This window comes from Podarcis pityusensis, assembly GCF_964106645.2.
Source record: "Podarcis pityusensis genome assembly, chromosome: 8".
NCBI lineage: Eukaryota > Metazoa > Chordata > Lepidosauria > Squamata > Lacertidae > Podarcis > Podarcis pityusensis.
The window spans coordinates 66,711,617-66,996,532 of record NC_138033.1 but is presented as its reverse complement, the minus strand read 5'-3'; the positions used below and the strand labels follow the sequence as shown (position 1 = coordinate 66,996,532).

General features: G+C 45.3%; 7 protein-coding genes and 1 long non-coding RNA gene across 26 annotated transcripts in view; 5 read left to right on the top strand and 3 right to left on the bottom strand.

Annotated features, from left to right (window-relative positions):
- Positions 1–16,084: 16,084 nt before the first annotated feature.
- LOC308483145 (uncharacterized protein) lies at positions 16,085–46,233 on the top strand (the record flags this gene model as incomplete). The annotated part of the gene is made up of 25 exons (XM_081016729.1): positions 16,085–16,120; positions 16,443–16,538; positions 18,232–18,327; positions 18,421–18,516; positions 18,611–18,706; positions 18,799–18,894; positions 19,409–19,513; positions 20,180–20,284; positions 23,210–23,381; positions 23,913–24,019; positions 24,675–24,776; positions 25,280–25,381; positions 26,801–26,984; positions 27,335–27,441; positions 27,941–28,039; positions 28,543–28,644; positions 30,501–30,602; positions 37,881–37,982; positions 38,405–38,579; positions 39,805–39,908; positions 41,934–42,026; positions 43,050–43,178; positions 43,899–44,070; positions 45,171–45,277; positions 46,184–46,233. The coding sequence occupies exons 13-25, from the start codon at positions 26,890–26,892 to the stop codon at positions 46,231–46,233; spliced, it is 1,437 nt and encodes a 478-aa protein (XP_080872855.1). The 5' UTR covers positions 16,085–16,120; positions 16,443–16,538; positions 18,232–18,327; positions 18,421–18,516; positions 18,611–18,706; positions 18,799–18,894; positions 19,409–19,513; positions 20,180–20,284; positions 23,210–23,381; positions 23,913–24,019; positions 24,675–24,776; positions 25,280–25,381; positions 26,801–26,889.
- Positions 46,234–46,336: 103 nt separating this feature from the next.
- LOC308482829 lies at positions 46,337–48,976 on the bottom strand. The gene is made up of 2 exons (XR_013989437.1): positions 48,700–48,976; positions 46,337–47,453 (listed from the first exon to the last, which is right to left on the bottom strand). It is a non-coding gene; the product is annotated as an uncharacterized lncRNA (long non-coding RNA).
- Positions 48,977–49,027: 51 nt separating this feature from the next.
- LOC308482706 (kelch-like protein 38) lies at positions 49,028–54,546 on the top strand. 2 transcript variants are annotated; one of them, XM_081016132.1, is made up of 5 exons: positions 49,028–49,147; positions 50,259–50,373; positions 50,472–50,550; positions 51,387–51,614; positions 52,927–54,546. In XM_081016132.1, the coding sequence occupies exons 2-5, from the start codon at positions 50,307–50,309 to the stop codon at positions 54,368–54,370; spliced, it is 1,818 nt and encodes a 605-aa protein (XP_080872258.1). In that variant the 5' UTR covers positions 49,028–49,147; positions 50,259–50,306; the 3' UTR covers positions 54,371–54,546. The 2 variants fall into 2 exon arrangements, with proteins under 2 accessions (XP_080872258.1, XP_080872259.1); XM_081016133.1 differs by having other exon boundaries at positions 49,061–49,152.
- Positions 54,547–56,162: 1,616 nt separating this feature from the next.
- Positions 56,163–66,047, bottom strand: LOC308482705 (kelch-like protein 38). 2 transcript variants are annotated; one of them, XM_081016130.1, is made up of 5 exons: positions 65,941–66,047; positions 64,723–64,849; positions 62,587–62,665; positions 60,833–61,060; positions 56,163–57,766 (listed from the first exon to the last, which is right to left on the bottom strand). In XM_081016130.1, the coding sequence occupies exons 2-5, from the start codon at positions 64,799–64,801 to the stop codon at positions 56,281–56,283; spliced, it is 1,872 nt and encodes a 623-aa protein (XP_080872256.1). In that variant the 5' UTR covers positions 64,802–64,849; positions 65,941–66,047; the 3' UTR covers positions 56,163–56,280. The 2 variants fall into 2 exon arrangements, with proteins under 2 accessions (XP_080872256.1, XP_080872257.1); XM_081016131.1 differs by having other exon boundaries at positions 64,723–64,852; positions 65,941–66,008.
- A 5,233-nt stretch (positions 66,048–71,280) lies between these two features.
- LOC308482747 (uncharacterized protein) lies at positions 71,281–88,168 on the top strand. Of its 3 annotated transcripts, none has more exons than XM_081016224.1 (11): positions 71,281–71,445; positions 72,555–72,588; positions 75,733–75,910; positions 76,172–76,272; positions 78,769–78,940; positions 79,268–79,374; positions 80,453–80,630; positions 83,526–83,629; positions 84,285–84,456; positions 86,099–86,205; positions 88,069–88,168. In XM_081016224.1, the coding sequence occupies exons 1-11, from the start codon at positions 71,425–71,427 to the stop codon at positions 88,071–88,073; spliced, it is 1,179 nt and encodes a 392-aa protein (XP_080872350.1). In that variant the 5' UTR covers positions 71,281–71,424; the 3' UTR covers positions 88,074–88,168. The 3 variants fall into 3 exon arrangements, with proteins under 3 accessions (XP_080872350.1, XP_080872352.1, XP_080872351.1); XM_081016225.1 differs by lacking the exon at positions 71,281–71,445 and adding an exon at positions 71,681–71,700; XM_081016226.1 differs by lacking the exon at positions 75,733–75,910 and having other exon boundaries at positions 71,284–71,445.
- A 5,382-nt stretch (positions 88,169–93,550) lies between these two features.
- Positions 93,551–134,216, top strand: TNFRSF1B (TNF receptor superfamily member 1B). Of its 3 annotated transcripts, XM_081016169.1 has the most exons (11): positions 93,551–93,702; positions 112,234–112,333; positions 116,566–116,694; positions 118,981–119,130; positions 122,566–122,659; positions 123,699–123,831; positions 123,874–123,970; positions 125,879–125,956; positions 127,441–127,478; positions 129,381–129,621; positions 130,748–134,216. In XM_081016169.1, exons 1-11 carry the CDS (start codon positions 93,634–93,636, stop codon positions 131,035–131,037), a joined length of 1,419 nt encoding a protein of 472 aa, XP_080872295.1. In that variant the 5' UTR covers positions 93,551–93,633; the 3' UTR covers positions 131,038–134,216. The 3 variants fall into 3 exon arrangements, with proteins under 3 accessions (XP_080872295.1, XP_080872293.1, XP_080872294.1); XM_081016167.1 differs by having other exon boundaries at positions 123,699–123,970; XM_081016168.1 differs by lacking the exon at positions 93,551–93,702 and adding an exon at positions 95,708–95,839 and having other exon boundaries at positions 123,699–123,970.
- A 655-nt stretch (positions 134,217–134,871) lies between these two features.
- Positions 134,872–253,405, top strand: VPS13D (vacuolar protein sorting 13 homolog D). Of its 12 annotated transcripts, XM_081015941.1 has the most exons (72): positions 135,105–135,322; positions 137,500–137,536; positions 142,182–142,352; positions 143,776–143,850; positions 144,261–144,451; positions 145,393–145,473; positions 146,916–147,032; positions 147,655–147,759; positions 147,843–148,013; positions 149,302–149,402; positions 150,523–150,691; positions 151,412–151,504; positions 152,121–152,331; positions 153,250–153,429; positions 154,188–154,318; positions 155,214–155,286; positions 155,401–155,571; positions 156,465–156,595; positions 157,902–158,034; positions 158,845–161,076; positions 162,881–163,029; positions 164,255–165,298; positions 167,089–167,179; positions 168,077–168,203; positions 170,202–170,382; positions 171,521–171,703; positions 171,817–171,864; positions 173,012–173,231; positions 173,887–174,097; positions 174,312–174,483; positions 175,141–175,247; positions 176,827–177,036; positions 178,187–178,452; positions 179,726–179,859; positions 180,475–180,630; positions 181,803–182,037; positions 182,807–182,881; positions 184,014–184,220; positions 185,221–185,310; positions 185,983–186,123; positions 186,393–186,515; positions 187,673–187,747; positions 189,307–189,412; positions 190,051–190,203; positions 190,818–190,953; positions 192,756–192,803; positions 193,540–193,690; positions 194,719–194,929; positions 195,486–195,733; positions 196,107–196,298; positions 196,895–197,021; positions 197,606–197,748; positions 199,008–199,138; positions 199,492–199,667; positions 200,277–200,400; positions 200,498–200,733; positions 202,375–202,483; positions 202,594–202,757; positions 203,831–203,939; positions 207,641–207,820; positions 209,250–209,357; positions 210,644–210,793; positions 211,356–211,505; positions 213,084–213,180; positions 213,864–214,012; positions 216,539–216,673; positions 217,624–217,791; positions 230,368–230,500; positions 230,945–231,140; positions 246,864–246,995; positions 251,226–251,466; positions 252,169–253,405. In XM_081015941.1, exons 3-72 carry the CDS (start codon positions 142,256–142,258, stop codon positions 252,298–252,300), a joined length of 13,242 nt encoding a protein of 4,413 aa, XP_080872067.1. In that variant the 5' UTR covers positions 135,105–135,322; positions 137,500–137,536; positions 142,182–142,255; the 3' UTR covers positions 252,301–253,405. The 12 variants fall into 12 exon arrangements, with proteins under 12 accessions (XP_080872068.1, XP_080872066.1, XP_080872067.1 ...); XM_081015942.1 differs by lacking the exons at positions 135,105–135,322; positions 137,500–137,536 and adding an exon at positions 134,872–135,007; XM_081015943.1 differs by lacking the exon at positions 137,500–137,536 and having other exon boundaries at positions 152,124–152,331.
- Positions 253,406–267,527: 14,122 nt separating this feature from the next.
- DHRS3 (dehydrogenase/reductase 3) overlaps positions 267,528–284,916 on the bottom strand; it is a 25,362-nt gene continuing 7,973 nt past the window's right edge. The window contains exons 1-6 of one of the 2 annotated variants that reach the window (XM_081016258.1): positions 276,604–276,623; positions 274,463–274,606; positions 273,330–273,449; positions 271,194–271,432; positions 270,069–270,194; positions 267,528–268,710 (exon numbers count right to left, since the gene is read on the bottom strand). In XM_081016258.1, the coding sequence (XP_080872384.1) occupies positions 268,626–268,710; positions 270,069–270,194; positions 271,194–271,432; positions 273,330–273,449; positions 274,463–274,546 (654 nt within the window). In that variant the 5' untranslated portion in view covers positions 274,547–274,606; positions 276,604–276,623 and the 3' untranslated portion in view covers positions 267,528–268,625. Of the gene's footprint in view, positions 268,711–270,068; positions 270,195–271,193; positions 271,433–273,329; positions 273,450–274,462; positions 274,607–276,603; positions 276,624–284,916 lie in introns of those variants that run through there. The other variant, XM_081016257.1, reaches the window with a different exon arrangement.

The following is a 284,916-nucleotide window of genomic DNA, read 5'->3' as shown; positions in this document are numbered from 1 at the left end:
AGCACAAGAGCACTCCAGAAAATTCCAGAAAATTGAATTCAGAAGCATTCTTGCCTCTGACCATGGAAGGAGAGCCCAGCTAGTAGCTACTTATAGCCTTGTCCTTGATAAATTTTTCTAATCTTCTTTTAAATAGCCCTGTCTGAAATCCTAAACAATGATGAGCTAGATGGACCAAGCCAAGGGTCTGACTCTAGATAAAGCAGTTCCCAATATTCCTCCTTCTCTAGAGGTGCTTTCTTCAGGACATGGGATTCAGAGCTGCACGCTCTTGTCCTGAGTGAATTCTTGCCTTTGATGCAATCAGAAACTAGGGACAACCTGGAACTGGCGGGAGTGTCAGGGAATTTGCTTGGTTGAACTTAAGAAATCATTTTTCTGAACACAGCATGCTTATTGTGTCATGATGTTTCCCTCTGCTGGCCATCGATGGAAAGGCCCAAATTTCAGCTTCCGTGTTTTTCCAGAGACTGCAAAATACAGTAGGTACTTTCTTGCTGAAATGCAAACAAAATCAATTTCCTTTCCCATTCGTATCCACAGGTTCTGTTTCTTGCTTTAGATGAGGTGTAGAGAACCTGTGGCCCTCCAGTTAGTTGCTGCTGAACTACAACTCTCATCAGACCTGGCCATTGGCCACATTTGCTGGAGGTGATGGGAGTTGTAGTTTGACCACATCAGGAAGAATGAGGGGTTCCCCATACCTGCTTCAGGTGCTTCCTTAGAATGTTCTTAGTCATGTAGGCCTACCCTGTCGTGTGGCCCAGTCACGTTGCTGGAACCATCAAAGATGTTCTATTGCTGCTGTTGCCTTAAATTCACTTTCAAGTCTTAAAATGTACACCACTCTGGAAGTTTTGTATGTCGAACAGTATAAACACATCTGCTTGTAGCATGGGGGGGGGGAGTGGAAAGTAGTGTACCATCAAGACAACTTTGCAACACTTCTCTTTCTGAAACCTGCGTCACACCAGAATGATGCCTTGCCCTATGTTTGTGTCAAAATGGTTAGAGTTCTCCCCTGCCCAAACCACTGAACTTCTAGTTTGCTTTTTTTAAAGGCCACGCGTACATTAGGCATGCCCTGTCCTAGGGACATCTATGACCTGGTCACACCTTTGACTCAAATGAGTCATGAGTAGTCCACTGAATCAGTGCTTTTCTACTGATGTCTTGCTTACGGGCTTCTCAGAGGCATCTGCGTGACCACTGTGAAGGCTCGATGCTGAAGGAGATGGGCATTTATCCTGATCCAACAGGGCTCATTTTATGTACATATGATCTGGTGTTCTTTCAGTTTTTGGTTTGCCAAGAAGGTCTCAACATTTTTATCTTTTCCCAGCACTACTATTTGCCTCAGTTCCACAGACTCTCTTCTTGGGGAAGTTAGTTCAGGTTCAGTATTCTGCCCTATAATTTCCACACTGAAGACAGATGGAAAGAATTCATTCAGCTTCTCTGCAGTCTCCTTTAGCACCTCTTTCACTTCCTTGTTGTTCAGAGGTCCACCTACCTCCCTAGCTGATCTCCTGCCTATAAGGTATTTAAATATTTTGCGGTTGGGTCTCAATGTTTTTAGTGATGTGCTCCTCCAGCTCCTTTCTGGAATCCCTTATTTTTGGGGTTGCCACAACCCAGAACTCTTGAATCATATAATAATAACAACAACAACAACAACAACAACAACAACAACAACAACAACAACAGCAACAACTTATTATTTATACCCCGCCCATCTGGCTGGGCTTCCCCAGCCACTCTGGGCAGCTTCCAACAAAATATTAAAATAGAGTAATGCATTAAACATTAAAAAGCTTCCCTAAACAGGGCTGCCTTCAGATGTCTTCTAAAAGTCTGGTAGTTGTTGTTCTCTTTGACATCTGGTGGGAGGGTGCCGCTACCAAGAAGGCCCTCTGCCTGGTTTCCTGTAACTTGGCTTCTCGCAGTGAGGGAACCGCCAGAAGGCCCTCTGCGCTGGACCTCAGTGTCCGGGTAGAACGATGGGGGTGGAGATGCTCCTTCAGATATACTGGACCTGAGGCCATTTAGGGCTTTAAAGGTCAGCACCAACACTTTGAATTGTGCTCAGAAACATAGAATTGTAGAGTAGGAAGGGACCCCAAGGTTCATCTTGTCCAATCCTGCCCACAGCCCTCCTGGGGTGGGCTTGAACCACCAACCTTCTGGTTAAAAACCATGTGCAGTGACCCACTGCACCACCGGAGGTAGCACCTCATGAATTAATCTAAGGCTTAAAATGGGGGGGGGGCCCTATGACAGCTTCTGGGTTTTGCTAGACTCCAGCCCTCTTCATCCCTGAATATTGACTATGGACAACATCTGGAGGGCAGGAATTTGTCTATGCCTGCTTTACTTCCTAAACTGTGGTGAGGTGGGAGCTGACATGTGATCGCCTCTCCCCACTCCCCACCCCACCCCAGATTTCCAAGATGGGAATCGGAAGTCGAAGGGGGAGTCATGTGCAGGAGAGATCTGTTGCCTTCAAGTTTTGCTTGCTGGTTTTCAGAGGGATCTGACTGGCCATTCCATGCAAGCAGAAAATGCTGGATCAGATAGTCCAATCCAGCAGGGTGCTTTTTAAGTGCACGTCTCCTACAAGATAGCCACTGTGGCATGTTCATCATGCATGAATTGGGCCAAAGTTTACTGAAACACTTTTTCCAGGCCTGCAATGCAATCCCCACTGTAGCCAAACGGGAGGTGAAGGTAGCAAAAGCAAGATGTGCCAAAGGCCAAGTACCAAACCAGTTCAGCTTGCAAAGCCTGTTAGAATATTTCACTTCCATCTGTAGCTAGCGGGGAGAGCCCAGCACTGGCTGGGATTCCCACCCCCACCCCCGAAACTCAAAAATATTGTGTTTTTCAAATGAATAGTGTAATTTGTGAGTTTGGACCCATCGCAAAGTCATGCCAAAGTCACATTTCAGTCTGCCATCTTGATTCAAACTTGCACCCTGGAATTCAAATGGTGATGATTCCATTGAGCACATGGCTTGATAATACAGTGGTATCTCGGGTTACATACGCCTCAGGTTACAGACTCCGCTAACCCTGAAATAGTGCTTCAGGTTAAGAACTTTGCTTCAGGATGAGAACAGAAATTGTGCTCTGGCGGCACGGCGGCAGCAGGAGGCCCCATTAGCTAAAGTGGTGCTTCAGGCTACAAACAGTTTCAGGTTAAGAATGGACCTCCAGAACGAATTAAGTACTTAACCTGAGGTACCATTGTATGGACAGATTAGCTACATACAAACGAATTGCATGTTGACACAAAATAAGAATGGATAAACATGAAGAAATCTGGAATGAATATTTAAGCGATAAGGCGGATAGTGGTGGGAAGTAGGGAGAGGAGAGACAGGTGGGAAAATATTGTTTAAAAAGGTGTAGTCGTAGGTATATCAGTGTATTCAGATCTGAATTGTCAAATTGTGTTATTATTGTTATTATGGTTTTTGTTGTATGTGTCTTTTGCGGTTGAAGTTTGTATCGAAAAAATGATTAAACAATATATTTTTTTAAGTCTCCCACACCTCAGCTCAGGAACCAGGGGTGCCAACCTGGATAAAATATTGGGAGGAGCCAGGTAAGCCCCACCTGCATAATCAATCACATGATGCAGTGCACACACACCAATTGAATAGCGTCCCCTGCCTCCTCAAATGTTTTATTGGGGGGATGAAAGGACCTCAGCCCCTAGGAGTTGGCTCCTGTGTCAGGAACTCTCGTGTCAAATATGGCAAAAATATCTCAAGAGGTCACCAAGTCTATGTCAAAGAACAGGCAAAATCATACCAAAGTGATGTTTTGGTCCACCATCTTGATTCAAAATGGCGCCTGGCATACAAACGGCACCAAAGTCTACTACCTCCGCCTCAGGAACTCTCGGGATGCATTTGGTGACATTGTTCTTCTTATTATTACTATCATCATCATTAATATATCATCACCATCACTATTTATTTAGTCATTACCCACCCTTGACTGTAAGTTCCCAAGCCGGGTTACAACATTGAAAATAATATTTAAAATAATTTAAAAGAACTTTCAACCATAAGCACATCTCAGATATTTTTTGAGATATACATCTCAAATTGGGGTGTCCAAATATTGACACAGACACCATCCCCACCTCTGAAAACACTTGTGCCAAATTTGGCAGAGATCAGGAGTGTGACTACGATATCTCAGGAGGTAGCTGAACCTGTAGGGAACAGACAAACCACTTTCCAAAGTTTATAGGACAAGTGGAAGGGTCCAGTGCTTGAGATATATCACAGACAAACTCGCTGGGGCATCTGGCTGGGGATGCTTCTGAAATTATCCTACTCAGCATTCCTTCTTGATTTTTGGGGCTTCTGGATTAACTGGCCTAAATCTTGTTTCTAAAGCAAAACCAAAGCATTCGGAGTTCTCAGTTGCTCTGAGGTTGTCACCACCTGACTCAAGCGAAGCCTAGAATCCCTACAGTTAGGAGGATTTAGTTTAATATTCAGGGCTTTGGCTGAATCCAGTGTCCAGCCCTACAAATAAACATGAATGCATAAGTAAAATGATATCTGGAGAGTCCCTGAATCAAAACTGTATTTCCCCCCCTAATTGTTCATGGATTTTGTTGTTTATGTTTTGCCGTGGTACTTTTAAAAGCACAATTTGTGTGCAGGTATAATGTGTTGTAGCCAGCTAAGATCTACTCAGAACAGAGCCATTCAAACAGAGGGACCTATGTTAATCATGTTCATTAATTTCATTGGGACTGCTCTGAGTAGGGCTGGCATTGGTTACAAACCATTGCATTTTCCCTCTGCTGTGCTCGCCTTGATAACCCTATGCTGTCTTCGATGTTTATGGCTTGTCGACCAAATCACCATAGACCGATTAAAAACAACTCATTACCAAACTTAAAACAATGGAGAAACCTGGTTTGAACAAAGACATTGGATTCTTATCTCATTATACATGACTAAGCCATTTCTCACCTTCTCACCCCTTGCCTTTTCCTGTAAGACCTATTACAGTCGTTAAGAGTCGTCAACAGGCTCATCTCAGCTATCTGCCAATCTCCGATTCCCACCACCCTTCTAAGTAATACCCCTCCCCACCTTCTCAATATATAGAAGGATCTGGTAACTTCTGTTTCAGTGTATCTGAAGAAGTGTGCTTGCACACGAAAGCTTATACCAAGAACTAACTTAGTTGGTCTTTAAGGTGCTACAGGAAGGAATTTTTCTATTTCGATTAAAAACAAGTTATTCAAAAAATTGTATGCAGCCTTGAAGGCCTATTGGCGGAAAAGCAGCAAAGAATTTACAAAGTGAAATAAATGCATCGTATGCACACACATCGCAGGAAGGCTCTGCCAATAGCAGCGCCCGCCACCCCAGTGCATGCTGCACATCTTCAGAGAAATGTACCATCCCATTTATACTTTATGTGATGCAAACACACTTGATATCCAGGAGATAAGGCAATGAGTGTTTCTTATTGATGGAAGATCACCAGCCAGGATTCTGTTGCAAGAGGAAGAAGAGGAAGAGCCCCAGGAACATTGACATCCTGCTTCCTCCCTCCTTGTGGAAACCTCTATGAAGAGATTTCTGAGCTGTCATAACAGGTAGGTTGGGGGATGAGTATCTTCCATGCTACACCTATTGTGTCTGAAATACAAGTCCATTAACTGTGTCTAAGTCTCTGGAGATGTGTATCTCGTCTCCATGCATGACACCAGGATGAGTTGGCGCAAAGGCTGAATAAAACCCTCCAATGAATAAAAGTTCTAGACCTCATGGCATTCATTACCCACCCAGTCTGGGACAGGGGTGAGATGATTTCCAGCACTGTTATTGTGCCTCCAGTTTGCTCTGTCTGCTCCTCCTGAATTTTGGTTTAACTTGCAGGATTTTTTTAAAAAAATAATTCCAGAAAAGAAGTACAGTGGTACCTCCAGTTGCGAACGGGATCTGTTCCAGAGGTCCGGCCTGGATCCCGAGGTTTTCGCAAACTGGAGGAGAAGCAGTAGACTGCTTCTGTGCATGTGCACGAGGTGAAACACTTCCAGGTTTGCCGCTTTTGCAACCTGAAGTTTACGTTACCCTCGGGTAACGTAAGCTGAGGTGCTACTGTATGCAGCCAAAGGGAAAATGCACATTGATTAAGCAGTGGACAAAAGTAATCTTGATGCAATTGTACGTTTCCAAGCACAATTCAAAGTGTTGGTGCTGACCTTTAAAGCCCTAAATGGCCTCGGTCCAGTATACCTGAAGGAGCATCTCCACCCCCATCGTTCTGCCCGGACACTGAGGTCCAGTGCCGAGGGCCTTCTGGCGGTTCCCTCACTGCGAGAAGCCAAGTTACAGGGAACCAGGCAGAGGGCCTTCTCGGTAGTGGCACCCACCCTGTGGAACACCCTCCCACCAGATGTCAAAGAGAAAAACAACTACCAGACTTTTAGAAGACATCTGAAGGCAGCCCTGTTGAAAGTGCCCAGAGTGGCTGGGGAAACCCAGCCAGATGGGTGGGGTATAAATAAATTATTATTATTATTATTATTATTATTATTATTATTATTATTATTATAACTGGATGTATGACTGCATTAAGATTCTTCTACCGTGATCTTCTGTGGATGCCCATGAAACCCTCACTGATCATACACCAGACCCAAATACCCTTGATGCAGCAATATGTACAATAAAATCCAGCATGACTTTTTAAAAAAGTTAATACTCAGCTAATGATCATTAATGTTGAAGAGGGGGAAAGACTGTTCGGTTAGTTCAGAACATGCTTTTGCATGCGGAAGATGCTGAGCATCACCAGGCGTGGCTGAGAAAGACCCAGGGGAGAAGTTCAATTCTCATCACATTTAAAGGTGAGACTATATAATTGGCACTTTCCAAAGCAATACAGGAACCGAAACACAGGCAACTTTCAAAATTTGCACTTCTCCAAATTTTGCAATGCTGTTCGTCAGTCACGTAATATATAGGGGGGAAATGAATGAAAAGGTTTTTCCTCCTCATTTATACCACCAGAACTCATGGACATGAGTTGAATGTTGAAAGATTCACCTTTTATCATATGTGGTGGATGTGTAAGGCAATAAAAGCATTCTGGGAAATGATATATAATGAATTGGAAAAAATGTTTAGCATAACTTTTATTAAAAAAAACACACAGAGGCTTTTCTATTAAGAATTGTAGGTGCCAAAATTCCAAGGGAGCAGAAATTACTTTTTATGTATGTGACAACAGCCGTGTGGATGTTGTTAACTCAGAGATGGAAAGAAGATAAAGTCCCTACCAGAGAAGAATGGCAAATGAAGTTGTTGGACTATGCTGAAATGGCAAAACTGACCAGAAAGCTCAGGAACCAGGAAGACCAAAACTTTAATAAGGAATGGGGGAAATTTACAATTTAATCTTAAAAACCACTGTAAACGGTTGAAAACAGTAGCAGGACTGCGATAATACTTGTAATGTAACGAGAACTATGGATACAAGGGAGTTTTAAAAAAGATGCAGTTGAAAAGGTTTAATAACAGAACCCACAGAGGGGAAGGTCAGAAATCCAGAGATTCGGGAGAATCTTGTAACTTTGGGTGTGTTGTGGAATGTTTGTCTATGGAACTCACTGCCACCAGAAGCAGTGATGGCCACGAACTTGGATGTCTTTAAAAGAGGATCGGACAAATTCCTGGAGGACAAGTCTATCAATGGATACTAGCCATGATGGCTGTGCCTGGCCTCCATGGTCAGAGACAGTAATGCTTTGGAATACCAATTGCTGGGAATTGCAGGAGAGGAGAGAGCTCTTGTGCTCAGGTCCTGCTTCTGGGCTTCCCACAGGCATCCGGTCAACTGCTATGAGGACAGAATGCTGGTGGGGTGGGATGCATAAAGATGCATCAATTATATTAGGCAAAATTGCTTATAAATGTGTGTATATTAGAAGAAATTCAAACTAAAATGCTGGTGGGTTTTCCTGAGGGCTTCTTTATTAAAATTGTCAAACCGGTGTGGAAATGTGAATACTGGAAAAATAAGAAATCAAGACAACACTTTTAATAAAAAAATAATAAAAGCATGGAAATGGTTTATTGAACATTAACAGATAAATTGTAAACAGATAAAAACATTGGCAGGATTAATGTAATAACCTGCAGTTTCATTAGAGTATATATGTAGAGAAGATGAATAAACAAGCAAATTAAGTTAATCTGGATATGCAGAAGATATTAAAAATCAATTTAAGGAGCTGCAGAAAGAGGGGGAAGGAAGTCAGGTTCTGAAATGTCAAAATGATTGTAAAATCAGTGAAATGTATACACTTGAAAAGTGTGTGTGTGTGTGTGTGTGTGTGTGTGTGTATGGAAATGTGAATAAGTGACGGTAAGTTTGAAAAAGTGAGAACCTGGGAGAAACTGAAAATATCAGATTTGCGTGGACAGGCAGAGTCCTCCAAAACCCTGGGTGGCCCCCATGTGGAATAGCAACTCAAGACAACATGCTATGGGATTAAAATTGGCCACAACTTTATTATGTTTTAGATGTGGGTAGACCTTGGCTCAGGCATTGGGCGTTTATCCCTCCCACTGAGCTACTGTGCTCCAACACTGAGCCTCTTTACCCGCCAACCACTCTGGGTGCCTTCCAACATATATAAAAACATAATAAAACATTAAACATGTAAAAGAATTCCCTATACAGGGCTGCCTTCAGATGGCATCTAAAGGTTGCATAGTTACTTATTTCCTTGGCTTGGGGGTGGCATAACTCCTTAGGGACGTCCTAAGGAAAAGTGGGACATTCCAGGATCAAATCAGAAACTGGGACAACTTCTGTAAATCCAGGACTGTCCCTGGAAAATAGGGGCACTTGGAGTTTCTGAACCTCACGCCATTCCCATCACCCCCAGGAACTCACTCTCAGCTCAAGAAATACCCTATACTAGAAGATAAACTTGTGTTTGTTTCTGCTTCTGCCATAAACCCATCAAAACGCTTCAACCGGGACACCTCAAGTTCCAGTTTCAAGAGATTGTGACGTCCCTGGGGCAGTTGCATTTCCTCTAACCGCTTTGCATGGACGCCTACCCTACCTTCCTTTGACATTTGACCTTGTGGGTGGAGCATGAGGAGCCATCTGAATACAGAAGCTCTTCTCTGCACCTCTGGAAGTTATTATGAAGAAACACAAGATGGATGGTGTCAACAGGATAAGGCTTCCTGGTCACCAAATGTCAGCAGGGCAACAATGCAGCCGAACAGGAAATGCAAAAGGCCAGGTTACGCATGGCAGTGGGTTCCAGCTGCTCATAAAACCATCGTTCCCCAGGAGTGAACACACACAGTTTCCACAAGATGAAGGTCTTCCAGAGCATGGTAAGAATTTTCCCCTCATTTCCTAAACCCAAAGCAGCATGTTTCCTTTCCACTTTTAAGCATTAGTATTGTGTTGAGATGGACAATTATGTACAACATTAACCGTCCATAGTAAGAGGAGTGAAAGAGAAGGCAAGCAAAATATCAAAGATAGGGATGGGAAGCAGGGAATTGTCCCATTTTTTCCCTTTCTGTCATTATACTATAATTCAACATCCATTGGTCAGAATGAGAAGTCCACTTCCTGGAAAATTCAGCAGATCTCTCCTTCCATCTACGCTGTGTTAATTCTTCTTCTTATCTGTTGTCTCCCTTCAGCTCCTTGGGGTGCTCTTGGCTCTGTCCCTCACAGGTAAGTGTCCACATCCCCCTTGTGAGGTTTTGATCCAGCCATTGGGAAGGGAGCAGGTGTGCCTAGAGACACAGGAAGCTCTCTTATATTGGGTCAGACCACCGGTCCATATAGCTCAGTGCTGTCTACACTACTGGCTGCTGCTCTCCAGGGTTTGAGACTGAAATCTCTCCCAGACCTACATGCAGATGCTGAGGATTGAATATGGGAACATGTGTAGGCAAATAAGATGCTCTATGACTGACCTGCAGCCCTTGATCTAATGCATAGCAAGGCTAGACCACAAAAATATTAGACTAGGCCAAAAATATGCCTCAGCCTGCATGTCAAAAGGGGACTCTAATCACTCAGTCTTCATAACAGTGGATGGCCATCACTTTATTAATACAGAAACTTCAGGGGAAATCTAAAAGATAAGGTAAAGGTAAAGGAGCCCTGGACAGTTAAGTCCAGTCAAAGGCAGCTATGGGGTGCGGCGCTTATCTCGCTTTCAGGCTAGGAAGCCAGCGTTTGTCCCCAGACAGCTTTCCGGGTCATGTGGCCAGCATGATTAAACCACATCTGGCACAATGGAACACTGTGATGGAAACCAGAGCGCACGGAAACGCCATTTACCTTCCCGCCGTAGCGATACCTATTTATCTACTTGCACTGGCATGCTTTGGAACTGCTAGGTTGGCAGGAACTTGGACAGAACAATGGTAGCTCACCCCGTCGTGGGGATTCGAACCACCGACCTTCTGATCGGCAAGCCCAAGAGGCTCAATGGTTTAGACCACAGTGCCACCCGTGTCCTTCTTGGAAATGTGCCTCTGGTTCGACTATAAGCTAAATGCCCAAGTTCTGGGAGGAACTATTTGTTGACTGATTTTTTTTTATTATTATTGCAAATTTATTAAGGAACGTGTGAAGTGGGGAGGAAGGGGGACAGAATAAAAACAAAATGGTCAGCTCACATCCCACCCCCCCCGGAGCCAAGTTCTGAGCCCGGATGTGTGCCTGGGAAAATCCACCAGAAATGTTTTTGAGGGGAAGACATTGAGGTGCAGTGGTGGTGGGCTGAAGCCAGGGAGACCCCACCTCAAATCTCAATTGAGCCATTCATAGTCTTCACTGAGAGACCCTGGACCACTCAACAGCTCTCTGTCCATGAGTGCTGCCCCTTAGGCAGTACTGGGTGAGACAGACCATCTTGGTATTAAAAAGAGAAGGAGAAGAAGGAAAGGGAAAGTTTTTTCTCCCACCTTAAATTTCATCATCATCATCATCGTCATCATCATCATCATTATTATATCCCATCTTTCCTCCTAGGAGCTGAAAGTGGCATCCATGGTCCTCCCACCCACCCAATTTTATATTCACGCCAACCCAGTGAGTTAGGTTAGGCTGAGAGGCTGTGGCTGACCTAAGGTCACCTTTTGAGCTTCATGGCCAAGTGGCAATTTGAACCCTGGCCTCCTGGGTCCTAGTATTTCCCTTCATCCATCAAGGGGGTAAAGGGTTAAAGACCAGCCTTTCAATTCCACCTCCAATGTCAGAGTCTGTCTCAGCAGCCCCATCTCCCCACCTGCAGTTTACTTCAGAAAAGCCCTCTCCGCAATGACTAGTTGTGCACATGGAGTCTCATCTAGTTAAGCCCCAGGTTTCTGCATCACTTCTAGTCTAAACCGGTGGTGACCTGCTGCTTCTTTTCTTTAGGTGCTCAGGAGGTTAAACAACCCCCTGCAAAAGGTCAGTAATTTTCCTTTTCTCTTTCTTGGCTACAGACTCAGACGCACAAACCGGATAGTTCAAGCTCCTCTTGTATTGGGGAATTGGAGCTTGAGACATCCTGGGGGAGGGGTGGATGTGATCCGCTCTGGCCTGTGGTTTTTCAGAGGTGCCTCTGGCTGGTGAGCCAGTGGGTGGGTTCATTTCTTTCTTTGCTATTTTATTTTCAATATTCACAAATAACACCCAAAAGCCTTTCTGGTCTATGGTTAAAAAAATAATTACTCTAACTTTAAATGATCATTCTAATTTGTAAATTTAAAAATATGTATTATTACTTATATTAACAGGATATTAGTATTTTATTGATAATGTGCATTTTATATTTTATGTAATCTGCTTAGAGGTTTCGATAATTAAGCCTATATAAGGTAAAGGGACCCCTGACCATTAGGTCCAGTCGTGACCGACTCTGGGATTGCGGCGCTCATCTCGCTTTATTGGCCGAGGGAGCCGGCGTACAGCTTCCGGGTCATGTGGCCAGCATGACTAAGCCGCTTCTGGTGAACCAGAGCAGCGCACGGAAATGCCATTTACCTTCCTGCCGGAGTAGACCTATTTATCTACTTGCACTTTGAGGTGCTTTCGAACTGCTAGGTTGGCAGGAGCAGGGACCAAGCAACCGGAGCTCACCCCGTTGCAGGGATTCGAACCACTGACCTTCTGATCAGCAAGTCCTAGGCTCTGTGGTTTAACCCACAGCACCGGCTTAATTATCAAAACCTCTAAGCAGATTACATAAAATATAAAATGCACATTACCAATAAAATATCACACACACACACACACACACACACGTTAGCTTAAAACTTTTCAAAATAAAATATTCTGGTTAAAAATATCTTTATTTTGGAAACTATGCAGGTTTAAAAATTATGCATTATAAATTACATATTGAAACTCATGTTTGGGTAGACTTAAATTCAATATGTGTCCAGTGGGAGGAAAGGAGAAAGAAGGACAGATGAAAGCCTCTGCCTGCATTTCTGTGCCCCCTAACCTGCCACCAACTCCATGTTTAAGTAGGGTTTCAATCTCTGATTAAACATGCAGTTCCCCGACTATCCCTCCTTTTGACAGTCCTGGATCATGCCGGGTGGATTCAACCCACTGTGCTGCGATCTGCCTCAACCCACTCTGAGGAAATTCCAAATGATTTGGGATCTGGGGTTTGTTGCGAGCCAAGTGCCTGCTGCTAATAGGAAGAGCCCTGCTGGGTCCCATCTAGACCAGTATCCTGTTCCCACAGTGGCCAAATGGATGCCTCTGGAAAGTCCACAAACAGGACCAGAGTGAGCCAGTAGCTCTCCCCACTTGCGATTCCAGGCAGCTGATATTCCAACTCATATACAGTCTCCAACAGTGGAGGCAGAACCTGCTCATAACGTGGGAATGAAAGAAAGCACGGGTGATTTAATTTGAGAGCTGCCCAAGCCATTAAGTGATTTACAATCGATAACATGCCGCTGTAATTTTGTGAGCTCTCTGGCAAAAACAGCTAAGTATATAGCTCTGATGCAGGAGGTTGAATGAGGTGATTCTTTCTATGGGTGTAGCCAAGGGGGGCGGGGGGCAGCTGTCCCCCATCAATACAAAACAATACAAAACAATACAAATTAATACAAATCTGAAGTTCTGCCCCTCAACAAAAGCCTACCCCCCTAACAAAAACCTGCCCCCCCCAAAAAAAAAATCCTGGCTATGCCCATGGCCTCTTCCAACTCTATAATTCTACGGTTCTATATTGCAGTATTAAAAAAAAAAAAATAGTTGTGACTTTCCAGCATTCTTATTTCTTTGAAGGGAAGACCAAAGGCACCTGCTTCCTTTGAAAGTCAGTTTTTCTTTTTTCTCTCTCTCTCTCTCCCCCCCCCCCCCCACTTCTTTTGCAGAATGCAAGACCCGTTGGTTTGACCGCGACAATCCTTCCGGGACTGGGGACTACGAACTCCTGTCCCAGTTCTGGGATGAAAATCCCCACATCATCTGCCCCCAGCCGCTTGCCATTGAGGTCCAAACAGTGGATGGGATTCCGGCGTCTGAGACTGGGCAGAAGTTTTCTGTGTGAGATTCCATGTCCCCTATTCTACGGGTTCCTTAGCTGGGTTCTTATCTTTGAATTTCTGCCTCTTGCGGCTGCCTTTCCTTGGCCCATCCCTGACACCCTGTTCTTCCCTGTGTTCCCAACAGGAATGATGCCACCAGTGGCTTTGCTTGTATCAATGCCCAGCAAGAAAAGGGCAAGGCATGCCGTGACTATCAAGTGCGCTTCACTTGCCCCGAAGCCTACTGTCCTACTGGTGAGCATTTCCACATTTCTGTTACCAATACCATAACTACTTGAAAGGACTGCCGTGAATTTATTTAGGGATCTGATTCAAGGTGAATATTGGGGGCCTGTGCACACTCATAATATACTGTTATGAGTTTTTGGGGGGAGAGTCAGTCTGGATGATGCCCTAAATCTCTTCCAATTATTGGGATCCTGCACCTGTGGGTATAGAATGTATACTAGCAAGTTTGCCAGTCTGGTTCCTATCTCAAGGCAATGGCTTTGGCTGACTGGTTATGTATCACAATTTAGCATATCCAAAGAAGTTGCTCTGTGCCATGGAACAAATGGGGGGCCTTTCCCCCACCCCCTGACCTGGCTGGTACTTAGGAGAACAAAAGACAGAGTTGTTGTGTGAGAGAGTAAAAAACCTGAGCCCTGAATGCTGGAAGCTGGAGGACACAGAGATATGACTCGCTCATTGCTGGGCTTTGGGGCTCCCCTGGAAACCTAATAGGAATCTGATGGGTTGTTAGTGCTATGAGCCCATCCATCCAATGCTCAGGATGTATACATGTATAAATAAAACATATATCCTAGAGAGACCCCAGTCTCCACTGACCTTCGTTTCAAGGAGACCAAACCCCGGCTAAGCACTGGAACCCACTTGGAGATTGGGGTAGCATGTAACAATATATATTGGTCCAGGGTGGGGAGGAGGCTAGAGTTCCATCAGATCCTTCTCCTTCTGTCTTGACTACAAATGGGAGTCCAAAGGATAAGACAGGTGCCTGAGCAGGGCTTAGTCAGAAGCATAAGGTGCTTGGGCGTTGCTGTGTTATGTTCCCAAGTATTTTGCAAATGCTTGCTTGCTTGCTTGGGCATATAGCACATCTCTTCCTGGAAGCCAAGACAGAATCACATGAAAACCAAAGCCAGTCACCCAACCAAATGACCTCGAAGAAATGCCAGAAAAATATTACAGAATTGCATCATATTCAAGTATCCCTGAAATCTCCCCATGGTTGCAGGCTTAGTCCAGAACGCAAATGTTTCAAGGTTGAGGACATAGACAAAAGAGAGAGGAAATCTTCTCACACTGCATAGTTCAACTGTGCTCCCACAAGATGTAGTGATGGCCACCAAATTGGAAGGCTTTAAAATAGACAGATTCATGGAGGAGCAGGCTATCAATGGCTACTGGCCACAAAAATTGCCTCTGAAGACCAGTTGTTGGACATCACAAGTGGGGAGAGTGGCTGCTGCACTCTGGTCCTGATTCCAGGTTTCCCATAGGCATCTGTTTGGCCAATGTGAGAACAGGATACTGGACTAGATTGGCCAATGACCTGTTCAAGCAGGTTCTTCTGACGTTCTTAAAGCCAGTCCAAGCAGGTGGTTGTCAGAAAGCCTTTGAAAGGCTCTCCATGTTAGCATGCCTTTTTAGTGTCACACTGTCACAGCTGATTATAGAAACTTCCCTCACATCAATTAGATTAGCTCCAGCATGGCCACTACCACCCATTTTACGTTGGTACATGGTGCACAAACAAACCTAATAGCACTCCCTCAAGCCAAATATACCAATAATGTGCAGCAACCTACAGTACAGACTTCAATACCTATCATTACCAATTCAAACTCTTCAGGACGGGATGCTTATGGAATAAGTACAAAGAACTGGTTGGGGTTGGGAGATAATGTACAGGTTGAAATGTGCCACAGGTTAAAAAAAAAAACAGAGGACTCGACAAAGTGCTTTAGTAAATGGAATGCAAGCAAGCAAGCTGTGTTCTTTCTCCTTATAGCCTCCAGCTCTCCAGCAACATTGACATCAGAGACTTTACCTCCCGCTCAGACCTTTCACCCTGAACCAGAGCCAACCCCCAGTGCTGAGGGTCAGAAGGGAGGTAATAATGAGAACAGGGACTTCAAATCAACTGGTTGGGATCTGTTGCCATTTTAGTCACCCAGCATATGACTTCCAGGAGGTGGCAATAACTTCTGGGTGGAGATATCACCCAACTGCATCTTCTTTGGGTGGTGGACTGCACTGGAGACTCACAATATCATTTGTGATATTTGCTTAATTTACAAATATAAAAACCTGGAGTAGATTGAAGTAAGTGGGCTTTCCTTCATTTGGGCACAGAGAAATGTCTTCAGCTGCCACTCCCATGTCTGCGCCCAAATTTCATTTCTGAATTCTCTCTTCAGTCCCCAGCCCCCAGGCTCCACTGGGACCAGAGACAACTTTACCTCCAGTCCAGACACCTCAGCCTGGACCAGAACAAACCACCAGTGCCGAGAGTCAGAAAGGAGGTAAGAACAGGAAAAAGATATGGCAAGGCACAGACTCATTTGAGCTTGGCTGCTCTTGTGTCATGTAGAATATAGCACAGTCCTCAGTTTTGAGTTAAGATAGGAATCCCTGCATAGAATCACTACCTGGTTCCATTTGCTTTGGATGACAGACCTTACTGGGCACTTAATGTCCTTTGTGATATATGCTTGTTGCAAATATAGATACCTAGCAGGAGAGGAGGAAAACCATCAATGAGGTCAAAAATCCCCATGGAGAAATGTATGCATCTGATATGACTGTGGTTGCACCAAAAGTTTCACTTCTGACATTTCTTATCAGCCCCCAGCCCCCAGGCTCCATTGAGACAGGAGACGACTTTACCTCCAGCCCAGACACCTCACCTTGGACCAGAACAAACCACCATTCTGAAGGGAGGTAGGAATGGAAACAGAGGTGTCTAATCAACTGGTTAGGATCTGTTTGCCATTTGAGTCATCTAGAACAATAATTTCTGAACTCTTTCTTCAGCCCCTACTCCACAGGTTCCATTGAGACCAGAGACGACTTTACCACCAGCCCAGACACCTCACCTTGGACCAGAACAAACCACCATTTTGAAGGGAGGTAGGAATGATGGGAAAGTTTGTTTTTCTGGGCAGGTTGCATTACCAAGTGTTTTCTTTTTCTTTTTCCCTGCCCGCAAACAGTTAATGAATGGCACTTCTGATTGGCCGGGGTTCCAAGAGCAGGAGTTGAAAAGGAGAGGATTTGGAGAGACAGGTTTTAGGTTGGGAGACAGGTTTCAGTTTGGGAGATAGGGAGTGAGAAGAGAAAGAGTTGGTTCTGGGTAGAAACATCCACTCTGAGTAATATATCAAAAGCTACAGAAAGGAGTCTCTGAGTTTAGTGTGAAGGACAGTGTATGGTGTCCTGTGAGAGTAATAGGCCAGGAATTAACTGGGAGGCTGAGGCTGAGCCAGAAGTAGAAGCTGGAAAGATACAGTCTACTTAAGTCTTATTCCAGTCAGGAGGGGAGAGATTCTGCTACAAAAAGGGAATACTCCCAAACAAGTTAAGAGGGGTGTGGTGATCCCTTGGGTCTGTTACTTGGAGTACCTCAGCAGTAGGGTTGTCAAAGGGGTGTGTAACTGACAAGAAGTACCACCTTGTTTAAGAACCAATGTATTAAGCGGCAACAGCTGTGCAACTGAGAAAGAATTGAAGTGAAATAACTAGAAATAAGCTGAACATTTACCCTTTAGTCTAAAAACCTGTAACATCTACCTGAAGCGAAGTAACTGAACATAAGCAACTGAAGTTTAAAAGAAGCTGTGCTTGATCAGAAGTTCATAACAACACTTAGGTTTAGTATAAATATTATTAGGTGACCAGTTTCCTGAAAAAACATTATAACCAGAAGTGCCCTTTGTTTAATAAAATCTTTCTTGTTTATTTGATCAAATCCTGCCTGAGACTCCAAATCATAAAGTTTTCCCTCACACAAGCCCCCCATTAGATAATGTGGGGTAATTTGTAGAAATTCATGTAATTGGTGTACTGTGAAATGGTTGCACTATATTTGCGTGAGGGCAGGCCCAATGGCGCCAAGGGGGGGAAATGTCATTGCGCCATCACAGTAGGAATAGAAACAGAGATGCCTAATCAACTGATTGGGATCTGTTGCCATCTGAGTCGTCTAGATCAGTTGTTCCTAATTAGCTAAGTACTGCAGGCCCTCTGTTTTTCAAAAGTCAAGCCATGCACCCCATGCTTTTGAAAATTTTGATATCTCTGTAGAAGTTTTTGTTATGTGAATGGTGCCACAGACCCTCTGAGTGTCCACAGATCACCAACTGGGAACCACTGATCTAGAGTATTGTGTTTTCCCCACGTCTAAGAGGTGACTAGAATTTCTAGGAAGAGATGCCACCCAACTGAATTTCCTTTGGGTGGTAGACAGCACTGAACACCCACAATGTCTTTTGTGATATTTGCTTAATTTACAAATATAAATGTCAAGAATGAATTGAAGCAAGTGGGCATTCCTTCAAGGAGGCACAGAACCCCACAGTTCAGCTACCATTCCCAAGTCTGCACCACAAGTTTAATCTCTGAACTCTTTCTTCAGAGCCCACTCCCCAGGTGCCATTAAGACCAGAAACGACATTACCTCCAGTCCAGACACCACACCTTGGACCAGAACAAACCACCATTCTGAAGGGAGGTAGGAATTGAAACAGAGGTGTCTAATCAACTGGTTAGGATCTGTTTGCCATTTGAGTCATCTAGAACAATAATCTCTGAACTCTTTCTTCAGAGCCCACTCCCCAGGTGCCATTGAGACCGGAGACAACTTTACCTCCAGTCCAGACGCCTCACCCTGGACCAGAACAAACCACCATTCTGAAGGGAGGTAGGAATGGAAACGGAGATGTCTAATCAACTGGTTGGGATCTGTTTGCCATTTGAGTCATCTAGAAAAAATAATCTCTGAACTCTTTCTTCAGAGCCCACTCCCCAGGTTCCATTGAGACCAGAGACAACTTTACCTCCAGTCCAGACACCTCACCCTGGACCAGAACAAACCACCATTCTGAAGGGAGGTAGGAATGGAAACAGAGATGTCTAATCAACTGGTTGGGATCTATTGCCATTTGAGTCATCTAGAACAATAATCTCTGAACTCTTTCTTCAGAGCCCACTCCCCAGCTTCCATTGAGACCAGAGACAACTTTACCTCCAGTCCAGACGCCTCACCCTGGACCAGAACAAACCACCATTCTGAAGGGAGGTAGGAATGGAAACAGAGGTGTCACATCAAATGGTTGGGATCTGTTGCCATTTGAGTCATCTAGAACAGTAGCTCATAATTAGCTACGTGCTCCTAGCCCTCTGTTTTTGACAAGCCGAGCCATGCACCCCATGCTTTTGAAAATTTGACTTACCTGTAATAGTTTTTGTTATGTGAATGGTGCCACGGATGCCCCGGGGTGCGTTATGCAGACCCCCCCAGGGTTCTCAGATCACCAGTTGGGAACCACTGATCTAGAATATTGTGTGTTCCCCATGTTTAAGAGGTGACTAGAATTTCTGGGAAGAGATGCCACCCAATTGCATTTTATTTGGGTGGTAGACTGCACTGAACACTAACAATGTCCTTTGTGATATTTGCTTAATTTACAAATATAAATGTCAAGAATCAGTTGAAGCAAGTGGGCATTCCTTCAAGGAGGCTCAGAACCCCACAGTTCAGCTACCACTCCCAAGTCTGCACCCCAAGTTTAATCTCTGAACTCTTTCTTCAGAGCCCACTCCCCAGGTGCCATTAAGACCAGAAACGACATTCCCTCCAGCCCAGACACCTCACCTTGGACCAGAACAAACCACAAGTGCCGAAGGTCAGAAAGGAGGTAAGAAAAAGGGAAAGAGGTGGCAAGGCACAGAATTAATTTAGCTCTGTTGATGTGTCATGTAGAATATTGGGCAGTCCTCACTTTTGAGTTGCGATAGGAATTTCTGCACAGAGGTACCACCTGGTTCCATTTCCTTTGGATGACAGGGCTTCCTGGACACTCAACATCCTTTCTGATATTTGTTTGATTTGCAAATATCAAATTTGCCAATCAAACAAATCCACCTGTCATGAGTGGAGGAAAACAGGCTGGCCTTTCATGGGTCAAAAATCCCCATGGAGAAATATATGCATCTGATACTACTAAGGCTGAACCACAAGTTTCACCTATGGCATTTTTCTTCAGCCCCCACTCCCCACGTTCCATTAAGGCCATTAAGACCAGATACTACTTTACCTCCAGCCCAGATGCCTTACCTTGGACCAGAACAAACCACCACAGCTGGGGGTCAGAAGGGGGGTAAGAAGAGGAGAAAGAGGTGGCTAATCAGACCCAGTTGGGCTCTGCTGATGTTTGCATGATCTGGATTGAATCTAGATTCAGACCTCACCATCTAGTCCAGCTTCCTGTTTCCACCCTGGCCAACCATATACTCCTGGGAAACCCACATGCCCCCCCCCAACAAGATACAACACAAGTTTCACCTCTAATCTTCTTCTTCAGCTCCCACCGCCCAGGCTCAGTTGGGACCAGAGACAACTTTTCCTCCAGCTCAGACACCTCAACCTGGACCAGAAGAAACCACCAGTGCTGAGAGTAAAAAAGGAGGTAAGAAATGATTTAACCTGGGTCCTTCTGCATGCAAAGCAGATGATCTACCACTGAGCTACAGCACTTCCTCAACTTTTGAAAGATTGATGAACTAGGAGAGGGGACTGGATCAATGTTTGTAAGGGGCAGTTTCTCAAAAATCTTTTGGCCCAGCCCCAAGTTTCCAAATAGACACACTTTAATGGTTCAGAATTAGGTCCTTGGACCCCATTGGGGTGTGCACAGGGCATCCTAGGTTGCCACGGTATGGGGGGGAATCATTATCTACTTTGTATCCATCTCTGTAGAAAATGATGGTCATTTCAATGATGATGAAGATGTTGATGAGTGTGGAGAGGAAGATTTTGCATCTCTAGCTCCAACCCCTGACTCAGAGCAGATTATTACCCAAAGTCCCCAGAAAGGTAGGGATGAGCAGAGAGGAGAGACAGACAAAATAGCAATTGGTAAAGGGAGGGACGCCCTTCTAATCTGTTGGTGGGCCACCAGTATTGAGCAGGGCTGAATCCAGTGGTGGATGGGATCAATTTGAGTGTTAATTTGATTTGTATATTGGTTAAATATAAAAAATACTAAATATGGTAAAATAAAAGGAGAATTCCCTGGATGCCTAGATCCAGGTTTGGGGCAAGCCCCAGCAGAGCCCCAGCAGAGATTTAAAATCACAAAACCTACAGCCAAGGAAAGTGTGGAAATAGAGGCTGTTAAACTTTTTAAAATATCCCTAAGTTGCTTCCAAATTTTACAACTTCCCTTAGAAAAGAAAGAGACCACACATTTGGTAAGTTAAAAATGGTTTACTTACCAACTCATCAAAGGTCAGATTCATGTGCTTTTCTATACAGCAGCAAGAAAGACAGACAGTATGTATAACTTAGGTTTCAAAATGGTTCCAAATGTTTTCTAAATTATTTGTTTAGAAAAACCATGACAGCTTGCTAAAGCCACATAGTTTAAGCTCGGAGGATGGAGCTTAAGCCTGGTAGGGTTCACACAGTGGAAGGAAAGAACCAAGGCTTGATAACCTCTCAAGGTTAGGGGGAGTAACCTAGCTAAGTTTGACAGAACAGTCTACTCTATGGTCTTAACCCATTCATGCATTAAGCCTATGAGTCTGGATTTATCCCACACAGAGCTTAGTGTATAGGAGTCACAACCACCCTCTCTGCCACCCCCTTCTTTCTCTCTACCCCCAGTGGGCTACCAGAGAAGAGTCAGATCATTCTTGGCAGAGAGCTGAGCTAATCACTTTCAGAGGGCTTCCCCCCAACTCTCCTACTTGCACCACTCCATTCATTTCATATATTTTCCATTGCATTTTTTCTCACTCACTCCCCTCCCTGGCTCCACTCCAGCTGCATGAAATTAGGATGAGGGCTTCATGGGCCCATGGTGCACAATCTAGCTCAGGATTGTCTACACTGATTGGCAGTGGCTCTCCAGGGTTTCAAGCTGGAGCTCTTCACATCCCTTCCTGGAGTTGCCAGGCATTGAACCTGGAACCTTCTGCATATTGCAAAGTTACAGCCCTTCCTCATAAAGATGTCCACAGAGTTGTATGCAGCATTAATCCTACCCAGGGTAGACTCTTTGAAATCAATGAGCATGGCAGGCTTAGATCCATTAATTTTAATGGGTCTACTTTGAGCAGGACTTTTGTTGTTTAGTCGTTTAGTTGTGTCCGACTCTTCGTGACCCCATGGACCAGAGCACGCCAGGCACTCCTGTCTTCCACTGCCTCCCACAGTTTGGTCAAACTCATGCTGGTAGCTTCGAGAACACTGTCCAACCATCTCGTCCTCTGTCATCCCCTTCTCCTTGTGCCCTCCATCTTTCCCAACATCAGGGTCTTTTCCAGGGAGTCTTCTCTTCTCATGAGGTGGCCAAAGTCTTGTAGCCTCAGCTTCACAATCTGTCCTTCCAGTGAGCACTCAGGGCTGATTTCCTTAAGAATGGATAGGTTTGGTCTTCTTGCAGTCCATGGGACTCTCAAGAGTCTCCTCCAGCACCATAATTCAAAAGCATCAATTCTTCGGCGATCAGCCTTCTGTAAGGTCCAGCTCTCACTTGCATACATCACTACTGGGAAAACCATAGCTTTAACTATACGGACCTTTGTTGGCAAGGTGATGTCTCTGCTTTTTGAGATGCTGGATCACTGCCTTGCCGTGGCGAAGGAGCTTGAATAACTCAGAGAAGCTAGGAGCTATGCCATGCAGGGCCACCCAAGATGGACAGGTCATAATGGAGAGTTTTGACCAAACATGATCCACCTGGAGCAGGAACCGGCAAGCCACTCCAGTATCCCTGCCAAGAAAACTCCATGGAAAAAGAGCAGGACTTAGTTGGGTGCAACCCTTAGGTATAGATTTCCTGTAGGTGTAAAAGGCTAGTCTACATCAGAATCTCAGCCTCCTGCAGCAACATTTCTCTTTGAACTGCAAGGAACATCTGCAATCCTATCACAATGTGTGCATGAAAACATGCTGTGGTTTTACTTAGGGTTGCTGCTTCTGCATCCTCATTCAAATCTCTCCCTGGATTTTGGAGTTTTGTATTATGTGGCCTTGTTCCCCTATAGTACCTTTGCACAAGGAATTCTCCATCTTTTTCTTATTTTCCAAATGTTGAATGGAACCACACTATGTGCACACCTTTTGCATCAGTTTTCAGTCCCTTTTAGTTTAAATGTGGGGAACCTTTGACCCATCAACCCCAGCAAGCATGATCAATGGCCAGGGATCATGGGAGTTGTAGTTCAGCAGCATCCAGAGGGTCAAAGGTTCCCTATTTTCTGTGTCCCTTTTCTACCTCCCCTGCTACACGTGCACCAATAAAACAGATGTATCTGTACTTCGTGTTCTGGTTTCAGGAGATTTTTAACTTTGTTGTCTTGTATTTTTGTTTTTGTTAATCCCCCAGTTTGCAATACACGCTGGTTTGACGAAGATGATCCTTCTGGAACTGGGGACTACGAATTCTTCTTTGACATCTTGGACAAGTATCCCAATGACATTTGCTCTGAACCAACAGCTATAGAGGTCCAGACATTGGATGGGACCCCAGCTTCTGAGACTGGGCAGATATTTACTACGTGAGAATTTAGTATTGTGTGAAATGGGTCTTGGAAATTGGTGGGGGATTTATTATTATTATTAATTATTATTATTTATTTATTTGTTTGTTTGTTTGTTTTTATTTTTATTTTTATTTTTATTTTACTGTGCCTTGAGCTTTCATTTTGTGTCCAAACTAGGGATATGAAAGAATAATAGAATTGTAGAGTTGGAAGGGATCCCAAGGGTCACCTAATCAAGGAATCACAGCTAAAGAATCCCCAAGAGATGGCCATGTAACTTCTTTTCAAAACTTCCAACAAATGAGAGTCCACTACACCTCTGAATAAGCATGCACAATGTTGCACTGGCAATGTGGTTTAATTCTTGTCGTAAAAGAAATGCAAAGCTCGACTTCAACTTTTACTTTTATTGGAATACCTGTAAATATCTTATGGCATGACTACACAGTCCCCTTTCATTATTGCCATTTAAGGCACTGAAAATGCATTGAAAACCCTATGTGATAGTACAAGACAAGGCTATTAAGACTTATTTTCTCTGAACAGCAATGATGCTCGCACTGGCTTTTCCTGCATCCATGCCTCCCAGGGAAAAGGCAAGCGCTGTCATGACTACCAGGTGCAATTTACCTGCCCACTGTCTTTCTGCTCTGGTAAGTTTTTAACTGCTTTGTTCTTTGAATCCTGTTGATGAAAATCTTCCTGGTTCAGTGTGTAGAACAGATAATAGAATGCAGTCAGACAAACTACAGATTGTAGGTTAAGTAACACATTGATCATAGAGTTGAAAGAGACTGCAAGAGTCATCTAGTCCAACCACTGCAATGCAGGATTTTTTTTTGCCTAATAATAATAATAATTTTATTTATACCCCGCCCATCTGGCTGGGCTTCCCCAGCCACTCTGGGAGGCTTCCAACAAAATATTAAAATACCGTAGTACATCAAACATTAAAAGCTTCCCTAAACAGGGCTGCCTTCAGATGTCTTCTAAAAGTCTGGTAGTTGTTGTTCTCTTTGACATCTGATGGGACGGCATTCCACAGGGCGGGCACCACTACCGAGAAGGCCCTCTGACTGGTTCCCTGTAACTTGGCTTCTCACAGTGAGGGAACCCCCAGAAGGCCCTCGGCGCTGGACCTCAGTGTCCAAGTAGAACGATGGGGGTGGAGACGCTCCTTCATGAATGAAGGAGGAAGGAGAGGGGAAAAGACAAATAAATGTTTGGCTAATACACAAAAAATGTAGCTCCTTCTTTGGAGAGCCTGCTCCATCACAGTGGCCTGAAACTCAGAATCTTTTCCTATAGGTGGTGAGATCCCAACCACCCCAGTACTAGAACCTGTTACACCTCCTGCCCCAACTCCCACCTTGAAACAAGTTGAAAGCAGTCCAGAAATCCCAGTGAAAGGTACATATGCCACCTTATAGTTATCCCAAGAGATACTTAGGCTATATAACCAAAGTGTCAATGATCCTATCCACGTGTGGGAGAAAAAGCCCTTCTCTGGATGCCATTCTAGGGAGAAGAACTAAAAGGTGAAAAATTTCACACACTCTGGTAACAGGAAGTGGAACTACATGAGCTGAAAGCTACATGAACTTGCTCAAATTCCAGAATTAATTTTAGGAATCCTTCTACATCATTTTTTCTGGAATCCCGGGGAATGGAAAGCAGGACAAAGTTAGCTGAAGAGCCAATAAAGAAATAGTAGAAATAATCCCATCTCCTAGCAGTGGCAGATTATATACACGTTATGCAGTATACAGTCCTAAGGAAGATAGCATCTGGAGGTGGAGCTCAAAGAACAATTGCCTAAGGGATAAGCAGAGGGCCATAGCATTTCCTGGGAGGGACGACTGCATCGCATTGGTCCTCATCTTTTAGCCTCAAATTGGAATCTTCCTCCATAGGTGGTGAAATCCCATCCACACCAGGTCCAGAGCCAGTAACATCTCCTGCCCCAACACCAACCTTGGAAGAAATTAAAGGCAGTCCAAAAATCCCAGTAAAAGGTAGGCATGCAACACTACAGCTATCTTGAGAGATTCTGGGGATACATACAGAAGTGTCAAAGGTCCTATCCACCTGCTGGAGAAAAAGCCCTTCTCTGAACGCTATTCTTGGGAGAAGACCCCAAAAGTGGATAATTTCACACACTTTGGTAACATGAAGTAGAACTACAGGAACTGAAAGCTACACAAACTTGCTCAAATTCCAGAATTTATTTTAGGAATCCTTCTACATCATTTGTCTGGAATCCCGGGAGAATGGAAAGCAGGACAAAATTAGCTAAAGAGCCAATAAAGAAATAGTAGAAATAATCCCATCTCCTAGCAGTGGCGGACTTTGGGCTTTCAAATTTCAGCAGCACTCTATGCAACACCCCAAAACATTTTTTTGGGGGGGGGGGAGCTCAACTCTCAGCTTCTGTTCTAAGTCATTGTTGTGGGACTCCCTGTACCACCTTCTTGGCTCAGGGCTCAGTGTGGGTGAACCGGTTGTTCTCCCCTAAATCTGCCTTTGCTCCTAGATCTAGTCCAAATAAATAAATAAATACTCATCTATGTTGTCCCAGATGATTGCTTTAACTGACAGATCACAACCATGCCTTCCTCCACATTCTGCCTTCTAGTAGACTTCTCCTTGCTCTAAGTAATAGTGGTCAGCAGTGCTCACCTGACCTGTTATCACTGGTGTTGCTGCAGTTTACTAGGAGTGACTGGCGGCAGAGAGGTTGGCATGGTGCAAATGCACCAGCAGGAACACTGGATTGGTTCCAGCAGTGCATTCTACCACAACGACCACGCTTCTGCCTTGCCACTGCTCAGAAGTCAAAGCACTGCAGCCCCACCAAGTGCTACTGGCTCTTACCTTAACATGTCAGCCCCCAAGTAAGTACCCTCTCCCACCTACCCACACACCACAACACAGCTCACCGCAGCAGGAAAAAAAAACAAGGTATGTCATCAACACAGAGCCTGTTTCAAGAAATGCTCCATTTGGGACATGTGCAAGAGTCAAAAGTGGTGTCCACAGGCTGGAGAGCAAGTTGTTCTCTGTGTGCAGTCTTTGGAGAAAGACCTAGAATTGGGATGGGAAACTTGTGGACCTTCCAGATTTTGCTGGACTCCCAGCATCCCAGACAGTTGAACATGCTGGCTGAGTCCAACTGGAGTCCAACAACATATAGGGGTCATAAAGTCCCACAGCCTGACCTAGAAGATAAAAAAATGGAAATTATAGATGTGTGTATAGATGTAGATATCATACAAGAGATTCCAATTAATTTGAAAAATAAGCATATCACTGAATTCCTAATTCAGAGGCCTTTGATTTGACTATCCTTGGACACTGGCAAGGCACCAAGCCTTTTCTTCTTCAGATGCTTCATAAGCATTCTAAGAAACCTCCTATCGCTTCTCTTTTGATAGAGTCTCCTTCCACTTGCAAGACCCGCTGGTTTAACGAAGACAATCCTTCGGGTGATGGGGACCAGGAATTCCTTTTTAACCTCATTCAGATGCACCCTCAGGAGATATGCAGAATGCCACTCGCGATCGAGGTCCAGACTGTGGATGGGATCCCAGCTTTGAAGGCTGGGCAACCGATTGCTGTGTGAGATGTTATGCCTTTCTTGTATGCAATGCAATTTTTAATTGCCTAGCTGCAAAGCTGCAGAAAGATAAGAAGCTTCCTTACCTTGAGTCAAACCAATTGCCCATCTTGCTCAGTATTGTAAAAACTGACTGGCAGCAGCTCTCTAGGATTGCTGGCAGGGATGTCTCCAAGTTCTCCTTGGAGATGCTGGCGACTGAGCCTGGTACCTTCAGCTTGCAAGGCAGATGCTCTACCACTGAGTTACAGCCCTGCCCCTATTTCTATGGTTACAGACTTTGCTCTGTCTCAGTACCTCCTAACATTCTGTGCACTGCAACTGCAACCTATCTGCTTCTTTCTCTGAGCAGGCATGATGTCATCACTGGCTTTTCCTGCATCAATGCTGAACAAGCGAAAGGGCAACTCTGCTACGACTACCGGGTGCGGTTCACCTGTTCAGCACCCTTTTGCTCCAGTAGGTTTCTAAGCGTGCTTTTCTAATAATTATGCAGTGATGATTTGCTTTAGTTTGCAGGAATGAACGCACTCACCTTTAGCTTATAATGCTCCCCATACAGGTAAAGAGAAAAGAAAAAATAATGTAGCCACCTTCTTCTGTCAGTCTGGTGCAGCTTGGGGTGGTGTCATAATCTCACATTTCACATAAATAGCCATATTTCAAATTAGAAAATGCAAATATCCCCACCACCAAGGAATGGCACACATGAATAGCATTCTCTAGACTACAAGCACACCACATTCTGAAAGCAGGTAGCTCAGACAGGTGAACTAAGACACAGATTATGTATACGTTGTGCCATATACAGTCCTAAGGAAGGTAGCATCTGGAGATGGAAAGCAAAGAACAATTGCCTAAGGAAGAAGCAGAGGGCCATAGCATTTCTTGTGAGGGATGACTCCATCGCATTGGTCCTCATCCTTTAGCCTCAAATTGCAATCTGCTTTCTCCATAGGTGAGATCCCACCCACCCCGGGACCAGAACCTGTTACACCTCCTGCCCCAACTCCCACCTTGAAACAAGTTGAAAGCAGTCCAGAAATCCCAGTGAAAGGTACGTATGCCACACTATAGCTATCCCAAGAGATACTTAGGCTATATAACCAAAGTGTCAATGATCCTATCCACGCGTGGGAGAAAAAGCCCTTCTCTGGATGCCATTCTTGGGAGAAGAATCAAAAGGTGAAAAATTCCGTACACTTCGGTAACAGGAAGTGGAACTACAGGAGCTGAAAGCTACATGAACTTGCTCAAATTCCAGAATTAATTTTAGGAATCCTTCTACATCATTTGTCTGGAATCTCGGGGGAATGGAAAGTAGGACAAAGTTAGCTAAAGAGCCAATAAAGAAATAGTAGAAATAATCCCATCTCCTAGCAGTGGCAGATTATATATACGTTATGCAGTATATAATCCTAAAGAAGGTAGCATCTGGAAGTGGAGCTCAAAGAACAATTGCCTAAGGAATAAGCAGAGGGCCACAGCATTTCCTGGGAGGGGCGACTCCATCGCATTGGTCCTCATCCTATAGCCTCAAATTGGAATCTTCCTCCATAGGTGGTGAAATCCCATCCACACCAGGTCCAGAGCCAGTAACATCTCCTGCCCCAATACCAACCTTGGAAGAAATTAAAGGCAGTCCAAAAATCCCAGTAAAAGGTAGGGATGCAATACTATTTTCAGAGATACTGGGGATACATACAGAAGTGTCAAAAGTCCTATCCGTGTGCTAGAGAGAAAAGTGGTCTCTGGGTGCCATTCTTAGGAGAAGACCTAGCAGGTTTGGTAAAATGAAGTGGAAAGCAAATGTGAAGGGACTGTAAACTAAAGCAAACTGAACATGCCCCCAGGACTAATCTTAGAATTTTTCCTAGTTAATCCCACCAGAATACAAGGGGAGTGGCAGGCAGGGCAAAGTTAACAAAACATACAATAAAGGGAAAATAAAAAAATCCTTCCAGTAGCACCTTTAAGACCAACTAAGTTAGTTCTTGGTATGAGCTTTCGTGTGCAAGCACACTTCTTCAGATACACTGAAACAGAAGGGTGGTGGAAATGGGAGATTGGCAGATAGCTGGGATGAGCCTGCTGACGACTCTTAACGACTGTAATGGGTCTTACAGGAAAAGGCAAGGGGTGAGAAGGTGAGAAATGGCTTAGTCATGTATAATGGGATAAGAATCCAATGTCTTTGTTCAAACCAGGTCTCTCCATGGTTTTAAGTTTGGTAATGAGTTGCAATTCAGCAGCTTCTCTTTCCAGTCTATTTCTGAAATTCCTTTGTAGTAAAACAGCTACTTTGAGATCTTGTATAGAAGTAGCTGTTTTACTACAAAGGAATTTCAGAAATAGACTGGAAAGAGAAGATGCTGAATTGCAACTCATTACCAAACTTAAAACCATGGAGAAACCTGGTTTGAACAAAGACATTGGATTCTTATCCCATTATACATGACTAAGCCATTTCTCACCTTCTCACCCCTTGCCTTTTCCTGTAAGACCCATTACAGTCGTTAAGAGTCGTCAGCAGGCTCATCCCAGCTATCTGCCAATCTCCCATTTCCACCACCCTTCTGAGTAATACCCCTCCCCACCTTCTCACTATATAGAAGGATCTGGCAACTTCTGTTTCAGTGTATCTGAAGAAGTGTGCTTGCACACGAAAGCTCATACCAAGAACTAACTTAGTTGGTCTTAAAGGTGCTACTGGAAGGATTTTTTTATTTTGACTATGGCAGACCAACACGGCTACCTATCTGTAACTGATACAATAAAGGGGTGATAGATATTATCTCGTTCCCCAACATCAGGCCCTGTAGCCCAATACTCTCCAGTCTACAACTGAATCACAGTCAGAAAACCAGAACACAGGGAGTTGAAAAACCAACTGCTGCTTAAGTCCCACATTGTATGCACTATATGTTTGGGTTGTATACTGGATTCGTCCAAATCCCAAATTGAATCAGGTCAGTTCTGGGTGTCTGGGGTTGGGTTCAACCAAGTCAAGTAACAACAGCATTGGATAGCCCTGGGTTAGGCTATCTTGGAGGAATGGCATTGAACAGGAAAACTAGAGGGGGTCTCTTTGACCAGTACATTTGCCAGTGAGCAAAGGATTCAATACTTTGAGTTGAGCAAAGGATTCAGTCAAGTGGGCTGGTGCAGTCAAATGTAGGGAAGGTTGAGATTTTTTGGCAGGGGAGATGCAAATTCCCTCCTTCCTCTTTCCCTCTCCTTCCCTTATATTTAATTAGGGTTCTGAAAACCCTAATTAAACATTGACCCCACCCCAAATTGATTTAGTTATGAATCTGGGGCAGGTGGTCTCCAGATTGGGTCAGGGGAGAGGCGCATAGCCCCTCTATATATGATCCTTGAGAAGGGTCAAAAGGGAAGAACAAAAAAAGGGATGGTGAAGGTCAAATAAATAATGGAATGTAGCCTTTCCTTCAAAGCCTCCCACAGTCACACTGGTCCCCTTCCTTCAGCCTGAAACTCATAATCTTTTTCCATAGGTGGTGAGATCCAGTCCACACCAGCACCAGAGCCCATTACACCTCCTGCTCCAACTCCCACCTTGGAGCAAGTGCAAAGCAGTTCAAATATCCCAGCAAAAGGTATGTATGCAACGCCTGTGCTGTTTCAAGAGATGGACTGTTTTGAATAAATAAGGGTAACCTATAGTATTCCCCTCGTAGAGATTGCTCTTAGGATATTCTATACATCTCTAACCCTTTTGCCTAGAAGGAAACAGGAAACAGCAGAGAAAGCAGAAAGAGCTTAAAACTAAATACAGTGGTACCTCAGGTTACAAACGCCTCAGGTTACAAACGCTTCAGGTTACAAACTCTGCTAACCTGGAAGAGTTACCTCGAGTTGAGAACTTTGCCCCAGGATGAGAATGGAAATCGTGTGCCAGCGGCGCAGTGGCAGCAAGAGGCCCCATTAGTGAAAGCACACCTCTAGTTAAGAACAGTTTCAGGTTCAGAACGGTCCTCCGGAATGAATTAAGTTCGTAACTAGAGGTACCACTGTATAGGAAACTTACCAGGAGAGGGGAAATTAAGTAGGAAACTTATCAGATGCAATTTTATTTATTCAAAGTAGGAAAAATCACAGAAGCATTTTATGTTTTTTAATGACTTGCCCTCAAATAAATACTGGTCTATTTATCTAAACAAGGGTAGGGTTGAACCATTAACAAAGAGACCTTTTCATTTGGACTTCCTTGAGCACAGTTGGTCAAAGCACACCATAACTGCTTCTGTATAAAACAAAGCCCTGTGCTCCCCACATTCACTATAATAGGTAACCAAATTGGATAAAATTTGCAAACACAGGAGCCCCTCTAGAGGAGATTAAGCCTGCCAAACCGCAGGTGTATAGGTTTAGTTGCTTTATGTGGGGGAAGTAAAAGGCATTATTCCCCCCAAAAAAAAAATTTCTTGGGGAAGGGATTCATTTCTTTTTTATATATAAATATTTATTAAAATTTTCACAATATTACATAATAAAAAAGAAAAAAGAAAAAAAGAAAAGATACAAAATAAAAAACAGTTAAAAACAATTCCATCTTTTTGTCACTTATCTTTCATTTGCTTGTTTCCCGGACCTCCTCATACCTCCCTTTTTTGTATTCCAGTTCAATTTATTAGTTCAGCAGTTCCTTTCCCTCCTTATTTTATCCTGATCCTTAATCTTAATATATTATAGCATTAAATTTTTACCTGTTAAAAATCCAATTCTTTCATATTCTTTTATACCATTACAGCTAGAAACCACTTAACTTCAATCCAACATCATTCTAACATTCGTTAATTTTGCAATATTTCTGTAAATAATCTTTAAATTTCTTCCAATCTTCTTCCACTGACTCTTCTCCCTGGTCTCGGATTCTGCCAGTCATTTCCGCCAATTCCATATAGTCCATCACCTTCATCTGCCATTCTTCCAGAGTGGGTAGATCTTGTGTCTTCCAATACTTTGCAATAAGTATTCTTGCTGCTGTTGTGGCATACATAAAAAAAGTTCTGTCCTTCTTTAACACTGATTGGCCGACTATGCCCAGAAGAAAGGCCTCTGGTTTCTTCAAGAAGGTATATTTAAATACCTTTTTCAATTCATTATATATCATCTCCCAGAAAGCCTTAATCCTTGGGCACGTCCACCAAAGGTGAAAGAATGTACCTTCAGTTTCCTTACATTTCCAACATTTATTATCGGGCAAATGGTAGATTTTTGCAAGCTTGACTGGGGTCATGTACCACCTGTATATCATTTTCATAATATTCTCTCTTAAGGCATTGCATGCCGTAAACTTCATACCTGTGGTCCATAACTGTTCCCAGTCAGCCATCATTATGTTATATCCAACATCTTGTGCCCATTTAATCATAGCAGATTTCACCGTTTCATCCTGAGTATTCCATTTCAACAGCAAGTTATACATCTTTGACAAAATCTTAGTTTTGGGTTCTAACAATTCTGTTTCTAATTTTGATTTTTCCACCTTTCTTATCCAAATTGTATGCCTCCATTATCTGATAATAATGAAGCCAGCCTCGCACTTTGTTTTTTAGTTTTTCAAAACTCTGCAATTTCAATCTATCTCCATCTTGTTCTCGGCCATTTGACCTCCATATTGAGCTTTTTCAGAGCTTTCGCTTCCATCGGTGACAGCCACCTTGGGGTTTTATTTTCCAATAAGTCCTTGTATCTTATCCAAACGTTAAACAATGCTTTCCTGACAATATGGTTTTTAAATGCTTTATGTGCTTTGACCTTATCATACCACAGATATGCATGCCATCCAAATACATTGTTAAAACCTTCTAAATCCAAAATGTCAGTGTTTTCAAGAAGCAGCCATTCTTTCAACCAGCAAAAAGCTGCTGATTCATAGTAAAGTTTAAAGTCTGGCAGGGCAAATCCGCCTCTTTCCTTTGCATCTGTTAATATTTTAAATTTTATTCTAGGCTTCTTGCCCTGCCAGACAAATCTAGAAATATCTCTCTGCCACCTCTTGAAACAGTCCATTTTGTCCACAATTTGCAATGTTTGAAACAAAAACAACATTCTAGGCAATACATTCATTTTTACCGCAGCAATATGACCCAGCAGTGAAAGCTTCAAATTTGACCAAATTTCTAAATCTTTTTTCACTTCAGCCCAGCATTTTTCATAATTGTCTTTAAATAAATTCCCATTTTTTGCTGTCATGTTAATCCCCAGGTATTTAACTTTCTTAACCACTGTTAAACCTGTCTCATTCTGAAACCTCTCTCTCTCCATTGGTGTTAAATTTTTCTCTAAAACCTTAGTCTTTAACTTATTCAATTTAAATCCTGCAACTTGACCAAATTCTTGGATCAGTTCTAAAACCCTTTTGGTACTAGATTCTGGCTCCTGTAACGTCAATACTAAGTCATCTGCAAATGCTCTCAATTTGTACTGTTTGGTTCCGACCTGTATACCTTTAACCAACTGGTCCCTTCTTATCATATTCAACAGAACCTCCAGGACCGATATAAAAAGCAATGGGGAGATTGGGCAACCTTGTCGTGTCCCTTTTTCTATCTTAAATTCTTCCGTCACCACATTATTTACAATTAATTTAGCCTTTTGTTCAGAATATATTGCACTTATACCATTTTCAAAACCTTGGCCTACCCCCATACCCTGTAAGTTTTTTTTCATAAAAGTCCAAGAAATGTTGTCAAAAGCTTTCTCCGCGTCTACAAATATCAAAACTGCTTTAGTATTTATGTTCACTTCTAGTTTTTCCAAAATATCAATTATATTCCTCAAATTGTCAGACAAGTGTCTTCCCGGGAGAAAGCCCGCTTGGTCTTTATGAATCTCTTCCGTCAACACTTTTTTCAATCTCTTGGCCAAAATGTCTGCAAAAATTTTGTAATCCACATTGAGTAATGATATGGGGCGGTAGTTCTTAAGCTGCGTCTTTTCAGTCTCTGTTTTCGGTACAAGTGTGATATATGCTTCTTTCCACGACTCTGGTGCCCTTTCCCCCTCCATTATTTCGTTACAGACCTCTTTCAAAGGTTGTACTAACCATTCTTTTAAAGATCTGTAGTATCTAGAAGTCAGTCCATCCGGTGCTGGAGATTTACCCAATTGCATATTCTGAATGGCACCTTCTATCTCCTGTTCAGTTATTTTGTAGTTCAACATTAATTTATTTTCTTGAGAGATTTTTTGTAATCCATTTGTTTTCAAAAATCGATCTACGTCAGTTTCTTTCTGTGGCCCTTGTGTATATAGTTGTTTAAAGTACCTCTGGAAACAATTTCAAATCTCAGCTGGGTTCTGTATATTCTTTCCTTCCACTTCTAAATTTGTAACTGTATTTAATTTTTGTCTTTTTTTCATTTGCCAAGCCAGCAATTTCCCACATTTATTAGCCGACTCGAATGTCTCATTTGTTTAATTTTCCATTCTATCTCCTGATTCATCATTTTCATATATTGCACTTGATATAACTTTTTTTCTCTCAAAATCTCTTGCGACTTTGGTTTTACTCTCAATTTTTTTTCACTTTCCTTTATTTTCTCCAAAATTTTGTCCTTCTTCTCATTTTGGATTCTCTTCTTTAATGCATTCTGTTGTATCAGGAACCCTCTCATAACCGCTTTACTTGCGTCCCAGATTACTCTTTTTTCCACATTGGTGCTCATATTTATCTCAAAATAGTCTCTCAAGGTTTTTTGGGCCTTCTTAAGCACTTCTTCATCTCTGAATAAGGTGTCATTCATCCTCCATCTAAAGGAGCCAGTTGGTGTTAGTTTCATTTCCATCTTAACAGCATTATGGTCAGAGCAGGTTTTTGGGCAGATTTCCAGTTTTCTTGTCTTTGGTGCCATTCGTCTAGTTACCCATATTTGGTCAATTCTTGTCCATGTCATTTTGGCTTCAGAAAAGAAGGTTCCTTCTTTAGCCAAGGGGTTCTTTGTTCTCCAAATATCGACTAAGTCCAAGTTGTCTGTCATCTCAAAAAAAGTTTTCGGTAGTCTACCATCCTTAGTGACTACCTGTCTTTGTGCCTTGTCCATATGTGTAGATACCACTCCATTCATGTCTCCCATCAAAATCACATTATAGTCCAAATAGTCCATCAGGGTCTCATGCAACTTTTTTAAAAAATCGGATTTCCCCTCATTTGGTGCGTAAATTCCTACTATCAAAAATTTTTCTCCTTGTGTTTGAATTTCAATTGCCACAAATCTTCCTTGGTCATCTTTAAAGATAAATTTCGGTAATAATCTCTCCTTTGCATAAATCACTACCCCTCTTTTTTTAACCTTGTCCGATGAAATAAACTCCTGGCCAAGTCTTTTATTAATCAATAGTTTCCTGTGTAACCTTGTTATATGTGTTTCTTGTAAACAAATCAAGTCCAATTGTTCCTTTTTTAATAAATGAAACACAGATCTCCTTTTCCGAGGGGAGTTCAAACCATTACAATTCCAACTTAGTTGCAGAGCCATGATGTGGTTACTTTGCTTCTCCTCCAACTGCACCCAGTGCCTGTTCCTGTTCTGTCGGTGGTATCACCTTCTTCAGGCGGTCTTTTAGTTCAGGAGGTAAATCTGGTGTATCTAAAGTTTCACTTACAAGTGCTCTTAGCTCTCCTGTAACTTTCTTCTGCAGGTCTTCTCCGTGGTCTCTCCAAAATTTATCTTTGTCGTCTTCTGATCTTATTTTTATCTTCTTCCCTTTATAACTGAAGGATAGGCCTTGGGGGAATTCCCACCTAAAAATGATTCCGTTACTTCTCAACAGGGCAACCAAATCTCTATAATTGGACCTAAGGTCCAAAAGATGTTTCAGAATATCCTTAAATATCTCCACTTTTGACTGATGTATTTCCAAAGTCTTCTGGAAGTGCAGACTCAAGATTTTGTCTCTCTCCTCTTTTGTTCGGAGGGTGATCAAACAGTCTCTCACCCTGTTCTTCCTCCCTCCTTTTCCAAGCCTAAAAGCACTCACTATCTTGAAACTATCCTTCCCCAAATCTGGGTTCCAAAAGTCTGCAAATTCCTGCGTAAGAAATTCAATCAAATTGTCTTTCTCCAATTCAGGTACAGCCCTGACCCTTAAATTCGCTTGTTTCTCCTTCAACTCAATCATAGACAGTATTGACTTGTGGTCTTCAAGTTGTTTGTGTAACGGTGGTATCTTCTCTTCTACAACAGTGGCTGTAGCAGTTGCAATTTCCTTTGCCTCTTCGGCTGTCTTTCAAGTCGAAGCGGATTCCTGCAGTAATTTCTGAATAGTTTCTGTATTGGTATTTACCTTCTGTCCCAAATTATTAATACTTGTGGTGTTTTGATCAATTTTGCCCGATGCCTCGGCTACTTGTTTACTTATTTTTTCCAAAGATTCATTAATTTTGCCTAGTGCCTGAGCCAGGGCATCGTCAGCTGCCATACCTTTAGGTTTAGGTTGTGCCGATGAGGTTGCTGTTGGTAAACCAGAAGGGCCAGATGTCGATGCTCTTCTTTGCAGCCCACCGTCTGTGCGAAATACTCTGCCAGACCTCGTTGCTTGTAACAAATCTATCTTCTCTTTCCCATCTGCCATAACCCTCAAGATATAGCCCAAGGTCAATCCCACGATCAGAGTCAAAGTTGTTTTGAAGTGGAAAATTCCCTCAGCCCAGCTGCAGTTGTAACAGTTTCAAACTTCCTCTAGGGGGACACAGTAACAGTCCAAAATGTCTTAAAGTAATTAACTTCTCCCTTTCGCCTCCCAATTCACAAAAAGGACAACAGTTTCTATCTCAGTTGTTTCCTGTTACTTTAAAACCAGGAGAAGCCAGACAGCAATATTGTATCTTAGTTGTATCTCAGATGCAGAGTTAACTGTCAAAGAGTACTTTCAGCAACAGCGCAATTCTCAATACGGCTTTCTTACTGTCACTGGGAACCCGTTCCAGGGTTTTAAGCGGTGGATTTTAGCTCCTCTTCCTCTCTTTTTTTGCAGGGAAATAACGTTCAAGCTTTTTCCCCCCTCCTCCCCTGCAATCAAGGGGGGGAAATCGCTGTTTTGATGTTCGAATTATAATCCTTTTCCAACGTCTTTTAAGGTTTCCGCTTACAAGTTCATAGCTTTACCATTTACAAGAACGGAAGGCAGACTTCCTGTTTATGCCTCTCCGCTTCAGTGCCAAATTAATTATAAAGTTCCTTTAGTTCCGAAATTAGCCTACTCACGGATCGTTGTTTTGCAGCCAAATTGTCCCAGGAAAAAGGTAGCGCTCTCCGGTAACGGCTACGTGGCTTCACTCCACGGAAGAAGCAAACGACTCACAGCACCGCGCCACTTCCCGGCTCCGCTCCAGAGCCCGTAACCGGACTCCTTTGCCAATTGGGGAGGGCGCAAACGGTGCCCGCCGAGTCCCACGGTCACAGGCTTCACCCGCCTGTGATTTTTGAAGGGTCCCCGCTGCGCCGTAGCGGTACAGACCCGATTTCCACAGAGCCGGTTTCCCTCCAAGTCAGAGGGACTCCGCCATTACCGATGGCGCCACCCCGGAAGTGGATTCATTTCTTGCTCTTTTCTACCTCAAAATAATTAAGAGCTGGCTAAGCGGCATGTATTCCTGCATATATTTATATACTGCAGCCTCACATCAACCTTTCCCTTTGGAGGCTGAGTTCAAACCCCACTCAGACCAGGGTTTAAATTCCCACTTAGCCATGGAGGTTTATCCTACTTCAGAGGGTTGTTGTGTGGATTAAAAAAATTAAGTAAGGAACCATGTATCATGCCCCCTTGTGCTCCTTGGGGGATAGGTATGATAGAAATGAAATAATGAAGTAAATAGCATTCATGCAAGAACATTTTCACTCCAGCCATCAACCTCTTTTCTACAGGTGACCAGAATCAACCTGGGGCAGGATTAGAGCCTGTTACCCTTCTAGCCCCAACTGCTGTCTCTCCAGAAGTGAAAACTGGGTCCCAGGTTCAAGAGCAAGGTGTGTGTGTGTGTGTGTGTGTGTGTGTGCGTGTGCATGAGCAATATGCCTTCAGTTGTGTTGCCTGCTCCAAGTTGGCAGAAGCATGGTTGCTTAAAACCGACTTAATTAAAACTTGTGTGGTTATTCTTTTTATAGGATTGTCTCCAAAGTTAGTCCTGCTCAGAGGACATCTATTGAAAATAATGAACAGGACTAAGTTAGGTCCATTAATTTCAATAGGTCTACTCTGAGTAAAACTCAGTTGACTACCGCTCCAGTATCTTGAAGGGCAGGCATGGGCTGGTTGGCTGAAACACTGGGCAGGAGCAATCCACTCTGCAGCATGTTGTTGTAGCTCCACTTGGGGGCAAACAGAGAACACCTTCCCATTGTTATCACTGTTTATTCAGCTACAACTCACATTTCTTTTTCTCCTTCAGCTTGCAAGACCAATTGGTTTGACCGGGATAATCCTTCTGGGACTGGGGACTACGAACTCCTTTCTGATATCATGGATGAAAATGAAATTGACACAATCTGTCTTGATCCAATTGCAATTGAGGTCCAGACAGTGGATGGGATCCCAGCTTCCGAGACTGGGCAACAGTTTGCTGTGTAAGATTCCATGGGATGAGTTTGGAGATGATTGGCAGAGGTTGTCTGAGCTGGCTCTTAAGTGATCCTAGTTGGCTGTCTATAAACAATTTTCTTTGGCAGCCAAGACTCCTCCACGATGTATCTGGCAGATGTTGTGTACACTGCTTCTTTATCAGCTATGAAGGTCTCCTCAGATATCTCATAGACACAGGTTTACCATCTCCAGAGAGAAGATGGCCTTGAATGGGAATGATAAGGGCGTTTGCCTTTATGAGAACTTTGGCGATCTGTGAGTGGGTTGAGTGAAATCATAGAATTGTAGGGTTGGAAGTAGCCTCCAACCACCAGTAGTTCAACTCGCTGCAATGTAGGAATCATAGAATAGAATCATAGAATCATAGAGTTGGAAGAGACCACAAGGGCCATCGAGTCCAACCCCCTGCCAAGCAGGAAACACCATCAGAGCACTCCTGACATATGGTTGTCAAGCCTCTGCTTAAAGACCTCCAAAGAAGGAGACTCCACCACACTCCTTGGCAGCAAATTCCACTGTCAAACAGCTCTTACTGTCAGGAAGTTCTTCCTAATATTTAGGTGGAATCTTCTTTCTTGTAGTTTGGATCCATTGCTCCTGACAGAGGGCCACCCAACCTCCAATGAAGTAGAGTCTAGCCCATTCCAAGAGCCAAGCAGCTCATACCAAAAGAAAGTCCTTCCTAATGTCTACTCAGAATCTGCTTTCTTGTAAATTGAAATAAGCATTGTGGACCTAATTCTAAGATTTGTTCTGTCCTCTGGAATAGGCACATGGGGTGTTTGCAGCTGAGGCTGTCATGGAACTGAAGCTATCATCCCATGTTGGAAGCATCATTCTATGGCAGGCATAGGCAAACATGGCCCTCCAGATTTTTTGGGACTACAACTCCCATCATCCCTAGCTAACAGGACCAGTGGTCAGGGATGGTGGGAGTTGTAGTCCCAAAACATCTGGAGGGCCAAGTTTGCCTATGCCTATTCTATAGCTGGTCAGTTGGGTGCTTGCAGCCCTGGAAGGACAGCTTCAGCTGCACGACAGCTTCAGGATCTGACTTCCCCATAAGCCATGACAGCTTCCTTCACTCCTGTTTGTGGGTTTGGCTTTCCCTGCCTCCCTGGCCATGTTGGAATGTCACCTCAAATGACTGCCAGAGCTCTATCTCCTTCAGCTGTTCCATGTCTGCTTTGCCTCCTGTGATCCAAACAGGAATGATTCTACCCGCGGATTTGCCTGCGTCAATGCCCACCAGGGAAAAGGCGTCATGTGCCTTGATTATCAGGTGCGGTTCACCTGTCCTGATTCCTTCTGTGGTGAGTAACAAAGACCCCACCCAGCTCAATCATACAAGAAAGCAGAGCTGATTGAAAAGGCTTTGCATTAAGGATAAGGTGGCGGGGTGTTTTGCTTTGCAGGGAGCAGTCCTCTATTTGAATAAAAAAGTCATAGAATTGTATAGTGGGAAGGGTCCACCCTTCACCTAGGTTGGATCTAGACACATCAAAGAAGTGATCCAGTTAAATGCGTTGTAAACTTCATACAGTGAAGTTCCATTGGCAAAAAATGGGACTCCACAGCGCCATTTGATGTCATAGTGTTTTAACACATGCATCTAAAGCTATGCATATAAAGTCGCTGAGTCCCTAGTCCAGTGATGGCAAACTTTTTAGAGACCGAGTGTCCAAACTGCAACCCAAAACCCACTTATTTATCGCAAAGTGCCAATGTGGCAATTTAACCTATATATCTCTTTTTTTCTGTGTGTTTCACGTTTCTTCTTTATGACTGCTGTTGTAATAAATAATCCTTCATAAAAGTTACGGCATTACATTCTTCATTAAATTATCTTTCCATTGACATATAACTTTATGGTGTAACTCAGTACTTTTTTTTCTTAAAAAAAATGTATAGGGTTACTCTCATTTTGACTCAAGAAAATCACCACCGGGGAAAAATAAATACAGTTCAAATTGGGGGAAATAAATACAGTGAATTTCTTCTCCTGTTAGATTCACGAAATGTTTAGGGGTATGCGTCCCCCTGCATCCCCAAAGAAAAAAAAACACTAGTATTACTCCAAAACAAAGTGGTGTTATGAGCCTTCAAACCTCGGAAATACATTTTTTTATTTTTTTAGAAGGTTCCACAATTTTGGCCACTAGTGTACACTGGAGGCCTGTACTAAGAGCCACCCTCTCCCTGTTTTTAATACGAGATAATAATGATTGTCTGCGTGCGCACAAACAAATAAATATAAATAAATAAATAAACCCAGCCAGATGGGCAGGGTATAAATAATATATTATTATTATTATTATTATTATTATTATTATTATTATTACTACTATTACTATTACTATTACTATTACTATTATTTGCCATTTATTTGGCTACCGTTTGATCACAGCCTCCACGGAATGAATTTCTCTGTTGGCTTCCATGGGAAAGTGCAGTGAACTTGTAAACCCAGCAGCCCCTTCTTAGGTTGCCACCTTTATATGCTTACTGGCCTGGGAGTTAAGCCCTGCTGCACTCAAGGCGGCTTACTCCCGAGTAGGAAAAACAGACTGGCGGGAGGCCCTGGCGCATCAAAAGTCAATGCCTGCTCAGCCCCTCGCTCGCTAGCCAGGTCCTGGTGCCACAGGCTTTGGATGGCACAAGCCCTCCTCTCCTCCTTCTCCCTCACCCCAGGCACAGAAGCTACAGCCCTGCTGGGGCAATGGTGTGCGTGCTCACAGAGAGGGCTCTGTGTCCTGTCTGGCCCGCGTGTTATAGCTTTGCCACCACTGCCCTAGTCCAACCCCCTACAATGCAGAAATTACAGCTAAAGACTCTCTGACAGAGGGCCATCCCAATTTTGCTTTAAGAACTTCCAATGAAGCAGAGTCCGCCACCTTCCAAGGTGGTCCATTCCACTGTCGAAGAGCTATTACTGTCAGAAAGTTCTTCCTAGGTAAAGGTAAAGGGACCCCTGACCATTAGGTCCAGTCGTGACTGACTCTGGGGTTGCAGCGCTCATCTCGCTTTATTGGCCGAAGGAGCCGGCGTACAGCTTCCAGGTCATGTGGCCAGCATGACTAAGCCGCTTCTGGTGAACCAGAGCAGTGCACAGAAATGCCATTTACCTTCCCGCCAGAGTGGTACCTATTTATCTACTTGCACTTTGATGTGCTTTTGAACTGCTAGGTTGGCAGGAGCAGGGACAGAGCAACGGGAGCTCACCCCGTTGTGGGGATTCGAACCGCCAACCTTCTGATTGGCAAGTCCTAGGCTCTGTGGTTTAACCCACAGTGCCACCCGCATCCCTAATGTCACCTAAATTACATATATGTTTCCAGCAGGAAAAGGCCAGCCTGGGGTGGAATCCACATCTGCTGTGACTGCTGCACCTGTACCAGCAACACATGAGACGAACCAGTTCCCCACTCAAGGTAAGGAATGGAGGTGTGCACAGCTGAAGAACTAGAAAACGTGGAAACATTAAGCCACACAACTCCTCATATACACAAATATTATCACATTATTACATTTTTTTGTCGCGTTTATATTCCACGGAGCTGTGACCTTCATTGGGGGAGAAAATTTTCAGGCAAGGAAATGCTTTCAAGACACCACTCTGCACTTCCTGTCCTGCAGAGTTGAGGAAAGGCAATGGAGGAGCACATGGGAAACATACAATCATAGAACTTCAGAGTGGGAAGAGACCCAATGGTCATCTAGTCCAAACCCCCTGCAATGCAGGAATAATCCAGCTTCAATCCCAGCATTTCTACGGATTGTTCCAATTCAGCAGTAATCGGGGGGTCTTCTCAGGGAAAGCGACAGAGCGAAAGGAAAACCTCTGGGACCCTGTGCCTTGAAATCGCAGAACGAAGAGAAGAGATTATGGGACAAAGGGAAGTGTAGATGAGCCCTTGGTGTGGAAGTGTTACTGAAGGAAAAGGCTTCAGCATCTATCCTGATTTTCCCATTTCTTTCCTTTTTTTAAAAAATGTTTTTATTAACAATTTCAACATAACAGATTATCAAAGCATATCATATTCATTACTTCCCCCTTTTTCCCACTCCCCTTCAAACCCTTCCTCCCACGCCAGAGACTTCCCTAAGCTCCTCTCTCTGATTTCTCAGCACATATTATTCTCTGCATGTTATGAAATTATACATATCCTTACCTTATCTATCTACCCTGTTAGCAACCAATAGATTTGTGTATGTTTATTCAAAACCTGCCAAGGAGTCCAGTTCATTTTGTTGTCTTTTTAGATAATTTGTAAAAAGCTCCCATTCTTCCTTAAAGTCACAGTTGTCCTTGTCCCGCAATTTGTATGTCAATTTAGCCAGCTCTGCGTAATACATCCATTTTTCTTGCCACTGTTCTTTCATTGGGAGATTTTCCCATTTCTTTCCAAGATCTCCCTTCTCAGAAATAATGGCACCAATCACTTTCCCAACAGGCCAGGATCAGTCTGGGCTGACGCCTGCAGCTAGCACACCTGTTGACTCTCTACCTGTGCAGACAACGACAGCTAATACCCCCATCGACACTGTGCCAGTCCAAACAACTCCCCAAAGCCCTGCACCAGGTAAAGAGCAAAATCCAAGTGAAAAATTCTAGCCATGAATTGTACATCTCATTATCATTATTATTAACTGGACACAAAGCTATTGTGTCTGGATCTCAGGGGACTGCAACACTCTTCATGTTGCATCTCTTTAATTTTGCGTGAATTAGGCTGTTTTCTGTTCGTTTGCCCACCATGCTGACTTGCAACTATGCTGACACGTAGGCCTGTGTTTCTCAGAAGTTCAGTTCATTTGGACCTTTGTGGGTGGCGCTGTGGGTTAAACCACAGAACCTAGGACTTGCCGATCAGAAGGTCGGCGGTTTGAATCCCCGCAACAGGGTGAGCTCCCATTGCTCGGTCCCTGCTCCTGCCAACCTAGCAGTTCTAAAGCATGTCAAAGTGCAAGTAGATAAATAGGTACCGCTCTGGCGGGAAGGTAAACGGCATTTCTGTGCGCTGCTCTGGTTCGCCAGAAGTGGCTTAGTCATGCTGGCCACATGACCTGGAAGCTGTACGCCGGCTACCTCGGCCAATAAAGCAAGATGAGCGCCGCAACCCCAGAGTCGGCCATGACTGGAAATAATGGTCAGGGGTACTTTTACCTTTACCTTTACATGCTCTGAAAACATAGATGTCCATGGGTTTACTTTTATTGCAACCATAAGCAGAGAAGAATATGGGGCTGGAAGGTTTGCAACAATTTCTAATACTCTACTCTCTTGGTTTCTTCTCCCTTAGTTTGCAAGACAAAATGGTTAAACCGGGACAATCCCAGTGCAACTGGGGACTATGAGCTGATATACTACCTCAAAAAGGACTATCCAAAAGCCATTTGCAACAAGCCAATTGCTATCGAGGTCCAAACTGTGGATGGAATCCCAGCTTCTCAGACAGGACAGATATTTTCCAGGTGAGAATTCCTCTCTGACTTGGGAAGACAGAGATGGTGGCTATAGGTTGCATCCAGTGTTAATTCCAATCTGTTGAATTAATGAGCATGACTAAAATAGGTCCATTAATTTCATCAGCTCCTCTCTAAGTAGAACTTAATTGGATAGAACTGTATAATTTTGTTTTGTTTTGCATTTAAGACCAGGGTGGAATCTACACACATTTTTAAAAAAAACACTGTGAAAATGCTTTTTTAAAAAAATCTAGTGTTGCATTTGTATATTGCACTTTAAAACACATTTAAAACGTTTTATTTGCAGCTGTACAGCTGAGTCCCAGGACTGGGATGATGAATCGGGTGGCTTAACTCTGAGAGGCACAGTGCTCTTTCAGAGTTAGAGAATGGTTGTCCCTGAAATGACCCTCACAGGAATTTGAACGGTGTACTCATGCCATCAGTTTCAATGTATGGCTATTTTGGCAATCTGCCTTATTTCACCTACAAATGATTTTTTTAAAAAATGGAAGGAAATTTGAAAAAGTCACCCTAAACAAATAACAGCAGCAATTAGAAAAAACAGAATCAAAGAATTGTGGCGTTGGAAGGGACAACTAGTTCAACCCCTGCAATACAGGAATTGAAACTAAAGAATCCCTGACAGATGGCCATCCAACCTCTGCTAAAAAACTTCCAAGGAGAGTCCACTACCTTCCAATGGAGTCTATTTCACTGTTAAACAGCTCTTGCCGTCAGAAAGTTTGTCAGCCCTTGTAAAGGCACAATAAGTTGACAGGCAGTTCCTGCAAACCCCACTTTGCCACGACTTTTCCTGTCCTGCACCTGCTACCATCTATGGCATCAGGTGTGGGGCAGGTGACTATAGCTTAGCAAAAACAGCCTTGTGGGCCAAACAGGGAGGGTTGCCAGGTCTAGTTGGGCCTGTTGGCTGAAGGTTCCCAACTTCTGATGTAAGCAGGAAAACAATCTGTGCAGTCCACTGGAGTTCAACCAGCTTTTGCCACCTATACTGGAAATCAGGAACTGGCCACTCTCTCAAATTTGGCTACTATTTTTCCACCATACTTGTCCCCCATACTCTGCCTTGTGTCGTTGAACAGGAATGATGCAGTCAATGGGTTCGCTTGCATCAATGCCCAGCAAGGAAAAAGGGGTGTCTGCCACGACTATAAGGTCCGGTTCACCTGCCCAGAATCTTTCTGTTCAGGTGAGTGTCAATATCACATCCAGTTCTTATATGGAGCAGCCAGGGGAAATGGGTCATGCAAAGGATTCCCTTCTTTCAAGTTAACAGTGAACTACCCAATATCACATGTCATGTGCCCAGTAGTCACTATGCCAACTCTCTTTCCTGTGACTTGGCTGGATATGTCTGAAATGCTTGTCATCTGAATTTCTCCCCAGATTGGGGAGTTTTTGAACTCTTAGTCTTATTTCTGCAGGGGGAGCCAATGTCTTGAGAATCCGCCATTGTTATGTATAGTTTTTAATTTCCAAATTGCACATACACACCGTTTGCTGCTGGAGAAGGGGGAGCAATGTGATTCAGTTTGCATTTAAAGGCTAATCCACACTTTCTGAAACAATACGCAAACTGAAACACAGCCATCCTTTGGCATTTGCACTTCTCTGAATTGTGCTTTTTGGTTCTCCAGTCAAGTAATGTGTGCAAAAATGCACCCACAAATGAAAAATATGCATAAAAATGGATATCATTGCAAAAATTATATACAAAAAATGTATGGGAGGAAGTGCTTTGTAAAAACGCGTTGGAAAAAAATGTACTAAAATGTTGGTGAATTTTCATGAGGATTTATTATTATTATTGCTATCTGATGAGGAAATGCAGAGATCTGAATTTAAGGCTGGGAAAATGAGGAAATGAGAGAAACTGAAATTGGCAGATTCATCTATCTCTGTTTGCTGCATCTTCCCGTTCTTTCAGGTCTCTCTTCCAACACTACTGACATACATAGATTAAACATTGCCAAAGGGTCCAATTGTATGTATGATTGCAAAAGGATTCATGTGTGGTGTTTTACCAATGCTTTGTGCCTGTGTGTATGCTGAGAAAAACAGCAAAAAAGCAAAGTTTATCTAATTGTGCATACAGTTGGTGTCGTCCTCATTCTTTGCTTTATCAAGGTGCTGATGTACCAGTAAAACACTGCACAAAATTAATCCTGAAGCAATTGTACATACAACCACAGCAGAGTTCCTTTGTTTCAGTGTTTTATCTATGCATATAAGTCAATAAATGAAAAGATTCTCGGACCATTATGCTTGTTTAATGAATTACCAATACACAGGGAAGTTGGGCTTTAGAGATATGGGGAGGAAGGAACTGAATCAGTCCAGATTTTCATGCTGGATTTCTGTTTCCTCTCCTTAAGGAAATGACCAAAAAGGTGTGAAGGAGGAATCCCCATGAGCAGTCAGCTGCAGTCTTCAGCTTCTACCCATCTCTGGAAGAAGGTGGCGTCTTCTCATTCATCCTTGCTGCCGGCCTATGGCTCATACTTAATGCAATAAAGTCTCAAATGCAACCCCCAACCTTGATGGCGGTGTCTAATTCTCTTCACAATTACTGTGCAACTGCTCAAAAGGCTTCAAATTTAACAGTTTACAGAAACAGCGGTGATGGAGCTGACATTATGTCATGTGAAAACAATGGAAAGGGTCACAGTTCAATGGCAGAGCATCTGTTCTATATGCAGAATGTCTCTGGTTCAATCCCCGGCATATCCAGGTAGGGCTGGTAAAGATTCCTACCTAAAGCCCAGGAGAACTGCTACCAGTCTAAAATAAATGGGCACATGACCTGGCTTGGTATAAAACAGCTTCCTATATAAATCATCATCATCATAAATTTTTATTTATACCCCGCTCTTCCCGGTTCAAAAACTGGGCTCAGGGCAGCTAACAACAAATTTAAAACAATTGTAAAAGCAGCATAAAATACAGTATAAAAACATGAATAACAATAAAATTCAAAGTTCAGAAATCAATTTAGGGGAAATCTATCTAATAAGCATTAGATAATCACCAGGGTTAGCTGGCCGAATTAGTCCTACTTGGGCCAGTGAGGAGGCCAGGGGAGAATTAGCTGTGGGGTCTCAGAGTGGGTGATCTTCATAAAAGGGGAGGGGGAGGGAAGAGAAGGGAAGGGAAATAAAAGATCAGGCTGAATTCAAACTAAAGGCTAGGCGGAATAGCTCTGTCTTACAGGCCCGACGGAAGGAGGTTAAATCAGCCCTTTATTTAGAACCATTAGGTCTAGCATCTTACTTCATATTTGGAAGAAGGACCAGAAGTCATTGGTAGAAGACATGTTTTGCATGCAGAAGGTCCCAGGGAAACCAGAGAGGACCTGTAGCCGAAACCTTATTTGAAGTTGTTTGCAAATATTTTTGAAACAAATGAATATAGCTTGTTAAAAATAAGAAGAATTAACGAAGTATCTGTACTAGTAATTGGTTTTTTTCTGGTGGTAGGCAACACACTTGAAGCATTCAGCTTAAAGGAAGGTTGTGGACTAATACAACCTTCCCTAACCTAGAGCTCTCTGGGTGTTCTCACACTCTCTAACTCTCATTATCCCTGACCATTGGCCATGCTGGCTGTGGTTGATAGAAGTCCGATGATATTTGGAGGGCTGCAAGATCCCCATCCCTGATTTAACAGATCAGGTTGGGGAAGGTTGGACTGGCATCAGTTTCACGTGGTACGTGACCACTCTTAAAATGCCCAGCAATATATGATGGAAGGCTAAAGGTTCACCATCCATTCTGCAATGGGACGGAGGTTTTTGGGTGGTTCGGAACCCAATGAACACACAAATGGGGTGTAGGCTAAAGATGTTATTGCACAGCCCAAAGAAAACCACAAAGCACTGCAATTAGTTTACATCCCTCAGATTGCTGTGAACCCTATCAGCAGTGGTCATGGGTCCTGAAGGTGGAGCTTGGCTGGTACACAACACTCTCAGTGGATAGCCTTTCATAGACATTCCACCAGAAGAGGTTTTCTCAGGGCTTGTACACTGTTCTGTATAACGTAGTTTCTGGGAGAACACACCAGCTACCCACCAAACTGAAAGACACCTGGGCAGGCAGCCCAAGCAGGTAACTTCTAAGTGTGGGATCAGCAGAAGCCTATCTTAAATATTAAGATTCTCAAATGGTGACATAAAATCTGTGAGAAACCACTATTTTATGGAATAACAGGATAGGAACAGAAGTAACCCTGCAAAGCCTTTCTAGACACAAAAGGAACATTGCTGTGCACCTCAAAACAGCAACAATTCCCTGCAATATCCCAATATACCGTCCCTGACTTACTGGATCGAGTTGGGAAAGGCTGAACTAATATCATTCTCATGTGGGGAGTGGCGAACCTCCTGTAATCACTCTTAAAATGTTTACATTAGTTATTCTGGTTCTGGGTGAAAACAGTCTTTATGGGTTGAGGGAGGGAAGCATTTAGGGTGACAGTAGGAGGTACCTGTCAGGAGCTCGTCCTACACTCGAGTAGGACCCTGGCAGAGACACATGCCCGACTTCTAACAGTACCTCAGAGCCAGATGGACAGATTGACAAGGTGGAGGCCGGGTGCCCACCTTTCACTTACCTGCACGCCCTTTTACTTAAAACCAGAGATGACCCTTGGCTGTTGGCTTCCTCCTCTTCCTCCGTCTAACATTTGCCTTTGTAGAACTCGGCAGGGAAGAGGCTGGAGAAAAATCTAGAATTAGTTGCCTCTGTCTATCATTGGCTCTGGCGCCACCTGCTGTTGGCTCCTTGCCTTCCACCCTAGAGGTTCCAATGGGCACAAACCACCATGGCCCTAGACCCAGTGTCTACTTGGAGGCTGGATTGCCCACCAGCCAATAGGACATACGTGCTCTCTCTCCCTCTCTGCAACCAGTGGACAACATGCACAGTTGATGTCACAATAGCTGCACTTCAAAGTGCCCCTGGCAGGCCTTCATCAACAACAGGCACTCACCTTGAGCAAGAGGCCCCAGAGATGGCATGGGGCCGCAACAGTGACTTGAAGAGCAGGCCCTCTTGAGGAGGTGAGGTGAGAGGGGCATATGCAGGTGGGCAGCATCTTCTGCCATTAATGGTGCTATCCTTTGGGTGAAAATTTCACAAGTTCCTTAACACTGTGGTCACTCTTCCCTGGGGTGGTAAGTGGATGATTGTGGTGACACAGCCTTTAGTTCAGAATCTGTTATTCAGAGGTTCACACACACACACTTCTTCCTTCATGCAAGCCATTCTTGTTACCACAACTGAATGAAATGTTCCGGCCAAGCAAATAAACTCAAGGAGAAGGGCCAGTGAGGGATGTAGCACAGGAAGCCTTGGCTGGAATCCAGATTGAAAATGAATCCATAAATCACTTTCAGTCAATAGTGCCTGCTTGCTGCGCTAGCACCATTTGCACAAGTCTCATTTTTGCTCCAAAATCTTGGGGAAATATTCCCCATATTATTAGCTAATTTCAACCTGAACCCTTTTTAATGCTGGCCATCAGGGATAGAGGAAATTCTTGTTCTGTACACATTTCAGGCAAACTGGCTAAATTTGTCATTCTGACGCAAGCACATGGAACTAAACACAGCTGTCATTCAAACTGCAGTTCGGTTAAAAAGAAAATCCATCAAAACCTGTATTTTTTTTATAAGGAGATGTGTAACCCCCCCCCCCAAAAAAAGAATCCCACATTTTTAGGGGTATTGCATATGAAAATATGCATTGTAGTGGGAAAACATAAACAGCTGTGCATTTTGGGGAGGAAATGTGTATTAAAAATTGCAATACATAGAATTTAAACATTACTGTATTTTGAAATATATATTTTTTAAGAAGAAGATCTTCACAGAATGAGATTAAGTGCACTTATTTTTGAAATCATGCAGAAATGCCATGGAATGGAAAGGAACTGAACTATCCATCCCTATTTGTCACTACAGAACAGACTATCTGGGAAGGGGGCAGAGTCCCCTTCATTGGAGGTTTTCAAGCAGAGGTTGAATGGCCACCTTTCAGGAATTATTCTGTTGTGGTTCCTGCATCGCAAGAAGTTGGAGTAGATGACCTTTGTAAGGGGTCCCTTACAACTCTATAATTCTAAGATTCTATACAACTGTATAACTCATCTCTCTGTCTCTCTCACGACAGCTTCCCCTTCCCCTTCTTCTCTCATCTACTTCCTTCATCCTGCTCGTCATGAGTTCCAGTCATAAAAGGGGGCAGCCAGAAACCTTCAAACCAAGACCTCTCGGCTTAACACAAGGTAACCCCCCCAAGACCTCTTACGCCAAAGAACTGGGGCCATCTTATCAAATGACCAACTGTTGCCTCCCTGACCTCCTCCCCTCTCCCTGACTCCAGGTCTAGCAGAGATGTATGAGGAAGAGCTGCTCTATGATGCCACCCTCATAGCCGATGGACAACGATTCCCTTGCCACAGGTAGGCCTTGATTTTTCTGAGCAACATGAAGGCTGCTCAGAACTCATTGTTTGAATGTAAAGGTTGCACAAAGAGCATCTCAGGTTCATCTGCCTTTAAAAAGAAAAAGAGGAAAAAAATCAAGTAGGTGAGGGCAGGGAACATTTTTTCAAGTCATATTCCATTCTCAGCAATGTCAAGGGGTGGGAGTCAGGAGTAGGTCAGTAATAATTCACACGGTGTCAGGAAGTTAACTCTTGATTCATAGAAACCAAGCAGTTCAAGCCTAGTGAACACAACTCTTCCCGGTAGCTATTGCCTCAAGGCAATCACTTGCCAGGACTGAAGGTCGCCACTGTCCCACAGCTCTCTAAGTCTCCTCCTCCACTGGTTCCTTCTCAAGCAATTTGAGGTCTTGCATGTCTTTGCTCCACCCTCTTCATACCCCTTTGGGTTCTGAGAGATGAGAGAGGAGGGAAGCTGGTCACAGCAAGAGGGAGAGACAGCCTGGCGTCATCCCCAGCCTGACCCATCTCTGCCTCTTGGCCCCTTCTCCTCTCCAGCCTCTAATTCTGCCTCTGCTTCTGGACTGCTGTCTTCCACATCTCCTCCCACTCACTAAACCGTTCCCTCTTCAGCTCCCAACACCTCCTCCTCTCAATCTGCTCCCTCTTCTCCCTCTAACCACTCATCATCATCCCAACACCACTCCCCGGGCTCTGAGGCTTCTTCCCTTGAGGTTCCCCAGTTGGTGCCTCCTACCAGTCCTCTGCATCCAGCCAGTCCATGGCAGGCAACCTTCCAAGGGTTTGAACTTGGCCTCCAGCAATTGCAGTTCTCGCTTTCCTTCTCTGCAGAGCACTGCTAGCAGCTATTAGCCCCTACTTTCGGGACGTTTTCATCAATACCTGGAAAGAATCTGGTGGGAAAGAAGTTCTGCTTCAGGAGGTGTCTCCATTCATCGTCGAAAACATTCTGAAATATATCTACACAGAGGACATAACACTCACCCCTGAGCTGGCACCGCACCTCTTTGCTGGGGCCAACCGCTTACAGATCGTACCGCTGCAGAACCTCTGCTGTAGGTAAGTCACTGCATCTTTCTTCTCTACTCACACCATGACTGTGCATGCAGTTCCACAATTTGACAGGTGCAGTGTACATCACACCATGAGCATGCAAATTCCAACTTGGATGGCTTTAAAAGAGATAAATTTGTGGAGGATCAGGCTATCCTGATGGTTATGTTCTACTTCCACTATTGGAAGCAGCATACTTCTGTATGCCAGAGTGCTCTTCCCCTCAAGTCCTGCTTATCTGCTGCCCATGGACATCTGGTCGCCCACTGTGAAAACAGGAGGGTGGCCTAGAGGGACCATTGGTCTGATCCAGCAGGACTCTTCTTATGCTTGTAGTGCATAATATCTTATCAGGATTCTTTTAGCCCAGGAATGGAGAACCTGTAGTGCTACTGGACCACCAGACCCCATCATTCCCATCAATGGTCAAGGATGATGGGAACTGGAGTCCAGCATCATTTGAAACAAGGTCCTTCAACCTTGGAGCTTCAGAACTACAACTCCCAACATCCCTGACCATTGACTATGCTGGCTGGGGATGATGGAAGTTGTAGTTCAAAAAACATGTAGGGACTCAAGGCTGAAAAATAAAGTAAGGTCACAAGTTAGTCACACCTACTTTAACTAAATTTGGAATGAGGAGTGAGGGATAATGAAGAACTGCTACAAAGAGACAGCTTCGAAATCCACTGTTGCTGTCTCATGGAACGTTGAATATGGACACAAATGGAGAATCTAAAAATGTCTACAAAATTCTGGGGTTTTTTTATGGTTATAAGAGTTATATCCATAGAGAAATCCAAAGGAGTCTCCAGCCAGTTTTTGCTGCAATTTAGAGAGTTTTTGTCAAGGCCCTTGGACTGTGGATACAACTGTGGGATTGCTTCATCCAACACAGCTTCCCAGTATTTCTTACATGGCCGAAGGATCTTCAGGACTGATGTAAAATCATGAGACAGTGGGTTGCCATATTAGCATGCATTTTCCCATAAGCAAATTCCTGCTGGATCATCCAGTCCACCCGGCTCTCAGAGTGGACATCCACATGTCTAGATAGGAAACTCACAAGCAGGACATGGGTTCAAGAGCATTCTTCCCAGTTGTGATTCCCAGAAGCTGGAATTCAGAGGCATACTGGCTCCAACAGGGAGGTAGAACAACAGAACCATCATGGAGGGTAGCCATTGGTAGCCTTATGAATTTGACTAATCCTCTTTCAAAGCCTTCAAATTGGGTGGCCATTTGGCGGTCCTGAGGCTAACCACCATGCAGATTCCTCTGTGCCACAGGCCTTCCTGTTCCTTCTTTCACCTTCCAGGTTCCTCGGGAAAAATCTCTCTGTGCAGAACTGCTTTGAGATGTATTCTTTGGCAAGGATGCATAAGAGTCCTGCCCTCCTCCATGCGGTCATACGCTTCCTCACCAGAAAATTCAGCCAGGTCTGTGAGCATGAGAGTTTCCACCAGCTGGACCTCAGCACACTCATCACCCTGATATCCTCCAGCAACCTTGAAGTGGCTTCAGAGATCAAGGTCTATAGGGCTGTGCGACTCTGGGTGCAAGGGCAATCCAGCAAGCATGGCCCTTTGCTAGGAGACCTGATGCGCCATGTCCGCTTCCCACTCTTCAGTCCGGAGGAGCAAGTCGAACTACAGAGGGACTTGGAGAAGTGGAAGGACCTCAGGCTCGAGTGGAAGGTGCTGGATGGTGAGGAGAGGTTTCGTCACATCAAGGGCCTCCGGCAGGGCATGTACAAGCCGCACATCCTGTGCATCGACACCCAGATGTGCGAGTACCAGGAGCTGGAGAGTGAAGAGGCCCACATGGGCTGCTATGACCCACAGACCGAACTGTGGGAGAAGCTTCCCGGCCTGCAGTCCTTGACGCATGCGTGTTGCGCCACAGCTGGTGAGAAGATCTATGTCTCTGGAGGCATCTGTAAGAACTCTTACTCCACCGCTGTCTATGAGTTCAGCTCTTTCAGAAGCCAGTGGCTGCAGCTCGCACCCATGACTGTGCCCAGGGCTGCACATGGCTTCCTGTTCCACAACCAGAAGCTCTACGCCATGGGGGGATGGTGTCAGTTCCAAAGCTTCCTCAACTTGGCTGAGGCTTTTGACCTCGCGACAGGGACGTGGGCTACGATTGCAAAGCTCCCATTTGCCCTGAGCCACCCGGCCTCAAGCGTCTTCCAGAACAAGCTGTACCTCCTTGGCGGCGCCACGGGAGTTTCTGGCCAGTGGCTGTTCCACAAAGGCTTCCTGATCTACGAGACCAGCTCCAACACATGGACTCAGGTGCCTCTGTCCACGGGTTTCTTTGCTGCAGGAGCTGTGGCTGGGGACAGGGGGATCTATGTGATCGGGGGATACATCGAGAAGAAAATGCGGGACTGGGTTGAAGGGCTCCTCATCCCCGAGAACCGCCACAGCTCTCGCAAGTGCTTCTTGGTCAACGAGACTGGCAAAATTAGTGGCAACATTGGTATGCCCAAACTGCCGCGTGGGATTGCCAACGCAGGGGTAGTCTCCTGCGGGAAGCGGATCTACGTGTTGGGTGGGGAAGACTTAACCCAGCGCTACAAGATGATTTACTACTGGGAGCCTGGAGAACCCCGCTGGCACCGGTGCACAACAGAGATCCCTACCACCCGTGAGGGCATCAGCAGTTTTGGATGTGTGACCATGATGAGGCCCATCCCACACATCCGCCAGCTTTTCCAGGTCACTGCCCTTGTCATTGTGTCTGCGGCCAGCAAATAGCCATCCCCCTGGTGGTCCTGAATGAACTTTCAAGTTAGCAGAAACCGGGCAGACACATGCAAATAAATCATAGCAAAATTATGGATAGTCACCTACTGACTTGCTGCGAGACTTGGTCTGCAATGCTGTGAACAGCAGAACGCTTCTTATTGTTATCAATATAATTAATATTATTTTCTATTAGTCATGTCCATTGCTTTCAGAGTAAGACCTAGTTTTCTTTTCTTTTTCCAGCTCTCCAATATTCTTTTTAAGGTGAGGTGATCAGAAGTGTGCACCGTATTCCTAGTGTGGTTGCACCATAGATTCATGTAGCAGTGTTATGACATTGACAGCTGTCAGGATGCTGTCAGTGGCTCCCGGCTGGTTGCCCAGGAAAGCATAAAGACAAGGAAACTTTTCTTACCGTCCTTTTTTATTTCAATATTACAGAGAGAGGCTATAGAACCCAGCCTCTTTGATAATGGAGTACCAAGTGAATCTCCAGCCCCTGTCTCTCCCACTTCCTCGTTCATCATCATCATATCTACGGGTGCTGCTATTTGCCCTCTGTCTTTGAACTCTTTGCTCTCCTACTTTTAAGGCTTGCCAGGTTCTGGGAGATGGCAAGTCCGGAATGCTTTCTAATGACAATGTGTCAGCTGGGTATTGCTCTGGCTCTCTCATTATTTCCCAGCTTTTCCCCTCATCTGCCTTTGGGCTGTTACTTACTGTATTTTTCGCTCTATAAGACGCACCAGACCGTAAGACGCACCTAGTTTTTGGAGGAGGAAAACAAGAAAAAAAAAATTCTGAATTCCAGAAGCCAGAACAGCTTCTTGCTGTTCTGGCTTCAGCGAAAGCAACACAAAGCCTCTTCAGGGCAGCAGGAGGAACACTCCCCCTGCCCTGAAGAGGCTTCATGCGGCTATTCCAGAAGACAGAACAGCAAGAGGGATCGCTGCACTTGGTGCTACCTTGATACAGCTGCATGCATCCATCACTGGGCTCCATGCTTCTCCATGCAAACCAGGATATGACCTCTCCACACAATGGAATGACTCTTCTTATCTCTGTGGCTGCAATCTCCTGGATAACACAGGTGCTGTTAAGCAGTTGAATACTCCATCCAGTTCCCTCCCTTCCATTCCCCCCTTCAAGTAACCCTGGGCTCTGGCAACCTATGCTACACCACTGCGTTCCTCAGAGAGAAACAGGTTCCGAGATTCTAGAAACAAGCGGTTTTGTGTCAGTGTAGCTCAGAAGCCCCAGTTCTGAACATAGTTATCTACAGGATATTTGAGAGAGGAGGGTGAGGGAGAAGTAGCTCCTCATAAGGCTTGCCCCCCATTCTTAATGTTTTTTCTCTCCTTCAGAAGTGTAACATGTGGAACAAAGCCTGTTTCCTCATCAGAATATGCCCCACTATTTATTTATTTTTCTCCTGGCCTGAATGTACAGTACTGGATGTGTTTGTAAGGGTGTGTGAAAGGTCATGGATTTCAGCTCTGGGTAGCAAAGCACAGACAGGTTTGCAAATCCATGAGCACATGTCTGCGTGTGACAAATTCCAGAGTGGCATCTGAGTTGGCTGCAGTAGAGTGCAACTGATTGCTTTGAAGTCATTTCAGCGCCGGGGGGCAGGGGCAATTGCCACCCCACCCAGCCCACAACCCAGCCCACCATCCTATACTGTATTTTGCCTGAACAAAGGTGGCAACCCTACCCCTGGGTTTGAGGTTCCCCGGCCCTCTCTTACACCACTTAGATGGGAAATCATACAAATTACAAATAAAAAACTGAACACAAGTGGGTAGGTAATGACTAGTCCTTCTGTTCTATACCTCTCGAGAGTTAAGTGCCTTCAGTTTTCTCAGGCAGATCATTGCTGTAGAAACCACTTTGCAAGCTGTCTGTGAGCCTCACATCCACTAAGGGTTCACCACCTCTATGGCTGTCAGTGCAACTGACGTCTTTCGGAAAAGCTCTAGGATGGGCTTTTTGGGGACCTTCATGGTGGTGCAGCCAAAGCCGCTGAGTCCCCAGCTGGTGAATGGCAGCCTCTCCTGGCACTGGACCCACTTTGTGGCTCCGAGTTCCCAGTAGTAAACAGTGTTATAATATTCCTCTTCGTTCTCTCCTTCCAGGTTGTTATACATGTAGGTGTTCTCCCCACCCAGCACGTAAATGCGGTGCTTCCAGCGCACCACACCGGCCCCCGCCAGCTCTATGGGCAGCCTGGGGATAGTGACTCTCCTGTCCACCTGGCCATCTTCCCCCAGAAAGAAGCACTTCCGGGTGCAGCGCAGGTTCCCTGTTTCCGACCAGCGCTCGTTGTGCCTCGTCCGGCTCCGGAAGTAGCCCCCGATCACATAGATCCCGTTGTTCATGGCCACAGCGCCAGACCAGTAGCACTCGTTGTCCAGGTACACTTGACTCCACGTGTCAAAGCTCACTTCGTAGATCAGGACCTTCCGGGAAGCGTACCACGAGCCGACGGTGTCTGTGACGCCGCCGACCAGGTAGAGCTTATTCCTGAGCGCCGCCGAGGCAAAGTGACTGAGCGCAAAGGGCATCCTTTTAATCGGGGCCCAGAACTTTCTCTCCAAGTCGAAGCACTCCGCTGTGTCGAGGTAGTCCTCGTACTTGCACCAGCCACCCATGGCGAACAGCTGCTGGTTGCAGGCGAGGAAGCCGTGGGAGGCCCTGGCCACAGACATGGAAGGGAGCTGAGTCCAGCGACCCCTCAAGGGGCTGTACTCGTGCATCGTGTCTGAATAAGAGTCATCCGTGTGGACCCCTCCGGTGACGTACAGCTTGTCCCCGACGGCCACACAGCGGGCGCAATACAGGCATTTCAACAGGGGCATCTTTTCCCACGTTTCAGCCTGGGGGTCGAAGCAGCCGACCTGGAAGTCCTTGGTCTTCAGTTCTGGGCCTTCCATGTTGAAGAGGTCCACGCAGATGATGCAGGTGGAGTACATCCCTCTTCGCAGGCCTCCGCTGCGCTGCAGCCTCTCCTGGCGGTTGAAGCGCTTCCACCGCAGGCGGACGTCCCTGTAGCACATCAGCTCGGACTGGACCACCCTCAGCTCCTCCTGGGTCAAGAGCGGGAGGCGCACATGCGTCAGGAGCTGCCCCAGGAACGGCAGGCGGCTGGCGCTCTGGGCCATCACCCAGCGCCACACGGCCCGGTAGACGGTGAGTTCGGAAGAGACCACCAGACTGTCCAGGGAGATGATGCTAATGAGGGTGCTGGGGTTCAAGTTGGGGAAGGTCTTGTCCTCGATGGAGAGGCGCTTGAAGTGCAGGTTGACCAGGATCTTGGCTTCTTGGAGGAGATCAGGGTCGCTGTGTGCAAAGCCCAGTTGGTAGAGCGAAAGGCAGTTCTCTGGGGAGATGTGTTCCAAGAGGTATCTGGGGCAGACAGATGGGAAGGTAAAAAGGTAAAGGATCCCTGGACGGTTAAGTCCAGTCAAAGGCGACTATGGGGTTCATCTCGCTTTCAGGCCGAGGGAGCCGGTGTTTATCCACACACAGCCTTCTGGGTCATGTGGCCAGCATGACTAAACCGCTTCTGGCAGAACAGGACACCGTAACAGAAACCAGAGCACATGGAAATGCCGTTTACCTTCCCGCCTCAGTGGTACCTATTTATCTACTTGCACTGGTACGCTTTCGAACTGGTAGGTTGACAGGAGCTGGGACAGAGCAATAGGAGCTCACTCCGTCGTGGGGATTCAAACCACCAACCTTCTGATTAGCAAGCCCAAGAGGCTCAGTGGTTTAGACCACAGCTAACAAAGGACATACCGCTGCAGAAGATGAGCTAGACAAGAGGCATATGGCCACATCTGCACAATATTATTTAAAGCAGCATCGGGAGAATTTAAACAGTTTCTCCAAAAAGAACCTAGGAAGTGCAGTTTGTTAAGGGTGCTGAGAGTTGTTAGGAGACCCAACTGATGGAATATGCTGAATTAGCAAGTCTAACTAGTAAAATTAGAGATCAAGATGAGACTGTTTCTCGGCAGGATTGGAAAATGTTTGTAGATTACTTTTAAAAAATCATTGTCAACATGTTGAAACACAAGCAGGTTTATAGTAAGAACAGCAGTAAAATACATATCTGAGAATACTGTGGAGGAGGTAATGTATAGAATAATTATAATATGCAGCAACATTAGAATAATTGGGGAAACCATGGAGGGCTGGAAGGGAATTCGAATACTAATTGAATGTTAATTTGAAAAAGTTGTACAATTTATTTTTGTTTTTTTGTTTTTGAAAAATCTATAAATAAAATGTATTTAAAAACTGAGAGAGTTGTTAAGAGAGTATTATTCCCCTCCCAGAGCGATAATTCCTAGAGTTTCCTGGGAAGAGAAGTTGACTTTTAAACCACTCTGTGCCTGTAATCAGAATATAATTGCAAAATCCAAGTGTGCAGGCTGAATAATATGAATGCAACTCTTTGGCACACTACATCTTATCTGGAATTGTGCATGAGCCCTGCAGATGGCACTCCTGACTCATGGGGGAGAAATTACTTTGGTTCATGCTTTAAAGTCAATCTACCTAATCTACACTTCTTGAATCTAAAGGCAAAGTGAAAACATAGCCATTTTTCAACAATTGTGTGAAGCAGTTTTCCAGTCAAAAGGGGGCATCTACATTATTGCTTGCAAAAGAAAAGGAAAAAAATGCATACAGAATTGTGTACCAAAATGCATACCTAGGAGAAAGGCATTAAAAAAGGTCTGCCGATTTTCCCGCAAGCTTATAAAAGGAAATTTTGATACAGAAATGGGGGAAAATGACAGTTGGAAAACTAAGAAACTGAGAAAATGGACATATTTATCTATCCCTATTGCTTCAGCATGTGATGGAAATGCACTTGACTGGAGAAGGGAATGTCTTTCCTAATATTCCACTTCCCCAGAATCTGCAATAGCTTGAACGTACAGGCAACAACTGATTTATGTGAGTCCAATTGACGCACGACCATGCAAGTGTGTATCGCGGCAACCCGGAAGCAGCCAGAAAAGAGGGTGGAACAGGAGGCAGAAGAGGGTGGGGCATGGGCATAACAGGGAGGAGTGGGCTTATGCATGTTCCACCACCATGCGCAATAACCGGGAATGCAACTACCATGCAAATCAGGGGTTGACTGTAGTTACAGAAGAGGCAGAAAGGCCTTATTTCAAAGGGGTCCTCCTTTCACATCAATTAGAGGCAGAGAAGATGGAGATACACTTTCCGTGCAATCTGCTCCTGTTTACTGTTCTGATCGGCTTGTACTACTGACCAACCCATGCTGTTAACTTGGCTGGTTCATAAAGATGTCATGTCACTGGCTTAGGTAAAGGTAAAGGGGACCCCTGACCATTAGGTCCAGTCATGGACAACTCTGGTGTTGCAGCGTTCATCTCGCTTTACTGGCCGTGGGAGCCGGTGTACAGCTTCTGGGTCATGTGGCCAGCATGACTAAGCCGCTTCTGGCAAACCAGAGCAGCGCACAAAAACGCCGTTTACCTTCCTGCTGGAGCGGTACCTATTTATCTACTTCCACTGGCATTCTTTTGAACTGCTAGGTTGGCAGGAGCAGGGACCGAGCAACAGGAGCTCACCCCGTCGCGGAGATTCAAACCGCCAACCTTCTGATCGGCAAGCCCTAGGCTCTGTGGTTTAACCCACAGCGCCACCCGCATCCTGCCACCCGCCACTGGCTTAGCTGACATGTAATGGACAACATGGCAATAATTGTATGGCAAATGTGTTGTGCCTTGTCTGATTAATTGGGTGACTGTGAGGTGGCATAAAAGCTGAAAAGACCCTGTGTTTGTTACAGTTCCCATCCCTTTATGGAACCATCCTTTACTGCAGTACAACCAATGAAGATGGGTATCGTCTTGCTTGAACATTGGTTGCCTTTTTACTTAATAAATTCCCTACGTGAGAACAAACGGAGAGAGTTACATAGGTCACTCCCTGGACAAGCGATACAAAACAAGATGGGCATTTCCCACTAAGGGGATCATTGCCGAGGGCTGGAGGATTTGTTTTGCAAGTGAAAGATCCCAGATTCAATCCCCAGCATCTTCAGGTAGGGCTGGGAGAGACTTCTGCCTGAAACCCAGGAGAGCAATCACTGCCATTCACTGTTCACAGTACAAAGCTAGACGGCCAATGATTTGATTCACTGTAAAGCAGCTTCCTGATTAAGCCAGCCCTTTGTTCACAAATGGGAGGACTAGAATCTTGCTTCATATTTAGGGACGGACCATAGCTCAGAGCATCAAGTCCAAGGTTTGATCCCAGAATCTCCAGATAAGGTCAGAAGAAACCTCGCTCTGTAAACGCTCGAGAGCTGCTGCCAGCCAGTGGAGACAATACTGAGATAGATGGAACAATGGTCTAACTTGGTATAAGGCAGTAAAGAGGATTCCAATGTTCAAAGACGCGGCATTATTTAGGGATTACCTGGAGCAACTCTCGAGCAGCGGAAGGATTTGAAGCCTGCTGGCTGCTACAAACAGGTCTTGAGCCATCTCCGGCACGAGCGCAATCTCCTCCGTGTAGTAATAGTTCACCACAGCTTGGACAATGGAGGGCTCCATGTCTTGCAGCAGAACCTCTCCATCCTTTGACTCCCGGAAGGAGCTGGAGAACATGGCTCGGAAGTAGGGGTTGATGGCAGCAAGGAGCATCCTAAACAACAGGGAGGGAGGGAGGGATGTATCAACATTAGGAGGTCAGGGTATCAATCTCTAATTCAGCATTCCTTAGCTACCTTGAACCATGTGGAATCTCTGTCAGCAGACTTGGGCTACCTCACTGCTCAACCCTAACTCCAAACCATTTATGAGCGAGTTTAAAAGCATTGACTCACAGTGTAGACAACCCTGATCTAGATAAACCAAAGGTCTGACTTTGTATAAGGCAGTTTCTAATGTTCCTGTGTCTACCAGCTTCCATATTTTGTTTCTAATTATTGCAGCCTCTTGTAGCCTGAAAAAAAAAAGAATGATGACCCCACTTCTGACCATTGTTTGATTCTATAGGAGTTCCCCTAAACTGGGGATGGGGAGGCCTAAGAACCTCCAGATGTTGGTGGACTACAGGTCCCATAATTTATTTTGTTTGATATTTCATAAAACGTATATGCCCACTTGGTTGTAGGAAAAACCTGATAGTGATTATGGCTGATGGGAACTGGAGTCCAGCACCCTAACCACCCCATACCTCATGAGTACATGGATGCTGTTTCAACCATGGTAGAGAAGGACCCAATGCGAGTAGATCTAGGAAGTACTCTGGCACAAGAATTTCCAGGATTATGCTGGAAAGAGCTATATAGCAAAGAATGTCAACAGGGCATTCCATGTGAGTTGCCCTAAACCAGGGATGTCAAGTCCCAAGGACCTTCCGATGTTGCTACAACTACAACTCCTATCATGCCTGACCATGAGGCATGCTGGCTAGACCGAATTGATTTGGAGTCCAACAAGATCTGGAGGGCACCAGATTGGGGAAAGCTTCGAATCCAGAAATGGTGAACCAGTGGACCACCAGATCTCATTGGACTGCAAGCCCCATTCTTTTATTTCTTACCCACTGCCTTCCACCACAAGGTCCCTGGGCAGGTTACTACAATAATGCTATCAGTAGCAACTAACCCCGATGGATATATTCTTTCTCCACTGTCAGAGGAAGTATGCCTTTAAATATCATCACAAGTGGGGAGAATACTCTTGCATTCAGGTTGTGCCTGCAGGCTTCCCATTGGGACATCTGACTGGTCAGTGTGAGAACAAGACTCTAGATGAGATGGGCCAGCACATTCTTCTTATCTTCTTATGCAAACAAACTACATGTTTGTTCATTGACCTAGCAAGCATCCGTTCTTAAACCAAATCTGTTCTTTCCCTAATGAGGCCTCCCACCACCAGTACCCTTCCACCATTCGGCTTCCATTCGTATACCGAGGTAAAGTTCACAAACCAGGACACCACTTCTGGTTTTGTAGAGTTCATAAACCAAATAGTTCGTAAACAGGACTGTTCATAAACCGAGGTGCCACTGTAATTACAAGGAAGAGGAGCAGGTGGTGATGAAATCAAGTCACATGCAGAGGGAACCACATGGAGAGTGTCTTGCCCAGGGGCCCTTCTAAACCCAGAGCAGGCCCTTTGCCTGCATGGCAAATAGCAACCCCAAAATGTATAAATAAATACCTGTGACAGGGGAACCGTTCGCCTTTGGCCACGATGGTTGTGTCGCAGAGGAGCTGTTCCTGGAGAAGATGATTCAGCCCTATAGGAAGAGAGGGAATGTATATGATGAGACAGAGCAGACAGCCATTAAAAGTGAAGCCTTATTAGTGGTGCCATCAGTGGGGGCTGCCCAATTGGCCTTGACCTGTGACAGGGCCTTTTTAGTGGCAGCTCCCCATTTGTGGAATGTCCTCCTCAATGAGGTGCATCTCTCTCCTTCATTACTGACTCTCAGTGGGAAATTGAAAGGATTCTTTTTCACCCACTTATCTGATGGCTGAAATAAACCATTCCTGGCAACCCTGAAAGCACTGGTGGAGAGATATGATTTTAACTGTTTTTAAAATAATAATAATTGATTTTTTTAAAAATATGTTAGTATGATTACTATTATTGATTTATTATTATCAACCAGTTTTGCTTCCACTGGGAAGCCATCTCTGGTTTGTTGGCATGTCAGGGAACCAGGGCAGCTATGCAGCTTTCCGATCCTTCAGATCTGAGATGTTTCTTGGTTCTCCCAGGCATACACAACATTGCAGCTTCAATATCAGATGGGTCAGGGCAGTGGAAGTTGTTGTAGAGGCAGAGAGAAGGCTGGGATTCACCACTGGAGAGCAGGGATGGCAGAATCCGACAAATTTAGTTTCTCTCCGCTTCTCGATTTTCCCACTCTTAAGTTCAACACTGAGCAAGCTTGCCATTTTGTTGTAAGCCTGCATTGGAATTGATCAGCATTTTCTCCTAATATTCACACTTTGGGGCTATTTTTGCTGCATATCTTGTGTAATATGCAAATTTTTGCAAATAATTTCTCCCAAACAGAATGCATTTTTTGGTATGTTATTAATAGTGCTTCCTTCCTGGGGGAAAGCAAAGGCACGCATATCCCTAAACATTTTGTGAATCTTCGTACTTTTGTCCATTTACTGTATTTATTTTTCCCAATTTGAACTATAAAATGGTGTTTTCTTGAGTCAAAATGAGAGTACCCCCCGAACATTTTTTTAGGGGGGAAAAGCACTGGTTATTAATACTTATGCATGATTCGCTATGCACACTTCGCTATAGTCTACACATATGAAATGCTTTTTCCCCCTGTTGCTGGCAGAAAAATCACAACATTTGGAGAAGTGCAAACATGAAAGGACAGCTGCTCCTTGCTTTGCATACTGTTTCAGGAAGCTGCAAGTGTGGTTGCTTCACATTAACACATGCACCAAGCTGAATTTCTGCATTAAGTAATGTGGTCCAAGAATGGAATGGATGTTCCCATTCCATTAAAAAGTTTCCACAATGTGTTTAATTGGAGAAAAATCATTATTGACATTTATGAAGGACTGGAAACTTCTTGTGGACTTTTTTGTGTGAAAGAGGAAATGAACTCGTAATATCTGCATTTGAAGATTGAAAAAAATACCAGTTTATAGAAGATAGAATGGTCAGGTGTTAATGTGTGAATACTATATGTAGCTGCAGGACAGAGAACTAAAGGTCTTTTTATTTTTCTCTATTCTCCCTATTCTTTTCCCTTCCAGCGTTTCTTCTTTCTACCTTTATTTCTCCCTCCCCCACACTTTTTAAAATATTCTTCCCACCTCTGTTCTTTTTCAGACGAAATATTTCAGTGTATTATAAAAGGATACTATGCAATAGATATGAATTTTTGTATATCTTTGGACACGTATCAATAAACATATTTCGAGAAAAGAAAATGAAGAAAAATAAAAGTTTCCATTGCTATGGGCAGCATTCCTTAAAACGCAGCTACAGTAGTACCTCAGGTTACAGATGCTTCAGGTTACAGACCCAGAAATAGTACCTCAGGTTAACAACTTTGCTTCAGGATGAGAACAGAAATGGTGCAACAGTGGCACGGTGGCAGCGGGAGGCCCCATTAGCTAAAGTGGTACCTCAGGTTAAGAACAGTTTCAGGTTAAGAACAGACCTCCAGAACGAATTAAAGTTCTTAACCCGAGGTACCACTGTACTAGGAAATAAGCCCCACTGAACACAACAAAGCTTGCTTCTGAGTGAACATGAAATAGATGGTAAAAAAATCTTGCCCAGCCATATCTCAGATATCGAGGGACCTACCCTCTCGTATGTACTGATTCAAAGACTTGTGTTCCTCTCCAACGATATCATCATCTCTGTCCCAAGGTGAATTCATCATTGCACTCCTACTTGCTCCCAGATAGCGAAGCTGTATTGCAAGTCATTCCTGCTGGTGGGGGGTGGGACACAGAATAAAGATGAGAAGAGGTCATTGGCAAGAAATCTGAATCGGAGACTCCCAGTCAAGTGTAAGATGTAGGCAAAGACACAAGTTTATCAGAAGAAGGCCACTGATGACTACTGGTCATGGTGACTACTCTCTGCTTCCATGGTTGAATGCAGTAATGCTTCTGAATGTCAGTTGCTGGAAATGATAGGAACAGGGAGCGCTGTTGTGCTCAGGTTTCCCATGGCGATTTGGTTCACCTCGGTTAAGAACAGGATGTCATTGGCCTGATCCAGTGAGCTCTTCTAAAGTTCTTCAGAATATTATAAGATCCCTGGAAAGACTCATCTAGCATTTTGCTTCACACATTGATCAGCCCCAGTCTGTTGACATGAGTCCCCTGTTTTAATCAGTATGTGTTGTGTTAGTTTCGTTACATATTTTAGTTATGCACCCCAGTCCCCAAGGAGCAAGAGGCTCCAAGGGTGCTGGAGGTCTGTTTTCAGGTTTTGGTTTCTTTGGAATGAAAGTCCATGAAGACTGTGGATTCCTTAGGGCATGGGTAGGCAAACTAAGGCCCAGGGGCTGGATCTGGCCCAATCGCCTTCTAAATCCGGCCCGTGGACGGTCCAGGAATCAGCGTGTTTTTACTTGAGTAGAATGTGTCCTTTTATTTAAAATGCATCTCTGGGTTATTTGTGGGGCATAGGAATTCATTCATTTTCTTTTTAAAAAAATATAGTCCAGCCCCCCACAAGGTCTGAGGGATAGTGGACTGGCCCCCTGCTGAAAAAGTTTGCTGACTCCTGCTTTAGGGCATGTATTGTTTTATTTACACATATATACAGCCTGAGCTTAGGATGGAGGGACTCACAACGTTAACACTTCAACAGATCTTGGGCTCCCCATTAAGTTTCTAGAGAGGGTCCTGAAGGCCATGGCTTCAGATTCAGCACGTGAAGCCTTTGAGTCTTTCCAGATTGAGACACAACTACTGGCTCCATGGCCCTCCCCACAGGGCCTGCAATGTGCCTCCCATCCCAGTTATTCCTATCAACCCACAAGGCTAATTCCCATCTCCATAACCACACCTCTGTCCGGAAGTCCGGTGTGCAACCTGATCTTCCTTCCCCCAAGCTTTGCCCCTCCCAGCCTGAACATCACCCAGCCTCCAATTGGTCCAACTGGCAGAGGTGTCATAGTCTGTTTTGCTTATTGTGCTCTGATTTGTTATTCTCCAATTGTCTGCCTTGCATGGATGGGGAGGGGGCACACCTGGAGCCTCATTAAGGATTAGGAGAGGGGAGGTGTGGTTTCAGGAAAGGAGGGGCGGGGCTTAAATGGACCATAGAACAAGAACAAACAGCTTCAGAATGAATTCTTTCAGCAACGGAGAGCATCACTGCAGACCTTCCAAGTGTCCCTATTTTCCAGGGACAGTCCCAGATTTACAGAAGCCGTCCCAGTTTCTGATTTGATCCCAGGATGTCCGTCTTTTCCTTAGGATGTCCCTATTTTCATCAGAGAAATGCTGGCGGGTATAGTAGAACGTCCCTATTTTCATTGGATGTTATAATGTGACCCCCCCCCCCTCGACCAAGGAGATAAGTAACCTTTAGAAGACATCAGAAGGCAGCCCTGTAAGTTTTTAAATGTTTGATAAGATTGGCTGGGATATAATTATAATAATAATAATAATAATAATAATAATAATAATAATATAAAAATTATTAAGGAGTAGGACATCACTATTTTCTTTGAAGAAATGTTGGGTGGTGTGTCATTGGTTGGGCCCTGCCTCATGAGCTGTTACATTTTCATTGGGAAACCTGTGACTCCCTGGATTTTGTTTGTCTCCAGCACTCATCAGCCCCAGTACGACCGGTGGTGAGGGATCTTGCAAGCTGTAGTCTAGCAACATCCAAAGGGTCACAAGTACAGTGGTACCTCGGGTTACAGATGCTTCAGGTTACAGACGCTTCAGGTTACAGATTCTGTTAAACCCAGAAATAGTACCTCAGGTAAGAACTTTGCTTCAGGATGAAAACAGAAATCACGCAGCAGCAGCGCAGCAGCAGCAGGAGGCCCCATTAGCTAAAGTGGTGCTTCAGGTTAAGTACAGTCTCAGGTTAAGAACAGACCTCCAGAATGAATTAAGTTCTTAACCCAAGGTACCACTGTACCATACAGCTACTAGCCACTATGTCTCCATTCTGCCTTCATTGTCTGAAAAACAGTTGCTAGGAATCACAAGTGATGGGAGTTTCTGTTGTGCCCAAGTCCTATTGGGGGGGCTTCTTGAAACAGATATCTGGTTGGCCACTGTGAGAACAGGATGCTGGACCAGTTGAACCACTGGTTCAGGAGGGCTCTCCTTAGGTTCTCGCGGTTCATGGTGCTATCTTAATGCTATTTAGTGCTTAGGTTCATCCTTACTGTAGTGTCAAGGTTGCGCAGGAGGATTTCACAACAACATAGAGTGTATCTTCTTTCGCTGCTTCCAATCCATTTCCTCATTCTCAGGCTCAAAATAGAAACAGGGGTTTCTATGAGAAACTAAGGGAAGCAGAGGGAAACCGAGAGATACATCCTTGTAGAGAAAAGGTGATTCAGATCTGCAAGGGGAGGCAAAGGGGGAATCCAGCCTTGGACAACCAAGAAAGCAAACAGTCCAGCGGTCAAATCCTGTTGGGGCCAGAATGAAGTGGGATTGTCAGCAGAGCAGCAAAATAAACAAGCACCCTGGCCTGCCAAGACTTATGGTCCTGGGTGCAAATACACAATCACAAAAGGGCTTAATGCTCAATAGATGATTAATTTTTTGGAATGATCAATACAGTGGAGGCTGACTTCCGGGTTGGCGCCATCGCCGAATGGCGGACTCCCTCCGAGCTCCGGAGGGAGCCTGCTCGGCAGGGGCTGGGTCCTACCGCACCGGCGATGCGGGGACCCTTAAAAACCACGGCCACGAGGGTCGTGGACATGGAGACTCGGCTGGCACCGCTAGCGCCCTCCCGACTCGTGAAGGAGCCTTTTTAAAGGCTACGGATCGGGTGCCGGGGAGAAGCGTGGTGCTTTGAGTCCTCTGCTATCCCTGCCGAGCGCAGCCGCATGCCATCCGGCGGAGAGCGCTGACTTCTTCTATTGAAAATTCGGACTTTTAGACAACAACCCGTGAGTAATTTGGAAACTGGGTTTAAAAGGAGGAAAAAAAGAATTTCTTTTTGAATTGGATACGAGCGGGGGGGGATCCAAAAAGGAAGTCAGTCCCCCCCCCTATTGTAAACCTTTCAAGACAAGGACGGGGAAACCAAGGTCCAAAAAGATTTGTATTGCTGATAAAAACTAAGAATTCCACGATGGGGAATCATAAGAACTGTGCTGGAGGATGAATTGAGGGAGAAGAAACGTAACCCCCCCCCCCCTGGGAACCGGGGTGATTGAAGAGAGAGCCTGGTGAAAAGAGTCGGAGATTTTGACAGCTGTCAAAGTAGCTGTCAAAGTCGGAAAGCAGAGAGGATTTTATTATGAGAACTTTGCTGGCTAAATTTGTTACAATTTGCTACAACTTGTTAAAACTTGGATACAAAATGGCGAAAACATGGATAACAATCGGACTTTTGGACTAGAGAAGACAAAGTTACAACAATCCCCCTAGAGGAGTTTCGGGACATTACAAAGATGGTCGTAAGTGGAAAAACACCATTGGAATTTTACAGGACTGGTTATCTTCTGGGAAAGCTGCAAAACGGAAATAATATTTTGTCTACAGGGTGTTCAGCTAAAGGAGACAATAGGATTTTCTATTGAAGAAAGGAAGGGACTGAACGCAAGTTTTTGTTCCTGAATAACAATAATCCCTGCAGACTTACTAAGCTTCTGAATTAGAACGTTTCAGCAGCGGAACAAGAGGAAACTGGACTACAATTTGGAAAGAACAATGGGGGGAGCTTTATTAAAGATCTGAAGTTAAGTGTTCTAAAAATAAGTATGAAAGGAAAAAAAAGAAAAAAAAAAAAAACCAGCAAAGAGTTGGGGGAAATAGGTGATTTATGGATTGTAAGAATTCCAGGCGGATAACATGGTTTGGTGGTCAGGGGGAAATTAAACCGGGGACAGGGGGGGAGAACTAAAATCCAAAGGCTTGTTAACTTCTTTTTTTTGAACTGGCTTTGTCTCATCTATTATACTCTTTATTTCTTATTTCTGATACTTCTATTATGTGGGGTGTCTTTATTATTAAAAATAAGGGAAATTGTGGAATGAAAATGGGGTGGGCCCTGGGAAAGAAATTTTTTGTGTTTTACTAAGGGTATTGATGTGGAGTGTAGAAATTTTAAATTCGAATAATGGATTAAACAAATTAAGTTTTTTATTCAGAACTGAGAGCTTGTGGAGCCAACAATATGAAAAAGGAATATGGTAGGGGTGGGGGAAGGGGGGAGTCCCAGAAAGCGGATATATGAAAATAAGGCTATGAACGTATTTTAATTCTTGCTTTCTGTATTTCTTTTTTGAAAATCTTAATAAATATTATTTAAAAAAAAAACAATACAGTGGAGGCTGCTCCTTAAGAGCAAATGGGGCTGTGCCCCACCAGCCTCAGTCTGCACTCAGCAGCCCCCAGCTGTCTACCCTCTTGCTTATAATAAAAAGCAGAAACCTACATGCTCAGGATAAAACACAGTGATCCGCCTTGGAACCCTTGCCCTGTATCTCTGTATCTTTGCTTTTGAAAATGTTTTTGTAGACCTGCCAAGGAAATTAAAAAACATTTTCATGTATGCGACAACGGCGGCAAGTGTCTTAATAGCACAAGGATGGAAGAATGAGGAAATCCCTACTAAAGAACTGTGACAAGAGAGATTGATGGACTATGCGGAATTGGCGAAATCGACACATAAACTACGTGACAAGGATAACTGTGACTTTAAAGAAGAATGGGAACCTTTTACAAAGTATTTAAAGAAACAACAAAATGAACCTGACTCCTTGGCAGGTTTTGAATAAACACTCACAAATTCTTTATTGGCAACATACAAATAGATAAATTGAGGATCTTTACAATTTTATAACATGCAGAGAATAACATGTGCTGAGAAACCAGAGAGAGGAGCTGAGGGAAGTCTGGGGGTGGGAGGGTGGGTTTTTATTTTTTAGGGGGGAGGGGGAAATGGAGGGGGGAAATGTGGAGGATGTATTTTTGTTAAATTGTTATTTTGAAATCCCTAATAAAAAATATTTTAGAAAAGAAAATGTTTTTGTGGATCATTGGACCGAAATAAAGAATATTGTTGTTGCATATTCAGTCCGGAGAGTTACCATGGCTGTCAGTGCTTCTTTGGGAGCTGTTGCTCCTTGTAGAACACATCAGGTAGGAGGAGGAGGACAAAATTAGAATTCATAGAACTTGTTGGAGGTTTTTAAGCAGAAGTTGGGTGGCCATCTGTCTTGGATGCTTCAGCTGAGATTCCTGCATTGCACAGGATTGGAATAGATAACCCTTGGGATTCCTTCCAACTCTACGATTCTGCCATTCTGCCTGTCATCGGCTCTGGCCATTGATGCTATAGTATAAATAATAGGTTGGTGGGGCTAATCCTGTGACCAGGAATTTAAGGTGCTGCGGATCTCCACTGGTGCTAAGCCCCCAACCCTGGCTCAGCCAACAATATGCCGATGTACGTAACTTGCTCAGCTGGCTGAGCCAAAGACAGTGTCAATTTCCAAAAAGAAATTAACAGAGGTGGGGGGTTTAGGTTTGATCTTAAGCCCATTCAGCTCAGTCATGCAACCTGGCAACACGGTGTAGAGCTGAATGACAGTGGAATGGACTCCCGTAAAAGGTGATGGATTCTCCTTCATTGGAAGTTTCTATGCAGAGGTTAGATGGACATCTGTCAGGGATTGAACCAGATGAGCCTTGGAGTCCCTTCCAACTCCACAATCCTATGATTCTATGGAAATGTCAGTAGCATGAGGGCCCACAAGACTGATTGGTTCCTCAGGCTCCTTACTAAATGGCTGTACACAACCACCTGGCTCTCCAGATCTGGGGGGACAAAACCAAACAACACAGTCCTAATGGGAGAGATGGAAAGCAGGGGCCCATTCCATCAGCACTGCTGAAAGAACAGCTCCATCGATCTCCCCCTGAAATATTTCCATAGCAGCAAGTCTAATGTGCCTGGGTAGATTTTCCTGTTTCTTTCTCTATATCCGTTCTTCGATTTCACTGCATCTTTTAGAACATAAGCCTACAGAACAGGCTGTCTCATAGGAGCCAATTTCTAGGGGCTATGAGGGCTGAGCCCCTGCAAAGTTGATGGGCATTCCCATTCAAATGGTGCATGTGCACTGCATCATGTGAGCGATTATGCAGGGCGGAGATCACCTGGCATTGAGAATCAGCTCTGTAACTGCCAGCAGTATTGGTTACCCAACTCGAAGGGAGGAATCCTAGCAATGCAGTTAGAGGCGTGGTCCCGAGGTCTATAAAAGCTTGTTGTGCATTTCTAGCTGAAGCACTGAAAGCTTGGGCGGACGACAGATAGGGACGTTGCCAGCCAAGAAGTATGGGGAAGTTTCTGAGACTGGTGAGCATTGCTTGCTTGGTAACAGGGAATAAAACAATCCTCTCCATCTGGTGCTTTAACACAAAACCCAGAGTCTGTACCCTTTCCAACTGGTATGGGTGGGAAGGTGTAATCAAAAACTTATTACCATTTCTGCAACAGGGTCCCTCCAAGTCTCTCTCTCCAGCCACCCAACTAGCATGAAAAGGAAACTTTTTAGCCACTGAAGTCTTCTTGTACTTGGTGCTGATTGGAGCCAAGTATGAGTGAAAGGAGGTGAGTCAGCTGCTGAGGATTGACTCCTCGGGTCACTCTGGAGAAGGTGCACAGGAGGAACACCAAGGAGGAATTATTTTGTATGCTCCCATACTAGGCATTTAGAAACACTGGAAACACAATTTTCACAGGAAAGGTGGGCAAGCTATGTTACATACAGCAGACTTTAAGGAAAACATGATTTAAGTCTCTTTGAAAGAAGATCTCAGAGTGTCCCAAATCATGTGCCCATGTATGTGTGCAGAAGATAGTAGATCTAGCTGAAAAGCAACACATGGAGAGCCATACTGTTCTTTGTGATGCATCTCTAATTATTATTACTGTATGATTGTAAGATTATTGTATAATCTTAGGAGGAGACATGGCTTTGACTATAATGAAGGGACCCTGCGCTTCTGAATTTGCTGCCACCCTACTGTGTGGGTAAGGGACATGGGTGGCCCTGTGGGTTAAACCACAGAGCCTAGGACTTGCCGATCAGAAGGTCGGCAGTTCGAATCCCCGTGACGGGGTGAGCTCCTGTTGCTCGGTCCCTGCTCCTGCCAACCTAGCAGTTCGAAAGCACGTCAAAGAGCAAGTAGATAAATAGGTACCGCTCCGGCGGGAAGGTAAACGGTGTTTCCGTGCGCTGCTCTGGTTCGCCAGAAGCAGCTTAGTCATGCTGGCCACATGCTGTACGCCGGCTCCCTTGGGCAATAAAGCGAGATGAGCGCCGCAACCCCAGAGTTGACCACGACTGGACCTAATGGTCAGGGGTCCCTTTACCTTTGACTGCGTGGGTATGTCAGAATGGTGGCTGGTTGATTCTATCCCTCTTCTTTATTAAATGCATCCTCTCTCTTTCATCCCCATAGCTTCTCCTGACTGTCCTGGTTCTCCCAGCATGTGGTAAGTGAGTGAATGTTGTCTGTCTTAGAACTTCTCCTGACAACCAGCTTCTGGAACACTCATGTGGATTTTCTTCAACAAAGTTTATTATTTAGGAGAAACTGGGACCTCTTGGAATGTTGATGCTCTGAACCCTTCCATGTAGGCTTGGGCTATATATGTGTGTATAAATAAGCCATATATCATAAAGACACCATTGTCCCCACTTTGCCTCATTTCCAAAAGGAAACACAGACCTTGCGTAAGCACACCTGGAACCCCTAGAATCTCACACTGCTCTCAAGATTGGTGTCTCGTATAACAGCATTCTGGGAACAGTAGTATAGTAGTCATTGTTATAATTGCAGTAAAGTAAAATGGGTATGTTTAACTGTTACATGCCACACCAATCTCTGAATGGTGATGTCAGGCGTCAGGGAATCCGATCCCCCCCAAGGCAGGCCACCAGGAATAGATAGACAAGGAAAGTTCTTACCAATGTTTTTTATTCAATATTCACACAGAGAGGCTTAGAAATGCAGCCTCTTGGAGTAATGGCATTGTTCCGAGTAATCTCCACCCCGCTTCTCTCCTCAATCATCAACAGCACCACCCACCTTACAGTGGCCACTTAGAGCCATTTGCCTCCGAGCCCTTTGCTCTCCTACTTTCAATGCTCGCCAGGTTCTGGGAGAAGGGGGGTCTGGAATACGTTTCTGAGCACAATTCAAAGTGTTGGTGCTGACCTGTAAAGCCCTAAATGGCCTCGGTCCAGTATACCTACAGGAGCGTCTCCACACCCATCGTTCTGCCCGGACACTGAGATCCAGTGCTGAGGGCCTTCTGATGGTTCCCCCGCTGCGAGAAGCCAAGTTACAGGGAACCAGGCAGAGGGCCTTCTTGGTAGTGGCACCCGCCCTGTGGAACACCCTCCCACCAGATGTCAAAGAGAAAAACAATTACCAGATTTTTAGAAGACATCTGAAGGCAGACCTGTTCATGGAAGCTTTTAATGCTTAATAGGTTATTGTATTTTAATATTGTGTTGGAAGCTGCCCAGAGTGGCTGGGGAAACCCAGCCAGATGGGCGGGGTATAAATAATGAATTATTATTATTATTATTATTATTATTATTATTATTATTTCTAGTGATAACGTGTCAGCCAGCTGCTCCAGCTCTGCCTCCCGCTCCTCTTCTCCCATTATTTCCCAACTTTGCCCCTCATCTACCTCTTAGCTGTGACCTCCCACAAGCCACTGTTGTAAATCTATACTGTTTTCCTCTTCTCTGAAAGGTTAAGGCTGGGGAGGCAGTCTCCACCATTCCTCCTCTGCCAGTCCCTGACAGGTGAGAGACTCCATGGGTTTATTCATTTACCCAGTGTTTGGTTTCCTTGGAATGAAGGCCAGCAGAGTCTGTGGTGTCTTTGGGATGTATGGTTTTATTTAAACATATATAACAACCTGAGCATAGGGTGGAAGGGCTCACAGCATTAACACCCCAAGGGATCTCGCTTCTCCATGAGGTTTCCTGGGGAGCCTCAAGTCCAGTTTAGGTTCAACACATTTCTCTGTGCCTACTGCTTCCAGCATCTCTTCTTTAGCTTTCACACACCGCAGCTCACAAAACCAGTCCCGCTTAGGCATATTGTTCTTCACATGGGAAGAGGGCCACCCATTTCTCTCTATCGCAAAAGAGCAACTTCTTTGGATATGCTGAATCGCAGCACTTAACTAGCCAGACCAGAGCCATTATCTGGACAATGAAACTGGTTTGGAAAACTTCCTCTAATACATTATTGGAGGGGACCCAAGATTCCATGACGTCTCCCCAAACTCATAGCAGTATAATATCCCGTAAACACCCAGATGTCAGGGATGGGCGAAATGCTGGCAAGTGTGCACCGGGGGAAAGGGGGCTGGAGTCTGACTCGGGAGAGGGGAGCAGTGATTTGTGGGGACTTGTACCAGCCAGGAGGCAGGGGGAGTTTCAGAGCTGGAGGGTGAAGCACAGGGTAGGTCAGAAGAGGAGGAAGAGGCAGGTCAGGCAGATGAAGTTTCAGGTGCATCCTCGCCCTCTCCTGCACCACTGTCTCCTAGAACCAAGAGCAGATTGAAGAGGGAAGAGCAGAGGCAGCTTCTACGCAGTACAGTCTCTGGCTATGTGTGTACAGCCCATCAGGGGAAGATACATAAGCTGGTGGAGGGGGGCTAAACTCACCTGTTACTGCAAGCACTCCGTAGAGCACAGGGAATAGCTGCCTGGGTCGGCAAACTACGGTGCACGGGACAGATCTGGCCCAATTGCGCTCAGGCTCTGGCCCACGGACGTGCCATATATTGGTGATTCTGTTTGTTAATTTTTTCCCAAATTTTTTTTCCCAACACCACCATTTTTGGGGAGCCATTTCCCCCTCCCTCTTGCACACCACAGCGCCTCCCTCCTCCTGGCTTCTCCCCGCCCTTCTCCCTGCCTTGCGTAGTGGAGGAAGGGGGCTGGGCTGAGCTGGCTGAGCGCTGGTCCCTCTGCCTCCACTGACAGCCTCTGCCGCTTGCAAGGGCAGGCACAGGAGCCATGGTTGGCAGAGTGCAGAGCCGACAGCAACAGCGCAGGTAGGCAGGGGGAGAGAGAAGCTCCCTCTGCCTTGTGTGTGGTCCAGCCCGCTACAAGGTCTGGGGGACAGTGAACCGGCCCCCTCGCAAAAAAGTTTGGTGACCCCTGCCTTACACTAAAAACTAAAGCTGTAGAAACTACAGAAAAGTGTCCACTTTTGCAATAAAGAGTTAACCATCTGCTGTGTGCATTCCTTTGGCTGGGGATCATCTGTGAATAAAGTCAAAAGATGCTACAGGGGAGTGTTGGCCATGGCAGAGCATCTCGGAGAGAAGGGGAGGGTGGCAAAATATTAACTTGTTATGCACCTACATCGGTGGTCTCTCATCCGGGAACTGACCAGACCTCAACCTGTTTGGCTTCACCAAAGTGGTGGCTTTGTGTGCCTTCACACCATACCCTGGGACCACACTTGCGTTGTCAGGCACATTTAGTGAATTCAAAGACCTTTTCATTGCTACTTATTTCCACTCAAAAAACTTCCCGTTCTCCAAAAGTGTACCCTGAGTAAAGGACCATGAATAGTTTCTCTCCATCTCATCTCATCTCAGCTTCAACTTGCACGACTCGCTGGTTCGACCGGGACGACCCTTCAGGAGTGGGTGACTTTGAAACTCTAGCTGACCTGAGGAGGGAATATCCCATGGACATTTGCCCTAAACCCACTGGAATTGAAGCTCAGACCGTGGAGGGAACCCCAGCGTCCAGCACTGGGCAGATCTTTCATCCGTGAGTGGTGCCAGAAATGAAGAACGGTGATCAGCCTTGGGAGGGGAGGGGAATTTTAACTCTTTCTCTCCTTGCCATGGACCCAAGAAAAATAGATTCTTTGAAGTTGCTCTTTGTATTTCAAAGGAAGGTTCTGCTGGATCCCAGGTTCTGTTGGATCCCAGTTTAGTGCAGATTATCTCTCTACAACTGCTTCTCTCTTTCCTGGTCACAGTTTGGTGAGTCAGAATGCTTCTCTCATTCTCTTTCTCTCCCCCCTAGGTTTAACCCTAAAGAAGGATTTGCTTGTGTAAATAAGGAGCAGAAGTATTTCTGCTTGGATTACAAAGTCCGCTTCACCTGTCCCTCAAACTTCTGCTCAGGTGAGTCAACCAGGACATCTTGTGGTGAGATGGGGGAATGATCTTCAACCACTTAAACTATGTCTGTATAACACCAAGCCAATTGCTCAAAAGTGAACTGTCTTTCACTTTTATACTATATAAGAGGGGTTGCTGACATGGAACTCACAGTGTGCTCAGAAAGGGTCTCAATAAATATGCCTCCAAGAATCCACAGTGTGCAAGAGAGCTGCTTCCTCTGCCTGCTCACTTTGGCTGCATTTACACAAGAGTTTATTCTGTTTCCCTGACATTTCTGCCATTATTAATTTCCGCATTGTACTTGAACTTTCACAAGGCATAAAAACCAGAAACATAGTAGAATAAAGTGCAAGTTTAGTGCTCATCCCCCCCCCCCCAAAAAGGGCTTCTTCTGGAAGCAAATAATACAGAAATGAGCACTAAAGTGGCTTTTACATCGTATGAAACCTGAAATGCAAGGTGGAAAATAACAGGGAAACAGTCTGGAAAACAGAACAAACGTCCATGTGATAGCAGCCTAAGTCCTGCTCAAAACAGACCCCCTTTGAAATGAATGGGCCTGAGTTAGTCATCATGACTATTACCTTTAGTGGATCTACTCTGAGTAGGACTGACATTGGCTACAACTCCTGTAACAGGACACCCACCATCCCACTTCTTCTGAGCTAAAGAGCACTGCAAAGTGCTTCTCTTGGGGAGCAATCCATTTCACATCTGGAAGCTGACCCAGGGCTGTCAGTTGACTCTTGCTTTGACACTGGAGACAAGATAGCATCCCCCGGTTTGTGGTGAGGGAGAATGGCAGCATCCTTGATTAGCAGGTGCAAGATAGGCAGGGCAGGACTTAATATCCCTGTTCTTCAGCAGAGGCCAATGGTTGGATTTTGCTGCTGTTGCTTCTGCCTGGAGCAAGAGTGGCCTCACTCCGCCCAAAGGAGCCCCAGTCCTCTGTGTTTGTATGTGGAGTCACATTTTCCTCCTGATAAAATATTGCAACCTGAGTGTACGGGAGCAGGGGTGGGAAATATACCAGCCCTGCTATTTTAGGGAACTATTGCCTGTGGTTGTGGAAGAACAAGCGTGCCCAGGTTGCACAACCAAACATTTGCTCCCGCAGTTCCTTTTTCCTTTTCCTCATGCCCTTGTAATGTGGCAAGAAAGGAGCAAACGTGACAGTCTGTGTGTAACAGGCCTCACAACGCCTCTCTGGTAACAGAGGACAACCCCCGTTTATTCCCCTGCTGAATCCCCCAGTCAAGCAGGACTGGAACCAACAGAGGAACATAAGCAGCTGACTGGTACTGAGTCAGACCCTTGGTCCATCTAACTCAATATTGTTTGCACCAGCTGCCAGCAGCTCTCCAGGGTTTCAGACAGTTTTACCTGGAGATGCTGAGGATCGAACCAGGGACCTTTTGCATGCAAGGCAGGTGCCCTGCCACTCAGCTACGCTTGCACAGCTCCTGTAAGGCTGATATCAGAAGATGGCATTCTTGGGTGCTTGCTGAAGCCCACCACACTGCAAGGGCCTCCGTCTCCCTGCTGATTCCCCTCTGTGCTGCCACTGCCTGTCCACCTGCCCTGCTTGAGCAAGGAGTGATAAGGATGGAGCTAGCAGCACAGGTTGGACCCTGGCTAGGATGAACAAAAGCCACGGGGACATGGAAGGGCCCCTCACAGGCCCAACGGGTAAGTGAATGACCTGGGACACTGTTGAGCAAGTGTTGTTGTTGTTGTTTAGTCATTTAGTCATGTCAACTCTTGAAATTATATGTTAATTTAATTTATTACTTAGCTATTGTTGTTGTTTAGTCGTTTAGTAGTGTCCGACTCTTCGTGACCCCATGGACCAGAGCACGCCAGGCATTCCTGTCTTCCACTGCCTCCCACTGCCTTTGGTCAAACTCATGCTGGTAGCTTCGAGAACACTGTCCAACCATCTCGTCCTCTGTCTTCCCCTTCTCCTTCTGCCCTCCATCTTTCCCAACATCAGGGTCTTTTCCAGGGAGTCTTCTCTTCTCATGAGGTGGCCAAAGTACTGGAGCCTCAGCTTCAGGATCTGTCCTTCCAGTGAGCACTCAGGGCTGATTTCCTTAAGAATGGAGAGGTTTGATCTTCTTGCAGTCCATGGGACTCTCAAGAGTCTCCTCTAGCACCATAATTCAAAAGCTGAGCAAGTGGGTCCATTCAAAGAGCAGGGTGGCACTGAGAATGGTGTTTCTGCTTGCCTTTGGAAGAGCTGGGCATGGGCAAAGGGCTGCAGCATCTGCACTGCTTGCAAAAGGTCCCAGGTTCAGGCCCTCGCATTTCCAGGTTTGGTTGGGAAAGACTTGGAGAGCAGCTGCCAGTCAGTGCTCGCACTACTGGGCTTCATGGAGCGATGGTCTGACTCAGTATCAAGCAGCTTCCTGTGTTCCTATGTTCCATCTTTCTTGTCCTCGCATACCTGCAACCAACACTCGTTTAAGTCTTGCCTTGCCTTTTCCCCTTCTTTAGGATGCACAACTCGCTGGTTTGATCGGGATAATCCGTCTGGAAAGGGAGACTATGAACTCCTTTCCAATCTGTGGAGCGAATATCCTGGTGGGATTTGTGACGAGCCCCTTGCCATCAACGTACAAACTGTGGATGGGAGACCTGCAGTGAAGACGGGGCAAAGATTTTCAGTGTGAGAAGACACTTTTGTTGATGGCTGTGATTTTTTTTAAAGATGCCAGATCAGACCATGCACTTGTGCTCTTGCTCAGAGATGTATTTTTCTAAAATCCTTGTGATACATAATTTCTTCTCTTTCCAAAGGTGGGCATGGATTCCAGAGCTGAGAGGGGATCCTATAGCCCCCGGAGCCTTGATTAAATTCTAACACTTACTGGTTCCAGGACTTGAGAAATGTCTAGCACCCGCAAGCTCATAACAATACTCAACTAAGATGGGCACAATTATATCTGTAACTGTCATTCCATACAGCACAACTTTTTATCCCTCTCTTATGCAGGTATGACACTACTAGAGGCTTTGCCTGTGTCAACACTGAGCAAGTACCTGGTCAGTCCTGCCTAGATTATGTGGTCCAATTCACTTGCCCAGAATCCTTCTGTTCCGGTGAGTGCTGCTATCATAGCTGTCAACTCTTCCCTTTTCTTGCGAGGAATCCTATTCGGAATAAGCGAATTTCCCTTTAAAAAAGGGAAATGTTGACAGCTATGGCTGCTATGTATTGATGGGATGTTCTCGGTGGGGATGGGGGTTCTTGCCTAGAGGTGGAGGAGCTATTTTGTGGTTCACCTCAGGTGCCAATCTATCATAAAGACACCATAGTCTCACAAAACCAGCCCCACTAAGGCCCATTTTTCTCCCCACGAGAAAAGGCCCACCCATTTCCTTCTATGGCAACAGAACAACTTCTTTGGATATGCTAAATCATGGTACAGTGGTACCTCTGATTATGAACTTAATTTGTTCCGGAGGTTCGTTCTTAACCTCAAACTGTTCTTAACCTGAGGTACCACTTTAGCTAATGGGGCCTCCCACTGCCGCTGTGCTGCCAGCATGCAATTTCCATTCTCATCCTGAGGTAAAGTTCTTAACCTGAGGTACTACTTCCGGGTTAGCGGAGTCTGTAACCTGCAGTGTTTGTAACCTGAGGTGTTTGTAACCCGAGGTACCGCTGTACTTAACTAGCCAGCCAGAGCCATTACCTTGACAAAGGAACTGGCTTGGCAGGCTTCTTCTTATACATTCTTCCCTGGCAGGTTTGGAAGGGACCCAGGGTTTCATCCTGTCTGACCCCCTGCTCACCAAACACATAACGGTATAATGCCCAATAAACACCCAGCTCATAGCTGTACATCTTGAATAAATTGGAAAGATGGTAGAATGGAGTGCAGGCCATTCCAGAGCACCTCAGAAAGACGGGGGTGGTGGCACAATATCAGCTTGCAATGCACCTACATAAATGGTTTCTCATCCAAGAACTAACCAGACCTGGTCCTATTTGGCTTCACCATTTTGTGCCTTCACACCAAACCCTGGAACCACACTTACATCGTCACATTACACATTATGTGAATCCAAAGACCTTTTTATTGTTGTTCCTTATTTCCACTCAAAAAACTCCCTTTTCTCCAAAAGTGTATCCGGAGTAAAGCGTCATGAATAGTTTCTCTCCATTTCACCTCAGCTTCAACTTGCACGACTCGTTGGTTTGACCGGGACGACCCTTCAGGAGTGGGTGACTTTGAAACTCTTGCTGACCTGAGGAGGGAATATCCCACGGACATTTGCCCTGAACCCATTGGAATTGAAGCTCAGACCGTGGAGGGAACCCCAGCGTCCAGCACTGGGCAAATCTTTCATCCGTGAGTGGTGCCAGGACAGCATTAGGGAATTAATTATTACTGAGCAGCATTCCAATGTTTCCATTATGTGTCAGTTGGGCTGACTAGGAATGTGGGAGGAATCTGTTGGAAGCAGATTATCCAGTGGATTTTCTTCCATCTGCCCATAGACTCTTGCTTTGAATGCTGTGTGCTAGGGGTCACCAAGCTTTTTGGACCTGGTGGCACATTTGAGAGAGTGTTGAGGATACCATGGGTGGATGGCATAAGACAACATGGCTGTCATGGGGAGCATGCCATAGAGAGATACAGTCATTGTGGATTTGCCACCGTCGCTCATGGGTGATGTCACACTTACCATGAAAAGTCATCTATGTCTTGCTGGTCATGATTTCGGAAATCAGGACCCTTTGCCAAAATGGGAAGAACCATCTGGACTCTCACCCATCTCCTATACCAGTGGTTCTCAACCTGTGGGTCCCCAAATGTTGTTGGACTACAACTCCCATCATCCCTGAGCTCTGGCCTTGCTAGCTAGGGGTGATGGGAGTTGTAGTTCAACATCTGGGAACCCACAGGTTGAGAAAGGCTGCCCTATACTTTCATCTTAAAATTTTACCTCGCTCCCTTCCCAACCCCATTGTGGTTTATTTATGGTGTTGGAAATCTGTACGGATCAAACTGCGGTTCTCGGGATACTTTGGGGGTAGGTGTGCAGCCATAGATTAGCTTGAGCATTGTGTTTAAACACAAGAACACTTTCTGAATAGAACACACATTTATGAAATAACGTGTTGCAATCAGAAAGGACTTGTTTTTGCACAGCTGGTTCTTCCTGCCTAAGTGCAGAACCTTACATTTGTCCCTATTGAAATTTATTTTGTTAGCTTGGGCCCAGTTCTCCAGTCTGTTAAGGTCATCTTGAATCCTGATTCTGTCTTCTGTGGCACTAGCTACCCCTCCCAGTTTGGTATCATCTGAAGATTGGATGAGCATCCTCTCAATTCCTTCATCCAAGTCATTCATAACGGCATTGAACAACAATGGGGCCAGGACAGAACCCTGCAGCACTCCACTTGTCACTTTTTTCCAGGATGATGAAGAACCATTAATGAGCACTCTTTGGGTTCGATCAGTCAACCAGCTACAAATCCACTTCACGGTTACCTCTCCAGCCCACATCTTGCCATAGCTTCTCTGCAAGAATATCATGGGGGACTTTGTGAAAAGCTTTAATGAAATCAAGAGTAGATATGGTTAGAATTACAACCATATATGGCTTTGTGCAGGCATGTCCAAAGTCCATTTGGGGGGCCTAATCCAGCCATAGCTGTCAACCGTCCCTTATTTGGAGGGAAAGTCCCTTATCCCAGCGCTGTGTCCTACTGCTGTCCCTTATTGATGATGTCCCTTAAATTTCCCGGTTTTCAAAGGAAGCAGCTCCTCTCCCTCCCTCCCTGCCAGCCAGGGAGGATGGAGGCTCCAACTGTGTTGCTTGGCTGCGTTGCTCACCCAATAAGGAGTCTAAGAACGACTGGGGGGTGGAGCTTGCATGCCTTGTGCCGATCAAATCGGTCACATTGCCTGGGAACTCGCCTTTTCTCAGCGCTTCCCAGCGGAGAGGTGACGGTGGTTTCCCTTGCTGCATCCCCTTTGCCGGGTTGCTGTGCTGTGGGAACCACTGCTTGAGGCTTCATTTGGCTGCTGGCTGGGCTTTCGGCCATTGGCTCAGAGGGGCTCAGAAGCTGAACATACCTGTGCTTGGAAAAATCCCTTATTTTGGCTGCTGATCCCTTATTTTTGAGGCTGCTGGTCCCTTATTTTCAAATCTGTAAGTTGACAGCTATGAATCCAGCCCACCGGTCGGTCTAATCCAGCCCCTGTGGCAGTTTATTTCCTGGGGTAAAATCCTAAAGCTCAACAACTTTGGGGTAAAATCATTAAAAAGCTCAACAACTTCAATCCTGAAAAAAGGTTAACAACTTTGGTTGGCCCTCACAGCCCTTCACTTCATCAAATCGGGCCCCCTTTGAAAAAAGTTTGGACACCACTGGCTTTGTGATAAGTCACTGGATTGACTTTGTCTTTAAGGTGCCAAAGGACGCCTTACTGTACAAGTTTAACAGAGCTACCCTCCCGAAATTCATTAACTTTGAAAACAAGCATGTAAAGAAAGCAACCTATTTGTAAATATTTGTTGATGGCTAAGTATACATACATTTTCACATCAGCAGACTACAAAATAGAAGGCACTTTATCAAAGTAAAGCAAGTGCAGTGGAATGGAAAACACCAGGGGAATGTATGACTGAATATCAGAATGGATTAAGACACCCAGCAGATCCCTAGCTGTTACTCATACAGATATCGATGACTCCTACCCAAATTAGCACGTGCAAAATTCCATTGCATGTGTGATTCAGCGAAAGCGTTGCTGCAAAACGTAGTTGTGAAGCAATAACAACGGGTGTGATTTCAAATTGCTCTGATTGTTTTACATGAAAGAATACATACATGTGGCAATCAGTTCTATTGTTGCATCTCTTCTTCCCTAGTAACACAGAGAGAGCAAAGAAGCGCTGTCTGAATGAATGAAAGAACTCCTGGCTTGATGCTGTCAAGGCTGAAGAAGACATGGATGTTATTACAGTAGTGTGCTTGTTAACATTACATAGCTTGTTATGTGAATGGGGAGGCATGATCAGCCTTGGGAGGGGAGGGGAGGGGAAGTTTAACTCTTTCTCTCCTTGCCATGGACCCAAGAAAAATAGATTCTTCAAAGCTGCTCTTTGTATTTCAAAGGAAGGTTCTGTTGGATCCCATTTTAGTGCAGATTATCTCTCTACAACTTCCCTCTTTCCTGGTCACAGTTTAGTGAGTCAGATTGCTTCTTTCGTTCTCTTTCTCTCCCCACTAGGTTTAACCCTAAAGAAGGATTTGCTTGTGTTAATAAAGAGCAGTACAAGCGTTCCTGTTTGGATTACAAAGTCCGCTTCACCTGTCCCTCAAACTTCTGCTCAGGTGAGTCAACCAGGACATCTTGTGGTGAGATGGGGGAATGATCTCCAACCACATCATAATAAGCCATGCCTGTATAACACCAAAACAATTGCTCATAAATTAAAAGCAGGAGTCTTTAGTTTATTTATGAGGTGTTGCTGACATGGAACCCACAGTGTGCTGCTCCTTTGTTAAACATACCCCCTTAAACATGCCCACATCTCACTGGATGACAGTGGTTATATTAAAAAAAGAAGGCTGCGTTCACACAATAATTTATTCCATTTTCCGTAATTGTTTATTTGCATGTCATATTTCACATGACATAATTTAGTGCTTAAATGTCTTGGGCCATCCATCTGCTCCACATTTTACTAAGTGCAAAAGAGCAGGTGTTCCTCTTCCCTGCAACCCACTTCTGCAAGATAGTATCCTGCACTGCATGGAGGGTAGTGGTAGCAGCAGGCTAGATTAGGAGATGGAGGACAGGCACTGTGGGTGCTAGATCTATCCTTTAACAGATAACAATGCCTGGGGTTGCACTACTGGGCTTCATGGAGCGATGGTCTGACTCAGTATCGGGCAGCTTCCTGTGTTCCTATGTTCCAACTTTCTTGTCCTCCCATACCTGCAACCAACACTCATTTGAGTCTTGCCTTGCCTTTTCACGCTTTAGGATGCATGACCCAGTGGTTTGATCGGGATGGTCCATCGGGAAGGGGAGACTATGAACTCCTTTCCAATCTGCGGAGCGAATACCCTGGCAAGATTTGTGCTGAGCCCCTTGCAATCAACGTACAGACTCTGGATGGGATTCCTGCCCTGAAGACAGGGCAAAAGTTTTCAGTGTGAGAAGACACTTTTGTGATGGTTGTGAACTTTTTTTTACAGGTGCCAGATAGGGTTTCATGTATTGCACTCTAGCTAAGAAATGGGGAACCTCTATCTAGACCGGGCATCCCCAAGCTCGGCCCTCCAGATGTTTTGGGACTACAACTCCCATCATCCCTAGCTAACAGGAGCAGTGGTCAGGGATGATGGGAGTTGTAGTCCCGAAACATCTGGAGGGCTGAGTTTGGGGGTGCCTGATCTAGACTGTCAAATGTGACCCTCCAGGCCTCTCAATCTGGCCCTTGGAACTCTCCCCAGCCACATCCTTCACCATCCCTGCTTCACACCCTCTTTGAGTGCTTTTGTCCAGTTTTCCTGGCTCCTTGAGCTGCAGTGATGCCTCTTATTTAACTGGGTGGAAAGAGGTGTCCCTTGCCACAAGTGTCCATTCAGCATTGCATTTACACTCGCCTTCTCTTATTTCTTTAGATGGTTTGTAACTGTTTCCTACCACTTTTTACATTGTGTTTTGCATATCATGTTGGGGCATACATGGAAGGTGATTAGTGAACAGCAACAATTAAAGAAATGTGTTTGTGCAGAGGAGACACTGGTTTCTGCACCGTTGGCAAGAGTCTTGTCTATTGTGCTACTCATTTCGCCTCTCGCTCCACCAGCCAGTGGCTTGTGGCTCACACCCTCCTTGCATATTTCGGCTGGCTGGGATGTATCTTTGCACTCTAATAATGCCTCTCGCTTGTCTGGGTGGAGATGCAGCGGGTGAAAAAACAAAGGGAAAATTTACTTCAGTTGCTTTGTTCAGTTGTTCTTCTGACCCCCACCTACCAATAGCAAATGACTCCTGGGATTTTGCTCATAAGGGAATGTGTTTATTTTTATTTGCTTTACTGATTAAATCGTGTGTGTTTTAAATGTTTTGTGTGTGTTTTAAATGTTGGATGTATGGTTTCTTCGTTTTCCAAAGTGCGGAGATGAGTGTGGCTCCTATTACATAGCCAAAACTAAATTAAACATGGATGGCTCAGTTGGTTAGACTGTGGTGTTGATAATGCCAAGGTTGCAGGTTCAAGCCCCGTATGGGACAACTGCATATTCCTGCCTTGCAGAGGGTTGGACTAGATGATCTTCGGGGTCCCTTCTGACTCTACAGTTCTATGATTTCTAAATTAAACTAGGGCCAGGGTCTTTTCAGTATGGGCCCGACTTGGTGGAACGCGCTGTCACAAGAGACTAGGGCCCTGCAGGACTTGACATCTTTCCGCAGGGCCTGCAAGATGGAGCTGTTCCACCTGGCCTTTGGTTTGGACTCAGTCTGACCCTTATGTTTCCCTCCCCTTATGGTTTTGATTTATGGGTTGCTATTAAAATGAGGCTGCATTTTAAATTGTATTTTAACCCATATTTTAACCTGTATTTTAATTAACTGTTTTTCCCCCTTCCTATTACATTTTATTGTAATTTTATTGGTGTTAGCAGCCCTGAGCCTGGTTCTGGCCGGGGAGGGTGGGTAAATAAAAAATTATTATTATTATTATTATTATTATTATTATTATTATTATTAAATTAAGATGTGGAAAATAACACCTGTAACATGCAATTTCATACAGAGTGCTCCCCCCTCCACCTGCTGTTATTCAGGTATGACCCTACCCAAGGCTTTGCCTGCATCAATGATGAGCAAAAACCTGGTCGGTCCTGCCATGATTACAGGGTCCAGTTCACATGCCCAGGATCCTTCTGTTCTGGTGAGTGCCACTATGAGTTGATAGGATATTCTGTACTACTGGGAGGGAATGGGCAGTGGGGATGGCAAACCTCCTTAATGATTGTTTTGCCAAATAATAGTAATAATTTATTATTTATATCCCGCCCATCTGGCTGGGTTTCCCCAGCCACTCTGGGTGGCTTCCAACAAAGTATTAAAATACAGTGGTCTGTTAAACATTAAAAGCTTCCCTAAACAGGGCTGCCTTCAGATGTCTTCTAAAAGTTTGGTAGTTGTTGTTCTCTTTGACATCTGGTGGGAGGGCGTTCCACAGGGCGGGTGCCACTACCAAGAAGGCCCTGTGCCTGGCTCCCTGTAACTTGGCTTCTCGCAGTGAGGGAACCGCCAGAAGGCCCTTGACGCTGGACCTCAGTGTCCAGACAGAACAATGGGGGTGGAGACACTCCTTCAGGTATACTGGACTGAGGCTGTTTAGGGCTTTAAAGGTCAGCACCAACACTTTGAATTGTGCTTGGAAACGTACTGGGAACCAATACAGATCTTTCAAGACCGGTGTTATGTGGTCTCGGCGGCCGCTCCCAGTCACCAGTAGGAGATGGTTCTTTTAAAATTAGATTCAGAAACAATACAGACGCAAGTGGGTGAGAAGGTTACAGATTTTATTCCAAACAGCAAGCAAAATGTACGTTACCAGGCAGCACTTTGATCTGCTACTGAGAAGCCCTGAAGAAGTGGCAAAGTGACCCCCAGGTAGCTTTCGATGCACAGCACTGTGGCCAGCAGCCTGTGGTGAACTTCTGAGTGGCATGCCTCAAAATTAGATATTTTATAGATACTGTGTCCTGTTAGGGCCAATACAGGCTCAACTACAAGCTCAAAGACAAAAAGGCAGGCCATACATCAAAGGCTTTTACTGACCAGTGCCAACAGCCCACACATCAAAGACCTTTTTACAAAGGATAGAGAAAGTAATAAAACATAAGCAGAGACAGGAAGAGATAACCAGAGACAGGAAGAGTTGGCCATGTCAGACCACTTATCTCCTCGAAAGTACAATAATCTTCCACATTATCCATACAATGATATATCTATAAGTAAGTGATTAGTTTCAGCTTCCTGTTCGGGTGGGCTTTCTTTTGTGGTAAATACAGTATTTTTTGCTCTATAGGGCTCACTTTTTCCCTTCTAAAAAGTAAGGGGAAATGTGTGTCCGTCTTATGGAGCGAATGCAGGCTACGTAGCTATCCCAGAAGCCAGAACAGGAAGAGGGGTCGCTGCTTTCACTGCGCAGCGATCCCTCTTGCTGTTCTGGCTTCTGGGATTCAGAATATTTTTTTTCTTGTTTTCCTCCTCCAAAATCTAGGTGCGTCTTGTGGTCTGGTGCGTCTTATAGAGCGAAAAATACGGTACTTGATTTTTCTGAACATACAAATAACAAACATCAACATAAAATAGAACCACAAAACATCTGCTGTAGCAGTGTTCATTGCGAACATCTTGGAATAGTTTATACATTATAGTGGGGGGGTTTAATCTTGCTATTTTACCATTGTGAGTGAATAAATAAATAAATAAATAAAATTCTGCCAACTTTTGAGTGTTTTAGTTGCCATAGGAATAGGCAACAGCCAGAAAAGGTGAGTTAAAATGGGGTACGCTATTCATTTCCATGGAAGTGGGTTTTTTTCCAAGCCAGGATGGATTTATTTCGCTCCATATTAGCAAAGATTTTAAATTATTATTTTTCATAAATGGTCTGTAATTACGTTTTTCTACCACACCCAAATATTTCATGGCTTGGCCATGGCTTGGTATACCTGTGTTGTCTATTTTGTTTATTTTTGTGATCTAAATTAAAGCACAGCATTTCTTATTTCTTTAGGCTAATCTGAAGGCCAGACCTTCTGCATCATTCTTGCCATGAGAGGCATTGCCTGCTTTTCTTAATTGTTAATTCAATAAAATCAGTGTGTCGCCAGCAAGCATTCCTATGCAGCATTGTGTGTGATTAATTTGGACTCCTGTTGTTTTAGGGTCATTTCTAATTACTTCAGCCAGTGGTTGCAAACAAAAAGTACACTCCCCCCCCCCCCGGCATGGAAAAAAAAATTGTGATCCTCAGACTAGAAAAATTTCCCTCCTCTAGTCTGGGCTACTCCACCCTCAATTCTCTCTGCCCTACAACATTTTACAGCCTCTTTAACTTCAGTGCTTCTTGTTCCTTTCCTCAGCTCTCCCTCACAATACTTTATAAACAGGCCATTAAGCAAATGCCAGCAAGTTCCACCTGAATCTCCTTCTCCTTCTTCTTTTTTAAAAGATCTCCAAAAGGTGTGTTATAGGCATTCTAATTCATGGTTGCACAAGGCTGCATTTAACTTTCCAAAATGCAGAACTGGAGAAAGTCAATTTGCACTTCCCAGTTGAGTCTTTGCTGAGTCAAGTATTTCCTTCTGTGATGGGGAAGTGATCTGCAAAGCTTCACATTCTTGGGAGTCATGTGCAATTGCTACCGCTGTCTCATATTCTAGGTGTCCCCCTGGCTATTTACTGGGTGGTGAAGAAGAAGAAGAAGAGTTTGGATTTGATATCCCACTTTATCACTACCCCAAGGAGTCTCAAAGCGGCTAACAATCTTCTTTCCCTTCCTCCCTGACAGCAAACACTCTGTGAGGTGAGTGAGGCTGAGAGACTTCAGAGAAGTGTGACTAGCCCAAGGTCACCCAGCAGCTGCATGTGGAGGAAACTGGGGAAGGGTCCCAGTTCAGTGGGCCAAGCAGATGCTTCATGTACAAAAGCTTCAGTTCCAGGCACCTGTCTGAAATGCTGGGCAGCTGCTGCCAGCCAGTATGGACCACAGATTAGGAACCCCTTTCAGCCACCTGAGGACAAAGGCCAGTGATGGGCAGGGACAGAGATAAAACTGGGTGGAGCAGTGGGTATGATTCTTACCTTTTAGAGTAGCTACATTCCAGCCTCACAAAAACCAAAAGTTTATACATGCACACATGTCTCCATCCACCATCCAGGCAAGCATGGGGCATTATCACAGTTCAAAGACACATTTCACCCAAGCAAAAGCACTTAAGGAGGGGAGGGGGCGTGAGGGGTGTGCCCACTGGGAGGGGGCCTTTCCCAGGCAGAGACCCAAGGGATGGAGAGAAAGGCCTGGACAGCCACATTTGAGTCCATGCACCTGAGAAACTAATGCACTCCACCACAAGAAAGAGCTTCAAAGCTTTACTGCAAACAGTCTTTAAAACAGTTACAGTTAAATCTTACAAGATACAAAGGAACACATTGTTGTTAAACAAGCAAGCACTATGGTCCAGTCTTTTTTTTAGGCCCTAATACTGTATCCACAGCAGTGGCCAGAGGAGAAATGACTGCTGGGAGGAGCACAGACAGAAGAAACACAATCGTACAACTGTAGCAGCAAAACCAGACACCTGTATCTGCTCAAGCTGCAATAAAACTAGTCTCTCCCATATAGGTCTGTACAGCCACAGCAGGCGCTGTAACTCTCCAACAGTTTGAGATTAACCCCAAAGGTGCATTCTTCCATTGTCTTCCGAGACAGACAGATGTCAACAACAGTTCAATACAAATTTCTTTTCTCTACTCCCAGAGAGAGATCCTAAGCAACTTGCTTGTATCATCATTGTGGAGCTTAGCTTCTATTGCTGTTGCTACTGGCTCCACCAGTGACTAAAGACACTGGGCTTATCGGGTTTCATCTCCTGCTGTTAAAGATCTCTTGGTTTTCCAAAAATGAGTCATCACTTAGCCTAATGACTGACAGGGAAACATCTGGCCTTTTCTGCTGCATTGGCCAGAGTGAAACCTCCTGTGCCTAATGCAAGCCTCCCGTTGCAAATGCAAACCTTACAGCATAGCATTTCAAATACAATGCACTCAAACATAACATTTAATGTGATATCTTTAACACCTCAGTGCTTTTGCATGGAGAAGGTCCCAGAAGCAAGGTGGACCAATGGCCTGATTCTGTACAATGAAGCCCTCCAGGACCCCTGCCAGATACACCCTTCTCTGGCCCTGCTCCACACTCTCCTTGATTGCTTTTTACCTGGCTTGAATGTGTCACTGAACTGTGATAACACTTCTTGCTTGCCTGGATGAAGGACAGACAGACTGTGAGCATGTTGCTCTGACTTTTGATGACTAAGTGTGTAAGAGTCACATCCTTCGTGTTGCACAATTTTGTCTCCGGCTCCACCCACCAACATGGGCACATGACCCCCTGGAAGATTGCCCAGGAATGAATGCAGCCCTCAGGCTGGGGGGCAAGCCCAGCCTTGCTCCAGTGTCCCCCCACCCACCCACAAATTTTGTTAGCTCGTAATGAATGAACTGAGTCTCCTTGTGTCTCTACATGTGCAGTTTCCATCATGTCAGAGGATTTGCTTTTGCACCAATGAGCAACAGGAGGGTGTCAACAAATCCTGCCAAGACTACAAGGTTCAGTTCACCTGTCCAAAGACCTTTTGTTGATGTGCGATACATTGATGGGAATGGAGAGACACTTTGTCTGCAGGGAAAGTCTCCTGCCTGTAACCATTAGGTACCACTGCTTGCCAGTGTACACAACGCTGAGCTACATGGAGCAATAATATGACTCTTATCAGATATTAGGTACCTTCAGGCCCCAGGCCTTTGCTCAGCGTTCAAAGCAAAACAAGGGTGAGCATACAAAACTGACTTATACTGAGTCAGACCATTGGTCTATCTTGTTCAGTATTGTCTACACTGACTGGCAGAGGCTCTCCAGGGTTTCAAGTGGCGGGTATTCCCAGTCCTACCTGGAGATGCTAGGAATTGAACCTTGGATCTTCTGAATGCAACACAGATGAGTTGTGGCCTTGCTTAGCTACACTGGGTTGTGACCAACTACATTCTACTCAGACTGAACCCATTGAAATTAATGGTCCTATGGTAGTAATGGCTGTTAATTAAATGGGTCTACTCTGAGCAGGGTTAGTTTTCAAGCCATTATTTTCAATGCCACACTTTTCTTTTCTTTTAAAAAATTCTTTATTTTCTTAATAATAATTCTTAAGAAAATGCAGTTCAGCTGATGACTACTCCTGAAAAGAGCTGTGCAGAACAGAAATGCTGGGTGCTGTCATAAGAGAGACTTCTCTCGTCACCTGAAGTTCCCCTTGATTACTGATATAAAATGTCAACAAAGCATAATGATAACAAAACAGACATGCATGAAGTGTAAAATATTGACTAGGCAAATCAAGCGAATAGAAAATAAAATAAACAGTGGGGGATATGAGTAACTGCAGCTCATCTATAAACTCGTAAACAGAAGGAGGTTAAGAAGATGTATCAGAACACTCCTAGAGGTACAGAAAAAAGTGTTTTCTCCTGCATGTTAGATTTCCCATTTACTCTGCATCCACTCTGCTTCCACCACTGGTTTAGAAAGTGGTGTTACATGCACAGTTTATATCTACAATCCATATTCTAGCCTGTATCTATCATATTCTTTCTTGGAAATGCTGCATTTTGATGCATTTTCCCCAAACCAGCTCCCGTGCGAATAGAGAAAAAGAACAACAAAGCTACATTTTACGCCCCTGATATAAACGGAACCAAGTGGATTTGTTTGAAGTTTAGGTACAAGTCAGCTTGCAGAAGAGAGGTTGCATGGTGTTAAGACAGAACAAGGAACCTCTAGACTCCATGGGTAGGCAAACTAAGGCCTGGGGGCTGGATCTGGCCCAATCGCCTTCTAAATCCAGCCCGCAGATGGTCCGGGAATCAGCATGTTTTTACATGAGTAGAATATGTCCTTTTATTTAAAATGCATCTCTGGGTTATTTGTGGTGCCTGCCTGGTGTTTTTATGTGTGTAGAATGTGTCCTTTTATTTAAAATGCATCTCTGGGTTATTTGTGGGGCATAGGAATTCATTCATTTATTTTTTTTCAAAATTTAGTCTGGCCCCCCACAAGGTCTGAGGGACAGTGGACCGGCCCCCTGCTGAAAAAGTTTGCTGACCCCTGGTCCAGAGTCCTTACTGTCCTTGAACCTTTATCTCTATGCTGACTTATCTCTCCCTCTCTCTCTCTTTGTTGACTTTACTGATATATCTTAGGTTGCATCCTGTTTACAACTTCCTCCTCCTCACACTTACTTCTCTCTATCGGACCTCAAGAGGAGAAGTTCACGTTGGAGTTATCCTCTGAGAACAATGGAGCAAAGAAGGCTGCCTTTGTCTTCTCCAGATGAGCTAGTTAGGTTAGAGACCTATAAAAAAAATTCTACCTGAGTTACTTCCTTACTATAAATTACTTCGTTATTTTTCTTAGTCTACAATCATCTCCGTGTGTGAAACAGGTGGAGTCTGCTCTCCAACCAGATTCACTAGCCAAACGCCCCAAGCTTTGCATATAGAATCGCAGAATGGTAGAAATGGAAGGGACCCCAGGGTCATCTAGTCCAGCCCCCTGCAATGCAGGAACATGCAGATAGACCCTGCGGCCTTCAAAGAGCTCTATCAAGTAAATGGAGTCAAACTTCTAACAGGATTGCCACGGGGGAAATAAACAGGCGCCTCAGCAAGCAAGCTCTGTTGTACCGGGGCGCCACGATTGTTGTCACGATCAATATCACCATTCTAAAACGGATTCAGGACCAACAATGTTTCTTTTCTTTTTCTTTAAAAAAAAATTAAACAATTTCAACATAACAAATTATCAGTCCAAATAATCAATTACATTGTTTCCACACACACCCCGCCATCCCTCCCACTCCCCTCAGCTCCCCTCTCTGATTCCTTTGCACATATTGTTCTCTGCACGTTATAAAATTGCACATATATTTGCCTTATCTATCAAATGCTCAACTAATAAATTTGTGGATGTTTATCAAAACCTGCCAAGGAGTTCCGATCATTTTGTTGTCTTTTTAAGTAATTTGTAAAAAAGTTCCCATTCTTCCTTGAAGTCGCGATTGCAGGACCGACAATTTTTCTAATGACAGAAGCAAGCGTCTCACTCTGCGTCCAGGGTCACTGCGGGCTGGGACGGAGCAATGGCGGCAGAAGTTCTCTGCACATGCTTAGATGTCACTGTTTCCAGCCTGGGAAGAACGCCTCTGAGATGCCTCTGAGCGCGTCCAGAGAACCCCCCCTCCTTAACGATTGCTTATTCCGCGAGAGCGACGCCTCTGCGCGCGTATACTGTACAAAACTCTCCTCGGACTGCGAGAACGCGCTCTCTGGACATGCTCAGAGGCGCCCGGTGTATCCCCCTACTTTGGCTCCTTGGGTCCAATCGGGAAGCTGAGCGCGCTGGCTCCCGTGCCCAGCCCTCCTCCGGGCCGGCCCCTTCCCCGCCCCTTCGGATCTCGCCTCGACTTGGGGCGCCCGAGGCAACAGCCGCTGCTTCTTTCGCTTTCCGCTGCGAGTGAGCGAGATGTCGGCGCGCTGTCGCTCCGCGGGGCTCCTCCTCTATGGGGCGCTGCAGCTGGTGGGGCTCCTGAAGGTAAGAGAGGCAGCCCCTTTCGTGGGCTCTCCCACCCCCAGGACAGAGTCGTCGTCCCCGGGTTCCCCCACCCGGTGTCCTTAGAGCTGCCCCGTCCCATTCAACCCCCAAACAAATCACAGAGGCAGGCTCCCACCCAACCCCCATCAAAAGACCCCCTTCTTTTCCTAGAAGCACAAAGCGCGACCCCCACTATCCTATTCAGCTTCCCCCCCCCCCACACAACCCAGTCCACGGACACCCTCCCACCCCCAAGCCAGCCCTCTACCGTGTCCTTAGGACCCCCAAGAACCGAAGCGAGGAAAAGGCCCTCAGTCCGCCGCCCCCCCCCCCGCCAGGCTCCTGCCCGGACAGTGCCAACCATTCCTGCTTTTCACTCTGGGTTTCCCTAGGGTTTATTTTTAATAGCATTAAGCAGTTAAGAATCGTTTTTAATTAATTATACCCCATCCACTGCCAATCCCCTTTTAACAGATGCCTTATTGTGTCCTTAAAGCCCAGCCCCACATTCGATTCAGCACCTAAAGTTCTCTGGAGTGCATTCCATGTCTCCATGAGACAGGCAGACATCCAACAGGTACATGCAACAGTGTGTCCCTATGGCTCTATATCTCCATTCACGGGAAAGCTGTTATATTGCCCCCCCCCCCAGGATATTGCCCTGTCCCTTCCCCAGAGGCAGAAGGATTACAGTGGTACCTCGGGTTACAGACGTTTCAGGTTACATACGCTTCAGGTTACAGACTCCGCTAACCCAGAAATAGTACCTCGGGTTAAGAACCTTGCTTCAGGATGAGAACAGAAATCGTGCTCCAGTGACGCCATGGCAGCAGGAGGCCCCATTAGCTAAAATGGTGCTTCAGGTTAAGAACAGTTTCAGGTTAAGAACAGACCTCCGGAATGAATTAAGTACTTAACCCGAGGTACTGGCCTTCTGCCACTGCGCCGCCAGAGCACGATTTCTGTTCTCACCCTGAAGCAATGTTCTTAACCTGAGGTACTATTTCTGGGTTAGCGGAGTCTGTAACCTGAAGCGTATGTAACCCAAGGTACCACTGTACTTGCCTCCCCACCCTAAAAACATATATTTGAATCTCTCCACATTCAGTGGGGCAGGGAATGATTGCTGGAAAATACAGGTTACCATAGCTATGAAACTTTTCAGCAGCTCGTATAGTCTTTGCATTACAAAAGAGGCGATACAGGCAAGGTACTAAATAAACACTGTGTAACGCAAAGGTTTAGAAACTTTGCAAAGACTAAGCCTTTGTAAATACCACTGGACTTTGGACAGTAGAATATATACAGTAATACCCAAGCAGTCATATGCAACTTCACGACACTGAAGTGCAGACATTGTGTGTTCTATCAAGTCAATGTGTTCTGAAATATCTACCTGAGCTGATGGGATATTTCTGTCCAATGCTGACTGCGCCGCAGCCATGAAATGCAAGGATCTGGTCGACCAAAACTCTGATATCCTCAATAAGAAAGCCTGTTGCAACAAGTGTGTTTGAAGAAAACGCCACAGGCACATTTTAATTTATAGTCTTCTTCAGAGGCAACAAATTGGAAGAGAGCATTCCTTGTGGGTGGGCTCAGCAAATTCATACGATTGACAATTCTGCTGCAGCAGTTTTAAGAAAAATTGTCCAAAGCTCACCTGCAGTACAGAAGTCTCCAAGTCCCAAAGAGTCTCGGTCTTCACTTTTGTTGTAAAGATGCACTCCGTTCTGCTTTGGGTTGCAACAACCTTCACAGTCACCAGGACCAAAATAACTGGAGGAAACCAGGCCAGGGGTGGTTGGATCCAGACCACGTTTCAGCTTCTTCCAGTGGGAGTTTTGAGCAGATAAGCATTAGACTGCCTGGTGCAGAATGTCTGGCTAGGAACAGAGTGTTCCAGGTTCAAACTTCTTTGTGGCCGTGGACCAGTTGCGACCCTCTCAGCTTGGCAGGGTTGTTAGGAGGATAAAATGGGTGATAGGTGGGAGGGAGGGAGAATGGTGCTCAGCACTTTGGGCTCATTGAAAGAAAGGTGGGATGTAAATAAAACAATCAGATACCCGTCGACAGTCCTCCAGGAATGTGTCTCATCCCATTTTCAATCACAAGCCTATTATGTGCCTACTCAGAAGTAAGTCCCAAGTTTTTGATTTGGGTTTCCATTGAAATGAGGTTGCATTCAATCAATTTGTTTTTATATCGGTTGTTAGCCGCCCTGAGCCCGGTCTTGGCTGGGGAGGGCAGGGTATAAATTATTATTATTATTATTATTATTATTATTATTATTATTATTATTAAGTGCATAGGATTGCAGCCTAAAGCTCACAGCTGCAAACATCTGGTGGCTGTCACTTTGCTCAGAGCTCACCCTGATTTGTTGGCGAAAAGTTTTTTCCCCAGAGAGGTTAGGTGATGTTGGTTATTTATCAAGTGTGTCTTCTGATTTGTTTGTGGGCTGGTTAGATGACATCAGACCGAGGAACTGTTATGCCACACTTTCCAGCACATTTTCCTGGCATATTTCTTACTGCAAAAAAATATATCATTTTCTAAAAAATAAAAATAGGAGAGGCAGCAGGTTTGTTGAGCAAGGGCCCCAAATTCACTTCAGTTTCTGCTGCCTGATTTTACTGGTGCGTGATTGTATCTCTTTTGCGAAATAGCAAATCTGGAAGTGTCTAGAATTTATTTATTTCTATAGCACAATTTCTCTGCATGGGGCTGTGGCCAACTAAGTCCTGCGTACTTAAGAGTGAACCCACTGCTACATCCAATGCTAGCCTTAGGCATCTGGTTGGCCACTGTGAGAACAGGATGCTGGACTTAGATGGGCCATCGGCCTGATCCAGAGAGGCCTTCTTAAAATAAAACTTCAAGCCCTTTCTTAAAAATTCCCAATACAAAGCTGCCCTTCCTATACCTGTCATGCAGCTCTTTTGAGGCATGTCAATAACTTGTGTAAGGGATGTGGGTGGCGTTGTGGGTTAAACTACAGAGCCTAGGACTTGCCGATCAGAAGGTCGGCGGTTCGAATCCCCTTGACAGGGTGAGCTCCCGTTGCTCGGTCCCTGTTCCTGCCAACCTAGCAGTTCGAAAGCACGTCAAAGTGCAAGTAGATAAATAGGTACCACTCTGGCGGGAAGGTAAACGGCGTTTCCATGTGCTGCTCTGGTCCGCCAGAAGTGGCTTAGTCATGTTGGCCACATGACCCGGAAGCTGTACGCCGGCTCCCTCAGCCAATAAAGCGAGATGAGCGCCGCAACCCCAGAGTCAGCCACGACTGGACCTAATGGTCAGGGGTCCCTTTACCTTTACTAATAACTTGTCTGTGTGGAATGGACTCTTGCGTTTCAGTTTCTTTTCTTTGCACTGAGTTGACATTTGCTGCTCACCACAACCCCTTTTTTTCTGGAGAAAGCACAATCTGTTAAGTCCTCCTGGTATACATGGGAAGTTTTGGGAATTTACAGTTTCTTTTTTCTTTTTTGTCCCAATGCCCTCTCTCTTTCTTTGCATTGAATTTACATTAGAACTCCTCTTGTCATTTTGTTGCACAATTTGAAAAAAAATTGTTGGAGACCTCTGCTTGGGATTTTGCAGTTCTAAATAATTATGCATCACAACCATTGACAGAAGCTCTACATGCAAGCAGGACTGAGCTGCTTTTTCCTCTTCCAGCAACTGTAGGCAACACATGCAATGTTGAAGGCAAAGTCTTCATAATTACACCCCATATGCAAGTAGTGCATGAAAGGGCCTGGATTTTATTGGAAAGTCCCAGGGCTCTTCCACTTGACTGAGCATTTGTTGTTTATTGAACATTCATCCTAATTTGCTTGCAAAAAACCTTATGCAAGGCTTAGACTATGTCTGGTCTTTATTGAGCATTTGTTTCAATTTGCAGTTTGCAGGACAAGGAGCATTCGTCCTCATTTGCTTTGCATACTGTTTATACACCCACCCACCCCACACATTTCAACGCATTTCCTTTTTCCTAACTGCAAAAGTCTGGTTCCTTTTTTTTAACAGTGGATTTGCTGTGTCAGGGTGACAGAGCACTTGAATCAACTGTAATTGCCCAAACTGAAATTTCTCGGTATGTGTTTGAATCCTTCTTGCAAAACAGTGACAGGCTGGAGGCACCCTCAGGCCTGATCTGGAAACAGCATCTTTCTTATTTTGTCTTTAGGTCATAATTGTAGCTCCTTCCTTTTAATTTCTAAGGTTCAGCATCACTCGGTGAAACAGGGACTTTAACCTGAGTTTAGGGCCTTCTCTGTATGGCACTCACCCTATGGAATGCCCTCCCATCAGATGTCAAGGAGATGAGTAATTATATATCTTTTAGGAGACATCTGAAGGCAGCCCTGTATAGGGAAGCTTTTTAAGGTTTAATGTTTTACTATGTTTTTATATATGCTAGAAGTTGCCCAGAGTGGCTGGGGCAACCCAGTCAGATGGATGGGGTACAAATAAATTATGATTATGATTATTACAACAAAAGTTTGGTCTTGTTTACTCCAACGGTGATGGCGGCAGGGCAAAGGCCAGAGGTAGACAGTGAAAGCATGACTCAAACACAGCGAAGACTCATATGCTGGGGGTGGGGACCATAAATAGTAAATACTTGACTGGCTGGTTTATTCCGAACTTCTTATCTGTTCCATATGTTTACCTTCAACTTAGTTTAGCAATGAGCAGCAAAGGTATAGAGGTATACAGTGTTATTTTTCTAGAAAAATAGGGGCCAGAACTCAGCAGAAACTCCTCCCTTGTTCTCTTATAATGGCAATGGCGCCCACCTGAGAGGTGCCAGAACTGAGATCCAGCTGGGAAAAAAGCCCTGGATGTAAATAGGCAAAGGTTTGCATCCTGTTTTATGACAGACTGAACAGAAAGATCTCCCCCTTTCGTTGCAGATTTTATTAACTGAGAAAAGAAGGGGATTCCCAGATTTGAAGAATTAACTCAGAATGGACAGCTATTAACAAGGGAGGACAATGGTAGTAGTATTAAAATAGATACATATATGTATATTTTCATATACAATATGCACATATAAGAGATCAGATGGGTTCAATAGAAACATCACAGCACCAGCCCTTTCTGTAAAAGTAAGCGACCCTTAGAGAGAAGAAAGTTGCAAAGGGATGATTGTGTCAAGCTGCTGATTCTGTAGGTTCACCCTATCAGCCATAAAAACAGGAAGAAGAAGAAGAGGAGGAGGAGGAGGAGGAGGAGGAGGAGGAGGAGTTTGGATTTGATACCTCGCTTTATCACTACCCTAAGGAGTCTCAAAAGGACACGGGTGGCGCCTGTGGTCTAAACCACAGAGCCTAGGACTTGCTGATCAGAAGGTCAGAGGTTTGAATCCCCGCAATGGAGTGAGCTCCCGTTGCTCGGTCCCAGTTCCTGCCCACCTAGCAATTCAAAAGCACGTCGAAGTGCAAGTAGATAAATAGGTACCACTCCAGTGGGAAGGTAAATGGAGTTTCCGTGCGCTGCTCTGGTTCGCCAGAAGCGGCTTAGTCATGCTGGCCACATGCCCCGGAAGCTGTCTGTGGACAAACGCCAGCTCCCTCAGCCTATAGAGTGAGATGAGCGCCACAACCCCAGAGTGGTCCGCGACTGGACCTAATGGTCAGGGGTACCTTTACCTTTACCTTTAAGGAGTCTCAAAGCAGCTAACATTCTCCTTTCCCTTCCTCCCCCACAATAAACACTCTGTGAGGTGAGTGAGGCTGAGAGACTTCAGAGAGAAGTATGACTAGCCCAAGGTCACCCAGCAGCTGCATGTGGAGGAGCAGGGAATCGAACCCGGTTCACCAGATTATGAGTCCACTGCTCTTAACCACTACACCACACTACAACATCACAAGAAGGCAATAAAATAATAAACATAGGAGGCTTAAAAAGAACGAATGGTGTAAAATATACTTCTTAGTGGAATACAAGGTTCAGATTTCTACCAAACGTACCAGATGTTCATGCATGTTGCCAAATAAACACATATTTAGTGGGAATGTGCCAACCATGAGATTGTTTTGTCATGTTAATCACAAATGGCCCCTAAGCTGAAGCAAAGCTGGAGAGGTCTATACTGCCGGTGGCATGTATTTTATGAGTCAGATCCCCCCCCCCCCCGAAATGGCAACAAGCATGACTTTTCCCATAGAATAACAGGGCGTGTCCTTCCACCCGTGAGAGATCACTAGATGAACAGGGTTGTAAGGTACGAGGAACATATTGGTATTTGCGGTAGGGGTGCGACTATGTACACAAGTTCGGGAAGCAGGTTGCAATGGAGATGGGTATTGTTGTTGGCCAGCAGGTCACCTTGGATGCTGAGCTATGTCTCTTATTCATTGATGAGAGTGCCAAGGCTAACCTTGCTTCTCGACAATTAATTCTCTCTCTGCTGGTTGCTGCTCGTCTCAAGATCTCTAAACTAAAAAGGGAAGTAAAGAGGAAGAGGCAAGAATAATAAAGCTGGGATTAAATCGCGGTTAAGTTGAGGATGAAATCTGTATCCTTTGACATGGGGATGGGGAAGTGGTGACCTTCCAGATGTTGGTGGACTCTCATCAGCCCCAGCCAGCTTTGCCCAATGGTCAGGGATGATAGGAGATGCAGGCCAAGAGCATCTCGGGACCCAAGCTTGAAGAACACTTGTGTAGACAATACAGAGCTAGATGGACCAATGGCCTGATGGAATCTAGCACAAGGAAATATAATCAGGTCCACGCCTGATCCAGTCCTGCATCTGTTCTCAAAATGCCCTGGGAAACCTGCAAGCAGGACCCAAGCGCAAGAACACTTTTTCCTTGTTTCTGGTACAATGGTACCTCAGGTTACATACACTTCAGGTTACAGACGCTTCAGGTTACAGACTCTGCTAACCCAGAAATAGTGCTTCAGGTTAAGAACTTTGCTTCAGGATGAGAACAGAAATTGTGCTCCAGCGGCGCAGCGGCAGCAGGAGGCCCCATTAGCTAAAGTGGTGCTTCAGGTTAAGAACAGTTTCAGGTTAAATACGGACCTCTGGAACGAGTTAAGTACTTAACCCGAGGTACCAGTGTATTCAGAAGCATTTGGTGCTTCCAGCTGTGGAGGCAAAGCATCACCATCATTACTAGTAGCCAGTGATAGCCTGACCCTCCATGAATTTTCCTAATCCTCTTTTTAAGCCATCCACGTTGGTCCCCATCTCTGCCTCCTGTGAGAGTGAGTTCCATAGTCTAACCATGCGCTGCGTGTAAAAGTCCTTTCTGTTATCTGTCCTAAATCTCCCAACATTCAGCTTTGTTGGTTGCTGAATGCAGGGAACCAGGCAGAGGGCCTTCTTGGTAGTGGTGCCCGCCCTGTGGAACGCCCTCCCATCAGATGTCAAGAAAATAAGGCAGCCCTGTTTAGGGAAGTTTTAAATGACTGATGTTTTAATGTATTTTTAATGTCTTGTTGGAAGCCGCCCAGAGTGGCTGGGAAATCCCAGCCAGATGGGCGGGGTAGAAATTAATAATAATAATAATAATTACAATCATACCTCTTGTTACCTTAGCTTCAGCTTACGTCTTTTCAGGTTGCGTCCCGCGGCAATCCAGAAGTACAGGAAAGGGTTACTTCCTGGTTTCCTCGCTCGCGCATGCGTAGACACGCAAAATGACGTCATGTGCATGCGCAGAAGCGGCGAATCACAACCCGTGTGTGCACAGACGCGGGTTGCGTTCGCTTCAGGTTGTGAACGGGGCTCCGGAACGGATCCTGTTCACAACCAAAGGTACCACTGTATTATTATTATTATTGCGTTCTAGGAGTTCTAGTGCTGCTTAAGAAGGAGAAAACTTTTCTCTAGTCACTTTTTCCATGCCACACATAATTTAAAAAAAACCTTACCCCGTGCCATCTCTTGCTCGCCTTTTCTCAAAATTTAAAATGCCCCGAACACTGCAACCAACTCTGCAATTCTGTGATTCTACCTTTCCTCATCTGGCAGTCACTCAATCCCTTTGAACATTTTGGTTGCCTTGTATGGCTAAGGCAGCTTCTCATACATGTGCCTGTCATGGTTTCTTTAGCTGCGATTCCTGCATTGCACTCGATGGGTCTCTTCCAGCTCTTTGATTCTATGGTACGTCTCGTCTCTCCCCCCCCCCATCTGAGCAATGATTTCCCCCCTAGAGCTTCCTAGAGCTTACCAGGGAAACTGCCTGCGCAACATTCCCATAGGAACAAGTGGCAATCCCACACACCAATTCCTGAACAAAATGTTTAATTAACAGCTGCCTCCCTGCCAAAATCTTATCTGAGTGAAACAGTTACTTGGAAGGAGTTGGAAAAGAACAATATTTGGCCAGAGGATAATCTCAGCTTTTCAAAACAATGCAAACGTTACCCCAACCTCCCTTCCTATTTCATTTCCTACTACATTTTGCTGTTTGAAGCCGAACCAGAAATGGTACTGTATTTTTCGCTCTATAAGACGTACTTTTTCCCTCCTAAAAAGTAAGGGGAAATGTGTGTGCGTCTTATGGAGCGAATGCAGGCTGCACAGCTATCCCAGGAGCCAGAACAGCAAGAACAACAATCCCTCTTGCTGTTCTGGCTTCTGGGATTCAGAGTATTTTTTTTCTTGTTTTCCTCCTCCAAAAACTAGGTGCGTCTTATGGTCTGGTGCGTCTTATAGGGCGAAAAATACGTCTGCTGCCTCCAAACCTTCCCCAACAACCACCTTCTGCTCCCTTGCTGTAACTGCAAGGAGGGCTAATCCAGTCTGTGGCTGTTTTCAGGTGTGATTCCATCACTTGGCAGCAAATTCAGGCTGCGCCATTAAAGCTGCTCTGGAGATCTCCCCAAACAAAGATGCTACCCCAAACGGACAGACTTTTTTGCAGGAAGGAAAGTGACGTTGAAATGCTTGCTTTGAAGCAACATCACCTCGCTTCCCTGCAAACATGTCAGGAGGAACGTTCAATAAGTAGGTCATTTGGGAGTGCCCAAATCTGTGCCCTGAAGCACAGAGTTTTATTATTTATTTGTGTTTGCTTCTCAATGCAAATTGACAGACTGGGACCCTAGGACTGTGGATGCTTCCTACCTAGAGGTGCTGGGATTGAACCCAGGAGCTTTTGTATGCAGTTCATCTGCTCTAACCACTGAGCTACAACCAGCTTAGCATACGCGTTCCTTTGCAGTGCACTTTTTAAGAGCACACCTCTCCTCTCTGTGCCACATGAGTGTGGGAGCTTCAGCTGCCAAAGTACTCCCAATGCAATACCCCTTCATTAGTTGAATGTTCCCTTTTTCTTCCTATATACATAAAAACACAAGGCTGTCGTCACACAGCCCACACTGTGGGATTTGTAGTACATACCTCATTGCAATCCTGGATCTGTATGAAGGGAGGGAGCAAAAGAGAATGTTAAAATTGCATTTTTAAACAATGGCAGGGGTTCGAATAAAGCAGGGTTGGGGGGATACACGTGGGTCTGGCAAGCAACATAAGCAGGAGCGGTAGCCCCTAGTATTATACAATTTGCTTTGTGGGCTAGTTAGAGCTTTAGATTAGGATTGATTGTGCTACTCACTGTCTTTCAGCTCAGATCTACCTCACAGGGTTGTTGTGAGGGCGAAAAAAATGGAAGGAAGCATGTATGCTGCCTTGAGCTCCTTGGAGGCAAAGTGAGGATACCAGTGCAAATAGCTGTGCAGTATTTTTTCCATGCTGAGCTGCAGTCTTCCTGCAGCAAAGCTTGCTACCTCCTTAACACCCACACGCATGGTTTGCACAAGGGGGTGGGGGGAAGGTATCGCAAATAGGCAAATTACAGGAAGTGTGACTCAAATCCATCTCCGAAGTGTGACTCTCACGTTAACAGTATCGCTGTGTTTTGGAAAGGGCTAACGTAACAGTTAGGAAATAACAGCGCCTTGTGGTGAGTCATCGCCCCAGAATGAAGAAACCTACAGACAGCTGTGCCAAGTATCAAACAGGCATCTGATCAAGCCAAGGAGAGAACAGCATTTGGTGTTTTTTTTAGAAAACCGATAAAGATAATATTGGAAACTGCCCTGTGCCCATTGGTCCATGTAGCTCAGTGTTGTCTACACTGACTGGCAGTTGCTCTCCAGGGATTCAAACAGGAACTTCTCCCACCCCTACTTAGAGATGCCTTTAGGGGTTGAACCTGGAGCTTTCCACATGCAAAGCTGTTGCTCTATCCCCAAGCTACGGTCTTTCTTTTAAATGTGAAGATTCTAGCCCTCATGTTTCTGGAGAAAGGGCTGATTTATACTGAGTCAGACAAGCAGCCCACCCAGCCCAGAACTGGCAGGGCTCTTCAGGGTTTCAGGCAGAGGGCTGCTGTGTCAACTCAATGCTGCTGCTGCTGATAATAATTAGTGTTTATTAAATCTGTATACCACCCTTCACCCATAGAACTCAGGGCAGTTCACAACATAAAAATACAAGATAAAAAACACAAAATACACAATAAAAACAAGAACAAACCAATAACCCCACTCCGCTAAATACATTTAAAAGGGTATAGAGTTTATAGGGGGATCCTGGAGTGACGCCACCTACACCCCACAAGTTTTCATGCAGCAGCTGTCAGAGCAGTGGTGTAGTTTGCAACTTCAAATTGTAGAGGTGGAAGGGACCCCGAGAGTCGTCTTATTTTCGATTTTCGAATTTTATTGTTATTCATGTTTTTATACTGTATTTTATGCTGCTTTTATAATTAAGTGTTTTAAAGTGTTTTAAATTTGTTGTTAGCTGCCCTGAGCCTGGTTTTTGAACTGGGAAGGGCGGGGTATAAATAAAAATTATTATTATTATTATTATTATTATTATTAGTCCGACTCCCTGCAATGCAGGAATCACAGCTGACAAACAGTGGGCAGTTGGCCATCCAACCTCTGCTTAAATACCTCAAAGGAAGAACGTTTTGTTTTTTTTCTGAGAGGCCAATGTTCTCGCAGTTGCCATCTTCCAGGAACTTTGCCTGATAACGGTAACGGGCTTGGCTGAAACCCCAAAGAGCTGCTCTCCATCTATGATAGTCACCAGTCGGGTGCCTGCTTATCTCATTGCAGAGCCCACCAGAAACGGGGGAAACACAAAAGCCCACTTGTGCTGATGTTAGAACTTTTCCCAAGTGGACCCCCAAAATTCTCCACCCTACGTGCAGGTGGTTTGGGAGAGTGGCAGCAGCTACGTAGCTGAATTTCTCCAGTGGGAAGGAGAAATTGCCCAATGCTTTCTTGGGCTCACCATTGGCCTCAGCATTGCCAGAGGGTGCCGATCAGGGCTGTTGTGTGGTCTGGGGAGAGTCCCAAGGGCTGTATAGGGATTCCTGGGTCAGGGGGACATTCTTTCCCCAGGCCTGAGGTTAACCACTACGCCATAGCAGACCTTTGGAATGGGCTTTCCCCGCATAAGTGAAATTTGGGTCATGTGTAGGATGCGCATCCAAAAGCCCCCCTTTCGGTGCGACAGCGACGTTCTTACACAAGAGTGTGGTCTCACAATGAATCATGCTTGCTGCGTTTCCTGGGCTTCTTCCTTGCCCCTCTCTGTGAGCAAAATGTGACCCGCTTGGTGTTTCTTTCTTTAATATCGCTCAGTGGGCATTTATGTTTTTCGGAGGGAGCAGGGAGCAGAACTTCGTTTCCCTTTTTCATATGTGCAAAATTTTGCTGCTTTGTGCAGCGACCTCAGATATTCTGTTCTTCTTTTTTCGTTCCACAGCCACAGGTTCTGATGTCAGAAAGTGGGTGGCTTCATCACTGTGGTTTTGTCATGCAGCCGGTATGGCTATTCTTTCTGTTGTTTCTTGTCACCATCTCAGCATATTACCCCCCTTTTAGCTGTTACCATTATGCATTCTGGGTGGGCAGAGTTAGTCAGCCCGTCACCTGTCGCCTTCCTCTGTGACCTTGAGGTCTACCACAACTGACGAGCGCAGGGTGGGCTGGTCTCATGTGTGCGAATGAGCAAATCTGTCCGTTTTTGTTCTCCCCGCTCATCACTTTTTCCAGTCTTCAGCTGAATTCTCCACATTTCCACATCAGTTTGCAATTTCTTTTCTTTTCTTTTTTTTTAAAAAAAGTCATCGTGAAAATTCACCAGAGTTTTCATCCAAATTTCTTACTGAGGCAGTATTCAGCTACGTACAGTCGTACATTAGAAGTCGAACGGAATCCATTCTGGAAGTCCATTTAAAATGTTTGAAAACCAAAGCATGGCTTCTGATTGGCAGCAGAACATTACACTCCAAGACTGTTCCTCATTGCTCCTCTATAATCCCTTGTGTCCTTGGCAAGTAGATTTTTGGCACACCTGAAGGCGGGAGAGACCACGGACCATAAACTCAAAAAGTTTGCTTCTTGCCACCGTTCACGCTCCACAAGTGACTTCCCCTTGAGTTGACGTTGACTCATACTAGGAGATACTTTTATGGGCATGATGAAGAGATTCAGTTTCAGGTACTGGGCTGATCCTGACAAGAATGCCAAACCATGGCTTGCTGCTACATCAGTGCATCTCAAGGACTCCAATTCTCCCCTTTTCCTTTGCATGCAGTGATCCTCCCTTTCTGCACGGGGCAGCTGTAGTTTAATGTTTCATCAAAACTGGTAAACCATGGCTTGTTCTTGCCAAGCAGCTCAAGGCTAGAAAGCATGGTTAGGGCTCTCCTAATAACAAAGGGATAATCAATAGGCATTGAGTAATCCTGAGTGTGCAGCTTGGCTTAGTAAGAACATAAGGAATGTGGAACAGAGCTATTCCAATTAGACTAGTATCCTTGGCAAGAACTCTAACCACCACTTATGAGATGGTCCACCACAAATGGGCCAGTAGCTCAACAATGGGCCAAGCCCAACTTTCTGCTAATTCTTGTGACATGATTCTATGTGGTGTCAATGATCTTCCTTTCGGCCCTGTTTATCTAGCATGCAGAAGATAAGTACATTCTGGAAAACCTCAGCCACATCACTCAAATACATTTATTTGATGCGGTCTGCTTTATCTTTCTCTTTGTTCTTGAATGGAAGATTTCTAGATTAGGAGCTACACTGCTGAATGAGGTTGACTTTTAATTTGAGTTTCAATTTTGCAGTGGACCTTGATCTTGTGTGTTCTGTGCAAACCACAAACAGATTGGCCTAAAAATAGTTCAGGCAGCTGCAAACCTCTTCCCTTGCTACCTGCCCCCACCCCCACTCCCAGGCCAAGCTGCCCTGTTTTCGATGTCTTAAATAATGTCTGTTCACAGTTGCAAGCCTTGCGGTTTTTCTATTGCTTGCCGCATTTTCCTGAGTGACGCTTGTTGGAGCTGCTGAGCCATGCAGTTAAGAAATGTGAATTTTCATCATCGTCATCATCAATTAATATCATCACCATCAATTTCAACAGGGCTTTGAAAGTGGGTATCTCCACCCCACTTTGCATCTCTGTTGGAACTATTTTTTAATGTGGAATCATTTTTAAAGGTTTTATCCAGTTAAGGTCCCCTCCTCACTATACATTTAGAATTGCAGCATTGTAGAGGTAACTCAAGGGTCATTAAATTCAACCCCCTGCAATGCAGGAATCACACTTCAAGGATCACTGACAGAGGGCCATCCAATCTCTGCTTAAAAACCTCCAAGGAAGGAGAGTCCACCACTTTCCGAGGTATTCCATGCCACTGTTGAACAGCTCTTACCATCAAGAGGTTCTTCCTAATGTTCAGTTCCAAGTCTCTTTTCTTATAATCTGAATCCATTGGTTTGGGTCCTACCTGCTGGAGCAGCAGAAAGCAAGCTTGCTCCATGTGGCAGCCATTCAACTATTTGAAGATGGCTTCTCAGTCTTCTCTTCTCCAGGATCAAACCATGACACTTCTTCCACTTCCCTGCTGTGAAATTACCCCCTTAGATGTTCATATGCCAACCACCTTGAAAACCAGTAGGCGACACTGCCACTAGGTAAAAAAGGTAAAGGACCTTTGGATGGTTAAGTCCAGTCAAAGGTGACTATGGGGTTGCAACGCTTATCTCACTTTAAGGCCTAGGGAGCCGGCGTTTGCCCACAGACAGTTTTCCAGGTCATGTGGCCAGCATGACTAAACCACTTCTGGTGCAACAGAACCCTGTGACAGAAACCAGAGTGCACGGAAGCGCTGTTTACCTGCCTGCTGCAGGGGTACCTATTTATCTACTTGCACTGGAGTGCTTTAGGTTGGCAGGAACTGGGACAGAGCAACGGAGCTCACTCCATCGCACGCGGGGATTCAAACCACCAACCTTCTGATCGGCAAGCCCAAGAGGCTCAGTGGTTTAGACCACCTTTGCCCCTAGAAAGCAGCCAAGTGGTAGGACCATCATACTAAATCACTCCGTGGGCTCTTAGCCTATTGCTTCATCTGCTCAGGTTTCTCAGACTTCTGCCATGAAACTGAATGGTGGAAGGTTTAAGACAGCATACAGTAAAGTATACAGTAAAGATGTGGGTGGTGCTGTGGGTTAAACCACAGAGCCTAGGGCTTGCCGATCAGAAGGTCGGCGGTTTGAATCCCTGAGACGGGGTGAGCTCCCATTGCTCGGTCCCTGCTCCTGCCAACCTAGCAGTTCGAAAGCACAAAAGTGCAAGTAGATAAATAGGTACCGCTCCGGCGGGAAGGTAAATGGCGTTTCCGCGCGCTGCTCTGGTTTGCCAGAAGTGGCTTAGTCATGCCGGCCACATGACCTGGAAGCTGTACGCCGGCTCCCTCAGCCAATAAAGCGAGATGAGCGTCGCAACCCCAGAGTCGGTCACGACTGGACCTAATGGTCAGCGGTCCCTTTACCTTTACTTCACACAGAGCATAGTGAAATTCCAGAACAGGAGGCAGTGATGGACACCAACATGAGTGGCCTTAAAGGAGGACCAGACACATTCATGGAAGAGAAGGCCTATTGATGGCCACTGGCCATAATGGCTATCCTCTGCCTCCTCAGCAGGAGGCAGAAATGCTTTTGAACACCAGTTCCTGGAAACCACAGGAGTGGCAGGTGCTCTTCTGCTTGGGTGCTGCTTGCGGGTTACCCACAGGCATCTGGTCGCAACTTTGAGAACAGGATGTTGGACTAGATGGGCTATTGGCCTGATCCTGCAGGCTCTTAGGTTCTTAGGCTGATCTAGTGCAGCTTCCATTCTTCTTCTCAAAAGGAATTCAAGTTTGTCCTCTTTTTTTCAAATTCTCTCCGGTGTTAAAACTTTTCTAAATGTCATGAAATGCACAAGGCAGACTCTGATGTGCATTGTGATGTTTCACGTGGCCAGCACTGTCTCAGCTCAGCTTGCAATTTCTTATAAGTTCTTTGAACCGAGAGCAAGCCCCTCTGCTCCAAACTATTCCTGGTTTCAAGCTTAAGCTAAAGTCAGCAACAGCCCAAACCAGACATGCAATCATTCCTTCCTGGGTTTTTCTGAGGGGGCTAACACCCAGAACTGTATTGGTGTCTTGCTCCTTGTTCCTCAAAGCCCCAACTTAAACACATTAAAAAGAAAAAGGAAAACAAGTAACTGGATTGTTGCTAGCTTATTTTTTTATTGGCCAATAGCCCACTTAGAGAGAGTTCTTAGTTCTGAATGCTGTTAAATGCCTGTCAGAGAAGTAATTGAAACATTTTCCCTGTGTACTAAAATGACACTTCCCTTTCAGTGCAGATGTTTATTTTGGCTACCAAAGAACAAACTTAGTCAAGTCACTGTGGGGTTTACAGTAAAGCATGGAGGAAGGCTGCTCTTGATTTTGGCCTGTTCCACCTTTTGTTCCTACTTCTGATTTCTCTTATTATCTCCCTGCAGATTATGTTTGCACATGTTTATTAGGGTAGCAATTGGCCCAGATAGGTATACAGGACGCTGGCTTGTACCAAGTCAGAACAGTGGCTCATTTACCTCAGCATTGTCTACACTGACTGGCAGTGTCTACACTAGAATTTCAGACAGGGGTCTCTCTCTCCCAATTCTACCTGGAGATAGGTAAAGGTAAAGGACCCCTGGACGATTAAGTCCAGTCAAAGGTAACTGTGGGGTTGTGGTGCTCATCTCGCTTTCAGGCTAAGGGAGCCAGCATTTGTCCACAGACAGCTTTCCGGGTCATGTGGCCAGCATGACTAAACCGGTTCTGGCACAACTGAACACCGTGACAGAATCCAAAGCGCACGGAAACGCCGTTTACCTTCCCGCCACAGCGGTACCTGTTTATCTACTTGCATTGGCGTGCTTTCGAACTGCTAGGTTGGCAGGAGCTGGGACAGAGCAACGGGAGTTCACCCCATCAAGGAGATTCGAACCGCCGACCTTCTGATCGGCAAGCCCAAGAGGCTCAGTGGTTTAGACCACAACGCCACCTGGAGATGCCAGGGATTGAACCTGGGATTTCTCCATGCAAAGCAGTGCTCTGCTACTGAGCTGCAGCCCTTCTTCCAAGGCAAGGCGGAATCAAGAGAGAAGCAGGAGTGTGTTCATCGCCTTTCTGTGAAATGCCTCCTGATTGGCTCTCTAAGGTCTCAGACAGGGAGTCCTACATGGAGATACCAGGGATTGAACTTGGAACCTGAAGTTCTACCACTGAGCTGCTGGATTTCTAGGTTTTTGCTGGTGGCAGGGTGGGTGTGGGTGGGACAACCAGTTAGAAGCCACTTGGGCATGTAATTAGGGTGGATTTGATTTAAATCCATTCAATTTAAATCACTAGTCAGTAAGACTTGATTTAATTTTTTTTCTTTTTTACAGAAAAACTCATTTTTGCTGGTATAAACTTAATATTTACAACCAGATGAAGGTTTCATTTTTGGAATAATAAATTTTCAGAGTAGTTTTTACAGTTATATGCAAAATTACTGATTTGGTTATACTATTAGAAATACAGAGACAGAAAATTATGAAATTATTGTGAGCTTTAATACGCTGTTTGTATCTGGACAACTTTTCTGCTGTACTTTATTGGAAGGAGAAAAATAATCATTTCCTTAATAACAATTTATTTAACTCAAACAATAACTCAATAGCGTATGTATCCATGTTTGTTAACTGATGTGGTTAAACATTTTTTTCGACTGAGTTTTAGCACACATGAAACACTTAAAGCAAATCCTTATTTCCTGATGAATAGCCTTTGGACTATAATGTAACTTAAATAGGAAAAAAGATTTTTTTCCCCCCTCCAAAAGCATTTTATTTTAAAAATCCAATTTAAATTTTAAAAATCTAATTTTATTTTTTAAAAAAAACCATTGATTTTTATTCACCCTGCATGTAATGAATCTCTTCTTCTCATACCCTCTGCTCTGCACATTGCACCGTCAACTATTTCCGAACCATCGTTTCTAACAGCAGGAAACTCATACGCACAAGATACTCCAGAGTACCTATTTGTGGCCTTGTTGTGCCCATAAGAAACAGCAGCCTGTGGAGTCGCTTTTTCCCCACACAGCTGCGCACTTCGATGCCTTTCAGCTATTGATTTCAAGGCGTAGTATTGACCCCTTCTATGTTGACTCCAACATTAGGAAGCTTTGGCGCCAGTGATGAGTTTGCGCCAGAGCCCAAGGCCACTTCATTCCCATGCTGCTGTGGTCGCCTGGTCAGTGGCGGCACAGATCAGCTCCCTCATTAATCTGCCAGCACATCCACATGGTTGGCCCTGAAATCCTGTGTATAATGCCATCTGGAGAGAACACCAACTTTTCTCCAAATCAAAGCCCCTGGATTTCAGCTTAGAGCAGGGTTTCCCAAACTTGGGTTGTGTTCGGACTACAATTCCCATCATCGCTGACCACTGGTCCTGCTAACTGGGGGTGATGGGAGTTGTAGTCCCAAAACAGCTAGACCCCCAGGTTTGAGAAACACTGGCTTCGAGGTTGTTGGAACCAGTTGCCTGGGCTCTGGACGCTGTCATGATGAACTCCTGCGCTTCGAGATTCACCATGACACCACTGTGGCTGAAATACTAGTTATACCTTGGTCTGCTTGGATCACACATTGGTTCTGCTCAAGAGTGAACTAGGACTGGATTTGCTATTTCTTGCTCCTTTGCCCCTAATCAGTGTCTCACCCTTTCCTGAGGAGCTCAGGGTAAAGGTAAAGGGACCCCTGACCATTAGGTCCAGTCCTGACCAACTCTGGGGTTGCGGCGCGTATCTCACTTTATTGGCCAAGGGAGCCGGCGTACAGCTTCCGGGTCATGTGGCCAGCATAATTAAGCCGCTTCTGGTGAACCAGAGCAGTGCACGGAAACATCGTTTACCTTCCTGCCGGAGCGGTACCTATTTATCTACTTGCACTCTGACGTGCTTTCGAACTGCTTAGGTGGGCAGGAGCAGGGACCGGGCAACGGGAGCTCACCCTGTTGCGGGGATTCGAACTGTCGACCTTCTGATCGGCAAGTTTAACCCACAGCGCCACCCACGTCCCACAGATCTCAGGGTAGTGATGGCCAAACTCAAGCTTTCTCTCCACTCAATACCTATTTTCTCTCTTGATCTCTGCAGGTGTCCTCACTACCGTACACCACCCAGAATCAGTGCCACAATCGAAGCACGGAGCGATATGACGAAGCCATCCGTAAATGTTGCAGCTTGTGCCCTCCAGGTAATGTGTTTGCAGTCAGTCCTAAACGTTAAGCTGATGCATTCATCCAGCTCATTCATCCAGCTCATGGGCATCTGAATAGGAAATGGGTGTGTTGGTGGAGTTTGTCCACTAGGGCAAATGGAGCCCCATCAAGCTCAGCCTCAATCTCCTCTGAGCCCAACTGCTCTTCTTTCTTACAGCCAGTCCAGGAGGTGGCCCTGTCTGTCAGCTTCCTCCTCCATAGTCTCAGTGTTGCCCTTGCAGGAAGGAGGAAGAGGAGCGGGAGGCAGGCAAAGGTGCAGTTAGTTGTCTCCGCCCGTCATTTCTTCTGGCTCCAGCAGTTGTTGATCTCCCTGCAGTCTGTCCAAGTGGGCACCAGCCACCACTGGCCCTCTCCCTGTACAATATGAAGAAACTCCAGGTGTCAGGCAGCAGGAGAACCAACCCCCATGGAAGGTCGCCAGGAACTTATAAGACAAGGAAAACTCCTTACCACCTTCTTTCTATTCAATATTTACAAAGAGAGGCTTGAGAATGCAGCCTCTTCAAATAGTGGTGTTGTCCCGAGTAAATCTCCACCCCCCTTTTCTTCCACTTCCTTTTTTTTTTAAAAAAAATAGTTTTTATTAAGAATTTCAACATAACAAATCAAAAACATATCATCTTCATTCCCCCGCCATTTCCCCCCTCCCTGAAAAAAACCCTCCTTCCCACCCCCTATCCCCCAGACTTCCCTCAGTTCCTCTCTCTGGTTTTTCAACACGTATTATTCTCTGCATAGTATAAAATTGTAAAAAAAACCTTAAATAATCTATCTATTATGTTAACAATAATAAATTTGCGTATGTTTATTCAAAACCTGCCAAGGAGTCCCATTCATTTTGTTGTTTTTTAAAGTAATTTGTAAAAAGTTCCCATTCTTCTTTAAAGCCACAGTTGTCCTTGTCTCGCAGTTTGTATGTCAGTTTCACCAGTTCTGCATAGTCCATCAATTTCCCTTGCCACTGTTCTTTTGTGCCTTTTCTTCCACTTCCTTATTCATCAACAGCACCCACCCACCCCCTTTACGGTGGCCACTTAGGGCCATCAGTCTCTGAGTTCTTTGCTCTCCTACTTTTAAGGCTCGCCGGTTTCTGGGAGATGGTGGGTCTGGAATGCTTTCTAGTGATAACATGTCAGCCAGCTGCTCCTGCTCTGTCTCCTTCTCCTCCTCCTCTCCCATTATTTCCCAACTTTCCCATTCATCTTCCTCCGAGCTGTGACCTCCCGCAAACCCCTGTTGTAATTCTGAACTGTCTTCTTCTTCTCTGGAAGGGTCCGGCTGGGGAGGCGGTCTCCACCATTCCTCCTCCTCTGCCCAGTCTCTAACTTCCACCAGGGGTCCCTAACTTACATCCAGCTGTTCTCTCCCCTGCCACCCAGTTTTTCAAAACTCTGGTCCATGTGCACTCTACGACAGAAGCAAGTCTTTGCCCTCCCCTCCCCCAGTTGCCAAAATTTGGCTGAACAAGCAGGAAACCAGCGCGCAGGGGAAGAGAGCGAGCTTTGCAAAGTGGTGAATGTCAAGCAAATTAGCTGGGTTTCCTGTGTTGCAGGGGAGTCAGTGACCAGAAGTGTGTCTTCCAGAAAGCTCTCAAAGGAGAACTCAAAAGAGAAGTTAAAGGGCAAAGCCTCCTGTTTACAGTGAGCTTTTGCCATATGAACGTTCCCTTAACCCAGAAAAACAAAAAAACAAAAAACAAAAGGAAGTGTGATTTTTATAAATGCATGTATGGCAAAGTCTGCGAGCCATCGCATATTGAAAAAATATGCTCCACTGATCGCTAAAGGAGTCTATTAAATGCATACTGATCTACAGAACGTAAGAAGCTTGCCCTATTCTGAGCTGCAGTATTGATCCATGTTACAGGCAGTACTGTCTGTGCCAGCCTCATTCATCCCAGAGGATCTCCGTAAGTTCTGGACTACAATTCCCATCAGGAAAGTGTAGTTTTAGTCAGTGTGCTACTTAGCAGAGGCAGCCCAAGAAAACCTTTCAGCCCGTGAAAGACCCACCCTCCTCATCGATTCCATATAGAGAATTCAACCAAATAGCAGCTAATATTTGTTTCAGTGCTGGTGAGAGTGCCCTTCTCTTGAATGCAACAGATTATTTTAGGGGCTACAGGGCAGGCTGTCTTAGAAATAAGGGTGCCGCAGCCCCTAGTATCAGCCGCCCAAAGCCAATGCCTCACTCTCCCTAGTGGTGGAGCCAGCCCTGATACAGAGCTCAAAAACAGCGGTATTTTTCACAGTCTGTTGCAGTCTTTTTGGATTCTGGGAAGCACGGCTTCTAATTCCAATCCACTGATGTAATGTTTTCAAGTGAATCCTGAATCAACTGACTTGACTGTACCCTGGGGGGGGGGGGGGAATACATTCATTTAAAACTGAATTTATTCAGCCTTCTTAGTAATTTTTATTTTATTTTAAGAAAAGCTTGCAAAGTGGCTTTCGCTGTGTTAAAACAATGCTGCATAAACATTAAAAGTGGCTCTAGCCCTCTTATCCTTAACCCCCATTAAAATGAAACAGAAATAGAAGGGGCAGCAGTGGTGGAAAAAGCGTGATCTAGCAAATGCTCAGAACAGATCCAGTCCTTTTAGGGTCTCCATGCTGACTGTCAACAGCTCCTTGGGGTTCTAGGCAGAGGTCCCTTTTCAAATTATTTACCATTTTAATCCATAAAGGTACAACCACCATCAAAATATAATAGCAGCAAAATAAGCCAATAGTAGTAACGAGGAGAAAATTATAAGACTACCAAGAGTATATTTCCAGTTATATTGCACATCTATATGGTTAAACCACAGAGCCTAGAACTTGCTGATCAGAAGGTCGGCGGTTCGAATCCCTGCGATGGGGTGAGCTCCTGTTGCTCGGTCCCTGCTCCTGCCAACCTAGCAGTTCAAAACACATCAAAGTGCAAGTAGATAAATAGGTACCGCTCCGGCGGGAAGGTGAACAGCTTTTCCGTGCGCTGCTCTGGTTCGCCAGAAGTGGCTTAGACATGCTGGCCACATGACCCCGAAGCTATACGCCAGCTCCCTCAGCCAATAAAGCGAGATGGGCGCCGCAACCCCAGAGTCGGTCACGACTGGACCTAATGGTCAGGGGTCCCTTTACCTTTACTATATCCGGGATATATTGTTTAGAATGCATTCTTGTCAAGTCTGTTGTATTTTTGGAATTTTATTTACTCAGGGTTGAATTCAATGTTAATCCTCCTCAGAGTAGGTGCATTGAAATTACTGGGCATGGCTAACTTAGCTGCATTAATTTCTGTGGCTGTACTCTGAGTAGAACCTAGTTGGCTACACTGCCCACTACAGTCAAGAGTCTTCATCTATTTTCAGTTATAGCAGATTGTTACATGAGCAACGGCTAATAAATATCTAGCCATTTCCCTCTAATCTGCTAGGACCAGACCTTTGACATAACCAAACAGAATGACCAGGCAGAGGTCCTTATAACTGGAAGTGCCACAGATTGAATTTGGGACCTTCTGCATGCAAAGATGATGCCCTGTTGCAGAGCACATCACTGCATCTCCATACCTTCTGTGTTGCCCTCCATCATTTAAAGCCTTGGTCCATGGTGATTTTTCAGACTTTGAATGCAATTGCATTGCTAGCCCAGTGCAGCCTGGCAAAGCACCTATAGGGCTTTTAGAGGTGATGGTGTACCTTTTGTTAGAAGCTTCCTCCTGGTTTGATGTTCATCCCATGGCATTGCTGAACTGGTCCTCAATTGCATCTCAATAAAACCATGCCTGTTTTCTGCTGGGGAGTGGGGCATTGAGGTCAATTTATTAGTTTCCAGAACTGTTGTTCTAAAAAGTGCAACTGTGACATTACAAAACTGCAAGCATAAAATTTCAAAATTCAAAAATGAATTGTTGTTTGGGTTGTGAATTGGAAATTAATTACCAACCCCCCCCCCCATGTAATAGGAACTGACTAGTCCTATAAGAATTAAGAAATGCCTTTGAGCAAACAGAACTGATTGCAGCCCCTGAAGCCTCAAGAAAGAATCTACTAATCAAAGGTACAGGAGGGCTTTACTGGAATGTTGTAGGAGAATCTTGGCAAAGGACTATGCCAAGTGATATTTGGAGGCCTCCTTTTTAATTCCTCTTACAGTGGAATTAAAACCATTTCCGTTGCTAGCCTCATCCTCTGACAAATATATTTCCCTTGTTTGCATTGCAGGTTCCCGTGTGCGTGAAAAGTGCACTGAGAACGCTGACACGAAGTGTGTAGCATGTGATGAGGGGACGTATACAGAAGTCTGGAGCGCAGCTGGACTCTGTTTCAGCTGTTCGCCACCATGCAAAACAGGTATGTTGAGCTCACTGGAGCTTGCTAGCCTGAATGTGAGGGCCCTGAAGGTGGAAGGTGATAATGCAACACAAGTCCCTTATGCTTATGGGCCCCCTTCCAGACACCATTTTTATCATGCATTTGCAGTGATTTGCACCTGTGATGGTATTGGGGCAGTTAGATGCGAACCTGCTTTCAATACTGTTTGTGCCTGCAAAAGTTTTAGATCAGATATACCGTGGTACCTTGGGTTAAGAACTTAATTCGTTCTGGAGGTCCGTTCTTAACCTGAAAGTGTTCTTAACCTAAAGTACCACTTTAGCTAATGGGGCCTCCAGCTGCCGCCGCACCGCCAGAGCACGATTTCTGTTCTCATCCTGAAGCAAAGTTCTTAACCCGAGGTACTATTTCTGGGTTAGCAGAGTCTGTAACCTGAAGCGTCTGTAACCTGAAGTGTCTGTAACCCGAGGTACCACTGTACTGCTTGATTTCCAATTGGCACACGTCCTGTAACTTCCTGCTTGAAGTCCTGTAACTTTTCATACCATAAAAGCCATTTCTCTGATTAGGAGAATAGGAAGCTACCTTATAAAGAGTCAGACTAATGGTCCTTCTAGCTCAGAATTCTCTATACTGAGTGGCACCAGCAGCTCAGGGTTTCAGGCAGGGGATATTCCCAGCCCAAACTGGAGAGGCTGTGGGTTGAACCTTTTGCACACAAAGCATGTGCTGTATTACTGAGTTACGGTCCCTTCACTTAAATATCAAGTAAGATTCCAGTCCTCATGATCCTCAATTGAACGATTATTAAATTCATATACCACTTACATGCCAAATTGTCTTCTAAGTGGATTGTTGTTGACATCTGTCTGCCTCAAGAGACAATGGAGTGTGCCTCTGGGGGTGAAGGTCAAACTGATGTGTTAGCAGCACTGACGTGACCTCCCCAGGCCACAAGCCTGGGTAGTGTATATGAAGGTCCTGGGCTACCCAGATTACAAGACCCCTGTTTCGGCCTCACCGATGTGGTCCAAAGGGAAGCAGAGCAATACTTTTGGCACCATCCAACCATCTTAGGGGCTCTACTCTGGGTTTACTCCTTGGCCTTTACTTCTTACGAAGATATCCCTCAAGGTAACAGAGGTTTAGGATCAGAGTTTTCCTCCTCCTAGGTGGGCTACCTTTCTAGGTTGATAAGCCCCATCTGCCCCTCACTTCCCTCTACAGTATGTCCAGAAACCGCCTTCTTGACCATTGGACCCAGTATTGGTTGTGTCTGCTCAATCTGTCAGAGCCTGTCTTCACATGCAGGGGAAATCCCTAACTCACTGAGGGTTTAAGACCCATCAGCTGCCCTCCCCTGGTTTAGCTAGCCAATCGAAGCCATTCACAGGCTGTGGCTGCTGCCACATGCTGACAGCTTCTAGGTCTAGGAGCTGCAATTTTAAAATATCAGCACATAATGAAAATACCTAATATTACCCAATATTGCCCACTACTAAAGTATAAAATGAAACAAGCCTGTTTTTAAAAAATAACAATTCCAACAGTTGCAGCAATTTGATTGAAAAGTTCAGGGAAATGCTTGTCTGAACAGATGTCTCTTCAAGAGCCGGTGGAATGCCAATACTGATGAGAAGAAGAGTTTGGATTTGATATCCCGCTTTATCACTACCCGAAGGAGTCTCAAAGTGGCTAACATTCTCCTTTCCCTTCCTCCCCCACAGCAAACACTCTGTGAGGTGAGTGGGGCTGAGAGACTTCAGAGAAGTGTGACTAGCCCAAGGTCACCCAGCAGCTGCATGTGGAGGAGCGGGGAAGCGAACCCGGTTCACCAGATTATGAGTCCACTGCTCTTAACCACTACACCAAGGCCTCTCATATTTCAGCAGGGATATATTTAGTACAGCAAATTGCCTTATACCAAGTCAGCCCAGTGGTCCATCTATCTTGACCTTGCCTCCACTGACTGAAAGTGGCTTGCCAGGATATCAGACAGGGGTCTCTCTCAGCCCTATTTGGAGATACCAGGAATCAAATGTGTGACCTTCTGCATGCAAAGCAGAGACTCCACCACTGAGCTAGGGAAAGATACGAGGGCCTCCATAGAGCCCATAAAACACCACTTCCTGACACCCACCAAATTAAGTCAAATCCTGTAATCCCTACAAGAGGATGGTCACCCTCGCCCACCACCTCCTCCCCAGTCTCCAGGCATTTGAGTATTGGCTTCTTACAGCAAGGACTTGGGCTTCTGCCATTCTACAGCCCCCTAATGTCTTATATTTCGCCCCCTGAAATTAGGATGGGTTCAAACAAAGGAGTGCACTCGGAGGCAAGACAGATCGTGCCAGTGTCCTCCTCATCACTTCTGCCATCTGCCCCGTTCAGGCCCCTGCAGATGGTGCAAGTTATACCAGCAATGCCAAAAAGGCTTTGGAGTTGCAAAACAAGGTAAATCTTTTCTTTCTCTCTCCCTAGGGGACAAATGGTGATGGTAGAGACACAAAAACAAGGGTCTTCTGGTGTCTCAAAGCAGCAGGTGGGGGACCTCAGGCCAACAGGCAGAGTGCAGCCCCCTAGACCTCTCAAAATGGCCTTCAAAACCCTCCTTGGGCCACGTCCCTCACCGGCCCTGCTCTGCACCCTCCTCAAGGGCTTTTGCCTGGCTGGAATCTGTCCCTATCAGTATTATTGGTACATGTGGTCCTCCAATTTATCATCACAACAGCTCTGTGAGATAGGTTAGTCTAAGACACTGGGGCCACGTCCACCCAGCAAGCTTCATGGCTGGGCGTGGATTTGAACCCTGGTCTCCCAGGTTGCAGTCCAACACTTTTACCTGGATGGAGAATGGAGAGGCATGTGTGTGAACTTCTGGCTTCGGTGTGACTCGAGATAGGAAATTGATGGTCTTTGGGGACTACATCTGCCGCCAGCCCCAACCAGCATGGCCAATGGCCAGCGTCTCTGGTTGTTCCCAGAGTTGGTGAGACTCATTTGATGGCATTGAGAAAATGCCTTTAAGTGTCGTTTTCCCGGTCCTGTGGAATACCCTGCCACTAGAGATTCAGCAAGTGCCTTCTGGGCCAAAAGCCTGCTGAAAACTTTTATTTTGCCAGGCCTATCCAGGCAATTAAGAGTACATTCCCCAGCGCAACAGTCTACTGATGTTTGTTTTAAAAAAATCTTTTTGCTTTTAAATTTTTTTAATTTAATATTTTTTGGGGGGGTTGGTTGTACGGTTTATGGTTTTTTTATATTGTTGTAAACTGCTGTGATTTTGTGTGTGTGTGTTTGTGTGTGTGTGTGTGTGTGTGTGTGTGTATATATATATATATGTATGTATGTATAGGTGTGTGTGTGTATTTGTGTGTGTGTGTATATATATATGAATATATATAATATTTGATACAATGATATTTGAATATGTTTATACATAAATAAATGATGGGGGTTATAGGCCAGCAACTTCTCAAAGGGCATAGGCTTTCCCATCCCTGCATGAAATATATCAGGGGGTAAACTCTGTTGCTGTACCCACATGACCTAAAACCTTCTGACCTTCTTTCTGTAAAACTGAACCTGGGACCTTCTGCATGCAAAGCAGATTCTCTGCCCCTGAGCTATGGCTCTTCCATAGCTCAATTCCTGAAAGGCAATCAAGGCAGATACAGAGAGAGGCAGGTAGCAAGTCAGGTAGGAATGAGGCGCCAGGAAGCCAAGGAAGCCGAGCCAGAGCAGGCTGGGAACACGAAGGAGCGCAATCTCTGACCTGCATGTTGTAGGAGGTTTTGTTGTTGTGCAAAGTTCACTGGCAGGAAGGGGAAGTTTACACAGGGACGGGAAAGGGCAGTGGCCGATAATGCAGGGAGAGATTTGGAGCGTGGCAAAGAGCCAGTAAAACTTCTGTGCGGCTCAGGCAAAGAAATGCTAAACTTCACACACACAAAATCTTTGGGAAGCTTATAGGTTACTTTGCAACACCCAAAGTGTCCAAAAAGAGTTCTTAGGCACCGCCACAACTGTAGTCATGCAGGATCTCTCCTGAATTAGGCCTCTGGGTGCCAGTTGCTGGCAGCTGCAGGTGGGCAGAGTGCTGTTGTAGAATCATAGAACTGTCGAGTTGGAAGGGATCCCAAGGGGTCATCTAGTCCAACCCGCTGCATCACGGTTCGAGAATCCCCGACAGATGTCTGTCCAACCTCTGTTTAAAACCCTTCAGCGAAGAAGTGGTATCGCAGCGCTTTTAAATAAGTTGTATCCAACTAAGTCCTACTCAAAGTAAAAGGTAAAGGGACCCCTGACCATTAGGTCCAGTCGTGACTGACTCTGGAGTTGCGGCGCTCGTCTCCCTTTATTGGCCAAGGGAGCCGGTGTACAACTTCCGGGTCATGTGGCCAGCATGACTAAGCTGCTTCTGGCAAACCAGAGCAGCGCACGGAAACGCCGTTTACCTTCCCGCTGGAGCGGTACCTATTTATCTACTTGCACTGTGACGTGCTTTCGAACTGCTAGGTTGGCAGGAGCAGGGACCGAGCAACGGGAGCTCACCCTGTCACGGGGATTCGAACCGCCGACCTTCTGATCGGCAAGTCCTAGGCTCTGTGGTTTAACCCACAGCGCCACCTGCATCCCACTGAAATCAATTAAGTTCATCAGATCTGTTTATTTCAATTGGTCTGCTCTGAGTACAGCTGACACGTGGGACCACCTGAAATGTACAGGTGCTATTCCTCTCATTGCTTTATTTTAGGTGAGAAATTAGCCTGCTCCCCACTTTCCTGCGCTTATTCCAGGCTCTAAAACATTTAAGGAGAGCCCATCACCTTCTGAAGGGGGGGGTCTGTTCTCCTGTAAGACAGTCCATGTCGCTTGGAAGCTCTTCCTGCTGTTTTGTCAAAGTGTCCTTTCTTATAATTGAACCACCATGGGTGCTGCCCTCTGGAGCAACGGAAGACTCATTTGCTCCATCATCTAAGTTGCACCCCTCAAATATCCAAACACGGGCCATCATCTTTAAACAGTCGTGGCTTCCTCCCTCCGCCCCCTACCAAAAATTCTGGGTGCCTGTAGTTTGTTATGTGTGCTGAGAGTTATTAGGAGATTTCTCACACAGAGCTGCAACTCCCCAGATTCCCTATGAAGAGGGATTGATTGTTAAACCACTCTGGGAGGGGAATGGGGTATGTGTGTGTCTCCTAATAATTCTCAGAACCCTTAACAAACTACAGGTCCCAGAATTCTTTGGAGGGAAGCCATGACAGTAGCATAGCTGTCAACGTTTCCCTTTTTTAAAGGGAAATTCCCTTATTCCGAATAGGATTCCTCAGAAGAAAAGGGAAAAGTTGACAGCTATGGACAGTAAGGGTCAAACTGCTTCAAATGTATGGTGTGAATGTGGCCTTTATCTCATGTATCACCTTCTACAAATGCTAGAAATTCTCTCTGTTGAATATGTGGGAAACAATTGTGTACAGCTGAAGATGCTGGCAGCATTAAGATAAATTCAACAGTGTAAATAAGTTTTGATGGACGTAATAATGGAATACTGAATGGTATAGTTTTTTGTAAAATATGCAGGGATTTATGATATGCAAAATGAACCGTATAAAGAGAAGAAGGGAAGTCATTGATATCTTAAGGATGTAAAAATGAGTACTTTAAATTGTAAAACAGAAAATTTAATAAAAATTCTATATATATAAAAGAAACACACACTCTCTATCTCTGTTTAAAAAGTGAGCTGGGAACCTGGGAACTGTGGTTCCTCTGGGAGGTCAACTTCAAAGCATCTGGGTCTGGGATTCTGAGCCATTTTCCGCTCTCATGTTTCCATGGACGTGACCAACCAGAACTCTTTGAAAATGCCTGTTTGTTTGTTTGTAGGCACAGAAAATAGTGATGTGGGATGTGTGCCCTGCGGTCCAGGCACATTTTCAGATGTGGTGTCCCACAGCGCCTCCTGCAGGCCTCACAGGATGTAAGTTGCCCCATCTCTCCACCAAATATGCAGATACACAGGTGGCAGCCTTGCAAAGGATGCTAGCAGTCCTGCTTTTCCTTTAAGGTTGAAACAGGTTTTCGTGGTGATGGAGTACACAGACCCGTCTTGGACTTTAATTACTGGCAATGCAAAACCCAAGTGATCTTTAAGAATATACGCACACAAACACATTCCTCTATAACCAGGCCTTTGGCTGATTAAACATTACATGGTCTTTTTAATGTGTTTGTTTTTAGCTTTTTAAAATGTATTTTGAGTTCTCGTTTTGTGTTTTTATGTTGTGAACTGCCCAGTGATCCCTGGATGAAGGGCGATACACAGATTTTAATCATAATAATTCCAGGTTTGGGAAGACTGGGTCCTGCGACGTTCTGCATGCAAAGCAGCTGCTATACCAGTGACCTTAGTCCCCACTAGTTGGTGCCTTAAAGTTTAGTATTATTTTAAAAATATTAGCTGTGGTTCCAGAGGATTGGATAAGATGATCCTTTGGGTGCCTTCCAATTCTACAATTCTTCCCCCCCCCCCCCAAAATAATTTTTATTTGATTTTACAAGTGTAGAATTATAACAATACAAAATACAAATCCATGATTAAAGATTTCTCAGAATCTCTAGACTTCCCACCTTCCCATCCACGTGCCCTATTATCAAAAAATATTATCAACTGCATATTATTTCATCACCCAAATTTTATGTCTCTCCATTTTGTCCATAGTATTTTCTACATTACAAGTGTTATTGGAATCCTGCTAATGTTTTCATCTGCTTACAGTGGTCTCTCAAGTAAATTATAAATTTCCCCCATTCTTTATTAAAGTTTTGGTCCTCTTGGTTCCTGAGCTTTCCAGTCAGTTTTGCCATTTTGGCATAATCCAGCAGCTTAGTTTGCCATTCTTCTCTGCAATTCTGCAATTCTATGATTGGTTTAATTGTTATAAGCATACACTTTCCTGGTTCTTGCCGGATTTTTCACTTTCTAATCCCGTTTTTTGTTTTTTGTTTGTTCCTCACAGTTGTGAATCAGAAATCACTCCCGGAAACAGCACCCATGATGCAGTTTGCAGCGATCTTGGTGTGCCTGTTGGCACCGTGGCAACTCCTCTGCACACCACACTCACTGCAAAGAGTCATTTGGTCACTCCTCTGCGCACCACACTCACTGCAAAGAGTCATTTGGTCACTCCTCTGGGCACCACACTCACTGCAAAGAGTCATTTCGTCACCAGGAGTCCGACAGGGAAGACGGTTGTGCAACAGCCTCCAGCAGACATGTCTCAAATTGCTGGTGAGCATTGTGGGGGGCGGGGGAATTAACTTAACTTCTAGGCAGTGTGGGACGCGGGTGGCGCTGTGGGTTAAACCACAGAGCCTAGCACTTGCCGATCAGAAGGTCGGCGGTTCGAATCCCCACTACGGGGTGAGCTCCTGTTGCTCAGTCCCTGCTCCTGCCAACCTAGCAGTTCAAAAGCATGAAGTGCAAGTAGATAAATAGGTACCGCTCCGGCGGGAAGGTAAACGGCGTTTCCGTGTGCTGCTCTGGTTTGCCAGAAGCGGCCTTGTCATGCTGGCCACATGACCCAGAAGCTATCTGTGGACAAATGCTGGCTCCCGCGGCCTATAGAGTGAGATGAGCGCACAACCCCAGAGTCTGTCACGACTGGACCTAATGGTCAGGGGTACCTTTACCTTTACCTAGGCAGTGTACAGAGTGAGCTGGGCTCACGTTCCTCTTTTAGAGAGGGGGACACAGCGCCGCAGTGCCAGGTCTCAGGTTCAATACTTGCCATTTCCAGGCAGGGGTCGGGATGGACTCATTCGTTTGTAGTTTGTTCATAGTTTTTTCCCCCACAAAGAAAATCATGCTCAAAGCAGCTTGCGTCAAAGGAATGCATCTCAACCATTGAGGGGGCCTGGATAGCTCAGCTGGCTAGAGCATGGTGCTGATAGCACCAAGGTTGCAGGTTCGATACCTGCATGGGTCAGCTGCATATTCCTGCATTGCAGGGGGGTTGGACTAGATGATCCTCAGGGCCCTTTATGACTCTACAATTCTATGTTTCTGTGTAATAACAGACTACCTAGGAAGGTGGTGGGTTCTCCGTTGGAGGTATTTAAGCAGAGTTTGGAGGGTTATCTGTCAGGGATTCTAAAGCTGTGACTCCTGCATTGCTGAGGCTAAATGACGCTTTGGATCCTTCCTTGGGAAGGATTAGGATTAGCAGGAGGAAGCAAATAAATGAAAATAAGAACATGAAGCAAGGAAAGACTACAGCACAACACATTACAATTGCTACCCGGGGCAGAAAAATAACATTATATGGTCCGTCAAGGCACTCATCAATTTTCAAATGGCCCATGAAGAAAAGAACAAGTTTGCAAACTTTGCCATGTAGGACTTCTGGCTCCATCCCTAAGGGTCCTCTTGGATGTTAAGATCTGCAGAGGGGGCTCTCTTAGTAGTGCTGCCATGGTCAGGAATGTGGGGAAAGGTAGCCCAAGATGGGGGCCTTCTCTGTGGCAGCCCCTAAAGGCAAACTCCTTCCCTACAGAGGTGCATCCAGCTTCTGCCATGTGTTAGAGATGCACCTCTTCGCTCTGCTCTTTCACTGTTAAGGTCTTTTGTTTTGGGGACCCATCACTTTTGTCAAAATCCAGAACCCCTGCTCTGTTTTGGTTGGGACTGTTGTACTTGGTTTTGTAACCATTTGATTGCATAACTGCTTTTATAATTGTATTGCTGTAAACCTGCCCTAGGAAGGCTGGTTAGGAAATTAACAAATAAAAGATCACAGCTAGATAACACATGGTGGGTGCTTTGAGCACTTAGAAGTGCAGTAAAAAAACGTTAAGGGTTGCTACTACTACCACTATTATTATTATTACTACATGTCATCAACAACAGATCAACAACAACAAAAAAGACATTTCACCCTGGCTAATTTTGAGGACTCAGATTTAGACCCTTCTTCCTGAAGTCCAGTCTAGGTTTGATAAGGTGGCATAAAGTTCGATTTCTCCCATCATTTACATTTTTGAAACTGACTCCCCCCTCACCCAGTAAACTTCAAAGTTTCCAGAAATGTGGCATCTTAAAACCCTAGTGTTTCCCAGACGGAAATAGGAAGCGTTGGAAGTTGTGCTTTTCTGGGTTTTGCATTGGGGTTCCTAGCATTGTTGTCATTCGTCTTCCCAGGTTTGGTGGCCGGAGTGGTGTGTGCCATCTTTGCACTGATCGGAGGGACTTGTGCCTGCTTTGTCCTGAGGAAAAAAGGTGAGACATGTAAAGAACTGCTGAGGAAATAACTAAACCACATCATGGCTGCTGCATCCCTCACTAAGAGATCCTCAGAACCCCTGGTGCTCTCTTGCACTCAGAGCTCCCCCTGTTGGGGAACATATTCAAAGTCCTCCATTGTCCTCTTTCATTATAAGCCCCCATTTTGTTTTGTTTTGTATACAGCGGGTTCTCTCCTGTCTTCCATTATACAGTTCAACTCTTTATACCCCTAGTACAGTATTCTCTCCTGCCTGTGTTTCCATTCCTCTCTGTTGCTTGCTCACTAGGCATGGCAACCCTAGACTCTTCTGTCCTATTACTGCATTGCAAGTGGCTGGACTAGACGATTGTTGGGGTACCTTCCAACTGTACAATCCTACGTCTCAGTGATCTTACCAGAGTTTACTTACATAGCTTCAGAATACTCTGGTTGCCTACCGCCCCAGCTTTCTCTCTTTCCCAACTTTCTGGAGGGGACAGTATTATACCTTGCAAGAGCTCTTAGCCGGAAATTAGAGAAAAGAATGAGATCGGCATCTTGGCTATGCTCCCAGCGGCAGTGAACACACCAGCTTCCAATAAATGACAACGGATGTTGCTGGACAGCTCCAGATTCTTGGAATTTGGAGCACAGAAAACCAGGCAGCCCAATGGATAAGAACAGATGTTCTCTTAGTAATTGTGCAACATGATAAAAGGATGCTCTATCCCCACAATATAAACCAAGACTCAAAGATTTAAGTTGTGTAGGAACAGGAAAAAAAATGTTTCTAAATATTATAAGAAAATAAAATACAACTTTAACACAATGTGGAAACATAAGCATGCAGTCGAAATGGAGAAAATCACAAAGATAATACAATGACAACTTAACCTGTTCTGTTTATGTCTGAGACTGATCAAAATACTTACGTGACCAATGAATAACATCAAATTTAGTCAAAGGCTTTTAGACCCAGTTGGACTCCTTCAGCGGTTAGGGGAGAATTACTATGAACAATTTGGGTATCGAGAATGGGTCTAATAGGTTAGTTTTTCTAAATGGTATGAACTAGCAATTCCTATAACTCTTTCTAGACACATGCAATGCTAATTGGCATAGGCAGTTGAAGTATTCTGATATTCGTGTCTCAAGAGCTACACCTTTGGGGCATCTTCCAATGCACAGATCTCCGATTGTCAGCTCCCCACCAGCGACCATAGGGGTGCTTGCAAAGTACTGTGTGGCCACATTGTGACATCAGGTGATTGTCAGGTGGGCAGCCCCAGCCCAACTGTCAAAGTTGCCCACAGGGGTTGAGGAAAGATGGATCTAGTTCCCTGTCCTTGTCCTGGTTTATAGCTAAAAGACGGGAAGAAATGAGAAGCCGAGAGAAACCGAAATTGACGAATTCATCCATCCCTCTGTGGGCTTTTGCAGGAACTAGTTATGCATGAAGGGAGGTTAATTTCTAATTTGTGATTTTTCTCTTTGGCAGGCCACCGTTACGTACTGCCTTTTGCCAAGGAAAAACAGGTGAGTGACAGCCTCTCTTTCAATATAAAGGATAATCTTGTATTTTCATCTCCAACTATACCAAGCATGGATGCTCCTCCCTGTGTGCCACAGACAGCATCTGTGGGGAGCCCCAGTGCACCTCTGCAAATCCCCACTGCACCAGGTCACCGAGTCCATGAGGCATCTGCCATTTTAATTACTCATAATACCCCTGACATGGTGCTTCTCATGTAGAACCATTTTAGTATCCTGTAATGCCTTGGAGCACTATCAAAACCTTCCTGAGGCAAATCTTAAGAAGAAGAGAGTGGAGGAAGCTACCTTATACAAAGTTGGACTGTTAGGGTTGTGTCAAACATTGGTTCTTTTCAGAGTACGCCCATCAAACTAATGGAGATGACTAACTTTGGTCCGTTGGACTGTACGCAGTGAAGTAGATTTGCAAGCAAGGGGATTTTTGCTTGCCCAACAAAACTTGCCTACCCCTTCCCTTTGCTGTCCCCAAATCTGCTCTGGTGAGTTGTGGGGAATCCCCATAACAGATTGAGGGAGGCACATAGGGAGATGGAGGGTAAACTCCATTGGGTATCCCAACGTCCTTGCACCTATGGATCTACTTCTATTAATGTCAGTGGGTCTACTCTGTCCTTGGTCCATATAGCTCAGTATGGTCCAAGTCAGCCTTCTCCCAACCCTTGGCCCTTCAAATCAAATTATATCCCCCACATCCCCCCACTGGGGTGTGGATCTCTCAGCAACTGCCCAAGAATGCCAGCTCCTGATGCCTGGCCCTGTGAAATGCACTCTAGCTTCTGCAATGACTGTCTGGAGAAGAGTACTCTGCCTCCTAACACAAATGCCGGGGATGGTCATAAGCCCTCAGCTAAATATTAACTGTGGCCTGCAGTTTGGGTTAGAGAATAGAATAGAATAGAATTTATTATTTATACCCCGCCCATCCAGCTGGGTTTCCCCAGCCACTCTGGGCGGCTTCCAACAAAGCATTAAAATACAGTAGTCTGTTAAACATTAAAAGCTTCCCTAAACAGGGCTGCCTTCAGAAGTCCTCTAAAAATCTGGTAGTTGTTCTTCTCTTTGACATCTGGTGGGAGGGCATTCCACAGGGCGGGTGCCACTACTGAGAAGGCCCTCTGCCTGGTTCCCTGTAACTTGGCTTCTTGCAGTGAGGGAACCACCAGAAGGCCCTCAGCGCTGGACCTCAGTGTCCGGGCAGAACGATGGGTGTGGAGACGCTCCTTCAGGTATACTGGACCGAGACTGTTTAGGGCTTTAAAGGTCAGCACCAACACTTTGAATTGTGCTCAGAAACGTACTGGGAGTGTTCAGTGATAATACTCAGGCAAAGGTGAATATAGATAATTACAACTCCTCCACTCTGCATTGGGGGGTCGCCAACCTTTTTGAACCAGTGGGCACATTTCAAATGTTGAGTGTGTGTTGGAGGTGCCAGCCACAAAATGGCTGCCATAGTATGGCAGGGCATAACACAAAAAGGCTGCGATTAGGGATCATGGCATAACATAAAATCAGAGAGACAACCACCCCCAACCCTTTTACGCAGAGACTTTATTCCTGAATAATTCAAACTTCTTGTTTCATTGGATGCCTTTAATGCACTGCTGGTCCTGGTTGTGGAGATAACGTAATACTGATCTCTCTCACATACTGGTGCTGGCTAAACACAACAGGACTAAAAATAGACAAGGTGGCTACATCACAGCCACTCTCAAGTCACATAAATTGTTTGAAAGGTACTTGCACATTTTGCCTCATAACTTTCTGTTTAGGAGGACTTTTTTTTTTTTAATGAAAACTCAGTCAGGGGCACCTGCCGATGGTCAATTACTTGAACACAAAGTCGGTGTGTCTCTGACACCTCTGTCCTTCATTGCTTTCTAGCCGTTTTCATGTCCCGAAAAAGCACCCACCAACTGGCATCAGGACACCAACGCTCTGCAGCAGGAGGAGCAGAATCTCCTTCAGGTCTCCGCCTCAAGCAGCGGGTCTTTAGATAGCCCACCGGCCTCTGAGAAAAGCAGCGGGGTCAGCAGCGAGGGCACTTTAAGCACCGACACAGAGAGGACTCAACAAAGATCTTCTCCATCAAATACCTGCGTGCATCACAGCGGCGCAAACTCAAGTAAGGAACTCCCCTGAGCATGCTACTTGTACTCATTTATTCCATTTATCAGTTGCCCAATAATAGTGTGGTTTAAATAGGTATATTGATCAGTTACAAAAGAAAAGTGCAAATATAGCAAGAAAGAAAACAAAGAAACAAAAATATAAAGCAGAAAGTGTCACGGCACGGAAGGACAAAAGTGCACAGGTCCAGTGCAGCTCCAAAGGGACAATAGAGTGTCCTCCTTACCAATAATAAAGATACGGTGGTACCTTGGGTTACAAACACCTCAGGTGACAGACTCCGCCAACCCGGAAGTAGTACCTCGGGTTAAGAACTTTACCTCAGGATGAGAACAGAAATTACGCACCGATGGCGCGGTGGCAGCGGGAGGCCCCATTAGCTAAAGTGGTATCTCAGGTTAAGAACGGTTTTTAAGAACGGACCTCTGGAACGAATTAAATTCGTAACCAGAGGTACCACTGTATAGAAAAATAAAAGTGTTCTCCACCTGTGAGTTCTATCATTATTGAGAATAAAGGTTCTATATAGTTTTAAACAAACCAGACTTTTGCATGTATTGCTGGCACTGAGTAACCACCATGTGCCTCAATATTTGTATAAGAAATAAAATCATGTATATATTAAAAATAGTCATTCAAGTTCTGCCCTTTAGACACTTTTAGTCTGTGAGCTATCTTTTCAATAAAGGTAATTTGTTAAACCCTAGAACACCAGCAATCCAAATTATTAACAAGGTAGATCGCCCCCCCCCCCCATATTATAAACAGAACACAGAAGTTTTTCCGAATCCAAATTATTAGGATTTGGCAACGCAGTACAACCCTGGGCTGCTGTTACGAGAGGTGATATAAGTTCTGTTTCTACGTACAGATTCAAAAGCACCAGGTGGAAAGACGGAGTAATCGTTTGTGCAGTTATCGGAGCGATTTCAGCAAACACCTTCTTCCAAAATCCAGCCACCTTTAAGCCACCAAATTTCAGTCCCACCATGTGTGCTTATATGTACCAACCACATGGCAGCCCCTCCAACACAGGATGCACCAGGATGCACAAAAGAGAGCTATCGTGGAATAAAGTGCCAGCTATAAATTGGTTTTGCCTTCTTATTTTTTAATAACAGAGCAATCCGGCAGTGGAGGAACACACGTCAATGTCAGTTGCACCATCAGCATCTGTAACGCTTCGGACCACAGCTTGCCGTTCCAGTTGCTGAATGCTTCGAGTGCCTCCAATTCCAGAGACTGCACTTTGGCAGAAGACCTTCCCCTGTCGAAGGAAGAAAGCCCCTTGAAAAAGGAGAGCGGGACGCAGATTGCGGAAGAGGTTGAGGACAATATGGACGTGTTTGACCACAGCGTGGGGAAGGCACTTCCCCTGAGCATACAAGACGTGGGCATGAAGGCTACATGAGGGAGGCTTGTGGAGACCCGCCGAGGGTGGCACAGCAGTTTTTGTGTGTTACAAATGGATCACAAGCCTGCCATGGGTTCTAGAGAATCTCAGGTGCTTAATTTGTAATATATAAAAGGGGAAGAGAACGAACTTTGTGAGAAATATTCGTACAGTATTGGAATTCCAGGATTTGTCGGTGACTAAAGATGCAGATTCTGGAATGCGTTGATCACCACGTTGCCCCAAAATTACACCTATAGTGATATGGTGCTCTGATTCCGTGCCTGTGTCCCCTCCCCCCGTGCCTCCATCCCACCTTTTTCTTTCCATCACCCCCTAGTTTGCCCCATTCCTGCTTTTTGGTCTATGTGTATTATTTTTGTTTAGGGTGCAGGAAGTCCCAGGTTCAAATCCCAGACAAGTTCTGCCCAGGAGTGGAGAAATGCTGCCTGTGTTTTTAGCAACTGGAAGAGAGATGTTGCTCTGTGGCAAAACCATGTGCTTTGTGTGCAGAAGGTCCCAGGTTCAGTCCCCAGCATCTCCAGACGGGGCTGTGAATGCTCCCCTGTCTGAAACCTTCGCGGGCCATTGTTAGTTATTGTGTAGACCATATTGAACCAGATGGTCTGACCATAAGTGTCAGCTTCCTGTGGGAGTGTATATAGAGCACATGCATTGCACGCAAAGAGCTCCAAGTTCAATCTTTGGTATCTCTGGGTAGGGCTAGGAATGTCCCGTCTGAAAACCTGGAGAGCCACTGCCAGTTAGTGTTGACAATACTGAGGCAGATGGACCAATGGTCTGACTAGGTATAAGGCAGCTTCCTGTGGTCATTAGGGGCATCTATAACTTAGTGGCAACTCACATGCATTGTTCCCTAAAGGTCCGAGGCAAACTCAGGTAGCTTGGAAAGGCTCCTGCCACAAACCCTGGAGAGCTGCTGCTGGTCAGTGTCAACAATACTGAGCTGGATCTGACCCGGTAAAAGGTGTCTCCTTATGGCTTATTTATCCAATTTAAGCAGAAGACTGGATTTTCAGTCACACTTCCAGAGGCCCAGGCCTGTAAGATAGCTGCAATTTGATTGCAAGGAATGTTTTCCTTCATAATAGGTTTCCATTGTTCAATAGGGATGATGAATTTGTTTTTCAAAACTTTTCCCCCCATTCAGTATAGTATTCCAGAATTTTAGTCAACATTCTTTTCCATTTATGTAATTGTGTACAGTTGCTGTAATAAATAAAGAAAATAATGTAATATATCACTGAGTGGGGAGAGGAAGCAGTTTCATATAAAAAAAGAGGGAATTTTAGTCATCTGTGCACGAGAAAGCTTCAATTGCTAGTGTTTAACTCTTTCTACCTCCCTTACACATGCTTGCTTGAGAGATGCCTTGGAGAAAAATAGTGAAGAATTTTGCTTTGCCTCCTGATCCTACTGTTGCGTTGGAGGAGCACCTGCTTTGCATGCAGAAGGTCTTAGGTTCAATCCCTGGCATCTCCAGGTAGCACTGGGAGGGACCCCTATTTGAAACCCTGAAGAGCTGTTTTTTTTCAGTGCAGAAAGTTCTGAGCTAGAAGGACCCAACACTCCTCTGCCTCTATGATTCTGAAGCATCTTGAGTGGCTGATAAATGGAGAGTTCCGTTTTCAGGGAAGTTAAGCAGAGCTTGCAACAACTGATAACCCTCATGAAATGAAACTGGACCTTGCATAGCATAACCATTTTTTCGTTGTTGGTATGACTTATAAGGAACAGCCCTCAAGCTTTTGCCAGTGTCTGTTGGGCCCGTGCTCTCCAGACAGGCCAAAGTACCCAAACCCAGCAGGTGGGACATGCAGATTTATTGCTTTGTTCCAGCTAAATAAATCTGACAGGGACATCTATTGTGTGGTAATTTTGAGTGGCTTCCACATCTTCACACACTCAGATCTTCACGTGCCATTTATTGTGATGGGAGGCAGTAAAATGGGCCACTCGGCAGCACCAGTGGAAAGCAGGGGGCTTAACCTGTGCTCTGTTGCCCTAGTGCAAACAAACCTGGAACTGATGGGGCAAACAAATGACTAATGGGAAGACTTATAAAGACCCCACAAGCAAATCAGGATGAATGCTCCTTGTCATATGTGAGGTCTACCTGGCATTATTCAGTGCCAAGCAAAAACTTGGCTTTTCCACCAGGACTTTGATGGGCTGAGCCGATTTATGTTTTTATTGTTATTTTACTGTTGTCGTTCGGTGCATGTGTGCTGTTTGAATTACAAAAGCATTAATGCTTCTTTATATGACTTCTTCTTTGTATTATGCAATGCATTTTGTTTTAAAATTGACGTCGTTTGGAAACCTCGGGTAACAAGTCCAACTGACCATTGTCGCTGTTGTCATTATCTCATAAACAAATCAGAACGAGACCCACCAAGTGTACCTATTTTCCAGAAACAGTCCCAGATTTACAGATGCCATCCCGGTTTCTGATTTGATCCTGGAATCTCCTGCTTTTCCTTAGCGTTATAAGAATTCTGAGGCCTCAAATATAGAATAACCATTCATAAGTACACACATATCTAAATATATAAACCATGTTCAGGAGAGCAATCCTTAAGCCATTTGGACTCTTTCATTGACCTCAAATATTCCTCTGCAATAAGGGAGGCAAATGGGGAAAGCCTTCCCATTGTCCTTTTGCTTACAAATCCTGTTTTAAGGGCTTATTTGTGTATGAATAGGGTGAGCCTGTGACCTGGATTGAGGAACTAAAGTATGAACCATCACAAAAGAATGGCCAGGCTGCCCAGGTAATGCAATCAATGACCCTTATCCTGGCAGAGAGGATTTCTGTGTAGACCAGGGGTGCCCAGACTTTTTTCAAAGAGGGCCAGATTTGATGAAGTAAACATGCGTGAGGTCCGACCAAAGTTGTTGAGCTTTTTTTACAATTTTACCCCAGAGTTGTTTAAGTGACCTGCAGGCCGGATTAGACCCCCAAAATGGACTTTCAGACATGCCTGGTGTAGACTTGTCTCCTATGATGTATCTATGATGATTTTGGGGTGGTCTTTAGGTAAGGGGGTTGGGCAATGTCAAAAGTCTTTAAAGGTTCCTGCATACTTTTATTCAGGGTCTCTCTTGCCTCCTTGCAAGGAGGGGAAGGAACTCTGTTGCAACAGAAAAATAAACATCTGCCTTGCTTTCCACTGGCTCCTGTCTCCATCCATTCTTCTCTCATGGATCATAGACTTAGGGAACCCAAGAATCCCATGGGGAGTTGGGCAGCAAAAGCCAAACCCCGATTTTTAAATCATTACAGCGTCCCTATTTTAATCAGAGAATAAGGAACTAGACCTTTAGAAGACATCTGAAGGCAGCCATGTATAGTTTAGTTTTAATGCTTCATGTTTAATTACGTTTTTACGTATGTTGGAAGCTGCCCAGAATGGCTCCGTACAGTACAATGGACAGAGTATAAATATTATTATTAGGGAATAGGACCGTCCCTATTTTCATGGGAGACATGCTGGAGGACTTGGAGTGAATACTCAGCCAAAGGCAGCATAGAATGCGCAGGAATGTGCAGGTTGCAGGTGTCCCTACGCGGATTGAACCTGGAACCTTGGCGTCACCAGCGCCCCCTTCTAACAAACTGAGCTAAGTCAGTGCAGTTTCTATCCAACCGTTCTACAACTAAGTTAAGCTGCGCCTGCGCACAGCACTGCAGCCTGAACGGGGTTGGCCTCCGTTGCCATGACAACCGAGAGCCCCCCCCCCGGCGGGGGTCACGCCCGCTTTCCCCGGCCTCCCAGCAATGGCGTTCGGCAAACGCCCGGCCCGGCCGACAGATCCGATCGACGGCTCTGCGTCCCACGTCTCGGCCTGCGCCTTCGCTCTGCGCTAGACCTGACGCAGGCCGAAGGTAGGCGGGCCCAGCCCGGCCCGGCTGGTCCCTTGTCACACAAGCGAGCGCAGGACGGCGGCTCGCGAGGACTGGCAGGTACGCCCGCCTCTCTCTCGCGCGCGCGCGCCGGGGACGGAACGGAAGAAGGAAGTAAGTGGCCGTCACTCGACGTCGCCGGAAGTGCTGAGGCGGGAGGCAGCGGCGGAGGAGAAGGAGACCCGGCGCAGGCCCGCCTGGGCTGCCCTGTCCTTTCCCCCTCCCTTTGGCTGGCGAGGAGGTGACTTTCTCGCTACGCCTGATGGGAAAAGGGGGCGGGGCCCGCTAGCTTCGCACTTGGTTTTGGCTTCGCACGTCCATTTATCTCCAGTGTGTTGGGCTTCTCCCCCCTCCCTTTCACAACAACCCCGTGAGGTAGGTCCGTGCGATTAGCGTCTTCCCATTCGCTCTCCTCCCCCCTCCGCCCCCACCATGTTGTCGTTGGGGAAGAATAGTATGCCCCCCCCCATTGGCATTGCTTCGTGCCTCTTCTCTAGGTGTCCATCTTTGCCAACAACCCTGTGAGGTCGGCCGGTAGAAGGAGCTTCTTCCCATTTCACCCCCCTTTAGTATTCGTGTAGAGTTTGCGTCGTGGAAAAGGCTTCACCTAGCCCTTCTCGGGTCTATATGGTGCTTTAATCAATGGTTCCCCTCTCATTTGTTGAAATTATATGTTAATTTAATTTGTTGTTGTTTAGTCGTTTAGTCGTGTCCGACTCTTCATGACCCCATGGACCAGAGCACGCCAGGCACTCCTGTCTTCCACTGCCTCCCGCAGTTTGGTCAAACTCATGCTGGTAGCTTCGAAAACACTGTCCAATCATCTCGTCCCCTTCTCCTTGTGCCTTCCATCTTTCCCAACATCAGGGTCTTTTCCAGGGAGTCTTCTCTTCTCATGAGGTGGCCAAAGTATTGGAGCCTCAGCTTCAGGATCTGTCCTTCCAGTGAGCACTCAGGGCTGATTTCCTTAAGAATGGATAGGTTTGGTCTTCTTGCAGTCCATGGGACTCTCAAGAGTATATAGTATATTATGTCCACATTGCAGCAGCCCTGGGGAAGGGCAGGTAGGATTCTTCCCATTCTTTCTCTCTCTCTCTCTCCTCCCCACCCCCACCCCTTATTGTAGCTCGGAAGAGTAGTAGTTGCTTTGTGCTTTCAAACATCAAAAGTGCTTCATGTCTATTATCGTGGTGTCACAGTTACAATGGCATTCAGAAGTAAGGTCATAGTATTTATTATCCCAGGTGTTGCTGATTGATGATGGTATGATATATAAGGTTGTGGCTTCCTTATGGGCAGTCTAAGGAATTCTGCGATACCGCAATTCATATGTTTTTGGGACAGATGAGACATGTTCACGCACAACACATAGTTAAACTATGGAACTTACTCTCACATGATGTAACAGCAGCCACCAACCTAGATGGCTTTCAAAGTGGATTAGACAAATTCATGGATGATTTTGGTTACTGGCCCCAATGGCTGTGTTATCCCCTGTCCAAGACAGTATGCCTTTGAATACTAGTTGTTGGGTTTTACAAGTGAGGAGAGTGCTATTGCTCTCAAGTCCTGTTTGTGAGCATCCCATAATGTGCATCTGGTTGGCCTCTGAAAAAAAGACGTTGGACTAAATGAGCCTTTGGCTTGATCCAGCAGGACTCTTCTTATGTCTGGTTGACTTCTGTGGAAAGCTGGACTAGATAGGCCTTTTGTCAGATTGAGCAGGGTTCATCTTATAGAGCTTTTTAATGACATCCATTATCCTCTTCGCAAGTGTACACCAAAGCTGTTTTGCAGGCCATTATTATGTTATTATTATCCCACATATTGCTCTATATAGCATTTATGTAGTGTTTTCTAGGTCAGAAGTTTTTTAGATCCTTTATCTTAGTGTTACCCTTACAACAATGCTTTGGCTTGTAACCCCATTGCCCAATTTGACAGGAACAAAGAATGGCTCTCCACAGACCACAAAGTGAATTCATGGCAGATACAAGATTTGAACCTGGAATTAGTTGATTTGTTGCCAGATCTCTTGGCTTCTATGCTACACTAGCTGTCACCTAAAATATTTCTTATTGCAAAACTATTATTAGACATGGCTTTATTATTTATTGTTGCTTTTGATGAATTAGATTCTGGCGTAAAAGGGTTGGCAGCTCTTTCAACAACAGATTAACTGTTCTAAAATTTGGTTCTTTGAGGATGCTGATGTATACTATTTCTCTTGCTTTGTTTGTTCATTGCCAGTTGGGACTGGATAGTTCTTCTCATGCTGGATTATTTTCCCTTCTGTTGCATTTGTGCATAAATGGGACACACCTTCTCCTTTGTTCTGTCCCTTCTTAGGCTGAAATGGTATCTGTACACAACTCATTAATTTCTCCATCAACTAGTTAATACAATCACTCCTAGCATTTGACAAAGTGGGCTTTGCCCCACAAAAGCTGATGCCTGAGCTTATTTCTCAATTGCAAGGTGCACCACACTTGGTGGTTTTACTGCAACATAACTAACACAGCTACCTTTCTGGAATGCATCTTGTATTTCAGATTTGGAGGTGAGATTGCTGTGACTGAGAGAAAACAGGTTAGTGGAAGAAAAGGCCTGGCTTTGGGTGAACAGTGTTCTCCCCTTTATTTCCTCTTGCATTATTATTATCTTTCTGCAACATGGTGGTGGTGATAGAGCTTCCAAAAAGATCCACTGTGATGATAATTTGTGTTAAGCATTTTGAAATCTTAAAATGCGGTCTTCTGGGTTGGCGCCTCTTGCAATGGCGGAATTCCTCTGATCGGGAGGAATTTGCCTCGTGGAAATTCGGGTCTGGCCGCCACGGCGAAGGCGGGTGAAGCCTGTGAACGTGGGATTCGGCTGGCACCTTTTGCGCCTCCCCCACTCGCGGGGAAACCCGGTTTAGGGGATCCGGAGCGACGTGGGGTGAGCGGCGCGGTGCCTCGAATTGATTGCTTCTTCCACGGAGCGAAGCCGCATAGCTGTTGTCAGAGAGCGCTGACTTTTTCCTGTGGACAATTTGATCTTAAAGCAACTACCCGTGAGTAGAGCGGAGATTTGGATTTTTAAATGTCTTAATTTGGTGTTGAAACGGGGAGGTCCAAAACAGGAAGTTCACCTCCCCCTTTTGTAAATAGATTGAAGCAATGAATGCAAGCTGAAGTCGCGGAAAGTCTACCCTAAAGGACTAAATTTCCATTGGTAAAAAATACTAAACCGCCCTTGGTGGCAGGAGAAGAGGGGGGAAAGTTTTGGACCGAATATACCTGCAGGAGAGAGCGAACAGAGTTAAAATACCACCGCTCCGATCCTGAAAACGGGCTGCCGGTAGGATTGACGTGCCTTAGAATGCTTATTGACTGCGATTAGAACGTTCACTGACAGCTAGTTAAATAAGAGAAATACTTTGTTTCCATTGTCTCCGTCTGCGTTTAAAAAGAAGTAAAAGTAATTGAAAATTGAAACTAACTTTATTGTTTGAACTGTGTTTAAAAGGACCAATACAAATAGAAACTGTTTCCCTCTAGAGGAAGCCTTGGAAACTGTTACAAGAGTTGAGCTGGGGGAATTTCCGGCTGTAAGATAAAAAGCTGTGAGACTCTGGGACTGACCTTGAATCGGTTAAGAATGTTGACAGAAGAGGCCTTAGTGGCAGTACTAAGTAAGATAAATGACTCACTGGAACAGCTTAACAAGAGGGTGGATGTGGTAACTACCAAAATCGATAATTTGGGACAAAAAGTGAACATCAATACAGAAACTATTCAGAAATTGATATAGGAATCTACTTTGACATGGCAAACTGTGGAGAAGACCAGGGAGAAAGTTGCTGTTGTTGAACATAAAGTAACACAACTGGAGAGAGAGAGGGTCCCAGCCTTACAGATGCAATTTGATGATCATACGTTGATGCCTTCTATGATTGAATTTAAAGAAAATCAGATTTCGAGGACCAGAGCTCTACCTGAACTGGAGAAGGAAAGTTTGATAGATCCCCTTACACAGGAACTTGCTGATTTTTGGGACCTGGACTTGGGTCAAGAAGAGATTAAAATTGTGAGGGCCTTCAGACTTGGAGAAATTTTGAAAGACGTCCCAAAATATCTTTTGGATCTTAGTTTTAACTACGGAGATTTGGCTGCCCTGTCGAGAAGGAATAAAATCATCTCTAGGTGGGAGTTTCCCCGAGATCTACTCTTCAGTCTCAAAATAGGAAATAAAAATAAGATCAGTAGAAGACAAAGTGAAGTGCATGTACAAATATGAAGAAGATTCGCAGAAGGGACTTGGAAAAGACTTAAGAGCCTCGGACAGAAGATTACCACGTTGATGGACTATTTGGAATTGACTGGCAGAATCCGAGTCCAGGGAGAAGAGACGGTGGAAGAAGATTGGAAAAAGTTTAAAGACTATTTATGGAAATATTGTAAAATTAATGAGTGTTAGAAAAATGTTGGAATGAAACTATACGGCTTTAGTAGAAATGTTAGAAGGAATTAAGTACAAGTAGATCATTGGAGTATTAAAGGGAAAATAAGGTTAAAATATGTTAAGATAACTATATGACAGAAAATAGAGGAAGATGGAAAGGAATTGCTGAAATAATTAATAGAAGTGGAATACAAAAAGGGAGGTGTGAGGAGGTCGTTGAAACAAGTGAATGTAAGATATGATATTGAAATGGTTTGATGTGTGTTTTAAATTGTGTTTGTTATGTCTTGCTTAGTTTATGGTATTGCTTAGTGATGTGTTGTGTATTGTGTATACATTTTATTGTATTGTTTTTCTTTCTTTTTTTTCTTCATCTTGCTTTTTTTCCCTTTCCCTTCCTTTCTTTTCCTTTTTGTAATCTTTAAAAGTAATAAATATTATTTTTTTAAAAAAATGAAATCTTAAAATGCAATATATAAATGTTGACCTGGATCCAGAACGCCCCATAACTAGTTTTGTTGGCCCAAGACAGGTTTGGACTTGTGTGCAGTGCAATGCTGTTTGTAACACACTTATTTTGAAAGGGAGGCAAGTTCATAGATAGTCTGAAGAATGTGGGGAGAGTCGAAAGTTCCACTAGAACCTCCACCAACTTGGATAATCATAAAGTAGATCCTTGGACCTGAGTCACTAGTAGCATTGTGACATCGATATACTATAGTGGTGTAATCAAGAAGAAGACCGATCCCTGCTTGTGTAAAGAATTACAAAATCAAGGTTACAATTACAAAAACACAAAGCATTCCCAAATGTGCCCCCTAGTTAATAGCAGTAATTAGAAGATAATAGAATCTGTGCAAAAGTCTGGGCTGCATCCCAAGCGGGCAACTGGTGCTCAGATTCTTGAGGTGATGAAATAACTGATTGATTTCCCCCTGCCCCATGGCTGCTCCTTGGCTCTCTGCAGAGTTAATCTGACTCTGCTTTGAGTCTGGATATTGATCCTAGGCCTTATCACATGGCAGTGACATCATTGGTATATACCAGAGCCTGCAGTGAACCCTCCTGTAGCCTTAAACCCTACTTTGGGCTACTGGAATAACTTTGTGTAAAGATTACTGCACATAGCATTGACCTTCACAGCTTTACTAACAAAGTTGAACATGTTAGCCAGATCGTAATCAATTTAGGGCATCAGGAAGGTTTTTGGAAAGTTCATATGGCTGGCAGTGACTCACTTTCTGTCCAGACGTAGGATCACAACAGGGGCGCTGCTGCATGGGTCAAAACATGTGACTGGGCTTAGATGCCTGTGATAATACATGGGGCACAGTGGAAGTGCTGCATTTCCACACCAAATGAGTTCAACTTCATTCATTAATATTCTCTCTCTCTCTCTCTATCTATCTATCTCTCTCATATACCCACCAACCACCCAGAATAAAGAAGGGCTTATAAAACAGATTGCAAGGTTTTCTCCCCAGCCCTCAACTCTTGTTTCTTCTCTTCTAAGAAATTAAACCATGTCCCCAGTACACTAGGGAGGGAGAACTTGTGACTCTCCAGATGTTGGGCTCTAAATCCTGTTGGCTGCAGCCAATGCAACGAGCGGATAAGTATCCTGGGAATTGTAGTCCAGCGACATTGGGTGGGCTGCAGTTGCCTCATCCCTGCTGTGCACAGCTGAAGACAAACACTGTCTTTCAAACAAAAAAACCCATTCCTGTTTCTCCCCCCCCAGAACTCCAGTCCAGAAACCCTTTCAACTCCCTTGCCTTAAGTGGGCTCTCTGTTCTTTTGCATGTACGGCTTAATTTGTGCCTGAGCACATACCAGCTGGACAGAAATCTACTCTACACGTTCTGTCCTTCCTTTCAGAAGTCAGACTCATTTTGTTTTTAAAATCTGCTAGGCCAAGATAAGAGTGTCTGGAGTAAGTTGGGGTTGGACATGGGGAGTGAGGAAAAGCCCTCAACGAAGGCAGCCCTACATTTGCAGATGCGGGTTTTGCAGTCTGCGGAGAGCAAAACTGGTGAAACAAGTAGTGGCTGGGGAAGTGGGTGAGCCCTATTCAGGTGCAGAGGCAGGAAGAGCACCAGGAAAGGATTTTTTAAATGGTGTGGTTTGCTCCCATCTAGTCAGCCTGTGTTGGGAGATGGCAGCATTATTGACTCAGAGGCAGTGACTGGTGCTGCAACTTGCTAGTTCAGGCTTCCTCAAACTCAGCTCTCCAGATGTTTTTGCCCTACAACTCCCATGATCCCTAGCTAGCAGGACCAGTGGTCAGGGATGATGGGAGTAGTACCCTCAAAACATCTGGAGGGCTGAGTTTGAGGAAGCCTGTACTAGCTTAATAGAAGAAACAACTCATATCAGAGGAGGGCTGGCAAGGTGTTTTTAAGGAGTAAAATTCTACAGCTTCTTAGGAACAGAGGAAGTTGCCTTAGAAGGAGTCAGACCATTGGTCCATCTAGCTAGTATTGTCTACTGTGGCAAACAGGTGCTCTCCAGGCTTTCAGGCAAGGGACCTTCTCAGGTCTACCTAAAAATACTGGGTATTGAACCTGGATCTCAACCCATGGGCAGGTCCATAAGGGAGGCTGTGGCCTTTTAGGACCCGGGTCTTTCTCCATGCAGGGTGAATGCTCTGTCCCTGGGCTAGATATGGCTCCTTCTTGCTGGATACTGCTGGACAGTATTCATTGTTGCTGTGGTGACGGTGGCTGCATTTAGGAGCTTTCGTGTATGCGCCTTTGAAGTTAATTTTCCCCTTCTGCATTTCATGCAGATCCCTCTTAACTATGGAAGAGAGCAACCAGGAATGAGAGAGCAATCCTTGCTACCCTCTCCCAAGAAGTAGTCATGTTGGAGGGATTGGTAGCCTGGGTTCTCAACAACTACCTCGGCAAGTATGTCAGCAACCTGAACACAGATCAACTGTCAGTAGCTCTTCTGAAAGGTAAGGTGCATGAATGTTACAAACAGAACTAATTTCGTTTAAAGCATGCCATACATTAGTTAGAGTCTGTTTCCATGTTCTTCTATGGAACCAGTATAGAAATACAGGAGGATTCAAATACACACCTTACATTCAAACACACACCTTTATTTAAAGCATTTTTATTCTTCAAATTTACTTTACTCTTCAGCCAGTAAAGGTCCTTAGAACAGTTTACAGGTGTCAGTGATAAGCCTGTCCTCAGGCTTATGATTTAAAAGGCACAACACAAAAGGCAGGAGGAAAAAAGACAAACGGGGGCACTATTTCTTGTACCAGAGTTCTTGTAATGAGCAGCCAGAATAGAACAATTTGAGAAGTCAATGGTCTTCCATGGGAGCCAGTGGAGAGACCCTGCAGTTCTATTTCTTCCTGTCCTATAGCTTAATGGAATCACATTTGCCTCTGAAGCTTTGGGCAAGGTAGCATCTCCCAGTCTATTTCTCACTGTTGTGATGTGGCCAAATTACCACTCTGAGATTTTAGAAGAGGGGCAGAATACAAATGATGGGTTGCATTCATTGCTGGTCTTCCTTGGAGTAGACCCATTGAAGTTAATGGACATGATTAACATAGGTCAACCTTTTTGAGTCCACGGCTCCACAAGGGACCAACTTCATTATTTCTGTGGCACCCCTGTGGGGCTCAGGAGCACAGTTATGTCACCCCTTGCCTCTCACCCTTTTTTGAGCACCTTCCCTTGTGGAGTGTTTCCTCAGCCTCCTCTCCACTCTCCTTGGGAGTCCTCTGGGCAGCCGCTGCCACTCTAGTCTCTGAGCTGCCCAACCCCCTGCTCCAAAGAGAGGTGCCTCCTCACACTGCCCCACAGGGGCCTGGGACTTGTTTGTCCATTCCAAATAGCAAGGGCTGGTGGACTGGCCGGCTGGTCTCCCTCACCCACTTGCTTGCTTACTCCAAGGCTACCTCTCCTGGCACCCAGCACCCCCTCACCAGCCCTAGAGACACCATTCACCTGGGGAGCCTGTATCCAGGACTTCTGCAACAAACAGCTGTGCAAGCCTTTGGGAAGGGAGGGAAGGAGAGGGAAGGAAAGAGGGACAGAGGCCAGTGTTGCCTTTGGCACCCCTGACCATCATTCAAGGCACCCCAGTGTGCCACGGCAGACTGGCTGAAAACCACTGACATAGGCCCATTGATTTCAGTGGGTCTACTCTAAGTACTACTAGTATTGGATACAACCTGTAACTTTTACCTTTAGTGATGCTTAATTGGTTTTGGTATTTCAGGCCTGGGTTTGTTTGTTTTTGGACGATGAGTTATTGTGCTATCTTTTAATATATTTCTCATTACCTCCCTTCTCTATACTATGATAAAACAGGAGTCTTTTCCCTTCAGAATTTGCTTTGTTGATTTGTTCTTGCAGGTGCTGTAGAATTGGAAAATTTACCACTAAAGAAAGAGGCCTTGAAGGATTTGCTACCTTTTGAGGTCAAAGCTGGTATGTTTTAGAAGTGTGCTTCTGCGGCTGTTGAAGTGTTATATTCACTGGAACACCTTTGTAAGAAGGTTCTTATTATAGTGACCTGGTGGTTTTAAAACATTAAATTGGCTGTGAATCTCAGCGGCTTCCAGTGACTTAAACAGCATGATCATCATATTTTGCAATAATGCTTGTCACGAAAGTGACATTTATATTCCTTACTTATATGTATGGAATTTATAGGCAGTGCATCTTATCGTGAGCTCTGCTGGCACCCCACAGGGTGTTGTTTTTTTTTATGAACAGCATCCCCTTCCTTTGGAGTGAATGGGAAGCTTTTGCATTTGGAAGCTTCTGCATCAATGACCAGTCACAGAGAGGGAAGATGTTTCTATACGTACTGACATTGTTCTCCTTGGCAATTACAGGCTTCATTGGCAAGATAACATTACAGATACCATTTTATCGCCCTCATGCTGATCCATGGGTGATATCGGTATCAAAATTACACCTCATTGGCTCACTGGAAAAGCAAGAAGATTTTGATGAAGAAAAAGAGAGGCTGTTTGAAAAAGAAAGCAAGGCAGCTATTTTATTAGCACTGGAAGAAAAATGGAAAGTGAGTTGCTTGGGGGCTTTGAATGAAACTATCTCTGCATTTGGGGAAATTACTTTAAAACCACAAATCAAATTCCTTCTGGCTGGATCCAGAAAACCGAATTCTTGTTTCTCTCAAATTAAAATGGCATGGCCTTGAAAGGCAATGTGCATACACACAAATGGTTCCTTTTTCTATAAACAATAAAAAATAGGTTTTTTTAAATAAAAACCCCCACATAATTTTACTCATGATTTCTCTTTCCATTAACTGTACCTGATTTTTTTGGCTACAGTGAGGAACTTGGCTATTGTATATTCTGTGATCTTAGAGCTATAGCGTAATAGGAACATTCATCTATATTTCCCAAATTTAGAGAGAGTACTGGGGAAAGATAATCAAGTGTTTTCTGCCCACTAAAAAGGCTGAAGTGAGTCTTGCCTCCCTAGGGAGAGAATTTGCTAATCGGGGTGCTGCCACAGCAAAGGCCCTGTTTCACATTCACACCAACAAAATCTCTTTTGGTAACGGGACATGCAGTAGGCCCTTGGAAGAGTATCTCAACCAATGGGCAGGTCCATATGAGAGGAGATTTTTCAAACATCTTGGTTGTTTAGGGGGCTGTAGGTAAGCATCAACACTTTTATTACACATCAGGGTTGGGGAGTCTGGGGCTTCTTCATGTTGTTGTGCTACAACTTCTCAGCAGTGTTAGCCAGCATAGCCAATGGTTAGAGATCACAGACTTTGTTAGTCCACATCTGGAGGATCACAAATTCTCCATCTCTGTTATAGACAGCGAAATTTTCAAACATGAGAAATAGGTGGCTGATTTTGATTAAGAGCCTACAAGTGTTCAGGAATGTCTCCTCTCCTCCCCTCGAGCTTAGTCCACAAAGCCACTTGTAGGTGTTCTTTTCATACTTGCACAAAATTGAACCCCTCCTCTTTCTCTCTTTCAGAAAGAGCGGGAACAGACAGCAGAATCGTACTGGTATTCCGTCACCGCATCTGTCGTCGCACGGATCGTAGAAAACATAGAAGTAAGTTGGATTGGTGCACAGTCTCCTCCCTGCACCCTGCCATCAGCATAACTGTGTGCAAGCAGAGAAAAAGTTTCCTTCCCCCTAAACACATTCTCAGGTTGCTGTAGCAAGCACAGCATATGGGAGAGGAAATCTTGTGAACGGATGATGAGTGCCTGTGGGGATCATAATTGACTGATAGATGGATTATAGGGAACATGCCTTCATGACATTTAAAACGGGGGGGGGGGGGGCAACTTGGATCATATGTGGCCCTTGATGTGCCTCACCATTTGACCTGCAATTTCCCCTCTCCCACCTTCAAAGAAACTGAAGATTAAGCTGCAGCTATCATAATTCCGTTGTACGAATCTATAGTGCAACTACTTTTGGAAAACACTGTACATTTCTGGTTGCCTCGACTCAAGAAGCATATTGTAGAGTTGGAAGGGGTTCAGGAAAGAGGAACCAAAATGATCAAGCAGATGTAACAGAAAAATTTGGGGCTTTTTAGTTTAGAGAAAAGACAAGTAAGATGTGGCATGATAGCATTTTATAGCATGCGTGGCATGGAGAGAGTGGGCAGATTTCTCAATAACTTGCGGGCATCTAGTGAAACTGAATGTTGGAAGATTCGGGACAGATAAAGTACTTCTTTGCATGGCGCGTAGTTAAATTGTGGAGCTCACTCCCACAGGATGGCTTTAAAAGCGGGCCAGGCAAGTTTACAGAGGATAACGCTATCAGTGGCCGCTAGCCATGATGGTTATGCTCTGCTTCTGGAGTTGGAGACAGTCATGCTTCTGAATACCAGTTTCTGGAAACCACAGGAGGGAGGCAGTGCTCTTGTGGTCAGGTCCAGCTAGAGAGGAGGGCTCAGGCTTATTTTTGGCACTCTGCTTAAAAAGATGCTTGGAATGCATTGGAAGTATATCATCCTTGCAATAACACTCCCTTACAGCTGGGGAGGAGAGCAGTAGATGGGCCCAAATCTCATTCTGGCACATACAATATATTCTCTGGTACAAGATCCCAGTCATTATGAGGAGCAACAGAGTTCTGGTGGCCACAGGTTGTTGTTTTTGTGGCTACCAAGGCCAGCAAAATAAACAAATAAGCCAACCTGTAGTTTCCTCTACAAAAAGATGGCTTGGGTGTTACTTCATTTTGAGTAGGAGGGAGGCAAGTTAGGCTCTTTTGAGTGACGAGGAAGATTTTACTGTAGCAAATGATGACATGCAAAGGGTGTTGCTGCTGAGCATGTGACTGTGTAGCATGAGCAAATGTTATGCAGTATATCACGCCAGACAGGAACCTTTAGTCCTTTTTGGTGATTGACCAGCGTTTCCCCATTTAAGACAGTATTCCATCCGTTTCATGTGTTTAAAACCTTTGTTAGCAATAAGTTTGCACCTGCTAACTGAAGAGAACCTCCCCTTCTCCCTCTTCTCCTCCTTCAGTTAAACATTCAAGATGTCCACATGAGGTTTGAGGATGGCGTCACAAATCCTTCACAACCGTTCGCGTTTGGAGTCTGCATAAAAAATGTATCTGTGCAAAATGCCGTAAATGAGCCGGTGAGTCAGTGCTGTGCCCGTGAAGAATTGCCTCAACTGAAGTGCTGTGTTGTGCAAAGTGCTTTTAAAAATGTCACTGGTTTCCATGGCTCTCTTTTTGGCTCTCTCCTGTAACAAGTGATTTGATTTATGTTATTTGTTGTACAAGTACTTGTACTAGTAGTCTTCTCAGACTCAGAGCCCACCCTAATTTTCATGGCCGTATTGCTGCTACTGTGACCGGCGTCAAGCTGTAACCTGGTAGCAAGTCCTGGCCACCAAGTAAAGTTTAGTGCAATTGATCTTTTGCTGTTGTCTCTGGCAGCATAATCTGGGTTGCATTTTCTGTGTGTATTGGTCATAATGCTTAGATTATGAAGACATCTCGAAGGCATGTCTTCAGCATGTCTGCAGAAACTTTTTTATTGTTTTCAGGGTTTGTAAAGATCTATCCTTTTTAGATTTCGTTGAAACGATTTTGTTGTTTTTAGAACATATTCTGTCTTTGTCTTGTGCACCATCTTGATGGTATTATGTTTGTAAATTTGATAAATCAGTAAAGTAATAAATGGAACATGGTGTGTTGGTTATTTGATACTGTGTGGTTTTTCTGTGGCTCATATCTAGTTGTCCTCATTTTAAGGTGGAGGAGCTAATGAAGAAAAAGCAGCTGGATATTGCTGACTTCAGCATCTATTGGGACACTGATAGTGTTTTAATGGGAGACTTGCCACCTGGGGAGCTGCAGGTAAAATCTTCTTCTTTCCCTTTGCCTGTGAGCATGAGAAATGCTTGCCTATTCAGAGGAATTAACTTGGTTATGATTTCCAGGAAGCAATGGATGAAAGCATGGAAAGCCGTGACCATAACTACATCATGGAGCCTGTGTGTACCTCTGCCCTTCTAAAGAGAAACTGTTCCAAGGAGCCCCTCAAATCGCGGAATACCCCACGGCTTGAGTTTGACATTCAGCTAGAGACGATACCTCTGAAACTTTCACAGGTAAAAGCTGCTTTAAGGAGGTTGCCCTGTAAGGCAAACATTTCCAGTTGTCGAAGCCAGACAGTAACGGCCTGCAGTGCTTGTTGGCAAAACCTACACAAATCAAGGCTGAATGTCATATCAAACAACTCATAGAAGAAGAATGCTAATGTACGTCTTTCATTTTAACACAGAGTACCAGCATACATATACCACTCAAGTGAATCACATACCATTTCTCCTGCATACAATGTTTTCATTCATGCACACGTTGCTTAACTTCCTTCTTTACTCCAGGCTTGTATAGAATTGTATAGAAAGGCCCTTGTTTGAATTCCGCCTTTTTCCATGAACTTGCTTGGCAGCTTAGGAGAGCCACAGTCTCTTAGACTTCACCACTGCCACTCCCAATTGGAGAATATGTAGGCTTGCTGCGGCCAGATTTCAGCCAGCCCTCTGGGTCTCCTTTTAACCATTAACTGCTCAGCTTTTAGGAAACCTCGGCTCTGACCTTGGTTTGTATTATTCTGCCCAGTTATGGCAGGTAAAGAACGTTGGAGAGCCTTTTCTTTTAAACCAGAGGGGGGGGGGTGTCAAAAGAAAGGGGAGAGTTGAGTGGAGTTATCAAGAATTGAACATTAGCTTCTGTTTCCATGGAAAATAGCTTTTTATGTACGTAAAGGTCTCTGTGGTGGTGTATGAGTCTGGTACCACCCATTCCTAGAAAGATGCCCTTGGAAGTTTCTTTACCGTGGGAATGCAGCTCTCAGGTTGAAAAAGATTTTCCACATCTGTTGTAAGGGTTACAACAAGGTATGTATAGAGAGTGCTTTGAATACTTGAAGCACTGGAAAAAAATATGATGATCTTCCATGCTGCACCTTTTCTACCAATAGTACATAGCCTTACATGCCTACATGCCACAAAAAATGCAAGTAGTCAGCAGCGAACCTAACAGGTCGGGAGGGCTTGCTTCAAACCACAAAGCTTGAGTCCTCACAGCCGATATCTACGGAGGTTTCAGAAATTGCTTCCTGTGTTTGCATCCCTTTTTTAAGCTTCTTTAATCTGAATTTGGGAATAAACTATCAAAGCCACTAACTATAAATGTGTTACTGCATTTGCATCTCTCTAGCCTTGCCATCTACCCTGGACAGTTACTTAAAGCCCATGTTGCCTTTTCGTTATATGTGTGGACAGTTTTTTAGGCAAAGCGGCAAAGTTCATTCTTGAGTTGGCATTTGTGTTCTGTTACAGAATGCATCCGTACTGATTGCCTAACCACTGTATGGTTATTTTATTTACACAGACACAATACCGACAAATAATGGACTTTTTGAAAGAGCTGGATCGAAAAGAGCGACAACTCAGATTCAGAAGATGGAAGCCGAGGGTCCCCGTAGCTGGAAAGTATGAGCTCTGTTTTCTTGGATCAAATAACCATACACGCAAGTCTCCCTTTCCTAATTAAATACTGTTCCCTAAACCTTCTGGTATACTTTTTGTTGTTGATGATGATGATAAGAATGCATGCTTGAGTTGCCATCTGCTTTTATGTTTAATTTTAAATAGGACTGAAGATTATGCTCATACACAGAAACTACAGTTTGGAGGAGTGTCATAGCTTGGCAAAGTGACAAATGGAGATAACAGTGCTAAGATGAAGAAGGGCTTTTGTTTGTTCGTGTGGTGTGCTTTCAGTACCACCACTTGTGCATAGTAATCCTGTGATCATGAGTTTGTATGACTGGTGAGCTCAGCGCATCATTTAGACAGAGCTGCCAATACTTTGTAAAGAGGTTGCCTATAATAATTTTCTTCTGATCACTGAAAAAGGCTGATTGGGATGAAATGTATCTGCTTGACAATTTTTGTTGTCATACTATTGGATTTCAATCAGATTTTGACAATAGAGAAGTAAATCTGTTATTGTATCATCATCCCCCCACTTTATCTTTTTGTTCATATTTATATATATTTTTATATTGGTCTAAAGCTGTACTTCACCTTCCTGTAATATTCAGAAGCATTCTATATTATCTTACCCAACTTAGTTTTTAAGTTTTGTCTTGTTGATTGGAGATAGTCTACCCCTTGTTGTTTTGACTTTTTAGTATAACCAGTCGATCCCTTCGGTCCACTATTGGTTTTAAAAATTTATCTTGCAGGCTGTAGGGTCTCTCCTACAGTGGTTAATGAAGATAGAATTGAACAAGTGGGGAGCCTGAAACGAAATACCAGCTAGAGTGTTCCCATTTAGACCTGCAGCCTGCCTCAAGCAAGAGCCTTGTAGTACCATTTGTAGTTCATCCTTTTCTTGCATCTTTCTGCAGCCTGAGGGATAACTGCTAACCATGAGTGTCCACTTGTTAGAATTTTAGTCTCATTTAAAATGTGTGTGTTGCTTTTCCTTTTTGACTTTTAATTACATTGCATGTAAAATACCTTGAGGCAGTGGGTTAGAAGGCAATGAATGAAAGAGTGATGATAATAATAATAACCAGAATTACATTCATTTGCAATGTTTCAGCTGCCGGGAGTGGTGGCTTTTTGCTCTGAATGCACACATTGCGGAGATCAGAGAGCAGAGGGAACGCTGTTCCTGGGATTTCGTGTTGCATCGGGCCCAAGATGCTGTATTGTACACAGATCTGTATTACAAGAAGTTGAAAGAAGTGGAGCTGTCTGATGAGGAGCAGGTATTGGGAAACAGCTGGGCTACGGTATCTTAGCCATCATTTTGAGATTATAGCTCCTCAACTGGCATGTATAATCACAATCCGTTGTAGACCTTTTGTGGCTTAAAATATATATACGTTGTTGCCTGTTGGAAACATTTTAGAGCTTACCTTTGTTCAGATTCAGCCATAGGCAAACTCTGGCCCTCCAGATGTTTGGGACTACAATTGGGACTACAATTGCCATCATCCCTGACCACTGGTCCTGTTAGCTAGGGATGATGGGAAATGTAGTCCAAACATCTGGAGAAGTAACATTTACAGAGACTCCAAGGAGTTCTTTATCACCTCCCTCCAGTGTCGGAGGCAGTAGGCCTCTGAGTGCCGTTTGAAACCAGGATTTGAAACCACCTTCAAATAATGGGTTCCGATCATTGTAACTATAGTTTCCCAGTTAGAATGTAATAGGTAACTATAGCAGAAATCTGGAAGTCTGGTACACTGAGGAGTTGAGGGGTGGTGTGCATGCATACAAGGCTCATGCAGCTTTCTCCTTAATAAACCGAGATGCCTTGCATCCAGACTGGACCATTTTCTTAACTTGGTGTTGTGATTTCAAAGCTTAATTCTCATAACTTCAGATTAAGTGGCTCCTTCAAGAAAAGAAATGGCTATCTGAATGAAGAGTTGAGTCTTTCAGCTTTCTGGATTATTTGCCAACATTTCCTTTTCTGCCTGCAGGAGGAGATAGAGCGCATTGAGGATGAACAGACATTTGAGGAGCTGAAAATCTTGCGCGAGATAGTGTACAATAGATTCTGCGAACTTGCTGAGGTTAGAGATTTTATGAGATGCAATATTTAGAAGCACCTTAGGGGGTTTGGAGCTGCTAATGATGCAAACAGAAAACCAACCCAACCTGGAAACGTCTGAGATCGGTGACTTTAAGCACGTGAAATAACATCAGAATTATTGATTTGATTTCATGCATTGTTTGAATCTCATTTATCCAGTATTCAGCGTGAGATACAAAGCAAAAAAAATAAATAAATCCCAAAATAAACACCCTGTTGCTAATGAAGTTTCTCCAGTACACTTTGGGCTGTGTTTGGTTTACTTCTTTGTCCCCTTAGATTTCCCCTCCCTGTATATCTTTTTTTAGTTCTTGCACAAATCTTGGAGCTCTCCCTAGCTATTCTGATCTCCTTTTTTGTTCTTTGGTAATACCAGTTTGGATCCCGTTTCTGTCGCCACTGGATCGTGCTGTGGGTTAGAGGGTGTGGTGGTAGCAGTATTCCAGCAAACACGTTGAGACAGAGCAGGGATAAAGCAGGTCAATCATGCACTCACTCCAGGCATGTAATAACAGTAAGAGAAAATAGTTCTGATTAGCAGCACCTTTTAAATTCCTCTTTTTTAAAAAAAGAATTATACCTTTCCTCATTTCAAGCAGAGCATCAAGGAGCCGCTGTCCGATTCCTCAGAGGAAACGATTGCAATCGAATCGGATACTAGCAGCAGTGGAATGCTTCGCTATCTTCAGTCCTGGTTTCCTGGGTGGGGAGGCTGGTACAGCGATTCTCAGGAAGCCCTGGAAACGGAATCTCTCGAAGGACTGCTTTCGGAAACATCTGAACAGTGGAGGCCGGACGATGTCGCTGGTATGGGAAAACTTACCCTGAAGCTCTAGATCAGTTGTGGGAAACTTGTGGCCCTCCAGTTGTTGTTGGACTACATTTCCCATCATCCCTTGCTCGTTGGCTATGGTGATGGGAGTCGGGAGTCCCAACAGGACCTGTGTGGCTGCAGGTTTTCCATCCTTGCTCTTGGTGAAGGTGCTGCCACACTGTACACAATAAGTGACCCCCCCCCACCAACAACAAACAAGACCCAGAACTTTATAAAAAAATGTGTGTTAAAATCACATAGTTGTGGTGTACTACATGGACAATACATATCCATGACGATTATGCTGGAAAACCAGTAAGAGCCTGCTTTGACTAGATGTAGTTGGGAGCTGTGTTGTTCCATTCTTGGGACTGGCAATAGAAAATGTGGATGGCTGTTCCGAAGACCAGGTTTTGATAAAGAGTCTAATTGGCACTCAAACCCTGTACTATTAATTCCATGCTGACCTCTGGTTTGGTGGTCTCATTGTTGGGCATGTACTATTTTTACTTTAAGATTACCCGACCAAGACTAGGCTCTTGCCAGTTTAAAACCTGTTCCACATCTGTTAAAATGATCTGCCTCTGGCAAAATATGAGTTGTCTTGGCATCCAGAAGGATCTGGGGGACTTTCCTGCTGATTCTGCAGGGTCTCTTCCATCCAGCCTTCTTAAATTCTGAGATAGGGGTCTGGGCCAAGTATGGATTTCTATTCAATGTTAAAACTAATTATTTTGTGCTCCTTTAAGTTTGTGCGGTAGTATTCATATTTTTTAAAGAAAACCTCAAAAACAACAACAGCACAATTAATGGCCAGAAGCTCTCACTCTGTAGTTAAGGTTGGGCGGATTTGCTTGCAAGTGCTTTGCATTTTCTAAAGTCTCTGCTGTTTCCTCTCCTTGTATTATTAGGTGCCGATGATTTTTTTGATCCAGCTGCGGACGTCTCCAACATAAACACCTTCACAAAGAGGGATCATGTTTTGGCAAAGTTAAATCTCCAACTGCAAGGTGGCTCTGTCACTTTGCTACATGCTGGGAAGAAGGGCCTGCAGGCCCATGAAAGAGCTTTCATGCAGCTTGAATTTTCAGGTATTGGTTGTGTGTGTGCACGTGCGAGAAGCCTCTTTCTGTTAAAATTATGAACTGGAATCTCCAGTGGTGCAGGGGATCCACTAGTGCAGTGTTAAACACTTCTAATGCAGGAAAACCTTCCAAGCAGTCTCTTCTGCTCTTGAACAGCACATGCCATCAGGAAGTAGTGGTATTGATGAGAATTGCAGTAACAGTGAGCTGCTCAAAATAGGCCAGGCCTAATATTACCAGGCAATAAGTAAATGGCAGTGGGATACAAGGACGAGGTGTGTTCTCTGCGCCAGCCATACATCAGTATCCCTGACAATCCTTTGGTAGCTTTAGACCTGCCCCCCAACACAGTTCTCTCAATTATATGTGGATGATTTTCTGTGCTCGGATGGGGCCCACAACGGAGCCAACCTAACATTTATTGGTGACAGCCCAGACACTGCCAGTTCTTTAATACGGCTCTTGCAACCAAACAGAATGTTCTGGTTGCATTCTCCTTGGGGCCGCAGTAGAAAAGGCCCTGTTCCTTATGTAGGCCAATGTGCCTTCACATAGGTTGGATTTGAAGCAGACTCTCACTTGCACTGCTGGGGAAAATCATATGGAACAGATATGATTGCAGCAGCAGCTGTAACAAACAAGATGTGTTAGCCCTTGCTGTCAAGGGGCATTTATCTTCCTTGTTTCTGTTTTTCAGCAGATCAGTGCCATGATTATTTTTTTTAGTCAACATGACACCGGCTTTTGTGTGCTTCTTTTTCTAGGAGTAACCATCTTAGCAGAATCTCTTCCTCGGAGGAATTCTTCCCTTTTCAAGGTTCAGCTTGGTAGCCTCTTCCTACGAGACTTAGCGACGGAAGGGACCATATTTCCTGTCCTTGTCTTCCCTAACCCCGTATGTTGAATTGTGCCAATAACATGATTTGTTGCAGAACTTGGAATTTAACATATATGTTACATTGTGTTCATAAAAGGGGTCGGGGGACAACCAGTTTTCTGCTAAAGTGAGTTGGGGGAGAGGATTATCCAGCTGTTGCGCTGCAGGCACATCTGCTAGAGCAGCTTTTGCCAGCCTGTTGCCCCCTAGTTCTTCTGAACTGCAACTCCCATGAGCCTCTGTCAGCATGGCCCCAAAATCAGGGTTGATAAGAGTTGATAGTCCAACAGTATCTGGAGGTCCACAGGTTAGTGACCCATACCTTAATGATTTGCCTTAAGCTTGAAAGATTGCAAAAAAAAAAAGGGGGGGGGGAACATTCTTTAAAAAAAGTATTTTCATTCTGACTTCTGTTTGTGAATTTGATCACACAATCTGAAAAGGATGTACTTGAATGTAAACTCCATTGGTTTCAATGGGACTTGCTTCCAAGTGGGTATGTGTTTAGGATTGCAGCTGTCATTATTAAAATTCCACAAGGCCATTAGTTGTACCAATAAGCCCAAGAAATGATAGAAATTACAACAGAATGTAGAACGTTTCGTTTTGAATAGGTTAAAAGACATAACACACAGGGTACAGTGTGGCGAGATCCAGTTTCGTGTAGCAGTGCGAGCATTGCACTTGCACCTGGGAGACCAGGGTTCAGATTTCCACTTGGCCATAAAGCTCTCACTAGGTGAACTTGGGCCAGTCACTGCTTCTCAGACTATTCTACCCCACAGGGTTGTTGTGGGGATTAAATGTGGAGGGGGGAGAGCTACATACTCCACCTTGAGCTCCTTGGAGGAAAAGGTGGGATATAAATACAATAAATAATAAACTATAATAATATCTTTCTTGTTCTCATCAGCAAAAAGAAGTCGGCTGTGTCTCTTCCATTGGTCTCCAGACGTCCTCTTCAGACACGAGTAATGAAAGCGCTGGTAACATTTCTCATTTTTGTAGCAAATCTATCGTTAACAACTGAAAATACACCTGAGCGCTGTGCGTGTCAGTGGCATCATTGCTGGTCTCTCTTGTGCTCTGTTTTGATTCAGCTGCTGATCCTGCTGTTCCAGTGTTTGAGATGCTGTATGAGAGAAACCCAGTTCGCAGCAATTTTGAGAGACGTCTGGAAGTCAGTACCCGACCTCTAAATATTATTTACAATCCACAAGCCATTAAGAAAGTAGCCGATTTCTTCTACAAGGGAAGGGTTCATACCTCAGGTTAACCTTTCTTGTTTTTTGCTAGAATAATTACATTTCTTTGTTTTCCTTTCCTTTCTTTTTCTTTTTTTCTTTCTTCATACTTAAGTACTGTCAAAGTAGCAATAAAGAATTTATTCCGTACAATGCATGTGCGCTAGTAAGAATTGAATGAGATTTCTTATATGTAAACTCTGGAACTCAATGCCCCAATATTGTGACGGCCATCAAGTTAGAATTTTTCTTACGTTACCTTGATGTGGTCATCATAAAGTATTCCTGAGCGGACTTGACTCCTGGATGATTTTCCAGATCAAGTGTCTGGGAGACTTTGAGCCCCCGGGGAGAGTAAGAGGCATAGAATAATAAGAGCATCTCAGTGCAAGAAATCAAGAGCTAGATTACCATCGGCAGATGGCTGTTCAGCTCTTACCTGCAGAGTTCCAGCAAGGGGTGAATTACTAATTACCCTCTTGGAGCTAAACCTGGGAGAGAAATAACTTTGTGAGCATAGGGTGTTTCTTGCCCATAAATGACATCTGCGGTGGCTTGTGAGTCCTCTGTGAGCATTGTTTTATCTTCATAAAGTCCGAATGGAATGTGTGACTGGCTTCTAACAATGACTTGGCGGGTGCGGGAAGAGGAAGTTTTCTCAATTACGGACATTTCCTGCATATAACATTTATTTTAGAATTAAGAAGCGACAACTCCCAAATTGTCAGTTACACTATTTGCCTAGTTAGAGAGATACACTCCTTATGCTCATAAAAGAGGGGAAATAGCCTTAACTTGGAAATCTCTCCCCCCCCTTTTTCCCCGCCTATGAAACTTATCTCCATTGATTGTTACTTTTTTCCTTTCTGTACCATTGAAAGCAAACTGTGGCATCCACCTCTGTCTGTCTCTTGGTGCAGGTTTCGGATGCCAGTCTGAGCTGGAGCTGAGAGTGGCTGCAGCTGCCAGGAGACAGTACAACAAGCTCAAAATGCAGACGAAAGCCGAAATCAGGCAAACCATCGACCGCTTGCTTGTGGGGGATTTCATTGTAAGGGGATTTCAAAGGATGGTGACTTGTCCTCTTTGCATCTATGTGTATCAGCACGAAAGTAGCTTAATGTAATGTCGGTCTCTGGATCAGAAGGGAGAGAGGACCAATGGACATGCACACACTTTGAAAAATTGAGTGTATAAAATGTGGTATATTAAGGGGGGAAATTTGCATGGATTTTTTATTTATTTTTTGCAAACTATGGTTGGCCTGGATTTTGGCTGGAATATGAATAGCAGAACCAGTGACAGAGCGCCTGGTTTGCATGCAGGAAAGGTTGCTAGGTAGGGCTCTCAATGTTCCTTGCCTGAATTCCTGGTGAGCAGCTGCCACTCACTGTGTAGATAAGGTGGCTTCCCATACAAGAGTTGGCTCAAATTATACCGATCTTGCATCAGTTACACTAGCTGACTGGATTATTTTTGGGTAAAATGTTGGTAAAGCCCTTAAAATTGCCTAGCATCAAGTTGGCTGAAGATTTGCTTATTCCTATACACTTAGTCAATACCTCTGATTTGCTCCAGAGAGCCGGTGATGGTTAGTGGATCCCAGGATGGGTTGTATTGAACTAAGTCCTACCTACTAAAATTAATGGGCCTAGATTAGTCATGTTCATTTATTTCAGTAAGTCTGCTCTGTGTAGGAATAGCATTGGCTATAACCCAGAGTCTTCTCGCTGGTGGCTACCTGGTTGTGCAAGTCTCTTACTAGGAAAATTGGACATGCTTCCTCTCTGGTTGTCTTCGGACATACTATGAAGATGTTTTTGTTACACAAGCATTAGCCACTCATTTTGTCTCTCTATACTGATTTGTCAGTGCTGTTTTTAATTTTTGTGTGCCTTGGAACTCCCTGAATAAACGTTCGGCAGGTACCTTCATTTTATATGTTTTAGATGCCTGTTAAAACCCTTTTCGCTTCAACCAGAAGAAAGTTAAATTTACTTGGTTTTAAATTTTGCTGATTTTAAACTATATGTTATTGGTAATTGTTTTACCCTGTTACGTACGCAACTTGGATAATATTCAGCTTCTTGAATAAATAAAATTCATAAAGTGCTCTTGCAGTTATTAGCTGTTCATTTCTACTGCTTTATTTTTATGATTGCAGTTATAAAAATGACAATAGCTAATAAAGCAAAAATGAAAACAGCAAAACCAAATGAACAGAGGCTTGCACATAATATGAATGCCATATGTTATAATGTTCCTTAGTAGTATTTGGGGCTAGCTGTTTTCTTGCAATCTTATTGGACCTATACATAATAAATAAACTTCTTTTTAAAATATTTTTTTCTTTTCAGGAAGAAAGCAAGCGCTGGACGGTGTGCCTTGATATTTCTGCTCCTCAGGTGATCTTCCCCGATGACTTTAAATTTGCTGATCCAGTTTTAGTAGTGATCGATTTGGGAAGAATGCTGCTTACCAACACACAAGGTACTGTTTACACTTTTAGTAGGGTGATGATGGTGGAGGAGCATGCCTGTTAATCTTGAAATCAGAAAATTGTTATTTTATTCAAAATGCTTTGAATAGGAAGAGAATCTGTGGGGTATCGCCAGTGCTAGTCCTTAAAAAAAAAAAAAAAACCTTTTGAAAAAACAGCTAAAACTGTGACTGACTATTCTGATTTAGAATGCAAGGAACCAGAATCCTGGAAGCATCAAGGAGTTCAGTTCCTATGCCAGTTTCTTTTCTAATTACACATATTTATGCCATGAATTCTGCTCATATTGACCCAGAGGAGATTCCAACATATACAGTCATACCTCGAGTTACAGACGCTTCAGGTTGCACATTTTCGGGTTGCGCACCACGCCAAACCTGGAAGTACAGGAACAGGTTACTTCTGGGTTTTGGTGCTCGCGCATGCACAGAAGGACCAAATCGCGACCTGCGCGTGTACAGACGTGGTGCTGCGGGTTGCAAACACTGTGGGTTGTGAATGTTCCTCCCTCACGGATCACGTTCGCAACCCGAGCGTCCACTGTAGTTAGCAGAGTAAAAGAAACTTAGCACATTGCAGGATTTCCAAAAAATAGACAAGAGGCAATTAATACTTCATCCAGGAGAGCTTCTCTGCTACTGAAGGCCAATGAGCATAATGGTCACAAATCCAATACATTCAGGATTGGCACTGTCCAGTTGCAGCAGACAGGCTTTGTTCATGGATAGACTTTGAGCATAAGATTGAGAAAGAGAGAATACCTGAATAAATTTCTCTCTCCTGTCTTCTCAATCTTCTAGAGGAGCACAAAAAGAGGAGCTCCGGTGGTCCATCTTCAGAGCTGAGTGACCTGAGCGACGATGAGTATAAAACACCTCTTGCAACCCCTCCAAGCAGCCCGCCTCCTGAAATTAATGTGGCTGGCGAGGACAAAACTCTCAAGTTCACGGGGGTAGAAATCAGTGAAGCGCAGTTGCAGGCGCACTTGATGAGCAAAAAAATGTATGAGACCTACAGCTTGTCATTCATGGATCTGCAGATCATGGTCGGCCGAGTGAAAGACAATTGGAAGCATGCCCAGGACAGTGATGTCGGCCCAACCCATGTGGTGGAGAAATTCAACGTCCACTTGCAGCTGGAACGCAGGTTGATCTACACCTCTGATCCCAAGTACCCGGGAGCCGTCTTGTCTGGGAATCTGCCTGATTTGAAAATACACATCAACGAGGATAAAATAATGGCTCTGAACAACTGCTTTGGAAGGCTGAGCACATCTGATACAGACATTGCGGGCACTTCGCAGATAGGCAAAGAGGTGACTTTTTCAGATCTGGACCAGCGTGGAAGTTTGCACAGCTCTGTGGTGAATTTAACACAGAGCGTGATGGTGGTAGAACAACACACTAAGGAAGTCCTTGTAGAATCGCAGCTGCTTTTAGCAGAGTTCCAAGTTAACTGTATGCAATTAGCCGTTGAAAGCAATGGCCGGTATATCTCCGTCCTCAAGGTTTTCGGCACGAATGCACATTTTGTGAAGAGGCCTTACGACGCAGAAGTTTCCCTCACAGTCCACGGCTTGCTGCTGGTTGACACTATGCAAACCTACGGTTCTGATTTTGACCTCTTGATGGCTTCTCACAAGAATCTCAGTTTCGATGTTCCAACAGGAAGCCTCCGGGACAGCAGAGCCCAGTCCCCTGTCGGTGGGCTCGATGAGGCTCGTGTAGCTGACAGGGTGCACTCGACCAAGAAATACGCTGTGGCGTCAAGTGATTTGCCTGGCACCTTCCCACAGGACGACGAATCCTTAATTAAGTTGGAATACCAGTTTGTGAGTGCAGAGTGCCCCTCCATGAACTTGGACAGCACTCTCCAAGTGATATCGGTCCAGATGAACAACCTGGATATCATTCTCAACCCGGAGACGATCGTTGAACTGATTGGCTTTCTCCAAAAGTCCTTCCCAAAGGAGAAAGACGATTCTAGTCCTCAGCCACTCATGACCGATGCAGAAAGGCATTTCAATGAGCAGGAAACTTTCCAGACCACCCACGCCCAGAGTACAGAGGTAGCAGTAGACATCCACTGGTTAAACATCCTTCTCCTTAGGACGGTTACGATGGTGAACGGAGAAAAACTTGGCCGGAAAATTGCAACGGCGAGCATTGGTGGAACCAAAGTGAACGTCTCCATGGGCAGCAGGCTGGACATAAATGGCTCGCTGGGTTGCCTGCATCTTATGGACCTGACTCTGGACAGCATGAAAAACCAGTATGTCGTAAGCATTGGGAATATGATGCGGTATGAAAACCTCACCCACGTCACGGGCTCCTTCAAGCCTACATTTCTCCAGTTCGACGATGCCAGTAGCCTTCCTGACGCCTTGAGCTTCACTTTCTCAGAGAAGTCGAAAGAGGAGTGCTCGCTCCAGCTCAGGATGGCCTCGCTGCATTACAACCACTCGGCTAAGTTCTTGAAAGAGATCACCTTGTCCATGGACGAGCTGGAGGAGAACTTCCGCAGCATGCTGAAGAGTGCAGCCACGAAAGTGACCACCGTCTTGGCCACGAAGACGGCAGAGTATAGTGAAATGGTGTCTCTGTTCGATACGACGCCTCGGTCCAGGGACCCCTTCAATTTGGAAAACAGCGAAGGGGAGGAGGTCTTTCCGGTGCGCTTCAAAACCGAAACGATCAAGCTTATTTTGAATGTGAACATTGAATCCCCGGTGGTATCCATACCCCGGAAGCCGGGCAGCCCAGAGCTGCTGGTGGGGCATTTAGGGCAAATATCGATCCAGAATTTTGTGGCCGGAGAGGACAGTCTGAGAAGTGATAGGCTTCAAGTTGAAATCAGAGATATTAAAATGTATTCTCTAAACAGCAGCCATTTAGCAGCCAAGAAAGAAGCCTCTTCTGAGATGCCAGATGCACTGCATCCTCCTTCAGGCATTGCTAGCAGCAGTGGAAGCAGCCAGGAAGATCCTCAGTTCACTCGGCACGATTTCTTTGAATCCTTACATAAAGGCCATGGTGAGTTAAACAAGGCTTGGGCTCGTTTGCTCCCACTTGTCAGAGCTACGGATTTGTTGGTAACCATGCAGTCAATCTAAGTCAGGGGTGGAGAACTTTGGGTCCAGGGACCACATGCAGATGTCTAGGCCTCTCTGTCTGGCACTTGGGACTCTTCATTGATCTTGCATCCAAGTCTCCTTGGGAGTTTTTGCCTAGCTTTAATGTGCCCTGATAATGCTTCTTGCTTGCCAGAATGGAGGGTAAAGTGAGGGGTGTGTGTATAAAAAGCTAGCCTACTGCACAAAGGTGAAATCTACATTTGATGCTCTGCTTACCATTGGCATGTGGCCCCTGGAAGGTTGCACAGAATGTGGCCCTCGGACTGGGAAAAAAAGGTTCCCCACCCTTGTATTAAGTAGTAATTGGTGTTTTCTTTCATCTATAGCAGTGTTTCCCAAACTTAGGTCTCCAGCTGTTTTTGGACTACAAATCCCATCAACTCTGACCACTGGGAGTTGTAGTCCAAAAACAACTGGAGACCCCAAGTTTGGGAAACACCGATCTATAGCTTCTTCCCATTTTGAAGTAATTTTAGACACAAAAGATCTCAACTGTTTACTGATTATTAACCGATTCGCACAGCTTAGCATGGCTTTGTATTTCTAGAGGATTCTGGAAAGAGAAGATAGTCAAAGGCAACCGACTTTGACTGTCATCTCTTCCCAGAAACCTCTGGAATTTCTCAGGGCTGTGGGCGAGCATGGTCTTCTGTTCGTACTGGGCTACAGTTAGTAGCAGGAGGAGAGACTTCTGCTTCTTCTTTTAAACTTTTGCAAACCTCAGCACGGACAAAAGCCCCAGTAATGAGAATTGTGCGCTGCCAAACATTGGAAAATTCAGGACATGCAAAAGGAAGTACTTCTTCACAGCACATACAGTGGTACCTCTGGTTATGAACGCTTCTGGTTACGCACGCTTCAGGTTCTGAGCTCCGCTAACCTGGAAGTAGTTGCTCCCGGTTGTGAACTTTGCCCTGGGATGCAAGAGGACGTCATGCGCTAGAGGCGCATGCGCAGTGGGAGGCACCTTTAGCGAAAGCGCGCTTCAGGATAAGAATGGTTTCAACTTAAGAACGGACCTCTGGAATGAATTAAGTTCGTAACCAGAGGTACCACTGTAGTTCAAGTGTAGTTAAAAGTGTGGAATTTGTTCCCACAAGACGTAGTGATGGACACAAATTTGGATGGCTTTAGAAGAGAATTAAACAATTTCATGGGGGATCAGGCTGTCAGTGACTGCTATCTGCGATGACTATATCCGTTGCTGGGAATTCCAGGTGGGGCGAGATCTCTCTTGTGCTCTGGTTCCACTTGTGGGATTCCCATAGACATCTGGTTGGCCACTGTGAGAACAGGGTGTTTGGACCAGATGGGCCTTTGGCCTGATCCAGCAGGGCTCTTCTTTGGTTCTTACCGAGTGGATTTGTAATCACTAATTTGCATAATGCAGGCTGTTACGGTTGTAGCCGGCAGCACCTTTTCAGCATGTGAGTTCGAGCAACAGAATTGGAATCAAGGTTTCCATCTTGGCTGGTAAAGCTGCTACCTATAGCCTGTAGTGTTTTTATCATGTTTTTACTATTCTGCTGGGAGCCGCCCAGGGTGGCTGGCGAAACCCAGCAAGGTAGGCGGGGTATAAATAATAAAATTATTATTATTATTATTATGGGTGACCCATCTCTGGTCTTTATCAGATCATAACGCATAATGTGACTGTTAATCCAGACCTTAATAACGTTGAACACACGTCTCCTTAACTGCAGCGTTTCATATTTTGAATAATGCTACTATCCAGTTCAAACTGGAGAAGATTCCAGTAGAGAGCGATGCAGAGTTGGCCTTCTCCATGAACGATGATGTTGAAATTTCAAGCCTTATGCGGATCGAGGGGAAATTTGTCAACCCTCTACGGGTAGAGTACACTTCTGTTTCTAATTTTGGGTAGTGGTCCTCCTGATAGAGATGACTTTGATGCCATTGGTTGGTTGGTACTTCCAGGATTCTCAGTGGTACATATGCTGCATTTATTATTATTATTATTATTATTATTTATTGATTATATTTATATACCACCCTTCATCCAAAGATCTCAGGGTGGTTCACAAGATAAAAAATACAGGATGAAAGCACAAAATAAATAGTTAAAACAAATCAAAACAATACCCCCCAACACATTTAAAATGCTGTAGAGTGGTCCCTGTGTGATAACCTTTAACTCCTCCGTCTATTTTGTTGTAATTCACAAAGTGGCCTCTCTCTATGGGGCAGTTTCAAGCGCCTGCAATAAAAGTATGGTCTTGCACACTGTCCTCTAGCTGATTTTGTAGCATGGAGTTTAGTGTGAATAATAATTTAACAAGGGCTGTTTGGAAGAAACTCCCCTTATGCATTTACAGAATGATACTGCTTCCAGGCTAATGTACCTGCTGGCCACAATTCTTCACTGACGGTACTTCCACCATCCTGCAGGTGTAGAGAGCTCTTTCTCACTAATGCATAGGCCTGGGACTGGCAGCCGTAGTTAGGCTCTTCTTCTCCTGGTCCAGGAGCCCATCGCTGCTGGGCTAATGCCTCCAAGTTGCCTAGTTAGGAAACTCTTCAAGTAGTTTACATACATTCCACTGCCAGGAAACTACAGTTTTGTTTCCTGTCTAGCCTAGGCCAGAAGTCCTTCTCTCTCCTGCCTATCTAGAAACAATTTGGCAACAGCAGAAGAGCTGTGGAAGAAAATAGAGGTGGCGGGAAAGATTAGTTTAAAGCTAAGGAAAGATTAGTTTAAAGGTAAGAGAAGAGATTTTTTTTCTCAATAGGCAAGAGACAAAAGGACTTCTGATCTAGGCTACACAGGAAACTAAGCTGAGGTTTCCTGCAAGAGAGGCGGAAGAGGAGCACATGCAGCTTTCTTGACGAGTTTTCTGTCTTGATAAGTTGGAAACATTAGTCCAGCAGTAATTGGGTCCCTTTATCCAGCAGAGGATGGTAAGTTCCAGTGAACCACCTTTGCCCCACCTTGTGTTCACTGAAGAAGCCCTATTCTCATGCCAGAAGAAGCATGATACATGTGGTTGAAAGTATCACCAGACTTCTTGAAACTCAGTTTCCAAAGTTTTTTAAAATGCACATCTTTTCCCTTAAAGGTGGTGCTGGCAAAACATGTGTATGAGCAAGTCTTGCAAACTCTTGACAACTTAGTTTGCAATGAAGATTTGACCAAGCCACCATCCAGCTTTCCATCCTCCCCGTATCCCAGCTCTAGCTCCCCATCAGTATCGCTCCGCAGCATGAGCACCGACTTTTCCACTGACAGGAAGGAAAACGGGCTCTTCAGTCACTCCAGCTTTTCTGCGTCTTCAAACAAATTTGTGCCTGTCAAGGAAGTGGCACAGTCCTTTACTCAAATACAAGCCACCTTTCACATTTCAGAGCTCCAGGTTCAGCTGAGTGGTGACCTTACGCTTGGGGCACAAGGCCTGGTTAGCTTGAAATTTCAGGATTTTGATGTTGAGTTTGCCAAGGACCACCCTCATACCTTATCCATTCAGATTGCCTTACGTTCTCTGCTGATGGAGGATCTTCTGGAGAAGAATCCAGACTCTCTGTATAAGAACCTCATGGTGTCGCGCGGAGCACCCAAACCATCCAGTTTAGCACACAAGGAGTACCTTTCCCAGTCTTGTCCGTCCGTGTCTAATGTGGAATATCCAGACATGCCCCGTTCCCTCCCTTCTCATATGGAGGAAGCTCCTAATGTCTTCCAGCTGTATCAGCGGCCCACCTGCGTCTCCCACAGAAGGCACAAAGAAGATGCAGACTCGGGCTATCCGTTAACACCGCCCCCTTCTCCCACCGCCGAAAGGACAGCTACACCTTGCGGGAAGAGCGACTTTGACGATTCCTTGGTCCACATCAACATGTTGCTGGTGGACAAGAAGCACCCGGAGTTCTCTACTAGTTATGGCAGAATCAACCGTATTGTGGATGTTGACTTTAACTGTTTGGATGTTTTGATAACTCTGCAAACTTGGGTGGTGATACTGGACTTCTTTGGGATTGGCTCCACTGCCGAGAATCACAGCTTGAAGTCACAGCCTGAAGATGTGCAGCATACCATTAAATCAGAGGCAAATGTATTGTCAGCCTCGGAAGGCCAGGACTCTCTAAATACCAAACTGGATCTGAAGGTACGAGAGGGGCAGGGGGTCCTGTTTGTCTTCATAAATTATGTCTTCATGCAGTGATTACTTGCCAGGTTGTCCCTTTGGCAAGTAGGACTCCCAGTAGACTCTTCTGGGTTGCCACTTTGGAGAAGAGAAACTGGGTTGTATCCAATGCTAATCATACTCAGAGTAGACCTATTGACGTTTAGGGACATGGCCAAGAGGCACTTCCATTTCATTGGCTCTACTACTCTTGAGTAGAGCTTTGTTGGATTCAAACCAGGAGCTTCACTTCTCTAAACAGCAGAATAAATGAAAGAAAAGTGGCTTTCTTCCAAGCTCTGCACTTGTCAGATATCTTGTGACAGAGGCAGAGTCTTCTGTTAAGCCAGTGCATCATGTGGTTTGCTCTTGCATAGCTGATTTTTAAAAAGAAATAAAACAGCTGGTGCCATGGATGGGTAGGAGATGGGTTCAGACTGTGGCACGAGGGGTCATTCACTCTTTGTTCCACTTTTGGTCCTGAATGGAATCATCACATTTTCTGCCTGCTATTTGCAATGGCCTCCCCTTGCCAACTGAAGACTTTACAGGGCATAATTCAGGACTGTGACAGAAGCAAAGGGTTGAAGCACTCCTCATTCCATCTCATTGTGCTTTTCATGTTGGCTGTTTATTACAAGGATAACTGCATGTCATGCCTGGTTTGACCCTCACTTGCACAGAAGCTTGGAGAAGAGAAGAAAATTCTGCTGGCTCTTCTGTTCTCCAAACTTGTATGCAGGTGGGAATACTTTGCGTCTCTTCCAAGTCAAGCATGAAGGTAGGCTTGTGTTGACTACAAACCAGTAAGGCAAATCAATATGTGTCTAAGTTTGTATTTGTTTTTTGAGTAGGCATTCAGATGTATTTCAAAACATAATTCTGATTGTTCAGATGACAAAAGTTCTGAAGGAGAGTTGGAGACATGAAGGTTGGCTTGATTCAGACATCGTGCCAAACCATTGTTAAAGGAGATTTATCCTTTGCTGTGTCATTTTGCAAACTGTGACTTATAATTAGCTCTCAGTCCAGAATCAGAAACTGGTTTGACGTGGCTTTGTAAACCATGGTTTGTTTATGATTTGGTTCAGTGTTTTAATACTGACAAGCCATTGTTGTAGCTGTCCCCCTGTTTCTGGAGACCACTGAACCTGGACCTGTGAGCTGGATATTTGGGGAAGTGCCATAGCTCTGTGGCAGAACATCTGCTATGCATGCAAAAGAAAGGAATCTCTAGAATCTCCAGGTAGGGGTGAGAAAATGTCCCCAGTCTGAATTCTTGGAGAGCTGCTGCCAGACAGTGTAAACCAATGGTCATAGATGAACCAATGGTCATTATAAGGCAGTTTCCTATGTTCCTATGTTCCTCTGGTTGCCAAGCAATTGGAAGTTGAAAGCAAAGAAACAACTGTAATCCATGGTTTGCCTGACTTTAAAACAAACAAACAAACACCCAAATCATAGTTTGTATTCTGAACTGTGGTTGATACAATCGATAGCCAGGGTAGTGTTTGAATTTAGCCTTCTTGTCAAAGTAACTCTTAGACCCAGTAAGTAGCCAGCTATATGGTAAGGCAAATTCCACTGGATGTGCCTCTTACCTGTATTGCTAGCTCCTGTTGCCTTCTAGATGTCTTGAATCTCTGTCTCATAAAGATGACCTTTAAAATGTGCCTTGAGGAATAATATTCAGGAGGAAGGCTTGTAGCACTTGGATGGAAAAGGTCATATATCTGAGCATGTTTCCAGTCTCATCCTTTCTGCTTTATTAGGTGCATTCCCTCTCCTTAGTTCTGAATAAGACGACCAATGAACTTGCTAAAGCGAATGTATCTAAACTGGCCACTCATGTGGAAATGATTGGTGAGTGTGAGTTGCCTACATTTCTTGTGGGGTGGGGGTTTGATTATAGAAACGAGAGTTGTGTTTCGGGATGATTTTCACACTTGGGAATCACTGCCGGCCTTGCTCCCTTGTCCCACATACGTCCCTTTTGGACTTGCTAAATACCCAGTTTGCCAAGCAGAAAACCGGAGGAAGGGAACATGCAGCTGAATTTGGTGATGAGACTCAGATCTCCAAATTCATGGCTTTTTGACATCTGGCAAAGAGCAAATATGTCCCAGTTTGCATGTAATGTTAAACCATAGTTCATTTAGTTAAGCACAAGCAGAAACTAAGGTGTGTGACCTTCCTGGAGTGGCAAAGCGAGAGTCTTGCTAAGAAGGCACTTCAGAGCAGCATGTAAACTACAGCTAAAAATGACCTGCTGGCTGATAAATTTTGCTCTGAGCTGCTGGTGAACGTTGGGCATTCTATTAGCAAGAAAATCCTTCGGTCTTGCTTTGGTTGTTTATGTGGTACATAATTGAAGAAGGGCATTACGAAAGCAAAGACAACGTCAGCTATTATTAGTTTGGTATGGTAGATTCACCTATCGGGGCTTTACTAGTTTTGAAAACCCAGCCCTCCTCCTTCTCTTCCGTTATATATCTTTTCAAAGAAGAGGCTTTTCTTTTTCTTTCTTTGGCTTCCTCAAAATCCTGATCCCTTCCCCTATTGTGGGGTGCTGAGCAGGAGGGAGTTGAGAGTTACAGCTTGATTATTGCTGTCAGCCAGAGAGAGCACCTTGAAACTTATACCTTCAATTTCTCATAACCCATGTCTGGTCTCGCCTCCCTGGCCCCTTTTACTGGCTTTAAATTAGCTGGCAGTGAATGCTCACTCAGTTGGTGTCTGAACCATCTTCTGTTCTTGTAGAAGGAGATCTGGCCCTTCAAGGGAGCCTTGGAAGCCTATCCCTCAGTGATCTCACCTCGCACGGAGAGTTGTACAGGGAACGTTTCACTACCAGCGGCGAAGAGGCACTCATCTTTCAGATCTACAAGTAGGTGGTGGAGACGTTGCTGTTTGGATAGGCTGCTTCAGCATGATCAGTAGGATTCCACTTATGCTTCAAAACCAGGTGTGGGGAGCCTTTGGCCCTCCAGGTGTTGCCCCATGAAGCACGGCCAGTGTGCAGGGATGATGGGAGTTGTAGAGCCCTAAGGCTTACCACACCTGTTTCAGACCAGACCAAAACAAACTAAAATACATTAGATTTATGTGTGGTGTTTATAGAGGTTCCCCCTGAGAGTGACAGTATTCCCAAGCCTGGGCAAAGATCTCAGAGCGGTTCTTCACCTGTAGTCTGGTCCATCCTTCCATGTGAGCACTCCACCACTTCATTCCAACCTCATTCCTCAGGAGCGATGGCACTGGAAGCCAACATTAGCCTTGTCATTTGCAAGTTTCTGCCACCCTGCTCCCTGAGGTCCTCTGCAGAGACCTGGTGCATATCCTGGTAATATCTGATCCTGTGGCTTTGTCCAGGCTTGGGAATGCCCTCTCCTGGGAAATCCCTTCAACTCCCGCAAGGGTGAAGACATTTGTTGTTCAGGCCTGCCTCTGACATCTTCATTTTCAGCGCCTGCCAGTTTTGCTTGTTTCCCTAGCTGTTACTTGGTTCACATCAGGTTGTGTCTGTGCGTTTCATTTTTGTTTAGTTTTTTATATTTTACTTGGAACCCAAAACGTTGCGAGCTGCTTTGGGCACCTCATGTTTAAACATCTTCAAATGCACTCACTGCTGGCAATTGCATCTTTTCAAGAGCATAGCATCAAGGAGAGTCCCTGCCTTCTACAATGTGCTTTATGATCAGGCTTCCTTCAGAATTATCATAGCTCAGTTGGATAGAGTGTGACGCTGATAGCGCCCAGGTTGCAAGTTCGATCCCCATATGGGACAGCTGCATATTCCTGCATTGCAGCGGGTTGGACTAGATGATCCTCAGGGTCGCTTCTGTGGGAATGTTGAGGATAATAGGAAAGGATATATTGGATAAGTATTATCCGTCCTTCACTCACACTAGTAAGTGATGTAGCAGAGCAGATTCCCCTCAATATAGCTGGAAGCTAGTTTGCAGATTTGTTTGAATCTCTTAGTTAAATTTATTTCCTGGTGTCCCCTTTAATCCCTCTTAAAGACACAAGAGTCTTTCTGAGTAAAGTAACAAAAAGTTTGCTCACATTTCAGTTCACAATTCGATCCCTGAAAGGCAGACTTGTGAGTTCATTTCATAGGGAGACTGAACTCATGTGCTGCTGGCTGAGAGCCAGCAGACAGCAAAATTACATTAATATAACAAAATGGCTGCAGGAGAGCAGCAACAAGGCAGCAAGAATCAAGACTGAGACTGAGAAAATGGCAGCATGACTTGGCTCTTTTATGGAGTCAGCCAGAGCCAAGCCCATCTCCCAGGTCACATGCAGGGGAAGGATGCTCCAGACCAGTGTAACAGGAAGTTACACTGACTGGATGTCCCCCTGCCTGTGCCCACTCTAGGGAAATGAAGAATGCTGCATTTGACTGTACCAATGGATTACATCCCATAGCTTCCAACCCCACAATTCTATGATTAGAAGCACAGGGGTACAGCAGAATTTTCCTGTTGCTGTACTGAGCCTCAGGGTTGCTCAGAGAGCTTTGGAACTTGGCGTTGCTTTCTGAGCACCTGAGGTTTAGAACAGTAGGAACAAATTTCCATGTTCTCAGCTGTCAGGGAGGGACCCATCCCCTGAAATTCTGCTGGGTGTTGAGCTCAGTGTAACACCAGAATATCTTGTTTCCTGCTCTAGAAGGGAGGGGTAGAGAACAAATTTCACGGTGAGCCAAGATACGTTGGTCTGTTTGACTCCCGCTCATAATGAGGAAGAAGAGCAAAGTATTCAGCCAATAAAACATAATGGTAGCTGGTTACGAAGATGTCATCTGGTGTAGCCAGGTGACCACGGTACACCTGAGCACTTTTGCGTGGAGCACACTGAATGTCTCATTTCCCACCAGGTATGGCCGGCCCGATCCCTTGCTGCAGAGAGGCTGTGATATGCGCGTCAGCCTACAAATGGCATCGGTGCAGTATGTCCACACTCAGCGCTTTCAAGCCGAAGTGGTGTCTTTCATTCAGCATTTCACTCAGCTGCAGGATGTCTTGGGGCGGCAGAGAGCAGCAATCCAGGGACAGACGGTATGCTTTATAGCCTTCCTTTCAGCTTGCAGGAGATGCCTTCCTTCTGAAACACGAGGACCCTCCAAGGGTTACCGGAGGCTTCTCCGCAATTTGAGAGGCCTCTTTGCGATAGCCCTTCTGTTTTTCCTGCCCTGGGCAGCCAAGGATTAGAAGGCACAGTTCTTTTATCATAATGGCATACATCATAATGGTGCCCCTACGAAAGTAGCTTGTGGAATTTCAGAAGATTGAGTTTGAACGTCCACAACATTTTCCATGCAAGCAGAACTAGAAATCAGGGCAGTCTACAGCAATACATAGCGAGCCGACGCATTACTTTGTCATCTGTTCCCCAAACAAACACACTGATTTGAGAGCTAGACCTATAAACAATGAGCTCTCCCTCTTTCTGCCATTGCATTTTCCGTGGGGGGGGGGGATGTGTGTGTATAATAATAATAATTTATTATTTATACCCCGCCCATCTGGCTGGGCTTCCCCAGCCACTCTGAGCGGCTTCCAAAAAAATATTAAAATACTGTAATACATCAAACATTAAAAGCTTCCCTAAACGTGTGTGTGTGTGTGTGTGTGTATATATATATATTTGCAAACACATAGTATCCATTAAAAATAAATAAATTTAAAAATCCAAATCCCCAAATCACCCCAGTTTTGAGTGCTTTGGAGATATTCCGCTTCAGCTCAGATGGGGCCAGAGTATTTCAGAAGTAAGGGGTCTATGCTTTTGAAAAATAGGGGATCTGTGGTACTTAGCTAATTGGGAACCACTGGCATAGACAATGCAGAGTAAATGGACCAATGGTCTGAGCTGATCTAAGGCAGCTTCCTGTGTTTAGAAACTTGTGGGGAACTTCGTGTCAAACTAAATTTTGTGTAATTTTTTTAGTATTTTAATAGTGATATTCCCCAAGGTGTAGAATTCAGGCAGACTTGGAAGGTCTGGCATTTTGGCCATGAGAATTTTGGGTGAGATTAACTGAAACCAGTAGCAGGTTTTCAGCATTGCAGTAGTAGCGAAAAATCATCACTTGATTTTTTGTAAAATCACTCTTCTGTACTTTTTGGGGGAGAGGCATAGCATACCCATGACATTAACAGGGCATCTTTTGAGACAACCTCTCTCTTCCCTAAGGTACGAGATCAGGCCCAGCGAGCCACCAGAGTTCTTCTGGACATCGAAGCTGGCGCTCCTGTCCTCCTCATTCCTGAAAGCTCCAGATCCAACCATCTTATTGTAGCCAATCTTGGGAAACTGAAAGTCAAGAACCGGTTCCTTTTTGCAGGTACCCCTGGTACCTTTTCGCTAAAAGATAAGGTAAGACTAATGTACTTGCCTTCACTGTTCTGTACATTGGAGTCAAGCTCAGGAGACAGTAAAAATGCATTTGTTTTGAAATATTTCTGTCCCCTTTTCCTTTCCCCCCCGAGGACTCAATTTTGCAAGGCGGAGTCTACAAGGATCGTATTCTATGTGAGGTATCTCCAAGCATCCTTCCTTGCAGAGAGGGTGCTGGGTGTTTGTGCTAAGAACCCATGTGGAATTCAGCTACCATGCACATTTCATTCAAAACACGGTATCCATATTTCTGAAAATACTACCACTGCTGCTGTAATAATTGACACAATTACTGCTGCAGTAATTAGTTGCAGAATTCCATAAGGGTTGGTTTTAGCTTGCGGTGTTCTTTTGCTGTGCCTTTTCAAAGTGCTCTTCAGAAGTGCCTCACCTTATTTGCAGGTGTCAGTGGAAAGTGGGTGCCAGCTTGTGGTGTAATTCAATGTTCACAGGCATAATACATCTCCATCTGTGTCCCCCATCACCCATTTTGCCTAGAGTCAGGAGGAGTTGTGCAGCCATCCTTGCTTCTGGGCAGCATACAGCAGAGACGGGTGTCATAGGGTGACAACTGATAGGAAGTGTTTGTGGAGTGGGCAGAGGGTATCTTCAGCTGCAGCTGCTTTTCAGGAAGAAAATGCACTTCCAGTAAGGGTCTGCATTGATGGAGTGAGAATTGCTCCTTGTATATGGAATATTTCGTTTGTCATGACATAGCTCAGCTTTTGCTGGCCCGGTTCCTTTCTGACTAAAACTCCCACCAGAACTTGCTAGTACAGCTGTGCTGGCTGGGGATGTAGGGAGCTGTAGCCCCAAACAGTGGAGGCTGGTTCTTTATGACAAATGGGGCACTGCCCCACCAACCTCAGCTTGCTCCCACCTGCCAGCCCTTCTTACATAGCATCTAGTTCAATGCCTGCCAGCTTCCTCCTCCTTGCTCTCACTTTTGCCCTTGTGGAACTCGACAGGGAGGAGGATAGGTAGAATAGTAGACTTAGGAAATTTGGCCCGTCATCGACTCTGCCTTCACCTACTGTTAGCTGTCCCCCCTCGAGGGAGAGCATCAATGAGACTGTCGGTCCAGTTCTCTCCAATGGACATCAGCTATCACTGGTCCAAAACACCTGAAGAGCACCAGGTTATCTGTTCAGGCCCAACTAGTAGTTAGAGAAATAAACAACAAGGACATTTCCTTTTATGGATGTATTTTTTTTTTAAAAAAAACTTGTGGCCCATTGCTTCTCTCAGTGAATTTCCCTAACTTTGGACCGCCCCCATTTTTAGCAGGATTCCGTTCAGTTTTCTTCCCCACTGGGAACCCCAAAACACAGCATGAAGAAAACAGCAAGCACTGATGAGTCCAAGACGGCATCATGTTCCTCTGAAGGGTTGTTCATGAAACTGTCCTCTTCTGGACCAAATCTGAGTCGGCTAAAAGGTGACCCAGGAGCAAGTGCTTTGGCTAAGCCACCAAAGATGACCACTTTGCCAGTCCCGGACAGTCCTGGTAAGTTGGAGAGAGCTGGACCAACAGACTCATTGATCTTCTTCTCCTGTTCATTTTGTGTTGGTTCTATTCAGATTGGCTACCACTGATGTGGTAAGTTATCCAACAGTCAGGGTGGTCTGGCAGGCCCAGACAGAGGGGGGGCCATATAGGCCACTTGGCCCGGGCCTCCGATTCCAAAGGGGGCTTCGGTCAGCATATTCACAATCGACAGAGAAGTTTTAATTATAAGTTAATTATAATTAATAGTCAAATTTGTCTACTTAAAAATAGATTTTTAAATACATTATTGAACTATTAAAAATTGTATAATACATTTTAACCCAGTTATCCCCAGGGTAAAAAAGGGGGGGGCACATTATCTCCCTGGCCCGGGCCTCTGCCTGGCTCTGCAAGGCCCTGGGTCTGGGTATGTACCCTGCTCAATGTAGATTTTGAAAGGTGTTTTTGTGGAGCTGTATTTTTGATAGCAAACCCTCCCACCATGGTGCTTAAGTGTGTAACCGAAGACGGTTAACTCCAAATGGTAAGCATCCTCCACTTGGAGATGGCTTTGAACCGGCTCTTATGATGTAGAACGATGCTCTGCAGCAAAGAGCACTTTTTGCAGAGCTGGGCAGGGGAAAGTAAAATATTTTGGGTTGATCTCTTGCAGAGGAACAAATGTGCCTGCTGGACTGCATTGTGGTTGACCTGCAGGACATGGATATTTTTGCTGCTGAAAGGTACTCAAGAGAATATTCGAAAGCTACGGAAGATGCGAGTGCTGATCTGGTCTTCCCATCCTTCATTGTCAGGCAGACAAGGGGGAGCCTCTTGACTGAACCCTTCAGGCTGAAGTTGCAAGTAGAAAGAAACCTGGACAAGTGAGTTATGTGACTCCGTGATTCCACATTCACTGGGGTGCCTCCCCTCCTGAGTTTGGAAGATTTCAGCTTTATGTGGCAATGTGTCAGTTTTTCATATATACTTGTGAAGTTTTTAAGATCGCTTCTCAACCGTTTTCATTAAGTTAGTGTTGGAGAACAGCTTCACGATGCCGAGACATTGTGATGACTCGTGTGCGTTTTTCTTTTGTAGGGAGATAAGCCACGCGGTGCCTGATATATCTGTTCATGGCATCTTGTCGTCGGTGCATTGTTCCCTGGATCTGAGTAAATATAAACTAATTCGTGGACTCTTGGAAAATAATCTTGGGGAGCCGATAGAAGAATTCATGCGGCCTTATGACTTACAGGACCCAAGAATACATGTGAGAGGGGTGCACTTTTGCAGTTGAAAAATCTGTCCTGAAATATTTGCATTGTGTTAAGATATAATATAGGCCAGGGGTGGGGAACCTCAGGCTCTCTGGCCCAAATGTGGCCCTCTCAGCCACACCCCTTCACTGGCTCTGCTCCACAACCTCCTTGAATGCTTTTGCCTGGCTGGAATATGTCTATGGACTCTGGCAATGCCTCTTGCTTCCTTGGACAGAGGATGGAGAGGGACATATGAATAAGCGTAAAAACTAACCTACGGTACAAAGGTAAAAATCACGTTTACACTTATCGTTTCACCTGCTTTTTCCTCTGGCCCTGCCCACGACTGGCCGTTAGAAGGCTCTTGACTAATAAAGCCTGGGTCAGATGAAAATCTTGGTTGAAGAGAGAGGAAGATTCTGAAAGTTGAGGCTCTGTCAAGGCATAGGAATCACATTGAAACACTTGTTACTGAGTGTGTAGGTGTGGAGAATTCCAGAGGACTGAGAGGTGTGGTGATGAGGTGGAACACAAGTGGGGTTGCCGTAAGCAAAGTTTGTGATCCTTCAACTTGGGAGTCGTTCAGAAAATGTTGTGTGCAGTGCAACACGTGGATAGGAAACTGGAATCATTCTCTGCAACCATATTTCTTCATTTCTCCTTTTTAGACTGTATTGAGTGGTGAAGTGTACACTTGTGTGTCTTTCCTAATTGACATGGTCAATGTAAGTCTGGAACTCACTAATCCTCAGGGGAAGGAAGGCTCATTAGCCAGGTACGTTTCCCCACCCTTTGGAGAGAGAAAAAAATCTTCTTTACTGCGTTTGATTTTTTCTAACCTGGTTGCTTTTTATTTTTCCATTTTTCTCCATGCAAGAGATGAATGATAAAGGACAAGAGGGAGGGTTCAAATGATGAAAGTCGGGGACAATGTCGCTTCCTGCGGGTGAGGGGTGGGAAAACTTTTTTGCAGAGATTGGAAAGAGAAATGCTGGGCGGGGGCGCTTTTGTAAACCTTGAGCAAGGGGCATTCCTACTGCGCATCAGCTAATGGGTTGGTAGGAGCCTGCTTTCAAACATCCCCTCCCCTGCCCCCCCTCCCTCACTTTAGGCTGGTGGGTGTCTGCCTTGCTCGATCAAAGGAACAGCCACCCCACACCTGAGTTCATGTATACTGTCAGGTGCAGGGCAGGTGGTAATGGCTTTATGGGCCAAATGGGGAGGAGTCCTGGAGCGCCATGTTTAGTCTGTGGGCTTGGAGGTTCCCCACCCTTACGAAGAGAGGACGGACAGTGTCCTCAGCACGCTGAACGACGCCAAAAGGAAATTCCTCCTAAACCAGCAAGATTGTAAAGCGGGGCAAGTACAGTGGTACCTCTGGTTACGTACTTAATTCGTTCCGGAGGTCCGTTCTTAACCTGAAACTGTTCTTAACCTGAAGCACCACTTTAGCTAATGGGGCCTCCTGCTGCTGTTGTGCTGCCGCTGCACGATTTCTGTTTTCATCCTGAAGCAAAGTTCTTAACCCGAGGTACTATTTCTGGGTTAGCAGAGTCTGTAACCTGAAGCGTATGTAAACTGAAGTGTATGTAACCCGAGGTACCACTGTACAATTTGGAAGGGAAAGTAACAATTTGCGATAGTGTCCATTCCAGTGTATCAGTCCTTCACAGCTCTTAACCCTGCAGCATGCATTGTGGCTGATGCATTCTAGTGCTGTTACAAGGCTCTGCCCATCCTGTTTGGCTACAGCAAAACTTAAGGTGAAGCCATAATTCCTCACTTGCCATTGTTTTCATTTTCTTTCGTTAGCCAGATTGAGGCTGGCTCAGAAAATCTGGTGCCAGGGCGATCTCTGCTTACAGAAGGGAATCAACAGCTCTGTGTGACTTAGATCTGGAGTTGCCAGGGACCTTCTGCATGCAAAGCAGCCACCCTATCATCAAATTACAGCCTTTCTCCTTACCCTCCTACACTTAGCTAGGTAATAATAGCGCAGGAAGTTTCCTCACACCAGCTCAAACTATTGACCCGTCTAGTTTGTTGTTTTCCATACTGACCGAGTTCCAGCTCTCCATCTCCTTATACTTAATTTTCCCGCCAGCCACAATGGGTTGCATCCAATGCTAGACCCATTGAAATGAACAGCGATCACTCATTTTGGTCCATTAATTTTATTGGGTCTGCTCGTGAGTAAATAAAACTCAGTTGGATACAACCCACTTCTTCCGGGGGAAGTGGAGGAAGCGTATGCTACAATATGCAAATATGAGCAGAATATTTGGAAACTGTTTGGAAAGCATTTTGTGAGGTGCTTTGTTTTGTTTGGTCTCCCTTGCTTCAAATTCCTTTAGGTTTGACTTTAAGAAGTCCAAATTGCTCTTTGAGGGTTTCTCAAACCAAACCAAATCCATCAACTTGGTTTCACATTCCATGATGGCATTTGACACGCGGTACACAGGGCAGAAGATGGCTTCGGGAATGCCAAACGTGTTCAGCTGTATCTTCCAGTCATCAAAGAACAGCAGTGCTCAAGGAGCAATACAGATTGAGCTGCATTACAGGTAGGAGGAGCCCGAGATCACTGTGCCACTGAGACCAGGCTAGGTGAGACAGACAGCCCAGGACTGGCCCATGTGGAACAGGTGGCTTTCAGCTTGGTTTTCAGCCTGCAGACTAAGGGTCACCAAGGACTTGAGCCTCTGTGTCAAGGCCACCTTTTCAGGCAAGATTTCATGGTCTCTACAGCATCACTTGGTCCATTAACATTTATAATTAAGAACATAAGAAGACCCCTGCTGAATCAGTCCAAAAGCCCATCACAGTCCAGCATCCTGTTCTGAAGGTGGCCAATCAGGTGCCTTTGGGGAGCCAACAAGGGGGCTTGAAATGAAACTAGTGTGACTGGATAACGGAGCACAGCTGGCATCTAAAGAACCAATGCCAAGCTGCTGAGCTGTTTCAAGTACCGTATATACTCGAGTATAAGCCGACCCAAATATAAGCCAAGGCACCTAACTCTAGGACTAAAAATCGGGAAAACTTATTGACTCGCGTATAAGCTGGTTCACCACACCACAAACCTGGTGGTGGCGGCAGCGGAGGAGGAGAAGAACAAGCAGCCCGAAAGGGCTGCTTTTGGGCTGCTCGCTCCTTCACCGCCTCCGCCACCATGGGCAAAGGCAGAAGAGGAAGGAGCAGCCCGAAAGGGCTCCTTTTGGGCTGCTCATTCCTCCTCCGCTGCCCCTGACAGCGGCAAAGGTGGGGGAGGAGGAAGGAGCAGCCCGAAAGGGCTCCTTTTTCGCCGCTCGTCCCTCTGCCCCCCCCCCACTAGCAAGAGCAGGCATAGGCGCCCGGTTGGGAGAGGCACAGCGCCTCTTCCAGCCATGGCTCCTGTGGCTGCCCTTGTGAGAGGCGGGCAGTGGTGGAGGGATGAGTGGCGAGAAAGGGCTCGTCCCTCCGCCGCCGCCCGCCTCACTCAAGTATAAGCCGAGGGTCAGCTTATATTCAAGTACATACAGTATATCCTTTTAAACCAGCGATGTCACAGCATCGATACTAGAACAAAAGATGGATCTCAACCATCGTGTAATCAGCTTTGCTTGCTTAATACTCCCCCAAAATAATTTCAAAATGATGGATGCTCAAAAGTGGGCAGTTGGGGTTGATAGAAGGTGCATAAACATACTCATTGCTCACATCTCTCCCCGCTAGATCTACCAAGGATTCCTCCTGCTTCACAGTTGTTCTGAACAACCTCCGCGTGTTTCTCATCTTCGATTGGCTAGTGCTTGTCCACGACTTCCTGCAGACGCCCAGCGACACCAAAAAGGAGTCCAGCGCCACTCCTTCCCGACAGCGCAATTACAGCAGTGAAGCCGCTGTTGTTCCCAAAGCAGTGAAGTGTGGGATAGTTACAAAGCGTTCTTCCCTTCAGGTCTCCGCCGAAAAGCAGTTGGAGGTCAAGGTAAATGTGACAGGTAAGGCAAGAACTCGGGAGGCTGGGAAGGGAAGGGCTGGGGGAAGTCAGAGGTCAAGGCTTTGCCATGGCGGCAACCCATGCTTCTATCCACATTATTTGTGCATCATTCTGTCATACAGTGGGGGGTGAGAGTGGGAGAGATTAAGCCCAGGGATAGAGCATCTACCTTACACATAGAAGGCCCCAATCTCTGGCATTTCCAGGTGGAGTTGGGAGAGTTTCCAGCCTGAAAACCCAGAGGAACACTGCCAGTCAGTGTGAACAGTGCTGAGCTAGATTATACTGTCTCAGTATCAGGCACAGTTTCCTATGTTCCTGTTGCCGTCATGAACACAGAACTCAGTTTGCAGGTTGAACACCTGCAGTTTCAGACCTGAACCATTACAGTAGGGATGACTCGGGTTCAGCCTGGATAGACCCGCTTGGCAGGGTGAGGAGGGAACAGCCAGTCTGTGTTATTATTTTTTTTTTATAAGATATTTATTAGGATTTTCAAAATATTACAAAATAGAAAAAGAAAAAAGAAAAATACAAAATAAAAATAGTTAAAAACAATTCAGTCTTTCAATCACTTATCTTTCATTTGCTTGTTTCCCAGACTTCCTCACGCCTCCCTTTTCTGTATTCCACTTCAATTGTTAGTTTAGCAAATCCCTCCCCTCTTTGTTTATCCTAGTCTTCGATCTTAAAGTATTGTAACATTAAATTTTTACCTATTAATAGTCCATTTTTTCATATTCCCTTATAATATTACAGCTAAAAACCACTTAGTTTCTATCCAACATCATTGTAACATTCATCAATTTTACAATATTTCTGTAAATAGTCTTTGAACTTTTTCCAATCTTCTTCCACCGACTCTTCTCCCTGGTCTCGGATTCTGCCAGCAGCCAGTCTGTGTTAACCCTGATTTTTCTCCCGCTTATCTGCCCATACCACACCCCATTCTAGAGTTTGCCACTATGGTTAGGGACAGTAGCTCTCGGAGTTCTGTGTCGACACCCAGCATTTTGTGAACTGTTAAATGTGGCTGCAAAGATAAACAGAAATGATGAGCCAAGTGTGTTATTTGGCCATTGCTGAGCATCAGCTACCTTTCTGTGATGCTTGATGGAGAGCCCCATGCATCAGAAATTTTAAAAAGCTGTTATTTACCTTAAATTTCTCATTTTGTGACATCTGACTTTCCACACTAAGCTGGAGAGAGAATGTTGGCAGTATCCAAAACCCATTAACCAACAGTAGAAATGCTTGTCACGTTTTCACTTCAGATACTGAATTTGTGGTGGTCGAAGACATGTCCTGTGTGGATACCAATGCAATTATTCTGAAGGGGACCACGGTTCTCACATACAAACCCAAACTAGTGGATCGCCCTTTCTCGGGCAGTTTGTCTGGCATTGAGGTAAGAGCGCATCTCTCCTGCCGCCTGATGCAATTCTAGCAGGCGATGATGTTATTTTTGGGGAGTGGAGGAAGCTTACCTGTCATCCTAATGCAGGGGTTCCCAAACTCTGGTCCGCAGGGGTTCCCAAATTGTGGTCAGGTGGTCCGCAGCATGTCAGCATTAAATATCCATATAGATCTTCAATTGTATTTTGTTGCTTCTTGCATTTCTTATATCGTATTTTATTGCACTGCAACTTAAAACCCTATGGAGTGCGAATTGTAATGCCATGAAATACAAGAAATAAAAGAAGTGATAAAAGCACAATTAAAAATCAGACAGCATCCAGGGCAACACGTCACAATTGCTACAACAGGCAAGAAAAATAAGGAAGCTGTCTCCTAAAGTGTATCATAAGAGCTTTAAATAATCTAATAGGGTAGAATCCTGCACATGCATGAAAGCTGTATCTCACTATAACTTGGACCAGACTTTGAAGGTCCACTGCCTTGCCCTGTCTCTCCCCCCCCCCCCACCAGCATATTTTGGGCATCACAAGGTGTGGGGAGGGAGAAAATTGTGTTGGCGGAGGACCACAAACATAGTGCTTGATCTCTGTTCCGTGTCACCTAGGTTTTTTCATGCCGACTGGGCAACGAGCAGGAAACGGCGCTCTCAATCATCGACCCTGTACTAATTCAAGTTGAACTTGTGGGGAACTCTTCATATCCGAGCGGCTCAGGGTTGTTGGATGCCTTCAACAGTGAAGACTTCCCGCCTGTTTTAGAGGTAATGCTCTGAATCAGCCTGGGGTTGATGGAAGTTGCCTCCCCAAACATCTGGATGGGGGCAGGCTTCTCTAAATGAGCGTGTTCAGCGTTCTCAAATATACGTGCAGGCTACCCTGCAAAGGGTGTCTTAATTGCTTTCCTTGAAAGTGTCATAATAACATGTAAAATGATTGAGTGAGTTGGGTGTTGGTTGTGTTAAGTTTAGCCTGGAGAAGGGAATTCTGAGAAGTGATATGAGAGCCATCTTCAAATATCTAAAGGGCTGTCACTTGGAAGATGGAGCAAGCTTGTTTCTGCTGCTCCAGAAGGTAGGACCCGAACCAATGGATTCAATTACCAAGGGAGGAGATTCCGACTAAACATTAGAAGGACTTTCTGACAGCAAGAACAGCTTAAGAGTGGAACAGACTGCCTTGGAAGCTGGTGGGCTTTCCTTCCTTGGAGATTTTTTAAAGAGAGGTTGGATGGCCATCTGTAAGGGATTCTTCAGCTGCGATTCCTGAATCGCAGCCAGTTGGACTAGATGACACTTGCAGTCCCCTCCAACTCTACAATTCTATGAAACCTTACTTTAAACAAAAATAACAAGCTGTATAGCTGCTTGTACAGGTGTGCCTTTTTGGAATAAAGATGTGTCCTAGGACACCTGCGGGGGGGGGGGGGGATATTGGATTCAGACACTAGTGAACAGATCCTAAGCCGAAATTTATATGTGACTTTTTTGCCAATTTACTTCGCTTCACAGGGATATTCCCCCATTTTCTTCCTTGGTATGAATGGATTATTTCAACACTGGGATGGGGATCCTGTGGCCTCCTAGAGGTTGCTCATTTCATCCCTGACCATTTGTCATGTTGACTGAGGCTTTTGGAGTTGCAGCCCAACAACATCTGGAGTGCTACATCTGGAGTCCCCATTGCTGCTTTAAACTCAGAAAGTACATGGCTCCAGTTCTAAGAGATTTGTAACATTTAACACCTGTCTTTGTGTATTAGATTCTGATTTAATTTTAAACCAGGTTGTTTTAAAAGAGAAACATACGGGTTGTTTTTTTTTAATGGTTTAATTAAAAGGGTCAAGTAATTTTTTTTGTTTTTAGTCCACTTCTATATTCTGTAGACAATCCCACTTGCTAATTTCTCTTTGCTGCTGTTTCTAATTTTTATGCAGATTCAGTTACAAGCATTGGATATCAGGCTGTCTTACAATGATGTCCAGCTGTTTTTGGCCATTGCAAAATCCATTCCTGGTCAGACCAGCAACGCTGTGCCAGACCCGGCTGCTGCTTCAGATGCCAGGGCCACAGCTACTCCTTCTCCTGCTGCTTCCTCTTGGGTAAATGAGATCCCAGGACTGGTGTCAGAAACCATAGAAACGTACAAGCACACTTTGGATCCTGTTCTTGGTATGAATGCATTTTTTAAAGTTAAACTTGTGTTACTTTCGCCTTAAGTCATCCATTGCTGAGGTCATGTATAAGATTTAGTACGACATACGTGGGTAGTTTGATTAATTCATTTAACTAAAAGATACAAATAAAAATAATAAATGATACAATTAAAAGGAGATTGTCTGAATGTGATCACAATCATATCACTTGCTTATCTCCTTCCCCCCAAAACATTTTTCAATGCTTGCTACAGAAATGACATCCAGTGTCATATACACTCATATTTCTTGCCTTTGAGTGAGCAAACATACCAGGAAGTCCATCCATGTTGTCATCTAAACCAGGAAACCATGGTTAACAGCTTCGGAATAATATCCTGCTTAATAACCACTGATTCCCGGTTCAGCTGACACAGGAATTGAAGACTTCCTGATTTGTTTGCCTGCTTGCAGCCAAAAAGCGCGTTCCTATCTCAACTTAAGCAAAGATGGCAATCGGAACTCAGCCAGTATGACAGCTTATATTTTGTTATAGCAGTTCTAGGCAACTGGGATGTGGCTTCATAATGACAGAAGTATATCTACAGTCTTACACTGGTTGACTTGCCCCCAACCTTGCTAATTGTGTTAACTGTTTATGCTACACTGATAATACTACTTTTCTTGAAAATAGAATTGTTCCTTGTGTTTTGCAATTGACCGCTTCCGTAAAATATTTTGGAGGGGTAACAGCAGGATGTGAATATGTGTTCAGGCCTTAATAGCAATTTACTATTTAATTTCAGAGTTGCAGCTGGCCCGACTGCAGGAACTGGGGTTTAGCCTAGATGACTGCCGCAAAGCTCTATTGGTATGCCAAGGTATGGTTATTTTTGTGTGACATGCAGATGTTATAAAATCATCCTTGTAATAGTTTGCTGCAGCGAAACAGGAGTGCATTCCATCCTTTGCGGGTGGACAATATTGTCGGTCCACAACTTTTTTCCTCATCTCTCCCCCTCCCCTGCCTCTCAGTGCCATAACATTGATTGTCCTTACCCCGTTTTTGTGAAGATGTGATTTTCAACTAGAGGGGTGGACCTGCTACCAGGCTATGGCCTGATCTAAGGAGGGCTGCAGCAGCACTACCACCATACAAAAGTACACTTTTGTGTTAAAGGTTGGAATAAGTTGAAGACTACCAATGTAAACCGTTCTTATCATTTTATTATTATTTATTGAATTTATATACCGCCCTATACCCAGAGGTCTATAACCTTCCTCCTAGACCATCCAAATAAATTAAATAGTCAGGATGGCAATAAAGCTGCTGTGGTGGGGAAAGAGGTATGACCCTTCTTGGCAAGGGTTTTTGGCTGCTCAAAGCATGGTTTTATTCCTTCTGGCTACGCATATAGGCATGGAGGGAGTTTCTTTGGTCTTGGGTGTGCTTAAGGGATAGTAAAGGAAATGTGTTTCCAATTAGATTGATAGATAATATTGACCTGGTGGCACTTCCGTTTTTATTTTATTTTTAGCTCAACCCAGGCGCTGTGGGTTAAACCACACAGCCTAGGACTTGCTGATCAGAAGGTTGGCGGTTCGAAACCCCGCGACGGGGTGAGCTCCCGTTGCTTGGTCCCTGCTCCTGCCAACCTAGCAGTTTGAAAGCACATCAAAGTGCAAGTAGATAAATAGGTACCGCTCTGGCGGGAAGGTAAACGGCGTTTCCGTGTGCTGCTCTGGTTCGCCAGAAGCGGCTTAGTCATGCTAGCCACATGACCCGGAAGGTGTACACCGGCTCCCTCGGCCAATAAAGCGAGATGAGCGCCGCAACCCCAGAGTCGGCCACGACTGGACCTAATGGTCAGGGGTCCCTTTACCTTTACCTAATGTTTTCAAGTACAAAGGGACAAGCCTGCATTATTGGGACAGAAGCAGTTTTCTTTTGACGTCCTTCCTGCTTTGCATTGCTTAGTAGGTGTCTTGATTGTTTGCTTGTTGTGCACTCAGGTCAGCTGAAGAAAGCAGCAAGTTGGTTGTTCAAAAACGCCGAGCCTTTGAAGTGTGCACCGTTGGATTCCAGCCACCGTGATATCCAGGGCCCCATGGCTCTGTGCTTAATCTCTGGAGTAGAAATTAAAGCAGACAGCATCTGCATTTGCTTTATCGACGACTGCATGGACTGTGATGTTCCCTTAGCCGAGCTAACCTTTTCACGTAAATATTCCCACTTTATTTGCAGCCGTTGCTGCAGAGTTTGCTGGTTGTCACATGGCTTGCGTTTCAGTTCGTTGAGGCTGGGGAATCTTGGAGTGATGAGGGCATTTTAAGGTTCTTGGAAATCCATCCTGTAATCTCTTCTCTTAGGAAGTTAGCCACATAAGCTTCAGTCAACGCTCAATGCTGGTCAGGGTGTGGTATGTAGAATTGCAAGTTTGTAAGAACCTGAGGATCAGCCCTTGTACAGCAAGGTGGGCTTTTGGAATAATGCCTAGCATTAATCAGAATTTACCCAGCATCTTCCTCCATTAACAGGGAAAGAAAAGCATGCCCCGGGTGTTAGGTGCCTTTAAGAGAAAGAGTGAGTTTAGGAAGGCAACACCTGAGACTTCAAGCAGGGCTACATACCAGTCTCCACAAAACCAATGAATCCATCAGTCTCAACCCACTGTTAATATCCAGCAGGTCTGCCAGTAAAGCATTTTGAGTACCAGAGAAGGAGGAAGAAAGGAGAGGTGGAGCCTCAAAAGAGCAAAAAACTGAAAAGGAGCAATTAATGGCCCAACACATTTCTGAAGATACTCAAAGTTAATTAGGCTTGTTTGTTTGCAGTTCATGGGCATAGGACACAATGCTGTACATCTAAGTACTCGAAGGAAGAATATCTTGGAAATGTGATGCCATTTAATTTGCCTTTGTTTTGCACCTTTGAGAGCCCCCCTCTTCTCCTCCCACTTGGGATCCAGCTTTTGTTACGACTACTTCTGATGTTTCAGTGTGCTTTAAAAAGAAAAAAACTGTTGAGGGTGTTTGTGTATCTTTTTGTGTGGGTTAAATGCGTACCTGGATAGAGTCCTTTAGAACACCTTCTCACAAAGTGATGAACTGAAAAATGTTTGTTAACTATGGACTGAGGCTGGGAGGGGATATGGTTGTTGTTGTTTTTTAATGGTTGAAAAGTTGCTCATTAATTTTTGTATAAATGGTTTAATTTCAGACCTGAATTTTCTCCAGCATCTAAGAGCCAGCCCTGAAGGTTATGCGAATTTTACACTCTCGGGAGATTACTATAACCGCGAGCTTTCGGGTAAGAAGGGTGGGGAGCTTTTTGACCAAATGTGGCTCTTCAAGCCCCCCTATCTGGCCCTCAGGGTTTTCCTGTGGCGGTCGTCACCTACTGACCCTGCTTTGCACCTTCCTTGCCTGTTTATGGCTGGCTGGAATATGTCCTTGAACTCCGATAATTCCTCTTGTTTGCCTGGATGGAGGACAGAGAGGTGTGTGTAGCCTACTGTACAGAGATAATATTTACATTCATTGCTCAATATGTTTTGACTCTGGCCTCATCCACCACTGCCATTGTGGCCCCCTGGAAAGTCGCACAAAAGAAAACATGACTCTCAGGCTAAAAAGGGTTTGCCACCCTTGAGGATAAGCATTTGTGTATTCCCAGCATTTGGTGCTCAGAGAGATGCTGCTTTAGCCACCATGGCTAGCAGCCATTTACCTGAGTTCGCTGTACATCTGAGAATACTCTTTTTTAGAAAAAGAAAAAAAGACCTGTTTCTGTTTTTATGCTACCTGAGAAGCACGTAGTTAGACTGGGGTACTTCTGCTTGCATTTGAAGCTGCAGTTACTTGAATAAAGCATAATAACACAAAACGCACTGCAGCATGTATGAAACTGGTGTGACTGGCATTCAGAATCCATGTTTTAACCCATCGTGATGATTGGTCTGTTTTCCTCTATTTTTCCTAGGCTGGGAGCCTTTTATTGAGCCCTGGCCATGCTCTGTGTCCTGGCAGCAGCAGTTAGCCAGCCGCCTCCACCCTTCCCGGTTGAAGCTGGAAGTGAAAGCAAAGCATCGTTTGGACATCAACATAACTACTGTGTTAATCGGTATGTCAGGCCTGTGGGGTAGTAAACCCACTGAATTTAACCAGCCTAAGTTAATCTTGCCCATCAATTTCAGTGGGTCTGTTATCAGTAGGACTAGCATTGGCTGCAACCCTTGGCTTTGTTTGCATCTTTCTCTAAGCCTAATTTTTTGGAGGAAAGGAACTCAGCAGGCACCAGAGAAGTCATTGGTTGTGCAATTTTTTTAGTTTCAACCTGACCTGTGCTATATTTTCTTTTTCCTCTTCTTCTGTTTCTCTGTCTGTCTCTAGAGCAGTATGCCAGCACCAAGCAGTCATGGATGGCAGATTATTGCAAGCAGGAGAAGGAAGTAGAGGAAGTTGAATCTGAAGACTGGATGGGCTCTTCAGTTGACCCTCCATCCTTCGGACAAGGTATGGCTTTTACTCCATTACAGTGGGCTTTTTTTTTATAGCTTGTGATTGCACATGCCGCACTGTAGCTATAGAATGAGACCGTCATAATATTGCTCTTAGTAGAATGCTTAGGGCACTGCCTTTAGAGTTCTCCCCACTCTATGCTTCATTCCTCTCTGATAATTTGCTCTTCGGCAATTCGGCTTCAAACTGAGCGCTTGTTACCGCCTGTCTGTAACTTCTATGTGCATAATACTCTATTACACAAAAGGTCTGTTGGTAGTGTAACCAGGCCACGGAGCCCTTTTCTGGCTCACTTTATTTCATGTTTACACCCTACTCGCAGTGGACATCCACACCAACACCCTTTCAGCCTCCTGTGTGGCCTCAAGCCCAACTTCCCAATGTTTGTCCCAAGCTCCTACCTGCACTGCCAACCAGTTCCAATCTCTTAACCAGGATCCTGGCTCTTGCATGACCTTCCTTCCCACTCTCCTAGCTGTTTGGGCACAAGCCCCACTCAGATTGAGAAGACTGTGAATGGGCGCTGAAGCAACTTCTAAACCCTAGATCTTCCCATCCTCACTCCTTTGCCTCGGGACTGCTTCCCAGTCAGATGCCTCTGGTCTTACATCCCTCGTGGTATTAACAACTCTGAGAGAGAGTGACTGAGATGGTAGGAGCGTCCTTGATACCCAAGGGGAAATACTGCATTGTGGCCTCTGTTAAAACATTTGATCTCTGTCTTTTAAAAATAAATAAATGATTTCTTCGATACAAAATCCTGAAAATGAAACGACGATATCAAGCTTTCTTTTGCACCTACTTTCCCCCAGTATCATTATATTTTTGTTGCGGTATTTCACACCCCCATTGGCCTGGTTCACATGCAGTGCTAAACCATGGTTTAATTTGATTGTCCAAAGCTGGCCTAGCATCTTAACCATGGCTTATTAACCACAGGTTAGCCACACCCATGATGGTTCATTGTTCATGGTTTACATTAACCATGGCTTGGTGTTGCATGTAAACCAGCTCAATGACAGGGGCTCTTTCTCTGGCCGTGTGATACCCTTTCTGCTCATAACTTCCCCTCCTTTGGGTATGTGCAACAATCTTGCCTGTATATCTGCATTTTCCCCTTCCTTGCTAATGTTGTCTTTCCTGTCTGCCAGGCCTTCCTCTTGTCTACCTTAGAACTAGGAGTACAGCCAGTCTGACTAACCTAGAGCACCAGATGTATGCTAGAGGTACTGTATTGCAAAGTTGAGACGCTTTGCTCTTTCCCAGAAATGTCTTATATAGCAGATAGTTGTTGCTTCTGTGTCACTTGTCAAAAGGAGCCAATGCGATCTGTTAAATTGCTTGCGGTGTTGCATAATTAAATCCTACTGGACATTGGGATATGTGTTGATCAAACTCAATATGAACATTTTTTTTATCAAAGCTGGCCAGGCTTTATTGAGCTCCTGTGGAAATGGCCAGTTGAGTTTCTCACTTCCCTCTCTTCGAATGGTGTAAATAAATCAAAAACTAAGCATCCACTTACTGGAAATGCCATTTCTGGTGAACTTACTTCACATGTTGGTGTGTTAGGGGTAAAATTAAGGTTGCTGTGGAATCCAGGGCCTGAGAAGAAGGGTGCAGTCCTTGAGTTCCCAGCAGTTTCTCCTAGTGTGTAGGCTCAGTAGATGTTTCAGTCAGATTCCCTCTGGACAGACAGTTGTCCGGGGTGAGCTCCTGTTGCTCGGTTCCTGCTCCTGCCAACCTAGCAGTTCGAAAGCACGTCAAAGTGCAAGTAGATAAATAGGTACTGCTCCGGCGGGAAGGTAAACGGTGTGTCCGTGCGCTGCACTGGTTCACCAGAAGCGGCTTAGTCATGCTGGCCACATGACCCGGAAGCTGGCTCCCTTAGCCAATAAAGCGAGATGAGCGCCGCAACCCCAGAGTCGGTCACAACTGGACCTAATGGTCAGGGGTCCCTTTACCTTTTAAATGAACATTCATGGCCTTTCCCAGCAAAAGTTCACAGACTTACAAAGTAAGGGAACTTTATGAGTGAAGGACCACCCTGTACGGATTGGTCCTAAAGCTGAGCTCTGCTTTCATACCTTTTAATATTGCCGCTAATGGCTATTAATTTCTCATAACTACTAGTATCTGTGCAAAACCTAACAATACGTTTGTTTAATGATTGGGTAATCTTTAAAAGGCTAAAAATCCTTAAGACATGAAAACACCGTTTTGATTGTATCTTAACTTCTGAGCTATAGCTCTCTGCAGAAAGTTCTCTTAAACCTAACTCTGCACCTGCACCTGCTCTATCACAAAAATGCAAATTCACAAAATATTCTTAAGTAAATTTCCACTCAGGCTTCGCAAACTTAATATATAACAACTCAAAGGCTGGCCCCATTGTGAGTGAAATGGGGTTTGTATCCTACCTTTTTCACTAGCCCCCCCCCCCCCCGGCTTTACCCAAGCAAAAAAGAAAAGTATTTACTTCTCCCCCACATGATGTTGTGCAGCAGGCAAGGATGCTAGGCTTCTCCTTAACTGGAAGCAATGCACAACACACTATTTGCAGTGTTTAAGGCAAATGAACAATCTAATCCAGTTGACTAGGAATTTTTTGGAGAGGGTGATCTCTAGCCCAGCATTTGAAAATTTGGGAGAAGGCTGTATTCAGCTGGTCAAGCTAGGAACGGTGCCCGTAGCTGGAGCAGCGTCTGATCCCAGCAAGAGAAGAATAAGCCCTACAGGTCAGTGCCCATAGCTTCCTAACTTATTTTCTCTCCTTCCCTCACAGCTGAAATGAAGACGCCAAAACGCAGGCAGCCTTTTGTGCCATTTGCCCTGCGAAATCACACGGGTTGCACTCTGTGGTTTGCCACTTTGACAACAACACCGACCCGGTAAGGAATTTGGGTGGAGAGGAGGAGGTGAATACAGACCTTGATTTGGTTTGTTTGTTTGTTTTTAAAATAATTTTATTAATGAATTCCACATAGCAAATTATCAAAACATATATTCATTATTTTTTCCCCTTCCCCCTTTAAATCCTCCCCCCCCAAAACTTCCCTCAGCTCCTCTAATTTCTCAGCACATATTATTCTCTGCATGTTGTAAAATTATACATATCCTTACATTATCTATCTACTATGTTAACGCTTAATAAATTTGTGTATTCTTATTCAAAACCTGCCAAGGAGTCCCAGTTCATTTTGTTGTCTTTTTAGATAAGTTGTAAAAAGCTCCTACTCTTCCTTAAAGTCACAGATGTCCTTGTCCCGCAAATTGTATGTCACTTTGGTTTGTTTTTAAAGTGTGTGTACACACACACACACCCCAAAACTAGAGGTTTGAAGGATTCATTTTCTTGAAGCAGACTGGCAGATTTGTTCAGAGAGATTCTTGCCCTGTTGTGTCATGAAAACGCAAGGCGAAAGCAAGTTTATATGTTTGTCTGCGTAGGATAGACACTGAAGACTTTGAAGCTGGCAAAGCGAGGTCCACACAAAAACTGACAGTCTGGTATGACTTTTGCTTTTAGTGCTGCTCTCTCACACAGCGGAAGCCCGGGAGTCATCCCGGAGGAAAACGGATCGTTTTTGGATGGCACGCATAAAGTCAGCGAGTGGCGAGAAGTTCTTACTGGTGAAGAGGTTCCCTTTGCATTTGAAGCCAAAGGGAAACAGCGACACAGGTGACACATATTGAAACCACATTGCGATTATCCACTGTGATGGCCTTGCATTTTGATGCTTCAGCTCTTGACTGTGCACCTTGGAGAAGGTAACCTTTAACTGGAATTTGAATGGCCCTCTAGTGGATCAACTGAGAGCTCCAGTGCGCTGCATGCAGCAAGTTCCAGGATCTGTTGCAGCAGCTCCCAGTAAGGCTGAGATCCCCTATCTGAAAGCCTGGAGAGCCATGGCTAAATGTGGACAAGGTGCAGGGAACTGTTGACCTTCCACATGTTGTTGGATTCCAGCTCCCATCATCCCCAGCTAGCATAGCCAGATGGTCAGAGATAAAGAGAGTTGTTGTCCAGCAACATCTGGCAGACCAGAGCTTTGCTATCCCTGGTTGAGACAGTCCAGAGGTTCCTGGACCAGTGGTCTGACACTGTATAAGGCAGCTTCATATGACCCAATTGTGTTGTGCTAGTGAAAGTCAACTGGTTCTTTAACCGGGAAGCATTTAGTTTTGCTGTCAAGAGATAATGCTCTTTTATTTTATTTTTTTGCAACAATGTGAACCTGGAAACTCTTCACTGTTCCTTTGGTCTTAATGTTAATCTGCTTTATTTTAAAACAGGCACACACACGACCTAAGAATTCACCAGCTGCAAGTGAGAGTAAATGGCTGGGAACAAGTCAGTCCAGTGTCGGTAGACAAAGTAGGAATATTTTTCCGGTATGCAGCTCCTGATAAGAGCACATCTTCCTCTACTGTAAGTCCTGATGCTTCCTTTCTCCCCCCCCCCCCCATTTTAGTAGTTGATGCTGTTCGGCTGTTCTCTTCCCTCAACTTCCTTTCCCCAGCTGTATCAAAGTAGGTCTGTGCATTGATAAAAGACTACCAAAAAAAGCAAGTGGAAGATAAGGCTGTCAATAGCCTTAGTATAGTCAATAGTATGATTGAGTTTCAACTTTGCCCCCGTGGTCAGGTGTAGTAATGATTCTGAATGCTAGCTGCTGGAAACTGCAGGAGGGGGGAGTTATCTTGTGCTCGAGTCCTGCTTACAGATTCCCCATGGGTATCAGGCTAGCCACCATGAAAAGAGTATGCTGAACTAGATGGCCCATTGGCCTAATCCAGCAGGCTCTTCTCATGTTCTTATGTGTATTAGAAAGGCATGTGCATGGGACGCGGGTGGCGCTGTGGTCTAAACCACTGAGCCTCTTGGACTTGCTGATCAGAAGGTTGGCGGTTCGAATCCCCACAACAGGTTGAGCTCCGGTTGCTCTTTCCCAGCTCCTGCCAACCTAGCAGTTCGAAAGCGCACCAGTGTAAGTAGATAAATAGGTACCGCTGCGGTGGGAAGGTAAACAGCATTTCCGTGCACTCTGGCTTCCGTCACGGTGTTCCATTGCACCAGAAGTGGTTTAGTCATACTAGCCACATGACCTGGAAAACTGTCTGTGGACAAACGCTGGCTTCCTCGGCCTGAAAGCGAGATGAGCGCCGCAACCCCCAAGTCGCCTTTGAGTGGACTTAACCATCCAGGGGTCTTTTACCTTTTATCTTTACCTAGAAAGGCATGGCATACATTTGTAAGCTGCACAGAGATTTTACCACAGTCAAGCTGTGTATAATTGTTGCTGGATAATTAAATAGATTTTTAAAATATAAATTATATATACATGAACACTGTTTGTACAAAGCAAGATTCTCTCAAACTACTACCAGCCTGTTTGTCATCATAAGTGAGCCAATGTGCTCCAGGGACTTTGTTGTCCTCTGCAAAGATGACAACTGTGGCTAAAAGCCAGGTGTCTGCCTTAAAACTACACTGTTGTTGGCTTCTGTCTGTCTCCAGATGCAATGTGTGGCACATCACTTGAGGGTTATTGATCCATTATCCTTTGAAGGAATATCTGACTGACATCTGTAGACATTCCAGGGGGCGAAGGAAGAGCAAAACATGGCTGAGAAACTTAGAACAGCTTTTCTCAAACTTGGCACCTTCCAGATGTTGGACTACACCATCCCTGAGCATTGGTCATGCTTGTTGGGGCTAATGGGAGTTGGAGTCCAGCAACAGCTACAGGGGGCACCAGGTTGAGAAAGATGGTCTAGAACCTTTGGGCTTAGACTTTGGGGACAAGTTTCCATCAGTGAAGTGGAATCAAAATGGGCTGTTAGCATAACTGAAGGTTTCTGGCTTTGGGAAACAGAGAGAGGGTGGCGTGAGCGTTTCACTAGCGATGCAAATATGAATTAAATCATTTACTTGGAATTCTTGCCAGTATATATCCATTACCTGGGATTTATTTTTGCAAACATGAAAATGGCATGGGCAGTTACACTTTGCTGTACAGATTATTCTCAGTGTAGTTCTGACACTTTTCTGGCAATGGATGTATTTTTTGAAAGGCGGAAGGAAAAAGATGCTCCCCTTTCATTTGCTAACCTCCCCAGCCCTTTCTGCGGGTTGCTGTTTGTCTACTGTCTATCAGAGAAATACCATCCTCTGTGAAGAGCTGGCAAGCTTCCTAATGGCTGTTTTCGGCTTTTCTTTTTCTTTCCTAGGTTGGCAGCCCAATTAGCAGAACAAACATCATACATCCACATGTTTATGTGAGTAGTGAATTCTCCCTTGAGCTTTGCGGTGTGTACAATATACATTAAGAGGGGCATTCTTCTGAGGCATTGGGATGAATCTCATTTCATTTGAGTATCAAAGTTGTTTGGCAAAGCAGATACAGAAGAAAGAGTCACAGGACGTGACATCATGCTTAGAGTGGATATATCCATGACTGCATTTAGCTTACCTCTTCACATCTTAGTTGCATTGTAGGTTTTCTCTCCCCTTTTGACACTTTAAATAACTGTTGGCAGTTAAAAATCTCTAGACATTCAAGCAGAACATTAATGGCCGCATCTATAAAAGGATGTTTAAGCAGGCTGGGGGCAGGGGTTGAAAGTGGTTCATGGGTGCAAGACAATATAAGTATTTTTTATTTTTATTTTTAAGTAAATCCTTCAGAATTCCAACATGTATGCTTGGGTAAATAAAGCAGACATTTAAATCTAACAGAAAATTAGTATTTTATATTTCTTTTAGGCCTACGCCCCCACAAAACAATCTACAAACAAGAGCAAGGCAAAATATAACGCTCTAATAGCCGCATTAGCCAAACATAGGGCATTATTTCAGAAGCGGCTTTGTAACTCCCAAGCTAATTGTGATCTCAGTTTAATGCAGGATTGAAGAGGAAGGTTTTCGGGGCTCATATAAATGCTCATACAAGTCAATAGGAAGGGAGTTCCAAAGGTCTTGGGACCCCCACTGATAAGCCCTGTATTTTTGCAGTTTTCTTCATTGCCTCCAGTCCGAGTGGTATTTGCAGTCACCATGGAAGGCAGCGCTCGGAAGGTAATAACTGTCCGTTCAGCCTTGATTGTGAAAAACAAACTGGAGACGCCTATGGAACTCAGGCTAGACAGCCCTTCAGCACCAGACAGTAAGTGTGTGTCTTCATTTTTTAAGGTCCTGCAGAACTGCAGTGCCTGAGGCAGGATGCTTTCCCTTTCTAGATTCTTAATATTACCAGTGGTGTAAGATAGCCGTGCTTAAGGAATTCTTCTTTTAGCCCCCAATAGAGATCATTGGTAGAGCATTATCTGCTTTGCATGCAGAAGGTCCTACATTCAATCCCTGGCTTCTTTGGGTAGGAGTGAGGCTGTCCCCCGCCTGAAACCCTGGAAAGCTCCTATCACTCAAGCATGGATAGTACTGAGCCATTAACCTGACTCCGTAGACGGCCGGTTCCTATTCCTGGAGACACCTGAGTGCTGCAAGCCTGTGCATAGTTACCTTGCAGTACGCTCCATTGAGTATAGCAGGACGTGCAAGCGTAGAACTGCACTTTTGAAGACTTACGTACTTCAGTCTTTGTGGACCAAAGGCATGAACTGTAGCCTTCCATTCACACCCCCCCCCCCACACATCCCCACATGCCCTTAGATAAAGACAGAAAAGCAAAGGGGGGTAGGAGGAATCCGCGATACTGTGATACAAATTGAGGCCAAAAGGCCCAGCAGTGTAAGATAAAGGCGAGACCCATGACAGTTCAGAGCAGAGGTTCTCCTTTGAAGGGTGAATGGAAAAAGAGCTCTGCTAAGTCAGGCCAAAGGTCCATATAGTCCAGCGTCCTGTCCTCACAGGCCAGATGCCATATGTTTCTGGAAAACCTGCAAGGAGGACCTGAGCACATCAGCCTTCTCCCCCTTTGTGATTTCTTCAGCTAGTATTGAGAGGCATGCTACTTCTGACAGCAGAAGGGAGAGAGCATAGTCATTGTGACCAGCAGCCATTGATAGATTTCTCCTCCATGAATTTGTCTAATCCTCTTTTAAAGCCATGCAATCTGGCGGCCATCACTGCCTCTTGCAGGAGCAGATTCATCATTTCAACTATGTGCTCTGCACTTTTGTCTGTCCGGAAACTGATGTATTGCAAGCATATTTTGCATTTCTCATTTGGTTGCAGAGCCTGTAGTGCTGCCTTCGGTCATGCCGGGGGATTCTTTTGCTATTCCCCTGCATCTGACATCCTGGCGACTTCAGGCCAGGCCGAAGGGGATGGGAGTTTTCTTCTGCAAGTCTCCGATCCACTGGACAAATGTGCAGAAGACCTCGGAGGTCAGCAGCAGCAAACGAGAGTGCCATGCAATGGAGTCTGAAAACAGCCGTTTCTTCAGGTGACTTGGGTCTTGGGGAAACTGCACTGTTTGCTTCTCCTGTTCCTAATAGAAACAGTGTTGTATGCTGGCAGAGGCTATCGAGAAATGAAGAAAAGGAAGTATTTAGAAAACAACATGGCCGAGGTGTTTTGTGTTTGAGATCTGTCCATTTTGCTCCAAGGGTAGTGAAAAGAAACCATCACGTGGGAGGGAGAAATATGGACAGGCTACCATTTGATGGCAGCTGAGTAGCTGGCTGTGCTACCTAATTTGTGTCGTTAACCCTGCGACTTTTCTGCTTTTTTTTACAAAAAGAAACACAGCATTGCGTAAAACAGCAAACCAAACAATACGATGAATAGAATTGTTGCTACAGGCAGGTTCTCCTAAAATGGGCTGCCTTGACCTGCTGCCTGAAGTCCAGCCTTGAGCTTCTTTAGGAGAAGGAGTTGCAAAAAAATGGTACCACCTCAGAGATGCCCCACAGCACTCCAGAGAGTGGAGGAAACATATAAAAGCATTTCTTCAAAAGGCAACGTCCGTGACTCATACGTATCTTGCCTTTCCCTTACAGGTTTTGTGTCGCCATAAAGAAAGAGAATTACCCAGATTACATGCCCTCCAACATCTTTTCCGACAGCGCTAAGCAGATTTTCAGGCAGCCCGGACACACCATTTATCTCCTTCCGACCATGGTGCTCTGTAACCTGCTGCCTTGTGAACTGGAGTTTTACGTGAAAGGGATGCCCATTAATGGGACCCTGAAACCTGGGAAAGAGGCGGTACTGCATACAGCCGACACTTCGCAGAACATTGAGCTTGGTAAGGCACCCAGGGATTATTTGTGGCTTAAGCTGTAGGACGTCAAGACCAAAGCACAAGTTTACTATGGCTGCCGAAGGTCCCTTTATCCCTCGTTTATCCCAAGAGAGTTCCTTGGAAGTAACTGATTGGTTTTTTAAAAAACAACTTTTAAAAATTGTACTTTGGATGCACTCTCTGGATGTACCAGGATTCAAGTCACACCATGGCTATCACATTTGCTCATACAGTGCAGTTGTTGGAAGGGAGGACACTATTTACAAAAATAAAAATAAAAATGGGTTTCTTACTTTGCTCTCCAATCTCCCCCAAATGGAGAAAGGTGCCCCATAAGAACGGTCAAGAGCACACATTTCTTTCTTTTCAATTTCAGGGGTCTCCCTTGAAAACTTTCCACAGTGCAAAGAGCTTTTAATACCCCCCGGAACACAGAACTACATTGTGCGGATGCGAATGTACGACGTTAACAAGCGGCAGATGAATCTCACCATAAGGATCGTGTGTCGCGCTGAAGGGTCCTTGAAGATATTTATTTCAGCACCGTATTGGCTCCTCAACAAAACAGGTAAATCTGGCCTGACTTCTTACGGATGTAAGAATTCCTCACCTGAAAATGAGAGATCTGCTTAGGTCAGGTTAGGCTTACTGAATGTGATAATTGCTTCTCACCAAAGATTCCTAAAGCAGTTTACAACCAGAATAAGAATACAGTAATCAAAATACACGAATCACATTAAAAACGTAACCTGAATACAAACACCCAGTCATTGATGCTTTGCCCAGTGGGAGAGATGGAACTCTCCACCCGTCATCTGCTTGCCCCCACCAACCTAGTATGCATTCCAAGCTTGCAGTTCATTGAGTATTTCTGACCACGGGATCACACCCAGTAGCTCCTCCCTCCCTCTTTGGTCTATTCCTTTTGAACTGGTTATACCCCTCAATTCCTACATTCCAGTCATGAGTCTCATCCCACCAGGTTTCAATAATGCCTACCGGGTCGTATTTCCCGTGTCAAGATAAGGACATTTGTTTTAAAGCAATGTTTAAATGATACACACAGAAAAAGTGAGTCCATCTAGTTCTGTGATGATGCAACTAACAGAGCATTCAAGTTCAGATTCAGATGCTAACGGCCATCTGGTTGGTTTCTTTTTAAAGGGTTGCCGCTGATCTTCAGACAAGATAATGCCAAGATCGATGCAGCAGGCCAGTTTGAAGAACATGAGCTGGCCAGAAGCCTGAGCCCTCTCCTCTTCTGCTATGCTGACAAAGAACAGCCAAACCTGTAAGCTTTGGTGACGGGACATTATGAGAGAACAGTGCAGTGGCAAAATGTTGTAGTCAAATTGGAAAATTGATTCTGTGACAACTGAAATATGACCATTTAATTGGGTCCAGACTGCACTGTAGGTTCTTAAAGGTAAAGGTAAAGGTACCCCTGCCCGTACGGGCCAGTCGTGTCCGACTCTAGGGTTGTGCGCCCATCTCACTTAAGAGGCCGGGGGCCAGCGCTGTCTGGAGACACTTCCGGGTCACGTGGCCAGCGTGACGAAGCTGCTTTGGAGAGCCAGCACCAGCGCAGCACACGGAAACGCCGTTTACCTTCCCGCTATAAAGCGATACCTATTTATCTTCTTGCACTTAGGGGTGCTTTCGAACTGCTAGGTGGGCAGGAGCTGGGACCGAAAGACGGGAGCTCACCCCGCCGCGGGGATTCGAACCGCCGACCATGCGATCGGCAAGCCCTAGGTGCTGAGGTTTTACCCACAGCGCCACCCGCGTCCCACTGTAGGTTCTTAAGCCTCGTCTAAATCAGCAGAATCGTATGGATTGCTGAAGTAGTATATCTCATTGTCTTCCTTGCTGCAGTTGCACAATGAGAGTTGGAAGAGGAATCCACCCTGAAGGTATGCCCGGTTGGTGCCAAGGCTTCTCGCTGGATGGAGGCAGTGGGGTCAGAGCCCTTAAAGTGATCCAACAAGGAAACCGGCCAGGCCTGATTTATAACATTGGTAAGAACTTGTATGGCTAATAATTGAGGCCATCATATTAAATAATTTACTTGTTTGTTGATTCTGAAGCAGTTTGCGTTCTAAAGCGGCTTACAGTAGTCACAAAATTCAAGAGACAGTGGTTTGGTTTGGATTCATTGATACATTCTGGATTATTGTTAACATGCATGAATTTCAGGCAAAGAGATCGGAAGCTTTCCCATTAACCGTGATTCATTATTGGCCTGAGCCTGAAATTCTGATTAATGGTGGGTAGGGTTTACAGAGACAAGCCAGAATCATAAAGCATGATTTGACGTTACCTTATTTCCCTATGCAAGGAGTAGGGAATCTTTGGCCTGCCAGATGCTGCTGAACTACAACTCCCATCAGCCCCAGAAAGCAAAGCCAGGGTAGGTGGCAGTTGTAGTTCTGCAGCATCTGGAGGGCCAAAGGTTCCCCATAACTGCCCCTAAGCCATAAGAAAGGAAGGAAAAGCAGCAGCAGAAGAAGAAGCTGCCTCTTCATTGCGCTTGGATCCAGCTCCACAACCCTCTGAATTGCTGCCTGTCATGCAGCTGTGAAGGGTTTTGGTGAATGGAAAGTTGAATAGTCATCTATATCTGTTGCCAAATTCCAAACTCTCTACAAGGTGGGGAAGTGGAGGGAGGTATAAGGTCTAGGACCAACCTTGACAGATAGCCACTTCAGTATGGATTACAGGTAGATGGGTAAAAATAATACCTTTGGGCAGACGTCTGGTCCAGAAGCATTGCAAATGGATTGTCCTGTAAACTGCATCATATTTAATAGTTTAAACTGCACTTAAACTAGATAATAACTAAATGGCATCAGTCTTTGCGATCGGACTGTGTTATGCCACTGGGCTGAGGAGCAATGTGTGTGTGGCAGCATAGTACTTTTACTGATAAACCATATTTTATTAGACCAACTCCACTGTTTCTAAACCACCCCTATCGATTGGAGAGAGAAAGTCCTCCTTCCTGCAACGCATAGCTAACCTACGGAATTCACTCCCACAGGAGGCAGGGATGGCCACTGACTGATGGCTTTAAAAAGAGGATCAGGCAAACTCATGGAGGAGGAGAAAGCTATCAATGGTTACTGGTCATATTGGCTATGCTCTGCCTCCATGGCCAGTCACAGTAATGCTCTTGAATACCAGTTGCTGGGAAAATCAATAAAATGCCTAAATTTCTTTTTAAGGCTGTGGAGCCCCAGATGCTGCATGTTCTAACTGTGGCTGTATTTATTACCAGGTATCGATGTCAAGAAGGGCAGAGGTCGCTACATTGACACCTGTATGGTAACGTTTGCCCCTCGCTACCTGCTAGATAATAAATCCATGCACAAGCTTGCCTTTGCACAGCGGGCGTTTGCCAGGGGACAGGTAAGAAAGCTTCCATTCCCTCTAAGCAGTTTTAGTGTTACTGCATAAGAGTCTTCCAGCCTTGTATAATAAGCCCTCAATAAGTTAACTAGCCCTCTAGGGCCTGGCAGTGGAAGGACTCTGTACTGGGCGCAGAACAGGGACAGAGCACCATATGGTGTTGATGTAAAAAATGCCAATCCAAAGGAAATCTGTCCTTCAGGTAGACTGGTTGTTCTTCGTGCTAACTAACATTTAGGCGTGCCCTGTGTTTTCTTTATGTGGGTTAAGGAAAACCATCAATTGATTGCTCGCCTTGGGGCCATGCAAAATGGTTATTGGTAAATGCTGTTGGCTGATGCATGTTGTTTCAGGGCACATCGAACCCAGATGGCTACATCTCCACCCTCCCTGGCTCCAGTGTCGTGTTCCACTGGCCGCGCAACGATTACGACCAGCTGCTTTGCGTCCGGCTCATGGATGTCCCAAACTGCATTTGGTCTGGAGGCTTTGAAGTCAACAAAAACAATTCCTTCCATATCAATATGAGGTAGTTTCGGTCGTGTGGATGCTGCTGCTTTAATACATCTAAAACACATGTGCAGACATACTCCTTAGTAGTTGTTGTGCAAGACAGAATTTGACATGGGCTTACCATTGTGATTCTAGAGAGCAGGGAATTCCTATCTATTATAGCCACCTCCTCCAAAATGAGCTCCAGAAAGTCAGGCAAAAGAGAACCACAGATATACTGGCCATTGGCTGATAGCTGTGTGTGTGATTTCTCCCTCCTCATCGGATCTACTCTGCCTTGCTTGCTTGACCTTAAGAGTTTCCCTCTCCATGGCCTGTGTCTTCCAGACAGTCCCTGGGCTCTGACAACCCTGGAGCAAAAGTAGACAAATCTAGGTTTCTTCATTGACAGTGCATTGATTCTAAGTTAATTCTAAGTTCACATTACACCTGGAATTTATGCGAGCCCATTATCTTTGGATGTGCCAATATTTGGGACAGGTATTCCGGCATGTGAAAGCATTGTTGATTTCTAGCTCTCACCTTCATGAGGATTTGAAACTGTGAGCCATTACTTAAACCTATTGGTTTTGCAAGGTGCTTTCCTGGTTTGTGACACTAACCAGACTGCTTCTGTTTTCTGCAGGGACACCCTTGGGAAATGCTACTTTCTACGAGTAGAGATCACTCTGAAGGGAGCTACATACCGTGTTTCGTTCAGCGACACCATCCAGTTACCACCCCCGTTCCGCATAGACAACTTTTCCAAGGTGACGGACCATTTCGTAGCATAACGGCCTGTAACAAAAACGTTTCTGGGACTTGGTGCTAATGGTTCACCCCTTTGTGACATCCCCATTGCTCTAGGTCCCGATTGTCTTTGCTCAGCACGGTGTTGCAGAACCACGGCTCAGCACAGAAGTCAAGCCAACAACCTCTTTAGATTATGCCTGGGACGAGCCCACCCTTCTGCCTTACATAACCCTGACCGTCAAAGGAGCCGGCTCCTCCGAAATCAGCTGCAGCATGGATGACTTCCAAGACAGCAAGCAGCTCTATTATGAGAACTTCATTTATATTGCTGCAACGTACACTTTCTCAGGGTAACCTCTCTTTTTAAACATCATTTATTTGCAGCGTTTATCTCCCCCCCCCCCCCTTTAACCAAATGGCTGTCGGAGCAGCTTAAAAAAAATAAAATCAGTTCTAGGACTGCAGCCTAAGAATGCTTTTCCCGTTCATAGGCCAGAGGCAGAACAAGGCACTTTGTTAAAATGAGCACGCTTTACAAAAGAACTATTGATAGCTTTATTGTGGGAGGAGCTTATAACAGGACTCATAACTAGGTAACATATTTAGAATGTAGTAAGTCTCCCCCAAGCCCAGTCTCCTTACCTGGAAGTGGCTGCTACAGTGGAAGCCCCCTCCCCACCCCCACCCCCACCCCAGACTGCAGAAGCAGCACAGGCAGTGTTGAAGATCTTCCTTAGGGTGCCTGGAATAACACCACAGCAGCATTCAAGGCATGGGGGAAGTAGGAAGGACACTGTGGTGGTGGGAAAGAGACTGTTTTTGGCTCAGTTTCCATTCTGAGCCACCCATGGGGTCATAATGCTCACCTTGGGCTGAAAGTGAGCGATTTGATTCACCGATTACCATTCCGTGAATTTAGGAAACATCGCCATTTGAAGCAGAAATCCATTTAAAACGGAGACTGCGGAACTGGACTTGCTCCTGTTCGTCCCCTGATCGTGAATCTTCCTCATTTTTTTCTTCCCCCACTGTTGATGTTTCGGAATGCAACATCCGTGGGGCAGGGGCCTGCCTGTCTTTGCTTGTTACTATCCCTTACAGCGTATCGTAATGTGGTGCGCCCAAACTTCTTAGTTATACATTTATACAGTTATACTATACAGTCACACATCACTAACCAGAAGCAAAGGAAAGGCATTTCTAGCCCTGTACTGCTCAGAAACATTTTGGAGCATCTCCACCCCCAACCTTCTGCCCGGACACTGAGATCCAGCGCTGAGGGCTTTCTGGCACAATAAAGTTACAGGGAACCAGGCAGAGGGCCTTCTCGGTAGTGGTGCCCGCCCTGTGGAACGCCCTCCCATAAGATGTCAAAGGAATAAACAACTATCTGACGTTTAGAAGACATCTGATGGCAGCCCTGTTTAGGGAAGTTTTTAATGACTGTGTTTTAATGTATTTTTAATCCTTGTTGGAAGCCACCCAGAGTGGCTGGGGAAACCCAGCCAGATGGGCGGGGTACAAATAAATTAACAACAACAACAACAACAACAACAACAACATTCAGTGGTAGCTCATCCCTACTGGAACGGGTAGGGGAGAAGCCCAGACAGTAGGTGGTGCCAGTGGCAATGACTGGCAGCTAGTTCTAGTTTCGTCCCATCTGCCTCTTCCCTGCTGAATTCCACATGGGCAACACAGAGACTAAGGAGGAAAAAAATGACAGGTAGTGCCAACCCCCTGGGCTTAAAATGTAAGCAGGCAGGCTTGCTTACACTGGTGGGGCACACTTCCATCTGCCCTAATGGGCAGCCTCTGCAGCTACTACCGGGAGCATTTTAAAAAATTGCCTGTGCTTTTGCTTTCCTGTAAAAGTTACATTTCTGCTCACCACTTGTAAGAAGTTTGATAACATTAAAACATCTTTGCTCCTTCTGAGTGTTGGAACCCTTCTCTGCATGAGCACCTAATCGATTTCCTTCCAATTCTAGACTGCAGGAAGAAACCGGGAGGCCCGTGGCTTCAAATAAGGAGGTGGATTGTGCTGAACTTGTCCTGGATGTTTCTCTGAAGACGCAGAGAGTCATATTAAAGAAAAAGGTATGAAGCTCAACGCTCTGTGGAGAGAAACTGCCTCGTTCTGAACGCAAAAGCGGGTGCCTTGAGCTGCTTGTGATCCCATCTCTTCCTCGCTGCTGTTTTCTTCTCAGGAGCCGGGGAAGCGCTCCCAGTTGTGGAGGATGACGGGCACCGGGATGCTTTGCCACGAGGGCTCTGCGGTTCCTCATCATCCGAACAAGCCGTCCCCTCCCCGTTCCACAGAATCCTCTCTGATCCTGGACATCGCAGGCCTGGCTGCCGTCACAGACAACAGGTCTGCAAACATCCCAGTCGGATTCCTAATGCGGAGCTCACTCGTGTTAACAAAAGGAGTTTGGGATCAGAGTTTATTGCAAAATTGCAGGTGTATCCTGCAACATGTCATTGATGGTGCATTGGTGCGCTAGTGATGGATTATTACCAAACTGTACACACATAATTCTGCCTTATCAGTTGTTCTGTGTTGCTTCCCAAAATGTAATTGCATTATTGCTGTCAGGAGGGGCACTCTTGCAGGGTGAAAAATAAATTGGGCAGAGGAAGAAAATGCACTAGTTATGAAGCTGGCACTTGTTTGGCCTTTAAATCAGGCCTAAGGCTACAAACGGAGGGACGCGGGTGGCGCTGTGGGTTAAACCACAGAGCCTAGGACTTGCCGATCAGAAGGTTGGCGGTTTGTACCCCTGCGATGGGGTGAGCTCCTGTTGCTCGGTCCCTGCTCCTGCCAACCTAGCAGTTCGAAAGCATGTCAAAATGCAAGTAGATAAATAGGTACCACTCTGGCGGGAAGGTAAACGGCGTTTCCATGCGCTGCTCTGGTTCACCAGAAGCGGTTTAGTCATGCTGGCCACATGACCCGGAAGCTGTACGCCGGCTCCCTCGGCTAATAAAGCGAGATGAGCACCGCAACCCCGGAGTCGGTCATGACTGGACCTAATGGTCAGGGGTCCCTTTACCTTTAAGGCCACACACACTTTCCCTTTCCTCTTTTGTGCCCTCCTTGAGTGTTTGTGGGTTTTTTGTTTTATGTTTTTTTTTGCCTGGCTGGAATGTGCCCTTGAAATGTGGTGCTTGTCTAGGTGCAGGTTAGAGAAAGGTAGGTAAACAGTAGCTTTAAAGCTGATGTCCGTCGCTGCATCTTGTGGGAGCTAATTTCTGTGAGTAGATGTTGGCCTTAATTGCAAAAAACAGTGCATCCCACTGCTCATCAGAGGGCAACAGCCTTTCTGTAAATTAGCATTGTGGGTGGGTGGAAATGAAATAAAGTAAAATGCACAGATCATTTTAAAAAAAGGAAAAACGGGGAAAAACAAATGGTGCACAGATGAACTTGTTTTGCTTTTTCAGGTATGAACCGCTGATGCTGAGAAAGCCGGACCGGCGGCGTAGCACGACACAGACCTGGAGTTTTCGGGATGGGAAGCTCGTCTGTGGCATGCACGGGCTTGTCGTTCAGGTTGGCATTGGGTGTTTTTCCCCCCTGGATGTCTCTCGAGGTGAACAAGGACCAGCCCTTTGTAAAACCTCTTAACGGGGCTGGGGAACCCTGGGCTTGGGGACCAGAAGCAGCCCTCCAGGCCTCTCTGTCTGGTCCTTAGGACTTTGCCTGGGCTATATCCATACTTGCTTTACACCTTCCTTGACCATTTGTGCCTGGCTGGGAAAGGTCCTGTGAAAATGTCTCTTGCTTGCCCAGGCGGAGGATGGAGACGGGGTGTGTGTAGAAGGTTCTCTACTGCACAGCAGTAAGGCGTTACATTCCTTGTTCTGCCCACTTTTGCCTCTGGCCTTGGCACATGGCCCCCAGAAAGTTTCCCTAAAGTTTCCCTAGGGCTGAAAAAGCCCGTGATCTATTAAAAACAACAACAATTAACCAGGAATCCCAGGAATCTGTTCAGTAAGCCACAAGCTACCCACTGCCTTTGGGGCGTTATTTCATCCAACTTCTGCATTTCATTGGAACATTTCTGCCAGGGCAAAGGTATGCGTTGATCCATAGGCCTGATTTTAATTTGCAGCACATGAGTAGCCCAAAGACAAAGGCTTTTTAACTGCCGCCAACTTTCTGTGGTAGCCCAGGACCAGCCATATAATGTGGAGAGCTGTGTTCTGGAACTCGCAGGGTGGCCCTGAACCTAGTCACTCTCCAGTTGATCTCAACTTAACACACACGGTCATTCTGCGCTATAACTGGCATGGGGAACCTTTCTTGTTTTGAGAGACACATTCCCTTGGGGTTATTGGTCAGGGATCAAAGTTAAGAGACCATCAGGGAAGAGTGAGATCTTCCCCTTCCCAACCAATCTCCCTCTCGTTCTTTTCAACCCACTCCTCTTCCTCTCTTTCTGCAGCCCCATCTTCTTCTCTCCCTCCATACCCAGCCGGGTGCAGGGGGAGGAACGGGTTTCTCTGGCAAGAGGTCTGAACAAATGTCTTGCCTAGAGCTTTCATGGAAACCTAGGGAGTCTCCTTATGTCGACTAGGGCCATTTGTCTTCCAGGCCACTGCTCTTTGATGGGTGGGTCCAGACTGATGGCTGAGTTGCAGCCTGATCCAAGCTCGGATCAGTGGGCATGACCGCCTGACAAATTTGTTGTTGTTGTTTAGTCGTGTCCGACTCTTCATGACCCCATGGACCAGAGCTCGCCAGGCACTTCTGTCTTCCACTGCCTCCTGCAGTTTGGTCAAACTCATGCTGGTAGCTTTGAGAATACTATCCAGCCATCTCGTCCTTTGTCGTCCCCTTCTCCTTGTGCCCCCCATCTTTCCCAACATCAGGGTCTTTTCCAGAGAGTCTTCTCTTCTCATGAGGTGGCCAAAGTATTGGAGCCTCAGCTTCAGGATCTGTCCTTCCAGTGAGCACTCAGGGCTGATTTCCTTAAGAATGGAGCCTGACAAATACTATGGTAAAAAAAAGTATCAAGAAAAGGATTGTAGAATTGGAAGGGACCCCAAGTCTCACCTTGTCCAACCCCCTGCAATGCAGGACTCTTAAGCTAAAGCATCCATGACCGATGGCCAAAATCGGCAGCCGAAGTAAAGAGTGTGACACACTGTTCTCAGCCACCTCAGTCAGTAGTAGTAACTCGCCTGTCCTCACCAGCAGGATGCCCCACCCCACTGCAGAGATGCTTTGATTAAAGGTGGGTTGCATGCCTGAAAACGTTGGAAGCCTGCACTGACTGGCAGCAGCTTGCCAGTGTTTCAGGTGGGCATCCTCCCCAGCTGGCAGGGATGGAACTTGGGACCTTCTGGGCCTTCTTCCGTGGAGCTACAGCCCGTCCTCCCCAGCACTCCACCCTTCCACCCAGCTTTCCCCCTACTTCCTCCCTTCTCTTCTGGGTTCTTCTCACCCAATAAAAACAGGCTAAGGGGTGCAGCTTACCTCCCCTAGGTCCTATCAGTAGGGAGGTCCGGCAGATAGCAAAGAGCAGGTCTTTTCTCTAGTGGACCTCTAGCCACAGAACAACGCTGTTTCCAGGGAAGCTCACCTAGCACTAGCATTGTTATCTTTTCAGCACCAAGCAGAAACATTCTTTTATTTCCCCATCTACTAGGACAGCACTAGAGACCTGGATTTTCTTCTCTCTGTCAGGTGTTCATTCTTGGTTTGGATTGGGAAGGGTTGGACCTTTTACGCTTTCAGCTCACGTTGAGGGGGTTTTGGGGGGTTTCTTTTATAAGCACTGCTATATTCTGCATTGTATCATTGGGGTCATTATATTGATTACATTGCATTTATAAAAAAAAAAGTTTTCTGCAAATTGCTTCGGGGATCCCTGCCGGTTGTAAGAAGCGACTGATAAATTCAACAAACCAGCATAAGAATTGGGATAAAAAACACAGGACAGCTCTGCCTGCCCTGGCCTCTTGTCAGTAAAGAAATCCACAGAGCATCCCTGTTCTGCCAAAACTTGATCATTGCCACCATGCTTGCATTTCAGGAATTATTTATGGCCTGTGTGGTTTGTTAGTTTTGTTTACGTTTGTCTAGCTTTTGTTTCCAAAAACCTTTTCACTTAAATTATGTGATCTTCACTGATTGCCGCAATAGGAAGCTTAACAGAAAGGAAAGCTCTGAGCTAAAAACTTAAAATTGGTAGGATTACAGTGAATTGGTTTTCCACAAGAAAAGGATTTTCAAAGGGAGAATGCGGACTATGTCATTAAGAATCAAACCTGATTTACCAAAAGAGAAAGAGAAAAGGGTGGGTGGGGGGGAGTGTATTTTAGTAACCCAGAGATCTTTGATCAAAGACTGCCTACTCTGAGCTATCCATCTGGAATTAATTTGTAAGCTATATTATAACAGATGCACTGTTCAGAATTCTTTATTAAAGGGATTTGTGATCCCTCTATTTGCCCTGTCTGCCTCCCCTTCCTCCCTAATTCCATGTAGTTATTTGTAGTGCTCTGCAAAGAAGTGGAAGGCCGTGGCTCAATGGTCAAGCATCAGCTTTGCATTCATAAGGTCCCAGGTTTGATCCCCGGCATCTCCAGGTAGGGCTGGGAATATCCCTTGTCTGAAATCCTAGAGAGCCGTCAGCAGTAAGTTTAAGACAATAGTGAGCTAGGGGGGCCAATGTCGTGGCCTTTTAAGGCTGTAGTCCTATGCACATTCACTCCCAGGTAAGTCCCATACAATTAAGTGGGACTGCCTTCCAAGCAAACTTGCACAGGTTTGGACCTTAAGTCAGTTTGCTATGAGCCCCTAACCAAAGCAAACGACAGAAAGAAAGAAAGAAAGAAAGAAAGAAAGAAAGAAAGAAAGAAAGAAAGAATATATGGAAAAGTTCTCAAGTCAGCTAAAATATATCGGCTCGAAGATTTGAAAATGCAGATGCTCTGAATAGAAAGTGCTACAGTGGCACCTCTGGTTACGAACTTAATTCATTCTGAAGGTCCGTTCTTAATCCGAAACCGTTCTTAACCTGAGGTACCACTTTAGCTAATGGGGCCTCCCACTACCGCCACGCCGTCACCGCACAATTTCTGTTCTCATCCTGAGGTAAAGTTCTTAACCCGAGGTACTACTTCTGGGTTAGCGGAGTCTGTAATCCGGAATGTTTGTAACCCAAGGTGTTTGTAACCCGAGGTACCACTGTATTTAGTTTTAAGCTCTTTCCACTTTCTCTGTTGTTTCCTCTTTCCTTCTAGGCAAAAGGAGGCATTGCAGGGCTACATGACGGAGCAGAAGTCGTTCTTGGACCCGATACGTCCCTGGAGATGTTAGGTCCAGTTCCACCGGAACAGCAGTTTGTCAATCAGAAGATGAGGCCTGGCTCGGGAGTTTTGGTAGTCAGGGTCATTCCAGATGGCCCAACCAGAGTCCTGCAGGTGATGGAAATTCTCCATCTGATCCATGGAGATTTATTTCTATAACTAAGTTATGCTTGGAGTAGACCCATCGACATTTGTGGAGCCGAGTCCATCACATTCATTCATTTCACCAGGCCTATTTTTAAGTTGGCCTGACATTGAACACAACCCAGTATTTCTAAACCAATCTTCACCCAGACATGATACGCAGTGAACATAGACAGTTAGTCATACAGAATGCTAATAGAAAACCACAGTGTCTTTCATAACTTTTAGGCAGCAAAACATTATAAAAACTAAAAGCAGGCTGAAGCAGCATTAGCCTTTAAAAATCCCAGATTTTTTTAAAGTCTTAAAGCGCCATTGAAAAGATTGTAATGTCTGCACCGGTCATACCTCCAGAAAATGCTGAAACATCTCTGCACCCAAGGCCCACTGTTTATATATCCATTCATATATATTGAGCATTGCTAAACAAGGCACTGGGGGAATGCCCTCAGTCAAACTTCTTCAAACGTAGGCACAGTGACTTAACTTTTTCAAATTAAGCTAATGCATCTTTCAGTACCCATGCTATCTTTCAGTATAACAGTGTTTATATTGTGCTTTTCCATACCCAAAAAGGGGACCCTAAAGCTGACTGACGATTATCAACAAAACAATTACCACCCCCCCCCCAAAAAAAAAAACCAGTAGCCAGGAAATAAATAGCAATGGTGCTAATAAATTAGAAACCGCTAACAAAAATGATCAAAGAATGGCCCCTGCTGCTGAAAAGCATCCTGCAATTACTTTGTTTTAAAATGACAATTTAAAATAGTGGCACAGAAGCCTTTGGGCATGATGCTTAAGTTCTCCCTGGGCCATTTTTACAGGTGGGCAGGGCTGCCTACCTGTCGGCCACCTGACAACCCAGTTATATCAGGCGAAATTGTTTCTACCCACCATCCTCAAATGTGGTTTGGAATCAAACTACAAAGGCACCAGCCTTTGCAGACTCTGCTTGTTGGCAGTGCCTGCAACCCCAGCTTCACAGGCCAAATGGGGAGACCTGCTCTGCTGAGGCATGTGGGTCACAGGTTCCTTGCTGTTGCCTTAAAGGCAAAGAGAGGGAGAAACAGGCAGACCACTTGGCACTGAGAGTTCCATAGCTTGGGCACCACCTCCAAGAAGACCTTGTGTTGTGTCCCCACCAGATGTACCACCAGTGATGGAGACACGGATATAGGACTCCTTTGAAGATGCAACGGTTCATACAGAACCAGCTAGGAACAAAGTGTTGCATTAGATATTTTGTTGCTGCCAGTTTCTTTTCGATTCATCAATTTCTTACTGAAACTTTCTATTTCAGGTTTCAGGTTTTGTTTCTGGGTGTTGTTTTGAGGCCTGTGGATTTCATTGGCCTTGTAGAGGGGAAATAAAATCCTAATAGTGTATTCTGTATTAGATAACAGACTTCAACCAACGCAGAAATGATCGTTTCTCATACGAAGAGGATGAGCTGGAACACGATCTGCGGAAGCTGAAGAACCCTGACACAGAGCAAGAATTGGAAGTGAGTCAGGAAAGCTGCTGTCTGGGGTTGGGAGGTTGTTGTTGTTGCTGCTGTTTTTTCAACAGGCAAAGCTGCATAACAAGGACCACTCACTCACTCTTCTCGTTTTCAAATCTGAATTAGGCATTGGCCACTGCACTTCGTTCTGCTTCAGAAATTCTGCTTTGCAGACCTGGTGCAGAGACCGATAGGATTGGATCTGAGAGAGAGAGAGACTTCCCATTGTGAAATGTAGAAAGTCCGTCTTGGAGCATTCACAGTCTAAATTCGACTGCTGATAACTTCCACTGTTTTAATTCTGAAACATCAAGCTGTAGCCAGCAAGGAACTCCTGTTTATGGAATCAAAAGAGCTGGGGTTGCATTTCATAACACACAGGAGTCCCTTGCAGATGAATCACAGAATCCGGACTGCAAAAGTGCAGAGCCGGAGCAAAACGGGTGTTTTGTGCCAAGGAGGTTCATGCAGAAATGTAACGGCTCCTTAAATCAGCCGTGGGGGACCTTATTTAGCCCAAGGGCCACATTTCCTCATGGCAGCCTTCTGGGGAGCCACAGGCAATAGCAGGCACTGTGATGGATGTGACTCTCGGCTTCGTTTGAAAGGCTGCGCCAACCATGCAGAAGTTCCAACTTGTATCTCTCTGTGGCATTTACCAGGCAAAAGGCAGGGCTGGTGAGGGGTGAGGCCTGGGGAGAGTGTGTGGGACAGTCCTGAGGGCCAGTTAGGTAAAGGGTAAAGGGACTCATGACCATTAGGTCCAGTCGTGACCGACTCTGGGGTTGTGGTGCTCATCTCGCTTTATTGGCCAAGGGAGCCGGCGTACAGTTTCCGGGTCATGTGGCCAGCATGACTAAGTGGCTTCTGGCGAACCAGAGCAGCGCACAGAAACGCTGTTTACCTTCCTGCTGGAGCGGTACCTATTTATCTACTTGCACTTTGACATGCTTTCGAACTGCTAGGTTGGCAGGAGCAGGGACTGAGCAACGGGAGCTCACCCCGTCGCGGGGATGCAAGTCCTAGGCTTAGTGGTTTAACCCACAGCGCCACCCTAAGCCAAATGTGGCTTAGGGGCCACATTTTGTCCCCAGCCCTGATGTTCCCCACATCCGATTTAGGTTGTTCTAATTACAAGTCCTCAGTCTTTACTTCCACGGGGATGTGAACCCTGTTTCTGAATGCAAAAGGCCCCAACTGAAGCCCCCAAGTTGAAAAATAGAAACGTTGGTGGTTTTAATGCTTGTGTGAATGCTTTTCAACCCATTTTGCTTCTGCTCCGTTTGTAGGTCCAGTTGAAATTGGAAGGCGGAATAGGTTTATCTTTAGTTAACAAGGCCCCAGAAGAGCTGGTGTTTGCGAGCTTCACTGGCATTAACGTCCATTTCACACAGCTGTCAACGGGTCAAGTGCTTGAACTGAGTATACAGGATATACAGGTAACTGGATGGGTCCACTCTCAGACAAGAACAAAAAGAAAGAAGACTTTGGAGTGAAATTCGTCCTGGAAGTATATAAGCTAGATGCAAATATGACACGCAAGGAAAAATAAACATGCCAGGGGTGGCTCTGGTTGTCTTCCTCTTGATAAAGAGCAGTCGCTGTTCCCTTGGGAAGCTTGCCCTCGAATCAGATCAATGATCGGGACGTTCTGGTTCGCCGAGCAGTCCCAAATACGGAATTGTGTCTGTGCAAACAGCAGGTGGCACTTGTGCACCCAAACAGACAAAACTCTCTCTAGCAGTGCTAGAAAATGACATGCTATAACCTTTTAAAGTTGGCCAATGGGAAATAACTGGTGTAAAGTAGCTGGAGTCATTTTGGCTGTTGACTGATATAATGGTGTGCCTACTAAGGCAACACAGGTGTAAATTGTGGTCTTCTTTGGGACGTGTAAAAGTGTTCCCATTTCAACATCAGGGTACCGTTTTTCACCAGGAGCTGTTTTTCATTTTGCAACTTTGAGATATCTTGATGCTTCTCCCCCATCTCCTTGTTTAGGTGGACAACCAGCTCCTTCGTACCACTCAGCCTTTCATGCTCTTCTTGACCCCCAAAACTGGTGAAAATGAAGCAACCGAGACAGGTCCCGCCCTACAATTGAATGCCATGAAATTTCCCAGTAAGAGCCCTTTAACTGATATATACAAGGTAATCCAACAACCGGATATCGTTTGGGCTATTGAACTGCAGAACTGGGAAGAAAGGGGATCTGTGTACCTATCTAGGCATTGCTCCCTCTGTCGTTGTTTAGTCATTTAGTCGTGTCTGACTCTTCGTGACCCAATGGACCAGAGCACGCCAGGCACTCCTATCTTCCACTACCTCCTGCAGTTTGGTCAGACTCCTGTTTGTAGCTTCGAGAACACATTCCAACCATCTCGTCCTCTGTTGTCCCCTTCTCCTTGTGCCCTCCATCTTTCCCAGCAGCAGGGTCTTTTCCAGGGAGTCTTCTCTTCTCATGAGGTGGCCAAAGTATTGGAGCCTCAGCTTCACGATCTGTCCTTCCAGTGAGCACTCAGGGCTGATTTCCTTAAGAATGGATAGGTTTGATCTTCCTGCAGTCCATGGGACTCTCAAGAGTCTCCTCCAGCACCATAATTCAAAAGCATCAATTCTTTGGCGATCAGCCTTCTTTATGGTCCAGCTCTCACTTCCATACACCACTACTGGGAAAGCCATGGCTTTAACTACACGGACCTTTGTTGGTAAGGTGATGTCTCTGCTTTTAATGATCCTGTCTAGGTTTGCCATTGCCTTTCTCCCAAGGAGCAGGCGTCTTTTAATTTCGTGACTGCTGTCACCGTCTGCACCGTCTTGCTCCCTCTAGTAGACAGAATTGGAGACAAAGCAAAACAGATGTACAAAAAATTTTTTGAACACATGTGTGGTCAGTCTAGGACCATGGAGACCAGAGTTCAAATCCCTACACAGCCACGAATCTCATTGGGGGACCTTGAGTAAGTCACTTATGGTGTTTGGTTGTATTTGTTCTATGCTGAATACCCTACCAAAGGGATATCTCAGCTTTGGGGGTGGGTAGGGTGTCCACAGCTGTATTTGGAAATCTAAGGATATTTTGTAGGTACCACCAAATATCGATTTCACAGAAGACCTGCTGATCTTCAGAAGCCTTCCCCGCACTCCCCACAAGGAAACTAGGCAAAATGCCCAAAGAGACACACATACAGAACAAATAAAATGCAGACCAAAGAAAGCAGACAGCACGTGTGTGCACACATCTCAAAAGAGGGAACTTCCTCAAAGTTGGGAGATAAAAGTAAAACAGATTGGTGGGCACTATGTTGGGGACCACATCCCTAAGGTTCAAGTTGACCCTGTAGTGCTTCCAACATTTCATTTTATCTTTTTCTTGTACCTATTTGAAGATCCGAAAAGTTGACTTCATGCAATGTGAACCCGTTTAATGTTTTGGTTAACATCTGTATTATGTGTTAACCTTCCGTCAGCCTCCTGGCGTATGTACCTTGTTCAAATCCTCAGGCTTCCTTCTGGGCGTGTATTAATTCTGAATCCATGTGTTACCGAGTGGAAGCCCTGTAAGGCTGAAATTCAGAATGCAGAGTTTAAAATACGGTTTTTGTGTCACGGGTCTTTTTGTGAGCGCATTTATTTAGATTGCAAACTCCTCGTGTGATCTGTGTTTGCTTTCATAAGGAGTTGTGTGCATAGCGTGATAGAAAAGAACACACCTCCCTCTCGTTCCAGCATCTGATGATCACAGCTGGCAAGTTCACAGTCCAAATCGAGGAGAAGCTGCTCCTGAAACTTCTGAGTTTCTTTGGCTGTGATCAGTCAGAATCAGGTACGTTGTCAGGTCCGCAGTCACACCTGTGGAGTCTGTAAATAAAGGAAATGAAAAATGCTTGGAAATTTTTCTACATTAAGCTGGAAAGCCTGAGCTGAAAACATTTTGGCATAATACTTCTCATCCATCCCCAATATGTCTCTGTGTTGGTTTCAGCCTGCTTTTGCTTTTTTGAAAAAATGCCTTGCAGGGGCCTTAAATAATGTTTTCTTGACTGTATTGGAAATATTCCGTACAAAATATTGGAATATTTTGCAGTGCAGTCCTGAAAAGGGGCATTAAAAAACAACAACACACATTTTAATATATATTATTTAAAGATGATCTGATTTGGAGTAGGAGGTGATTAGTGGGAGTACCAAAAAACCACAGCAGTAAGCTGGGTTGGGATCCATAAGGTTGCATCCAACTAAGTCCTAGTCAGAGTAGACCCCTTGAAATGAATAGACCTCAGGTAGTCACTTCCATTAATTTATTTGGGTCTGCTCTGAGTAGGACTAACCCTGGGGGCAACTCACAGTTGTTTTTGCAGAAACTGTTGGTTGCAGAAACTGTTAACTTGTAAGCTCCCTGGATTTATGCCATTATTACTTTAGTTGTCCTCATTCATTATAATGGTAGCAAATTAGATGCCCCAGGTACTGTAGTAATAATGCCTGTGTCGTGTTGTTGAAACACAGAAGTTGAAAGTTACGATGAAAACCTTCATGAAAAGCCGGTTGATCAAGGTGGAGCGCGGAAGCGATATTACTTTGAAAACCTCAAGATCAGTGTGCCGCAGATAAAGCTGAGTGTCTTCACTTCCAGCAAGCTCCCCTTGGATCTCAAGGTAAGGCTTCATGGGTCCATCCTTCCAGAGTGATCTGCTGCATTGCATAATAAATTCTTGCTGGGTGATAGATAAGCAGTGGTCTGCAGGAGATCTGCAGTCTTCCTGAGAATCTCCTTGTATTTAGAAAGCCAAATTTCTAGTACCGAAGGCTGTGAAATAATATCTGCTGAAAGCGCAGAATCCAGGGAGAATTGGGTAGTAAAATGCACGCCTCTTCCCCCCTCCCCCCCTTAACAACTGAGGATTGTCTTGCCAGTTGTCTGGCTTGACGAATGTTTGGGCAGCCTCTAGGATATTCACGTTCTGAATGTGTGTGACAGTGTTAAGACTTGAACCTGAAGTATATCCTGAAAAGGAAGCCTGTTGGAAGATCATCGGCAGATACTTTGCTTTTTTTATTGGTCATTTGAAACCAAACTGAGTACAGCTTAAAATGAATGGGAGAACCTACAGTATGTCCAGATAGTGATGTGGGATTCCACATCCAGCCCCAGCCATCTCCAACAACAACTGGAGAACCGCGGGCTCTTCGTGCCCCACACCCACCCGCTATCTCTGGCTTAAAGGAGGGAGCATTCATGGGAAAATGCTCTAGTAGGAACTGTATAACTTCTATGAAATTATATACAGTGGTACCTTGGGTTACAGGCGCTTCAGCTTATAGATGCTTCAGGTTATAGACTCCGCTAACCCAGAAATAGTACCTCAGGTTAAGAACTTTGCTTCAGGATGAGAACAGAAATCGCGCGGTGGCAGCTGGAGGCCCCATTAGCTGAAGTGGTACCTCAGATTAAGAACAGTTTCAGGTTAAGAACGGACCTGCAGAACGAATTAAGTTCTTAACCCAAGGTACCACTGTACAACATACGCTATCTAGTGTGGGGAGTTTGAAGTCTGGGCCAGGCAACACATTCTGTGTCTCATATTGGCCTTTGATATTTGGGGATCCATTTCCGTGTTGGAAAAACACTCTAGTTTTCAGACCTTATGAAAAGCAATGCAGGATGAGGCCCAAAGACCCATCTAGCTTATTGTTCTCACAGTGGCCAACCAGATGCCCATGGGAAGCCAGCACTAGGGGCCTGGGTGCAATAGCAGCCCTCGCAACCTGCAATTCTTAGCAATTCTTTCTGGACCTACCAGATCTGGCCATCACCCTGTGGGAGCAGAGTGGGCCACAGCATGCTCTCTTGCAGCTTTGCTTTGTGTTGGGTGGGGAGAGCTGCACTGGGGAGCAAGCTGCCTTTCTCTTGCTTTCGTTCCTGCACTTCTTTGTTGAAGAGCTCCTGATAAGGTTCCAGGGAACCTGGAGTTCCTGGGAACACAGTTTGAAAAAGACTGTTCTAAGTCAACACACCTATTTTTAGCCTCCAGTTGACAAGGAGCCTCCACTTAATTAACCAAAAAATAATAAAAAAATAAAAAGCCACAGATATTGTGGCATTCATTCTGAGCTCAAGTCTGGGGCAGGCAGTGCAAACAAAAACACAGGGAGCATTAAACTGCACGGTGCTGGGGACTCTTTGGAAAGCAATGGCAGGGTTATTCTGTTTGCTGTCCTCACAGTCCAGAGAAGCCCACAGCTTTAGTGGCTGCTGCTGTCTGTCCCTCTCAGGAAATACGACGGGAGTGGATTTAGGAACGGGGAAGTAGCTGGTTGCCACTCAAGGAAGCTGCCTTTCATTGTGCAGACTGAAAGCGAAAAAGCTCAGGGAAGGAAAACGGAATGAGATTTTCAAGATGTCCTTTCAGATGTCTTTTTTTATTTTTAACAAGTGGAGCAGCAGAGAAAAGGCAGCCTCCACCTGGGCTTCGAATGCTAAAGCTCTGTCCATTCTTGTATTCTCTCTCATTTTTCGTAAGTTCAACCCCAACATGATTGGGAGGTAGGAAAAGAAGATGAGAAGAAGCATGTGCCGAGTCATGCACTTTTAACACAAGGCGCCTCTTGCAGTAATCCATAAGCAAAGCTGCCAGGTTTAGCTGAGAAATGCCAGGATACGGAATTTAAAGGATTGGTAGCCTTGAGGTCATATCTCACTGGAGATGTTCTGTTGGCCCTCCCTATAGCGGATGGCAAGAGAGGGTATGGCAAATTGAATTGTCAGAACATCTGATTTACCACCGCAGAGTTGTCCAAGGTTTGGCCAAAGGAGATATAGTATGGGTTTCTCCTATAACCAACAACAGCATATTACACAAACCTCCAATGGCTCATACATCATGGAGAGGGCAGTTGTCTCCCCCCTGACGGTTTCTCCTTTTGCCTGGTCTAGATATGTTTTAGGCTGTCCCTTTTATTGTTGTTGATGTGTGATGATAACTTTTGATCTGATTTCATTTTGATGTAAATTCTGACCCATCTTGATTTCTTAATGTTGAAGATGGAGAAGATGTAAGCAATATTGTACTTCACTCAATCACAGTTACGTTTTTCTCCCTTTGAATTGTTCATCCTATTGATTTTCGTTGCTGTTGCTTTAAAGTGTTAAGATGCTAATCTAGTTACTCTGTTTGCTTTAGGCATTGAAAAGCACCCTGGGCTTCCCTCTGGTTAGGTTTGAAGATGCTGTGATCAACCTGGACCCCTTCACCAGAGTCCATCCCTACGAGACGAAAGAGTTCATCATTAACGATATCCTGAAGCACTTCCAAGAAGTGAGTTAAGTTTGCACTAGACGGCGCAGGGCCACACGGAGCCAGGCCTTCCTGCTAGGTAGTCCCTGCTGCATTGCAAACATAGGAACCTTCCTTCCCCACTCAGGTTCACCAAAGCCCCAGTCTGAGCAGACTTGAGGGCTGCTAGCGTTTGATGACAGTGATAGCGCAGATGTTCTGATAGGTTTATAGCAAGGGTGGGCAGCCTTTTGTCTGTTAAGTGCCCGTGTTCTCTTTTGGGGACAATCTGTGTGTGCTCCCCTATCTGAACACCAACCGCTCGTGTGATTGATCCAATTTAGAGTAGATTGCACGGGCATCTTATTAAACTACCCCCTGTGCTTGCCAGTGGTGGCCACGGCCAGAATAAAAAATGGGTGGGACCACACTTTTCTTTGCTTCTCTTGGTCCCTGCCCACAGACTGCAGGGAGAAGAGTATATTGTTCCTGCCAGGGGTGTGAACTAGTTAGGTGGCAACAGCCTCATGAAATTAGTTTAAGGACCACAGGTTGCCCACCTCTGTTTTGTAATCAGAGTGGGGGAAATGGGTGTGGCCACCCCTCCCTCCCTTTCTTTCTGTCCCCCTCTTTCTCCCCCTTTCCTTTGCTGGGTGTTCTCCCATACTGTCTGTAGCCCAAGTTACAAAGCAACTTACTGACTCACATATTATCCCCCCTTGAGGGTTTTGATAGGGTAAGACATGGAACATTGGGGTGTCTCCAGCTCCTTCACTCTGACTGCTGTTTTAGCACCTATGGTGAGATCAGAAGGCTGCATTTTGGTCTTCTCCAGCTCTGTGATTCAGATACAGAAGAGAGGAGGGGAAAGGGTCTTATTTCCTCCCCCCCCCTTTATGGTCGCCCCTCCTTATGCAAAAGAGCCCCCTTTACCAAACATGATGACTTGCCGTGGGCTCTGTTTCCAGTGACATTTCTGATGCCCTTTCCAGGAGCTGCTCAGCCAAGCGGCAAGGATCCTGAGCTCTGTGGACTTCCTTGGCAACCCGATGGGTCTCCTGAACGATGTTTCGGAAGGCGTTACCGGGCTGATAAAATATGGAAACGTCGGCGGCCTTATACGAAACGTTGCCCACGGTGTGTCAAACTCTGCTGCAAAGGTAGGGATACGAAGGATAAGGAGGCCCGTTTGTTCCTCCTGCAGCTCTAGCAACTGCTGATGCCTCAGAGCAGAGGTCGGCAAACTAAGGTACACAGGCCGGATCAGGCCCAATTGCCTTCAGGATCCGGCCTGCAGACTGTCCGTGGATCAGTGTGGGGATTCTGTTCATCCGGGCTGCGCCTTTTTCCCCCTGCGCCATTCCATTTCCCCCCCTCTCCTGCACACACACTGTGGCAGCGCCTCCTCCCTCCCTCCTCCTGGCTTCTCCCTGCCCTGCCTAGAGGAGGAAGGGGGCTGGGCTGAGCTGGCTGAGCGCCATTTTAAGCAGCCCCTCTCCGGAGCCAGCCCTTTCACACCAATCATCTTCCCTCCGCCGCCACTGCCCTGGTACTCCTGTGAGCCAGAGAACGGAGCAGACAAGCTTGCTCTGCCTACCCACGAGAAGCAGTGGCGGCGGTAGTGATGGTGGTGGTGGCGGCAGCCCCAGGGAAGGTAAGCGCAGCGGCTGGGGTGGGAGTGGGGTGGAAGACTACTTGTCCCCCTCGCCTCTTCTTCCAGCTCCTCCCCCTCCCCCCCAGTGCCGCTTCTCCGGCCCACCACAAGGTATGAGGGACAGTGGACTGGCCCACAGCTAAAAACAATTTGCCGACCCCTGCCTCAGAGCAACCTTCCCCTACCTGTTTCTCTCCAGGTATTCTCAAACAACACTGCTTGAAAGCACAGTTATTTTTGTTACCAGGTGTGATTGTCCCAAAACATGGGTTGGCAAGATGGCTGACTTGAACCAGTGGGAAAACAGACCATTTTAACATAGATAAAATCATCAGCCAATATCGTGACAGATCATAGGGCATGTCTTTGTTTCCCCCTTCTGTTCCATACTGATGGACTGTTGCCATTTAAACCCTTCCTATATAATAAGAGCTTTCATCCTTTGGAACTCCCTGCCTATTGACACCACTCAATATTACTTCAAACACATACGGAAAAGTTTTTATTTCAGCAAGCCCTGCCCAGATTCTACTCAAGAGTAGACCCATTAAAATTAATGGGCCTGCCCTGATTATGACCAACTTTGGATGCAATCCATTGCACTATATTTAACATTAGTCCTAGTTAGACCCGTTGAAATGAATTGATTTAACTAATTTAGATCCGTTAATTTCAGTGTGTTTACTCTGAGCAGACACTAGCGTTGGATAGAATTCGTAGTTGAGTTGCATATATTGGTTTTTAATGTTTAATTGATTTTATTTGTGATTATTTTATTTGTATTTGCTTTTTTGTGGTTTTTGCAAACTTTGGCTGTGTTTTATTTGCAGTTTGACTTCTCCACGGTTTTATCTTTGCCTCCCTTACAGTTCCTCATGCTGTCAAATGAGTTCTGTCCTGGGCAGAAGGATTGTCAGATCCCAAAACAGGCAGAACGATGTGTGCACAGTATATCTATTTTAGACATTTGTATACAACCCTACATCATTTGATTCTAGGGCAGTTTGCATTGAAACAACAACTTCTAAAAACAACAATGAAAACATTACAGGACAAAGTTCAAATACAATCAGCCATGATTTCATGGCTTAGTGATGCATGCTCTATTTTTCAGGTCCTCATTTAGACATTGTGTTAGACATTGTGTTAGACATTGTGTTCTCCTGTTTTTACAGCCTCAGCACAATTGAGGCAACGTTTTCAGCGTGGGCTTTTTTCCCCCTGCTGAGATTTATGCATTTTTCTTCCCTAAGCAGCGAAGCCCCTTCAGAATCCATCTCGCGCATGCCTGTTTCGGATTATTCGTTCCAATCTACATTGAGTGCTGTGTGCTTTTGCATCTCGCAAAGGAATTTTTGAAAACTCGGCTCGAGTGTTGAGAAGAAATAATCCAGTCTCGCCACAAGGGAACCTAGCCAGACCAGTAAATATCGTGGCCATTGGTTCTGCTCTTGTGCGCTGTCTGCAGGCAGAGTATGATTAATTAGGGTGTCTGCTCTCGCTGCAAACCCTTCCACCTGACACAGAGGAGCCAGACATTTTCACATCCTTCAATTCATTACATCAGTTCTGAGTCGTTGGTGGTTGAGGCAGCCAAAACCCGTCTAGGGAAATTTGTACGTGTCTTATGCCCCCTGGGTTACCTGGTTCCTTTTCCTCCCCTTTCTTTCTTAAAAAGCAGTTCAGAAGATGGAAATAATGGCAGACCTTCCATATCCACGTACTTCTTAACGAGGCTGAACTTTAACGACCCCTTTAAAAGAAATAAAAAGTGCCTGCAAGAATTGCACGCACGCACACACAAAAATGCCTTATTTATGAGCTGTGTCTGGTTTTGCCATTGTATAGATTTTCTGTTTAATCACTGTTGATTATTCCAGTAATGGGTTTTCCATGTATCTCAGAGCGTGTACTGGGTGAATGACTTCTTTCAAGTGGAGAGGTTCTGTGTATTTAAGTTGGCACAGAAACTCAGGTTAATGGAAGTTCACTTCAGACCATTCTCTGCGGCATGATCCCTTGGAGACTGGCTGTTTTTGTGTGTTAAGAAGGGCTTTGATCCTAAATATAGGGACCGGAGGGAATTTCCATTCCATCTGCCATGGCGGCTAAAAAAGAAAAAGAAAGAAACCCAACAGTCCTGTTTGAACTATTTGCATCAAATATCCTTCCCCCCCCCCCCTTTCATTTGGGTTTTTTCTTTTTTCTCCCTTAGGGTTGCAAATACCAAAAGCTAAAATTATTCCTCCCTTCAATGACTTCTTGGTTAGAGACGACAGTTGGTGGTGCAACTTTATAAGCAACAAGATGAATTCCTTTTAGTGATTCAATTCTGTCCTTCAGCTCGAAGCCTCGGTTTTATTGCAGTGTCTGCCAGCGTAAGGAGAGGGGTTGTTTTTCCCCCTGAAAGGTTGTTTTTCTGCATCAGAAATATTACGGTCTGGTGGCTGGCTCTGCGTTGGAAATGGCTTCCAGTACTAGAGGCGCAGCGGATTATTTGCTGGCGGCTAAAGAGTCCCATGTTTGCAGTCCATTCTGGAAATTACAGAAAAGCTGCCATGACTGGTGTGTAAATATACAAGTGTGGGAACAGGGTGCCCAAAGAATCCCTGCAGAAGACGGGCTTTAAAACAGAGTACAAGCACAATGTTGGGCAAGGTGATGGCAGCAAGCTTAGGGAGACTGGGGTGGGGGGTGTGAGTCTGCAGCAGGGAAAGTATGGTCAAAGATAAACAGAGAACAACAGGCAAGGGCAGAAAATGTAATTATGGAGCTGCGCATGGGCATGAAGCTTCATTTCAGTAGGAACTGAGCTCAAAAAAACTTCTCAAAAGAGATGAGAAGAGGTTTGAAAGGTTGGGGATGCAACAACCTACATGTTCAGAGTGGTTCTCGAACGCCTTGGTACTCGTACGTTTTGGCTCCCAAACGCCGCAAACCCGGAAGTGAGTGTTCTGGTTTGTGAATGTTTTTTGGAAGCCAAACGTCCGACGCAGCTTCCGCAGCTTTCGATCAAGTGCAGAAAGCTCTGCAGCCAATCGGAAGCTGCACCTTGGTTTTTGGAAGTCGAACAGACTTCTGGAACGAATTGCATTCAAGATGCGACTGTATATTAATCAAAAACAAAAAACTAGAGCTCCAGACATACACCTATCTAGCTAAAGCAACTACTTTATAAGTTGAAGTTACCGGGAATGAAGAGAAACACAAAATACGGAGTGCAGTGTCTGCGTTTTCATGATAATCTCAGATATAGAAATTTACTTTTATGAAGGCACTGGTAGGTGCTGTTTGGGGCTTGGGTGCCCTTGATACAGGTGGTGTGGGGTGGATGATAGGATGCAGTTCTTAAGCAACTTATTAAGGCAGATCTTGATGCCCTCTGTGACTGGTTTGCTTTCCCTTTTCACAAGATGACCCACTATGTAGTGAAAGCTCCTTTCTGCTTTGGTGTGTCAGCCCAACACCTCTCAAGAGATCAAGCTTGGCTTTTTGAAATGACACTTTCCCCAGCTTGCTGCAGGGAAAGATCCTTTGGTGTGACTTCTGAGTCAGTGCATTTGCTGCAGCCATTTTCACGGGGAGTGAAAATCAGTCTCTGACTTGTTTATTTTTAATGTCGTTTATTGCATGTATAGACTGCCTTTCTGCCAAGGCACGTGATGTGGTTTGTCCTAATGGTCCCGCTAACAAGTTAATGGCATGTTAATTCTTTCTAGTTGAAACTTCCAAGACAGATTTCTCTCTAAACTAGTGAGGGTTGTGTGTATGCGCATCTTTTGGATGTGTAAGCTTTGTCTTATCTCTCTTATCTCAGTATCTCCTGTAAATACAATATGACAGATTACAGCAAAATACAGTGGTACCTCTGGTTAAGAACTTAATTCGTTCCGGAGGTCCATTCTTAACCTGAAACTGTTCTTAATCTGAGGTACCACTTTAGCTAATGGGGGCTGCCGCTGTGCAATTTCTGTTCTCATCCTGAAGCAAAGTTCTTAACCCGAGATACTATTTCTGGGTTAGCAGAGTCTGCAACCTGAAGCGTCTGTAACCCAAGGTATCACTGTATATAAACTATATCTCCACTGAAGGGTTTTGTTCTGGACTGGACTGGAGAAATCGGCTTGCCACTCTTATTAAAGCGAATTGTTCTGGAGCATAGAGAAGTCTCTTTGGTACCTATCGGACAGTGTAACACTTCAAGAAACTAAAGTGAGTGGAGGAGCAGTCAAAGTTTACTTGCTGCACTAGGGCAATTAAAGGTTCTGAAAGCTATAAATATAAGCAACAGAGAAACCTCGCAATGAGAGCTCAGCTTTCATGTTAAAATTTGATGTTTTCTTTGGGAGTTTCAATTTCTGCTGAACCAGCTGCAGCTGTCGTTCCCCCCACCCCCACCCCCGGGTACCATCCTCTTGGTTGAGTTAGAAAGGAGTTAAAGACCAACATAAAGGCAAGGCAGGAAGAAAACATTTTCATCTGAAGTATGACAAAGTGATTAAAAGCTGGCAGAGCTGATGTTGTGACGTGCCCTCCCTCCAACATTGGGAGTGGTGACACCCGCTGTTTTGCAAAATATTCGCTGTGGAAATTCCAGGGGATTCTGGCAAGGTTTTTTTGTTTTGTTTAATTGGGCTCAGCCAGGCTATATAGTCAGTTTTTACATGTCTTAATCGAGGTGTTGGGACTGGGGAGACCCAGTTTCCTATCCCCACATAGCCCTGAAGCTCAGTGGGGAAATTGGGCAGGTCATTATTCCGCAGGGGGGTTGTGAGGATAATATTGGTGGTGGCACATATTACTCTGCCATCTTACAGAACCACCAACTTTATTACAGGATAAGCTGTTGTGGACCAGCAGCTCCTTCATCAGATCCATTAAGTCCACTGTAGCCCACAAAAGTTTATCCCATAATCAAGCTGTTAATCTTTAGAACAGCAGTAGCCAATGGGATCCCCTTTAGATGAATGTTGGACTGCAATTCCCATCAGCCCCAACCAGCATATCCAACAATCAGGGATGGTGGGAGTCGGGACTTGTAGTCCATTGGCTTAAGGTACCATACGTAGGTCTCTTTGCTATCAATCTGCCTGGTACTTTCTGAAGGACAGGAGGACACTGTAGTACCTGATGCTTTGGACTACAACTCCCAACATCGCTGGCTGCTGGCTCATACCAGCTGATGTGAGTTGTAATCCGAAGCATTTGGAGGGCAGCAGGTTGGCAAAGGCTGGTGTGAACCGCAGTAGGGGGCAGGAGACTGGGTGGTTGGCACAGAAAAGGTCTCTTTGGGCAGGGGTCGAGGGAGAGATTGTATGATTGTGATCTTCTGGGTGTGGGGAGAGATTTCCCAGACTTAAGAGACAGTAAAGGAGAAAGAGTGGAGTCTTAAGGAGCAGGCGGGATGATGGAGCGGGCAGTGTTTTGCTTCGTTGTGTGTCGAAGCAAGGAGCAACAGAGATTCAAGGCAAGGTTCAGGTGCAAGGCTTAGACTGTGGGGAACACCGCGCTTGAAGTTGGTTTAGCAAGGGGCAAGCTGAAACTGAGCCCTTCTGTGCCAGTAGCAGCAGCAGCAGGTGCAGATCACCGATCTTCCTGGGTCTTCTCCGGGGAAGTCTTCTGAGTCAGTGAATGGCAATGGTCTTGCCCTGCACATTCGCCCGAGAGCGCTTCTGGAGCTGGCCCTACGTGCTCCCCCTTCCCCCATTCTGCTCCTCACTCTCACCCCCTGCAGATGAGCATTCCGACTCCAGGGTTATGACAGGCAGTGCTAAAATAGCAAGAGGTAATTGACAGGCATATGTCACGGTATGTGAGGACAGAGAGATGGCAAGAGAGGCTGGGCAAGGTCTTGGAGAGCATTTAAGGTAAGAACAAAGAGTTTGTGCTACACCAAGGAATAAACAGGAAGTCGCTGTTCATGTCGATTTCTTTCTTTAAAGCAGCAACAGCTTGATCCCTGTACTAGCGTTTCAGTTTGAAGGCTGCTGTGTAACCCTTGTTTTGGTTTTAGCACCATGAGTGTGTTCAACAAGCAAAAGAATCCTTTTATTTGTGACTTCTGTCAGGGCTGAACAGAAGGTGCAGTTCTTGTTTCGAGCTGAATTCAGCCTTGATTGCTGAAGGCAATTATGTATGTGTGTTGAGCTGCGAGGTAGTACACATTACATAATACACATTGTGCATTTAGGGGGAAACCATCCGCCCCGTTTCCCCTCCTCCTGTGTAAATTTGCATGAATGATTACTTTGAACCCTGGCAAGGGAACGGCTTGATCTGGACGCACTGTCCCTAAGTCAGCATTCAGAAACAGACTGGCCAGTCTTTGGCAGACTACCTCCCCCAACCCCTCCAACCCTTTTAATATAGTCAGGTAATATCATACTCTGCAAACGCGGGGCAAATAATAGCTTACGAGGCAGCTTTCGGATTTTAAAACCTTGCTTGCGATCTTGTTTGTTAAAATGAAATGAGTTCAGTAGATTTGCATTGCTCACCTGACTCTTAGAGTAGTTGCCAGGCCAGGCGTATCTTTGCACATGTTAAAATGACCTACCTGAGAAGGGGACTAGCTCTCATGTCTGCTCCTTGTGAGTTCTTGCACTTCTGCACTTCGGATCCTCTTAACTACAGAACAATAGCTCAAGTCTTGCACAAATTAATGAAGGCAGCAGTGCTCCTCGTGTTACAGTTTTTCTTAAGCCAAATGAGCAGACAGTCGGGAGGCAGGGAAAACAAAGTACTGAGCTGCCCGGCTGCTTTCTGGAAAAGGGGTCCTCCTCTTTTACCATCTTCACCCCTAAAAGACACTCACATAGAAATGAAGGAGAGAGCTGTTCTCTTGACCCATTCCTTCTCCTTTTGTAAATGTGCTGCAATCCTACAGGGAGTTAGAGCTCTGAGCAGATCCTTGGCCATTAGCCATCATCTCAAGGGAAAATGTGTCTTATAACAAAGGAGGTATGTGGCCCAACTCCTATATATAACAACAACAACATTCTGCGATCCGGACTCTGACCTGCGGGCATAGGGCGGTATATAAACTAAATAAGTAATAGGCAACAAAATTGGATTATGCAGAATACAGAAAACCAAGCAGTTGAAGTATGGCCATATCTAGCATTAAAGGTTATTATTACACGAAGGGGGGTTCAAGTTACAAGAAAGGAGTTTCTGGCTAAACATCAGGAACAACTTTTGACATTGGAACGGACTCCCAGTAGTGCTGATGGACTCTCCTTCCTGGCAGGTTTTTAAGCAGAGGTTGGATGGCCACCTGTCATGTATAGCTTATGAAACAACAGCTAAACTTGCCAGGCAGCCCCACGGATTCCCCCAGGAGGAGTAGATGTGCTGAGTTTGAATGTAGATTGTCCTGTTTTGCCTCCTTGCCCAGCTGAGATACATTCTGGGGAGGGGTGTGTGGAGAGAGATTGGGAAACCTTTCTTTCACCTTCCCAAGGCGACGTCCTCACACTTTGGGAGAAAGGGGATCAAAGGAAACAAAGCACAGAAGGATAAGCGAAAATCTGCCCCTGCTGCCCTTTCTGAAAACCAGATTGCCTTGTTTGGATTTTCTGTGTTAGCAGAATAAAAGCATGCTATATTCTCATGGGGTGGCGGGCGAGGAAGGAAGTTTCTAAGCTTAGGAGAAGGTGCTTTGGAGAAGTAGGTGTGCATGTGCCTCTTTTGCAGCAAAGTGGGGGGTGGGGTGGCTGCGGTGGGACTTTACGCCTCTTTTCCGCAAAAGTGATCTGTTAAAAAGAGTATTGGTTGCTTAATAAAGTGTAGATTGCCCTCTCGGTGAACCCGCCAGTGACTCTCCAGTTGGGGTCATTCCAAGTTCATTCTGTGGACTTTTGACTGCCTTCTGTGTATGTGAAAACAGCCGGCAGCTCCTGCAGGGATCACTCATTCAGGCCTGTAACACAAAACTATTCCCCGTAGGCACCTGCTGGGCAGGCTCACAGGGGGTCCTGGGGCTGGGGGGGCGGCGGAGGGCAGGGGGGTGACAGCCCCCTTCCCACATTGGGCATCTGTAGAGGTGGAGAAGAACTGGGCCCTCCCCGGCAGGTCCTCTCGACTGGCCGGGCATCCCTATAGACAACTCATTAGACGTCTTTGCGGATTACCCAGCAACATGCTATTGTCAGAATTCATTACGAGGCCGGGTTAACGAGGAGATGCGAGCTAATTTAAGGGCCTTTCGCTTGGGCTCCGTGACATAAATTGGGGGTAAAGAGGATGCCGTCCGGCTTGGTGGAAGGAAAATTTGCTGCCACCTTTCTGGCGGCTTCTGGGTTTGGGCCATGTACAACCCCTGAATTTGAGCCTCTCTTTAAAAAAGAAAAAAAAAAAGAATAGCAAATTCTGCCAGAATCAATGCATCACCAACACCCTACCGGTCTGAGAATTGTTAGTATGTTGAGATTTGTGTGTGCTTATTCCGCCTTGAGATGCATGTTCCTGGCTTGCCAGCCCATGCCCACAATACGCCAGTCTGAGACTGTTTCAAGTATCCTGAGGGTGAGGGCAAGTGCTATGAAGCAGACTTCTCTTGCCATTTATTTTTTTTATTTTTATTTTTTGAGTGGGGAGGGGCAGTAAAAATGTCAGGCTTTTTGTAGAAGCGACACATGTCTATCGTATGTCTGCTTTTCACTGAGTGGCAGCATCTTTGCCGTTTTGTACTACGTGGCTTCTGTTCCCAGGAAGGCACTGCAAGGATTCTGGTGTTAAACTTGTCTTGTAATGCAACATTGCACCAAATTCCTGTCTTTATATTTATTAAAATAAATGTCCTGGTAAATTTGATAACCCTGTGAGTGAGACAGTGAGGCACAAACCACAGATCATGATTTGCTTTGGATGGACATTGAGACAGGCGATGTAGACTTAACTAGAAAGCCATTCCATGTTTATTTCATTTTTTCTTTTATTTTTCAGAGCTAGGTTTTTCAGTGTGTGCATTTCAAGTCAGATAGGGAATGTTTTAAGTTTCCCAAGAAAATATCTAGCTATGTCTGCAGGAAGATGCTGTATTGCCTTTATCCAACATTTCATATATGTTAATTTACATGCATTCATTTTTAAATGATTAACAGGGTCTTTTTTGTGGTGGCAGCCCAACATTGGAATGCTCTCCCCTTGGACTACTAGGCCACAGGGTAACACTGAGTAGATGAGGCACCATGCAGAGATCTTCCTGTTTCATCCAGGATCTTGAATGTTTAATTGATTTTCTGTGCTGTTTTGAGTGTTCTTTTGCTACCGAGATGGGAAATGCGATCCAGCAGGAGGGCTGGATCCTGAATGCCTTCACCCTGAGCAGGCCACTTTGACAGGTGGTTGGGGCCACACACCTATCAGTCAGCTGACGTTTCCATGCCATCAGGTGATCCTTTTCTTCCCTTTGCAGTGTGACTTGAGTTGAAGTGCTGCAGCAAAGCAAGTCTGGCACAGACTTCAAGCTCTGCGAATGGAACTACTGTGTTTATTCGAATCTAATGCTCACCTTCTTGCCATGGAACAACCGGGAGACCATTTTAAGGCTCACGATTGTTCCTTTGCCACCGCATCATATACAGCGTCTGATGTGGAGCGGGAGGTTGTGGCTCTGGATGGGGGAACATGGGTTAACAGGGTAAATTAGGACCCTTGCCGGGCTTAATTAGACCCAACAGGTCAGAGGTTCCTTACCAATGTGCCACTGTGTTACTGCTGCTTTTCTGTGTATATATTTGATCAGTGTTCGAAAATCCCTGTGTTCTAGGCGCATTTTGCGACAGAGAATTTCATTAGCGTGAGCAGTTCCTGAGCTCTGGGTGCAGTACTGTGCCTAAGATTTCAGATTAAAACTGCAGATTATTTTATATTTTAGCTGCAGTTCATTCATTTTCAGCTTTGTATTCTTGTTATAAAAAAAGCACGCCTAGACATTTTATTGTTGCACCCATAACCTAGGTTTAAGGTGCCGTTTAACTCCTAGCTTTCATATCTCAGTTTCTAACACTGTATTTGACATATATTTAGTTTCTGTCTATTGCTGTTCAGACGTGAATAACCATCAGGAGCCTTCTTTTAAAAAAAATGTTGAGAAATGACGGCGCAGAATAGAAATGGGTGTTTGCAGAGGTTTTTTAAAAAAAATGAAAAAGAAGAACCTGCTGTGCTGTTTCAGCTGCACAGAAATGCCTTAAACATTAACCTGACCTTGCGACCTTGCAGTCCAAAAGTACAGGGCTGGCAATGCATGTTTTCGGAGAAGGGTTGTAGCTTAGTGGCAGAGCATCTGATTTGCCTGCAGATGGTCCCAGGTGCAGTGCCCAGTGGCATCGCCAGGTGGGGCTGGGAGAAAACCCTGCCTGAAATCCTGGTGAGCCGCTGCCAGTCAGTGCAGGGTCAACAGTGTTGAGCTAGATTGACCAATGATCTGGCAGTTTCCTGTGTTAGTTAATACCCTTCTGCCTGGGCATTGTACCTGCTTTAGAACCCATCACAGAATTGCTTGGTATCTCTGAGAGCAGCAGTGCAGATTGAGAACCTTGTGTTGCTATTGTTAACTTTGCATTTGTTTTTACCTTTTTGTAAGGGGCTAGCCAAGGGGTGGCGCTGTGGTTAAACCACAGAGCCTAGAACTTGCCGATCAGAAGGTCAGCGGTTCGAATCCCCGCGACGGGGTGAGCTCCCGTTCCTCGGTCCCTGCTCCTGCCAACCTAGCAGTTCGAAAGCACGTCAGAGTGCAAGTAGATAAATAGGTACCGCTCCAGCGGGAAGGTAAATGGCATTTCTGTGCGCTGCTCTGGTTCGCCAGAAGCGTCTTAGTCATGCTGGCCACATGACCCGGAAGCTGTACGCTGGCTCCCTCGGCCAATAAAGCGAGATGAGCGCCGCAACCCCAGAGTCGGTCACGACTGGACCTAATGGTTGGGGGTCCCTTTACCTTTACCTAAGGGGCTAGCCATCTTCTCCCAGCTCTTAACTCTGTAGGCTTAGCTATGGCTACATATACATTTGCGTGGCACCTCAGTGTGTTGCTTCCGAGCGGCTCCACTCCAGACTTAACCAAACAAAGGACGGCTTTGCTGAGAACTGCTTCTTGCATGCATCATGAAACAAACTCTGGGAGTTCCCAGGGTTAATCAGGCAGATGAGGTGGAAACTGGGCATGTGTCATTTGAAAAAGAATTGGTGGAGTGGCTGGAGAGAGTGCTGTTTTATTTAGTTGTTTAGAAATATTTATGTACTTTATTGCAGTTCTCTGAAATAAATCTGAAAAGCAGATTGCAACATAGTAACCCAAAACACTTCCTCTCATAGCAAATTCAGATGATACTGATAGCTGTGTAGTGTAGACTTCAGCACAAAAACAAACCAACCAACCTATTTTTAGAATAAACCAAAAGTGGGGGGGGGGGGGATTGCGCAAGCACGTTCTGAAGTTTCACCCCCGTCAAACTCCCGACAATGTCATTGTGGAATCACAGAGGAGTGGCAAGGCCTCCCAAAAGCTGTTCCTCATTTCCCACTCATTAGGCTGCATCGGGACAGGGGTATAGTCCTGCAGAGGAAGCCATGGTCCCTAAAAGCCCTCAATGCAGCCATTCATTCTTGTGGCAATGCCCAATGCAGGTCTTCTCTGAGCCCGTAACACTGTCAGATAAGCCTGGAGTCTGGGAAACGGTGGCTACAATGGTGTGGCCTCAAAAAATTAAATTACAAAGCTAATAAAGTCTGGTGGATTGAAGTCTGGGTTTGTTATGCATTCATAGAATTGTAGAGTTGGAGGGGATCCCAAGGATCCAATCCCCTGCAGTGCAGGAATCACAACCAAAGGATCCCTGACAGATGGCCATCCAACCTCTGTTTAAAAGCCTCCAAGGGAAGAAAGTCTACCACCTTCCAAGTTGGTTCCATTGTTGAACAACTCTTGCCATCAGAAAGTTCTTCGTAATTCAGGAACTATGAACCTACTAGATTTAACTTATGAACCAACCAGTTCTGAAGCCCAGCAATGTCACTACGAGTCACGCATTCAGCGTTAATGAAAGTTCCATGTTTGTGTGTTTGTTGTCTTTAACAGTTCACTGGAACTTTGTCCGATGGGTTGGGGAAGACAATGGATAACCGGCATCAAACAGAACGAGAGTACATTCGATACCACGCTGCAACAAGTGGGGAGCATCTCGTAGCTGGCATTCACGGACTGGCTCATGGTAATATACAAACATAGAATTATAAGGTACACCCCCCACCCCCGCAATACAGGATTCCACTGATGGACAGTTCTTACTGTCAGTTCTTCCTTATGTTTAGCTGGAATCTTTTTTTCCTACCCTCTGGAGCAGGAGAAAACAAGCTTATTCCATCTTCACTGTGGCAGCCCTCCAGATATTTGAAGATGGCTATCAAATTATATCGTATGTTCGTAAAAAAGATTGTGCAATGGGCATATTGGGGCTCCCTTGAATAAAAGGCTTTAGAAGAGCAATTGTTTTTACAAGCGTAGCCAGACAGGGTCTGTCCAAATTGTACTTTTAAGAAATTTATGTCCATGCCTTCCCGGTGTGTTCAATCTTACAGCGGCCATGAATTTCTTAGCATTATCCTAGAATCCTAGAGCTACTTGTGCCACTAAGCATGCTCATTGTCTTCGACAGGCATCATTGGTGGATTGACAAGTGTCATAACCTCGACGGTAGAAGGTGTAAAAACCGAAGGGGGGGTCAGTGGCTTTATATCCGGCCTTGGGAAAGGACTCGTCGGAACTGTGACCAAACCGGTGGCTGGTGCTCTAGACTTTGCCTCTGAAACAGCCCAAGCAGTGAGAGATACAGCCACGCTTACCGGCCCCAGGTTAGTTAAATCTCCCTTTTTTGGTGGGGTGGGGTGGGGGGGAATGATGACAGTACCAAGCAGAGTCACATGCGGATTATCCAAAGCATTTTGCAGCTAACCCATTTCCTGGCTTGGCCTGGCAACAGGTTTCCAGAGATGAGTTCCGGGAGAAGATCTTCTGTACAAAGTACAGGAAAATGATATCTTTCCCTTGAAACCCTTTTGCCATTCTCCTCCCTCTTGCCCTCCCAAACTGTTTAGTGGCTTTGAAAGGCAGATGAGAGGTTTAAAGGGAAATAGCCCATTTATTCTGCCTGCCTCTGTCTCTCTTTTCACCTCCCCACCCCTCACTTTCTCCCTACAAAGAGGACGGTGGTGAAAAAGTTCATTGCCTTTGCTGTTGCAGAGGTGTTTCTCAGCTCAGGAAAACAGAAGGCGATGGGTTAAAACAGACAGTGGGTGTGTTATGGATCTGTGGTCCTCGGTGTTCTCAGAAAGGCAAAGAGGTGAAATGGAGTTTCCTTGCTCACCTCCCCATGCAGTTGCATATAGTGTGTGTGGGAAAGCAGGGAATGAATGGTAGGTTTGCCAGTAGGCGGCTTGGGAAGGGATCGGCTTGGGGCTCTTTCTTGTCCCCTTATTCCTGCCACGTGTAAAAGGCCCTCTGAGAATCTGTAGCAGTTTAATAATTGTTCTAAAGATGCAAATCTGGGCAAGTGGCCCTCAGCAGGGACCAGGAGTGCCAGCTTGGCCCTGCGACCGTGGGTGCCCAAGGCCGCAGGTGTCATGCATTGTGCAAGGCCCTGGCGCTGTAATTTGTGGATGCTCGGGCACCCAGGGCCCCAGGGAGCCGGCACCTATGGCAGGGACACATGCCACAGTCCCTTTTGCCTGATGAACGTGCAGTGTTATACTTTGCCCAGTTTTTAAAAGCGCCTTGTGACCCATTTAAGAAATACAGTGATGTCCCTAAAAAACAAAAGGGAGGAATACTTTCAGTTGGACTTGGAAATACAAGAGGCTTTCCTAAAGATCAGTTAGCGTGGAGAGTTTGGAGGGTGCCTTCTTCTGCATCCAGACTGGGTGGAGAATTGCACTCCGCTGAAGTCTTGCTAATACTCCAAGCTCTCCCTGTTGCTCGGCTTCAACCCAGCCCAGTGCAAGCCAAAGGCAAAAAAAAAAAAAAAAAAAAAAAAGCTGTGTTGCAAATGTCTTTTCCTTCTGTTGGCTGAACTCTAAATACTCCCTTGCACTCCAAAGCCCAGAACAATCCATTTCTCATTCGAGTGTCACTTATGTAAGGCTCTTACCAGATCTTGAGAAATGAACAAAATCCATTTCTTTCCCTTTGAATTGCTATGAGAGTGCATGAATCACTTTCAGTTAGCCTCTTGGATGTGTATTTCTTAGTCCTTGTAGATTTGCTTCTGGTGTGGGATAACCACCTCTCTCTCTGTTCCCCCTCTCCATTGCCATTTTGGCATTTGTGAGCTGCGATGGCTTTCCCGGAACTCCTATAATCACATGGAAATTTTGAACAAGAGGAAAGCAGGGGAATTGCTACTCCCTCCACCCCCCGACATTCCCCCTTTTCCACACATGTACACAGACACAAATGCAGTTTGCAGAGCCTTTTGAGCAGCAAGAAACAGCCCTGAGATGCAAGTATTCATGTGATGCTTTCAAAGCAGTCGTCAGAATGAGAGACCAAGGGAAGCCACCTTCATTAGTCTTGATTCCATCCTTGGGCAAAGCAGCACCTAAAAGTATGTAGACATAGAGATTCCATCCATAACGGCAGAAAATGCTGCTGCTACTACTTTGCCAAACCTTTATTAAGCATTGCAAATATAGGTCATCATAAAACATCTGTATATAAAATTTTAAAATATAATATATATATACAAATAGCCATGCAAAAATATGTAATAACGAGGATTTTCATTGGAGTTTCTTAGTGCCATTTGCAACTCTGAAAGAGATACTATTGATGAAAAACTCAGCCATCCTTGCAGTTATTTCCAAGTTAATGTCAGACAGATAGACTCTGATATTTTCATTGTGCCGTGATGTTAGACTACCCAAAAAAGGAGATAACACACGTTTGTGTAGCTGGTTGTACAATGGACAGTAGAAAAGAATATGTTCTGCAGTGTCCGGTGCAAACAAAAAACATCCGCAATGTCTATCATTTCTGGGGATGTTTAAATATCTGCCCTTGACTAAAGCTGAAGTTCAGTTGGGCTAACATAAAGGCCCTGTGTTGGACTGGAATTATTAATTTTGAAATATAAGTGACCCTGTTATCTGTTGTATTTAAACCATAAAACTTGGGGGAGCAAATTTTAATTACAGCTGACTCAATGTTTTGTTTTTCAATGTCCCTTAATCGGATTTGAATATTACGATAAATATATTGCTCACTTGAATTATACAAGGGTTCCTGGTCAATACCATTAGATCTGATTTTGCTTTGTAAGAGTTGGAACCATCTGGATTTATAAGAGTCTTTAAGTAAGTCAGAAAGCAGACTTGGAGATTGACAACAGAAATGGCAACGCAGCCAGTATTTTATAGTGCTAGCCCACAACCAATATTCCACTGTATGTATAACTACTTCTGCAACATCTGTGGCATTGGTACAGACAGGAGGGTTGATGAATCATTCGTGTCCATGCTCCCTGCCCTTGCAGCAGGATCTTTTTGTTTTATTTATTTATTTACATTTACGCCCCACAATTCCTGCAAGGAGCTCAAGTTCTTACCCCATCCCCATTTTATCCTCCTCACAACCCTGTGAGGTAGGTTTGGCTAAGACACAACGACTTCCCCAATGCCTTGAAGTAGACCAAAGAATTGTAGCATAATTAATTGGCTCTTTGACTCTCCCATATCTCATATTCATCTACACTGACTTCCCAGAGGTCTTTTTAACAGGAAGAGTTAGGTTTTGTGGGTTCTATCAAATGTTTTTCAGACAGTGTTATTGCTGAGACATGAACTCAGTTGTTATATACCTGTGCAGCACATTTGTTCAGGGGACAATTAGAGCCACTCCCTTCATTTTCTTCCCCCCTGCTCCCCTTGATTCAACCCCGCTGAGATCTTGAAGATGATAGATTTGGGCTGGATTAGTATGCAAAGTTTTTCTTTCTGTTCCCAGACAGATGACTGTGATAGTACTTGTGTGCCATCTTTGCAAACCCTTGCAGCAACAACAGGAGTTGGGCTGGGGCATAGATTGCTTGACAAATGCATCTCCTCCTATGGAGCTGTGAAGCCAGGTGAAAAACAAGACAAGGCTTTTTACAGGTTTCGCAGTTTCAGGGGCTGGATATTTATGCAGGTTGTGGACTAAAACAAGCCCGCTGCACCCCTAAATGGTGTTTGTGCAGCTTGACTGCATCTGCAGGGAGGTGTTTTGTAAACTATATAGACTCACATGCTTCCAAGCACAATTCAAAGTGTTGGTGCCGACCTTTAAAGCCCCAAACGGCCTCGGCCCAGTATACCTGAAGGTGCATCTCCACCCCCATCGTTCAGCCCGGACAATGAGGTCCAGCCCTGAGGACCTTCTGACGGTTCCCTCACTGCAAGAAGTGAAGTTACAGGGAACCAGGCAGAGAGCCCTCTCGGCAGTGTCGCCCTCCCTGTGCAACAACCTCCCATCAGATGTCAAGGAAATAAACAACTGTCTGACTTTTAGAAGACCTCTGAAGGCAGCCCTGTATTGGGAAGTTTTAAATGTTTGACGTTTTACTATGTTTTTATATGCACCGTAAGCCACCCAGAGTGTCTGGGGAAACCCAGCCGGATTGGGGGATTAATTAATTAATTAATTAATTAATTACTCTCTCTCTCCCTGTTCTGCAGTTGAGCCTACATACAGGCTTTCTGGATATGTGCAGAGGCAAGGGAGAAAAGGAAAGCATGGTGTATATTTATATATCTTATCTACCAATCTGCCATTTACATACCTGAAACCCTGGAGAACCACTGTGAATCAGTGCAGACAATACAAAGAAAGGTGTATCAATGGTCTGGCAATCTAGGACAGCTTCCCGTGTTCCTATGGAAGTGCCATAGCTTAGTACTTGCATGAAGAAGGTTGCAGCTTCAACCCCCAGAACCTCCAGGTAGCACTGAGTGAAATGGGACCCGTTATCTGACTTGGTTTAAGGCAGCTTCCTATGTGTCCAGGCATTACTTCTCAGCTCTGCTGCTTGAGAACCTTTTAAACTGGAGATCCCAAAGCTAAAACCCAACAGCTTTCTGCTCTGCTGCTGAGCTGCAGGTCCTCCCCCCCCCCCCCTTTTAGCTGTTCTCAAGCATCACTGCAGCGGGGTTGAATTTGGCAGCAACTTTAAAATGTCAAGGCTGGACAGAGGGATATGACTGAGCTTCACTCTGGCCGTTTTCTAATGTTTATCCCTTCCCTGTTGCACTGATGCTACAGGTGAGCGTTGCGAAATAGCACTAAAAGCACATTACTGACTGCTTGCTTCTGCCAAAGTTAAACAAGCAGGCAAGCTTGCGATAAACTGTGCTACAAAGCGGATTTCCTTCTCTGGCATTTTCATGAAGAGAACCTTTTAAAGAGAGAGAGAGAGAGAGAGCGCAAAGACACTGTAAACAGGAACCGCATTAAGCATTGCATTGTGAACAGGAACTATTGAAAGTGGTGCGGCGAGGTTTGGGAGGAGTGACGGAACACGAACTTGCTTTGAACCCTCCTGCCTTAAGCAGGTAATCAGAGCATTATTGTTAGTGTCTGTTATAAGTGATATGCTTCTGGGTTCAAGCAGAGTTCAGCCAGAAATCCTCATCGCAGCGAAACCTTCCCTCAATCCAGGGAAGGCCTACTCGGAAACGTTGCCGGGCAAATGCCTTGCAGACTCCATCCACACCTGTGGAATGCAAAACACCCCGTGGCACTGGCGCTAAAAAGCTGAGAGTTGACAGTGTCATCATGCAGCGTATGTCTGAATGGTGCTTTCCCCATCGGTGGAATGGTGAGAGGAGAAGCTGTGCTTTGGAGCAGACACAAGAACCTCTGTATGGGGCTGGAGGGAAGAGTTGGCAACTACACACACACACCTGAGTAACCTGCCTTAGCCACATGTCTTGTCCAGTCAGTGCATCCTTGGATGCAGCTGTAAATGTTCCAGCCAATCGCTATAAATTCTTTTAATTGGTGGTAGCTTCCTTCTTCCTCTTCATTCTGTTTTATTCTCTGTGTTCCTTTCCCCCTTTCCTGTATGCTCACTTTCCATTTGACTCTCAGACACTTGCTTGTTTGGCAGTAATTCGGTGTTGGGGGTGGGGGTACGGTCATCTAAGTACACTGGATAGATAATTCCAAAGTGTTTCCCTTTCCTTCCTCTCTTCTCACCCTCCCTTGCCCTGCAGTCCCGCTCTCCATATTAGGAAATCTCCCTCCAGCAGAAACAAATCCTAGAATTGCAAAGGCAGCCTGAGGGTCATTTAGTTCAACCCCCGGTAGTTCATATGCAGTCACATCTTGCCTTTCAAAAACTCGAGAGTGAAGCTGGTAGAAGCTGGCATAGACGTGACTTCTTGGCATCCATTGGTGTTCGTCCAAAAAGAGATGTGGGGGAAGGCTAAATACATAACCTGTTTTCAGGCACATGAAGTGAGCAAGCATGGTCTACTGGTGGCTACTGAGTGTTAGTTTTAAGGGCAAGAGGCTCAGGTTTAAACGGGAGCCATGAAGCTCAGTGGCAGAACTTGAGCCACTTTCTGACCATCCCTCAACCTCATCAACCCGGAGCGGTACTTGCGGTTTAGAATGGGCAGGGGAAGAACCACACCCACAACCCTTGATTTAAAATGCGGTCATCATTTTTTCAACATCCACCGGTTCACCTGGGAGAGCCGGCGCTTTTGCTGTATTTTTGGAGTCTGCTACCAAAGTAGCCAGATACCAGCATGCAGCCAGGTCCCAGCACTTCCTTGCGGACACTGCTGCCGTTTCCCTCCAGGTATGCCGTGTTGCGGAAGGTTGGCGGTGCGTGCCGCCTGAAATTTGGCCTTTTGTCGCGGGGAGTGGTGTGTGTGTGTTTGTGTGTTGTGCTTGCTGCCGAGCCGTGAGCCTCGGTGGTGCCGGAGCCCGGGGCCTGCTGGGACGGGGTTTACACTTGAGCTGTCCTTTTGCCCTTCCCCTGAACTCTCTTCATTTCAGTCATGAGCAAACAGTCAGTGCCTGAACTAACAACCCTGCAGTTCTCCAAAGCACGTCTCGCTTACAGTACCAAACAAAGGGAGGCCCGCGTGGGCCGGCCCAAGCCGAGGAATGCGGCTTCGGGGTTCTGCTCCATAAATTTAGCCAGCACGACAAAAAAAGGGGGGGGGAGATAATCTGAACCTTCGTGATGATCTGAAAAGGGGGTAGGGGGCGGGGAGGAGGTTTGCGTCCCATTGATTGCGGTCTGGCGCGATGCCAGGCCCCGGGCCTGACCGACAGTTGAACCATATCGTTAAGGCGTGTAATACTGCTCGAGTTTTGTACGGCAGCCAATGAGTACATATCCAAAGGGCAAAAGTTTAGAAGGAGTTGAGGCTGTCCTATTTAACCCTCTCACACTGCATGTAATGTATACGGGCTCCTGCTAAGGAACAGCTACGTTGCCTTTTTTAAAAAGGAAAAGGGGGGGAGAGTAAACGTGCAATTGTTTTTACTTCCGAGTCTGGTTCGTAAAGCGAAGCTGACTTCAGGGAACAATGCTGGATTGATGCCTCCCATCCCCTGCCCCAGTTTGGCGCTCTAGAGAAGGGGCCATCCATTGGTTTGGATGTTTGTCATTGTGCATCAGGAACGGGCCTTGGGACGAGCACCCTGCACCCTTGCAGGAAGTTCTGGGGCGTGCATAATTTCCCCTTGTTTCTTGGGTTAGCTGTGTAGGTCTGACAGGAATGAAGTTGGAACTGCAGGCGGGAGCTCGACTCTCTGAATCTGGCCCTTTCTTTCCCAGTAAAGCTTGTGAACTTAATTACGACACGGTGTTCTGATATTGGTGATGAGTCAGATGTGAGAGGGGCTGCAGATTTGAATTTGTTTAAAAACACAGTACTTGCATAGAACAGTGCAGGTTCCCACCCCTCCGAACACACACACTTTTTCCATTTGTCACCAAATTTGACGTTTTTGCAGAGAGGCCTATGTGGGGAATTTACATCGGGGAGGGACGTCTTCTGGAAGTTGAGTTTAGAAAGACAGGGTTGAAAAAGACACATTTTATGGAGGTGTCTGATTTTCCAGATTCATTTTTGAAGGTTATCTCCTTTGCTTTACAGATGTCTGTATGCTCTTAAATTGGGGTTCTCTCTCGCTGTTGTAGCCTTGAACTCAGTCCGGGATGCTCGTTATCATTTTGTGGCTGCTTAATGTACGCACACCCTCTTTTACCAGTTTTTTCACAGCTCCCACCTTTCCCAAGCAGTAGGAAGTTCCAAGGCCAGTTGCTGCAAGCAGTCCCTTTCTTGCGAGAAGATAGCATTTGCAGCTCATGGCAGTGCAAAATATCTGCTTGCTTACTAATATACACAGTGTACTCTGCGGGTGCAGGGGGGAGAAGTATCCCTCCAGCGACAATACTAACCAGCTAATTAGCATCAGTTCCTAAGGCCAGCCAGCCAAATCCTTATCCCTCAGGGGCCAAATTGAACCCCTGTGTGGGGTTGCCCACCTCTCAGTTACCTGGTGTCACAGTGACATCGGGTGACGGGGTGCTTTGAAGTCCCAGCAGTGGTCACAAAGAGCCCTGCACGGTGCTTTGAAGTGCTGGCAGCCAGCTGAGTCTTGGAGCCTCAAAGCACCAAGCAAGGCTCTTTGCAAGGAGCAGAGGGGGATTGTAAGGAGCCTTGCTCAGCACTTGGGGAGACCCTTCAAGGATCGGCTGGCTACAGAGTTCTCCCTGGGGAATTCAGTAGCACAGCCTTCCCTGCCAGTGCACTGTGTGGAACACACTTTAAACGTCTCCATTGTGTATTGGCCACTGGGTCTCCATCCCATAAGATGTCGGGTGTGGGGAAGGTGGGCATGCTTGGGTAAAAAGCGGTGCGGCAGGCCAAGCTGGATCATAATTCGGCCCACAGACCAGAGGCTCCCACCCTTGCCTTAGGGCAAAGAACACATTGGGTCCATTTAGCTCGTTTTATTTTATTTTATTGTTAACTTTGCTGCATTAAATGCGCATTCTGTAGCTGACCTCCTTTGTGATGTTTTATTTTGAATTCTTTAAGATAATATTTTAGTTTCCTGGTAATTATGTTGCTTTGAATGTATACTTTGCATTTGACTTTCTTCGCTAATCGTTTTGGGTCATTTTTATTTGATGTTTTAATGTGTTGCAAACAGCTTTGAGATTCTTCAAAATGTAAAGTGGTATAGAAATGTTGTTGTTCTTCTTCTTGTTGTTGTTGTTACAGACTAGTAGAGACCCTCCAGCATTTTAGGTGGAATCATTTCCCCAAATCCTCTTATCTGGAGATTTCAGAGATTGAACCTGGAGCCTTCTGTATATATAGTATGTGTTTCACCTCTGAGCTAGTTCTTCCTTGCAAATGACTTGTAAGACAGTAAGAGTAAGAGCTGACAGTAAGAGCTGTTCGACAGTGGAATTTGCTGCCAAGGAGTGTGGTGGAGTCTCCTTCTTTGGAGGTCTTTAAGCAGAGGCTTGACAACCATATGTCAGGAGTGTTCTGATGGTGTTTCCTGCTTGGCAGGGGGTTGGACTCGATGGCCCTTGTGGTCTCTTCCAACTCTATGATTCTATGACTTGCTGGTCTCCTGTTGCCGCAAGCTTAGCCGATGCAAAGCCCAAAATTTCCAACTCTGTCACACATTTCTAGCCACCAAAACCTTTTCTCCATCTCCAGGCCAGTGTGTATAGTTGCGTTTTAAAGAAAGCCATGTGAAAATCTAATTTTGGCTAAATAAAAGCTTTCGTTTGATATTACTGCAGCACACAACAAGCGTGATAGTTCCTTCTAACAATTAGGTAGAAAAACATTCGTTACCTGTGCCAGCTACTTTCCAGAATTGTCTGAATCAATGGGGAGTTGTAGCTTTGTTTTTCTATCCAGGTAGATCCACAAAGTGCTTTGAGATTGACATACCCATCATAAATAACAACCACTAAAACCCGGGACTAGGGAACCTGTGGCCTTCCTGGGTGTTGCTAGACTCAAATTCTCATTCCAGTTCTTAGGGATGATGGCAGTTGTAGTCCAGTAACCCCTGGAGGGCACCAGATTGTCTAACCTAAAGGCATTGTTGTGTTTCTCCCCTCTTGCTCGGGGGCAGGTTCCTGTTTTCTTCTAAAATAGTGTTTTCTCTTGTTAGCTACAAACAGGACTTACAGGCTTCCTACCAGAAAAACGGGTTTTCTTTGTGCAAATCATAAATGCAGGTATTTTCCCAGCCAGCCACCCTTTGCCCCCCATCCTAGGCAGGGTTAAAAGCGTTTGCCTGTTTCTGCGTGTAGCACCTTCCTTTGGAGCCACATAACACACCACCATACTGGAAAAGCAACTGCGATCAAGGTTATTAAAGAGCTTTGCTTTCTTCCTTGCATATAGCCATCTGTACTTTTCCAGCAGCTTCTGTAGAGCTGTATTCTGGTGGTCCATTACTAGGCTTCAGAGAAAAGCCACAATCCAAAAGGAAGGCCATCTTAGTTGTTCACAGATTCTGTTATGTATTCATTTTATACCCTGCCCATTAGCCAAAAGGTCTCTTGGAGCCGCTTACAAAAGCCAGTCCCTGCCTCACAGGCTCACAGTTTTAAAAAGACATGACACACGAGGTAAAAGGAGTGGGAGGGAGAAGGGGAAAGCAACCTAAGACATAAACCTCTTTCCAGACATAAACAGTTCTTTAAAATTACAGCCAGTATCTGTGATGGTTCCAGCTGCCATGCCCTTCCGTCCTTACTTCCTTCCTTCCTTCCTTCTTGGACAAGCACATACCCACCAGTTCCTGTTGAAGCAGAGAAAGCATAGGACCGTATCTTAAGACTGGGTGAGCGTGACAATGGGATTAAGCGTTTCAACATTTATCCACAGAATTCATCCACAAAGTTTTCATTATCCAAGTTTAAAACTCCTATATTATCCCAACATGCTTTGGATCGTGTAGATGGTGAAAATAAAAAAGTTGGACTGCGCTCACTCGCCTTTGGGGGAGTAGGTGGGTGGCAGATCCTTCTTCTAGCAGCAGCCACAGAGGCTGCAAAGAGCAAGTTCTGATGGATACAAGCTGTGCATCTGAGCCATGGGCGACCACTAACAGCAACTCCTCTGAAGATACCCAGGATCAGGCAGGGATATAAGGAATCAGTCGCTCCTTAAATGAACACAGGAACCTCGAACTTTGCCCAATAACGTATCAGCAGCCAGAGTTTTCTCGGTCATTTGGAACCAGTGACTGAAAAGGAATTTGGATGGAGAGGGACGCAGGTGGCACTGTGGGTTAAACCACAGAGCCTAGGACTTGCCAATCAGAAGGTCGGCGATTCGAATCCTCACAACGGGGTGAGCTCCCGTTGCTTGTCCCTGCTACTGCCAACCTAGCAGTTCGAAAGCACGTTGAAGTGCAAGTAGATACCACTCCAGCAGTTTCCTTGTGCTGCTCTGGTTCGCCAGAAGCAGCTTAGTCATGCTGGCCACATGACCCGGAAGCTGTACGCCAGCTCCCTCGGCCAATAAAGCGAGATGAGCACCGCAACCCCAGAGTTGGCCACGACTGGACCTGATGGTCAGGGGTCCTTTACCTTTAAGGACAACCTGATGCGTCAAGCCAGTGGACCTTCTAGTCCAGTATCGGTTCTCACAGTGGCTGACGAGGTGCCCCAGTGGGAAGCCCACAAGCAGGACCAGAACATAGCAGCACTCTCCACCCCCCTTGCGGTTTCCAGCAAACTGGTACTGAGAAGCACACTGCCTCTTGACAGTGGAGATGGAACATAACCATCAGGGGTACTGGCCATGGATAGATAGCCTGATCAATAGCCGCCCGGGTGCCAAATGTGGTCTTGAACAGTGGCGCTCTGTCCCGTGCCGCTCAGCCTCCTGGGGACGCCGTCCTCGGCCTCTCCATGCCTCCATTCAGCGATGCTCTTCCCTGCTGTGATGGGTAGACACGAGGGCATTTCTGCTTTGTGTTGGCTTTTGTGTGCCTATTAAAAGCGAATCAGCAAACGTGTTGAGTGTTGAGAGTTGAGTTTAATGTAACACAGATGTGAGCGCAGAACCGCCATTCATTCTGCTTTTTCGGATCTTCGGCTTTTTGGATTTCATCACTGTGTGGCTTGTTATTTACAGAATGTAACTTAAGACAGTGGAACGAATCGTAGGATTAAAGAAAAAAAAGGAAATCGAATAGTGTGGAATGTTGCTTGCTGCCCAGACCAAACAGACCAGTTTGCCAAAACACTGATGGCTTGCACCAATTAATGTAATTCATGTTAGCACCAGCAGGACATAATTTAGAAGGCAGTTGACCTTCTTACCATCATGATTAGATTTTTATCATCATCATCATCATCATTATTACCAGGTTGAGCATCACAGAATGAAAGAGTAGCAAGGAAGCAGGAATCATGGTATCTTTTGAATGGAGGTGCCTTTGGTCATTGCTTGGGTGGGACTGCTGAGAGTCTTTTGCCCAATACAAATAGATATTCCCAAGCTGGGAGGAAAGGTTTTAGTAAGAGCTGTGTTCCCCTCCACTGAACAACAAGCGACAAATAATTATAATTATAATTGTAGCCCACTCTGTTTAGAGCGTCATGTGGCGTGTGTGAAGCAGGACTGTTGCCACCAGCCAAGTAAACCCATTGAATTAAACGGACACAAGTTAGTCACTGACATTAACTTCAGTGGGGCTACTCTTGAGTATCAGATGCAACCATCTGATTCCCAGGGGGCAGTGTTTCAGCGGCTGCCTGCCCCCCTTGACTCCCGGTACAAATGATGCAAAACAACAAAATCACTTTTTCTTTTTGTTTTTAATTTGGATAATTTACGTAGGCTGCTGAATTCTGTTTCCCCAAGTCGCAGGGTTTTACTGGCTTTGGTGGAGAATGCGTCTGGCCCCTTTCTTAATGCATCTATGCACATATGATGGAAGAGACTCGCAAGAAAGAAAGAAAAGCCAAGAGACAGAGTAGGGGGGAACAGCTACAGAAGAACAGCGGTGGTGGTAATAGAGTTCATAACTCTTACCTTTGAGCTTAGTGCCACATTTTTTATTTAGAAGTGGCACTCTTGAAGAAGACGTGCAAATAGCACTATTGTCCCGTAAATGTAGCCTCTTTTTTTAAGGGGTTGGGGAACGCATGTTTGATGAAAGAAGGCCTGTGTGCTCCTTAGCCAGGACCCATGTTGCTAAAGGGGATGGGGGCTGCCGAGGTATGAGAGGAGGAAACTAGCCTCTGGAGAAAACATCTGCAAGAAGCCAGTCAGTCTTCTGTACTTTGCCAAGAGGCTTAAGCAGGGAAGAAGAAGAAAAACACCTCCAGTTACAGTGCATGATTTGTTCATCTATTTCTAGATCAAACATGCAACAGCAGCAGCAGTTCAGTCTGTAGGGGGGGTGCGGGGAACTGGGGAGCACGAATTGCGCAACGAGCGTGGTTGTAGAGTCACGTATGAGCAGCCCCTGGGATGCTCCATGCTGGCAAAAGGTAGCGCAGAAAAATAAAGCAGCTCTAGGCACCCACAAACAAACTTCTGCATGAAATCCAGGGAGGCGCGTAAGTGTTAAGTCCAAGGTGGGTGACTTGGTGTGAAGACACCCTAGTGGCTACCTGGATCTGCCTGCCCCACAGCAGTCAGATTGTTGGGCTCTGTTAAGGGCGAAAAGAAAGCAGAATACACTGAGCACAGCCCCTACCGGAGAGGGGGGGCAACACCCAAAATGGCATCTACGAGCAAGGAACCCTCTTTCTCCATTCCGGACATCAAGGCAGTGTCTCTAAACAAGAGCAGAGAATAATAATGTGATACAGTCTCTGATCTTTATGATAAAATCTGGAATACTTTGCACAAGACACTTGGGTTAGGATTGTGGAGAGAAGGTGGAAGAATGTGTGGTCAGAGCCAGAGATTCTCGGTATGTGAAGTGGGGCTCTTTAAAGAAGATAAAGTTGGTCAGAGGAATGTTGCTTTGCCCCCAATGCCATCCTCCAGGACAAGCTCAGACTTCATTTGAGACGTCAAATCCTGGACACTTCAAGAAAGGGGCTGTAGTTCGGTGGTGGAGCATTTATGCATGCAGAAATTATTAAATTCAATCCCTTGCACCTCCAGATAGGCCCTATAAAGTCCCAGGGTTTCCCAAACTTGGGTCCCCAGTTGTTTTGGGACTACAGCTCCCATCATCCCTAGCTAGCAGGATCAGTGGTCAGGGATGATGGGAACTGTAGTCCAAAAACAGCTAGAGACCCAAGTTTGGGAAACCCTAATGTAGACAATATGGAGTTGGATGAACCCAAGGTATAAGGTAGCATTCTGTGCCCTCTGGTCCTTAAAACAAGCAGGATGTATCATGGTTTCCACACTTTCCTTGGGCTTTTATTACCTTCTGCTGAGGTTCTCCCTATGCCTTCTTTATGAGAGCTGCACAACTTAATGAAGGAAAGGGTTTTCTTAGGAGTGATGCCCCAACTAATGGAATGCCCTCCATAAAGAGACGCTTCCAGCATCTTCACTATAATCTTTGATGCAAAGTCAGAAAACTCACACTCTTTCTCACCTATTTCATTTCAACTCACTTCAGGGATGTTATCTGTTTCATTGTTGTACTTGAACTGTGATAAAGTTGGCAGTACACCAGTCTGAAATCCTTAATAGGATAAAGGGTGGTATGCAAACATCTAAAACAAATAATAAATGTTTTGACTTACCCGAAATGTGCTGTTGATTCAAGACAGCATGGTCCTGCTGCATGCTCTGTGCAGGGTTGAGAGCTGGAGCTTCTGCCTGCCTGATTTGCTTTCCTGTGTTCCTCACGGAGGCCTTGGTCAAATTCCTGCCTTGGCTGCCCATCTGCAAAATGGGAATATGAATGACCTTCTTTACAGGACTCTGTTTACGGTCCGGAGCACCTACAGAGATTGCTGCCTCAGTTTGCAAGTTAATTACATAGGGTTGGCTCCAATGTAGATTAGTTTAACTTAACAGATGTGGCTGTCTTAGGTTCATTGATTTAAATGGGTCTACTCTGGGTATGGAGGCAAACCACACACAGAACACTATTGTATATGTGCATCCATGATCTCCACTTGGAAGGGACTGGTCAGCTGGGAGGGTAGACCAGGTGCTATTGCAAGGAGCCTAGCAGATATTCATTTGAGCTTTGATGACCTTTTTACTGGCTTTAACATGTCTGTATTGTATTGTTGTGGGTATCAGTCTGTCTCGGGAGACAATGGAGGAGTGCGCCTTTGAGGGTGAGGTCAAACTCTTGGAAGGTTACAGCGTCCGCTGTGGCTGGAGAGACCAATACTGGAGAGACATTATTTTGTTGCAGCTGGTTGTGTTGCTGCAGATGCATCATGGCATTTCTTCTCTCTGCGCTCCTCCCGGCGGTCATTCCTTCACCAGTCACTGCTATGGATGCACTGTGGTTGTCTGCAAAGGATCGCCACGCGGCCGGGTGGATCTCGCCAACCATCACGTCACGTTTGCAGGTGCCCTTGTAACACAGAGTTGGTCTGCCAACAGGCCTGGTGCCTGAAGTCAGTTCGCTGGATCCTGCCATCTTCCATTCTGTGGTCATGACCAAGCCATCGTAGACATCACTGAGACAGGAGTGTCAACCTGCTGGGAATGTGGGCTTGGGAAAGCGCATCTTTGTTTGAGACTCTGCCCTGCAGTGTGATGCCCAAAATACAGTGTGTTTTATTTTGTAAGCTGCATTGATACTTCTTTCTAAAGCAGTGATGGCCAGACTTGGCCCTCCAGCTGTTTTGGGACTACATCCCATCATCCCTAGCTAACAGGACCAGTGGTCAGAGATGATGGGAATTGTAGTCCCAAACAGCTGGAGGGCCGAGTTTGGCCATCACTGGTGTAAAGTGACTAATAAGTCACCTGTAAATTGTTGTTCTAATCACCGCCAGGGGGAGGTGGGAAATTCTGCTTGTTTATGTACTACAGTGGTCCCTTGGCTTAAGAACTTAATTCATTCCAGAGGTCCATTCTTAACCTGAAACTGTTCTTAACCTTTACCTAATGGGGCCACCCACTGCTGCCGCGCCGCCGGAGCACGATTTCTGTTCTCATCCTGAAGCAAAGTTCTTAACCTGAGGTACTATTTCTGGGTTAGTGGAGTCTGTAACCTGAACCGTCTGTAACCTGAGGTACCACTGTATATAATTCCCCTTGGGATAGCGTTCCTAAGGGAATTCTTCAGAGAGTTTCCTTACTGAATAGTAGGTAGAAATTGGGTTGTTTGCTGATGGATGGGAACAAACACGCTACGTGCAATGTTTCTACGTTGGCCTTGGCAGCCCAGTGGATTAGACAAATTTTCAGTATGCTGGGGGTCACTTAGGCTGAAACGTATCTCAGTGCCATTCCGTATTATGGCATTTTCGTGGTGACTAATGGGTTGTTGTTTTTTCAGCAAATTGAATTTGACTGACTTGCAAATGAAAATATGATTGAAATAATAAGAATAAGAATAACATTGCGTGTCTTGTTTATGATTGACAGGACGCAAGCGGAAAGAGTGAGGAAGCCGCGGTGCTGCAGGGGCCCACAAGGACTCCTTCCTCGATACTTGGAGAGTCAGGCAGAAGGGCAAGAGGTGCTGTGCAAGCTGACGGAGAACATTCAGGATGAGTTGTAAGCACCAAAGCAGTTTGTCCCTTTACTCCCCACCTTCTCTTTAAATGCCTTCTCGTGTTTTGCAGACCAAGAGGCAGCTCGCTGCAACGCAGTTTTCATTTGCTCTCGTGCGATTCCCACCGGCGTTAGGAAATTCCCATGTGGGTTGCATCACCCCCTTGTTGCAACAGCTTTGCCTGCTAGCACATTATTGTTGCCCCTCGTTTCCTGAGATGAAAACAGATTTTTAAAAACCAAAACAGGATTCTGTTCTTGTACTCCTTGCCCCACCGCTGCACATGCCTTATCCAGTTCATTATAAAATCTGGCTGTAGACAAACGAAGAGGTGGGGTATAAATGTAAGCCTCTTTTCATTGCAGCGTCCGCTTAAAGGTTTCAAGCTGAAAGGCAGTAAACAGGAAGGAAGGGCCTGTAAGAGACTGAGCATCGCTTTGCAACTGAGCATGTAAAATGGGAGCATCTGTCCTCTCCTTTTTAATGCATCTCAATTTGTGCCCTTAAATTGTGGTCTTCTGTGGGATAAAAGCATAGAGAAGAAACTACACACACACAAAAAAAAAAAAAAAACCTGAGTGAGCCACAAATCCCTGGAAGTGTGATTGCACATGGTTCCATTAAGTTACGCACAAAATTGGAAAAGCCTTTCCCGTTAGCCAAGTTCCTCCTCATTCTGTGGTCACGTTGCAAGGCTGTAGTGGACAGAAGGTATCAAAACACACTCTTTTTTGTCACTACCTGTCAGGGAACTGCCATCGGCTCAGGGGCGAGAGGGGAAAAGGCGGATGGATTACAGAGAGCCCCCAAAGATTGTGGGAAGCAGCACTTCCTTAGCGGAGGAAGGAAGCCACGCCTCTAGTAGGGAGGAGATGCAGGACTCAGAGGGTGCAAGGCGGTGCCAGGACACCTTGCCTGAGCAAAGCGGGGAGGAGGGAGGTCCCCCGTTACCCAAGCCTTCCTTGCGCAGTAGGCTTTCGCGCAGAGAGGGGAGGCACAGACTGGGGGTCAAGAAACTACTCTGCTGGGGAAGATTTAAGGACCGCCCACTCTCAGATTCTGCCAGTGAATGAGCAAGACATGGAATAGAGGCGCTCCGCATGTCGAAGGTTTTTTAGCACCGATAAGAAAGCTTTAGAACAGACTAGTGGGGCATATTGCCTGATTGCTCTCGAGCAGCCACCCGATACCTCTAACACTACTGGTAGAGAATAAGTTCGTAGGAGGCAGAATGCTGCTCAGATTATTCTTATATCTGTTCATTTTTTTCAAGGATCTCACAACCCTGAGAGGTTGGACTCCCAACTCCCATCAGCTGCAGCCAGCATGGCCTGTGCTCAAAGCTGAACTCCAGAAACATCTGGAAGGCATCATGTCACCTACACTTAACTGTAGCAGAAATTGAACCAAACGGACCATTGGTCTAAGGCAGCTTTCTATGTTCCTGTGACTGGGGATCACCAAGCAAGTTCCATGGCTGAATCAGTCCAACTAGCTCATAGTTGCCTGCACTGTCTGACAATGACTGTCCAGAGTTTCAGGCATGAATCTCTTCCACAGCTACCTAGAGATAGGTGCCAGAGGTTGGGCCTGGCATCTTTTTGCATGCCAACTAGATGCTCTGCCACTGAGCTGTGGGCTTTCCCAAGCTTTGTTGTTGTTATCAGCCATAATTTTCATTTTGTCCCCCCACCAGACAAGATAATTGGACTGTCAGCCAGAGCCTTCTGAGCCATACAGATGGCTCATTTGCCAGAGCATTTCCCTCTGGTATCTCAGTAACAAAGCCAGCAACCATTTGTGGGAAGCCCAGTGCAAACTCTGGTGTGTGCATTCCTCTCCCCCGCCCCCAACAGCCATCCACTCCTCACTTATGATATATATACATACATATATTGCATATATTGTATATTGCGCATATATATATGTATATAGACCCAAACGATTGCATATTTTCTCCAGAGTTAAATCCATAAAATGGAGGGCTCTAATGCCTTGCTTTACTGTTCTTGCTAAATGTTTCCATTCCCCCCGCCCCCCAGCTAGGCCCACTGTTTCACTTCTGGAAAAGGTTGTGTAATTAAATTAGTTCCTTATGTAAAAAAAAGGGGGGGGGAGGGGGGGAGGTTTGGAGGGGTGCTGCAAGAGTGTAGAGCCATAAGTTCTCCAGAGACATTATCGGCTTCCACTTTGTTCTGTAGATCTGTTGTTTTAGTTTTGGTTTTAATTTTATTTTAGAAGGTTGTCGCTTGCATTGCTATGTTGTCGCTGCTGCCGCTGCAGTTGTTGCTGTTTTTTTCTTTTTAATTGCCAGAATGTAGGGCTTTGGGGAGGGTGGGGTTTTGGAGCAGCACAACAGCCTTCAGGGGTCACCAGAAGGTTTGTCAGTTGATCCTGGAGAGGGGAAAGGCATGTGTCAGCAAGCGAAAATGAACAATGATGTGTGACTCAGGCTTAGAACAAAACAGAGCTCTTGCTACGGATATTCCAGCCAACAACATTGCCGCGGCTCCTCTTGTGCTTACAGGACTCCCTGCCCACGTTGCACCCAATTGCCCATTTTAGCGCAGCTGACAAAAGATTTCCTTGTAACAGGGGAGTTTGCGGTGTTTGGGTGTTTGCTTGTTTTTATGGAGACCAAGGGGTGGCCGTGTTCTTTGTTTTGTTTTCTGCACTTGGCTAGTTACAGCTAATGCCAGAGGAAAGTGCTTTTTAAACACCCCCCGACTTCGAACGCTACCATATGCCAGGCATATTGTCCCAGGCCACCTGCTGGTCTCTAAAAGAGCCTTGAGTGAGCCACCCCACAGTCTGATTTTGAAGCTTCCTTATTATAAGGCTTCCCTGTAGACAAGGTACATGGCTCTCCCTCTTCTATACCTCTCTATATAACTGCAGGCAGAGTGGCGGAAGTCAGGCCTGAAGTTGTTTGCAGCCCCAGCTGTGAATGGATGTTCGGCTGTTTTTGTTTCAGAATGATAAGCAACCACAGGAAGTTTTCTCTCTTGCATGCCTGAAACACCTAGTCTCCAGAAGGAGTAGCAATATCAGAGCTGAAGCGCAAACAGCTTGCCCTAGGAGCACATCCTATATCTTACCAGTCCAGGCATGGCCACAAAACGGGGAATTCCCCTGCTGAGTTCAGGTGACTTTATGTAGCTGGATCCTGTAGCTCAGGAACAGCACCTCCAGGGAAGGCAGTTTTCTAAAGCCACAATCACGCTCTTCCCAAGTTCCTGGGAGTCTCGCTGAATCTGTGGTTATGCCACCTCTGCAGAGAGTGCGTTGTTTAGAATGTGGGGATAGGTGATAATATTTTTACCTTCAGGTTCCTCCACACAACAATTTTTTTCCTTCTCCAATAAGGGCAAAGGCGGAAAAAAAGTCCGCCCCGAAATGTGTCGCCACAAGTGAGACTGTGCCCTCAGATCTAATGCATAGTTTACTTGGAAGTAAATCCCATTGTTTTCAGAAATACTCACCCACATGTTAGCCATGCATAGGATTGCAGCCAGGCTTCTGATCATGGCGTTCATCTGTGCAGACTTTCTTGGAAAGGAGCCCTTTCAAACTCGGGAAACTTGCTTCCAAGTATGTAAGGAAAGAGAGCCTGGAAATAAAATGCATTCAGAAAGTGGTCGTTTTCCGCCTCAAAGGGAAATCATAAAAAATGAACATCTTTCTGGGTTCCACGTGACTCTGCCTCAGTGTATATACGAGGAGATAAAACATCCTAGCGCTCCTGGTCAAAATAAACTTCAGATACAGAAGACCATAGGAAAGGCAGCCCCCCACCCAACCTTAACAATGTAAGAACCTAAAAGTGCAACAGGGGGACATAATTCATTGGTAGAAGCAGCTGACTCAGTGTTTGACTCAGGAAGTACGTTGCATTATTGTCAATAATTATAAATGATTTCCCAAGTGCCAGACACAAGCTGCATACAAGTTGGGACTGGACCCAAGGACAGTTTATTCTAGTTCAGGCAGATAATGATTCTCAAGCCACATCTTGCCTCTCTGCCTCGTCTTCTGTGATGGTTTTGCGTGAGATTAAAATCCATCTCAGTAGCCAGTGTGCTGTGCGGAATTCTTCTAGCAGCAAACTCATTTGATAGCAGATGTTTGAAACATGAACATCCAGCAAGTGAGGCACTGACTTGGGTTCCTGATTTGATTTGATCTTTCTTTCTTTCTTTCTTTCTTTCTTTCTTTCTTTCTTTCTTTTGCAGCTTCATTGCAGCAGAGAACATAGACAGTTATTGCGTTATCATTTCCTCCAAAACGGTTTATTTCCTGAAGAGTGGCGACACGGTGGACCGAGAAGCCGTCTTCCTGGAGGTCAAGTATGACGATCTCTACCATTGCCTTATCTCAAAGGACCACGGGAAAGTCTATGTGCAGCTGACAAAGAAAGCTGTCAATTCAAGCAGTGGGGTGTCGATACCTGGCCCATCTCATCAGAAGCCCATGGTAAGGATATTGGTTCATTTACTTGCTGCTTGCATCTGTGCTGTTTATAGACAGACAGACGCGCCCTGAAAATCACCCAAGCCCTCTGTGAGCAGTCCATAAAAACCAGTGAATGCACAAATAACAATGCAGTCAATAAGTTGCCTTGGTACAAACATCATGAAGACTCAGAACCAGCATAAAACATGACCCAAACAACAGAACAACAGGCTAGAATAAAATAAATATTAAAAAACCAACCCAAAGAAACAGCAAAAAGAGAGAGCAATCTGTGTCCAGATTTAAAGGTGCCAAATAGACGGCTGAAATTCAAAGGCTGGGGTGAGGAATTGAAATTTTCACCTGGCACTGAAAGAACCATAACTTGGGCACCAGACAAGCCTCTTGGAGGGGAATAATTAATCTCAGGATTCTAGTTAAAAACTTCAAGTTGATCTCACCAGCCTGGTCTGCCTACCACTGTTCCAGTTAGAGGGGTTCACCCCAATGCCATCTGCTGTCTCCAGCCACCATTAAGCACAAATGAAGACATGGGTGGTGTACAACCAGCAGTATTTTAAGATTTCTTCTTCACGGTAGAATCCTAAGCTTAGTCACCACTGGCTGTGTATTTTTGTCATTTTTACCCAGCAAAGGGAGGGGAGGGGCAGGCTGCTTCCAAATAGCTCTGTTGACGTGAGAAGTGCGATTTGTTTTGTGCAGGTCCACGTGACATCCGAGGCCCACGCGGTGAAGCTGTCTCAAGAAATCAACTATGCAAAGAGCCTTTTCTATGAACAGCAGCTTATGTTGAGATCCAGCGAGCACCCAGATCAACTCGAGCTGGACTCCTGATCCTGACGGAACCTCGTGGAGAAGTCGCCTCTGCGCTGGTGAAAAAGAGCAGGACCAGCGTTCAGGTGTTAGAAAGTGTGTTCTGAGAGCCTAGGAAGCCAAGGCCCTGGAAACAAGAGAGAGTCTCGCCATGGGGGAACTACGAGATCAAAGACGTATTTGACATACATTTAGTTTTAGGGGAAGCCCTGTATTTTCTTACTCTCTCTGTGTGTATATATACCTCTACAGATATATATATATATATAAATATATATATATGTATGTATGTACAACTGTGTTTGGTGTAAATAAGAAAGTGCACAGGGTGTTGTGAGGGTGTATAATGGTCTATCTCATGTAAAGAAATTAAAGGAAATGTTATATTGAGTTTTCTATTGCACTGATTCTGAGCATTTTGAAACAATGCTTTTCCTGTGGAGGTGGTGATGAGGACACCAGGAACACTTTGAGGCTCATTTTTTTGTTTTGTTACAGGTGCTGTGAGTGATCTGCACTAATCTGGGTTATGGCAGAGTCAGGATGGGGCCTGGCGACGAGGGTGGGGCATGTTCCTTTCCACCATTTAGTGCTTTTGTGTGCTGCTGGCTCCAGAATTATTTGGGTTCATTGTTTGGAAGGGCAAAGGGTAGGGGGCTCCAGCAAAATAATGATACCTAGGGTGTTTGCTCTATAAAATAATTCTGGTGAGGTTGTGTGTGTGTACTGCAGTGATCCCTGCAGGGAGCCAGAATCTCCAGTTTAAGGGAAACAGGAGAGTTGGGTTTTTTTAATCATCTGTGTAACTTTTCTTGCATTTTGTGATGTTCACTTTATAAGGCAGTGTTGATGTTTAAACAATAATGCCTCCTTTTATAGTGGGACATTTGCAGAGGAAAGTGATGTTATTGCACACACACGTACGCACACATACAAAAGTTCCCCTCTGTTGGCCTTAAAGCAGAAAATGGACTCTGACCAGGAAATAACACCAGGTATATAAGACGACTGAAAAGTATCAACTGCCTTTTGGGAGGGGGGGAAAGGAATGGAAGTTTATAAATTTTAATACTGCAGTCCTGTAGTCTTAAATCTGAGGATTAATAAATGCTACTGCTGCTCTCTCCTCTTGTCTCCACATTCTTTGGATGGTGACCATGAATTCCAGGTTGGCTCCCTGCCTCGCAGCTCTGGGAAGGGCTGTCGCTCAGTGAAAAGAGCAAACACTTTCCATGCAGACAATCCAAGGTTCAATTCCGGGCCTCTGTGTGTAGATCTGGGAAGAAACTATAGACCAGGGGTCATCACTCTACTTGGGGCTGCCCTTGAGACTGACCCAGAAAATGCCAGTGGGTGCAGAATGCTGCGGTGAGACTCCTTACAGGGTCCTTGCCGTGGGATCACATTCACCCAGGTCTATACCAGCTGCACTGGCTCCCGGTGGAGTACAGGATCAGGTTTAAGATGCTGGTTTTAACCTTTAAAGCCCTGTATGGCCTAGGACCCTCGTACCTACAGGACCGCCTCTCCTGGTATGTCCCACGGAGAACCTTACGGTCTTCAAATAAAAACATCTTGGAGATCCCAGGCCACAGGGAGGTTAAGTTGGCCTCAACCAGAGCCAGGGCTTTTTCGGCCGTGGCCCCGATCTGGTGGAATGCTTTGTCACAAGAGACTAGGGTCCTGCGGGACTTGACATCTTTTCACAGGGCCTGCAAGACGGAGCTGTTCCACCAGGCCTTTGGCCAAGGCACAGTCTGACCCCCTCTCTCCTTCTGTAATCCTCATAGAACTCTAGCCCAATGGTTGCCATTAATTCGATTCTGAATTGATTTTAGAATGTATTTAAATTAATTGACTGTGATTTTATGTAAATTGCGCTATTTTTACTGTTGTTAGCCGCTCTGAGCCCAGCTTTGGCCAGGAAGGGTGGGATATAAATAATAAAATATTATTATCAGCACAATGCTTGCGGGCGCCACCTCCAATGGCACTCATGGAAGTTCTCTGTCAAAGTTCTGTCTCTATGGGTGTGGGGGAAGCTGATGTCGGTGGCTTTCTCTACCTTTTTAGACGTGACAAGCATCCACCATACTACTTCAAAATCCCAGATGTGCCCACAATGCTATATGGACCAATGGTGGTCTGATTTGGTGTAAAGCTACTTCTTATTGCAAGAGGCACCTTTCCAAATTGTGGGGGGAGGGAGGCAATAGTAGAAAGAAAACATTGAAGCGGGAGTCCCGGGTAGTCAGTAGTGGCAACTGCTTTGCCAGGGGGCCACTCTTGCCTTAGGTTTCTGTGTTTGTATTCCATTTCCTTGAATAAAGAATCAACTTTACTGCTCATCTCCGAGGCTCCGGGATGAACCAAACCTAAGACTAGGAAGAAGCTGACAGCCAGTACCACCCACCACCCCCACCCCCGGACTACTTGTAAGAAAGAAGGCAGGGAGATGGGAGTTGAATGAGGCCAGACTGAGGGTGATGGGGCAGCTCCTCATTCACTTTAATGGACCAACCTCCACTTTCCTATAGGTAGTATAGAAAGGGGAACGAAATAGCCGCCGCTGTGAATCCTTGTGATTAGGCCACATATCATACGCGTGCTACTAGTTCAACTACCCAAAGGACTTCATGGGGAGAGTCCATCAAGTGTTGGGTGTTACTCTGAAATGCACAGGTAGCTTTCCAATTCAAACCAGGATACCTTAAGTCACTTTCCCTCATGGTTGTGTGGAGCCAGGAAAGCAGGAAAGCAGAGCCAGGAAAGCAGCTTCCTGACGCCATCTTGAAAGCACAGCTTTGCTCCTGCCTTCCGGCGGGACCCTCGTCCAGCTCCTCTGCTTTTGGTTTCAGATCCAGCATCTGCAAAAGGAGTCATTCCAGACTTTTGCAGTGTGTTTTGTCAGGGGGAAAGCACTTTTTTAAATAAAAAAAAAACCAGCATTAGGAACCACAGTCGTGTGTGTGTGTGTGTGTGTGTGTGTAGCTGTGACTCTCCTGTTGATATTGGCACTAATACCCCATTACTAAGTGAATAAACATTGCATTCAGATTCCAAAGCCCATGGCTTAAAATATCTTCCGGCTCTCCCTTGCCCTCCCCCCGCCTTCCCCGTTACTTCTAGAAAGCACAAAACGGTGTGGTTTCTTATCTCCCCCCCCCCCATGGATACCCTTCAAGGAGTCGAGTGTGCCGTTTTGCAAATGGGAGAGCTCTGAAATAGCTGCTGGCATTGAGTTAATACCCTCGGTTGCTGCCTGATTTGGAATTATTGGGGGGCAGCAGGTACATGCAGAATTGCCATCTCGGGGGAAGCGCTTGGCTCTGAACGCTCCTCCTAAATGGGAGCTTCTCCCACCCCAGATACGAAGAAAAATAGGTGTGGGGCCCAATCGAGATGGGGACTGCAATGAGGAGAGGGAGATGCATTAAAACCTCTCCCATGTTTATCAAAACAGCGTATATCTGAAATAGTGATGCTGTTTGCAGATTGTGGATCCTTACGGTGCCTTCCTATTGGAAGGTGGGAAATACGAATGGAAGAGTTGCGAAATAGATGTGGAAAATGGAACTGCGTACCTCCAAAATTGTGCGTATAATGAACCAGGGTATATTTTCCGAGCAGGTGGTAACTGAAGGTGTCCCGAATCTAGATATGATTTCATCAGTTGAGTTCTTGATGCCAAATGTGGTGACAAACAGCCGTAATCCCCACCTAGCTGTCTAATATTCCCCTATAGGCTTCTTCCAAACAATAAGGCCTTTGAGAGGGAAAAATTCACATCTCGCCAACACCATCCTGCACCTGTGAGGCAATATCAGTGTTAAACTAAAATGGATAAGCAGCATAAGGACCAATTCAGACATCTTGGTTTTCACAACAACAGACGAAATAACATTCCTGTGGTGATTAATGCCTTTTGGAGGATAATTAAAATACAGCTTTTTATTTATAGAAAATATTTGTGTGTCACAATATCGGGGGGGGGGGAGTATCAAAGAGGTTGCTACTTAATAAAAGCACCGTTTTAACCTAGGCTTATTACCTATATCGTTGGAATACTGTTTATATTTATTTTCATGGTGCAGAAGATAAATTTTGAGGAAACATCTGTTACAACAGTAAACAGCGAATAACTTGTCCTGATAAAACGGCGGACTTTTATCATTCCACGTGTTAAAGTTCATTAGATGTTGTGAGCGCTTTGAGGGCCTCTCTTCCTCCCCCGTTGCTGCCCTGATGGCTCTGTGCAAGTCGTAAATAATAACAAACATAACCATGGCTCAAGTATAAAGCTGTACAAGATGCACTGACATCACCTAGCTTTAAATAGCACAAGAGTGCGTTCCCACCCTACCCTGAGGGTCACAAAGTGTCTGGTAACATCTGGTAACTGTTGCCTTTTGCAATTGCAAGAGCCAGAGCAGAATCAGGCACACCCAACAAAGGAGCCTCATCCATTCAGCTCCTGAGCAGCTGTTTAAAAGGCAAGAAAAGGAAAGTTCAAATTTCCTGTTGCCCATTCCCAGTACTTTGTCACCTCCAATGGCTACAGAAAGGAGGGTGGGAAGAAGAAGGTTCGAGCCTGACTTCTCAAACATTATTTATTTTTCCTTGGTAGCTAGGGATTGGTGGTGGTGGTGGGGAATCAATTTTATTTTAATTCACTGCATTTTAATGAGAAACCGCCTAGTTCGCAAAAAAGTACACTGACTGAAACGCAGCTGTCGTCTGAAATACGCGCTTTGCTGAATTTTGCTACGCAGTTCGAACATGCCGTGCGCATGAGTATGTCTGTATTAGTGAAAATAACGTACAAAAATTGCATTACATAAGGAGATTTGCTTGCAAATATGTATATATGAATCAAAACCACACTTTGAATGGGTCAAAATTTGCACTAGAGTGCTGATGAATTTTCAGGAGAATTTTTTCCTTGAAGGTTGAATTTAAACCAGAGAAGCAGAGAGAAACTGAAATCCGAAGGTTTTCCATTTCTGTTGATCCCTCTCCCTCTCCCCACTCCATTCCCCTGCGAAGGGAGGGGAGATCTGCGAGGGACAGCGGCAGCGGCTGTGGAGGGAAAAACCTAGGGATCAGCAAATCCATTGTGTCGTGCTGACAGAACAAAACTGTTGCTACACACTTTTGCTGCCAACTCGCCTCAGTCACTCAATCCATCATGGTGGGGTTTGCTGGGTCACAGGCCGGTGAAACTCAGCCCAGCGGCTATTTTCGGCTTACATGGACTGTGAGATAAACGGGGCATGAACCAGCCCCCCAGCAGGGGGGCGACCCGTCGTACCCTCATTAAAGTGTCAATCAAAAAGAGTAATGGAACAGGGCAGAGGGAGCCTCCGTCTCCTCCGCTGGGTCACTCTCACGAGGAGCTGCTCTGCCTGGCCTGATCTTCTAGGCACTTTGTTCAAGGAGGGAATGGGTGACTGGCTTCAGACTGGGGAGCTGGGAGTCTCTTGGGAAGGGGTCAGATCCCGTCTGCAAGAAGAAATGTGCAGATGTGGTCCTAAAATGGGTCGTTGTCGGTTTTTTCTTCATCGTCTTTCCCTCCATCTATCTGGGAAGATATAGCAATGGAAGTTGAAGTAATAACTGACTGTAATTTACCCATGGGTCGTGTAAGTTTACTACAGTGGTACCTCGGGTTAAGAACTTAATTCGTTCTGGAGGTCCGTTCTTAACCTGAAACTGTTCTTAACCTGAAGCACCACTTTAGCTAATGAGGCCTCCCGCTGCCACCAGCGCACGATTTCTGTTCTCATCCTGAGGTAAAGTTCTTAAACTGAGGTTCTATTTCTGGGTTAGTGGAGTCTGTAACCTGAAGCGTCTGTAACCTGAAGCATCTGTAACCCAAGGTACCACTGTATTTGGATATCATACCCTCCAACATTTCTCTGATGAAAAGAGGGACATCCGATTCCATCATTATAATTTTATTGTTTATATCCCACCCATCTGACTGGGTTGCCCCAGCCACTCTGGGCAGCTTCCAACATAGATAAAAATGTAATTAAACATTGAACATTTTAAAAAAACAAAAAACTTCCCTATACAGGACTGCCTTCAGATGTCTTCCAAAGGTTGTGTAGATACTTATCTCCTTGGCTTGAGGGTTGCATAACTCCATACCCTCTAACTTTTCTCCAATGAAAATAGGGACCTCCTTAGGAATAGCATGACATTCCATGATCAGATTAGAAACCTGGACGGCTTCTGTAAATCTGTGATTGTCCCTGGAAAATAGGAACACTTGGAGAGTCTGGGATATGTTAAGGAAAGTGTATTAGCAGAGGATGGGGAATTAATGCAACATCTCTTAAATGCTGCCAAAAATATTGTTTGTCAAAATGGGGGTGGGTGGGGAGGAGAACACCATGAGACAATCAACAACTCAAATCTGAAACATGGTATGCATGGCTAAGCTTGCTTATATGGTGAGAACCAGAGAGGGCAGACAACAAGATAATGTCTTTATTGAGAAATATAGTCTTTTTATAATGTACTGCAATAATGAGGTAATGTAAACCCATTTGTGTTACTTGGAACCTTGTGATATTAATTTATGATGTTTGGTTTCGGTGTGGAAATTTGTTCCTGTATGTTTAGTTCTGCATATCCCTTTCTACTTTTTATTTTATTTGGCAACCGTTGAACTGCTCCGTATTTTTTTTTAAAGACCTCTAAACAGCATACAGCATAAAAGCAAGCAATATCGTTAAAGCAAGAATGCAACCTTAAACAAATAAAACAGCAGCAAATAAAACAGGAATTTGAGGGATTCAAACATAAGAAGAGGGTCCGATTTTATGGCTCAGGGAGGGCCTGGGCAAAAGATGTCTGGAGAAACTGATGGTGTCTGGCAGAAGGGAGGGCATTCCACAGGAGCAAGAACAGAAAATGCCCATTTTCGGATGTTTGCCCAATTAATATTCTGCATGGTGCAGTGCTATGAATAGAATTTCCTCAGCGATCTTACAGGGCAATACAAGGGCAAGTGGTTTCTGGTTCAGATTTGGCCATTTTCTTATTTATGTCTTGACATGGCAAATTTTACACGCGGTCACAAATTGTGCCAGAGAGTCAAAATTGATGTAGCATCACAGGAAATGGGCTTTTGAATTGGGTGGTATGTGAAACTCCATGCTTTCATGTGGGGGTAGTCCAATATGGTCTCCTCCCGATGTTACGCTTTCTGTAAGAACATTTCTTAATTGCTTCACATGCAGAAGGCTCTCAGAAGCCAGGTACAATGCAATATTGATGCATTTAAAATATGCATCATATTTTAAATTTGCATCATTATTTTAAATCTGAAATTTAAAATAATTTTAGATTATTTTTATGCAGCTTTCCCACAGTGAGCATCTTACAATGGACAGCTGCTTATTATCCAAATGTAAAACATTGCGGGAAGTTGGGGAAAAGAGATGGGGAGAAAATGGTTTGCAAAATGTATCAGTAAATATGAAGAAGATAAAACCCAACAATTTAGAAAAGAATAAATTCAGTGTTGCAAAAGAAATGACCTAGAATCACATATCATATATTAATAATCAATTTCTTAAAAACAAACAAACCCCAAACCATTAGAAGAGCATTATACTACAGAGCCTATGACTTGCTGATCAGAAGGTCGGCGGTTCGAATCCCCGCGACGGGGTGAGCTCCTGTTGCTCGGTCGCTGCTCCTGCCAACCTAGCAGTTTGAAAGCACGTCAAAGTGCAAGTAGATAAATAGGTACTGCTCCGGCGGGAAGGTAAACGGCATTTCCGTGCGCTGCTCTGGTTCGCTAGAAGTGGCTTAGTCATGCTGGCTACATGACCCAGAAGCTGTACGCCGGCTCCCTCAGCCGATAAAGCGAGATGAGTGCTGCAACCCCAGAGTCGGTCACGACTGCACCTAATGGTCAGGGGTCCCTTTACCTTTATGCTAGTTGATCAGTGATACAAACACACAGCCATCCATATCCATCAATGGATGGGGGAGAACTTAGTTGCAGTTTGCCTTTGAAGGGGAGCTCACCTAATTCACACTTTCTGAAACAAAGTGCAAACCAAAACAGGGCCATCCGTCCGAAATCCAGACTTCCGTGAATCTTGCAATGCACTCCTCTACCCAAGTAATTTGTACATAAATGCATTGAAAGGGTAAAGTGTGCATAGCATTGCATATATGAGTGAAAGTAACATTTTAATTTTTATTGGTAATGTGTTACATTAGAGGAAATTGCTTTGCAGAAATACAAATATTAGGCAAATTTAATGATTGATTGATTGATTGATTGATTGATTGCATTTACAACTCGCCTTTCCTCTGAAAGTGCTCCGGGTGGTATTTTATCCTCACAACAACCCTGTGAGGTAGGTCAGGCTGAGAGGCAGTGAACTGGCCCCAATGTCATCCAGTGAGCTTCAGGGCCGCGTAACGAGGATTTGAACCCAGGTCTCCCAGGTCCTACTCCGACACTCAAACCAGTGCACTGTTAAGAAACATCCGCACTGAAATGCCAGTGAATTTTCACAAGGAGGATTGGGAAAAATGAGAAACTGCAATGGACATACAGTGGTACCTCTGGTTACATACTTAATTCGTTCCGGAGGTCTGTTCTTAACCTGAAACTGTTCTTAACCTGAAGCACCACTTTAGCTAATGGGGCCTCCTGCTGTTGCGCCGCCCCCGCATGATTTCTGTTCTCATCCTGAAGCAAAGTTCTTAACCCGAGGTACTATTTCTGGGTTAGCGGAGGCTGTAACCTGAAGCGTATGTAACCCGAGGTACCACTGTATTTGGACATCCCTAATTAAAGTCAATTTAGCATCACATAGAATGGCCTTCTGAATGTGTGCGTATGTGTCGCCATGGATGCATTCTGCAGTTTTCCATGTTCTTGCGAGCTGGGCGTCCTCCCTGCTTGGGCCTTTGCTTTGATTCCTGCCCCGCGTTGACAGAGGAAGGCGGAGAGACCGAGGGTCAGGCTTCCCTTGGAGCCCTCTCCACCTGTGCAATGGCCAGGACAGGAACAGGTTAGCTGGGCTGGGTGAAAAGTTCACCCGCAAGCCAAGCTGTCTGGTCTCCTGCTTAATTTATCTGATATTTGGCTAACCTTGCTCTGAACCCGAGGCTCCCCGAACCCCTGCCTCTCACCTCTCCTGAGCAGGCTCATGTCAGCCAAAGACGTCTGCCAAACCCTCCCTGGTTTTCTGCCTGCCCTTTGACCCTTCAGGAAAGGCAGGGGTGGGAGCGAGGGAAGTGGATGTTAGAAAGGGAAAGAAAGGAGCAAGACAGATGGGGAGAGAGCATTTGATGCCGAGAAGATCAGAAACCCACAGCATGCAACCGCCTTCGCCAACCTGGTGCCCTCCAGCACGGTCTGATGGGGCATCTCGTCCAGAACATCTGGAATGTACCCCGCTGGCCCATCTAGTCCAGCATCCTGTTCTCACCAGATGCCAACCTGGTGCCCGCGGGACACTTGCAGGCAGGACCAGACCCTCCAAGTGCCCATATTTTACAGGGTCAATCCCAGACTTACAGAAGCCATCCCAGTTTCTAATTTGATCCCAGAATGTCCCACTTTTCCTTAGGATGTCTGGAGAAATGTTGGAGGGTATGGAGTTAGGCGACCCCTGAGCCAAGGAGATAAGTAACTACACAACCTTTAGAAGACATCTGAAGGCAGCCTTGCATAGGGGAGTTTTTAAATGTTTAATGTTTTATTATGTTTTTATCTACACCAGTGGCCAAAATTGTGGAAACCTTTTGGGGAAAGTGTATTTCTGAGGTTTGCTGGCTCATAACACCACTTTTTTTGGAGTAACGCCATAAAATTATATATGAGTGGAAAGATAATTTAATGAAGAATGTCATGCAACAAAGTTTGTTCAGTTATCTGTATTCTATCAAAAGTTATAGCCAAATAGCCAGAAAAAGGAAGTACAACTTGCTTAGGTTGATATGCTTTAGCTTTCCTTCATTTGATTGTAGCTAATGAGCATGAGTTTTTAGAGAGCCAATCAGGTGCTATGAGCCATCAAACCTCTGAAATACATTTTTCCCAAAAGGTTTCCACAATTTTGGCCACTACAGTGGTACCTCGGCTTAGGAACTTAATTCGTTCTGGAGGTCCGTTCTTAACCTGAAACTGTTCTTAACCTGAAGCACCACTTTAGCTAATGGGGCCTCCCGCTGCTGCCGCGCCGCCACTGCACAATTTCTGTTCTCATCCTGAAGCAAAGTTCTTAATCCGAGGTACTATTTCTGGGTTAGTGGAGTCTGTAACCTGAAGTGTCTGTAACCCGAGGTACCACTGTAGTGTATGTTGGAAGCAGTTCAGAGTGGCTGGGGCAACCCAGTCAGGTGGGCAGGGTATAAATAATAATAAAAATTTTTTGCGGAATAGGACGTCCCTCTTTTCATTGGAGAAATGTTGGAGGGTATGCCTGAGTACAACAGTACACTCCTCTAATACGGTTCCCAGCAACTAATATTCCTCAATGTGCTGGCTTTCGCAGTGGTGGTAGATCATAGCCATTGTGGCTGGTTGCCACTGGTAGCCTAACCAGGGCAAGGAGAAGATCATAGAATCATAGAATTGTAGAGTTGGAAGGGACTCAGAACCATCTACACCAGAAAGCTGTTGCAGATTTACTTTCTACAGAAGGAAGTTCCTCTAACATATTTCACAGGGTGTGTGTGTTCAGATTTAGACAGTGTGGCTTTCTTTTGTTCTGATTGGCTAGCCTTTGGGAGTCTGAGCCCATTCCAGGCTGTTTGAGACCATTTGCTTGATTCTCTGATGAAAGAGAAATTGGCAACCCCATAGCCTCTTCCTTAGAAGCTGCTAGGTTCTCAAAGTTTCACACCCCAAATGAGTAGGTAGAGAACTGGTGGCTGTCAGCTTTGGGGCAGGGCTTTGTGGGGTAGGGGGTAGAGTCTGCTGTTGTCTGGCAGATGCAAGCAGTAGCAAATCAGGGTGCAGAATGCAACACGCCAAGATGGAGTCTTACAGGCAGAATGTGGAGCCAATAGTGAAAGCTTCAACGAAGAATGTGATTTCATAGTATTTCAGGTACATAGCAGCTTGGTATTCAGCTAGTATTCTGAGGGCCGCATGCTAGTGTTGGGTGGGGCCAGAGCCAAAAGTGGGAGGAGCAACACATGCAAATTTTTACCTATGTCCAAAAGGCTGGTTTCTACACAGGCCCACGCACCCCTTTCTATCCTCCATTCAAGATACACGATCAAAGTTCAAGGATGAGGTCCAGCCTGGTGAAAACGGTGGTGCCTCCAACTCCCAGCCCACTAAGTTAGTCCAGTAGGATGCCATGGTTGGTGGCATCAAACCTGCTGAGACATCAAATTGAAGCAACCTGTGCTCCATCTCCCGATAAAGATAATCTGTTTCTTGGACCAGCGCCTGAACCTAGATGGAAAATGGTCTTGTACTGATTCTCGGGAGTCTGTAGTTGCAGTTGGACTTAGTCTTATGGCGAACTTTAGCTGAAACGTCCAATCTGATGTGGATTAGCCCAAGGAATAGCTGCCTTTTGACTTCAACCTGAAAGGCTGTGAAATGGGTATAATCATTTCAGGTCCCCTCCTCCCAGTTCATGTGGGGGTTATATTCCAGGGCCCTGTGTGCATAAGCGAAAATACGACTAAACGTTAGGAAGAATTTTCCAATGGCAAGAGCTATTTGAGACCGTGGAACAGACTCCCTCGGAAGGTGGTGGGCTCTCCTTCATTGGAGGTTTTTAAAGCATTGCAGGGGGCTGAACTAGATGATCCCTTAGGGTCCCTTCCAGCTCTGCGATACTATGATTCTATGACATTTCCATCCCGCTGGTGCTTTTTGATGCAGATGGCCCCGCATCTTATTAAATGCTCGATGTTGATCTTGGGTTGTACGCTTGGAGCTGCTAGCATGTGGGATGCATTATGACATTTAGAAGGAATTCGCAGTCATCGTTTCACTTGAAGCATAAAGGCTATAAAACTTAATGGCCACACGACAAGGAGCCTATATGAAACACTTCGAGATTTACGGGCACCTTAAGGAGGGCGGCCGCAGCGTTGCCATCTGAAGTTCAAGACAAACATGGAGGAACAATGCTTCCTGGCACTTTCCCTTCCTCTGAACTTGCAGAAGAGATATTCAAGCTGCTGCACTGGCTGCAGAGCAAAAACACAAACAACCAGCTTGTATTTTCTTTGAAAATTCTTTTCTTTTTTTAACATCCCAGCAATGAAAGAATTGTGCAATTTATTTTATTTTATTTTTATTATTATTTTAAAAAGAAAAACCCTGCAGAAAAACCCTGTGGGATGACTTCATTTCTCTCTGCAAGCTCAGCATATATATATATATATATATATATATATATATATATATATGTGTGTGTGTGTGTGTGTGTGTGTGTGTGTGTGTGTGTGTGTGTGTATATATATATATATATGTATATGTATGTATATATATGTATATGTAAACACACACACAACTGCAAAGGCCTCTGTGGTTAAAGAAAAAGCAAACAGACCGTGACTCTTTGCCGGAAGTTCAAAGGAAAAAGAGAGCGAGCGCCAGAGGAAACATTTGCATAGCCAAATGTTTCTGGATGGGCATATTGATGCAGTCCTTTGGGATTATAAGCATCAATTGCCTATTTACCAGGGTCTGGTTTTCGATCACTTTCCCTGATCACTAGGTAGTATCCAATGCGAGTCCTACTCAGAGTAGTGAACATGACAGACTTAAGTCCATTGGATTCACGGGCCCTGGTTTGGACGTGATCCCAAATTTCAGGGTTCGTAGTTAGGGAAGTCATCTGACTTTTAGAAGACATCTGAAGGCCAGTCAGTATAAGGCAGCTTCCTAGACATTTCCATGCCTTTGCAGGAAGGTTTGTAGCTCAGTTGCAGAGCATCTGCCTTGTTCAATCCCTGGCATTTCCAGGAAGCTGAGATGAACCTTTTTCTCTGAAAACCATGAGCTAGATGGACCAATTGTCTGACTTGGTTGAAGGTAGCATCCTATGTTTTTATTTGATGGAGAAAATAATAACCAAATAGAGCTTCACTGTCAATGGGTCTAACTTAGCCATGTTAATGCAACGTGTCTACTCTGAGTAAAAAGAGAACACCACCAATGGTTTGGGCATGTTAGTCCTGCTCAGGGTAGGCCTATTGGAATTAATGAACATGAATGACTTGGTTCCATCTGTTTCAATGGTTCTACTCTGAGTAAAACTGAGTTGGAAGCAACCCAATGTGATCTGCTCCCAGGCTTTAGTTACTTAAATTTTTCCGTGTGATTAAGCAGCTCTGGTTTTTGCTTCTATGGTCCCAATCTTGCTACTTCATCTCGCCTCTTTCCCTGATCAGTTGACGTTCCCTTGGCTCAGATTCCCCCCCGCCCCCCAATTTTGTGGTTGACATCTGGCTACAAGATGGTGGCATTAAGCAAGCGCTGGGTTGATACAGAGTTCTTTTAAAAAAAGAAAAGAAAGAAAATGTCTTAATTTAATATAGCTCTGTGGGTAGCGATGAAGAAACATGGAGAGCAGGGAGGGGGAGGAGGTGGTGGAGGTGAAGGAAACAGAATGCAATGAAAGAGAAGAATGGAAATTTTCCCACTGTGAAGCACACCAGAAATAGCCTAGGGAACTCTTCCTGTGCCCACCTCCCAGTGAAGAGTTTTGACTTCTGCAGGTATTAATAGAGAAGCAGACTAAGCAGTGGAGATCAGACAAGGCAAAGCTAACCCTGTTAAGTTTATGCATAGGGGTGGGGGACCATTTTGAACCAGAGAGCTGCTTTCCCTTCTGAGAAATCTTTCTGAGGGTCACATGTGGAGCAACAAACGTTAAGCTTTACCTTTGTGCAGTAGGCTAGCTTCTACTCGCTCGCACGCACCCCTCTGTATCCTCCATCCAGACTAGCAAGAGGCAGGATCAGAGTCAAGGATGAGCATGCAAAAGCAGGCTGCAATGGACTCAGCGGACGAGACCAACAGTGGGTCCAATGGTCAAGAAGGTGGTTTCTCTAAGTGCCCTGGAGGGAAGTGAGGGGCAGGTGGGACTTGTCAACCCGGGAAGGTAGCCCATCTAGGAGAAGGAAAACTCTGACCCTAAACCTAAATCTTCAGGAGAGGCTAAGGAATAAACCCTACAGAAATCCAGAGTGGAGTCCCTAAGATGGTTGGATGTCGCCTTGTAAGCCTCCTTCTGGCAACTCCTGCAGCCAAGCTGGTGCCAAGTGTATTGCTCTGCTTTCTTTTGGACCACATCAGTGAGGCCAAGAGGGGACAGGTCTTGTCTTCTGGGAAGTCCAGGACCTCCAAACACACTGCCCAGTGGATGACACTTTGGTGCTGCTAAGGCAGCAGTTTGACTTCTCCGGAGGTGCATTCCAGTGTCTCCAGAGCCAGACAGATACCAACAACAATCCAGCCAGGTGAAAACACTCAAGAAGGGTGCAAAGCAAGTCCAGTGAGGGCATGTGTCTCATGGAGTTCCAAGGGTCACGTACAGAGTCCTGGGGGTTGCACTTGGTCCCTAGGCCTACTCTGGTGTATGGCAGGAACCAGGAGCCCTAGGCCCAGGGCCTTTAGGACTCTCCCTGGGCCATTCCCCTTACCAGTGCACCTTTGCATCCTCCTTGAGTATTTTCTCCTCACTGGAATGTGTTCTTCAACTCATATAAAGCTCCTTGTTTGACTAGCTGGAAGTCAGAAACTGGGTGTGTACAGAGGCAGAATTTGCACATATGTCACCACCCATCTTTCTATCTGGTCCCACCCACCACTGACACTTGACTCCTCCCAGGAAGGATGCCCAGAAGGGAATGCAGTCCTTAGATAGAAAGAGCCACCAGGACCCTTCAAGAAGGAGACTCGACTCCATTCACGAGGTTGCAAGACTTTACATCTCTTGAACAATTGATGCATCTCAAGCCTAGTGAAGACAGACTCAGAATGCTTACCAACTAAAGAGGGGCAGGCAAGGGGGAAAAACACAGAATGGATTGGAGTAACCCACAAGAGGGCATGACCGAGTGGTTGATACCCTGAACAATTGGTTGCCGATCTTGCTTGCTGATACACTGTCAAAAACAAAATGGCTTCTCTCACTGGACTCCTCATCCCATTCACACATTATATCTGGAGCTATTTTTTTTATTTTTATGGGCAGCCATAGAACATGCCAAGTCCACACAAAGACCACGACTGCAGCTTAGCAAACCCTTTATTTATATATGTGTGTATATGCATGAGTGACTGGTTTTGTGTTCCATTTGGAGGTGTATTTTTAGGAGCAAAGAGCTGGACTCATTTGGGAAGTCTGTTTGTGCGAATTGGATCCTTCCCCCAAGGCTTTCGGCCACCATAGAAAGAGGATGCACCAACTACCTATCTTGAAAAATGCTGAGATACCCTTGCATGACTCGCCTTAATTTGCTCCTTCCTTGCAAAAGAAAGAAAGAAAAGCAGAACCCTTGCACGTAGCCTGTGCATATTAAGATCGAATCTATCAATGGCGATAAACCACCATAGCTAAGAAGGACGACGTCCTGTTCAGAGGCAGTAGATCTACTCCAGACAAATGGAATGAAACCAACCCAGGGAGTTCAGGTTGTCTGCTGCTGGAAACAGAATTCTGGGTTTTGGTGTGATCCGATGAGGCTGTTGTGATGGTTTCCTTGGCCCAAGCATTGCAGACACAATATGCACCTTTTCCTGCAATCTATGGATAACCCAATAGAAGCATTTGATTCTGTTTCCCTCTGTCCATTGCCAAAGACTCCTGCCAGCTGCCCCTCGCTAAGGAACATTCCGTACTCTTTTCCTGGCATGTGGGAGCCAGAGGTCCTTGCTGCTTCCTTGGCTTAAAAAAAAAAAGTGGTATCCATTTTTCTGTTACTTCTTCATAACCACTAGTCTCAGCACTCACCCAAGGGTAGTAAAATCTTACAAGCTTTACAAAATGAGAACACCCCTTCCCCAACACACACACACACAAATTGGGGAGGAAACCCCTCTAAATTAATTTGCAATTCCTGATTAGCAGGCCAAAGTGGAAAGTACGTGGCACGGGAGGTTCGGCAAACCGCTAGGCTTTGAAACTCCTCTGAAAATCTACGTTGCAAATGGCTGCCATTGCTCGTCCCCCTTCCTTGCCCCTGTGAGTTCTTCTTCCACCCCTTTCCGCTATGGCTTTCGACGCTGTCACCGTGGCAAGGGAGAGCAAGCGCGTGGCCTCGGGAGGCCCCGCCGATTGCCCTCGTCGGGCTCTCGGCCTGCTTGGTGTGTGAGCGAGAAGCAGAGCCTACGTGCGCCCTTTGAAAGTGTTCATGCAGGTGTAGCTCCCGGAGAACTTGTGGATTTCTTCGAGCGCCGCTTGTGGGAGGATGCTGCAAGAGAGGAAGGCAAGAGAGGGTGGGTCAGCCAGTCCACCAGAGGCATAGCAGAGGACAGGCAGAGTGGACAGGTGCACTGGATGCTGAAGGGACTGGGTGATTTGTTTTTATTTTACGCTTTGCAAATAATGCGAAAAGAAATTCACGGAGGAGAGAGCTGTCAGTGGCTTCTAGCCATGATGGTTCTGCTGTTCCTCCACAGTTGGAGGCAGTGATGCTTCTGAATACCAGTTCCTGGAAACTGCAGGAAAGGGGAAGGGCTCTTCCGCTCAAATCCTGCTTCCTGATTTCCCACAGGTTAGCCACTGTGAGAAGAGGATGCTGGACTGAGGGATAGCTCAGTTGATAGAGCATGAAACTCTTAATCTCAGGGTTGTGAGTTCAAGACCCAGGTTGGGCAAAATATTCCTGTACTGTGGGGAGTCAGACCAGGTGATTCTTGTGGTCCCTTCTATGATTCTATGACTAGATCAGCCACTGGCCTGATCCAGTAAACCTCTCCTTATGTTCTTATGTTCAGTTGTTGCCCATACACCTCTGGGCCAAATTAAAGGGCCTTGCATTAATGTACAGGGCCCTACACACACACACACACACACACACACACACCCCTTCACATTTATGGAAATACGTGCAATTTTTGGTGATGGGTTCCCACTTCTGGGACAATCTCACCATCTCAGGGTGTTCATCTCACAGTTCAAGTTGCTCTGCAACTCACTGTGCTGACATTTTGGCACAAGCTCTTTGTGGAACCGAGAGAGCCGCTGGGCCTTGGTTTTCCCTTCCCTACTCCATCAGGCCTCTTCTCATCATCAAAGATGCACACAAGGAGAGGCAGCAAGAGGCGCTGCCCTCCATCCCTGCCAGTTGCAGTCTCAGATGTTCATGCATGGCGTGGGACGGTCCAAAGGGGGAATAGCTGCATGGCTTGCAGAACTGGGCTTACCATTTGTGTGGAGGATTTCCAGCGCCAATCAAACTCTCCAAGATTCCCCCTTCAGACCTTCCTTCACAACACATGAAGGTTGAGGGTGGAGGTAGGAGATGATGAGGGCAGGGTAGGTACCTGCAGCCCCTCAATCTCCCCACATTCATGCTCCATCTTGCCAGGACTAGATTTGGAGAGCTAGTGTGGTTCAGCTGTTGGGACAGCCAGAATAGGCTCAGGAGACCAAGGTTCAAATCCCTCACTTGGCCATAAAGCTCACATGGTAACCTTGGACCAAGCCACCATTTCAGAGGCTTGTTGATAAAAATGGGGAGGAGTCGGAGAGCAGCACATACCAACTTGACCTCCTTGCATCACCGAACAAATAAAATAAAAATGGGTGTGGAGCAGCAGGCCGCACCTTTTCAAGATGATCAGGATGTGCATTGTCCATGGCAGCAGGAGGAAAGCTTGGTTCTGCTGAACAGCTTCTACTGTCCTCCGAGCCACCGTCTCTGGCTTTAGTGGAGGGAAGAGGTTGGGGAATCTGGAAAAGAAAACACAGCCCTGTTTGTTCACCTCGCGGCCGGCTCTACCGTTAGGCAGAATGAGGCAGCTGCCTCAGGCTGCAAACGCTTTGGAGGACAGAGGGTGGTGCTGAAAAAATGTTCCGTCTCCTTGTTTTTAAAAACTGTATTGATATTTTAAAAATGTCTACAGTGGTACCTTGGTTCTCAAATGCCTTGGTACTCAAACGCTTTGATTCTCAAATGCTAAAAACCCAGAAGTAAGTGTTCCAGTTTTCAAATGTTTTTCAGAAGCCGAACATCCGATGCGGTTGTTGGCTATTGTTTCCGGGGCACCTGCACCACTCAGAAGCTGCGCCTTGGTTTTTGAACATTTCGGAAGTCAAACGGACTTCCAGAACAGAATAAGTTTGGCACTTTTGTTTTTACTATTTATTTTGAATTTTTGTTTTTGAGGCTTTTTCAGTTAATTCGTTTTTGTGACTGTGTGGAACCCTGTTCAGCTACTGGTTGATTGGTTGTGTGACAGCAGAAATGGATAAAACATCCAAACAATGACTATCATCAGCGCAGGTAAGAAAAAGAAATAATTTTAATTTTTATCATCTACAATACTGTCTTATTTATTTTATAGTACAGTTCATTGATTATTACTGCTTTCATTTCATGGATCAATGGTCTTGTTAGATGGTAAAATTGATGTTAAATTGCTGTTTTTGGGGTTGTTTTTAAAAGTCTGGAACAGATTAATCCATTTTGCATTACTTTCTATGGGAAAGCACGCCTTAGTTTTGGAACGCTTTGGTTTTGGAATGGACTTCCGGAATGGATCAAGTTTGAGAACCAAGGTAGCACTGTACTGTATATTGCTTTATCCAAGCCACTTACATGATATCCTTCAGCTGTAAATTGAATGTTGCTGGGCTGCCCCAGGATTTCCCACCCCTGCTCCTTCATAAATGCAGGATCTACCTCACGCATCACCAACCAGACCTGTTTTTGTGGCTGTCTGCACTGACCTGATCCGCATCCCTTGAAACATCTCTGTGCTGGTGTGGAATGGCAGGACAGTGGTTGCGTTTACTCCAGGACAGTCCAAGAGACCCAGCGTCAAGCTCTCCATGAAGGCAAAAGAGGAGGCTTTGGAAGTGCAATAGTCAATAGCCCCAGGGATGGCAGACAAGGCCAGGATAGAATTGAGGCAAACAATGTGCCCTTTCTGCAGTTCCAGCATCCGCGGCAAGAAGGCCTTTGTGGTCTGTGGGCAGAGAGAGAATAACCTTGGTTCACATATCATGATCATCGATAACTGCTGTTAATTACAGTCATACCTCGGATAACAGATGCTTCAGGTTGAGCGATTTTGGGTTGCGCACCGTGCTGAACCTGGAAATACCAGAACGGGTTACTTCTAGGTTTCGGCGTTTTTGCTTGCCCAGAAGCACTACATCGCGCTTTGCGCATATGCAGAAGCACCGATTTGCAACCCGTGCATGCACAGACGCGCAGGTCACGAGTTGCAAACACTACGGGTTGAGAACGTGCCTCCTGCACGGATCACATTCGCAACCCGAGCGTCCACTGTACTTGATTTATGTACTACCTGCACACCGAAATGGCTTCTTAGTGGGTTACAAGTATAAAATAAATCATAAAATACCCGTGCCTAACTGAAGCGCACAATAAAAACCATTCCACGAAATCTTCCGCAACTACAATATGCAACGGGATAAGACCCGTTGAAAAGAAGAAGAATGAAAAGAGCCACCGGGGCAATTAGATCAGGAAGTTCAAAGGGGATGCTGGTCTTTAACCAAGTGTGTGTTCAAGAGCTTGTGGAAAGCGAGAACCAGTGGGGAGGACTCCTATATTTCAGAGGGGAGGCACTGCACAACAGTGGTGCCACCAGTTGGAAAAGCCCACATCTGTGTTACTGTAAGCTGGCAGTCATGGCAGGGATGGTGTCAGAGATGTGGTGGGAGGCACCAGCTGGGGAACCCCCAAGGAAAGAAGGCTCAGGGCCCAGGGATTGGAGGTGGGATGATGATAAGGGGCTAGAGGGAGAAGAGGGAGGAGGGTTGGAAGCTGAAGAGGTCATAGGGTTTGGTGAGCAGGAAGAGCCTGTGGCAGAGAGCAGTCCAGAAGCAGAGGCTAGAGAAGAGGAGGCCCAAGAGGCAGAGATCAGGCAGGCTGCTGAAGAAGCCATGGAGTCTCCCCTTATGCTACACCAACTCCCCTTCCTCCCTGGTCTCCCAGAACCAGAAGAGATATGAAGAGTGTGGAGCAAAGTCAGGCACAGTGGCAATGACTCAGATTGCTTGGGAAGGACCTGGGTGAGGAGAGGACTTAGGGAACTGTGGGAAGGCGGGGACCTTCATTCCCAACAACTGCCTCATAGGGGCAAGATTTACCAGGATGAACTGTTGTGCTCATTAGGCCTGGCCTCTGGAGTCACCCTGGTTTCCTTGAATAAAGAGAACTTCACTGACGCCGTGTGATTTACTGCCAACTTGCTCCTGACTCCAACCCTGACTGATGGGAAAGCTGTGACCCTCCAGGAACTGCGGGACTCCAACTCCCATCATCCGTGACAATTGGCCATTTCTGGCTGAGGCATGATAGCAGTTGGAGTCCAGGAGGGCCACAGAGCCCATCACCTTCTTCTTTGCAAGAGATCCGCTTCTCCTTTGCAAGTCACAATTCCTCAAGTAGGATGGAGCTGAGATATCAGGTGGGAGGCAATTGACCACAGGCAGAAATGCATTGGGTAGAGAGAGATAAGGAGCTCCCCAATGCCCAATCTAATTGACAATTGGTAAAAAAAAATTAATTAATTAATCACCCCAGGTTAGATCAGGGGCAGGAAAAGGAAAACCTACCCAGCAGTAGAGACTAATTCAGGGATGTCTAAAAGAGCACCACATGCCTAAAGCATCACCCAACGGTGCTTAGTATTAATTTCAGTAGGTAGCTGGAATCTTTCCCCCTGCACACACCTCCCCCCACCCCACTGTTTTTTCTGGCAGGTTTGCACGCCGGGCTGATCTTCCCAAATTCGGCTGAGCCATCCCTGGGAGCAGCCAAGATTTCGCTGGCTGCAATTCCCTGCTGTCACTTCCAAGCCTGAGAATGTGGGAGAAAGGATGGCTGCGTACCCAGAACTGTCCCAGCGTGTTGATGTGCTGTGATTTCAGCAGTGCGTCATCGTCGCTCTCCATCAAGCTCTTGCCGTGAACAACGGCTGCGTTGTTCACTAGGATGGTGATATCCCCGACCTGAAGAGGGGGGGGGGGGAGAAAGGAGAAGCCCCCAGTCAGTGGGTGAGCCCTGCAAGATCTGACCAAAGGTACATAGAGCTCAGTCTTTTGTTTCCCAACAGTAAACATATTATGCGGCCTCATACAGATTCCATCTAGCTTAGTATTGTCAGCAGCTCTCCAGGGTTTCAGACAGGACTCTCTCCCAACCCTACCTGGACACACCGGGGATTGAACCTAGGACCTTCAGCATCCAATACCTGTGCTCTTCGGCTACAGATGCTCCACATGAAGCTGCCTCATGTTATATTAGTGCTCAGTATTGTCTACACTGACAGACTGTGGTTCCCCTGGGTTTCAGGCCTTTCTCAGCCCAATCCAGAAATGCCTGGGACCCACTGCAAGCAAAGGTGATGCTCTGCCACTGAACTTATGGAACTGCCCTTAAAAAGAAAGCAAGATTCCAGTCTGCATTGTTTACTACCGGCATATTTGCAAAGTGAAGCAGGGTTGAGTACGGTTTCTGAGCGATTTCATCCCACTGACAAACAGCTCTTCATGTCAGAAAAGTCCCACCCTTTGGAGGAGCGGAAACAAGCTTTCTCCATCTTCCATGTGACAGCCCTTTAGAAAGTTGAAGGTGGCTCTCCTATCCCCTCTCAATCTTCTCTTCTCTAGGCTAAACACTCCCAACTCCCTCAACCGTTCCGCATAAGGCTTGATTTCCAGACCCTTTATCATCTTGGCTGCCCTCCTCAGCACCCCCCAGCCTGCCAATATCCTTCTTTAACTGGTGCCTAGAACTGGACACAGTACTAAGGGTGTGGTCTGCCGAATGCAGAATAGAGCGGTACTATGACTTCTGAGCAATATATTTTGGTTGATGCAGCCTAGATTAGCTTTTTTTTGCTGCTCCATCACACTGTGGGCTCACCTTGAATCCTATCTCCTGCGATATTCACTATCCCTCCCAGTTTGGTGTCATTTGCGAATTTGATGAGCAGCCCCCTCAGTTTCTTCACCAAACGTACCTTTTCACGGACGGCTTTGGCCTGTCGGTAAACCTCTTCGCGGTTGCCCACGTCACAGATGAAGTAATGGCACTCTGTTCCCATCGCTCGGATCTCCTCCGTGGTTTCTTTTAGGCACTTCTCTGTCCGACCCCACAGGATAATCTGCAAGAAAATGGCTCTTTAAGAATCGTTGCCCAATCACATCCAGTTGCTTTGAGAATGCTTCACCACTGCAGCTTCGTCCTCAAGGATGAATGGAGCTTTGCCCCCACTAACCCCAGTGTTCACCCTGCCAGCCCAGTGCCTTTTGTTTTTCTGCTTGCCTTCTCACTCACAACCAGCCAGGGGGTAGCTGCACCCATCATTGGCTCTGGTTCCACCTATTGTCCATCTCCCCGCCTTCCCTACCAGTGCGAATTGTAACCTTAGGGCTTGATTACTGCACCATGCTTCATGTGGGACTGCCCAAGTTTCTAACCACAGCCATCATGTTACTCAGATGCTGAGTTTCACTGGTTTCTGATCTGATTTGCTACTAGGGGAGATTCAAGATAGTTGTGTTAATCCACATAACTTGGGCTAAAGTAATAATAATAATAATAATAATAATAATAATTTATTATTTATACCCTCCCATCTGGCTGGGCTTCCCCAGTCACTCTGGGCGGCTTCCAACAAAAGATTAAAATACCATAATGCATCAAACATTAAAAGCTTCCCTAAACATGGCTGCCTTCAGATGTCTTCCAAAAGTCTGGTAGTTGACATCTGGTGGGAGGGTGTTCCACAGGGCAGGTGCCACTACCGAGAAGGCCCTCTGCTTGGTTCCCTGTAACTTGACTTCTCACAGTGAGGGAACCACCAGAAGGCCCTCGGCACTGGACCTCAGTGTCTGGGTAGAACGATGGGGGTGGAGACGCTCCTTCAGGTATACTGGACCAAGGCGATTTAGTACATGCATGTGCTGGTTATCTCCCGCTTGGACTACTGCAACGTGCTCTACGTGGGGCTACCTTTGAAGGTGACTCGGAAACGACAACTAATCCAGAATGCGGCAACTAGACTGGTGACTGGGTGTGGCCACCGAGACCATATAACACCAGTCCTAAAGGATCTTCACTAGCTCCTGGTACGTTTCCGAGCACAATTCAAAGTGTTGGTGCTGACCTTTAAAGCCCTAAATAGCCTCGGCCCAGTATACCTGAAGGAGTGTCTCCACCCCCATCGTTCAGCCCGGACACTGAAGTCTAGCTCTGAGGGCCTTCTGGCAGTTCCCTCCCTGCAAGAAGTCACAGGGAACCAAGCAGAGGGCCTTCTCGGTTAGGGCGCCCACCCTGTGGAACGCCCTCCCATCAGATGTCAAGGAAATAAACAACTATCTGCCTTTTAGAAGACATCTGAAGGCAGCCCTGTTTAGGGAAGTTTTTAATGTTTCATTATGCTTTTATATTTGTTGGAAGCTGGCCAGAGTGGCTGAGGTAACCTAGTCAGATGGGCAGCATATAAATAATAATAATTAACAACAACAACAACAAGGACTGCCCAATTCCTTATGCTCCACCTCAGCCACTGAGATCCTCTGATTCGTTTGGCCATTACTAAAGATCAGTGTGGCAGGCCCTGCCCTACCTGCCAGTGGAAGTTTAGCAGGAATTGTACCTGCCTTCTTTTATATGTCTTCTGAAATCTGCATTGTTTAGGCAGCCATTTGCACCATCATTATTTTGTCCTTTTAATTGCTGCTTTTACGGATCATCTGCTGATTTGATTCCTCTGTTTACTCCACCCTGCTACATTTTTTAATGAAAGTGTGGATTATAAAAATAAATAAATAAATAAATCAGCCAAAGCCTTGCTACAGTAGACAACCATTCCCTGCCACGATATCTCCCACACCTTTAATAACAGTGGAATAGACACATCCCAGCCCCATCCCTAAATAAGCGCTGGAGTTTCTGTATTTGTGTTGGGTGGGCAGGAAGAAGCGTTGGAAAACCCGACCTCTGTCTAGGGCTGTAGTTTTCGGATGTGATAGCTTCCCATCCTGGAACCCATCCAGTCCTCTTCTCTCTCCCCCCGCCCCAACCTTACCCCTCCTCAGCTGCTGGCCTCCCTCCCTCCTGCAAGAGACACGCTCTCCTTTTCAGAAAGTTACTGACCAGAAAATTGTCGAGGGCAGCAGCTCAGCGAGGCGGTTAATCCCTGCTGTGGAAGGCTGGCGCTGTGCAGAAGCTTCCTGCCCTGTTGCTACTCTAGGTGACCTCAATCCTTGGCAGCCAGGTGGAATGCTTCCTTGTGCCATCCCAGGAGAAGGTGGGCTGCCAGGGGCTGGGGTCAGCAGCAAGAGGCCTCCTGCCCACCTAGGATGCCAGCGTTGGATGGTGGAAGGACTCTGCTGTTGCGCCTTAATTAGCTCCGGGTCGTTAACTGCCTCTCCCCCCCAAATAGCAGACCGAGAGGGGCTCCGCACCGATGCCATTCTTTTCCCTTCCCATGCCAACGCAACGGGTGGCATGACATCATCGTGCAGGGTGGCGCTCTGCCACCAACCCCATTTGCCTTCTGTGGTTGGCGTCAGCAGAGGAGGAGCAATGCGCAAACATCGTGGCACATGGTTGTGTGTTTTGTTGAAAAAATGGCATCCTGCCTTATTGTAAAGATGCCGAAGGCGGCAAACAACAACTTTTGTCTTTTTTTTTTCCAGTCTGCATTTTGGAAAATATGTATACAGTGGTGCCTCGGGTTAAGAACTTAATACGTTCTGGAGGTCTGTTCTTAACCTGAAACTGTTCTTAACCTGAAGCACCACTTTAGCTAATGGGGCTTCCCACTGCTGCTGCGCCACCTCCGCCACATGATTTCTGTTCTTACCCTGAAACAAAGTTCTTAACCTGAGGTACTATTTCTGGGTTAGTGGAATCTGTAACCTGAAGCGTCTGTAACCTCTGGTACCACTGTATAAATGTGTTTACAGTGTTATGTATTATTCTTTGCTTCTCTTTCTTTTTCTTTTTTTGTAAAATTCAATAAAAAATTAAATTTTAAAAAACGTAACGTAAATTTGGGTGTGGGGGAGGGTCTTCTAAAAGAAAAAGGTGCAAAGAAAAAAATGCAAGGAGTACAGACAATAGATAAACAGGGGGGAAAGGTTTTGTTGGAGACAAGCAGACGAAAGAAAGGATGCCCAGGAGGAATAAATACCAACAAAAGTCGGCCCTGCAATAAATGTTGCATAGACTTATAGAATTCCAGAGTTGGAAGGTACCCCAAGGGTCATCTAGTCCAACCCCCTGCAATGCAGGAATATTTTGCCCAACATGGGGCTCAAACACATGACCTTGAGATTAAGAGTCTCATGCTCTACCAGCTGACCTAGTTGCGGTGCCCAGTATGCTTCCTATGTAAGGTGCCAGCCAGTCAGCCATTTCCCCTTCCAAGATACTCCATTCCATTCCCCCAGATTTTTTTTCATTTTGCTCAACAGTTAGCATCCTGTGCCCCATATAAACCCCATTTTAAAACAGCTGCATTGGTTGCCAGTTCACTTCTGGACCCAGTTCAAGGTACTCTTGTTGGTGCTTCAAGCCCAAAATGCATATATTAGTGAAAATAACATACAAAAATATTTTATAGTAGGGGGAAGTGCCAGACCTGCATTAAAAATTGTGTCTGTTAGGAGAACCGTGCACTTAAAACGCTGGTGAATTTTAACGAGGATGTGGGTCTGTTTGTTTTTTAATATTACAAAAATGTGAATTTGCTCCAGAGATGCGGTGACCTGAATTTAAAACTGGAAAAATGAGAAGCAGAGAGAAAGCAATGCTACCAGATCTGCCTGCCCTTAATGGGCACTTCATAACTCGCGAAGCCTGGAAGGATCTGTCAGCCGGGGCCACACAAAGGTACCTGTTGACAAAAGGGTAACAGCTTGAGCAAGTGCAAACAGTAGCTGAAAGAGAGCAAAGTTTGTGTTCAGTCATGGAAGAAAGGGACTGGGTGAGGTCAAATTTTGTCCCTTCTTTTCAGCTGTCTGCAGCTAGGGGTTTGCTTAAATGTAATACTGGTAACCACGACTTTGCTTCGTCCTGGTGGGGAAAGTTGCCGAGAGACGTGTGAATGTTATTAAAACTTATATATGTTGTCCTCTCGGCCACAGCCGGAATGGCCAGTGAACATAAGAATTTAAGTGGCCTGCAGGATTAGGCCAATGGCCCATCTAGTCTGCCACTCTGTTCTCACAGTGGCCAAGCAGATGCCTCCATGGGAAGCCATTGAATGGGACCTGATTGTAGCAGAACTATAAATATTAAAAATGGCTTGTGATCAATGTGCATGCACATTGCATTCCATGCTCTGATGGCTTCCAGACTGGACTTCTTCTTTCTTCTCCTCTGGCGATCACTCGTAGCCTATTAAGATCATCTTCCATAAACACAGTTTTAACAGTGAGTGACTGTGGAGGCCAATTCTAGACCCACACGTCCTTCCACAGTGGGGACAGAGGTTTCCGGGCAGGAGTTGATCACGGTGAAGGTTTGGTAAAGGCTGTTCTCCAGTTGGAGTGCTCGCAGGCCAGTGTTTCCCAGTTGTTGGTGTTTATACTACATTATTTTAGATTTGCCTTGAGAAAGTCTTTAAACCTCTTTTGTTGACCACCAGCATTACACTTTCCATTTTTAAGTTTGGAATAGACTGGTTGCTTTGGAAGACGATAGTTAGGCATCCAAACAACATGACCAGTCCAACGAAGTTGATGTTGAAAAATCATTGCTTCAACACTGATGATCTTTGCTTCTTCCAGTACACTGGCATTAGTTCGCCTGTCTTCCCAAGTGAAGTGTAAGTTTTTTCAGAGACACCAGACTGGACTGCTAAAGTGTGCTCTACATTGGGCTGCCCTTGAAGATAAGGTCATCACAATTGTCCTGCTGGGCCCACCTAGTCCAGTATCCTGTTCTCACAGTGGCTGAGCAGATGCCTGTGGAAAACCCGCAAGCAGGACCCATCCACAAGACCACTCTCCCCTCCTGTGGTTTCCAGCAACTGGGATGCAGAAGCAGCACCACTGCCTCTGCTCATGGAGGCAGAGTATAGCCATCACGGCCAGCAGCCACAAATAGCCTTAGCCTCCATGAAGACAGGGTTGATGGGAGCTATAGATGCGGGTGGCGCTGTGGGTTAAACCACAGAGCCTAGGACTTGCCGATCAGAAGGTCGGCAGTTCGAATCCCCGTGACGGGGTGAGCTCCCGTTGCTCGGTCCCTTCTCCTGCCAACCTAACAGTTCTAAAGCCCGTCAAAGTGCAAGTAGATAAATAGGCACCGCTCCGGCGGGAAGGTAAACGGCGTTTCTGTGTGCTGCTCTGGTTCACCAGAAGCGGCTTAGTCATGCTGGCCACATGACCCAGAAGCTGTACACCGGCTCCCTCGGCCAATAAAGCGAGATGAGCGTCACAACCCCAGAGTCGGCCACGACTGGACCTAATGGTCAGGGGTCCCTTTACCTTTACCTATAGTCCATCAAGATCTGGAGGACCACAGACCATGCTAAGCTAGATGGACCAGTGCTCAGACTCCATATATAAAGCACTATCATCCCTTCCTGGAATAGCTCTTACTTTTTTTTAAAAAAAGATAATCCAAGTAATGTCATACTGGCATGTATATATAAAAAAGAGATTTGGCAAGCTTTTGTGCAAGGGAGATATGTGAAAGGTTGACCATTGTCCAAGGCTGGGAGAGAAACCCTTTTGATGCTTGGAGTCTGACATTAAGAGGCCTCTTAATGACACCTCTGAGAAACTATGGTAAACACCGTTGGGCCAGAGGCAAATCTTTGAGCATTAAAGATAATGGAAAGCAAACAGCGAGAGGTGTCGGCAGAGAATGGAAAGATACAGTGACATATTTTGAGAAGGATAGGGGAGTTCCTTCCATTGGATTCCTAATCCCTGGGATGAAACAGGGTGGCGGCAAGAGAGCAAAGCAAATTCTGCATGCTAAACTGTTAAACCTACGAGACCCAGTGCTTCCCCCGCCCCGGGGGGGGGGGGGCGGCATACTCAAGGGTATGTAGAACTGGCACCTATTTTTTAAATTGTTAAAAATGTGTGGCCCTTACTGTAACAACTTCATGGTAAGCAATCCAATACAGTGGTACCTCAGGTCAAGAACTTAATTCGTTCCGGAGGTCCGTTCTTAACCTGAAACTGTTCTTAACCTGAAACACCACCTTAGCTAATGGGGCCTCCCGCTGCTGCCACGCAATTTCTGTTCTCATCCTGAAGCAAAGTTCTTAACCCGAGGTACTATTTCTGAGTTAGTGGAGTCTGTAACCTGAAGCGTCTGTAACCTGAAGCGTATGTAACCCGAGGTACCACTGTACTGTCAGAACAACCTGGAATGGCCAACTCATTTCATGTCAAGGTTCTTTTTGAGGGTAAGTGTGATACTATTACACTGGATGTAGCAAAACTCCTCTCAGAGGCAGTAAAAATCAGAAATCAGTATGTATAGGCTTAAGCTTCTCTGTTGACTAGCAAGGCTGATCTTACACCTTAATGACTGTTGCTATATACTATTGTTGTACTATGTATTTTGGGTCTGTGGACCGCAATAAAGCTTTGTGTGTTCTCTATGCCATGCCTAACCTTATAAACTTCTAACGGGTCACCTCTTACAAGCATCAGAGCACAACTAACAAAGCTGTTATGGTATTTGGACAGCTCAGTGTTAAGTTTGCCACTAGCATACCATTCTTGTGTCCATGACATGCTGCTGAATATACTTGCTTAAAATAAAATAAAAAACACCACCGTCCCCAGTCTGGAATGGTCTCTGGCGGTGCAACCAGCTTGCAAAGAGTTCAAAGGAAAGAGGAAGAAATTATTGTTGTCATGCTTGCTTGTCGATGAGAGCAAAAATTGCTGGGCTGCAGGGTTCCTGATTCAAGTGTCTTGCAGCTGCTGAATTGAAGCAAAGAAAGAAAGAAAGAAAGAAAGAAAGAAAGAAAGAAGAAAGATTTGGGAGACAAGTAGTCGGAAGCCATTTCTCCCTTCACACTGCTTGTTCTGTGTGAGGGATAAACAAAATTGTCATGATGTCATAGGTTGGGAGGGGGGAACTGCCTGACCAGCCGATGAACCCTGAGCCACAAAGGAGGTAGCGGGTGCCAATTCTCTCAAGCAATCCGGATGTGCTTACACACACACACACACACACACACACACCAAGGATCCTTTGATTGCCAGGCTTCCCCTTACTTATGCAAATGTCCTCTCCTCTCTGCAAACCCAACTTTCAGATGTCAAAACATTATTTTGGATAAGTCGGACGAATAGCGTTGGACAGCGGAGAACCACATCTCACGAGGATTTGCCTTCCACACAAGCAATTCCAGTCTAGAAGGTGGTGGACTCACCTCCGGCGGAGGTTTTTTAAAGAGAAATTGGACAGCCATCTACCACAGATTCTTTAGCTGTGGTTCCTGCATTGCAAGGGGTTGAAAGAGAAGTCCCTGGGGGGTCCCTTTGAGCTCTATGATTCTGTGAAATATTAACAGGCAAGGAAATGCTGGGGAGACAGAATAAATTGTGGTGTGAATGCAGCCCCATAAAATCCCTCCAGATGGCAACAATACCATAATATTGTGGAAGCATCAGAGAACACCTAATAATGAGGAATGACCAGTGGATGGTCCACAGCTAAGGCCTTATTACAGCATCGATGACATGTTGCAGAAGACAACCACAAAAAGCCCTAATTCCCTGGCTGTGTTTTCTTTTCTTAAAAAAAATCTAAACAAAATTATTTCTGCGTGTGTTCACCCCCAGGTTGCAAATATACCGTATTTTTTGCACCATGACACTCACTTTTTTCCTCCTAGAAAGTAAGGGGAAATGTCTATGCGTGTTATGGAGCGAATGCCTACGGATGGCGGGGGGATCTACTGCAGTTGTGAGCAGAGGATCCATGGTTCCCCTTCCTTCCCTTCTCCGTGGCTTGCTTTGAAACAGCAAAGCGGGAGAAGAGCCGCTGATCACATAGCATGTCAGATCACATAGCATGTCAGATCACATAGCATGGCTACAGCTTGCACCAAAAAAATCATGCACCCACTGTTGCCTGGGGCCGCAGTGGTGCAAAAACGTGGTTACAAAGCATGGATCCACATGGATCCTCAGGATTTTTGCATTGGGCTACCCCAAACTCACCATCAGATCACATGTCTGTGGCCACAGCATGAACCACAAAAATCATACATCCGCTGTTTCGTTTAGAATATTTTTTTTGTTTTCCTCCTCTAAAAACTATGTGCGTGTTATGGTCGGGTGCGTGTTATAGAGCGAAAAATACGGTAGCTATATTGGCATTGCTGGGAGTGCAGTGGGATGCATTTAAGAAGCTAGAGGGCAGGGGGGGGGAGGACAGCTACAAAGAGGACCCCAAGTTAATTAGAGATGTAATTTATGGCAGACTGGAAAAAGCAACAACAGCAACAACAACCGACCAATGACCCAAGCCCTTTAAACTCCACTAAAGGTAGCCCTCCATTGTGAAGCCTATTAATTAGAATCAATTTAATCCCTGCTGGGACAAAGGTCAAACTCTGTGAGTCTGATCTTTCTTAGCTGGCCTCAGTATCATCAGCTGCTGGCTTCTGGACTGCCCAGGCCCATCCTGCATTTTTCTGCACACATTCATGAAAATAACACACCAACTGCATCCTCTTGGGGACACTGCTTGCAAAAGGCAGTGCAGGATACATTAAGAGAAATTTGCATTTATATGCTGATGAATTTTCATTGTGGCTTTTTTAATATAAAATAAACAGAATCACAAAATCCCTGCAGAAATATGGAGAACTGAAAATTGGGGGGAAAAACGAGAAACCGAAAGCGACAAGAGTGTTATTGCCAATGTTAGCCCTACTCATGAGTAGACCCAATGAAATTAAGGGTCCTGACTCATTTGGGTCCATTAATTTCAAAGGTTCTCCTGTCAGCGAAACATAGCTGGATTCTGTCCATGCGAAAGATTTTGTTGTGAATCCTGTACACGCAGAAATGGAGAGAAGGAGAAGTACTAGCTAAGGAGAAATGGCTTCAAAAGTGAATGGACTATGTGGAAATGGCAAAATTTGACAGCAAAAATAAGAGGTAAAAGAGACAAACTGTTTATGGAAGAGTAGAGAGCCCTTTCCGGACCAGTTGAAGAACTCTTATAGTCGAATGAAAACACGGACAAGGTTCGAATTATGCGCAGCGGGACAAGAACAACGATAAGTGAAATAGAGGATAATTGTATTAGAGAAAAGTATGTCATATAAAACAGTAGATATAAGGTGGGAATAAAAACAGCAAGGAAGTAAGGGTGGGGAGTCAAAATTCTAAGAGAAACATATATTAAAATGTAAGCAAATTTGTAAAATCTGTGAAAATCAATAAAAATTTGTCTGAAAAAAGAAAGATTTCACTGCGAAGGGCCACCACCTCAGTGTCTCCGTCCCAATGGAAAGTAACTGGATGGCCCACGCTGCTGTAAGTCGGCTTCCCACCCTTCTCTCTCTGCCCTCTTCCTCTCTCTTCCTCTTCTTGTTAGGCTAAGACTTCTTGGCCTCCCTCCAGATCGACGCTTGAAGATTGGCTTAAGCTTAATCAACAGGAGGCGCAGCTGCCCACAAGAAGCAGTTGAGCAAAATCACCAGAGTTACATAATCGTCGTGGAAGAGAAACTCCATACGGAAACCACATGAAACAGGTGGCAGGGACTCAACAAGAGCCGCAAGGGCAGTGAAATTCGCTTTGAGAAGCAGGGCTTGGACAGAGAAGCATGCTCTTGGAAGATCATGTGAGGACATGGCGAAACAGGCAGAGGAAGGCTCAGGAGCCCAGTGGGTGCCAAGAAGCTTATGGAGGTGCTCAAGAAGGAGCTGAACGCAACCGGTGCTGAGAACCTCTTGACAGCGATGCTCAGAGCTCTCAGCAAGAGCGCTGCACCTGAACACCTTGGAGCAGTGATAGCCAGACTTCTCGTCTCCACAGACCACTTGGAAATAACCTACGCTAGGGCTGGAGAATCTTTCTCAGTCAGACGGCTGCATTTCCTGCTGGCCAACCTTCCAAGGGTTGTGTGACATTGCTGGTGGGCGGGGCCAGAGACAAAAGTGGGCGGAGCAGCAGATGCAAATTTACTTTTGCTTAGTAAGCAAGTTTTATGCTCTATCCCTGATCCGGACAAGCACAATTGTAATTCAAGGACACATTCCAGCCAGGCAAAAACACTCAAATAAGGTGCAAAGCAGGACTGCTGGGAGCGACCTGGGGAGATTCCATGGGGCCAGATAGAGAGGCCTAGAGGGCCACAGCTGAGGTTCCCAACCCCAATGTACACACAGCTCTGTGAACTACTCAAGGGACTGATCCACTTCGTATCCAGTAGGGCTGGGTGATATATCCATATATCGTCTAAAAA

Excerpts from the sequence above, each read along its gene's own strand:
- LOC308482747 (XM_081016224.1), top strand. The coding sequence starts at position 71,425 with ATGGGGAAGTTTCTGAGACTG. Across the intron at positions 72,589-75,732 it reads CCTGGTTCTCCCAGCATGTG|CTTCAACTTGCACGACTCGC; the intron begins GTAAGTGAGTGA and ends ATCTCATCTCAG. Across the intron at positions 80,631-83,525 it reads ACTGGGCAAATCTTTCATCC|GTTTAACCCTAAAGAAGGAT; the intron begins GTGAGTGGTGCC and ends TCTCCCCACTAG.
- LOC308482705 (XM_081016130.1), bottom strand. The coding sequence starts at position 64,801 with ATGATGAATTCACCTTGGGACAGAGATGATGATATCGTTGGAGAGGAA. Across the intron at positions 62,666-64,722 it reads GAATCAGTACATACGAGAGG|GGCTGAATCATCTTCTCCAG; the intron begins GTAGGTCCCTCG and ends CTCTTCCTATAG. Across the intron at positions 61,061-62,586 it reads GAACGGTTCCCCTGTCACAG|GATGCTCCTTGCTGCCATCA; the intron begins GTATTTATTTAT and ends CCTGTTGTTTAG.
- TNFRSF1B (XM_081016167.1), top strand. The coding sequence starts at position 93,634 with ATGTCGGCGCGCTGTCGCTCCGCGGGGCTCCTCCTCTATGGGGCGCTG. Across the intron at positions 93,703-112,233 it reads AGCTGGTGGGGCTCCTGAAG|GTGTCCTCACTACCGTACAC; the intron begins GTAAGAGAGGCA and ends TGATCTCTGCAG. Across the intron at positions 122,660-123,698 it reads TCCTGCAGGCCTCACAGGAT|TTGTGAATCAGAAATCACTC; the intron begins GTAAGTTGCCCC and ends TGTTCCTCACAG.
- VPS13D (XM_081015942.1), top strand. The coding sequence starts at position 142,256 with ATGTTGGAGGGATTGGTAGCCTGGGTTCTCAACAACTACCTCGGCAAG. Across the intron at positions 152,332-153,249 it reads GAGGCCGGACGATGTCGCTG|GTGCCGATGATTTTTTTGAT; the intron begins GTATGGGAAAAC and ends TTGTATTATTAG. Across the intron at positions 199,139-199,491 it reads GGGCGTTTGCCAGGGGACAG|GGCACATCGAACCCAGATGG; the intron begins GTAAGAAAGCTT and ends ATGTTGTTTCAG.
- LOC308482706 (XM_081016132.1), top strand. The coding sequence starts at position 50,307 with ATGAGTTCCAGTCATAAAAGGGGGCAGCCAGAAACCTTCAAACCAAGA. Across the intron at positions 50,551-51,386 it reads CAACGATTCCCTTGCCACAG|AGCACTGCTAGCAGCTATTA; the intron begins GTAGGCCTTGAT and ends CCTTCTCTGCAG. Across the intron at positions 51,615-52,926 it reads CTGCAGAACCTCTGCTGTAG|GTTCCTCGGGAAAAATCTCT; the intron begins GTAAGTCACTGC and ends TTCACCTTCCAG.